General features: G+C 37.4%; 1 protein-coding gene across 5 annotated transcripts; it reads left to right on the forward strand.

Annotated features, from left to right (window-relative positions):
• Window positions 1-12,036: 12,036 nt before the first annotated feature.
• LOC105463486 (F-box and WD repeat domain containing 7) lies at window positions 12,037-222,818 on the forward strand. Of its 5 annotated transcripts, none has more exons than XM_011710595.3 (13): window positions 12,037-12,400; window positions 129,797-129,846; window positions 130,443-131,012; window positions 194,486-194,568; window positions 197,609-197,750; window positions 206,326-206,460; window positions 211,505-211,628; window positions 213,347-213,483; window positions 214,435-214,548; window positions 215,817-215,998; window positions 217,857-218,082; window positions 219,669-219,879; window positions 220,928-222,818. In XM_011710595.3, exons 3-13 carry the CDS (start codon window positions 130,512-130,514, stop codon window positions 221,194-221,196), a joined length of 2,124 nt encoding a protein of 707 aa, XP_011708897.1. In that variant the 5' UTR covers window positions 12,037-12,400; window positions 129,797-129,846; window positions 130,443-130,511; the 3' UTR covers window positions 221,197-222,818. The 5 variants fall into 5 exon arrangements, with proteins under 5 accessions (XP_011708897.1, XP_011708899.1, XP_011708898.1 ...); XM_011710596.2 differs by lacking the exon at window positions 12,037-12,400 and adding an exon at window positions 76,184-76,231; XM_011710597.3 differs by lacking the exon at window positions 129,797-129,846.
• The last annotated feature ends 65,540 nt before the right edge of the window (window positions 222,819-288,358 follow it).

A 288,358-nucleotide genomic window follows, 5' to 3' on the forward strand; every position in this document is an offset into this window, starting at 1 on the left:
TGGAAGTTTGATGATGAATTGAATATTTATCTAGATTCATCTCCACACAAAATACTTATTAATTCCATATGGACAAAATAGTAACTTCATTGTGGAGAAGCCTGGCAGATACCATTTTAATCAAGTGATTAAAGTGAACGTCATGAGTAACAGAATGAATTAAAATTGAGCGTCAGCTGATGAGATGCAGTAAGAACGTAAAGTGATGAATATCATCGGTTTGGTGATGTTCCTGCTAAAACCAAACACGTTGAAACTGCGTGATGTTCCATAATAACTAGCTGTAATCTTCACAAGTACTGAGGTCATGGAAATAAAAGAAAAGCTGAGGAAATGTTTCAGAGAAAGGGCACTAAAGACATGTGACAATTAAATGCAACACATATTCTAAAGTGGATCCATTATTTTTGCTATAAGGAATTGTACTGGGATAATTGATCACATGATGGGATTTCAGGATTAGATATTATTGATTATAAAGGTCAATTGATAATTAAAAATGGACTAAAATTTAAATCAATTTAAATGGATTACAAAATCAATTTTTACTTTGTTTCTGTTTCTTTTTTTTTTCTTTTTTGAGACAGACTCTAGCTATGTCTCCCAGGTTATAGTGAAATGGTGTGATCTAGGCTCACTGCAACCTCTGCCTCCCAGGTTCAAGCGATTCTCCTGCCTCAGCTCCCTGAGTAGCTGGGATTACAGGTGTTTACCACCACGCCCGGCTAATTTTTGTATTTTTAGTAGGGATGGGGTTTTGTCATATTGGCAAGGCTGGTCTTGAACTCCTCGCATCAAATGGTCCTCCACCTTGGTCTCCCAAAGTGCTGGGATTAGAGGCAAGAGCCACTATTCCCAGCCTAAAAAATAAATTTTAACTGTTGTACTGTGTTTCTGCTGGAGAATGTCCCACATATAGGGCATCACATGGGCAACTGACTCCCAAATGGCTCAATATAAAAGAGGGATTTGTAGTGGACTTCCAACTTTTCTGTAGGTTTCAGATTGTTTTAAAATCAATAAACATAATGTTTAGTTTTGGTTTTAAAAGGAAATGAATGATCATTCTTATATATGGGCCTAAAAAAGAGCTTAAAATACCACTAATAAAACATGTTTTGGCCAGGCGCAGTGGCTCATGCCTGTAATCCCAGCACTTTGGGGGGCCAAGGCAGGCGGATCACCTGTCAGGAATTTGAGACTAGCCTGGCCAACATGGTAAAGCCTCATCTCTACTAAAAATACAAAAATTAGCCAGGCATGGTGGCACGTGCCTGTAGTCTCAGCTACTCGGGAGGTTGAGGCAGGAGAATCGCTTGAACTCGAGAGGTGAAGGTTGCAGTGAGCTGAGATCGCGCCACTGCACTCCAGCCTGGGTGACAGAGTGAGACTCCATCTCCAACACACACCCACCCACACACACACACACACACACACACACACCCACACCAAAACGTGTTTTGCAATGATGATGTACAGTACTCAAAGCCAACTATATGGAGACCACAAACTCATACATTAAAGAATGCTCCTGAAATTAAATTCCTAGAATTTTTAAACTATAAGAAGCCAAAAAGGAGACTCAACATATTACTGATATTTGTATGCAAAGCATTGGGGGGAAAATTGCCATTTAAAAGAAAAACCAATGGCAGTTACTTCTGGGGTTTAGAAAGTGGCATTTCATCTCTGGGGTAGATGGTCCTTTTGTTTAATAAAAACATCTTTAAGGGTGTGTCAGACACTGGTAATTTTCTACCCTATAACTATTTTTCCTGCTTCCCTTATTAACAGAACTCAAACTTCACTTTGGGCAACAATACTCGGGGCCTTCTCAGCCTTCGTTAGAGCTGGGTATGGCCTTAAGACTCCACTCTAACAAGGAGAGCTAAACAGAATTGTGCTGGGAATATTCGGTAAATAATCAGTGTGGATGTGACTCCGGAGGATCTGCAGATTATTTGTGAGTCATCAGGTAATGGGTTTGACGATGAAAGTTAATACAATATGGATGACAATAAAGATGGCAAAGGAAGAGAAATAGCCTCAGTATATGATGGTATTATGAGCATTATGGTGTATGACCATACATTGTAATATTCAATGCTTCTGTATTTTTTTTTTTTTTTTTTTGAGACAGGATCTCATTCTGTTGCTCAGGCTGGAGTGCAGTGGCATGATCACGGCTCACTGAAGCCTCAACCTCCCTGGGTCAGCTAATCCTTCTACCTCAGCCTCTCGAGTGGCTGGGACTACAGGTTTGTGCCACCACACCCAGCTAATTTTTGTATTTTTTTGTAGAGATGGGGTTTCGCCATTTTGCCCAGGCTGGTCTTGAATTCCTGGGCTCAATCAATCCACCTGCCTTGGCCTCCCAAAGTGCTGGGATTACAGGCGTGACTTGCCATGCCAGGCCATGTTTCTGTATTTTTAAAAACTGCCATAATGAAAATTTGAAAAATGACAAATAGGATTGAAGGTTTCTAGAATGCCATTTGTTTATCCTGAGAATGCAAGCAGTGACTCATTTATTTGTAGATCACATCCTCACAAAATATAGATCAAATAATTTTATTTTAATGTTTTCGAGATGGAGTTTTGCTCTTGTTGCCCAGGTTGGAGTGCAATGGCACGATCTTGGCTCATTGCAACTTCCTCCTTCCGGGTTCAAGTGATTCTTCTCCAACAGCCTCCCGAGTAGCTGGGATTACAGGTATGCACCACCACACCCAGCTAATTTTTGTATTTTTAGTAGAGATGGGGCTTCACTATGTTGGCCAGGCTAGTCTTGAACTCCTGAGGTCAAGTGATCCACCTGCCTTGGCCTCCCAAAGTGCTGGGATTACAGGCGTGAGTCACCGTGGCTGGCCTAGATTAAATAATTTTAGATGGTAGTGGCTAGGGCCAAGTACTGAGTCTGGCACATTCTAGGTATCAGACTGTATGCTCCATGAAGGGAGGGACATGGTCTTTTTTTTCCTCTTCTCATCACTGTATGTTCAGTACTTTGCTCTGATGTTAGAAAATAGTAGATGATAGTAAAATTTTATTGACTCAATACTGCCTTTTGGAAGTTAAAACAAAAAATATACTAATAATATTTATAAAGCTGGTCCCTTTGGGAACTCCCTATTGTTAATTCAATAATTTAACTTTGAATTTCAAGCCAGAACATTTTAAAGCCTTTGCTCTACAAGTTTAGTTACATTTAAGCCTACCTTAATATTTTTAAGAAGCTATTTTTAATTCTGTTTTACTCAATTTTTAATTTTAAAAATAGCTGGATTTTATTGATAAAAATATTTCATGACTATTTATGACAAAATCAACTGGCTTGTATCCTAAAGGATTCCTCTAAAGCTAAAGGTTACATTTTCAATGATTATATGTGATTCAAAGTTATTTCAATTTCTATTAAAGCCAGTGGTCATCTATCATTAATCTTCAGTATTAATCTTTTTGCAAACACAGATGATCAGAAAGGTAACACAGGGGAAATCTCATCATTAGTCTGTAAGTTTTCCAGGTTCATTTGCATTTTAATTATTTTATTTTATTTATTTTATTTTATTATTTTATGAGAAAGTCTCACTCTGTCGCCCAGGCTGGAGTGCCCTGGCACAATCTTGGCTCACTGCAAAATCTGCCTCCTGGGTTCAAGCAATTCTCATACCTCAGCCTCCTGAGTAGCTGGGATTACAGGTGCAAGCCACCACACCCAGCTAATTTTTGTATTTTTAGTAGAGATGGGGGTTTCACGATTTTGGCTAGGCTGGTTTCGAACACCTGACCTCAAGTGATCTGCCCGCCTCAGCCTCCCAAAGTGCTGGGATTACAGAAATGAGCCACTGTGCCTGGCCTATTCTTGTATTTTAAAATATCATTAAATTCTGAAAGCCTCCAACATTTTTACAGTACTATGAAATTATTAAGAAACTAATTACCATATCCAATGGCATTCCTGCAACATTAGACACTTCTATTTGGTAAAACTCTTTTCTCAGTTATTAAGGAAGTATGGCGATTCTTTGAAGAAGCAATAGGGACCAGTGACAGATTGGCCATAAGGGATGAAGGGGAGAGTGGAGAAACTTTATGTTTTAAAGCAAGTTTTCTTCCATTTAATCCATTTTTAGTGCTACTATTTATATTAATCTTTATTTATTTATTTATTTTTTGAGACAAAGTTTCGCTCTTGTTGCCCAGGCTGGAGTGCAATGGCACAATCTCGGCTCACCGTAACCTCTGCCTTCCGGGTTCAAGCGATTCTCTTGCCTCAGCCTCCTGAGTAGCTAGGATTACAGGCATGCACCACCACGCCTGGCTAATTTTGTATTTTTAGCAGAGACGGGGTTTCTCCATTTTGGTCAGGCTGGTCTTGAACTCCCGACCTCAGGTGATCCACCTGCCTCGGCCTCCCAAAGTGTTGGGATTACAGATATGAGCCACTGTGCCTGGCCTAATCTTTTAACTTTTAAAAAATTTATTTCTATTTGTATCAATATTAATCTGATCCTAAAGCTGTGAGGCTTAAAATAAACCTTATTCAATTGTAGAATAAGAGGTCTGCCATGTGGAAATGAACAATATTCTACAGACTTTGGGAATTAATTTACCTTATTGTTCCAGAAGACAGAGTCAGAGTGATACAATCACAAGCGTACCGTATCTGAAGACTTGTGGTGGAGTCCGGGCTTCCCATTTACTTGCCCTCCTGACTCTGGGTAAGTCAATTTCTCTGGGTCTCACCTTCCTCCAGTTTTAAAATATCACTGATTCTAAACAGAGAACTGAGAGATAAGAAATTAATGAAAATAATAAAATGTAGAATGTTGGGAAAATATGCCAGGCAGTGACACCAATGTTGTGTATTTGATGTTAATGAGTGAAATTAAAAAAAAAAAAATCCATAAATTGTAGCAGGAATGTTAGTAGTAAAGAAAAAGCCATTGTGACTTTTAAAAAATCAATGAACCTGGGAAATGAAAAGAATATGTGCAGGGAAAAAATTTTTTTGCACAATTGCCTTGAGAAAAATACACAGCAACAAAACAAAGTTTAGTTACACAGATTCAAGAGAATTAAAATTGCCTTTATATTCTTGGAGGAAACTAAAATACAACAACAAAAAAAAGCCACCATGAGGGATTGCTGGCAATAGTCTAATAGTTGAAAAATTGCATGATTTTGGATGGTAAAGAAAAAAAAGCGCTGTAGGCCAACTTTTAAGAAGTTTATTAGCTGGGTGTGGTGGTGCATCCCTGTGGCCTCAGGAAGCTGAGGTGGGGGAATCCATTGAGTCCAGGTTGAGGCTGCAGTGGGCTGTGTTCACTTGCATTAATGCACTCCACCCTGGGTGACAGGGTGAGACTTTGTCTCAAAAAAAAAAAAAAAAAAAAAAAAAAAGTAAAAAAAGAAAAAAAGAAAATGAAAAAAGTCAAGGAAAAAAAAAGTTTATAGGGTGAGCATGGTGGCTCACACCTGAGGCTGAGGTTGGAAGACTGACTGCTTGAGTCCTGGCGTTTGAGACCAGCCTGGGCAATATAGTGAGACCCTGTCTCTATAAACAATAAAAAAATTAGCCAGGTGGTAGCACGTGCCTGTAGTCCTAGCTGCTTGAGAGGCGGAGGCAGGAGGAGCGCTTGAGTCCGGGAGCTTGAGACTTCAGTGAGCTATGATTAAACCACTGTACTCCAGGCTTTGTGACAGAGTGAAACCCTGTCTAAACGAAAAAGTTTATAATCAAAGTAATAAAAAAATATAACTAGGTAACCTATAACTATTCTTATTTTGGAAGGAACTTGTCCCAAATATAACTTACTTGGTGGCATTACTGATGGCAATGGCAGTCCAGAGCAGCCACTGCCATCACGCCGGCTGCAGCGCGGATGTGTGAGCATTGGTGGCAGGAGCGGCCGTGGGAGTGGCAGTGGCAGTTGTGGGACCTTTGCGCCCCGTGTTCCCGAGGTGGACAACTGTGCGGCGGCCCCCAGTACCCATCCTCATATGGCCAGACAGGACCCGTTCCCAGCCTTGGAGCCTCCACTGCTCCAGACCCTGACCCTGAATTACTGCTCTCGCCCACTGTCACTGTGGGGAGCACGTGCGGAGGAGGTGGACAGTCCCCAGAGCCCACTGCCCTGGGGGCTGCTGTGATGGGGCAAGGTTGAGCTGCCTGCCAGCAGGGGAGCAGCATGGTCGGGCACGGAGAGGTGGGCAGAGAGGGGCCCAGCAAGGACCTGGAGTCCTCGCCCTGGGCTGCAAGGAGGCGCAGCTGGGGCTGCCTGTACACTCCATGGAGCAGGCGGGAATCCCACCCTCCCAGGTGCAGGACCAGGGCATCTCTGCACTCTGCACCCTCTGGGGGACAGGAAGGCCCCATTCCCCCTGCAGGCCTGGGGGTGTCTGTTCCCACTGCCTGGCCTCTCTCCGCTCCCAGAGCCTGCTCCGATCTCAGAACGGGGTTGGGGCCAAGCCCGAGTTCTGTCACAGCCCAGCTGGGTATGTGCAGGCTTGGGGCAGTACTGACATGCCAGCCCCCCGCTGCTTCCGCCCCCTCTAGATGTTGGGCGCCGACAAGCATGGGAGGGAGGCAAGGGTTGGCAGGGCTGAGGCCTGGCCTCACAGGCGCCCCTCTGCAGGAATAGCCTGGGTGCCATGAAAAGTGGTAGGAGGCAGACAGGCTTCAGAGTGGAAAGGAGCAGGTTCGCAGTGAAGCCCCACCTTTAGGCCGGGTAAGGCCTGAAGCCCGGGGACTGGGCTGCCCATCCTGCACACCAGAGGGGGAACTTATGGTGCTTTTTCCTGGGCCTGCCCAAGGGCCAATTGGCATGCACTTCCTCCCCTCTGAGGCCCGTAAAAGCCCGGGGCTCAGTCAGAACTGAGCAGAGGATGGATGACTAGCTGCAGAGAGGAACTACCTTCTCTGCTGCTAGCTGAACACTTGTTAGGATGACCAGCTGTGGAGACCAGCTACCCTCCCTGCTGAGAACTGAACATTTGTTGGAACAACCTTCCTGCATAGACGAGCTACCTTGCAAAGAGGAGCTCTCCTCTCTGCTGAGAGCTGAAAACTCATCAGGACAACCTGCCTAGCAGAAAGGAGCCACCCTCTCTGCTAGGAGCTGAACACTCATTGGGACACCCTGGCTGCAGAAAGGAGCTACCCGCTGTGGGTCTCCTCTGAGCTGTTCCATCACTCAATAACATCTTGCTCACCCTCCACTTGTCTGCATACCTCGTTCTTTCTGGTCACAGGAGAAGAACTTGGGACCTGCCAAATCGTGAGGCTAAAGGAGCTGTAACACCAACGGGGCTAAGACATCCCCCTTGCTGCCAAGTTGTGGGTGAAGAGAAGGGCTGTGGCCTTTCGGGGAGTCCAGACCTGGGAGCTCCCCAACCCAGGGCTGTGACTCCCTCTTTGGGTCCCTGCAGTTCCTGGCATCTCCAAGCTTCTGGGTGCCAATGTGTTCCCTGGTGCCAGCTGTGGAAGCTGCTTGCAGTATGCCTGGTCCAGCCACAGCCTTGCAGAGAGCTGGCACATCTGGAGCTGCCCGCCCCACTGCAGCAGCTGGTGTGTCTGATTGTGCAGTAGGCAGACCTCACGCTCGCTCACACATGCCTTGCTGTTCCACGCCGTACTTGCTCTTGGCAGACGTGGGATCCAGGCCGGTAACGTAAGTTGAGCACAGCCTGCCAGGCCAAGTAGGTGGAATGAGCCCAGTGGGCCTGAGCAAGACTTGGGCAAAGGCGCCACAGGCCACAGAGGTTTCCGGCCAGAAAAGCGACACCCTCAACATCCCATGACATTACTTTACCTGTTCAAATATGGACTATGAAAGGATATTGAGAAGTTGGGCATCTCAGAGACTTAGACATTGAAAAGATAATAATGCACCACAAAAATGTAAATCCAAATGGCTAGTTGTACACAAAAAGGTTCTCAACAGCATCAGTAATCAGAGAAATGCCAGTTAAAACCATAATGATATACTACTACACGCCCACCAGACTGGCAAAACAGAAACAACCAACAATGTCAAGTGTTGTGAAGGTGTGGAGCAATGGGACTCATACATACCTAATGTGAGTGTGTAACCCTCTAGAAAAGAACTTGGCATTATTTATTCAAGTTTATGATACATCTTACCACTCCCAGGTATATGCTATACAGAAACTGACATAGATGTGATGGAACACATATATGAAGAATGTTCACATTAGCATTTATAACAATCCTAAACTAGAAACAACCCAGATGTCTATCGGCAACAGAATGGCTAAACATATTGTCACATACTGGTACAATGGGACACTGTAATATGCAGCAATGAAAATGCACAAATTACAGCTATAGGAACAACCTGAACAACATATGAATTAAAAACAATGTTGAGCAAAAGCAGCAAGAACAACAGATTACATATTATATTGTTCCAGTTACATCAAGTTCAAAACAAAGAGTGAAACTAAACAATATATTGTTTAGGGATGCATGCTTGCGACAAAGAAAAGCAAGGAAATGATTATCACAAATGTTAGAATAATGGCTACATTTAGGAGGGAGGGAAAGAGTTGTGTTCAGGAAGGTCATGGGGCAGGGCGGGGAACTTCTGAGTTGCTGGAAATATTCCATTTCTTGACCTGGTTGATCGGTTACATGGTGGTTTCCTTTATAATCACTTATTATACTATATAATTGCTTTATGTATTTAAACTATATTTCACAATAAAAATGTTAAAATTAATATACTATAGATAGCATTTCTGGAAAGCAAAATTTTGCCAGATAATTTAGCTTATACAATCTTTGACAGTAAAACCCACTGATGTGGAATAACAAAACATTGATTAATTTCTCATAAGAGCTCACTTTCAAGTGTAGAGGTCAAAAACCTTATAAGAATCTCCTTTGTTCTATATTTTAACACAGTTTTTAGGTCTTTATCTTAAATTGATGAACCAGGGAAGGAACTATTAGCTAAAACTTCAGATTTTTTGGAATTTTGAATTAACTAGCTGTTTTCTCCTCTGGATTAATAAGCAATACAAGGAACTAAAGAGATGCAGACCAAGTTGGAAATGTATGAACTTCCTTCTCTCCAGCCTCCAGTTCCAGCTGTTTCCTCCTGTTATCAAGCTGGGTGTTGAGGAGGGTATCTAGCCCAGTAAGCTTAGTGTGCTGTTATTAAATACTTTCTAAGTAGGTGGCTCAGGCTCTCCTGAGTGCCCTTCTGTTCCTCAGCACTGAGGTTGTAAGGTGGAGCCACTGACAGTGAAAACAGAAGATCACGCTGCTGAAAAACCCTATGTGGTACACACTTAACTGGAGGTGTTCTCTGCTGGGCTGCAGAATTCTGATGTTTGCACTCTTTTCCTTCAAAGCCCACAAAGGTTAAACTCTCTGAGGTGTTTAGCTTCACAAAATCCCCTAAATCTGTGTGTTTTACTCCTTTAATTTCCACCATTCCCCTGCTGTAAGATAGGAAGAGGGGGAAAAACAAAAAAATATTTATTTTGTAGCCATGTGAAACCATCACTTGTTGGTCTGATTAACTGTGAGTCTTATTTGGAAGGCTGTAGCAGGGGATTGGTCATGTAAAGACAGAAAAATCCAGGGTAATTTAAGCAGGATATTTAACCTGGCTCTTGGAACTTCAGATCAAGGGCAGTAGGGTCAGGTGCTAGTCTGTGAGTCTCTCCTTGGTTTTGCCACATTCTCCTTTGCCCCTCCCACCACCTTTCCCGCAGCATTTTAATGAACACGAGGCCTTGTATTTACCCAGTTAAAAGGCTCCTTAGTCTACTGTTTGCAGATGGTAGTGGCAGTAGTGGGACAAACCCAGAGCTTCCCACATTTGTCTATATTACACTTGCTCCTATCTCACCCTCTCCTTCAGGTGGAAAGACTTGTAAAGTCCATTACTACTGCTTCCCAAGGAGGTAGAGTGTACTAGGGTCCACGGACAGAATTGTGGAATCTGCTTTCATCATTGCTGCTGTTTTAATCTTTTCCTCATACTACTCACTTAAGACAGATTTCTGAGGATTCTGGTCCTTTTATCTTAAATTTCTTTTCCTAGAGAACTACACTTTAAACTTCATGAGTTTTTACTTGACTTTCCTTTCCAGGATAACATCTGTAGGAAAAGCTGCATAATAGTAATAACATTTATTTTAGAAAGAAAATAACCTTTGAGTCAGACCTGAAACACAGGCTAACATTTCTTGATGACAACGTACACTGATGAACCAAGATCAGAAGTTCTCGAAAGCCCCAAGCCATAAGAAAGAACCATTCGTAAAAGTGAGGCACTATTAAATTCTTCCCCTGACAGTTAAAAATCCTTCAACAATCTCCCAGAGGATGGCTCCCTTCCAATCCTCCCTTCCCGCCATCCTAACAATCTGCACGAGGATGGGTTCCTTCCTCTGCCCGGCATTTCGTCTCCTTGTCCACTAAAGACTCAGGTTGTGACTGTACTCAAGCCGCACCCCTGTTTCCTTTCACGGCTAGGAGGAGGGAAGGAATTTATTACAACTCATTTGTACAATGCACTGTAGTTTACAAAGCACTTGCACTTCCACCATATCCTCTGAGCTTCGTGAGTGCCACGTGAGAGAGGCATTCATTCATTCATTCATTCATCAAACATTTGCTCGTCCCGACCACACGTTATCCAACGCCGGGTCTCACCCCATGCCACGGGAAGGTTGGGGCGCTCTCTCCCTGGAGCAGGTGCAGCGGGTCAGGCTGTGCGGGAACTCCTCGATCAGTCCGGCTTTTCAAGGGTCTGGGGCCAAATGCCTCATCTTCGGGTGGTGCGTGCAGCTGTCTGAAGGCGCGGCCTGGGCCTCCTCTTTCCTCCCAAAGGAGCAGTCCCCACCTGCCCCGAAGGAAACCGCTACAGAGCAAGCTCTCCAGGCCGCCCTCGGGTCAGGGGTAAGATCGGGCGGCAGCTTAGGCTCGACTCGGCTCCTCCCCTTCCTCTCTTCAGTTCTGACGCGGCCGTAGAGGCGGCAGCGGCGGCGGCGGCTGCGAGTCCCGCGGCCCGAGGCGCACCCACCCGCTCGCCGATCCCCACTTCCTCTTCCCTTGGAGCGTCATCAGAGGGCGCCAGAGGCGCCCAGGGCGGGGTGGCTGGAAGGGGAAAAGAGGCCAGCGGAGGAAGCCTCAGAGCGGAAAGAAGAGGGAGGGGGAAGAGAGTGGTTGCTAGGTGACTTGCGTCATCGGCAGGCGCCGCTCTCCTCCCGCCCCTCTCTCTGGAGTGAGGCGAGAGCCCCGCACAGAGCGAGGCAGACAGCGAGCTGAGCTCCGGGCGCTGTCGCTGCTGCCGCCGCTGAGAGTGAGAGCGAAGGCGTATCCGAGAGACCCAGCCCCCCTGCACTGGCCGCCGAGACCTTCGCTCTCACCTGGGCCAGCGAGAGCCGCGGCCGCACTCCTCTCCCCCCCTCACCTTCCCGGCCGGCAGCGGCGGCTGCTGCACACGCCGGAGCCGGAGCCGGAGCCGGAGCCCGAGCCTGAGCCGGAGCCGGCGGCTTGGGGGGCAGGGAGGCGGCTACCACCGGCCGGGACTGGGTAGCTGCTCCGTGGTGAGAGAACGCTGAGGAGGCGCCGGAGCTTCTGCCTCGTCCCGGGGGGCCTGGGGCGAGAGACCCCCAAGGTGTAGGGAGGGGGGTCCCAGCCGCAGCGACACATGCGGGAGCCGGGAGCGGGGGCGGCGCCGAGCGGAGCCGGCCGGGTCCCTCGCCTCGCCGCCGCCTCGGCCACCCGCCCGGGGCCGTAGCATCTTGCCCCGGAGTGTATGAACCGGGGCCCCAACCAAGCTCGGCAACCACCCCCCGGCCGGGGGGGCGGGGACCCCGATGTGAAGCTGCGGCTGGGGCGGCGGAGAGAGCAGGACCGACGCCGCCGTCCTTTCCTCACCTTTCCCCTCCCCTCAGCCCCCTCCGGGGGTCTTCTCCCTTGGCCAGTCGCCGGCCCCCCGGCTCCTTGGCTGGACTCCGGGAGGAGTTCTTAGAGCCCCCCTCCCCCGCCCCAGTCCCGAGGGCGGCGGGGCCGGGGGGGACCCGGGGGGCCGGCTGCAGCCTCCACCCAGAGGAAACTTTACAAAAACAAAATTCGGAGTCTCCCAAACCTGACTGTCCCGGGAGAAGTGGCCCTGGACGGGCAGAAGCCGCAGCCTGAAAAGACCCAGGAAGAGGAAAAGAGGAGGTAAGCGGGGCCGCCGCCTCCTCTCCCCTGGCAGCACGGAAGAGACCCGGGTGGCCGCCTGGTTTAGCGACACGAGCACCGCTTCAACCTCAGTACCGCGCCGGAGCCTTCCGCAGCTGCCGCCTCAGTCCGAAGGAGGAAGGGAACCAACTCACTTTCTCGGCGCCGCGGCTCTTCTCTAAAAGTGTGAGTGGCCCCGGGAGAGGGGATTGAGGGGGAGAAAGTGGGAGGATGCCGGCGCTTCCTCCTGGAGTTTTGCTGATGTTCTCCAGTAGTGTTGGGAGTCTGTCAGTGAGAGGGTCTAGCTTTATTCACAGAGGGGGAAAGGTGTTAGAGAGGCCTGTATTTTGTGACTTTTTAGCTCTTTGTACGAGTAATGCAAGTATGCAGGTTTTACTTGGAGGAGTTCTTTCTCCAGAGTGAATACTCGCACCTTTCTGGCCAGTAGTTGGCAAAGGGAAATTGAGGAAGCCAGAGCATATGTGCGCACAGAGGCCGTCTGTATCTGTAAACTTTTCCTGGTACTGTGGGTGTGTGCGGTTTACGTTTTGTTTCTGGGGTACTCTCATATAGGTTCCCGAGTGCGAACCACTTACCCTGTGGACCCCTGAAAGTAAAATTCCTTTGTTTTTTTTTTTTTAAACAAAACAAAACCAAAAGCCAGTCCTGAGAGAGGTTCATTTCAGTACCTATTGGTACAGGAGTTAAGCTTCTCAGTTCCTGGATCCAATTCATGTGTGTTAGTAGGACACTGTAACAGATGTCAGTTATTCAGGAACTTGAGTTCTCAGGAATCACAACTTTTTTGGGGAAGAGCATTTATCACATTAATCATTTTATAAAAGTTGTGATTTTTTTTCCCTTCACCCCCCCCCCTTTTTTTTTTTAGAGTAACAAATGACAACACTTTTTTATTTGGTTTGAGGACTTTTTTATTTGGTTTGAGGCTTTGCTCTTTTGAATTATCTTTATTTCTGTATCAATTTAGGATACACCTTTGATATTTAAGTCAGGAATGATTTTTTCTTTCCATTATTTTAAAGTTGAAGTTTATAAAACCTTTGACTTGTATTTTAGGTATCTTGTCAGAGTGCCAAGTTAAAGGTTCATAAAAGTAATTAACATTTCATATACAGACCTTAAGGGTTAAACATAGAGCAGGATTTTATGTAGGAAGGCATAGGCAGTACTATACTGAGAATTGTGGTCCATCTAGACAACTGTGGGCTCGTTCTGTCTGAAGCCACTGCTGAGAGATGCTTTGTGGGAATGAATGTAAGCCTGGGATTATCTCTCTATTCGAAGTTCTCCATTCAGGATCGTGATTAAATTAATTTAAAACTTTCTCAAACTTAACAATGTTTGTTTTTTTTTAAAGTAATGAGTTCTGCAAGTTTATTAGCCTGTGTATTATGTGACAATTCATTTACATATTCTGTACCTGTGTCCCTAAATTTTCAGGACACAGAGTTTATATTTCAAGAAATACCAGGACAAGCCTCAGTTTATCTTTTCTTAATTTTATAGACTTTCATTATTTCTACCGTCATTTTCTCCAACTCTTGTTTTAGAATAATGTCTTTCATTTCTTTGACCACTTTTCCCTCCTCTGAAACTTCTCCCACTGAATTGTTTTTCTTTAGTTGCCTTGTTATGCTTTGGTAAGGAACTTTAAATTCTTTTAAATGTGTACTGACATGAAAATACTGAATAGTGGATGTAATGTTAGACTTAGAATCAGAGTCACGTATTCCGTTTTTCACAAAGATATGATAAAGAGAAATGTAGTCATGTAGAAGCTGTGTTTTGGGACGGAGGGGAGGACAAACTAAGAAACAAACTATAGTTTGAATGTAGGTTGTGCTCTGTCAAAGTTGCTTACTAACTTTAGGACCTACTTTTATTGCTTTAACTATAGATTGGTTAAAAATTATGGTAATTTTTTTTTCTTTTTTTTTTGAGACACAGTCTTGCTCTGTCACCCAGGCCGGAGTGCAATGGAGCGATCTCAGCTCACTGCAACCTCTCTGCCTCCCAGATTCAAGCGATTCTCCTGCATCAGCCTCCCGAGTAGCTGGGACTACAGGCATGCACTACCACGCCTGGCTAATTTTTTTGTATTTTTAGTAGAGATGGGGTTTCACCATGTCGGTCAGGCTGGTCTCGAACTCCTGGCCTCAAATGATCTACCCACCTTGACCTCCCAAAATGCTGAGATTACAGGCATGAGCCACCGCGTCTGGCCAAAAAATTATGGTAATGTTTAGCATGTTTGGGCCAAAAAATTATGGTAACGTTTAGCATGTTTGGGTAGAAATGACAAACTATTTGGGGTCCCTGCCTTTGAGATGCTTTTACTTGGTGGTGGTGGAGACAATCAAACACAGATTGCACAAAGCTATAGGAGAGGGGCGATAGACCAATATTTATCTAAGACCACACTAGATGTTAGATATTATTTGGCAACTTATAGATGTGAATATGTTTTTGCATTTTTCACTAGGGAAATGTTGCTTTTGGACGTGTACATATACAACTAATTGAAGGGTTGAAGCCAAATCTGTGAAGGTTTCTTTTAGGAAGAAAAGAGTAAGTAGAGACAACATATTTAAGACTTGGAATTGGAAGGTATAAGGGACAGATAAAATTATGAAGTTGGTTTGAAGGGAATACAGATGGAAGTTGTTGAGTAGTGTTAGGGTCAGTTGTGTTTGTGTAGACACATGATTACAGTTCAAAGAAGCAATTGAGAAGAATGTTCCTGAGAGAGTAGTTTCAGATGACTGGGGAGAAATTACATTTTAGGCAAAAGCAGTTATGCCTGGATTAGGATTTTCTTTTTCTAGGGAACCAACATTTTTATTATGTCATGGCTATCAAGGGCTATACAGAAGGAGGAGTGAAAAAGAAGATGCTTAGTATGTTGCTAGCAACTTCTTACAAAAAAGTTTGGAAATGGTACAGTAAACTTTGTTTTGGATGTGAAATTTTAGGGCAACAATTGGATACTGGTGCAGTTTCAAAACAGCAAAATAGTTTAGCAGGTAATACACTGAAAATGTAAAGTTGGAATTATTTTCAACGTATTTAGGTTTCCCAGAGTACTGATGGAAAGTGAAGAGCTGAAAAGTGGGTATTTTTAGTTGGGGGGAAAATCTGAATGAATGAGACACTACCTAAAATAGATGTTTTAGAAGTGGATAAGAGTTGAAGTTAAAAAGGAATGAGCAGGCTTTAAACATGGCCACCAGTTTAGTCCCAGGGTATATTATTCTGTGTTTTTGAAACAAGCTAAAAGTTTTTATTTATTTTTTAGATAGGGTATATAGGTCCCTTGAGATTAAGTTCAGAAGAGCATATTTAATGATAATTTCATTGTTAAGGAATTTATAAATAGAAGGACAGATTTGTTTCCTCAAATTCATGTTTTTAAAGTTCGCTGTGCATTATTATCGTACGTTTGGTCTTAATATGACGAAGTAAGGCCAAAAATAGCTGACAGAGAAGGCTGCTTCCCTTGTTCACAGTTGGTGTGTGTCTTTGTGTCCCATACAATGGAGGGGATATCCCTGTGTAGGCACAGCAGTGCTGAACATGCTTTTTTTTTTTTTTTTTTTTCCTTTTAACCTTTTTATTAAAAAACAAAAAGCAACTTGGCACTTAAAAAATGTAGACATTTTTGTGGCTTGCATTTAGTATTGACTTTAACAGGATTAAGGATTGTGAGGAAGGAAATATATATTCACACTTTTTTGTGTTCCTTAGTTGGAATTCTACACTTTCCCAGTAGCTTCTCTGACTTCTTAACAGTGATTATTCAAATGGCAGAAACTCTGGGGAAGAGATGTTTCAACAGGGAGATAGGTCTAAGGAGATTCTAGGGTGAAGATACAGGGATTGGATTATATGCCATATGGAGGCCTTCTCTTGTCACCCTCCACTTTCCACAATATTTTTTGTGTAGTCGAAGCCATGTTCAGATGAATTTTAGAAGGCAACCATTTATAGTTAACGTTATTTACTAGTAAGGACAGTGAGAAGAGTGGTAACTTCATATACTTTGCCTTGGCAACTTTGGATTGATAGGGAATTAGAGACTTGAGGGAAATGTTTGTGTGTGTGCGTTTTAGCACCCACCAGATGACCCCAAAGCATAGGCTTATTGCATTGTACTTTGGAGATGGTTCTTGGAGAAGTCTTCTGGTGCTTCTGACATCTCATTGGGTAGAGAAGGAGTTGGCAAACTATTTTTGTAAAGGGCCAGTTAGTAAATATTTTAGGTTTTATGGACCACATGATCTGTCACAACTTTCAGTTCTGTTCTTGTAGTGTGAAAGCAGCTGTAGACAACAAGGAAGTGAATGAATGTTGCTGTCCTCCAATTGGCCCATAGGCGGAAGTTTTTGGACCCCTGATACAGACAACTGCCAAATCCACCAACAAACAGTATGAGCTTTATTACACTACAAAGCCAGGACTGGCTATTTTTGGTGGTCTTTGTTTTCTAGGTGAGATATTTTTCTCTGAGTTCATTTAAAATGATTCGGCATAAAGCACATACTCTACTGTAAAATACTTTTGCCTTCATGATGATGCAAACTATGGATTGAGGGGCATGGGTGATGCCATCTTTAAAGGGATGCAGCTAAAAAATAGGGACTACCTGCATTTCTTATCTAAAGATAACCACAATTGACATTTAGTGATATACTGGCTTAGTATCATGGCCAAAAGTATCTGTAAAGAAGCTTGTGGTCATACTTTAGAAACCTGAAAGTAAATGTAAAGCATTTTCTTCATATGTAAAATTAGAAGTGTTTATGGTTGGTTTGAATAATATGAGTCAAACTGTAAGAGCATTAAAGTTTGATACTGCTATCTCTTTAAGTCTTAATCTCTTGCAGTGACTAATTCAGTATGTAGAATTATTGGCTCCGCAGTTTTTGTTTTGTTAATTTCAAATACTAGTGTATCTTAACAAATTACTTAAATCATTTAAATGTGTACTTTAAAAAGCTTTGATGTATATACATGTATATATACACATATATATGTGTGTGTGTATGTTTGTGTGTGTGTGTATATATATATTTTTTGGGTCTCATTCTGTCACCCAGGCTGGAATGCTGTGGTGTGATCTCAGCTCACTGCAACCTCTGCTCAAGTCATCCTCCTACCTCAGCCTCTCGAGTAGCTGGGATCACAGGCACGCACCACCACGCCTGACTAATTTTTTTGTATTTTTGTTAGAGATGGGGTTTCATCATGTTGCCCAGGCTGGTCTCTTAACTCCTGAGCTCAGGTAATCCATCCTCCTTGACCTCCCACAGTGCTGGGATTACAGGCGTGAGCCACCACACCCGACTAGCATTGAGAGAGAGAGAGAGATATATATATACGTGTGTGTGTATATATATATATTTTTATTTTATTTTATTTTATTTTTTTATTTTTATTTTTTATTTTTTTTGAGATGGAGTCTCGCTGTATGGTCAGGCTGGAGTGCAGTGGCGTGATCTCGGCTCACTGCAACCTCTGCCTCCTGGGTTCACGTCATTCTCCTGCCTCAGCCTCCCGAGTAGCTGGGACTATAGGCGTTAGCCACTATGCCTGGCTAATTTTTTTGTATTCTTTAGTAGAGATGGGGTTTCGCTGTATTAGCCAGAATGGTCTTGATCTCCTGACCTCATAATCCACCCGTCTTGGCCTCCCAAAGTGCTGGGATTACAGAAGTGAGCCACCGTGCCCGGCCGCATTGCTATATTTTTAAGAGTGAATCTTTCTCACATGTGTTGTTCAGAAAGTGTAATTCACTTTGTGCAATTTTACATTACAGTTAATATTAAAATACTTGTTTCATATGTCAGCAGATACCAACATTGGATGATGGTATATTTAGTTTCATAAATCCTATTTATTTTAGGATTCCCTTGTTTATGGCAGGGGTGGAGATTACTCTTGCAAAAATGATCACTTTTTAGTGAGTATGGAACCTGCTTTTATTTTATATATAGTATTTCTACATATTGTTACTTAAATTGAACAACTTTTTAATTTTTCTTCTTTTAAAAAGAGAGTATATAATCTGACAATGTTAGTATGTCTTTTAGAAGGTCACTATAAAGTTGTTTTCCTATTTATTTGGAAAGGATTATTTCTTTATTATTTTAAAAATCTTTTAATCTTTGCCTTTTCAGGTAATTTTATCATTGTCCCAAGCCTAAGGATGAGTGGTAATTTAAAAGACACAAGGTGTGCATCTCATATCTGCAGATACTCCAAACAGAAATATTCTCGTTCGTTGATACTTTCAGTGGACCAGGAAAAAATGTGTATTAGTTTTTTTTTTAGTGTGACTGAATTGTCATTACAAAAAGATGAGTAAAATTGCTTTTAAATAATGAATTCTTGCTGTTAAATTGTCCTGTTTTTAGACTTTTTCCCCCATTAAGTATAATGGGGGAAAATGTACACACACATACACACAGAGTATGTGTGTGTAGAGGTACCTAGTGTACTGTGCTAGATGTTCATTTCTGCATGACTGCTCTGGAATTTAGGCAGTATTAAAGGACTTTACAAAATATTTTTGATATCACTTAATATCATCCTGTTTTGTGTCTTAATGTACTTTTATGTTTTTGCTGCTTTCTGATGATACTTCCTTGGTATTTCCTTATGATACCTTTGACAGTACATTTAAATGGAATGCATTTTTTTCAAAGTATGTGACATTTTCTGAACACTATGGGATATATATCTTCTAGTAATTATATTTTTACATGCAAGGATCTTTAAAAATTTCTTCTTATTACAACTTCAGAATTGTGAAACATTTGTGGGAGCATCTGCGGTTTTTCACTGAGCACTCGATCTGGATATTGGAATGACAAACTAAAATAACATTTAACAAAATTTTTCAGAGGTGTTCCTTTATAATTTTTGAGTAACACTTGATTTCTCTAAAGCAGAAGGCTTATAAGAAGAAAATATGAGAGCCAGTGTTCGTCTTGTATTATCCTGCCACGCAGGTAGTTGAAAATCAGAAACAAACAGAAACGCACAAGAGACCTTATTGCTTGAGTATCTTTTGCTCTTCCCCCATCAGACCTAAGGGACAGCTAGTGGGTCAGTCAGATACTGTGCAGTTCCTGTTGCTATGCTCTGTCACCTTTGCCCTTTCTTTCTAGCAGGAAGATAGCTACTGGAAATCTGGCTGTAAGAAAGAGATAGCATGTTTTCTCTGTCTCTCTCTGTGTGTGTGTATATGTCTGTGTACATGTACCTAGTGTGTTGTGTTAGATGTTCATTTCTGCATGACTGCTCTGGAATTTAGGAAATATTAAAAGACTACAAAATATTTTTAATATTATTTAGCCTTTTCTCTGAGAGGATCACATCCTCTGGCTTTGGCGTTTTCATCTCACAGCATCTTAAAACGAACCCATCAATGTATATTGTCAGTTCCAAATGTGAAGTCTCAAGGCAAATTGCTGGTTTGTTTTTGGAAGAATGTGTGTGTGTGTGTGTGTGTGTGTGTATATAATTTTTAAATTTTTAACAAAAATTCCTAATCTAGCCAATGCTTATGAGAGTGTGTGTGGTTTGTATAAAGTTATTTTTTTTAGAGACAGGGTTACACGTTGTCACCAGGCTGGAGGGCAGTGGTGTGATCCTTGCTTACTGCAGCCTCGACCCCCTGGGCTCAAGTGATATTCCCACCTTAGCCTGCTGAGTAGCTGGGACTATAGGTGTGTACTGCCACACCCTGCTAATTTTAAAAAAATTTTCTGTAAAGACAGGGTCTCACTATGTTGCCCAGGCTGGTTTCAAACTCCAGGACTCAAGCAGTCCTCCTGAAATGGCCTCCCAAAATGTTGGGATTACAGGCTTGGGCCACAGTGCATGGTCAGAGTGTATGTATTTTTTAACAGCCTTTAGGATTGTATGCTTTTTAGGGGGGTGTATCGGGGGTAATATACCTTTGCATGACATTCTTTAGGTCTGAGAAGGAGTTGCTTCACTAAAAGTTGTAATTTATAATTACCTAATGGTTGAAAACAGGTCTACCTGGAGTCAGCTAGTTTACTTCTGACTACACAGGCAGCTAGTTTACTTCTCATTTACCTAATAAAATACATTCATAATATGAATTCAATAACTCATAATTCAATAATTTCTTGGCTTCATGGCCTTGAACAAGCTATTTATTATCCTTTTAATTTTGGTGGCATCACCTGTTGATGGAGTAAAACATGTCCTTTACGTGGTGGTTGTTAGGATTAAATGAGATAATATAAAGCATGCAAAGCTCTTAATCCAGTGCCTGGCATATAGCATTTGACCCCACAGTGTTAATTTATTAAGTTTAAGTTCTTTTAAAGTGTGCTATAGATAGAAGATTTAAATCAGGCCTTATATTGCCCAACATTTAAATTCAACACTTGAGTTTGGTGAATAATACTGAAGTAATTCTGTGTTTTCAGAAGCATCTAGAACTTCATTAACATTTTATTAAAAACTGAAGAAATGACAGAACTGTTGTGCTTTTTTTAATAGAAAAGAAAGACTGATTTGAACATAACTGGAATTTGCATTTATTTGCAAAGATCTCAGTAGTGCATGGACCAGAAAAGAATCCTTTTTTGAATAATTAGTGATTATCTATGATAGTGACTATGGTTTAAATTGCCCATTTAGAAATAGCAGGATCTAATTCAGTTATCAGCCCTTTTAATTGCCCATCTCTTTAACCCTTGGAAATAAAAAGCTTTAAAAAAATCATTAAGAAGTTGAAACAGAAGTTTTATCTGTGTCATTTACATCTCAAATTCAGATTGAAGTAGTTTTGTTTACATGATTCTATTTTAACTACTTAATTTTAGTTTTTGTTTTTTCCTGAAATTATTAGTATGTGGGTTTTAAAAGTTCCTTTTTTTGTGCTTAGTATTTCTTAAATACAAGATTGGTTTTCAGAAATACCTTTTCTTCAAGCAGGGCATAATCAGTGTTTTATTGGCCAATACAATAAATAAATGCTTCTTGATTGTTTTTGTATTTGGAAAGAATTTCTATGTTGAGAACAGTTTTGCTATGCTTTCATTCATAGTGTGTTTATTGAATAGAACTATATTTAAGGTATATGAAAAAAATCTAAGCTAGAAAAAAATGAGATATATTCTTGGGGGAAAATATTTGCACACTTTGCATCTGACAAAGGTCTATGGTCTAACGTCTATAAGAACTTACATTTACAAGAGAAAAATGACCCCATTAAAAAGTGGGCAAAGGACATGAACAGGCACCTCTCGAAAGACTTACATGAAGCCAACAAGCAGAAAAAGTTCAATATTACTCATCATTAGAGAAATGCAAATCGAAACCACCATGAGATACCATCTCACACTATGCAGAGTAGCTACTATAAAATGTCAAAAAATAACAGATGCTAGTGAGGTTGCAGAGAAAAGGGAACACTTATGCACTGTTGGTGGGAGTGTAAATTAGTTCAACCATTGTGGAAATCAGTATGGCGATTCCTCAAAGAGCTGATAGCAGAACTACCATTCCACTCAGCAATCCCATTACTGGGTATATACCCAGAAGAATATAATTCATTCTGTCATAAGGACACATACACATGAATGTTCATTACAGCACTAGTCACAATAGCAAAGATGTGGAATCAATCTAAATGCCCATCAGTGACAGATTGGATAAAGAAAATGTGGTACATACACACCATGGGATACTATGCAGCCATAAAAAAGAAGGAGATCATGTCTTTTGTGGGAGTAGGGATGAAGCTGGAGGCTATTATCCGTAGCACACTAATGCAGGAACAGAAAACCAAGGCTATTATCCATAGCACACTAATGCAGGAACAGAAAACCAAGTACTGCGTGTACTTAACTTGTAAATGGGAGCTAAATGGTAAGAACTTATGAACAAAAGGAAACAATAGACACTGGGGTCTACTTGAGGGGGAGGGTAGGAGGAGGGAGAGGAGCAGAAAAGATAACTATTGGGTACTGAGTTTAATACCTGGGTGTTGAAATAATATGTACAACACACCCTCGTGACACATGTTTACCTATGAAACCTTCACATGTACCCCCAGACCTAAAATAAAAGTTAAAAAAAATAAAATCTTTAGCACTGATTATCTTGCTAGCTGTGACTTCTCCTTTTAAGGAAAGTTTGCTTTAGATTTTGGTGTAAATGTAGAAATTAGATTGGTTTATCTGCTAGTGGATCTCTGGTTAGATGATTAATGAATATTCTAGTTTAACAAATTTTCAGCATTTTAAATACTTTGTTGGTAATGATTTGGATTATGCTTCTAGGGATCTTTACATTTCATAGTTTTTCAAAAAAGACTTTATAATAAGTTACTGGATGGGAAGAAGAGCATGTTCTCTCTAGTTTACTTAATTTCTTCCTGATTATTATGTATGTAATACTGGGAGGTTGTGTAAATAAATATTTGGGTTGTAAGTTTTCTTTTGCATGATTGGTGGTCTCTTAATTGACTGCTGTGTGAATTTGATAGTATAAACTAGAATGGTTATACAGTGAGTGGGGAAACCTTTTTCTACTGAGTGTTACGCAGGTGGATTTTTTTTTTTCCCTCTGCGGAGAAATGCTAAACTTTTATATTACCAGGTTTAGACATTTAGAGCAGGAAACAAAATTTCATTTTTTTTTTTTTTAATAACTGAGCAGGAGAAGCGAGTGGGGTTGTACAGAGGTGGGGAGAGGCAGTAAAGGAGGGAGGAAGAGGCAGGTATCAGGGCGAGTGGCTCCGGAAGTTTGGAGGTCAGTCTTAGTCATGGGTCACACCCTGTTATTTCTTTGGGTTGTGGACATGAGGTGTTACCACTTGTTATCTGTCACCCTTTGAAATGATGATTAGATTATTGGTTTTTATTCATAGCTTTTCAACATTTGGGTTCTTTAAACCATTAAAGATTTAGTTTGTATGGGATAATCAGTGTTATTTTAGGGTGGGAAAATTTCCACCATGCCTACTAGGAGAAGATGATGGCCAAAGAGTTTTTGACTTACAGAGGAATTTCTTTGTTCTGTTGTTGTTTTTTCCTCATTGACCCTATTTTGCTAGCTTTGTCTGAGAGGGGTGCTTGTCATTCTACATGTGACATAGTAGCTGAGAGGCAAGCTTTGGAGTTGATAGACCCAGGTTCCAGCTCTGCTGCTTTGTGATTTCAGGCAAGTTATTTATTTCATGTGTGTTTCTTTTAAAACTGGGATGATAATAATAGTACCTATTTCCCCCATAGGGTAATTAAGAGGATTGAGTGAGATAATGCATGTAAGCCTTTAGCACAGTGTCTGGCTAAGTTAGCATCTAGTAAATGTTAACTGCTGCAGTAATAAGAAATATTATAGTATTAAGTTATTGTTATTTCTGTGAGGGTGCTGGTTTTCTGAATGCTGAGACATTGGTGATCTTTGTTGCTGAACTTGTTACTATTTTGAATACTGCCTTTATTCAGCAGCAGATTCAGTTTAGATTTACTGAACACCTACTATGCCAGGAATTGATCTAAATAAGCAAAACAAAAAATACCTGCTCTCTTAAAACTTACTTTCTGGTTAGGAGAGGCAAAATACACAAAACAAAATAGATGATGTGTCACTCAGGAGATTTGGTTGTTGGACTTTGTCTAAGCTTTCATTAACCAACCCTAGAAGTCTTAACCTTTAAATACTTTTTGATTGTTCCTGTTGCTGTGCTTGAGAGTGTTTGGAGGTAGGGGCACCCTAAAAACATATCATAGACTAGGTTTATTGTCTCCAGCTTCAGCTTGATACTAATTTTAAGGCAGCCTTAAATGATAGTTTTCATCATTTCCTTGACTTATTACTTAAATTGGCTATCTCAAGACTTTCAGTCCCCAAAACTTGTATTTCACACCGTTCAGAGAGATGTTGCTCCTGCCCAGCTGCTCCTCTTTTGCTCTTCTCTGCCGTTTTCTTAAGAGGAGGGAATACTAGAAACCTCTTTTTAGAAGTATTTTCTTACTAGTCTAACTGTATACTTTTCCTTCTCATATTTTGTGTTTTCTACCCTTTATTTATTTTTAACTGACATTTAATTTGCTTATTTTCTTTAAAACGTGGTTTTTTTTTGGTCTCTCCAATTAAATTGTGAAAGTTTTTAGGTCAGAGACCACTTTTCTATTTTGACCTTGAGCTTCCTCTCTTGAAAATAAGATAATACCTCCCAAGGATGTTGTGAGAGCTCAAAGAGATAATGTGTGAAAGGGGTCCTGGAGCCAGATCCTTAATAAATGATAGTTTCTTCTTTGAACCACTGTAGTTCCTAAAAGTTAGTGCTGTGCTTATAATCAGTGCTTAAAAAATGCTTGTTAATTTATCCTGAATTGAGTTTGTGAACTTTCAATTTTCACTTGTGGTGGTAGTTTGAGTTGTTAGTGCTAGATAAGATTCAAAATATTACTTTTCAAGAGTCAGGTGATAAATACTGGGTCATTAGTGGTAGAGCTCAACAGTGATTAGGAACAGGAACTTGAGCCATCATTGTTTGGGTTCAAGTACAGGCTACCACACTTACTGGTTGTGTGACCTGTGGCAAGTTGTTTAACCTCCCTCAGTTTCTTTATCTGTAAGGAGGGGAAAATGATATCTGCCTACCTCATGAATACTTTTTTGTTAGTATTAAGGGAAGTAAATGAGAACCTCGAAACAGTGCCTACCGTATAACAATCTGTAACAGGGTCCCCAGGGAACATTTGGCGCTATTTGGTGATGTTTCTGATGGTCATTTGGGGGAGTGGGGAGAGGGAATGATGCTACTGGTATCTAGTAGGTAGAGGTCAGTTATAAACAAGGTGTAGGACAGCATCCACAACAAAAAATTACTTGGTCCAGAATGCCAGCCCTGCCAAGCAACATTGGGAAACCCAGCTTAGTTCCTTTGTATAAGGTACTTTGCCAGTTAGATTCTGTATAAATGCTGATTATTGATAAAGATGAGTCACAGACATGGATAGACTTCATTTAACCTTCATTTTAAAAGACAGACATGTAAGAAGGTTAGTAGATTTCTTTTTTTTTTTTTTTTAAGGTTACAGGGAAATTACTCCAAAATTAATCTAAAAGTCCTTATACTTTTTTCAGAAACTGAGACAAGGTTCCAGATGGATTTTACTAATTTAATTTTTTTAATGACAAACTATTCATGTGAAAGTATGTTGAGAATAGAGGGCTTATGAGATATGAATGCTGTAATGTGTATTCATAAAGTCAAATGTACTCTTAAAAAAGTATCAAGGTAAATGGAATGATCTGTTGGGGGAAACCTTGGAGCTCTCTCTCTTTCCTTATGCTTTATTGCTCACCAAGTCAAGGGCTCTTTAACTTAGAATCTTGTTTTTCTGTGTGTACTTTTCCCCTTTACTGTTTAAAATTGGACCCTTACTAAAAATACAGAAAATTAGCTGGGCATGGTGGCTTGCACCTGTAATTCCAGCTACTGAGGAGGCTGAGGCAGGGAGAATTGCTTGAACCAGGGAGACGGAGGTTGCAGTGAGCTGAAATCGCGCCATTGCACTCCAGCCTGGGTGACAGAGGGAGACTCAGTCTCAAAAAAAAAAAAAAAAAAAAAAAATTTTTTTTCCCTTGTCCATTTCAGGAGCCTCTTAATTGCCTTGCTTCTGTTCTTTCTCTGTATTCCCACTTGAATTAACTCTTCTTTGCTGGGATCCCTTTGGGATCCCTTCTAATCCAGATCCAATCTACCCTTCAGATCTCTTTCCACTGTCCCCTTATTTGTGGGAGAGAATCCAGCCTTAATACCCTAAGACTGGAATTTGAATGTACTGACTTTTCTGCTATTTATAGTGTTGTGTATTATCTTTGGAAGAATTAAGAAGTCATATCATTTTCTGTATGTTGTGGTTCAGATGACTTCTTTCACTTGTATCCAAACACTGGTTGTGTATCCATGTATATATAGCATGTATATACTTTAATGTCTATTTGTATGTGTGTGTACATGTATATTCTTTCTTGTATGTTTGTCTCTACACCTTGCTATTTCCTCTGCTTGGAATATTCTTTTCATCTGGGAAACATTTGTCTCTTCAGACCCTACTTAAATATTGGTCTCCTAGGAAGTGTGTCCTGATTAATATAGCTAGAGTTAGTTATTTTTTTCCACTGGTTACCCACAGTATCTCTGTGGCTTTTATAGCACTTAACATCCTTGTTTGTATTTTTCTCTTCTACTGATCTGTCAGTTCTTTGAGGGCAAGAGTCTTGTCTTAGTCAACACCTGCTCCACCAAGTATCTAACATTCCTGCCACATTATAGACATATAGTATGTTAACAAATGAATGGAAGAGACAAAAACCTGGAAAGCTTTTAAATAAGTTCTGTGGGGGTTAGCGGGAGGGAAGACCACACATTATTTTGTCCCCTTTGTTTCCAAGTGCTTAGTGTTGTGCTTGCCCATAGGTATTCAGCAAATATTTATTGAATGAATTAGAAGCAAATCCCAGGAGTTGTTAAAATTTTCATGTGAACTTTTTTTCTTCTGCATTTCTAGAAAGTATATCCTAGAAGTAAAGTGTCTTAGATATTTTGGAACATCTTATTCTTAAAGTCAACCTTCCTATTTTTGACTTAGTAGTGAAACATTGATCCAATGGATACTTCCTGAATAGTGCTTTTGGCTGATTTCTTTTTCGCAACATGGGTCCATTCTGGTGTTGAGTTTGTTGGAAAGATGAATATGTAGTATCATTTTTACATCATGGAGGAGCCATCATTAAGTAAAATTGTTAAATAAGGACTTTGATCCCCTTTGCACATTTGGGTCCAAATAAAGTGAGTAGATACTCTTAAGTATGGGTAATGACTGAGGCTATTGAAACGTAGGAAAAAGGACAACTGGAGGTGAAGAAGTTACCTACTAGGTCTCTTTGTTTTGATAATGATTGATTTTTTACCCCCAGTTATTTTTAAAGAATTAGCAAGTAAGGAGAGGGGTATAAATCTAGAAGATAAGAATGTAGATTTTGTAATTCATGATCATTATTATTACCATGTATTGAATGTTTACTGTATGTCAGGAACTGTGCTAAGGATTTTGACAATGGTTATTTAACTTACTCCTCACCGCGATTCATATGAAATAACTACTGATGTTTTATGGCAAGAGGAAACAAATTCAGAGAAATTTCCAAGAATACATAGTTAGGAATTTTAACTTGCAGAACTGGGATTCACATCTAGATCTGTCATACTCCATGGTCTATGCTTTTAATCATGCATGCTCTCTCTTAAGTTTTTGTTGAAAATGGAAAGTTGTACTGACATAGGAGGGGAAAATGACAGAAAATCATCCTATTGGAAGGCAGATTAACAGACTCATGAAGAAGCAATTCCCAGGTTTATGTCAGTATACAAAATGTGAAATTGAAGTCTGTCATTTGAATTGATTTGCATTAACCTTCATTTTTTAGTCTTGCTCTTGGAATCATCATCAGGATCGGTGTCCCAGGTATGTTAGCAGTGGAAGAAATTTATCTAGGCAAAATCTGTCTAAGATTATGGAGCAAACTGATTTTATGTGTTAATTGTGTTTTTTAGTGAGAGTTAAATCTTTTGAAGGAGATTATTCTTGGGTAGGGGATGAGCCTCAAATATATTATTTAGAATTTGAAAACCTGTGGTTTGGCATCCTTGTGAAGTGTAGCAAAAAATCTGAGAATCAACATTTGTTAGTCTCTTGGGTGTAAATTATTTAAGTCAATGGGTATCTGTGGAATATTTCTCTTATGTAGTTTATTTTTCTTTTTTTTTTTGAGACAGAATCTCACTCTGTTGCCCATGCTGGAGTGCAGTGGTGCCATCTTGTCTCACTGCAAGCTCCGCCTCCCGGGTTCACGCCATTCTCCTGCCTCAGCCTCCCGAGTAGCTGGGACTACAGGCACCCGCCACCACGCCCAGCTAGTTTTTTGTATTTTTAGTAGAGATGGGGTTTCACCGTGTTAGCCAGGATGGTCTCGATCTCCTGACCTCGTGATCTGCCTGCCTCGGCCTCCCAAAGTGCTGGCATTACAGGCATGAGCCACCGCACGTGGCCTCCCTTATGTAATTTCTTAAACTATTTTTGTTTGCTGATTTGGTGTTTGTAATTTAAAAAAATTATTTTTTCTTCTTTTACATACTTTGTAGAACTATTCCCTACCCAGTGAGTTTATTTATAGATATTTCATATTTAATTAATACTGTGAGAACATAGTTTTTATATCTGTATTTTTATTTTTTCATTAGGATATTTAAAATAGTTTTTGTAATTTTGTTACCTTAAAAAGAGCTAAACTTAGATGTTGGCCTTTAAAAATGTTTTGTGAAATATTTTCTCTTGGTTCCATTTAAAATACTGTATTTGTAACTATAGTTAAGTACATTTGAACTTTGCCCTTTCCAGAAGTTTTAATTATATGCTTTTATAAAATTTTATCATAAGTTACATGCAAATACTAAGTATAGAGTGCTGAGCGAGATGGCTTATGCCTATAATCCCAGTTACTCGGGAGGTTGAGGCAAAAGGATTGCTTTAGGCCAGGAGTTGGAGACCAGCCTGGGCAACATAGCAAAACCTCGTCTCTACAAAAGTAAAATAAATTAGCTTCGTGTGCTGTTGTGCGCCTGTAGTCCTAGTTACTTGGGAGGCTGAGGTGGGAGGATGGTTTGAGCTTAGTAGTTCAAGTCTGTAGTGAGCCAAGATCCTGCCACTATGCTTTAGCCAGGGTGACAGAATAAGACCCTGTTTCAAATATATAAATAAATAAAATAGTAGGCTGGGTGCAGTGGCTCGTGCCTGTAATCCCAACACATTGGGAGGCCGAGGCGGGCAGATCACTTGAGGCCAGGAGTTCCAGACTAGCTTGGCTAACATGGTAAAACCCTGTCTCTACTTAAACTAGAAAAATTAGCTGGGTGTGGTGGCTCGTGCCTGTAATCCCAGCTACTCTGGGGGCTGAGGCAGGAGAATTGCTAGAACCCGGCTGGTGGAGGTTGCATTGAACTGAGATTGCACCATTGCACTCCAGCCTGGGCAACAGAGCGAGACTCTGTCTTGAAGAAAAAAAGAAAAAAATAAGTATTGAGTGCTGAATGATGTTCTATAAAATATTAAAAATGCCTAAATGGGACTAAATTCTGGTAACTAGAATTTAGGGGTTGGGGTAGAAGGAATCAGATAAGTACTTCAAGATTTTCAGAGTTTTAAGTCTTAGGCTCATTAGTATTCTCTGACATCATCTACTACAGGTTTCCTTTCTTAGAAGTGAATGTTAATATGGCACCACTATACAAATAATATCGATATCAATACTTGAGTGTTTAGTATATGACAAGCACTGTTCTGTGTCCTTCGTGTGTATTACCTCATCCAGTCCTCACGATAGCTCTATGAGGTAAGTGTTGTTAATATCCCTATTTTATAGCTGAGAATTTGGCACAGAGAAGTTAAACATGGTCAAGGTCCCACCTTTAGTTAATAGTGGAGCTGGGATTGTTTCCAGGCAGTCTGGCTCTAGAGCCTGGGACCTTAATCTTTATTCTATACTATCTGTATCATCTGTAAATTTATTTCTTATATATTTATAAAACAGTGCCTGGCACACAGTAAGAGCTATAGAAGTACTGGCTATTTTCATTGGCATTTAATTATATACTCTATGAGGTTGGCAGAGCATGCATTATTATTCCATTTGTTTATTTATACTATTAATTAGATTATAGTAGACTTTATTCAGATTTCTGTGTTTCCTTTTTTTAAATAGTCGAGTTTACCAAGGTTCTTAGAAACTGGATGAGTGTCTTCAATAATGTGGCCATGCTAGATCTCAAAATTAACTTTTTTTTTTAAAAAAAACCACCCATCCAACTTTATTTATACTTCCGTAGAAATGGATAAAGACCAAGGTTGGGCTTTTGTTTTTGTATGTCATTGGTTTAGAAAGGCAGAAATGGCCTGGTGCAGTAGCTCACACATATAATCCTAGCACTTTGGGAGGCTGAGGTGAGTGGATTGTTTGAGCTCAGGAGTTCGAGACCAGCTGGACAACATGTCGAAACCATCTCTACTGAACATACAAAAATTAGCTGGGTGTGGTGGCACTCGCCTGTAATCCCAGCTACTTGGGAGGCTGAGGCAGGAGGATTGCTTGAACCCAGGAGGACAAGGCTGCAGTGAGCCAGCTGGGATGGTGCTACTGCACTCCAGCCTGGGTGACAAAATAAGACCCTGTCTCAAAAACAAACAAGAAAAGCAGAAAAAAACATATTAAGTTTACAGTATTGTTTGTGTGCCTGCTTGGTGGAAGAAATAAATTCTTAGCAGTTATAATTTTTTTTTAACCTGTAAAGTGTTGAGATTAGTATTACCCCTTTTCCTGTTGACTTGTGAAATTGAATTATATTGCTTATAATAATGTGAAGTTTTAGAAATTGTTTTGATGATACAGTAAAGACTAGCAGCCTTTAAGATAAATAATGTAAACCATGTTTCCTCAAATCTAAATAGTCATCTGCATGGTATTAGTTTTCTATCGCTCTGCAGAAGCAGTCCCCAACCTTTTTGGCACCAGTGACCATTTTTGTGGAAGACAGTTTTTCCATGGATGCGGGGAAGGAGAGGCAGGGGGGAATAGTTTGGGATGAAACTGTTCCACAGATCATCAGGCATTAGGTTCTCATAAGGAGCATGCAACTAGATCCCTTGCATGCACAGTTCACAACAGTGTTCATGCTCCTATGAGACTCTAATGCTGCAGCTGATCTGACAGGAGGTAGAGCTCAGGCGATAATGCTCACCTGCAGCTCACCTCTTACTGTGCGGCCGGGTGTCTAACAGGCCACGGACCAGTACCAGTTGTGGACCCTGCTCTACAGCAAATTAACACAAATTTAGCAGCTTATCTTACAGTTTCTGTTGGTCAGGAATTTGGGTATGGTTTAGCTGGGTCTTTCCTCAGGTCCTCACTAGGCTGAAATTAAGGAGTCAGATGGGGCTACTATCTCTTCTGAGGCTCTGGGTTCTCCTCCAGGCTCACTGGTTGTGGGAAGAATTCAATTCCTTGTGCTTGTAAATCTGATGTCCCTGTTCGCTTGCTAGCTGTCAGCCAGGGACCACTTTGAGCTCTTTAGAGGCCCACCCCCACCACCATGTTCTTGCCATGTGGCCAAGTCATTATGTTGTGTATGACTAAGGAAGAAAAATGCTGGATTAAAATATAAGACAAATTGTTACTTTATATATGACTAAGGAAGAAAAAATGTTGAATTAAAACATCATACAATGCATTATTGCTTGGATAGTGCCTTGCGAAAAAAGAAAAAAGAAAAAAAAAAGAATTGTGGTCATTCTTGCAGCCGCAATATCTGCTTCAGAAATGTCAAATTTATTTTCTGCTGTTGTGTTTGTATGCTTTTTTGTAAACGTAATTTTTTTTGTTTCAATGCTGAATCATAGTATTTTACAGGACATTTAAAATTAAGAAGTAAGCCTGACTTGTGTACCAAGAACGTACAGAATTTAGTACGAATTATGGTGAAATAAACTGGCATTACCAAATGTGCAAGTGTACGGAGAATGACAGCTATGTTGTGACTGCCATGGGCAAATGGTGATTTGTAAAGCATTGTTGCTTTTTTCCCGCCATTTATTTTAAGTTGATTTTATTGAGATATAATTTATATACAGTAAACTACAAGACATTTCTATCACCATCAAAAGGTTCTTCATGCCCCTTCACAGTTAAATCCTTCCCTGCACCCTCACCCCAGGCAATCAATGATCTGCTTTTTTGTCACTACAAATTAGTTTGGATTTTTTGGTATTTTAAACAGTGAGGAAAAAAGAGGATATGGAGACAGGCTATTTTAAATTTTTGTATTTTCTTCTTTGTTCTTAGAAAAATCCTAGTTTCTTCATTAGGCATTAGGTTTATTCCTTCAGTGTGGGGGTAAAATGATTCTTCTTGAAGCTTTCTAAGTACGTTTCCTAGATGTTCTTGAACTGTTTTGCCTAAGATAACTTTTCTCCAGCATACCCACAGTTGGCTCTCTTAAACCATACATGCTTGCATAGCTACCTCATCCATATTTCTACTTACTGTCTTTGTAGGGCTATAAACAGAGGTGATTTTCAACTTGACATTCTCAGCTCCTAAATAATTTTGTGGTGTTACTGAAGCTTTTCACCTGTCACATACCTCCTGTCCTAGTCTATTTTTGTGTTGCTGCACATACCTGAGACTGTAATTTATGAAGAAAAGAGGTTTATTCGGTTCATGGTTCCTGCAGGTTGTGTAAGAAGCATGATGTCAGAACATCTGCTTTCTGGTGAGGGCTTCAGGAAGCTTCCACTCATGTCAGAGCGTGAAGGGGAGCAGGTATCACATGGTGAGGCAGGAAAGGAGAGAAAGAGGAGAGGGGATGCCCGGCTCTTTTTATCAGTTCTCATGAGAACTTATAGAGGGGAAACTCATTCATTACCTTGAGGATAGCACCAAGCTGTTCATGTGGAATCTGCTCCTATGACCCAGGCACCTCCCACTGTACCCAACCCTCAACACTGGGGATCAGATTTCAACCTGAGATTTGGAGGTGTCATATATTCAATTTATATCATCCCCTAGAGAACATACTGCCCCACCCCTGAGAATCTCAAAATGTATTAATCTCAGATTTTCTTGTTGAGAATTCATATTACAGTATGAGTTGTAGGAAACATGAAGGAAAGATTTCCCTTCTAGTCAGTTCATATATTTATCGCTTGTTTCATGCTCCTTGGTGTGTATAGTGTTTTCCAGTGCAGGAAATGCTCTGGGAAGAATGTTGCTTCTTAGAACATAAGAAAAAGGGAACCCCAAGGGAAGACTCAAATGAAGTCCCTAAAAAGCCCACTTACCTCCTCCTAATACAGCATTGTCCAATGGAATGCAAGTGAGATGGTTAAATTTAAATTTTCTAGTAGCTGTGTTAATAAAGCAAAAAAAGAACCAGCCGACATTAATTTTAATAATATATTTTATTTAACACGATATATCCCAAATGTTATTTTAACATTAATCAATATGAAAACTATGAAGACTTGGATATTTAAAATTCTTATTTTAATACTAAATCTTTGAAATCAGTGTATATTTTATACTTACAAGACATCTGAATTTGGACTTAGTCACATTTCGAGCACTCATGACCACCTTAGTGGACAGTGTAGCTATAGATTATGAACTTTTCAGGAAAAGACAATAGCATGTGGACTCCACAAGAAATTGTCTTTAACAACTGTTTGACTCTCATAGGTTAGGGCTTTAGTGTTTCAGAATGGTTTATATGGTTGAGATACAAAGTTTTTTATTTTTATAAAGGTAAAGAGATTTTTATACATTTTCATTATACAAGTAATGTCATTGTTGAAGAGTTGGAAAAGTCTGGGTAAAAGACAACAAATGGTCCTCACTTCCCCAGTCCAGAGATAACCAATGGTAAACTTTATTGAATTTCATCTTTGGGAATGTTGCTTTTTAAAATCAAAGAGAAAATAGATTTGTTTTTTGTCATAATTCCTTCCTGTTCACATTCAGACATACATTATTCTTGACAATTCTTTTACCTCTTTGTTTAAATTTATGTATTCTTTTTCTTGGGCTGTATCCTCCAATAGGGTCTCTGTGAGTGGAGTACTCTGGAGCACAGTAACCTGAATGGTGCTTCCCTGGATTAGGGTTAACAATAGAAACTTTGAGGACTTTTATGTACTCCTTGCTAAACCAGTGTAGTTGCTTTCTATTTTAACTGTCTGTGATCTTTTTGCACATCCCCCAACTTTTTTAGTTATTGAGGAATAATTTACATACCAGGAAATTCACTCTATTAAATATTCAATTCAGGCTAGGCACAGTGGCTTATGTGTGTAATCCTGCTTTGGGAGGCTGAGGCAGGCGAATCACCTGAGGTCAAGGGTTTGAGACCAGCCTGGCCAATATGATGAAACCCCGTCTCTACTAAAAATACAAAAATTAGCCGAGCATAGTGGTGTGCGCCTGTAGTCCCAGCTATTTGGGAGGCTGAGGCAGGAGAATCACTTGAATCTGGGAGGCAGAGGTTGCAGTGAGCTGAGATGGTGCCATTGCACTCCAGCCTGTGCAACAGGAGCAAAACTCCATCTCGAATAAATAAATAAATATTCAGTGGTTTTCATTGTATTCACACAGTTGTGCAGTAATTATCACTATTAATCCAGAACATTTTCATTACCTCAAAAGAACCCTGATGCTCATTAAGGAGTCACTTCCCATTTCCCCTTTGCGCAGTCTCCTGGCAACCACTAATCTACTTTCTATCTCTATAGATTTGCCTATTTTAGACATTTCTTATAAATGGAATCATACAGTACATGGCCTTTTGTGTTTGACTTCTTTCACGTAACACGATGTTTTCAGTGTTCTTCTGTGTTGTAGCATGCATGAGAACTTCATTCTTTTTAGGACTGAATAGTATTCAGTTGTATGGAGGGTACCACATTTTATTCATTCATCAGTTGATGGACTTCGGGGTTGTTTCTGCTTTTTGAGATCACATTAATTCTTCAAGAACATTAATTTCTTAATATCATCCTCCATTCTTGTCAAAGCTTCCGCTGCTTTCCTATTGTCTATAAACATAATAGAAAAATATTTAGTTTGCAGTCTTACAAAGTGTAGCTTCAAGTTACTTTCTTTTCCACGCTTATTTACCATCTTGGTGTTGTTTACTATGTCTAAAATATGTGCTACATATGAATTATAAAATTATGTAGACAATATAGATAAACTTGTCATCTGATCAAATTTTTAAAAAGTGAATTTTAATACTGACAAACTAAGGAGTATGTGTAGTATGGAGAATTTGAGAAAGACAAGTTTCAGTAAAGAAGATATATTATAGCAAAACAAAATTTTTTTCTGCCATGGTCCATTCAAAGAAATACTTAGTTTCATATAACATGAACAAAAACCTTCATTTTGAATAAACATTTGATACATAGAAACTCATTCAGATCATTGATTTTCTGGTTAACTTTGTTAGTAGTTTGTTTTTTTCTGAGTCTTTTGTTTTAATCCGGATAGAGTCAGTCTTTTTTTCCTTTTCACATGCCTGAAATAGTAAAAGTGAAATATTTTTACTTAAAATATTTCCAGAATGTCTTACACACACGTACACTTAGAACCAAATACAAATATATAGTGATATTCTCTCACATTTTACAGAGAAAAACATAGTATACATACTTTGGTTTTTAATTTCACAGTAGATCTGAGATCTTTTAATATTAGCATACTGAGAACTTTCTCATTTTTTTCATAATAGTATTGTTTATTCCATTGTAATGAATATGCTATTGCTTTTGAAACTAGTCCCATATTGGTGGACATTTAGATTGTTTCCAGGTCCGCTATTACTGATAATACTACAGTGAATAAGTTTGCACATGTATCATTTTATATGTATGCCAATATTTCTGCAGGATAATTTCCCAAAAGTGAAATTGCTATCCACCTGAAATTTGATTACCCATATTTTTAAGCATAGAGGAGGAGATAAAGGGAAATAAATAGAAAAAAAGAAACTATGGATTTTCAAAAACTTTGTTTATAGATGAAAAAATGGAGGATTAGAACTTTTAAGTAATTGTCCATGGTTATGCACTCCACAGAGGACCGGGCATAGTGGGGGTCAGAGCGGGGGCTGTGTCAGCATGCTAACCCAGATGTTCCTGATTTTAAATAAGCTCCTATCCTTCCTGTTATATTCATACTGCATGTTATGAGCAAAAGGGGAGATAAGTCACAGAAAAATAATAAAATCCCAGACTTTACTTTTGGGATCATTTGAGGTGGGAAGATGGCTTGGGCCCAGGAGTTTGAGACCAGCCTGGGCCACGTAAAGAGACCCCCTGTCTCTACCGAAAAAAAAAAAAAAAAAAAAAAAATAACCATGGTGTTTGAGGCTTCAGTGAGCTGTGATCACTGCATTCTCTAGCCTGGGTGACAGAATGAGATCCCAGTATACGTAGCTATTGAATCTGTATCAAAGGCAGCATTTCAGATTGGTAGGGGAGAAGATGGATTATTTGGTAATTTATATTGCAACAACTTTCTAATCATTTGGGGAAAAAACCCTGTCCCTTGCTCTTACTCTTTACATAAAAATTAATTGAAAAATTAAAGCAAAAGGTAATATAGAAGGATGTTGTGAGGTTAGCCTTATTAAATAGACTGAACTCAGTACTGAACTCATGAAAGTTTCATTTTTTTCCCCAGTCACTGTCTTTTGCATTTTCCTTAATTGATTTTTAACATCACCTTGGATTAATCTTGTAGCTTTCCCAATGTGTTTTTAGTTATGAAAAGTCTGTTTCTGCTCTTGCCCCATATTAGGCTTGACCTGTGGCTCAAGAGACCTATGGTACTCTTTCACATTTACCGCCCTCCTCTTTCTCTCCTCCCTTTTTTACTTGTTGTGAAAACAATGAGTAAGGTTAAAAAATTATTTTTCACAAACTTGAAAAAGGTTGATAATACGTAAGTTTTGAATATGGGGGAAGTTACTCTCATACTATTGTTGGGAGTATACATTTTTGTGGCCTTTTCAGAGAGCAGTTTGACAGTATTTATCAAAATAAAGTACACAGGCATCTTGAATCAGCAGTTGTTCTTCCAAAATTTAGTAGTACAGATATACTGACATAACTGTACTTGAAAGTAGAATCATTTTTGTAACTTGGGGTTTATTGACAAGAGAATTAGCATTTATTTGAGTCATTTATTATTCTAACTCTTCTACCAAAATGGTGTGATGTGTTGTAATTTACTAGAAGTTTAAGTGTTCCTGATTTTAAAAATGCTCCAGTGAACATCTTTGTGTGCTACCCATTGAACATCTTTGTCTGTGTGCTACCCATTCATTACTGTTGAGAGTGTTTCTTAATGGCTATATTTAGGTAAGTGTTATTTCCCTTTATTTCCCCTCTTATACTTTAAGGAACACAGGAGATCTCAGTTTTAATCACAGCTCAATTGCCTAAATGGGTGTGTGAGTTATAACAAGCTCTTTAACTTTACTGAGCAGGAGGTTCTGCAGATATGGGCCTCTCAGGCTGTTTTATAGCAGTAACAAATGGACTACCTGTTGTTGACCATAGTCACATTCTTCATCGTCCTGTAGGGAGTATGTGTCAATAGGACAACCCGTTGAGTGATAGTCCTAACTTTCTTGGTTCCTCTCTCTCATTGTGAAGTCATTGTTTCACAATTGTGTATACTTACTGATTCAAAAAACAACTCCAACACTTGTTGAGGGGTAGTACTGCTCCCAGTTGAGAATTACTGTTGTAAAAATTTTGGCCGGAATTAATATAAGATTATTCGTGATTGTTATTGACTTATCTTTATTCCTTCATTTTTTTTTTAAAGCAGGAAGCAATAATAGTTTACATTTGTTAACCTCAATATCTACTCTAAAACGTTATTTTTCTTATTATCACCATGAAAGTCTGGGTTAACAAGAGACGAGACTAGCTTCTTCACAGATACATACATTAATTTGACATGATAGAAAAACGAGACTGTATTCTGACTTGCCAGTTTGGTTTTGATTGGTGGTTTCATTTTTCTTTTTAGACTCAGGAAAACGGTGGCAAATATAGTATAAAGGGTAAATTCTCATATGCCCTTCATTCAAGTTCCCAAAATTTAACATCTTACGCAATGACAGAACAATTATCAAAATCAGGAAATTAACATTCATGTAATACTGGTATATAGTCTACAGACTTTATTCAGATTTCACCCCTTTTCTCACCAATGGCCTTTCTCTGGTCCAGGATCACAATATAAGATTACTCATGTGTTGTATTTTAGTTATCATATTTGCTTAGTTTTCTTTAACCTGAAACAATTCCAATCTTTCTTTACCTTTTGTGACTGTTACACTTTTGAAGAGTACTGGTCAGTAATTTTGTGGAATATTGCACACTTTGTGTTTGTATGATGTTTTCCTATGATTCAATTAACTTTAAGCATTTTTGATTAAGAATACTGCAAAAATGATTTTATGAATCTTATTTAGAGGCACATGATGCTGATGTGTCCAATTATCAGTGGTATTAACTTTCAGTTCCTTTGGTTAAGGTGGTATCAGTCAGGTTTGTCCACTCTAGTTGCTTTTTTTCCTTTGTAATTAATAAGTAGTGTTGATTCAGATTCAAAGTAAAGGAACAAAAAGTATCCTATGGGAAGGTACTTAAAAATAAGTACTTCGGGACACAGGTAATTATCATTTCTCATCATACTCTACCAATTTTTAACTTCCTTGCTTTTTTTTTTTTTTTTTTGCAGTGGCATGATCACGACTCACTGCAAACCTTGATCTCCTGGGCTCAGGTGATCCTCCTACCTCAGCCTGTTAAGTAGCTGGGACTGCAGGTGCACACCACCATGCCTGGCTAATTTTTCATATTTTTTGAAGAGACGAGGTTTCACCATGTTGTCAGGCTAGTCTCGAACTCCTGGGCTCAAGCAATCCTCCCGTGTTGGCCTCCCAAGGTGTTGGGATTACAGGCGTGAGCCACTGCCTGGCCCCAGACTTTAACTTTTATTGATGATTTTGTCATGGTGATTTTCTGTTTCCATAATTTCTTCTGTATTTGGGTTTGTGGTTTTTGGTAAGGAATAACTTTCCCTTGTTATGTATTTATTTAATGTTTTATGTATATCAACATGGACTCACGGATTTTTTTTCCCTCTCTTATATCAGATGGACTTATAGATTCTTCTATGGATTTCATCTGTTATCATCATTATTTATTTTGCTGCTCTAATTATCCCAGGTTTGGCCCCGTGAAGCCTCTTCAAGGAAGTTCCTGGTCCTTTTGACATGTCTCCGTCATTTTGTGAGAGCTTAACTTTCTGTTTCTTTCTTTTTTTTTTTTTTTCCTTTTTGAGTCAGGGTCTTGCTGTGTCACCCAGGCTGGAGTACGCAGTGGTATGATCATAGCTCACTGCAATCTTGATTTCCTGGGCCCAAGTGATCCCCCTGCCTTAGCCTCTGGAGTAGCTAGGACTACAGACCAGGTATGTGCCACCACACCCCGCTAGTTTTGGCCTTTTTTTTTTTTTTTCCCCTCCAATAGAGAGAGTGTCTTGCTGTGTTGCCCAAGCTAGTCTCTTAAACTCCTGGTCTCAAGCAGTCCTCCCACCTTGGTTTCCCAAAGTGCTGAGATTATAGACGTGGACCACCACACCTGGTCAGAAGGCTTAACTTTCTAGTAGCACAAAATGTTCTAGTCTCATCTTGTACTTTTCTCTGCCCCAGCCATGAAATCAGCCATTTCACCAAGAAATATTGATTCCTTTTATTGGAAATTGGAATTCTTCCATTCCCCCTGTCCCTGGTACTTATATCTTACCATCTTTTAAAAAGTTTTTGTGTCTTAAACCATGTTGGATGATCTGGACACATTACCCTGATGTGCAGAAATTAGTTTATACACAGTAATTCTTTTTGTAGCAGACTCTGTTTAGTTTGTAGCAGATTCATTTTGCACTGATTAATCCTGGAGGGTTTCTTCACAAGTTACATTGTGTCAAATACATTATTTCATGGGAACACAATTGAATTTTTTCTTTAGTTTCGTTGGGTGTTTGATAACAAAAAACTTTTCTAAGAGTTTCCTTCTAATATTATATGGTATAGGAATGTTTACATTTCTCATTTATTTATTTGGTGTAGTGATCTCAGAGTTGTTTTTAAAAGAAAAATCTTGACTTTGTCTCAGGTAATCTCAGTTCACTTCTATGTGGGAGGGTGATTTGCCATCCATCCAGAGTACCTTTTTGATTAGGCTTTTCAATGTCTATAAATGTTTCGGTCTTTTCTGATCATTTAATTTCTAATACATGCATATGCTCCTAATGTATAATAAATGGACAGCAGTTTCTAGAAGGTTGGAAAAGGGAAACCTTGTGGTGTGTAATTTGCCAGCCATCAGATCCTACATATTTGAGATTTTAACTAAGCAAGTTATTAGATAGACCATGTTGTTTTGTCTTCACAGAATTCATTCATATTGTGCATTACACAATCAATGTGCATATTGCACATTGATTTTATCTGTAAGTTGTCTTTATCAGTGGTTCTCAAAGTGTGGCCCCCTGCTAGTATAGTATCAGCCTCACGTTGGAACTGGTTAGAAATGCAGACTTCTCAGGATCCACCTAGTTGTAGCAGTTAATTTTAACAAGCCCTTCGGTGATCCTGAAACATGTTACAGTTTGAGAAACACTGCTGTAATACGTTTCATTTAAATTGTTTCAGGTTGTGGGGGTAGGGAATAAGAGTACCAGTTTATTCATCTTCTGTGCAATATTACCTGTTTACCTAGCTCTTAGGGATATTGAGATGTTTTGAAGAAATGTGTCCCCTAAGATTATAATGGAACTGACAAATTCCTATTGCTTAGTGGTATCATAGCTATCATGAAGTCTTAGTGCTCTACCTTACTCATGTGTTTGTGGTGGTGATGGTGTACACAGATCTTCTGCACTGCCAGTTATCTGAAAGTATAGCACATGGCCGGGTGCGGTGGCTCACGTCTATAATCCCAACACTTTGGGAGGCCGAGGTGGGCGGATCATGAGGTCAGGAGATTGAGACCATCCTTGCTAACATGATGAAACCCCATCTCTACTAAAAATAAAAAAATTTAGCTGGGTGTGGTGGCAGGTGTCTGTAGTCCCACCTACTCAGGAGGCTGAGGCAGGAGAATGGTGTGAATCTGGGAGGCGGAGCTTACAGTGAGCCCAGATCACGCCACTGCACTCCAGCCTGGGGGACAGCAAGACTCCATCTCAAAAAAAAAAAAATAGTATAGCACATACAATTGTGTACAGTACCTAATACTTGATAATAAAGGACTGTGTTACTGGTTGATGTATTTACAATACTGCACTTTTTATTGTTATTTTAGAATGTACTCTTTGAACTTTAAAAAATAAATTCACTTTGGGAGGCTGAGGTGGGCGGATTGCTTGAGGCCAGGAATTCGAGACCAACCTGGCCAACGTGGCAAAACCCTGTCTCTACTAAAAATACAAAAATTAGCTGGGTGTGGTGGTGCACGTCTGTAATCCCAGCTACTTGGAGGCTGAGGCATGAGAATTGCTTGAACTTGGGAGGTGGAGGTAGCAGTGATCCAGGATAGCACCACCACACTCCCATCTTGGTGACAGAGTGAGACTCTGTCTCAAAAAAAAAAAAAAAAAAAAAAAAAAAAGAATTCAAAAAAGCCTCAGGAAGGCCCTTCAGGAGGTATTCCAGAAGGCAGCATTGTTATAGGAGATGACAGTTCCACGTGTGTGATTGCCTCTGAAGACCTTCCAGTGGGACAGTATGTGGAGATGGAAGACAGCAATATTGATGATCCTAATCCTGTGTAGGCTTTGGTTATTGTGTATGTTTGTGTCTTAAAACAATGTTGAAAGTTAAAAAAAAATTTTTTTTAAAACAGGAAAAAAAGACTTTTATAAAATAAGGATACTAAGAAAAGAAAATAATTTTATACAGCTGTACCATGTGTTTTAAGCTAAGTGTTATTACAGAACAGCCAAAAAATTAAAACTATGGAAGAAAGAAAAAATCTTACAGTACAGCCTAAGTGTACACTGTTTATAAAGTATATGGTAGTATCCAATAATGTCCTAGGCTTTCATATGCATTCACCACTAACTGACTCATCCAGAGCACCTTCCAGTCCTGCTAGCTTCACTTATGGTAGAGATGCACCGCTTTAAATTTTATATACCTTATTTTTAATATACCTTTTATATATTTAGATATGTTAATATCATTGTGCTGTAGTTGCATATAGTATTCAGTACAGTAACATGCTGTACAGGTTTGTAACCTGGGAGCAATAGGTTATACCATGTAGACTTGTGTAAAAGCACTGTATAATATTCACACAAAGAAGAAATTGCCTGACACGTTTCTCTGAATGTATCTTTGTCATGAGGCGATGTGTGACTGTATAATTTGAGCCACCATATCCATGTTATTTAAAAAATTGCAGTACCCTTATTAATGTAAAAAGCAGTTAAATTAATTTTAAGATATTTAACCTGATGGAGCCAACATATTACCATTTCAACATATACTTTATAAAAAAAAATGTTATTTTAGATTCTCTCTTTGTACTAGGTTTTTGAAATCTGGTAGATATTTTATATATCAATTTCAACACTAACTTTTTACCAGAAGTAATTGATCTTCCTTTAGATTTCCTAAAATTTGTGGTTGGAAAAGTAGATTCACATACCTAAATTGTTTCAAAACACTTAAGTATTTGAAACTTAAGTATTTCGGTACCTGAATTAAGTACCAAAAAATAATTTTTCTATAATATTTGCATCTAAATTGGTAAAACTTGTTCATGTTTTTTGGTAGAATGTATTAGATTTTGAAGCAAAACTATATCCATTTCAAAATTGAGCCACTCAAGCAAATTCACGAACTCTTGTGTCAACTCCGTATTACTAACATTACATTCAAAAGGATATTGGATGTTAGGCAAATCTATATTAAATAAAGTGTTTTTCAATGATTTTTTGTAATTTTTGCAACCACTTTGCAAAACACTGTCAATTAAAATTTATGCATGTTGATTTATGTTAGAGCAAAGTGTAAAATCTTTTTTATTGATTGCGTTATGAAAACTTTAAATTTCAATGTAAATTTATAAGAACGTTCTTACAAAATTTCTGGTATACCTTTTTTCCCGTTTCTTTTTATTTTACTTTTACTTGTGTAGCCTGGTCATAAATAAACTCTACCTTTCTTTGGTGCAAGTTAAGCTTGTTCATAGGCATTGAGATATAAGTGAGAAAACAAAAGAATACTGCCATTTTTGTGTTTTATTACTCAATAGTGAAAAGCATCTCTTTCTAAAATCAGAGTTAACATTAGAGTAGATCTTTGTAAAGTTATTCTGCTATACCCGGTGAGCAAAGAACACAGGTGTTTTAAATGTATTGTTTTCTGTTTTTTCAACATTTCCATGAACTGGCTAGGATTCTTATTTTTGGCATGTACATACTGAACAATTTAACTCTTTACATAGGGCTTTTCATAGTCTGCTTCAGAAAGCTGGACACAGATATTTTTAATGTGTATTATACAGTGGAATAAAGGAATAGGAGAAACATCAATTTTTGCTTGTAAAATTCCTAACATAGCTGGAGCTGTCTGTTGTGATAGAAACTAATTGTTTAATACCTAGCTGAAATTCTTTGACAGAGGTAAAGGATTTAAAAACATCTATGCCACTCTTGGTTTTTTTTTTTTTTTTTTTTTTTTAAAGCTATGTAGTGACAACTTCTCTTAAATTTAGAAGGTCTTTCAAATAAAACTTACTTAAAAGATTTAACTGGGGCCGGGCATGGTGGCTCACACCTGCAATTCCAGCACTTTGGGAGGCCGAGGCAGGTGGATCACTTGAGGCCAGGAGTTCGAGACCAGCCTGGCCGACATGACAAAACCCCATCTCTACTAAAAAATGCAAAAAATTAGCCAGGCATGGTGGTGTGCATCTGTAATCCTAGCTACTTGGAGGCTGAGGCAGGAGAATCGCTTGAACCTGGGAGGCGGAGGTTGCAGTGAGCCGAGGTTGCACCACTGCACTCCAACCAGGGCAACAGAGCGAGACTGTCTCAAAAAAAAGAAAAAAAAAAAAGACTTATTAAGGTAGCATCTCTTATATCACATGGCTCATCTAAAGCTGAAGGGAAATAGTAGTTTTTCAAATTTTTAATCTGTTGATTTTTGATATTATTAGAAAGGTCTTCCATATGATGGATGGTGTCTTAATTGAATATCTTCCATGTGTTGTATCTATTTTAGTATTCCTCATAATTTTCTAACAAAATTTCTATAATTGAAATAATTTATTTACCATCTCTTTATGTAAATGTGATTTTCTTTCCTTTGGCGCAAGAATTTAAGCCAGTTTATAGCTGACCACAGTTACAAGCCCAGATTTGTTAAAAATCTTTTACACACGTTTGTTGGACATGTAATTCTGACATCATTTGGCTAATTTTTTTGCTTTTCTTTGGACTGTAGAGCAGAAAGTTCTTATAAAATTCACTATGTATTTGTTGAAAATGTCTGCTAATATTGTCTACTTGTAAAACTTTAAAACACAAGAAATAGCTTTTAATTTTGCTCTGTCATAGCTAACTGTAATTGTCATTCATTAGAAAATTTCTGGCATACCTTCTTCCAGTTTCTTTTTACTTTACTGTTCTGGTGGTAGCATTAGCTTTTATATCTCTACTTGATTGTGTATTGCTGTAATGCCTTCTTTTTAGTTTTAAAAATGTGTCCTCCTGTTATCCATTCATTTTTAAAGTAAGAAAATTAATTATATTCAAAATATATTAAAATTAAAAAGTAAAAATAAAAAGTATTTCAGTTGAATTACCAGTTGTGATTTACATAGGCATTGCTGCAACTTGTGTTATTTGTGAGAAGCATATTTAAGTAAACGCATTACAGAGTTAGATTGGTGAGTAGAAAAATACTCATTCTAACTGAATTAGCTAATTTTTACTGACCAGATCAGTATTTTTATGTGTAATACTAGAAATGACTCACTGTATCCTGAGCTGTGGAGTATAATATGCAGTGCAATGGTCACAATGAAATGTAGTACTACCAAAACAATAAAACTTTCTTTAGTAGAAAGACATTTTATACAGCTTCAACTTTTAAATTTAAATTAAGTACAACTAAATAAAGCTAAAAACTCAATTCCCTGGTAACACTAGCCACATGTAGTCGTATGTGGCTAATAGCTAATGTATTAGAAATTAAGCTTTTGAGAGTTGGTTATGTATGTGATTACAGTATTTTGGTTACCTGGTACTACAGATTACAGTCATTTTTGCTAAGGCTTATGTCATAGGAACAGTACCAAGGGGACTTCTGAATCAAGCACCCTGGAAAGAGCTACTTAGAGCTACTTGCATTTTCTTTGTGGTATCTCTTATAGTCATGAATAATTAGTAGAAAAAATTTCTAACATTTTTCATGGATAAAAGGATTTAATCAGAAAAGCATTTGGATGTACATATTTGAAATCATAGCTTGCCTCTATGTTCCTCGAGTAGTTGGAGAGTGGAAAAATATCTGTATTCTAAAGACTTTCATCATTTGGGTGAAAAACCAAAAATAAAAGAGAGTAATGTTTTGCTTAATAACTCTTTCACAAATAAAAAAAAAGAATGTTCATCTGTAGAGACGTATCGAGGTCTCATCAGGTTTACAACAAACCTTTAGATTAGCAAGCTCAATTTCAGTTGACATGGATTGTGGAAAGATTTTCACTGGAGCTCAAATATTTAATATCCTGAGTTTGGATGGATATACAGTTTTTTAAATTAAGTACTTCAACTCCTCTGTGGTTTTAAAGCCAGTAGTGGCTATATCTTGACTAGTTATTAAAGCACCAAACTTTTTTTCTTTGTTACTTTGCTTTTATCCTTTGAGCAAGTTAGGCAGTAAGTTCTCCGTGTTTTTAATTTCCACAGAAGTAAATGAATGTTATTGCTGGTGTTTATTTCATTCTGTCATTATGTCATGATATGAGGATATAAGGAGATGTCTAAAAACTTGTTTTAAAAATATGAAGCGTAAGTTCATGAATAAAGAAGGAAGTGGAACTTGTCTTGAGAGAATTTGCCCATTTAGATGGTTTCCAAAGTACATTCTGCTAGTCACTAGAGATGGTCCTTGAAAGAGTTCTCTAATTAAGTTTGAAGAAACACTATGTACCATAATAATGGCCTATTGAATATTTTACCGTGCACATTAATATATCAAAGACTTTGAGATATCTTACAAGAAAGAAACTTGCTAAAGCTTGTCTTCCTGCATTTCTTAACACTTCTTCCAGTGACTTTAAGTTGGACTTGTCTATCCTGTGAGAAATGCTGCCCTCTAGAGGCACAAATTCAGTTGCTCTTACATTTGAGTACCAGAATGCTGCTGCCTGAGCTTAGTGTGAAGTTGTAATAATTAATAGTAATCAAATGCATGGTAACAAAACCAAATAGAAGAAATCTTATGTTGCCTAATTTTAAGAAAATATGAGGATACAGAATTGCAATTTATAAATACCCACTTTTTAAATTGTACATGTGATATTTTTGGCTGCTAATAATCTTTTTAATCTTTTTTTTTTTTTTTTTGAGACGGAGTCTCGCTCTGTTGCCCAGGCTGGAGTGCATTGGCCGGATCTCAGCTCACTGCAAGCTCCGCCTCCCGGGTTCACGCCATTCTCCTGCCTCAGCCTCCCGAGTAGCTGGGACTACAGGCGCCTGCCACCTCGCCCGGCTAAGTTTTTGTATTTTTAGTAGAGACGGGGTTTCACTGTGTTAGCCAGGATGGTCTCGATCTCCTGACCTCGTGATCCGCCCGTCTCGGCCTCCCAAAGTGCTGGGATTACAGGCTTGAGCCACCGCGCCCGGCCGGCTGCTAATAATCTTTCGAATACATTTCTGTATATGGGGAATAGAGGATACATACTACTTCAAGTCTCCAAACTCTGAGTCTCTCCTGCTAGCAGAAGCCATCCTTCCCTGTGTTAACAACCTTGCTTAAGACAGTTACCATCCACAGGGAAGCTAGTTTCCTTATACCCCTTCCCATGATACTCATGTTTCCATACCTGTAACTGGAGTCAGATTATATCTTGCTGCACCTTTGCAGTCACAGTGGGAAGAAAAGGATTCTATGTAATTTTTAAAAAAATATATATTTTTTTGCTGACATAGCAGCAAAACCTTCAGGAATATGTGTAGAAATGGGTGATGAGGATGTGAGAGAGAAAGAAACATGCTTTTGCATTTGGCTGAATGTATTGGTATGGTGCAGTTATCAGAGATTCTGAATACATTCTTCTCGTTCAAGTAGCCAGGAGTGGTTCTAGTTGTTTGCTCCTTTGGTCTCAGCATTGACTTACACTAAATGAAGTTGAATGCCTAGAAATGCATAGCATAATATAGAGGAAGAAGTCAAAAGATTAAAGGAAATAGAACTGGTGGAGTGGATTTATCACTGTGACTATTCACTTAGCTCCCCTATTCCCTCTCCAGTATTCTCTACTAAGAGGTCTGGAAGACACTTCATTCGCCAACCTAATGAGAAAACTTTGAGGGGAGTGCCAGCATACATGAAAAGTAATTCAATTGCTTTTGTCTGTAGGTTAGAGGAGATACTTTCATTGAAATTGTCTTTTTTACTTCAGGGGGTGTGGCCAGATGCTAGGTAAGGCCCAGGTATCATGTTGATAGGGTAGCTTGACAGGCATGATGATCAGAGGTGTACTGACTTGAATTCTTTTTGGCTCTGGCTAAAGGATCATGGATCCCTAGGTCTAAAATAGAGAGACAGCCTGTTAAGATCCTACTTTATCTGTATGAACAAAAAATTTTAGGTCTCATAAGAGAAGGCCTGACTTGAACTACCATAAGAGTGAGTTGGCCAGCCTGGCAACATGGTGAAACCCTGTCTCTACAAAAAACACAAAAGTGAGCTGGCCCCTTTTTGCAGTTTAATTCATGGGTTATGTAAGAAAACAGAAAGGAGGGGGATATCACCGAGAGATTCTGATATTGGAGCTCTGTGCAATAACTGGTAAGTCTCTGGTTCTTACTTCCATATGAGGAACAGAGAGTTTTGTTTGTACAAGGCTTGAGGATCTACAAACCTTGATCTGTATTTATGGTTGCTCATTTCAGATAGCCTCTCAATGTTGGATAAGTTTGCATGTTCATGTTTTATAGAGTCAGAACTCAATTTCCTAGCATTCCTTGCAGCTAGGGCACAAGCATATGACCTAGGCTTTATTGATCAGATGCATCTGTGTAAGACATGAATTCAGGGTCAGAGAAATGCAGGGTAACAGCTCTTGCCTGGAATTGCTTCCTAATGTGGATGTTGAGTGGTGAGACATTGAACTGTTTAGAGGTAGCAGTAACAGAGGTACTGGTGAGCCTTATTGTCCTAGGCTCAGCTTTCATGGTACTGGGGCTGAAGGGTGGGAACAATTTAGTGGGGAGACTTAGGTATTTTTCCTGGCTTCATACCTCCAAGTGGATTCTTCAATTCTCTGATAATTACTGGAATCACCTAATATATTAATAAATTTATTTTCTCTTGAAACCACCTCAAATAGGTTCTGTTGACAGCTTAGAGCCCTGATTGATTGTCTAACTTTAAAGATTTTATTTATTGTCAAACTATTTTATTTTTCTAATTGAGATCTGAAAATTGTCAAGCACTTTTACTCCGTTTTTTCACTTCCTAGAGCTCTGCATCTTTTGCCATCATTTTTTCTTAGCAGGAATGCCAATTTTTGTACCTTTTGAATTGTTTCTTGTTCTTTGCTACTTGGCTTGAGCTCCACTATTGTTGTGAAACCTTTCTTGTACCATCCAAGCAGCCTGATGGATTCTTTGCTTCCTCTGAATTCCAGTAGCACTTGTTTAGACATTAAGTGCAAGGTGTTTTTTGTTTTGTTTTGTTTTTCTGTATGCATCTTAAGCTTCCACACTAAATGATAAGCTCCCTGAAAACTAGTACTATGCCTCTTTATATCCCTTGCATTATCCAACAGAATGGTTTGCACCTATTAGATTCAAGGTTCAGCACAGTCACGTCACCCTCATAATATATAGTGATGAGTGTTGCTGAGAATCACAGTGATGCCAGGCTGAATGAGCTGAGATAGTAAACTAGTTAGATGCATAGTCTGGCCGTGAGGCCCAATTTCCATCTTCCTCAAGGAGTCTGAGACTTGCCTCTTAGTAATTTTCATTAGTAGGTGACCATATCTTCTGAATTACTATCTTCTTAATGTTTCATGAGTTTGTTTTTTTTTTTTTGCCTTGACAAAAGCCTTCTATTTCTCTCGTACTTCCTAGTTCCTTCCATTATGCCCTCTGCAATTTCTTTTCACCAAGCTTACTATTTGCAGTCTCTTAAAATTTTGTGTAAATTATGAAATAATTCAAATATACAAAAAAAGTACAGAAAGTAATATAGCAAACACCTGTGTACCTAACCTCAGGGTCAAGCAGATATCAACCTTTTGCCTCATTTGATTTTCTTTTAAAGTTCTCCATTCCCCATACTTTTCTCCCTTCTTTGGAGGTACTCATTATCCTAAAGTCCTTGAGATTATTTCCCTGCTGTTTTTGTACACATAAAACATTTACGCAAAAGATGACCTGAAACATTTTCATGCAATGTTTTTTTCTAGATATGTTCATATTGACATGTGTAGATTTAATTCATTCCTTTTAACTATTGTTTAGTTTTCCAGGTTGAATAATGCTAAGTTTTACAGGTGCCTGCCACCATGCCTGGCTAATTTTTGTATTTTTAGTAGATACAGGGTTTCACCATGTTGGGCCATGACCTCAGGTGGTCCACCCACCTCAGCCTCCCAAAGTGCTAGGATTACAGGCGTGAGCTACCGCGCCTGGCCCAGTTCCATTTTTTTCTTGATGCAAGTCTTCTTTAGATTTTTTTTTTAGGTCTTTATGATTTTTGTTACCATCATGAATGGCAAATTTTTATAAAAATACTTTTTGTTACTGGTAGTTACAAACCAATTAGTATAACAGAAAAATTGCTAAGAAACAAGTTGCTATTTGTATCTTGATTTTGTATCTCTCAATCTTGCTGAACTCTTAGTTGTTTTTGTTTGTTTGTTTGAGGTGGGGGGTTTTACTCTGTCACCTAGGCTGGAGTGCAGTGGCATGGTCACTGCTCACCACAGCCTTGACTGCCTGGGTTCAAGCAATTCTCCCATCTCAGCTTCCCAAGTAGCTGGGACCACAGGTGCATGTCACCACACTCAGCCAATTTTAAAATTATTTGTAGAGATGAGGTCTTGCTCTGTTGCCCAGGCTGCTCTCAAACTCCTGGGATTAAGCGATCCTCTTGCTTTGGCTTCCCAAAGTGCTGGGATTATAGGCATGAGCCATTGCACCTGGCCTAAACTCTTACTTCTAATGATAGATTCTCTTGGGTATCTCATGCAGATAATCATATAATTAGTGAATAAAGATGTTTTTTGTTGCTTTCTAAGCCTATGTCTTTATATTTTTCTTCTGTTATTGACCTATGTAGGACCCCTTTACTAAAATTGCAGGTGTTCCTGGGTCTTGGCTTTATGTGTGTATTAATGTATGGAGTAGAAAGGGGTATCTGAGAACTGAAGTCTCACACTAAGGGCCAAAGGTCTCATTTCTAGTCCCTGCATATGAGTCAAAGGGTAAATATAGGTTAAGACTAACAACTCATTGAAGGGAAGAAACATTTCCAACTTGCAGCCTAATATATATGTTTTTAATATGTCACTGTTTTTTTCCATGTTACTGGCACACACTTAAAGATTTCTGTTTCATGGTGGCTAAAGGATTAATTTAAAAAATATATATATATTTTTTTCTTTTTCGAGACGTAGTTTCATTCTGTTGCCCAGGCTGGAGTGAAGTGGGGTGATCTCGGCTCACTGCGACCTCTGTCTCCCAGTTTCAGGTGATTCTTCTGCCTCAGCCTCCTGAATAGTTGGGGCTAGAGGTGCGCGCCACCACAGCCAGCTAATTTGTTTTTTTAAAAATTTTTAGTAGAGACGGGGTTTCACCATGTTGGACAGGGTGATCTCGAACTCCTGACCTCAGGTGATCTGCCCGCCTTGGCCTCCCAAAGTGCTAGGATTACAGGCGTGAGTCACGGCACCCAGCCTAAAAGAATTATTTTGATATACCCTTTCTGCATGAAGTTTCTGTGGGAAGGCTTTTCAGGTGATCTGATCTGATACAGTGTTAGGACTGGAAGTATAGCTTATACTATATAAATTTCCTTATTTGAAATTTCCTTTTATTTGGGAACTCTGTGCCCTGAAGCTGTCTCACTCTGGTATTTGATGTCCTACAATTAGTTTAAGACAGCAGCCTTGGGTAAGTTTCTTAAAACTTCTTTATATTTGTTTCTTCATCAATATTAGTAGTATAGTATCTCCTGTCTTACAGATTATTATAAGAAATAATAATGTAAAGCATTTAGAACAGTATTAGTTATTGGTCTCAACCTCCTTTTAGCTGTTATCTACAGCCTTTCTGGTAGATTTTACTTATTCTGGGAAGATAGTGGCATATTCCTCATAATCTCCTTGTACATTCCAGGTCCTATAATAATTCTCAATCATTTTAGCATCCTTACATAGACTCTCCTATTTATATCCTGGTCTTATTTCCCTGATCTCCTCAAATCTACTGATTTTTCTCTTCCTCAGACAAGCGGTTTTTCACTTATTTGGTAAAATCCTAATCCTGGATTAACTCGGTTATCAGATTCTTTCATTCCTATACTACCTGAATGCTGCAGTAGAAAGTTACCTCAAAGGACATTTAAAAAACTTATAAATTCATGATTGTCGATCACAGACCCTAATACTGCGTGGAAATCCATTGCATTATCCTTGTCAGCTGGTTTCCTTATCTTTACCATGACTGTTTCAATCATCTGTTCTCCTCAGACCTCCAACATGCCCTTTTTCTTTCTACAGAAAACTTTTCCTATTACTTTCCAGTGAAAATCGGAGTATTCGATGCAACCCTTAGTTGCCCACTATCTTTTCTATATTTTTTTCCTTCTTAATGTTAAAATAGAGGTAGTCTTGCTTTCTATCTAAGGCTCTCTCCCTTTCTCTGCAGTACCTTATGCTGTTGATGATTTCCTTTTTTTTTTTTTTTGGTATATTTAACTTTGCTTTACACTTGATTCTTCTCGTCAGTATTTAAACACGCTTAATTCCTACTATTAAAAAAATAAAAACAATAAGCATTCATGGGTACCAGATTACTGACCTTTCTGTTCTCTTTCCTATCCAAATGCTAGAAATTGTTGTTTTCATTTCTCACCTTTGACTCACCTGTTCAGTTTATTCATTCCACTGTAATAGTATTTGCTTATTGATACCAACGACCTCTCTGTTAGTAAATTAAGTGGATATTTTTAGACTTACTCTTATTTGATCTCTCACTTAGTGCGCTAGGGCTTCCATAAAATACCACAGATTGGGCGGCTTAAACAACAGAAATTAATTTTCTCACAATGTGGAGGCTGGACGTCAAAGATCAAGGTGTTGGCAAGTTTGGTTTCTTCTGAGGCCTCTCCCCTTGGCTTGCAGAGAGTGCCTTCTTGCTGTGTCCTCACTTGGTTTTTCCTCTGTATGCATGCGTTTCTGGTGTGTCCAGATTGGATTAGGGCCTGGAGGATGAATTTACTCACCTCTCTAAAGGCGCTATATCCAAATACAGTCGTGTTCTGAGGTACTGGGGATTAGGGCTTCAACATGTGAATTTCAGGAGAGACAGTCTGGCACATAATCTCCTAGCAGGTTTAAGCAGTTTTGAAAAACTATCCTTGGCTGGACACATTGGCTCACACCTGTAATCCCAACACTTTGGGAGGCGGAGGCGGGTGGGTCAACTGAGGTCAGGAGTTTGAGACCAGCCTGGCCAACATGGTGAAACGCTGTCTCTGCTAAAAAAACAAAAATTAGCCAGGTTTGGTGGCACATGCCTGTAATCGCAGCTACTTGGGAGGCTGAGGCATGAGAATCGCTTGAACTCGGGAGGCAGAGGTTACAGTGAGCCAAGATCGTGACACTGCACTCCAGCCCGGGCAACAAAGTGAGAATCTGTCCCTGGAAAAAAAAAACAAAAAAACAAAAAAAAAAACTATACTTAAACTTTTGATTTTCATTTTGCCTCTCTGATCTATTGCTCTTCAGTCTTTTTTTTTTTACAGGCTTCTCTTCTGCTTGGTCATTAAAAGTAGAAATTTCTTGAGTCTTGGTCCTTTGGTATTTTCTGTTTTCTCTTCCTTCTGTTATTTCTCCCCAGGCAGTCTTACCACTTTGATTTCCACTTATGAAGGAACTGCATACCTGTTGTTCCAGCACTTATTTGCCTAAGTTTCAGACCTATTTGATAATGCCATTTAGCTTATCCCGGAGGTACCTTAAAAAAACGAGTTCAAATCTAAACTCATAATAATCCGCATCCATGTGATTTGACCCTAATCTGCCTCCTTAGCCTTAACTATTCTTTGTTACTCTTTGCCATAGCTACCCTATAGCAAAGCATGGCCTCTTGGTCCAGGTGTAATATACCTTTTCCTCCAGAATCTTTGCTTTTGTTTCCTATGTTAATATGGTCCTCATTTTTCATTTATAACACTACCCAGTTTTCAACACATAAAAAGATACAAACATTAGTCATTAGGGAAATGCAAACTTAAACCATAAAATAATCACTAAAACCATCTAGAAGGGGTAAAATTAAAAAGACTGTCAACGACAAGTATTCTGGGAAGCCATCCAGAGCACTCATAAATTTCTGGTGTGAGTATAAAATGGGAGAGCCACTTTGGAATACAGTTGGCAATTTCTTATAAATTTAAGCATATACCTTTGGATCCAGCAATTCTACTTCTAGGTGTTTTCAGAAAAGAAATGAAAATATGTCCACAAAAAAGTTTTAAAAATTATATTTATAGTCTGTTTATTCCTTATATCTAACAACTAGAAGCAGCCCAAATATCAATAGGATTAATGACTGAACGTTTTTTGGTATATTTGTACAATGTAATGCCACTCAGTAATAAAAGAACTACAAAATGGCAAATGTACACAATGTGGCATGGATGAATTTCACATACTTAGCAAAGGAAGCTGGACATGATACTATATTATTCCATTTATATTAAGTTCTAGAAGAGGCAAAGCTAATCTGTAGTGAAAAAATAAAAACAGAACAAAGGTTGCCTTTTGCTTGTGGAAAATGCTGATACTCAACTGGGAAGGTGCATAAGGGGCCTTCCTGAAGTGATGAAAATGTTCCATATCTCATAGAGGTATGTGTTACATGGGCTTATCTATTAAAGTTGTACAGGTAAGAAGTATGTATTTCAATGGCATACTTGTATCTTAGATAAAATATACAAGTTTTATCTAAAAATTATAGAAATAATTGAGTTGGGTGATAGGGAGTGGGAGGTGTAGATGAAGAAGAATTGCAGAACGTTGGTGGTTGCTGAAGTTAAGTAACGGATGTGGGGAAGTTTAGTATACTATTTTGTTTTTTGTGTGTTCAAAATTTTCCACATAAAGAGATATTTTTAAATTAAAGTGATGAAGACACTTAAACAGCACCTGTGGTCTCACTACCAGCTTAATAAAGAATGCTTACTAATGGTAATTTTCCTCTGTTGTGAATCGTACCCTGATTCTGTACTCCTTTCTCCCCACCAGCCACTATCCTAAATTCCTCTTGACTTCTTAAGACATCTTCCAAATATCATTCTAAACATCACTTCCTTGGGGGAAAGCCTTTTCTGATTCAGAACACTCACTAGTTTTAAGTGCCCCTGTTAAGTCCTTTCATAGCTTTTATCATAATTATGATATATTTGTTTAACTATTATCAACCTCTACACTAGACTAAGCCTAAGTTTTTGGAGGGCAAGATATATCTATTCTTGCTGTTTTAGTGTCTAGAATAGTAATACATTTATTGAATGATTATGTTGGTGTAGTTTTTAAAAAAAATTAAAAGATACCCAAATTGAAGAACTATTCTATCACTGCTTACATTGTAAGTTCAATGTGTTACAAAATTTGTGAATGTGAGAGAATGACTGAGAAATGATAATGGTTTCTTTCTGATTTTATTGGCATCTGATAAAAACAAGGGGCAGTAATACTGTATTGTTAGATCTGGAACTATGTCCAGAAAGTCCTGTCAGTTGGTTCTCAAATGCCCTTGAGCTTTATTATGCTTCTTACTTATTATGTAAGTATTAAGTCATGTGAGTGAAAGACCCCTTTCCTCTTTGCAAAGAATATTCAAAATCACCTCTTTTTTCTCTTTTCTCTAATGTGCTTCTTCCTTTGACTATTAGTTTTGGTATTTATCAGGGACAGTGATCTTTAAGAGCTTGTTGTTTTGTTATTTTTTGTACTGCTTGCTGTATGTTTTAAATTTTGATGTATCTTACTGCCAAATGAAGGTGTGAGCTCATAAGTAATAAAGATAGAAAAAATATGCTTTGCTTATAATTGTACCATTAAACATGTCCTTAATATAGATACACATTATTGGTATTGTAGGTGCAGGATTATGTTTTGATTTTTGCCAGTTCATATTTCCATGGAGTATTTAGACAACTTTAACAATATAGATTTCTGTAATGAATGTTTTTGTAACTTATGCTGCTGCTTGAGAAACAAAGTCAGACTGCCAGGGTTTGAGTCCTGTGCCCAGTATTTCCTAGCTCTGTGACATTGAGTTATCTGCTTTTTGCCTGTTTCTTCCTCATTAAAACAGAGATATGAAGTGTACCTTATGGTGTTGTTGGGAGGACTATATGAGGTAGTATATGTAATGCCTGGTACTTATTAAATGTTAGCTCTTTTTTACTTTTTTGGGTTCTAGGGAGTCCAATAAGTAACAAATTTTTCCTCTAAGGTTTTTTTTTCCTTTATTGGTGGCAAAATATACATAGTATAAAATGTACATTTCAACCATTTTAAAATATACAATTCAGTGACATCAAGTACATTCACAATATTTTGCAACAATCCATCTCTGTCCATTTCTAGAAGTTTTTCATTATCTCAAATAAAAACTTGATACCCATTAAACAATAACTCCCATCTTTCCTCCCTTAATTCCCTGGTAACGTCTGTTACACTCTCTGTCTTTATGACTATCACTATTCTAGGTACCTCATAAATAGAATCATACAATATTTGTCTTATTGTCACTCTCTTATTTCATTTGGCATAATATTTTCAAAGTTAATTCATGTTGTAGCTATTGGCTTCTAGTTCTGTTTCTTGTGGTTGAAGAAAGTACTTCCCTAATAGAAATGAAAATATGTTTGCAAAGCTTTTTAAAAGAATGCTTATGGATTTAGTCATAATAGGTAACAACTGAAAACACTGGTATGACTGGGTCAAGTTGGACTAACTCAGTGTAGCCCAGGGTCGTATAAGAACATGGAGTTTTCAAGGTAGGCATCGGGGGTGGTGTTGAGGGGAGGGTAGTAAGCATAAAATATGGTACTCAGAAGAAGATAAGGGTGCCAGGTTTCAGTTCCAGGGCTGTTTACAGTAAGGATTACAGTGGGCTAAAGTTTAAGATTAATTTTATAAATTCTAAACACATCCTGTTGACTTTAACTGCGACTCTTAAAATTTATCAATAACATGACTTTATGATTCCTGGAAACTGGTATTTTTCCCAATACTTTGAAGAGGTTTAAAATAGTTGACTAATATTAGAACCAATATTTCATGTATTGATTTTTCTCTTTAAGTGGCAATTAGTTTAGAAAATGCTAAACTTAAGTTACCAGTATAGAGTTGGTACATAGTTATACTGAGTATGAATGTCTTTGTAGGCTTGGAAGCCTACCATTTGTGTCCTCTTGAGGTATCTGAATTACCAAAAGCTATGTATTCTGAAGTTATTGAAAATAAGAGCTTTTGGGAATTCAGGTAGTTCAGGAGTGACTTTTCTAAAAAACAGACCTGAGCACCATATACTACTACTTTTAGCCTTTTATTTACTGCCAATTGCCTGGAATAAAGTTCAAATTCCAGATCAACACAAACATGGCCGTTCATGAACTGAGAGACATTTCCTAATAATTCCTTACATACATGATACCCTTGAGCCTTACAAAATTAAGAATTTCTGAATTCACCTTGGTGTTTGATTCATCTGTGTTTCTATACGTGCTATTTACTTACCTAAAATAGACTACTCTCTAGCCTCAAAAGTCTCATGGAAGGTTTTAAAAAAATCCTGTCTAAGCTCAGTTAATTATATTCTTTTTACTGTTCTATTTAGTAGTTAATATTATAAACTACCTTATAGTAATTTGTACAGATACCTGGCTTACTCCCTAAATTGAGTTGCGTAAAGGCAGGAATTGTGTATTAATCTTTGCCGTATTTTCTTTGCCTTGCTTACTGTAGTTGGTTGATTAGTGCTAATTGAATAAATGAACATTTATGCTTTTCTTTTTGAGAATATTATATGGGTGCTTTCTTTAGTTGTTTAATGGAAGATAGCACAGACTTCTATACAATTGGTTTTTATGGGAAGGCACAAGAGAATAATTAAAATATAATTTCATCTAGAAATAATTTTCTGCAGTTGGAGTGAATATTTTTTAAGTTATTAACTTACCTAGAGTGGAAGGTTGAATTTTTGAATGATAGTGTTTTAGTTATTAAAGTGGCCTGTAAGAGAACTTTTAAGTTCATGTGGCAAAACAGGGAAAAATTGCAAAGTTAAGAGTCTGATGTTTCATAGACTAACAAAAGGTTGCTTTATTAGCAGCATTAATGAACGAATCGCTTTATTGGCCTAGGCATACTGGTAGCATTGTTGTTCCAAAGAGCTGAGAGTTCTTATTTCAATTCATGATTATGTTAGACAAGTGAAGTGAAAGCCGTTGACCTTCTCTTAAGGAGAAAATAGAAAGTTTTTACAAATAGATTATAGATTAAAGCCTTTTAAGGAACATGGTGAAGAACTAAATTACTGCTAAATCACTTGAAAAATTTACATTTTTTTTGTGCACCAGTCTTATAACAGGAGATTTTTTATAGACCTGTTAATTGATATTTAAAATAATAACTTTAATAGGATGATTTTGTAGAGTTAGGTCAAAGTGATTGACAAAAAGCAAATTATTAAAATAGGCAAACTTTCAATTCTCCAAAGGATGTTCAATTTTAAAAGCAATATGAGATACAGGAAATATTAAACTGGAGAAGATGTAATGCCACTTGGATGGCATACTTTTCAAATTATTTTTTATTTATTTACATGAAATGCATTTTGCTTGTTAGAATCATTTTGGAAGTGCCAATTTGCTTCTGTTGATTTACATCAAAGATTAAAATAGGAGTCACTGGTGACTTTCTAAATCAAAGTTCTTCAAAATGGTTGTTTTAAATAGCAAGAATTACAGAACTAAATGTTGTATAGCTAGCTGTTAAAACTAAAAATTATGTAACAGCAGTCTATTTTAAATTTAACAATTTTAAATGATACTTAAAAATATAAAAAAATACAAGGAAGAATATAAGATGCTTATGTATCTGTACGGCCAAAATTTGCTATCATTGTTTCAGAACTTTTAAAAATAAATTAAAAATATAATTGGAGATTACTAATCTCATTCTTTTTTCTCTCTTGTTAGAGGTAATTACTTTTCTAAAGGTATCCTGTAAGTTTTCAATACTTTTTAGCACCTATTTGTGTAAAAAGATAAACAGTACTGATTTAGTTTTAAAATGTAAAAAATAATATATTGTTGGCATAACTTTTTAACTTGCTTTTTTCACTCAGTGTTTATTTATATCAAGATTTATGCATGTTGATATTTGTATGTACTTAAAGTTTGTTTATTTTTTCCTCTGTGTTATTAGTTTGTTCCATTATTTATGATGTTGAGTTTCATTACTTGGTTAAGGTGGTGTGACCTGATTTCTCTATTGTAAAAGTATCCTTTTCCCATTGATAATTAATCATTAATCTGTGGGGTAATGCCTTGAGACTGAGTAAACATTGTTTCTCAACAGCCTTTCTCCCAGTGTTTTTAATATCCATTATTGATTTATACCTGAATTGTTGCTTACATTGATGCTTGCAAAATGATTTTCTACACCTATTATTCTTTCCACATTTATTAGCTGGCATTCCTCTTTCTGTAAGGGAGTTTCTGTCCTTTCACTGTGGGCTCATGGTTTCTTCGTTAATTCAGTGAACTAAAAATCCATTATTGTTATGTAGTCATGCACTGCATATACGACATTGATCCCATGAGATTATAATGGAGCTGAAAAATTTCTGTCGCATAGTGACGTTGTAGCTGTCATAACATCCTAGGACCAACGTCACAACCAACACATTACATGTTTGTAGTGATGTTAGTGTAAGTCAAATCTGTGCTGCCAGTTGTATAAAAGTATAGCAGATATAATTACGTACAGTACATACTTGATAGTAATAATAAACAGCTATGTTACCGGTTTATGTATTTACTATGCTATACTTTTTGTTGTTATTTTGAATGTACTTCTTTGTTGTTATTTTGAATGTATTAAAAAAAAAGTTAACTGCAAAACAGCCTCAGGCAGTTCCTTCAGGAGGTACTCCAGAGACATCGTTATTTTAGGAGATGACAGCTCCGTGCATGTTACTGTCCCTGAAGACCTTCCAGTGAGACAGTATGTGGAGGTGGAAGACAGTGATACTGATGATCCTGACCCTGTGTAGGGCTAGTCTAATGTGTGTGTTTGTGTCTTAGGTTTTAGCAAAACAGTTTTAACAGTAAAACAGGAATTTTTTTAAAATAGAAAAGACTTGTAAAATAAAGATAAAAGGAAAGAAAATATTTTTGTGCAGCTGTACAATGTGTTAGTTTTATGCTAAATGTTATTACAAAAGTCAGAAAAGTTTAAAAACCAAAAAGTTTATGTAAGCTAAGGTTTATTATTGAAGAAAGAAAACATTTAAAAATAGATGTAGTGTGTCTCGAGTGTATATTTACAAAGCCTACAGCCATGTACAGTAACACCCTAGGCCTTCACATTCACTCATTACTCAATCATTAACTCACCCAGAGCAGCTTCCAGTCCTGTAAGCTCCATTCATAGTAAGTGCCCTATGTAGGCATATGATTTTAAAAAATCTTTTATACTGTATTTTTACTGTACCCTTTCTGTGTCTAGATATTTTCAGACACACCATGTTATAGTTACCTGGCAGTACTCAGTACAGTAACATGATGTACAGGTTTGTAGCCTAGGAGCAATGGGCTATACCATGTAGGCTTGTGTACATACACTCTGTGATGTTACCACAGTGAGGGAATAGCCTAACGAACACATTTCTCAGAAGATATCTCTGTGGTTATGTGACGCATAACTGTGTATCCTTAGGTGACTCAAACTGTTACAATTTAGCCAGCAAGAACTCAGTCTGGTTTGTATGTTTCTTTGACATGCCCCCTCATTTTTACAGCACCAATTTGCTTTGTGGCACAACAAAACATTCTCTCCTTACCTTATGGTATTCTTACCCCAGACCTGGACTTGGCTGTTTTACCAAAAGTTCTTGTTTCTCTTAGTGGGGAATGGTATTTGGAAGCCAACATCATTGATGCGTTACTGGGTGTCATTGCTTCTATTGGTTCTTTTCATTAGACAGAGCAAGAAAATATACTTTTAAAAACTAGTGATATTTGAATTCCTAGTGAGACTAAGGTTCTTTCCTTTCCTTGTTTCATATTCCTCTTCTTCCATAATGAAGATCCAGTTTACCAATAACATCAATATATGTTTATTCATTTGTGCTGTCTTAAAATATACATAACATTGGAATTACTATAGCAATACCACTCCTAATAATCTCAATAACGTTTAAGATTTCTATGCAGTTTTTTATTTATAGCAGATAGCCCAGTGAAGGTTTATAGAGTGCTATGCTTATAGTTATTTTAATTATATTTTTCACATAGGCAATTTGAAACTTTTTCTAATAGGAAGGTTAAGCCTATTTACTTATCTTGGTGTAACTAGTATGTTTTATCTAATTGATATGTTGTATTTGCTGTTGTTTTACATTATATATGTTTTTGTTTTACTCTTTAAAAAGTATTTTTACTAGTACAAAAATCTTCCTTTCTCTAGATCTTTAGAATGTTGGTCTTAGCTCTTACAGTTTCCCAGTCTTTGGTATTTTTGTTGTCATTACTATGTTTAATTTTGTTAGCTAGAATTCATGTTTTCTTTTCTTCATCCATTTAGTTGGGCTGTATACTCTCCTTTCTTTTGGAGACGGAGTCTCTCTCTGTCATCCATGCTGGAGTGCAGTGGTGCAATCTCAGCTCAAAGAGAAAAAGCTTCTCTTTTTCCCCTCAAGTAGATACTGTGCATTTGAACTGCAAAAAGGGTCATATTCTTGCTTTATCTCTCTTTTAAAGGCAAAGACTGATGGTTACTTTTTCTTTAATAAGAATCTTGATTTTTTCATTTTGTGTATTTGATATTTATCATTTTAAGAAAAAAAATCCTCTATACATAGTTAAAAATTTATGTAGAATGGATGTTGGAACCCAATCATAAAGCTATAAAACCATAAAATAAGTAGGAATAAATTTTAAAAAATGAATAGGATTTGTATGAAGAAAATAACAGTTCATTCTAGGATCAAATAAATGAAGAGAGAACTATTTTTCAGAATGAAAAACCAAATAGTGTCCAATGTAGACTATTCAAAGTTCTAACCCATAAAATTAATAGCAATTCTAGTCAAAATAGCTGCTTTTTCTTTTGAGGAGTTCGGGAAGTTTGACAACCTGATTTTCAAATATATGTAGTAGAGTATGTGAATGAGAATTATCCAGTGTAAAATTTAAAAATAAAAATAAGACCGGTATTGTTATACTATACCGTATTGCTTGCTATACTGTAGTGCTGTAGTAATTAAAACACCATGCTACTGATACAGGAGTAGGGTCCAGATAAATAAAAACTGAGAAGGAAATTGTATACAGATGCAAGTATCTGTTTGTTTGTTTGTTTGTTTGTTTGTTTGTTTTTGAGACAGGGTCTCACTTTGTTGCCTAGGCTGGAGTGCAGTGGCATGATCATGACTCATTGCAGCCTTGACCTCCCAGGCTCAAGCAATCTTCCCACCTTAGCCTCACGAGTAGCTGGGACTATATCTGTGTGCCACTGTGTCCAACTAATTTTTGTACTTTTTGTAGAGACAGGGTTTTGTCATCTTCCCTAGGCTGGTCTTGAACTCCTGGGCTCAACTGATCCTCCCACCTCAGCCTCCTGAAGAGCTGGGATTACAGGTGGTAACCACTGTGCCCAGCCTCAAAAAGCTTTTTTTTTTTCCCCTATAAAGAGCCATATATCTAAAGAGGGAAACAGATTTGACTCTATTACAATGGAATTCTGTGAGAGAAGACATTTTAACAAGATCAGACTAGTAGAAAATATTTGTAACATGTAACAAAGTTTTAACAGACATAATAAAGACCTTCTAAAAATTAATAAAATTGAAAAAATGGGTTATGAATAAGTACAAATAATTCAAAGAATGTACACAAATAGTTTTTATAGAAATATGCATAAAGGTGTATGTACAAGTATGTTAATTTTGGCATTATTTGTAATACCAAATAATGATATCTCAACCAAATAGTTGGAATAATCTGAATGTTCACCAGTAGGGAAATGGTACATCCATATTTTAGAATATTATCAAGCTGATTAAAAAGAATAAGATCTTTGTGACCACGTATGGCAAAATATCCCAGATTATTCATGAAACTATAGAATGATCTGTGTAGTACAATCTCATTTACTTAACTCAGTAGGTCTATTGTTTGTGGTAAACTTAAAATTATTTTATTTATCTTATAGGATAGGGTTAACTTAAAAGTCAACCTATTATAGTATTAGGAACTAAAATATATCACTGTAAGAGAATAAAGACACAAATATAGAATAAAAGGAACTAAGAAAAATATTTTACCTCAGATTAATTGGAAATATTGGTATGAATCCATGAGTAAATAAATATCTCTCCCCCCACCCTGTTCTGTCTACCAGAAAATCTAAGAAGCATGGACAGTCTCAGTAGCAATGGTTACATGCATGTTGGATGCCAAATATGGCTCCCCATTGAAAGGATTCAAGATGTCTCAGAAAAACAGATGATCCCAGTTCTTAGGAAAACACACAGCAAGCCAGAAAACAAGGAAGTGGTAAAAAACTGAGGAATTATGTAAAAAAGAACCAACTCAAAGGAGTTCTAGTGGCCACCTCCGAAATAATGATTGCAGTCACAGGCATATCTTGGAGATATTGTGGATTCGGTTCCAGACTATCACAATAAAACAAATATTACAATAAACTGAGGAGTCACACACATTTTTGTTTTGCTAGTGCATATAAGTTACGTTTATACAATATTGTAGTCTGTTAAGTGTGTAATAACATGTTGGAAAAATGTACATGCCTTAGTTGAGAAATACTTCATTGCTAAAAAATGCTAATAATGATCAACTGAGCTTTTAGTGAGTTGTTTTAACCTTTTTCCTGCTGGAGGGTCTTGACTTGATGTTGATGACTGCTCGCCAGTCAGGGTGATAGTTGCTGAAGGTTAGGGTGGCTGTGGCAATTTTTAAAACTAAGACTGCAGTGAAATTTGTGACATCAATTGATTCTTTGATGAAAGATTTCTCTGTAGAATGTGATGCTGTTAGTGTTTTGCTTACAGTAGAAATTCTTCAAAATTGGAGGCAGTCTTCTCAAACCCTGCTGCTGCTTTGTCAACTAAGTATGTAATATTGTAAATCCTTTATTATTTCAATAATGTTCACAGCATCTTCACCAAAAGTGGATTCTATCTAAAGAAATCACTTTCTTTGCTCTTTTTTATAAGAAGCAACACCTAAGCCATTCAAATTTTATCTTGAGATTTCAGCAACTCAGTCATGTTGTCAGGCTCTGCTTCTAGTTTTCTTGCTATTTCTGTCATATCTGCAGTGATTTCCTCTGCTGAAGTCTTGAGCTCCTCAAAGTCATCCATGAGGGTTGGAATCAACTTCTTCCAGACTTCTGTTAATGCTGATGTTTTGATCTCCACTCATGAATAATGAATGTTCTTGAAGGCGTCCAGATTGATGAATCCTTCCCGGAAGGCTTTCAATTTACTTTGCCCACATCTATCAGAGGAATCCCTATCTATTGACAGGGATATGAAATATCTTAAATATTAAGACTTGAAAGTCAAAGGGACTCCTCAATCCATGGCCTGCTGAATGGATGTTGTGTTAGCAGGCATGAAAACAACATGAGTCTTCTGGTATATCTTCATCAGAGCTCTTGGGTGACCAGGTGCATCATCAATGAGCAATGAGTAGTATTTTGAAAGGAATCGTTTATTCTGAGCAACAGTCTCAACAGTGGACTTAAAATATTCAGCAAACCATGGTGTAAAATAGATGCGCTTTCATCAAGGCTCTGTTCTGCACAAGCCAGAGTAGATTTAGCTTATTTCTTAAGGACCTTACAATTTTTGGAATGACAAGTGATCATTGTTCCCCTTGGAAGTCACCAGTAGCATTGACTCCTAACATGTTGAGTCAGCCTATCCTTTGAAGTTTGGAAGCCATACGTTGACTTATCCTTTCTAGCTAGGAAAGTACTACATGGCTTCTTCTTCCAATAGAGAGTTATTTCATCTACATTGAAAATCTGTTGTTTAGTGTAGCCACCTTCATCAGTGATCTTAGTTAGATCTTCTAGATAACTTGCTGTAACTTCTCCATCAGCACTTGCTGCTTCATATTGCACTTTTATGGAGACAGCTTCTCTCCTTAAACCTCATGAAATAACCTCTCCTAGCTTCAAACTTTTCTTCTGTAGCTTCCTCACCTCTCTCAGCCTTCATAGAATCGAAGAGAGGACTTTGCAGTGAATTAGGCTTTGGCTCAAGGGAATATTGTGGCTGGTTTGATCTTCTATCCAGAACACCAAACCTTTCTGCATATCAGCAGTAGGGTTCTTTCTTGTTCTTATTATTCATGTGTTCACTGGAGTAGCACATTTAATTTCTTTCAAGAACTTTTCTTTTCCTTTTTTAACTTGGTTAACTGGCGCAAGGATCATAGCTTTCGGCCTATCTTGGCCTTCATCATTCCTTCCTCACTAAGCTTAATTATTTCCAACTTTTGATTTAAAGTGAGTAATGTGTGACTCTTCACTCCAACACTTAGAGGCCACTGTAGGGTTATTAATTGGACAAATTTTAGTGTTGGTTTGTCTTAGGGAATAGGAAGGTCTGAGGAGAAGGAGAGAGAGAGAGGGATTGGCTGGTGGTTGGAGCAGTCAGAACACACGCAACATTTATCAATTAAGCTTGCCATCTTCTATCTTTGTGATTTGTGGTGGCCCAAAGCAGTTACAATAGTAACATCAAAAATCACAGATCACCATAACAGATACAGTAATAATGATAAAGTTTGAAATATTGTGAGATTTACTAAAATGTGATACTGAGACACAAAGTGAGCACATGCTATTTGAAAAATTGCACCATATAGACTTGCCCAATGCAGGGTTGTACAAACCATTATTTGTAATGTAAAATCTACAATATCTTTGAAGTCCAGTAAAATGAAATGCAGTACAATGAGGTATACCTATAATTATAAAACCTTCTATTGAAAAAAATAATCCATGAGTCCAGAGAGATAAGAAGAAAAGAAAGAGAAAAGGAAGGCCCTCCTTAGAGAATTGTTATAGCAGTGTTAGAACTGGTAAACTCTGAAGAAAACAATCTGTGCCAATAGCATCAATGAATGCCAAAACCTTTAGGTGTAAGAGTGCTGTGAACATGCATGATATGTATGCAATGGTGCCCAATTATTCTCTAAATCTTATACAACTACCAAGGGAAAATGTACCTTTGCAACAGATCTGTAGATTGCCACTTGAACTAAGTGGTCACACTTATAATGGGACAGCCTGATACCATGTTCCTTTTGTTATGATGTAATACGGAATGATGTAACCTTGGGTGTATTCTTGCCTGATGTTTATCTAGAATCCAGTCAGGTTTCTAGACTTGATCTTGTTTCCCAGAAATACAGAAAGTTGTGGAGTAAGTCAGAATACATTCTGGGAAGCAGTCAGACAAATCTAGGACGTGGGACGTTCTATAAGAAAACTGGCTATGAGTCCTCACACATCATTGTCTTAAGAAAAAGATGTGTGTGTGTGAGAGAGAGACTATTCTAGGACAGGCGAGACCAAAGAGATGTAACAAGCAAATGTTATACATACATTTTCATTTGCCCTTGGATTGCTCTCTCTACCCTGAAGGCTTAAAAATAGGTATCTTTGAGACACTTGAGAAAACATCAAGATACCTGCTTACCTTGTTTTTACTTTTTTTGACTAGATGTCTTAATGGTTTTATTACCTTTGTAAGACTTGTTTTAAAAGATATGTTTCACTACTCAGTATAGTCTATGATAAAATCAGTAAATATAAAATATTTGTCATTTGCATCTCTTAAGAGGTTCATCTCCATGGATGAAAGCTCAGCTTATGTGTAACTGTCTTCCAAAGTAGCTTGCTTGGAAGGACATTCACTGTCATCATATTCTGCTTTATTTAATAGCTGTGTAATCAGATCTACGACATCCTTGATTATTAGATTACTGCTTTTAAGCCTATTTTAGTTCTTTAATCTGAGAATAGCAGTTAATTTCATTAAAGCAAGATTGCCTTTAATTTTTTTGTAACCTTAGAAAAGTACTGTGCCCAACAACAAAACAAAAACCTAATTCAAAAATTGGTAAAGGACTTGAACAGATATTTCTCCAAAGAAGATATAAAATGGCCAGTAAACACATATGAAGAGTCTCTGCACCATTAGTCATTAGAGAAATGCAAATCAAAACCACATTTAGATACAATTTGGCTATTAGCAAAGACACAGAAAATAGCAAGGATTGGGAAGGATGTGGAGAAAATTGGAACCATGCATGCATTGCTGGTGGGAATGTAAAATGGTACAGCTGCTATGAAAGACAGTTTATTAGTTCCTCAAAAAGTCTGATGTAGAATGATTGTATCATCCAGCAATTTCGCTCTTAGGCATATCTCCAAAAGAATTGAAAGAACGGACACAAACTGGATAACTTATACAGCAGTGTTGATAGCAGCATTACTCATACTAAGAGGTAAAAAAAGGCCAAATGTCTATGAACAGATGAACGGACAAATGTGTTTACACATATAGTAGAATTATTATTCAGCCATAAAAACAAATGAAATTTTGGTACATGGTACAACATAGATGAACCTTGAAAACATTGTGCTAAGTGAAATAAGCTAGACACAAAATATTGTATGATTCTACTTAAATTAGGTACTGAAAGCTGGCAAATATATAAAGCTGGCAAGTATATAAGGCCTAGGGTGAGGGAGGAATGGGGAGTTTGCTTAATGAGTATAGAGTTTCTATTTGGAATGATGAAAAGTTCTGGAAATGAATAGTGGTGATAGTTGTACAACATTCTGAATGTACTCAATGCTACTGAATTGTCCATTTAAAAATGGTTAAAATGGTACATTTTATATATATTTTATAATACAAAAATATTTTTAAAGTAAAAGTTTGTATTTTGATGTTATTTATGGAAAATATTTTCACTAATAAAATTTTTGTTTGTTTCATTGCTCCCTCTTTGAAAATGTATTAAAAATTTTATGCATTTTGAAATATTATAGCTATGTAAATGAAAAAGAGTATCAGTAAAGAATTTTAACTCAGTACTCTCATATCATGTTATTTATTGTCCTTTCTGCTTCACATTAAGTTATACAGAGTCACCAATTTAAATTTGCAGATTAAAAAAAATTTTCTGCTTTTGGCCCTATAGAAATAAACCAAACTGGAAAAGGTGTCATATTTCCTAGATTGTGAGCACAGAAAAAGAAGAGATCAAAAGGACAAGTAACTCAGCACAGTAGATGCTTATTGACCTGATCATATTTAAGAATACCCTAAAATGCAAAATGTTAAGAAGCGAAACTGGGAAATATTGGGATGATATATGAAAAATTCAAATGTCAAATATGCAGTGGTTGAGTATTTATGGGTTTTTTTGGGTTTACTATTTTTTCCCCCCAAATTTAATGTCTCCTCTTTTAAATACTTCTACTGGATTCTTTTTAGATGATGCCGCAATTGGATTGAGACATTTTCATTGTTTGACTTTATAAGATTTCCAAATGCATATAGTTGTTACAATACGTGTTCAATGAGGGTGGAAGGAAACACAGAAAAATAGAAATATGTCACTCTGGTAAGAGATGATAGGTCTGATGACTGCTAATACTCTTCCAAATGGCATTTGGATCCTTCTTAGAACTTTTATATTATTCTAATATTGACCTACCCCTTTTATTTGGAACTGGAGTCCCATTGTCAAGAACTGTGAAGAAGCTGACATTTTACCCTACTTGCAAGCTAGCAATTACTCAGTTGTAGTTTTATGGGTGGTGGTTAAAGATATGAGACTCCTGAGTTGGAGTTGAAGGACAATTTATTAGTGCAGCAAGCAGTAGCAGTGACCAGAGTATTAGCTTGCTTCCCTACCCCTCCCCCCCAAACCAGTTTTCCAACTCCTGGTTCCCATATAGCAGTGTGAAGAGGAAGGCCACATGATGCTTGTACACACTGTGGATTGCATAACAGATGCCGAATCTTCAACTTCTTACAGAACCTGAATAGTAGTGTATATTAGGAAGTAAGAATGCCTTTCTTTGCTTTGGAGCAAGATACTGTCTTTGTCTCCCAACACTGTTGCTGTAAAAGTATCCTCAAAAGGAGAGTGCATACCAAAAGGGTAGTGAGTGTCTTGCTCCTAAGAGGTGCAGAAACATGAGAGTCTCTTAGAAAATTATCTCCCAGTAATATTTTCTGCTCATTTCTATACTATTTTGTCTTCAGGCAAATTTTTTTCATGAGTATACCACTCTGATTTACCTGACAGAAGATAGTGAAGTTATCTGTTCAGATGGTTCGCTGGCTTTGAAAATCAGGTTATTTGCTTTCTTATTGTTGAGTTTGAGAGTTCTTTCTTGATTCTGGGTACAGTCCTTTGTCCGATGTGATTTGCAAGTATTTTCTCTGAGTCTGTGATCTGTCTTTTCATATTCTTCAATCTCTTTTACAGAATAAAAGTTTCTAATTTTGATTACTGTCAAGTTTTTCTCTTATGAGTTGTCTTAGGAGCTTTTTGCCTAGTTGAAAATCAGAATTTTTTTCTTTGTTTCGTCCAGATGTTTTATTATTTTGTGTCTTACATTTAGATCTGTGATCTGTCTGGCAATACCTTTTGTTTGTATAAGTTATGAGGTAGAGTTCAGGTTCATTGTTTTTACATATGGATATTTACTTGTTCTAGCACTATTTGTTGAAGAGAGACTATCTTTTCCTTCAGTGAGTTGCCTTTTACCTTTGTTTTACCTTTGTCAAAAATCAGTTGTCCTTATTTGTAAGTATATTTTGCTGGATTTATGATTCTGTTGTGTTGATTTCTCTGTGTGTCCTCTTGCTAATACATCGTTGCCTTAAATAGTAACAGTTTTATAGTAGTTATTGAAATTAGTGTTCTCAAATTTTGTTCTTTTTCTGAATTGTTTTGGATATTATAGTACCTTTGCATTTTCTTATAAATTAAGAATCAGCTTGTTGATAACTACAAAGATACTTTGAGATTTTGATTGGTATTATGTTTAATGTACACGTCAATCTGAGGAGACTTGACATTTTACCAATATTGAGCCTTCCAATCCGTGAATATAGTTATTTTTCCATTTTTTAGGTCTTTGCTTATTTTCATCAGTGCTTTATAGTTTTCAGCATACAGATCCCGCAAATATTTTGTAGAAGTGTATCTTTTTTGGATGTTATTGTGAATGCTACTGCTTTAAAAATTTTTGATGTACTAATTTATTGCTGATATATAAAAATATGATCGATTTTTACATAATGATTTTATATTCCACAACTTGTTAAAATCATATTATAATCATAAAACCCTTTGGATTTTCTATGTAGACAACATGCTTTTGAATAAAGGCAGTTTTACAAAATTTCATTTTAAATTTGTATACCTTTTATTTCATTTCTTTTCTTAATTGCACTTGCTAGAGCTTTCCAGGACAAGGCTGAATAGAAGTGGTAAAAACACATCTTTGCTTTGTTCCTGGTCTTTTATTACTCTTTTATTATTACTGTTATCTTTAGAGATGGTGTCTCACTCAGTTGCCCACGCTGGAGTGCACTGGTAAGATCATAGCTCACTGCAGCCTCAAACTGTTGGGCCCAAGTGGTCTTCCTGCCCCACCTTTCTGAGTAGCTGGGACTACAGCATGTGCCATCATGCCTGGCTGAGTTTTTTATTTTTTGTGGAGATGAAGTCTTGCTGTGTTCACAGGCTGGTCTTGAACTCCAGCCTCAAGTGATCCTCCCACCTTGGCCTCCCCAAGTACTGGGATTACAGGCATTAGCCACCACACTTGGCCTCTATTTATTAATTTTATATATATATATATAATATATATATTTATTGAGACAGTCTTGCTCTGTCAACCAGGCTGGAGTGCAATGGCACAATCTCTGCTCACTGCAACCTCTGCTTCCCGGGTTCAAGTGATTCTCCCTCTTCAGCCTCCTGAGTAGCTGGGATTACTGGTGTTTACTACCATACCAGGCATGGTGGCTCACGCCTGTAATACCAGCACTTGGGAGGCCAAAACGGTCAGGAGATCGAGACCATCCTGGCCAACATGGTGAAACCCCATCTCTGCTAAAAATACAAAAATTAGCTGGACATGGTGGCGTGCACCTGTAGTTCCAGCTACTACTGGGAGGCTGAGGCAGAAGAATCACTTGAACCTGGGAGGTGGAGGTTGCAGTGAGCCAAAATTGCACCATTGCACTCCAGTCTGGCAACAGCAAGACTCTGTGTAAAAAAAAAAGAAAATTGTTATGGGATGAAGTTTTAAAAAGACCTTTGAAAGATACAAGATAATAGGATTCAATTCTGTATAAGGTAGAGATAAACTGTTGATTTGTACTAGTTTGATTTGTGAAATATTACTATTAGGCTAAATCAAGTAGGTGATGGGTAATTGGAGAATTGATTTCTAATGCTTTGTCCTAGTTCATTCAAATCTGGTGTTCACATAACTACTTAGAATTCTTGACTAGTTGTCTGTGCTTTTTAAAAACCTTTACCAGGCTGGCTCCAGCTTTTCTACCGCCAAAATTAAAATTGAAAACAAAAGAATTAGTCTCTTAGGAAAATAGTTTAAGAACACTATCTAAATATGCTAGATTTAAAAATACCAGTATTTACATGGTTAGAATTCATGAACAGTCTTCATTAGACTTAGTGCTGAATGAACAGCAAACAGTCGCTGAATTCATTGTGCATCTTTTGTTTAAAGGGAAGATTGTTTTGCTTATATCTTTGCAGTCTTCTCTGAGATCTTCAATATTACTGGAAGTTATAAAGTTTGGTTAATTTTCCTAATAAATCTTTATCTGATTCTGTGGGCTATTTAGATTTGGGATGGGATCTGTTGTCTTAATTTGGTCACTATTGGCTCTTGGCTTCAAAGTGGACCCTAACTGTATTCCTAGTCTGTCTAGTATTTGTCTTTTTTTTGCTGAGATATGTGACCCCTGGGGAGGTATCCCTTATATTCAATAAGTTAATCTTTCTCTTTTAGGAAGATAAAACAAATTTCTCGTAAGGGAGGGTTCTTTTCCTTTTTTGTTCTAGAGTGCCTCTCAAATTAACAATTTTGTTCATATCAAAAGTTGCCCATAATGATCACTGTAAGTCTCAAGTTGTTCTTGGTGGAAATATGCCATTTAGAAAGATAAATATCTGAATTGGAAGAAGCATGTTTCATGCTTGGGGAGGTTGTGGAGTCAGACTGATTTAAAAAGTCAGTTTTGTGCAGCCTGGGCAATGTAGCAAGACCCAATTACCAAGTCAGAATATTAGTTACCTTTCATGTAAAGGAATATGACAGATACACAGGGAAGCTTCTGAGGAGCTGACATCTTGATCTGGGTTGTGGTTACAAAAGTGTGTTCACTTTGTAAAGTTCATCAATATGAAAAGCTCATATGTACTTTGTATATGTAAATTATACTGCAATTCTTTTCTGTGGAAAAAAAAAATAGGCAGGCATGGTGTTGCACACCTGTAGTCCTAGCTACTCCAGAGGCTGAGGCAGGTTGAGCCCAGGAGTTGGAGGCTGTAGTGAGCTATGATCATGCCACTGCCCTCCAGCCTGGGCTAAAGAGTAAGACCTCATCTTTTAAAATATATATACCGGTTTTTCTTCAAAAGATTCAAAAGGTATCGCTTTAAAAGATGTAAGATTTTCTAAGCAATAGGACGAAGTAATTTGCTTTAAAGTTTTTATGAATGCGTGGCTTGGCTATCTGGTTGCTTTTGAAATCAACATCTTAGTAAGCTATTAATGCTTTTAAAATGTGTGCAAATTTACATATTTGTAAATTTAACTTGAGTCTGTCTAGGAAAGCATTAGCAAGACTTTTTTTTGTTTTTGTTTTTTTTGAGATAGTCTTGCTCTGTCACCCAGCCTGGAGTGCAGTGCAGGTCACTGCTCACTGTAACCTTCACCTCCTGGGCTCAAGCTATCTTTCCACCTCAGCCTCCTGAGTAGCTGGGACTACAGGTGTACATCACCACACCCAGCTAATTAAAACAATGTATTTTTCATAGAGATGGGGTCTCCCTATGTTGCCAGGCCGGGCATTAGTAAGATGTTATGGAAAATTTTTTATACTATTAGTAGAAAATCATAAGGAATCCCTTGCTGGTAAAATTTATATTAAAACTACTCTTAAACATATTTATATAAAATGACCAGAGATACTTAATTTACCTTTATATAATAAATGGAAATAAATTGAAATACATTGTTAGGAATTTCAGATTTTTTAATTAGTAAATTACATATTGTTAGTATGATGGCTTAAAGTTATTTTATTGAGGTAATTTTTCATCTTTGATTAGAAAAACTTAAAAATTGTAGTATAATTTACATACACAAAGTATATATGAGCTTTTTATATGGATGAACTTTACAAAGTGAACACACTTTTGTAACCACAACCCAGATCAAGATGTCAGCTCCTCAGAAGTTCCCTGTATCTGTCATATTCCTTTACATGAAAGGTAACTAATATTCTGACTTTGTAATTAGAGATTAGCTTGGCTTGTTTTTGAATTTTTATAAATAAATCATATAGTATGTAAGACTGTATGATTTATAAGTTTTTTTAAACTGGCTTCTTTCCCACAGCAATATGTTTTTGAGATGGATATTTGGCTTACAGCATTTTTCATTTTCACTGAGGTTTAGGGTTTCCTTGTGTGAATATACTTACAGTTTATTTCTCCCTTCTGCTGATGGACATTCAAATTATATCAATTTTGGGTTCTTACAAATAATGCTGCTGTGATAATTCTTGTACATTTTTTTTTGTGCATAAATGTATACATTTCCTTTGAGTGTATGCTCAGGAGTAGTATCACTTAGTCTTTGGTTATATCTTCAGCTTTAGTAGATACTTCCAGTTTTCCATACTGTTTATATTATATTATTATACATTTTTACCTGCAGTATTTTAGAATGTCAGTTGCTACACATTTTTGCTTACATTTGGTATTGTCTATTTTTTAGATAAAAGTTAGTCATTTTGGAGGGTAATAGTATGTCTTTTTGAAGTTTTCTTCGGTCTTTGGCCTATCTTAAAAATCTGTTTGTCTTTTTAGATCAGTTGAAGTGTTTTTAAAGAATATTTTGGGTGCGAGTCTTTAGTTGAACATGTGCATTGCTAATATTTTCTCCTACACTGTAGCTTGTGTTTTCATTTTTAATTTATTTAATTTTATTAATTTTTCTTAATGATATTCAAACAAAGAAATGTTTAATTACTTGATGTTGATACAGTATTTTTTCACTTAAAATGAGACAAATCCTTTGTGCCTTTTGAGGTTTCCTTTTAAGCTCCATGCCTGTATCATCTATTTAAAGGATAACTTTTTAAAAATAAAAATAAAAGAATAATTTAACAACTGTACACACAGGGACAAGCCATAAGCTGCACCAACTGGATCCTAGATCCTCTTTCCCCAAGGGCAGCCCATTCTTGGTTCTTTTTTTTTTTTTTTTTTTTTTTTTTTTTAAGAGACAGGGTCTCGCTCTGTCACCCAGGCTGGAGTGCAGTGGCCTTATCATAGCTTATTGCAGCCTCGAACTCTTGGGCTCAAGCAATCCTCCTGCTTCAGCCTTCTGAGTAGCTGGGACTGCACATATGTGCCACCACACCTGGGTAATTTTTAAATTTTTTTGTAGAGACAGAGTCTCACTATGTTGCCCACACTCGTCTTGGACTCCTGGCCTCAAGCAATTCCCCTGCCTGGGTCTCCCAAAATGTTGGGATTACAGGTGTGAGCCATTGTGCCAGCCATTTCTTTCTTTTCCTCCTTCCCTCTTTCCCTCCTTCCTTCCTTCCTTCCCTCCCTCCTTCCCTTCCCTTCCCTTCCCTTCCCCTTCCCCCTCCCTTCCCCTTCCCCTTCCCCTTCCCTTCCCTTCCTCCTTCCCTCCCTCTCCCATCCCTCCCTCCCCCTCCCCCTTCCCTGCCTCCTTTCCTCCTTCCTTCCTCCCTCCCTCCCTCCCTGTAACTGTAATGAAATTTAGTTTGTTTGTAATGAAATTCAGTTTTTTTTTTCTGTGCTGTGCATTAAATCTATGCCTAAATATCATGACAGTATTTATCTCGTCACTATATAAGCTTTATTATTTAAAATTTTATATATAGGTCTCTAATATACCTTAGTTTTTCCCCACCTTTTCTGTGGCTTGTGGATAGATGTTACTCATTTTACTGATTTTGATTTTAACAGTAGTAGTCATAGAAAATCTATTGATACGGCTTACTCATGAGAAAACATTTTTATTTTTATATGTGATACTATAATTTCTAGTATGGCAACATTTCCTGCTAGTTATGATAGGTGATTTTCACTATGGAGATTCTTTAAGAGGAATTTAAAAACAGCTTTATTCCTGACTTTAGAGAGGGCAGTCAGTTTTACTTAATATGTCATTTTATGTCTTGTTACATTTTGTGTTTGGGGAGTCATACTGGTAGTTTAAAAACACTGAGTTTTATCATCAAATGCAGCTACTGTATTTAAGCTGATGACTTAATGTCTGTGAGGCATGAGGTGATTAAAAAATGTATGTATATGCTTTTTGAAATACAAAGTAAATTGCCTGGCAGACAAGAAGAGCTTCATAAATATTATTTAGTGCTTTTTATTCTAGATTTTTGAAATAAATTGGACTTGAGACTTGATGGAAAGGATTTGTACTATAAGCTTATTATAAAATTATTAACAGCTAGCTTTTGTAAATAGTAAAATTGATTTGCCCGTTATACATTTCTTTTTGTTATGCATAAAATATTTTTATTTTAAAGTACCAACATAGGATGGATTTTAAAATGCTTCCTCATGTTAATTTTTTGACAAACATAGAATGAATACTGTGTGAAATATATTCCCACTTCATTGGCTCTGTTTTAACTCAGTAGACTCTATAGTTAGATTGTCTAGGTGCCACTTAAAAGATGGTAACTAGATACCAGAATGTGTTACATTATATGTTGATTGTCAGGAAGAACTGAATGCATGAATGCTTCCCTAAGACATTGTTAGTATGCTGTTGTCTTGATCTATAATTTTTTGTCTAAGTTTTGATAGAGCTCATTCTTTACATGGTCTAGTAAATTCTGCCAGTGTCTTTATAATTCATTAGCATCTCTATATATTACCTATAACATTTAAATTGTAAGGCTATGAAAAAATTATTTCATATGTGTAATATGCCGAAGTTTTAGCGTATGGTTGGGGTTTTAAACTGTTTTACTGAAGCAGATTACCCTCATTAAATGGAATCCTTGGGTAGACATTACAGAGTAGGTATAACTCTGAAGTTGAAAATGGTTTCATCTTCTTTTTTTAAAAAAAATTTTATTATATAGGGAATCTCAACCACCAGCAGGATTTTGAAAAGGCTATCTAAATATTTGGTAAGTAAATATTCTCCATGTTAAATATTTTGTATGTAACTTAAGTTTACACATATGCTACATGAATGACATTTATAATAATGAGTGTAAATTACAGTTATAATTAATATTTTAAATTTTACTTGGTTACTAGAATTTTTGTCTCCTTAAACCTATTCCAATCATTTTCTCTCTTGCTCTTTATGTTGTGTCCAGAAATTCTTTCAAGTGTACAGCCTTAATATTAAGAGTTCAAGGAAAGAAATTGTTTTAGTGAGCAGGAATGCTAATACTTTATGAATAAAACAGGATTTCCCCTACTTGAGATTTTGTATTATTTCTTGTGTGTGAAAACACTAATACAGATTTCTTCTTTAGCCATCCATTACTTGACTCCTCCTTGTATTTAGGTCCTATTTGCTGCAGCATGCCAACATGAGCCAAATACTGTGGTCAGCATGTATGCATTTCCTATCTAGATTATTCTTTGTTCCAAGACTAAAATATGAAAAATTATGTAGGTGTCTATAGTTAAGAATTTCATAAACTTATGATTTCATAGATAAAGCTTTGACTTTTTCATTTTTGAGTAAAGGTAGGTGAGTCAATCTCAGAATGTATTTTACTTCAATTACGTAGTATTTTATACTTGTGTATTATGATTATATAGATACAAAATGCTTTTGTTAATCATAATAGATTTTAAAGTTATTAAATATGCTTCAAAATGAGAAAGAAGTGCTGAGACATTGCATAATGATGTGTCATAATATAGGCTTTTGGTTGTTGTTTTTAATATAGTCAGTAACAGATTAAGGAGAAAATATTTAGTGATAAGCATTGGCTTCTTTTATTATACTTTTTAATGTGTTTGAAACAGCAAATATTTGACCAAATTATTTTTCTTAAATTTTATAGTAACCACAGTAGATGCCAAAATGTTCAACAGTTACACTGTTCTGTTTACTGTACATTTGTAATAAATATAACTACTTTTAGGAACAAATGATGCCACAGAGATCTCTTAAACAGATTTTTACTACTTTAGAAGGTGGTAACTGATTTCTGGAGATGTATTAAGTAGAAAAGAGTAACTTATTGTCATTTTTTCCCCTATTGATGCATATATTTCAGTTAGAGGGAAGCAGTCGTCTTTGCATTATGTGCTTATCATGTATATTTCATCTTAGCAAATTTATTAATTTTAGTGACAGTTTTATTGAGATGAAATTTACATACCAGGAAATTTCATCTCTAAGTGTACAATTCAGTGATATTTTAATTTATTCACCAAGTTGTGCAACCACCAGTACTGTGTAATCTTAGGTTACTTTCATCATCCTTCTTCTCGATACCCTTTATCATCCAGCCCTAGGCAACCACTAATATGCTTTGTTTATATAGATTTGCCTATTCTGGGCATTTTATAAAAATAGAATCATACAATGTGTGTCCTTTGTGTCTGGCTTATTTCACTTAGCATGATATTTTAAAGCTTCACTCATGTTGTTGCATGTATCAGTGTTTCATTTTTGTGGCTGAGTATTTCTTTGTATATCATTTATGTATTCATCAGTTAATGAGTTATAGCCACTTCTTTTTTTGACTATTAGGAATGCTTTTTTTTTTTTTTTTTTTTTTTTTCTTTGAGACGGAGTCTCGCTTTGTCGCCCAGGATGGAGTGCAGTGGCCGGATCTCAGCTCACTGCAAGCTCCGCCTCCCGGGTTTACGCCATTCTCCTGCCTCAGCCTCCCGAGTAGCTGGGACTACAGGCGCCCACCACCTCGCCTGGCTAGTTTTTTGTATTTTTAGTAGAGACGGGGTTTCACCATATTAGCCAGGATGGTCTCGATCTCCTGACCTCGTGATCCGCCCGTCTCGGCCTCCCAAAGTGCTGGGATTACAGGCTTGAGCCACCGCGCCCGGCCCTAGGAATGCTTTTCTATGAACATTCTTATATAAGTTTTGTATAGATATGTTTTTGAGTATATTTGGATGGGGTGGCATTGCTCGAAAATATAGTAACTGTGTGTAACTCTTTGAGGAACTGTCAAAATGGCTGTACCATTTTACAGGGCCACCAACAATGTATGAGGATTGTAATTTCTTCACATCCTCATAAACACTTATTGTCAGTCTTTTGTATTTCAGCCATTCTAGTAGGTATGAAGTTGTATCTCATTGTGATTTTGATTTTGATTTTGATAATGACCTATGATAAGCATCATTTCACATGCTTATTGACCGTGTATCTTCTTTGGAGAAATATCTTTTCAACTCCTTTGCCCATTTAAAAATAATGGATTATCTTTTTAATGTTGAATATTGTAAACATTCTTTATATCTTCTGGAAACTAGTCCTTCATCACATATATGATTTGCAAATATTTTCTCCTATGGATTATCTCTTTACTTTTTATGATGGTGTCCTTTGAAGCAGAAAAGTTTTAATTCTGAAGTTCAACTGATCTGTTTTTCCTTTTGTTGCTTGTTCTTTTGGTGTTATATTGCAGATTTGTTTTTAAATAAATACTCATTGATAGCCTAGGTCTATGACAAAGTTTTAATTGTCATAGGACTACAAAAAAGCATTGGCATTTTCTGTGTTTGACAGTCAAAGCCCAAAGGAGGCAATTATCCTTGTATTTGTGCTTCAGTTCCTCAGCTAATTGTTTTAAGCAAAACCTATGTTTTGATCCCATGTGTTACTGTGAAAATATTAGCTGTGCGTGATATGTTTATTGATATTAGTCTTGTGAATTTATGTAGTTTTTCTTGGATTGAAGAAGGGAGGGGCCATCCTTAATAGGTGTTTTTAGTCTGTTCTCATGCTGCTAATAAAGACATATACCCAAGACTGGGTAATTTATAAAGGAAAGAGGTTTAATTGACTCCAGTTCCTCAGGGCTGGGGAGGCCTCAGGAATCTTATAATCATGGCAGAAGGGGAAGCAAACACATGGTGACAGCAAGGAGAAGTTGCAGAGTGAATGGGGGGAAAAGCCCCTTATAAAACCATCAGATCTTGTGTGAACTCAGTCACTATTACGAGAACAGCATGGAGGTCATCATCCCCGTGATTCAATTACCTTGCACTGGGTCCCGCCACAGCACGTGGGGATTGTGAGAACTGCAGTTCAAGATGAGATTTGGGTTTGGACACAGCCAAACCTTATCAATACTTTAGTTTATTATGACAATTACTGCATATTTCATTTCATAGCTTAAGAAACCATTGCTTTTTAGACTAAGGATTATCAGGTGCTTATCTTTCTTGTGAAGAAGGAATAGATTTTGATAATCTCACTGATTTTAATCGTACAGTTTATTTTTAAGCAATGATATTTTGATTTCTTTGTAAACTTATGTATGGAATATGTAAGTTTTTCCTCTATTAAGTAAATGTCTTTAATTTTTTTTTTTTTTTTTTTGAAATGGAGTCTTGCTCTGTTGCGCAGGGTGGAATTCAGTGGCACAGTCTTGGCTCACTGCAACCTCTGCCCCCCAGGTTCAAGCGATTCTCGTGCCTTAGCCTCTTGAGTAGCTGCGATTATAGGCATGTGCCACCAAACCTGGCTAATTTTTGTATTTTTTAGAAGAGATGGGGTTTCACCATGTTTGTCAGGCTGATCTTGGAACTCCTGACCTCAGGTGATCCACCCGCCTCTGCCTCCCAAAGTGCTGAGATTACAGGCATGAGCCACTGTGCCCGGCCAGTGTCTTTAATTTTTAAGGTACCAGTTTAGTTCCTTATTTTTTTTTTTATCGTTATGTGACGTTATGTGGTCAGTTGAAGGTATATTTCATGATATTTTGGCCTATAATGCCTAATTTAGTTTCTGGAGAAATGGTGTGTAACAATGGAATGTCACTCATCTTTAAAGCATTAGCTTTCTGTGTGAGGTTGTGGTTGTAATATAAATACGCTAGATGTGGTTTTATTAGGGGAATTGACTATTCTTACCTTTCGTGTTATCTGACAGTATTCTTTGTCAACTTAAAATAACGAAAGGCCTATTTGGATGAGATTTTATAGTGCTAAGATCACTGATATTCTTGTTAGTCGATTTAAAATCATGGTGTTCATTGGCTAACAGTCACTTGAGTGCCTATTAGATGGGTAATATTGTTTTGTTTTTTTTTTTGAGAAGGAGTCTCTGTCACCCAGGCTGGAGTGCAGTGGCATGATCTTGGCTCACTGCAACCTCTGCCTCTGGGGTTCAGGTAATTCTCCTGCCTCAGTCTCCCGAGTAGCTGGGATTATAGGCGCACGCCACCATGTCCAGCTAATTTTTGTATTTTTAGTAGAGATGGGGTCTCACCACGTTGGACAGGCTGGTCTCTAACTCCTGGCCTCAGGTATCCACCTGCTTGGCCTCCCAAAGTGCTGGGATTACAGGCATGAGCCACCGTGCCTGGCCAGATGGGTAATATTGTTCTATATATTGATGTTCTTATAGTTTATGTTATAGTTTCCATGGAAATTTAGCAATGGAAAAGGAAATGAAAAGCTTACTCATGATGTTGTTAAATTTTCAATACTCTTGAAAGTAAGGAAAAGACATAATTGAGAGCTACCTCCAATGGTTTATATCAAATGTGGTAATTAAGAGGATTTTGGTGACCTATCTATGGCTGAATTAATGCAAAATAGCTTTTATATCGTATTCTTTCCTCTTCCCTTCTCTTGTTCTGTGTGCTTACTATCATAATAATTGAGTATACATTAATTTTCTTTAAGTATTTATATTTTAAATAGGATTGTAATGTCAATAGAGATTTTTTTTTTTCTCTTCAAGGTAAGTACCCTTTAAGCTACTAATTTGTCACTAGAGTCTATAGAGGCTTCCATATATAACAGGTAGCACAGCTTCTCAGGGCATGTCCAGCTTTGCTGCTCTGCTGATCCATAATACACCTTGGAGGTACTGGTTCTGGTTATATGAATAGAACAATTAAATTGTTCTTCATTAGATGGATTGTTGATTACTAATCTTACTCAGAAAGGCTCAACTGGACTTGGATTATTCTAATTGCCAATACTGTTTTTGCACAAATGTCTGCAAACCATTGAACAGTAATACCCCTTTTTCTTCCAATGTGAAGTTATTGCAGTAACCACATCATTGCAGAGAATATTTCTTAAAAGCTTTTTTTCAGTATTCACTTCTTTAATGAAAAACTTAATCCAGATTAAGCCACATACATAGACGTCTTGACTTTATTATTTTGAATACTTGAGATTTCCAAACTCTCTTTAACTGTCTTCACACAATTTCTAATCTGTTATTTTATGTAATTACAACTGTTCATTTCTTCTGCTTTTGTTTCCTCTTCATGGGCTGCCTAGCGTTGCTAGAGTTTCATCAGTTTCCTGTCTTGAGAGGTTTCTAGTACAAATTCACATTTTCCTTTCCTAGTTTATCCAAGTTCCTTCCTGGTAATTTTTATCTTTTTGATCTGTTTCATTTCGCACGTTATTTGGAACCATTCTACTGTGCTTAAATGACCAGTCTGATCCCTAATTCTCTTACTCCTTTTTCACTGCATATTTTGTACCCTTTTTTCGTCAGTCCGTCTTAAAGAATAAAGTGTTTTCATTTCAAAAGCTTATTATCTCTGTTTCTTTTTTGAGACGGAGTCTCACGCTGTTGCCCAGGCTGGAGTGCAGTGGCGCGATCTCGGCTCACTGCAAGCTCCGCCTCCCGGGTTCCCGCCATTCTCCTGCCTCAGCCTCCTGAGTAGCTGGGACTACAGGCGCCCGCCACCGCGCCCGGCTAATTTTTTGTATTTTTAGTAGAGACGGGGTTTCACTGTGGTCTCGATCTCCTGACCTTGTGATCCGCCCGCCTCGGCCTCCCAAAGTGCTGGGATTACAGGCTTGAGCCACCGCGCCCGGCCAAAAGCTTATTATCTCTGTTTTTAATCTTAGCCCTTCTTTCTTCTACCATTTTTCTTCCTCTTATGCTTCATGCTGGGTTCTCTGCCTTATCAGACTTAATCTTGAAAAGTACCTTACTTCCTTCCCATTATTTCCAAGGTTGTTTGATTTTTAGTCCATTCTAGGTGTCTCCAATTTCTCAGCTCTTATTCAACTACTTTCTGAAGTTTGCTATTATTTCTGCTGGTGTTCTGCTTTCTTAAGTGTAAGTAAACACATTTCTTACTTAACCAGGTAGATAAACATTAGCTGGATGGATCTGGCTGTAAACATGCTATTATTTCGAAGATAAAACTGAGTTCCAAATGGCTAAATCTTTGTCTTTTCACTTTTCATCCTTTCCTGTCTTTTTTAGCGTTTGTTTTTTTGCTGCTTCTTAACATTCACTTCTCCTTTGTCTTCTGTAATAAACCTTAATGGTTTTTCTCCTCTCTCTGGCTAAATGTTTGTTTTCTTTGTTATTGCTTTCTTCTTTTATATACCACTTATGTATAAATTGGGTTGAAGCTTTGCTCTTAGCTCTTTTTCATTACACATCATTTTGAGGAATAGGTCTCCTGTTCATTATGTAGATTATCACAAAGTTGATGACTCAGAAATACCACATTTTTCTTGGTGACCTGTTTTACCACTATCTCAATCGCCATGTCCTTAGCACCCCAAAATTGTTACTTCCCAGTGGAAAAGCTTGTCTTGTACAATGCTTGATACATGGTTGGAACTAAGTAAATGCTTTTTGAATCATGAACGAACTCCTTATCTGAGCTATCCAATCCGTTCAATTTTTTTGTTGTTGTTGTTAAGATAATGGTTTTAACTGTCCACCTATTCTCATGTCACAAGCGCTGTAATATCTCTGACCACTTCTTGTCTACACTTGTTAATATTAGTTGTCATATTTTGGTCCTAAGTTTGACTAATGAGGAAGATGACATTTTTGTCTACAGATGGTGGAAATCAAGATCACAGAGATTGTGATTTCCTTATGGTTTTATGGGTAGTGGTGGAGTTGAAACTTACAACTAAGTTTCTGATGACATGTTTCCTGATATTCACAGACTGTTTTTTTTTTGTTTTGTTTTGTTTTGTTTGTTTTTTTTTGAGACAGAAAGTCTCACTGTGTCGCCCAGGCTGCAGTGCAGTGGTGTGATGTCTTGGCTCACTGCAACCTCTGCCTCCTGGATTCAAGTGGTTCTCGTGCGTCAGCCTCCGAGTAGCTGGGATTATGGGCGCCCGCCACCACACCCAGCTAATTTTTGTATTTTCATTATAGACGGAGTTTCACCATGTTGACCAGGCTAGTCTTGAATTCCTGGCCTCAAGTGACCCACCTGCCTCAGCCTCCCAAAGTGCTGGGATTACAGGCATGAGCCACCACACTCGGCCAAAAACATTCTTTATAATGATACAAGTAATATGCCAGACAAAAGATTACTCAGTGTACTATGTGAGATTAAAAAAAAAAAAAGACTAGAAATGGAAGTGGGAGTACTTTAAATTCTTGTCTGATGAGGTAAAGATTTTAAGTTGGTGGAAGGAATAGGAAGGAGTAAAAATCAAGGGTGTGAGAAATTTTTCATTAATTAGAATTTTGAGATGATTCTTTGAAGGATGCTAGTGAAGTGGTTGAGTGAACCATCTTTCTGGTAACAGTTATAAAATCTGGACAAAATATTGAAAGAAAAACTTTAACTGTTTTAAAAGCAATGGAAAGTAACCAAAGAAGGCAGAAACCAGATGAGAGCCTCCAACTGCAATGTGTAATTGTATGTTTGTGGCTTTCTTGCTTATATTTTCGCCTCCTATCGTTCAGTGGCATAGGAAAGAAGTTACGGGTAGCCTGACAGTTGGAAATTTACTCAGGGAAATCATGGAAGCAATCAGTAAGATCCAAAATCTGAATGTAAACTCTATCCAAATCATGGCTAATCACGAAACTATACATGCATAGGGGAGACTGCAGAGGACCCAGTGTCAAAACAGGTAGAAACAAGAGCGGAATCTGCTCCTGAAAGAATTGAACCATGTGGGGTTTGTGATTGCTTCTTTTTTTGACAGTACATTTCTCAACTTGCAGGCAATTCGCGTGGCCAACAGCTGGCTTGAGGTATCAGAGCACAGAACATATTGTTGACAGAAGAGTTAAAATTTAGGGAACAAACACTGAAAGCAAGATAACATCAGAGGATGTAGGCTACACATCTGAGTATAATCTCTGCCCAGTTCCTTCACTGACCACCAGACTACCCAGTGCAGAGGGGATGCCCTGGGCATCAGATTAGAAGGAGGAAGCAGCTGGAAGGTGAAAGAACTAAGCAAAATCATTGTTGCTTACCACAAGGGAGACACCCAGTAAGTCCTCACTTAACGTTATTGATAGGTTCTTGGAATCTGACTTTAAAGGAAACAATGTATAACAGAACATTTTTTTCCTCATCAGTTTTATAACAAAACTAAGTTAAAGGAAATGACAGTATTCAAGGACCTTGCTGTTTGTTGTTTTGCTTCAAGTTGCTGTTTCCAAGACCTATCGACGATATTAAGTGAGGACTTACTGAAGTTTGCAGTTTGAGTCCGTATAAGCCCATTCAAATCATACAACATGAAAACCAAATGGTCCTTTGAAAGATTGCAACAAAATCTGGTTGCTGTAACTTGCTATTTATAATATGCATTTTCAACCAAAAAATTATTAGATATGCAAATAAAGTGGAAGTATGACTCATTTTCAGGTAAAGAAAGTCATTCAATAGAAATTAACCCTGAGTATAGCTAGATATTGAATTTAGCAGGCAGACTTTAAAGTAGCCCTAAATATAGTCAGAATAATTTAAGGAATCCTATGTTCAAAGGATTAAAGAAAAATACAGTCACCCCTCTGTTTCCATGTTTCTGCATTTGCAGATTCAACCAACCATGGTTCAAAAATAGTTGGGAAAAAACATAATAAAATTTACAGTACAGCAATAAAAAATAATGCAAATAAAAAGCAATGAAGTCTTGTTGAATGAATAGATAGGAGATCAAAACAGAGAAACAGATACTATAAAGAAGAAGCAAAAGAGAATTTTAGGGTTGAGATCAGTAAATGGAATGAAATTTTAAAATTAAATTAAATTTTATTTTATTTTATTTTGCGACGGAGTCTTGCTCCGTCGCCCAGGCTGGAGTGCAGTGGTACGATCTCGGCTCACTGCAACCTCCGCCTCCTGGGTTCAGGCGATTCTCCTGCCTCAGCCTCCCGGGTAGCTGGGATTACAGACGTGTGCCACCACGCCTGGCTAATTTTTGTATTTTTAGTAGAGTAGAGACGGGGGTCTCACCATGTTGGCCAGGCTGGTCTCGAACTCCCGACCTCAGGTGATCTGCCTATGTCAGCCTCCCAAAGTACTTTGATTACAGGCATGAGCCACTGTGCTTGGCCCATGAAATGAAATTAAATAAGCGAAACAGTTGTTTGGAGATGGCAAAAAAATCAGTTAAAGATAGATTAATAAAAGTCATCTATCTGAAGAGAAAGAATGGAGAAAAATAAGCAGAGTTTGAGAGACCTTTGGAGTAATACAGTGCTTGAACATGTATCTAAATGGAGTCTCAAATTGGGAATAAATAATGGCTGAAACCCACCCCCCAACTTTGGTGGAAAGTGTCAATTTACGTATCCAGGAAGCTCAGCAAACTTCGAGCAGGATAAACACACACAGAAAACAGATGTAAGCACATAAGTGGTCAAATTGCTCAATGCCAGAGAATTTCTTGAAAGTAGCCAGAAATAACTTACCAGAAACAATGGCGACCTCTAGCCATGAATATGGTATATTGACCTGAAAGGCAAAAAGCTATCAAGTAAGAATTCTGTGTTCAGCTAGAAGTGAAGGTAAAATAAATACATGTTCAGATAAACCAAAACTGGGAATTTTTCACCAGCCAACCACCATTGCAAGCAGTTCTAAAGGAATCAATTTCAAGGGAAATGGCAGCAGATGGCAAGTGCCATCTGCAGGAGGAAATCAACATCAAAACTATAAATACATAATTTACTCTAATTTTTATAAACTGTATTTTTCCTTATTTTAAAAACAAGTACATATAACTTGAAGCAAAAATTATGATGCTGTATTGTTGGGTTTATAATGGAGTTTGAGAATGTACATATTGTACAATTTTTAATATGTGTTATGACATACAAATTAACGTATTAATAGTCTTCTAACTTATGAACATGGCATATATCATTAAGGTTATTGTTTAATTTTAGTAATGTATAATAGGTTTATAAAAACTTAAAAATGGCCGGGCGCGGTGGCTCACGCCTGTAATTCCAGCACTTTGGGAGGCCGAGGCAGGCGGATCACGAGGTCAGGAGATCAAGACTATCCTGGCGAACACGGTGAAACCCCGTCTCTACTAAAAATACAAAAAAAATTAGCCGGGCATGGTGGCGGGCGCCTGTAGTCCCAGCTGCTCGGGAGGCTGAGGCAGGAGAATGGCGTGAGCCCGGGAGGCGGAGGTTGCAGTGAGCCAGCCAAGGTCGCGCCACTGCACTCCAGCCTGGGCGACAGAGCGAGATTCTGTCTCAAAAAAAAAAAAAAAAAAAAAAAATTTAAAAATGTGGTAAAATGCATATAAAATAAAATTTGCCATTTTAGCTGTACAATTTGGTGGCACAGTTACATTCACAGTGTTGTTCATTTATTACTACTTTTTCCAGAACTTTTATATCATTCCAAACAGAAACTCTGTACCTACAAAGCAGTAATTTCCCATTTCCCTTCCCCTAGTCCCTGGCAGTATCTAATCTACTTTCTGTCTTCATGAATTTGGCTATTCTGTATTTCATATATAGTAGTCCCCCTTATCCACAGTTTTGCTTTCCACAATTTCAGTTATCCATGGTCATCTACGGTCTGAAAATAGGTGGTTATAGTACAATAAGATGTTTTGAGAGACCACATTCATATAACTTTATTACATTATATTTTAATTGTTCTTTTTATTGTTGTTAATCTTTTACTTTGCCCAATTTACAGATTAAACAAATAAGTATATATGTATAGGAAAAGACATAGTATATATAGAGTTTAGTTCTATCTGTGGTTTCGAGCATCCACTGGGGGGTCTTGAAACATATCCTCTGTGGATAAGTGGGGGACTAGTGTACTTCCTGCCCTGCCCCTTGGTTTGGAATCGCTGCTGTATGAATATAAGGGCAGTCTGCCTGTGATGTGACTCTCCATTGATCACCAGGGTGTATGAATTAATTGCTGTTTATAAAGAGTCTTGGAATGACTGTTGAGTTTGCTCTGTGTATGTATACGTACAACAGTATGGCTACTGTTGTAGCTGATTTGGCTGTGGTACTGTAGTACCTTATTTGCTCCAAAGAGATGGAGTAGTGATAAAATCTGTGTTTACTAGGTGGAAGCTTGTGTAAAAATGGGTACTCTATTTTATTGAATTAGGTTGATTGGAAAAAGTGGAAGTGCTGATGGTTTTGAAAATATGATGATAATGATGTTATCTCTCTGGTTTAAATACTTTGTAGCACTTGTGGTAGATTGAATGCTGGTGTCAGTAGTAAAGTCGTGCTGTAGTTATAGTCTGAACTAGCTGTACTGTTTTGAGTAGTAACTTAGACAGTAGAGAATACCACTTTCCTAGGCAGGGCTCCTCACCTCTCCTAGGGGGCCATTTCACTGCACCTTGGAGTGAATATACAGAGAGGAAGTAGTTAGATCCTAATTTCTATAAGTTATGTCAGTTGGGGAACAATTGTGGTTGTCAACCTGTGTTAGGGCTGTATTGGTCTTGCTTTCAGTTGTGCTATAAAGTGGAAAAAATTGAATTGTTTGTTTATCTCTTATTTATGATGAAACTTTCCTGTGGTCCATAGAAGTGGCATAGCAAGCTGAACATAGCTGGGTGGTTCTTCATTACAAGATCCTACCCCCACCTCTCTTTCTTTCCTGCCTAGTTTCTTATATCCATACTGCAAGCTCTTTTTCCCAGTTAGAAGTAAGTTAGTTTAGTCTTAATAGAGCTGATTTACAAAGGAATTTTATGTGTGTCATACTGTTTGATTCTCTGAAAGGTAGATACGGGACTGTGGTAACATGCCAGCATGATGTTAACTGTGCTCTCATTTTTAAATGTGTAAATGGATGTGTGTGAAATGGTGGCTTGTCTGATACAATATTGGCTGCTAAGACATATCTGACCTAGAGCCTATATGTGTTGACTTCTTAATAGTCTCTTTACCATGTCGGATGATGTATATCTAGCTCATTCTTTTTAATTGACTAATATGATACATATCTTCTACCTCTTCAGAGTTAGGAATATAAAAGCAAGTGAAAAAATATATTAGATGCTCTTAAAAGATGAAAATAGATGTGCTCCGTCACTAGTATAGTTTCTTTTTGACCACTGTGTCAACCTGTTTAGAAAGTATATTTTAGGCCAGGTGCGGTGGCTCACGCCTGTAATCCCAGCACTTTGGCAGGCCGAGGTAGGTGGATCATGAGGTCAGGAGTTCAAGACCAGCCTGGCCAACATGATGAAACCTCATCTCTACTAAAAATACAAAAATTAGCTGGGCGTGGTGGCACGTGCCTGTAATCCCAGCTACTTGGGATTGAGGCGGGAGAATCGCTTGAACCCAGGAGGCAGAGGTTGCAGTGAGCTGAGACAGCACTACTGCACTCCAGCCTGGCAACAGAGCGAGACTCCATCTCAAAAAAAATAAATAAATAAATAAAAAGAAAGTATATCTTAAACATCAAATTAAAAGAATTTCCTGAAGTAGCTTTTTTTTTTTTTTTTTTTTTTTTTTTTTTTTTTTAGTATTGGCGGGGAAGATACGAGTAGAAGAGAAATGAATTGGAAACTGAGTACCACTACCCTTTTGCTTACGTTCTATCCAGAAATCTTTCTTAAATTCCACAGTGTCAGTGCAACATCTTTTATCTTTTGAGCTGTCTTTGAGGTTCTTTATTTTGTCTCTAGACTGTTTGTTAGGATTCTACTAGAGAAGTTGTTTTCAGATTTTAATTTCTCTGCTCCATTTTCATCTTCTAATTTTTTAATTAAAAAAATCCCATTTTATTGAATTCTAATTAGTGCATAATTTGTTGAGTTTTGACCTATATGTGTACTCATGAAACCATCACCACAATGTATATATACAATGAATATATACATCACCCTCAAAAGCCTCTTTGTAATCTCTTCCCTCCCCACTTCCCAGGCAACCACTGATTTGCTTTCTGTTACTGTAGGTCAGTTTGTATTTTCTTGAGTGTTATGTAGGTAGAATCATATAATGTGTCCCCTCTTTTGTCTGATTTCTTTCAGCCCTAGCTCAATGTATTTGAGATTTGCCTGTATTGTTGGATGAATAATCAATACTTTGTTTTTGTTTTTGTTTTTTTAACTGGGGAATATTCATTTTTAGTACATATTACAATTTGTTTTTTGCCTGTTTCCATTTAGCTATTATTGCTGAATTGGGTTATTAACAGTTATTTATAATTGACTATTATAAATAAAGTGGTCACAATTGTTTGTGTGTGGCGTTTTATGTGGACTTGTGCTCTTATTTCTCCTGTAAGTGGAATGGCTGAGTCATATAGTAGGTGTATGTTTACCTTTATAAGACACTGCCAAACTTTTCCAAACAGTTTGTATCAGTTTATATTACCACTTGCAGTGTATGAGCATTCCAGTTGCTTCATATTCTCAGAATTCTTGGCATGGTCAGTATTTTAATTTGATTTGTTTTAGTAGCTGTATAATAATGTCTTATTGTGGTATTCATTAATCATTAGGAAAATGCAAATTATGTTGAACATCTTTACCTATGCTTGTTTGCCATTCACATATTTTTTTGTTGAAGTATTTTTTCAAATCTTTTGCTTATTTATTTATTTATTTTGAATAAAACAGAGTCTTGCTCTGTCTCCTAGGCTGGAGTACGGTGGTATGATCATAGCTCATGGCAGCCTTGAACTACTGAGCTCGAGTGATCCCCCTGTCTCAGCCTCCTGAGTAGCTGGGACTACAGATGTGTACTATAACACTCGGCTACTTTTTTTTTTTTTTTTTTTTTTTTAATATTTTCTTTTAAGAGACAGGGCCTGACTGTTGCCCAGGCTGGTCTCAAACTTCTGGCCTCAAGCCATCCTTCCACTTCAGCCTCCAAAAGTGCTGGGATTACAGGCTTGAGCCACAGTGCCTGACTACTTAATTTTTTTATTGTATTGTTTGTCTTATTATTTAATTATAAGAGTTCTTTCTATGTGCTAAATACTAGTCCTTTGGATAACTATTTGCAGATTTTTTCAGTTTGTGGCTTGCCTTTTTTTCTTTACCATTGTCTTCTCAAGTTCAAAAGTTTATTTTGATGAATACATGTTTATATTTTTTCTTTTATATTTCATGCTTTTTGTGTTGTATTTTGGTAGGCCAAATAATGACCCCTGAAAGATGTCCACATCCTAATTTCCAAAAGCTGTATATATGTTACCTGACATGGCTAAAGGAACTTTGCATATGTGGTTAAGTTAAGGATTTTGAAATGGGAAGATTATCCAGGTGAGCCCAGTATAATGAGAGAGTCCTTGTAAGAGGGAGGCAAAACCAATCAGGGCAGAAGAGATGAATGACTGCAGCAGAGGTTGGAATGATGTGCTTTGAAGATGAAGGGAAGGGGCCATGAGCTAAGGCCATGAGCTAATAAATTTGTGTTGCTTTATACACCAAGTTTATAGTAATTTCTTACAATAGCCAATACAGATTTTACCTATAAATGGAATGCTGCTGTAACACATATCTAAAAAGGTGAAAGTGGCTTTGAAGTTGGGGTTTTGGCAGAAGCTGGTAGAATTCTGAGGAACATAATAGAGAAAACCTAGATTGTCTTGAATGTACAGATGGTAGAAATACAGATGTTAAAGGCTCTGCTGGTGAGGCCCCAGAAGGAAGTGAGGAGCACAGTAGAGAAAATGTGTACCATCTTAGAGAATACCTAAATCATCATAAAGAGATTGTTGGTGGAAATGTGAATGTTAAAGGTGCTGCTGCTTGTGAGGGCTTTGAAGGAAATGAGGAAGATATTATTGGAAACTGAAGTGAAGGGGATCCTTGTTTAGATTGTGACAGAAAGCTTACCTGAATTCTGTCCTGCAGTTATGTGGCTAACTCTCCTGTCTTGCCTGGGTATAACAGCGGTCATTTATGCATACATTTGCAGTTCTATTCTGTACTTGTTATAAAGTAGTTTTAATTAAAGTGACAGATTTATATTTTTACAAATTAAATTTAGATTTAAAAAATCAGTATCTAGAACAAATATCTTAGTAGACTATATATACTTATTCTTGAGATATTATCATTATTAAATCTTTTTACAGCTTCCTTTTGAGTAAATGGATATGTAATTTAAACCTTTAATTTCTGGATTTCCTGATGATTTTTCTTAAAGAATAATTTTTAAAAACACATTTTAATTTATAACTAATGGTTATTTAAGGAAACACATATATTAGTTTTATTTAGACATATGCTTTTTTAAATTATTGATTTGGACAATGGAAGTGCATTGTTTGGTAGAATAATATTAAATGGTAGCTCTTGTTAACGGTTAATATTTATTAGTGGATACAACTTAAAAATATCCATACATTTAGTCTTTATCCTTATCTTCCATATCTCTTTCTTCTGCATTCTAGGTTTTTTTGTTTGTTTTTTGGAAGGAGGATATATAAAAAAGTAATTATTTCTACATTTTTAGCTACTGCCAAGTTGAAAGTCAGTGTTTAAATTTTTTTAAAAACGGCTGTTTAGTGTGGAATTCCTAAATATTATAGTTCCCTCTTCTGTCCTTTCAGAGCTATTGCACCCTGTTAAAATTTTTTTGCATTCAGTTCAACTAGTGTTTGAAAATTTCCAGTAGACTTAAAGTACTTCTCTGGAATTAGAAGAGCTCCTGTGTCTGATGCTATATTGCTAGTATTTCTCTTCAGGTTGGAATTTGGAATAGTCATTATCAAAAGTTATTTGTAGGCAAAATAAAAAAATAACAAAAAGAAAAAGAAAGTTATTTGTAGGATATATTGGAGATTGGGGTACAAGATAAGTGACACAGTGAAGAAACACGGACAATTTCAGAATATGAGACACCTAACATGGTTTCTGCAAGTTAGTGGCATGGGAGAAAAAAAAAAAAAAAAAAAAAAAAGAAGAACTTAGGGAGTTACTCTCCAGTAAAAGAGATAAAAGAAGCAGTACTATAGTTATATACAAAGGGTCGTTCTTTGGATTCTGTTTAGATCAAATTAACTAGAAAATACATTTTTAAAATAAGATGAGGAATTTGAATATTGACTGGTATTTTACTAATATCATGGAAGTATACTTAGTTTGAATGTGTATAGTGATTTTGTGAGCATTAAAGGCAGTGGCCAAATTATTTAATGATACATAATGATGTATGTGGATGAGTGAAGTAATGACGCGATGTCTGGAATTTACTTTAAAATACCTTGGAAAAAATGAATAAAAGATAGATAAAGCAATATTGCTAATATTTTAGTACCTGTTAAATATAGGTGATGGTAGATATATAGAGGTTCATTATAGTCTTTTCTCTACTTTTTGAAAACTTTCATTTAAAAATTCAAAAAAATTCTAAAAATATTTTTTCTTTTAGAAACCAACACGTGCTGAAAAAATTCAAAATTTTGTTCATTGACCACGTTTTTGCTGCCACCACTCTTTCAGCGTTTAAAAAATGTCCTTAAATCTTTAAAAATTTGATTTACTTTTTCATTAAGAAAATGAAGCATTTCCTGGCCATTTCATCCTTCCTCTTGTATTTTTTCTCCTTACCTGTTGCCACCGTCTATTAGAAAAGTATTTCTTTTTGTTTTTTATGTACCTTCTCCTTGAAATATAAAAGTTCAATGAAGGCAGGAGAGATTTGAGCCTGTTTTTGTATGACTGCATCTTCTTTATCCATACCTGTGAAGCATGTGGTAGGTGCTGAGTAAACATTTGAATGACTGCATGGATGACTGAATAGACTGAATGGACCAGAGTTCTAGAAGACATGGGGTGATGTGGGGTTTGGTTAAGGACAGAACCAAGGAGAACCCCTTTGAAAATTAACTCCGTGGGATTTACAGGGGAAAATGTGGGCTAATGCATAAGAAGATTAAGAAATCATCTTTCCGGTTTGACTGTAAAGCCTTAATATTTCAAGCATTTAACATATTCTCAGCATAGATAATTAAGTATTTTTTTAAATTTTTTTCTGAGACAGAGTCTCACTCTGTTGCCCAGGCTGGACTGCAGTGGCGCGATCTTGGCTCACTGCAACCTCTGCCTCCCAGGTTCAAGTGATCCTCCGGCCTCAGTCTCCCGAGTAGCTGGGATTACAGGCATGTGCCACCACGCCTGTCTGATTTTTTGTTGTTTTAGTGGAGACTGGGGTTTCACCACGTTGGCCATGCTGTTCTCAAACTCCTGACTTCAGGTTATCCACCCGCCTTAGCCTCCCAAAGTAGTGGGATTATAGGTGTGAGCCACTGGCCTGGCCAGTAATTAAGTTTTTATACTGTAATTTCTCTAATTGTCTTTAATGTATTCTTGAAAGTGTTTTTCCTCCTAATTTATTTAATCCTGCAAGACAATCCGTTCTTGAAGTTCTATTTAAAGTTTATGTATTTCTTCTCAGGAAAAAAATTACTTAAAACTAGTGATTTGTACAGGCAAGATGAGTTTTAGAAACTGTTCTTATAATTTCTTTTTATATTAAAAATATATAATGTCACATTTCCGTTTTCCTAACAACTGATATTCTTCCTTTTTCAATGTATGTTTATAAGCTAGATTTTTAAATTTTGCTCCATGGACTACTGTAGTTGTTCTACTACTTAAAAAATAAAGATGTTAGTATTTAACACTGTTATGAGACACAGCTGATAACAATTGTGCTCAACAATGACGGCTAAAAATTGGGTTTTATAATGACAGTGAAAATTTAGAAACATTTTATGCTTGCTGTTCTAAAGTGAGTATTTTTCTAATCACTGCTTTAAAATTACTGAAGTCCTTTTAATAACCAACTCTGTATTTTAAGGAGAAAATGTGAGCAAAGATTTTTAGTGATTCTAAATTTGTTTTGTTCTCTTTTAAAAATTATTGAAGACCCCAAAAAACTTTGATTTATGTGGGTTATCTCTCTTAATATTTACCCTATTAGAAAATAAGGCTGAGAAGTTTAAATAGTTTTCATTTATTAAATCTATTTAAAAATAACAGCTAATTACGTGTTTACACAATTAAAGTCTGGCTTACAGGAATACAGTTGGATGCTCATATCTGCTTTTGCATTCAGTTTGTTAGGATATTACATGCTATATACTCTGACAAAAACTTTACTTTGTGTATACTCAAGAGACAGAGTAAAAAACATAAGTAACATCTTAGTATTATTATAGAAATAATTTTGATCTTATAGACTCCATGTAAGTGTCTCAGGAACTCCCAGGATTCATATTTTGAAAATTGCTGGAGTCATCTCTGAGACACTATGTGTGACAAATAGTGTTTTTAAATGAAACAATAATTTTTAAAATATAGTGTCAATTGGCTAAGTTTTTATTTGATACTTTTTTTTTCCCCCCAGACAGGGTCTTGCTCTGTCATCCAGGCTGGAGTGCAGTCATGGCTCACTGCAGCCTCCACCTCCTGGGCTCAAGTGATCTTCCCACTTTAGCTTCCCAAGTAGGAAGTAGATGGGACTACAGGCAAGTGCCACCATGCCCCACTAATTTTTGTATGTTTTGTGGGGACAGGGTTCACCATGTTGCCCAGACTGCTCTCATACTCCTGGGCTCAAGCAATCTACTCGCACCTGACTCAGCGTCCTGGGAGTTCTGGGAGCCGGATTCTTATTTGATACATTTTTACCTTTAGAGGAACCATAAAAATTAGTTTATGCTTATGCAAATAAATTTGAGCATTGAGGAAGTATGTCTTGTTTAGGATTGTGTTTGTAGATTTCACATCTTTTAGACTACCATTTAAGAGAAGTGATCACCTTGTATCTTAAGGAAATTAAAATTATTTGATAGAAATGGATTGTTAAATATTTTTAAAACAAGTTTTGACGGTTACTTGTAATTAAAGGGGAAAGCAACTTTCAAATGTATTAGTTAATTGAAGAAATACTCAAGATCCTTAATTGTTGTTAGTGAGCAAGTATTAATGTTGTTTCCTCTTTGAAAACATATCTGTACCTAGACAAAGTTAATTATAAACTTTTTCATAAACAATATTATGCTTTTTTTTCTAGTAATTTTTAAACCTTATCTTTGTTGGTTTGCCTTCCAGCTCCATCTATCTGCAACCTAAGAATCAATAATACTCTACATCAAATTAGCTGATGTGGAGGAAAGTGATAAATAATGAATATCTCATATTGCTTATACTCTGTTTAAGTTGTAATTAATATAAGATCCAAGGGATATTGGTGTGGGGGATGAGGAGGAGGGAACATTGCAAGTCAAGCTATTTCACAGGTATTCTATACCTTTGAATCTTTTATTTCATAATTTTCTTTAGAAACAATAGTAATGCAGACTGAATAGCTAGTAAGATAACTTTCATTAATAGCAGTATGGCAAGGATTTTTAATGCTTGTTGGTAATATTAGACACATGATTTATTTATAGGCTTTTGTTAATTAGAAAACTAATACAGATATCAAATTATTATGGACAGGTTATACATTTTTTGGCAACACAAATCCTACCAGGTTTTAATACCTGATACCTTGTTTTTATGTTAGCATGAGGCGTTTTTTCATTACTACTCTTAGCTTCCCTGGCTTACCCATTTGTTAGGAGTACATCAGCAGGACTAGGACATTTTTCCCTAACGTGTCTGACATGCATCTGAAAGTGTGACAGAGCAGGAGTATAGCTAGATTTTAGAAGTTCTTTTTTTCATTTAAGAAACTTAAATTTCAGATTTGATAGTACTTCAGATTTTCTACATAATGTGCTCTTTCGATGAATAGCTGTGTAGCAGTAGCACAGGAAAAGCAGAGTTCTTGGCAATACCCAGCTCAATTGCATCTGCAGATGAGGATTTAAAATTCTATGCAGCAGACAGTACCTCCAGCAGGCGAGTAAAAGGTTACTGCATTATTGTTCTTGTTTGTTTCCATAGCCTTTATCTACCAAAGGATTTTTTAAAAATTGAATGTGAAATGCATGCCTGTTTTTAGATATTCTGGAAATTGATTTAAGTATAACATGAATATCAAAAGGGCAGTGCAAGGTGAAGGCAGAAGCAGTGCTGGATCTTTTTAGCTTTAAACCAGGGAAGAAATTGAGCATGTTGCATACACAAATAAGAAACCTTTCAGTGCCACAGACAATGGGAAGTTTTAAAATACGTACTTTAATTCAAGGTGTCTATTATTTAGTTTTTAGACTATCTTCCCCAAAAAGGGTGCTATTACATTAGCAATCATTGGTCTGTGAATGTTCATTTAAGTTATAGTAATTTGAAGTATGATTATTTGGGAAGACTATAAAGTATTTGTATTAATGTGACCCTCCCTTGTCCTGGAAATTGTAATGTGGATTAATTATGTGGTATAGACAGATATCTTTGTGCATTTTTGGCAAAGGTAAAATGCTTAAATATAAAAGATATTATAGTATAGCTAACATACTTAATATTGTTGCTTATGTTTTCAGGGTGGTTCATGGTTTTTAAAATAATCTTTTAAATGAAATGCAGATAAGTAAGTGGGAGAAAATTCAGTATCAAAACAATGAGGTTTTTGATGGCTTTTTACTTGTTGTCAATACCTACCTATATAGCCATATGTCCTTTTTTTCTCATTAAAACTCTTCTAACATTTATGATAGCAGGAGCCACCTTGGATTCTCCAGCTTGTTTATTACATCATTATCTGCACCAATATTTTTGCTATAGATTTTTATTGTTCCATTACTTCTCAAGTCTACATAAAGCATCCAGAGGGAATTTTTACTTGCATGTCTTATTCAGTTACCCTCCTACCCTCTCTCATCAGTCCTCAAAGATTTGTATTAGCTACGTCTACATTTTGTTTATTTAAAAAATACTTAGGCCTATATTTTTGTATTGTAGATTGAACAAGATTGAAAACAGTTCTGTAAATAAATCTACAGTATAAAAGTAAAATTGGTTGATTATTCTTACTGTGAGTATTTGGCAGGCTTCTTGAATTGTAGAGTCATAAAAGGTCAGCAGTTCTGATTGGTAAGTTAAAGAATCCGTCCAGTAATTTGCTCCCTGTTGTTTCTCAAAGCAATGCAGCAGCAGTTCTTTTCCAGATATTGAACGGTTCTTGAACAGTGTGTGTGGAGATGGGGAGGGGTGGAGCTCATTCCTGTTGGTTGTTGAAATAGTGTGCATTTACAGAGGGAACAGGTTGGATAGGCTGAGCTGAAGGAGTAGGCAAACAGATCTAAATTGATGGAAGGCAGAAAGTGGTTAGTATAATTTTGGGGTGTCTTATCTTGAGTTTGCTCCTTTGTTAAGTACTTGGGCTTTAATATAAAACAATTTAAAATATTAAAGCACCTTACCTTCTTTCTAAAGAGTAACTGGGAGACTTCTATTTTTAATATTGAGTTTTTCTTGGTGATGAGTTTGTGGCTGGCATCTTCTGTAGCAAAGCTGTTGTTTTATTCTTTTTTAGCAGTGTTTCTTTCAGCCAAAGAGCTGCAGAATGAGGCAATTTGACAATTTTGAGTATATACGTGACATCACCAGTTCTGATTTTTTAAGTCAAGTTCTCATCCATTGAGCAAGTCAATGTGTGGCTGTGGCTGCAGCATTATTTCTTCTTTAATGAAGAGGTTGAGCCGTTCGACCTGCTGCTCCGATTTGTTCTCTTGTAGCCATACATCAGACCAGTTGCAGAGATTATCCATCGAATGTCCCAGGCAACCAAAGGTAACTACACAGATTTATTTCAGATAAAAATATGCAATGAAAATGGATGCATTATGACTAGGACCAAATGATTAAAAATAAAAGACCAATTAAAGATGTTCTTAGCAGTTTTCTTGACCTTGCAGTAGATATCCAATATCATTTTGTCATCATCAGATTGTGTAGCAATGGAAATGCACTGCAGTAATTGATTTTGTAATAGGATCAGGTGATTTACTAGCTACACTGACAACCACTTGCTTGCTTGCTCTGAGCTGTGGAGCACTCTAATGGATGTTGTGATTTCAGCCTGGAGTTTATGTGAGCCAGCCACTTAAAGCAGCAGCACTTATTTTAAAGATTAGATTAGTTTTTCTTTCTCATTTTCTTTCTTTCAAGTTTTGTGTGTAGCCTCAGTAATTTGATGGTTGTGTGCCCTCATGAAATTTTAGAGATTATATATTATTTCACTCATCAATTCATAGTTTTTCTGCTCCATATTCCTAGCTCAGCATCAACATATTCTGGTATTGACCATGAGAGTATATCTCTCAAATATGAGAGTTATTGGTGATTATGCTATGTTATCTAAATGAAGTGGAATATTCCTCACATTCGTAAATTTCATTAGCTTCAAACTCTAGCTGTAATTAGAATGATGGTAAGGTTCTTGACCTCTTTGAGTTGTACCACGGTTGTTTTGCATCCTTTTTTGGTCTTTTACTTTCTTAGTGGTTTCATGGGTACAGCACTATTCAGGAAATAGGAGTTGTATTACTTCTAAGGGATACTGATGAGGATATATAAAGCTATTTTAAAGTAGTGTTTAAGGATATAGCAAATTAAAAATCTAATATCCAGTATTATAAATTTCAAAGTGATTATTTTAAAATAATTTTTGTTTTCCTTTTCTATGCCTTTTAAACAAATAATTGGTTCAAATATAGAAGTGTAGGAATATTGCTAACTGTAAAATAGAAACTCAGATGCTGTCAAAGACTTGGTTACTTAAAAGTTTTGCTGATGGTGTTATATTAGAAAACAAACTCTCTTCCACTCACGTCCTCACCAATACCACTACCTCATGTAAAGTGTTTTATACAGATTCCGCCACATAAAAATACTGAATTCTTTATCATTCCCTATATATGTTCTTGCCATGATAGAGACACCGTTTCTCTCAACCACATCTAAAAACATTTACAAAAATTAAATAACATTAACAATTTACTATAGTAGAAACTGAGCATAAAATTGTCATCACATGTGGTATTCAAATCACCATGTTAAGAGAACTTTCCTTTTTGATATACTCAAATAGTCACCCGTAGTGTTTGAAGCCTTAGTGTTTATAGAAAGTTGAAAATATTATCTGTGCTAGTCTGCACATTTCCTTTAATTCAGATACTTTAAACATTAATTATGGAAGATTGAATATAATTTAAACACTAGTATTTGTAATCATTTATTATTCAACAGGAAAAAATTTATAGACTCTCCCGACTTTCAAGAAAAAACCCTTCTGTGAACACTGATGAACATAAGCACATTAATATCATTTAGGATTTGGTCAAGGGTGTGTCTGAATTTCATATATATTGAAAATGTTTAATGATGGGCCACCAGCAAATTAATCATGGATATATTTTACTGGAGTGCCATACATGAAAGCATCTTTTCGTGATGGGTTCAGCAAATAGGTGACGAGGAAGTAAACACCAGAGTGTTGACTACTCTTTATAAAAGTTAGAAAGATAACTATGATACTGTGATTAGACAGTATTTTATGTAAAATAAATGGGCAGTGTGAAGTTCTAGCCTCAGTGGAGCTGCCTTTTCTAAAGAGCCCTGGATCGAGCATTAAAAGAGTTGGACTTAATTTGGCTTTGCCATTAATCTATTTGATAACCTTGATCAAATTACATAAGAACATTTTAAAGTCCCTTAAACATGCTCTTGAAATGTCCATTAAAAAGATTTCAATTTACCCTTACCAGTGGGAAGTATTAGAATACTTGACCTTGAAGTTATAGAAGTTAGGAAGAAGGATGAAATTTCTTAAAGAGTCAAGTTGTAGGTGATCTTAAAACATTTCCTTTAACTTTTAATGCCTTTTTTTGGGGGTGGGTGGGTGGGTAACATTTCTTTGCTAAGAATACTGTTTTATCTCTTTGATATCCAATATTTCCTAAGTAGGATAGTAATTCTGGAAATTATCCTAGTGGTTAAAAGAATAGACCTGGGATTAAAATCTGGTGCTGCCATTTTTTTTCTAGACTTTCTAACAAAGATGATGTCATTAGGGAGTTTATTCAGTACCTAGCATATTTTTTAGTAAACACCTTTTAAGAAGGGCGGCCATTACGTTATTGGTGCTTTCTTCCTATATGGTATATTAGATAAGCTGTGTGCAGTCATCTTTGTTGCCTTGGTAAAATGGTTTGTAGGTTGGTTGATTGAACCCTTACTTTGGACCAAGTGCTGTACTAAACACTTTAAAAAAAAAAAAAAAAAAGCATCTTGCTGTGTCACCCAGGTTGGGGTACAGTGGCACAATCTCGGCTCACTGCAACCTCTGCCTCCTGGGTTCAAGCAGTTATCCCGCCTCAGCCTCCCAAGTAGTTGGGATTACAGGCACCTGACACCACACCTAGCTAATTTTTTTGTACGTTTAGTAGAGACGAGGTTCTGTCATTTTGTCCAGGCTGATCTCTAACTCCTGTCCTCAAGTGATCTGCCCTCCTTGGCCTCCCAAGGTGTTGGGGTTACAGGCATGAGCCACTGTGCCTGGCCTGTACTAAGCACATCTGTGATAATTATGTCATTTATGAGAAAGACTCTAATGATTATTTTTAAACATGAGAAAACAGGCTCAGAGAGATTCTACAACTTTCTAAAAATCACACAACTAGGAAATAGGAGAATCAATGTCAAAACTTTAGGCATCAGCCTGATGCTCAAAGGAAGTGCTCATTGAAGTACTTTGGATTTTGAAATTTCTGATAAGTATAATGCAAATATTTTTTTAAAATCCCAAATCTGAAACATTTCTGGTTCCAAGCTTTTCAGATAAGAGATACTCTGTATTTGTACTTTCAGTTAAGCTGTGAGTGTACAGATGAAGCCAAATTTCATCTGAAGATGTTATATAAATGATTACCTAATTTTTTTAGTCTTGAATAAGAAGTGATTTGTTCACCTCTTACTCAGCAATAATTCGTAGGAAGTAATTATTCATATAAAGCGTATTTGTACTGTTTGGAGTAATGTTTTCCAAAGTGTGGTTCAGGACTGGGCATGGTGGCTCACATTGTAATCCCGGCACTTTGGGAGGTAGAGGCAGATGGATCGCTTGAGTCGAGAAGTTTGAGACCAGCCTGGGACACATGGCAAAACCTCATTCTACAAAAAATGCAAGAAAATTGGCCAGATGTGGTGACGTGTGCCTGTAGTCACAGCCATGTGGGAGAATCATCTGAGCCTGGCAGGTCGAGACTGCAGTGAGCTGAGCTGTGGTTGTGCCACCGCAGTCCAGCCTGGGCAACAGAGTGAGACCCTGTCTCAAACAAAGAAAGTATGGTTCAGGGGATCACTTGTATCTATCACTTTGGATGGTGGTTAGAAGTACCAGTTTACATCAGGGCCCACTGAAAGAATCACCAGAATGGGATCCAGAGATCTTCGTTTTCAAATAAGCTTCTCACATGATTCTTGGTTATACCAAATTGTTACAACCAATGATATTGAGAATGTTTTCCTATTTTAACTTGTTTCTTTGCCTTGCAGCTTTTCCTTTCTTTTACGAATTTGTTTACAAACCACAGATGATTTGTAAAATTATCCTTCTGACTTATGGTGAAATGTAAATTGGTTCTTTTGTGGTACTCATTTTAGGAACATGTTTAGGATTAAAAGTATTCATAAACTTTGACTCAGAAAACCTACTTCTCGGAATTATGCTAAGGAGATAATCAGATTCACAGGAAGACTTAGGCACAAGGATGTTCACACCATTATCGTCTATAATGGTGAAAAACTGGAAACAACTCAATTTCAAACATCAGATAAATGGTTTGTTTTTTATATCCATTTGTTTGGACTACCATCCAGCCATAAAATGTCATATGGGGAAGATTTTGTAAGACATAGGAAAGTGCTCATGATTTAATGTACAGTGGAGCCTACAGAGACTGGCAGGCCTCCTTGAGCTGCTGTGAGCTCCACCCAGTTCGATCTTCCCAGGGCTTTGTTTACCTACTTAAGCCTCAGCATTGGCGGGCGCCCCTCCCCCAGCCTCGCTGCTGCCTTGCGGTTAGATCGCAGACTGCTGTGCTAGCAATGAGGAAGGCTCTGTGGGCGTGGGACCCTCCCGGCCAGGTGTGGGATATAATCTCCTGGTGTGCCCGTTTGCTTAAAGCGCAGTATTGGGGTGGGAGTTACCCGATTTTCCAGGTGTTGTGTGTCTCAGTTCCCCTGACTAGGAAAAGGGATTCCCTTCCCCCTTGTGCTTCCTTGGTGAGGCGATGCCTCGCCCTGCTTCAGCTCTCGCTGGTCTGGCTGCAACAGCTGACCAACACCGATTGTCCGGCACTCCCCACTGAGATAAACCCAGTACCTCAGTTGATAATGCAGAAATCACCTGTCTTCTATGTGGCTCGCGCTGGGAGCTGGAGACTGGAGCTGTTCCTATTCGGCCATCTTGCTCCACCCCCCTATTTATTTATTTAATTATTTGTTTTTTGAGACAGTCTTGCTCTTTTGCTCAGGGTGGAGTGCAGTGGTACGATATTGGCTCGCTGTAACCTCCACCTCTTGGGTTCAAGCAATTCTCTTGCCTCTGCCTTCCGAGTAGCTGGGATTACAGGTGCATGCCACCACACCTGGCTAATTTTTAGTAGAGACTGAGTTTCACCATGTTGGCCAGGCTGGTCTTGAACTCCTGTCCTCAAGTGATCTGCCCGCCTCTGCCTCCCAAAGTGCTGGGATTACAGGCGTGAGCCACTGCACCCAGCTGGAAAATACTTTATTGCTAAGAATTGCCAACAATCACTTGAGCCTTCAGGGAGTCATGATCTTTTTGCTGGTGTAGAGTCTTGCCTCATTGTTGATGGCTGCTGACTGATAGAGTGATGGTTGCTGAGGGTTGGAGTGGGTGTGTCAGTTTCTTAAAATAACAATTAAGTTTGCTGCATTGATTGACTCTTCCTGTCATGAACGATTTCTCTGTAGCATGTGATGCTGTTTGATAGCATTTTACCCACAGTAGAACTTCTTTCAAAACTGGAGGTAATCCTTTCAAATCCTGCCACTGGTTTATCAATTAAGCGTATGCAGTATTCTAAATTGTTTGACTTTGTCTTAGGAAACTACTTTCTTTGCTCATTCAGAAGAAACAACACCTTATCCATTCAAGTTTTATTGTGAGATTGCAACAGTTTAGTCATGTTGTCAAACTCCAGTTCTAATTCTAGTTCTCTTGCTATTTCTGCCATACCTGTAGCGACTTCCTCCACTGAAGGTTTTTTTTCCTTTTTTTTTTTTTTTGAGACAGAGTCTCGCTCTGTCTCCCAGGCTGGAGTGCAGTGGTGGGATCTCAGCTCAGTACAACTTCCACCTCCCGGGTTCAAGTGATTCTCCTGCCTCAGCCTCCCAAATAGCCCTCTGCTGAAGTCTTGAACCCCTCAAAGTCATCCATGAGGGCTGGAATCAACTCCTTCCAAACTCCTGTTGATATTGATATTTTGACCTCCTTCTGTGAAACACAAATATTCTTAATGGTATCTGGAGTGCTGTATCCTTCTCAAAACGTTTTCAACTTACTTTACCCAGATCCATCAGAGGATTCGCTATGTGTATATAGCAGCTAATGTATTTCTAAAACAAGACTTGAAAGTAGAAATGACCCTTGATTAATGGGCTGCAATGTGCTAATTAACACAATTAATGGGTATTGTGTTAGCAGGCATGCAAACAACATGAATCTCCATGTACATCTCCATCGGAGCTCTTGGGTGACCAGGTGCATTGTCAGTGAGCAATGAGTAATATTTGAAAGGAATCTTATTCTGAGCAGTAGGTCTCAACAGTGGGCTTAAAGTGTCTAGTAAAGTCTTGAAATAAATGGATGTGCTGCTATCTAGGTGGTGTTACTCCATTTGTAGAGCACAGGGAGATTATATTTAGCCTAATTCTTAAGTGCTCTACAGTTTTTGGCATGGTAAATGAGCACTGTTCTACCTAAAGTCAACAACAGCGTTAGCCCCTAACGAGAGAGTCAGCCTGTCCTTTAGTTTGGAAGCCAGGTATTGACTTCCCCTGTCCAGCTAGAAGAGTCATGGATGGCATCTTCCAATAGGGGGCTGTTTCATCTACATTGAAAATCTGTTGTTTAGTGTAGCCACCTTCATCAGTGATCTTAGTTAGCTAGACCTTCTAGGTACTTGCTGCAGTTTCTCCGTCAGCATTTGCTGCGTTACCTTGTACTTACATGTTATCAAGACAGCTTCTTTTTTTTAAGCCTCTGAACCAGCCTTTGCTAGCTTCCAGCTTTTCTTCTGAAGCTTCCTCACCTCTCTCAGCTTCCACAGAATTGAAATGAGTTAGGGCCTTGCTCTAGATAAAGCTTTGGCCTAAGGAAATCTTATGGCTGATTTGATCTTTTATCCAGACCACTCAAACTTTTTGCATATTAACAATAAGGCTATTTCACTTTCTTATCATTTATGTGTTCACTGGAGTAGCACTTTTAATTTCCTTCAAGAACTTTTCTTTTGCATTTCTAGCTTTTGATTTAAAGTGAGAGGTATGTGACTCTTCCTTTTTGCCTGAATGCTTAGAGGCCATTTTAGGATTATTAATTGGCCTAATTTTAATATTGTTTTATCATAGGGGATAGAGAGGCCTAAGGGGAGGGAGAAAGATGGGGGAATGGCTGGTTGGTGGAGTAGTCAGAATAGACAGCATTTATTGATTAGGTTTGCCATCTTCCATGGGTGCAGTTTGTGGCACCCCAAAACAATTACAGTAGTAACATGAAAGATCACTGATCATTGATCATCATAGTAGATACAATAATAATGAAAAAGTTTGAAATACTACAAGAATTACCGAAATGTGACACAGAGACATGAAGTTGCCACATGGCTTTTGAAAAAATCATGCTGATAGACTTGCTCAACACAGGATTGCTACAAACTTGCAATTTTTAAAAAAATATACTATTTGTGAAGTGCAGTAAACTGCAGTGCAGTAAAATGAGGTATGCCTGTAAAACAAACCTGCAGAAAAGAAATCCTCTACTCAGAAGAGCACTGACCAGTATCAGTGAATTATTATATCTACACCTTACTAATCAAGCTAATGTAGTGTGAGTTGTAGATATAACCATTTTAATGCAGGCGTCCCTGAGATCTGAAAATTATTTTAAGTGTTTCTCCAGTGTAGAAAGATTGAGAAAGGTTGAAAGTGAAGATCAGTAATGGGACGAACTGGAAATATGCCTACCTGATAATACAAAGCAATGAGAGAAACGTAGTATTACTTCCGTCATATTCGTGCCTGTGATGCATAATGTGAATAAAAAATTAGACAAACCAAAATTAAGGGCCATTATACAAAATGAATGGCTTATAATCTTTCGAAGTTGTTAAAGAAATGAAAGTAAAGAAAGGATCAAGAAAGTATTTCAGATATGAAACTCAAATGGGGTCTGAGGAATAGACAGTTTGATATGTCAATGCGATTTTCCTTAAACATTTATATTGTGATTATGAAGAAGAATGTCCTTTTTATAAGAAATGCATACTTATGTGTTTGGTAGGGGATGGTGCATCATGTTGGAAACCCCTCCCCTCCCCTCCTTTCCCCTCCCCAGACCTCGCCTTTCCCCACCTCTTTTCTTTCTGATGGAGTCTCACTCTGTCACCCAGGCTGGAGTGTGGTTTCCAGCTGTGGTGCGATCTTCGGCTCACTGCAGCCTCCACCTCCTGGGCTCAAGTGATTCTCCTGTCTCAGCCTGCCGAGTAGCTGGGATCACGGGCACCTGCCACCATGCCTGGCTAATTTTTTGCGTTTTTAGTAGAGAGGGTTTCACCATGTTGGCCAGCTGGTCTCGAACTCCTGGCCTCAGGCGATCCACCTGCTTTGGTCTCCCAAAGTGCTGGGATTACAGGTGTGAGCCTCCGCACCTGGCCTGGAAACTTATTTTCAATGCCCTAGGGGAAGTATAAGTTCTTAATACTGTACTGTTTGTAGGACTTTTCTGAAAATTAAAAAAGCAGGGGAATGGGGGAGGGATTTGGACATCATTCTGGTTTACATCATTTGTTGCAAACAACCTTTGCCTTGTCTCCACAATTTTGTCACTATACATATCACTAAGTCCTGCTAAGTCTACCTCTTAAGGATGTCTACAATCAGTCCCACTTGTTTAGTACTATTTAAGCAGATGCCATCTGTCTCTTGCTTGAACTATTGGAATAGCACCCCTAGTCATCTGCCTATCTTTTGTCTCCCACCTCTTTCATCTGCTTTCTGTGCTGCTGCCAGAACATGAAATACCAACATCTCATTAGTAGTTTCCAAACCTTTTGCATGCTGAACCCATTGCTCAAATGAAGGCAGAATATTAAACACGTAAAGGAAGAGCTTGTGTGTGTGTGTGTGTGGGAAAGGAGTTTGGGGGAACAGAGAATTAGGAACCCTCAAGTGACTGCAGAACTTCTGAAAACCACTGTTCTGTAGGATAAAATCTAAACTCTGAAGCTCATTATACAAATCTCTATCTATACACACCAGTTTGTCTGAAATTGTGTATTTCTCAACAATTTTGATCATTTGTATTTCAATATGTCACATGCTCTCATATGTCTGCATCTTTGCAAATGATATTTTCTTCCCTGTAACGTTTTTTGTCTTACCCTGCTGGCAAGGTAAGTCACCTTCCCTCTCCCTTCTATATATCCTTGTCAAAGAACTACTGAAATTGAATGGCATAGGTCTTGATAAAAGAACCTCTCTTTTCTCTTTATAAAAAAGTCAGTAAATAGTGGTGGAACATTCTGGAGAAAGTTGGGGACATAGAGACTAAGAAGGCAATGCAGTATTATTAGGTTGACAGAAGTGTAAACTAAGGCATAGAGGACAGATTTGATGAACATATTATCTTTTTTATATACATTATAAGAAGTAGAAGGCTAGAAAAGTGAACATGCTTGCTATTGCAAATGTCCCACTTTCCAGTTTCATGAAGAAAGCAGCAACTACTTCTACTTTATTCCCTCTTTTTGATGTTAATTGGTACCACATCACAAGTTTGCATTATAGTACTAAGCTTTAAAATGCAGGGATATACTCATGTATATACATAGACAATAAATAATAGATTCTTTTCTACATTCAGACAGTGAAACTCAGCTGTCTATACAACATTATTACCGACCATATATAGGCATCACTCAGTATCTGCAGGGCATTGGTTCCAGGACCCTCACATACACCAAAATCTAGGTATACTAGTCCTGCAGAACCAACATATATGCAAAGTTGGTCCTCTGTATACTCAGGTTTCTATATCCCATGAATGTGGAGAATACTTTTGATATGTGAATATGGAGAGCTGATTGTGTTTGTTGAAAAAAAATCCACGTATCAGTGGACCTGTGCTGTTTAAACTCATGTTGTTTGAGGGACAACTGTATTCTGTTACTTCCTATAATTTCTAAAAGCCTTAACCAGCAAATACATGTAAGATGCATGGAATAATTTTTCCATTTCCCAGAAAATAGTCAATATTTTTTTTTTCAGATTGTAAACTAGAAAGCATAGTGAATATAGATTTTTAAACGTGAAAATGTAAGTGTCCATTTTAAATTGTTATGGATATTTCTGTTTGCTGAAGTTCAAGACTGAAGACTACTGGAAAAAACCTTGTGACTGAGAGCACATAGATTCCTTCTTTTTAGGTAGAGCGCTGCAGTCACCATGACTTCGGTGTTTGCATATGAAAGCAAAAATCTGTCTGAGAAAGGGCAAACAATCACAGAAGTCATTGATTTACTTGTTCATTTTTAATGCAAATTTTAATTGAGCGAAAAAATGGTGAAAAGACAGTTGACTAAGGAAGATATGAGAAGGTTTAATAAATACATGAAGAAGTCCTCAGTAATATTAGCCACCACGGAGATGCAGATTAAAACCACAATGCCATACTACTTTCCATCCACAAGACAAGAATAGCTGAAATTAAAAGAAGTCAGTCACCACCGAATGTTGGTGAAAATAGGAAGCAGCTGAAACTCTCATACATGGCTGGTAGAAGTGTAAAATGGGACCAACCCTGTAGAAAACGTTTGACAGTTTCTTAGAAAAAACACTCACCCTATGAGCAAGCACTCCTAGTTATTTACCCAGGAGAAATGTCCACAAATAGGCTGGCACAAGAATGCTTGTAACAGCTATATTCAGAATAACCAAAAACTGAAAACAACTCCAACATTCATCAAGAGAAGTGATAAATAAATTGAGGTATATTCATAAAATAGAAAGTACACAGGGACAGAAAAGAATGGATTTCTGATACATGTGACAACATAAATGTCGAAAACAGTATGCTGAATTAAGGAAAAAGACACAAAAGTAATGCAGCATGAGTCATATAAACATCATATCGATAATGATGTTTAAAAATCCACAAAACTAATCTGCACTGATGGAACAGTGATTATCTAAGCGTCCTAAGGAGTGGTTGGAATGGGACATGAGAAAAGAGGGAACTTTCTGGAGTGATAAAAATATTCTGTATCTTTTTCTTTTTGAGACAGAGTCTCGCTCTGTTTCCCAGGCTGGAGTACAGTGTCGCAATCTCATCTCACTGCAACCTGTGCCTCCCGGGTTCAAGTGATTCTCCTGCCTCAGCCTCTTTAGTAGCTGGGACTACAGGCTTGTGCCGCCACGCCCGGCTATTTTATTTTTTGTATTTTTAGTAGAGATGGGGTTTCACCATGTTGGTCAGGCTGGTCTTGAACTCCTGACCTTAAATGATCCACCTGCCTCAGGCCCCCAAAGTGCTGGGATTGCAGGAGTGAGCCACCGCACCTGGCTGAAATATTCGATATCTCGATTAAGGTGTTGTATACATAGATATATATGTTTTTTAAAACTCACTATGCATTCTAATTTATATAAAAAGTACCTCAATTAAATTACATATTAATTGAAGGCAAGGTAAAAACATCTATGTCTTTAACTCTCCTTCTATGAGTCTGTTGCATGTGGAAGAATGCTTTTGTCTTCTTTTCTTTGCTGTCTTTAGTTGGGACTTCCCTGTTCTACTACCAGATATGCTCACATTAGAAAGCTAGGATAGAGGCCTGGAATACTGATTTTTTTCCACTTCAACAGGCAAGGCGACAGTTTTCCTAGAGTTCACAACTCTTGGTATTGCAAGTCAGCACATAGTTCACGGTGAAACATTCTCTAGGAGGTAGAGAGAATTGTGACTGAAGAATATGATAGGACCAAATAAGTAGCTATACTAGAAGGAAGCACATTTGAAACCACTACCCTAAACAGCCAGTGACTACAGAACTAGAGAAAACCAGAATCTGCTAAATTTCAGAAATAACTCAGCATCTTTACAGGGAGCCTCTACACAATCACAGTGAGTCTCTGAGGAGTAGCAAGTACTCATTCAAATCCTTTTAGCTGTGGGCTCCACTCTGCCTCACAGTCATTTTAGAAGAGGGTTTTGAGCTTCAGAATAAGCCCATCACTGTATAAAACTAGTATAAAACTAGTGAGTCTGTTTTTTAAGATAGGATTCCCATCTTTGTAATAATAATTTTGGCATGGCAATTTTAAAATATGAACCACAAGGAGGAGAAAATGTCCTCTTGTTATTTACTTTTTAAATTAGGCATTTTATTTTCATTTACTACTGCTTGATACCCTCTTATCTGGGTTCCTGGGAGGTTTCGATTGGTAAGTATTGTTGAGTAAAAATTATGGGACACCATTGTTTTGGACTGTACTCTTGCGCCAGGCCCCAGTGGACCGGATCCAACTAAAATGTAGTCATTCATGTTAACTGCCACATAATCAAATAGAAACTTTCAGGAAGCAGATAGATCCCAAAGCAGATCATTTTTTTTTTCCTGAAAACAGGAGATTCCAGCTGAATCCCCTGTGCTTTAAACTCTTAGAAAAAGTAAACTGAAATAATCTGATATTAATCAATCAGCTTTTTTTTTCCTGTTCTGTTTCCTTGTTCCCACCTTTAACAAAACCCACTCTTGTGCTCTTGCTCAGTAGGACCTCTAATTCTACCTTGCAGAATGGGGGCTGCCCTGATTCATGAAATGCAAATAAATGCCAGTTAGATCTGTAACTCAACTGTTGTAATTTTGTCTTTTGACAGAATGCAGCTAAAACTCGGGTATATCTGCACTGCTTTTATTTCATCTCCTTCCCATTTCAGAAACTCCTGTCTAGATTTCTTTTCTTGCTCTCTAAGGCAAACAATTACCACAGTTAGATGAACATGCCTGGCAATCGCTATTCACAGATAGACTCTCAGAAACAATCATTCCATCTTCCTCTTCAAATTCTTGGCAGGAAGGCTGAGTGGATATATTGAAGGAGATACTGTTTGATTGTACTGCACACAGTGTGGTTTCAAAAATGTGTATTTGAATTGGAAAAGAGAAATATATGTCAGGCACTGGGGATACAATACTGACCAAAGGTATATACCCTGCATCCAAAAATAAATATAATGTAGTTGCTATAAAGATATTAATTTTAAAGATTATGAGAAGAATAGCCACCCTAGTTAGACCTTTGCAAAATATATAGATGAGAAAATTTCTAAAAGTTACATAACTAAAATAGAAACCAGTAAAATGAACTTCATTCTACTCTGGTTTCATCCCTCTAATGTTCTTATCTGTCAATACTGTGACTGAAAAAGCCAAACCTACTACCACCACCACCACTGACAAAATCCAAAAAACTACAAATATCTGCAACATTAATTCTAACACCAAGAAACATTATAATCCACTTAAAACTGTTCTTTTTTCTTTCTTTTTTTAGTACAGAGAGAACTTTTTTTTAAACGGTCAGAAATATCATGCTTTTCTTATAAAGATCTTCTCTATGTACAAATAAAGCTACACTATCATAGTGGTTAAATCAGTAAACAGAATCTCTTATGTAATCTGTAATTTTCACACAAGAAATTTAAAAAGTTTTTCAGGTTATAGAGCAGTATTTCTGGACAAACCTAATAAGGCAATAGTTGACATTCTCAAACTTCAAAACACCCTCAGTTTCAATACAAATAATGCTGTGTTGTACATTCAACCTCAAACTAAGAGAAAGCATTGTGGATTGGCCACAACTTGAATTTCTTACTACAGTGAGGACTGCTTCAGGATTTTACCACTAAACTCAGCCGTTCAAAGAACTAGGAAAATAGTAACCATGGTTACTGTTCTCCAAAAGCACCGATTTCAGATTTGTTGAAGGAGTATTTCTTAGATCTTCAAGTTTCTGAGTAGGTTTCCTTCATTCTGGTTTTCTGGATTTCCTTGTCATTCTGAAGTTATTTCTCTTGCACAGGCAAAGTTAGAGTACTCATTCAGTAACAACAACAACAAAGCCATAAAATACATCTTCTTTTTTCTACAACACCAATTTAGCTACTCAAGATACAGAATTAAAATATTAGCCGAAAATCTTGTAGGTATGAAGCCAGTTATATATTCACATTAGTAAAGATGTTTCCACTGCATTCATTTAATCAGCAAACACTTACAGAATGCCTACTACATACCAACAGTTTATTAGTGACTGCATATTCATTTAATCCTGAACTCTGAAATCATTATTCCTGGTTTACGAAATAGGAAACAGGCTTGGATTAAGGTTGCTTGCCCAAAGATTTGTAGTTAGTAAGATTCACTACCAAGTTTGAAACTCAGATATGTCTGAGCCAAAATTTATGCTCCTTCCACTAAGCCGAGCTGTCTTCCAGCATACTTAGTATCTTGTTGTATCAAGAGAAAATAAGGTACAGGTGACAGTGACATGATGCCATTATGGCTATCTCTTTTTATATAAAAAGACCCTTGTTAGGATAACTACAACTCTTTTTTTCTCAGACCTCCTACACATTGCTTTTCCTTCAATCATCAGGGTCATGAGCCTTCTCCCCTCTCCTCCCTTCCCCCACCACCCCCCACCACCCAACTTCCCCCTAACAAAGTAAAAGAAATCAAATAAGATTTGATTAAAGTGTTTTGTCTAGACTGCTTCAGGACTAAAGGGTCTTGGTAATTTGTACCAGCATCTCACGTCTTCCCCACACCCAAAAACTCATGTACACAGTTTGATTGCTCTTGCTTTCTAAAGTTTTTTTTTTTTTTTGAGATGGAGTTTCCCTCTTGTTGCCCAGGCTGGAGTGCAATGGCCGGATCTTGGCTCACCACAACCTCTGCCTCCCAGGTTCAAGTGATTCTCCTGTCTCAGCCTCCCAAGTAACTGGGATTACAGGCATGTGCCACCATGCCCGGCTAAGTTTTGTATTTTTAGTAGAGACGGAGTTTCTCCGTGTTGGTCATGCTGGTCTCGAACTCCCGACCTCAGGTGATCCACCTGCCTTGGCCTCCCAAAGTGCTGGGATTACAGGCGTGAGCCCAGCCAAAGTGTCCTGAAAGCTATGTGTGAATCTGTTAAGTACAATCTATGCTTACATTTGATTATAAATACTTTAATAGTCTGAATTGATAAGATTTTAGGCAAAACAATGAAATCAAATTCTATGGACTGTGATCCAAAGAATATATTCAGCTTTTTTTGAATATATTTCTTCTTGCCTCCTTACCAGTTCTCAACACAACTCCAGAATAACTGTTATTAACTCTTATTGAATCTTATTTTGTACTAAGCCTTGTTAAATGTTTTACCTATGAATTGTGATTTCATTGTTACAGCAAACCTATGATATAGATACTGTATTACAGATGAAGAAAAGAGGTTCAGAACCTGTGCTACACTGCCTCGCAGGCACAATCCATCTGATGAAAGTAGTTGTCCCTTGAATCGCTCTTTCTGAATTCCAGTCCCAGGACAGTGGAAATATACAATATTGTGGTCAAAGATAAACCATTCTTGGCTCCAGCTGAGCTAATGGTTTTAGATAAGAATAAAGAATATTTGTTAGAAATAAAACGTTTTGTAAGTATAAAATTAGACTAGGAAAAAGCTCCTGGTTGAATTTTGTATTTATAAAATTCTTCCTTTACTGAAGTTGAAATCTTCTCCTTGAAATTTCTGCTTGGTATGGCCTCTCTGTTTGCCTCACAAGTGAAATTTAATCCTAATGTTATCTTACTTTCTAAGCATAACCACACCCGTAGGCTGCTTTGTCATGAGTTTAGTATGGTGTCAGTAGAAATGAGACCAGTCAGTCATTAGCGTTACCTAATTCAAATCTTGACCCATTTTGGGTACTTCCTACAAGATTAGAATAACTGTCTTCCAAACCAAAAACTTACCCAAGGTTCCACGGGAAAGGGTGTAACTTCAGCTCTTTTTAGGTGGAAAGAAAATCATTCTTTAACCTCTCAAAGGTCAGGAATAGGGTCGGTGGTCCTTAAAGTTTGGTCTGGGGACCACTGGTTGCTGGACGTTTTGCAGGAGGTCTGAAAGGTCAGACCTGTTTTCACAATACATATTAAGAAATTACTGGCTTTTTTGTTGTCATTCTTTTCCAAGTGTATTTGACTCTACAACTTGTTACGATGTTCCTCTGATAGTTAATGCAAGTATACTTATGTTTTAAAAGTTTGTCAGTTTTGATTTCTAATACAGTAAGTCTCAACAGATGGAACTCACATAACAAAACACTTTTGGGAGTCCTTCATAATTTTTAAGAGTATGAAGGAGGTTCTAAGACCAAAAGGTCTGGAAACTGCTCTTCTAGGTTTCAGAATTACGAGGCATACAAAGACTAATAGACTCTTCATCTGGAAGGGTTTAGAGGCAATCTTATCTAATCCCCTTATTTTACAGGTTTAGAAACTGATTCTAGATATTTAAATTCCCAGTCTAATGTCACAGAAGCTAATGAATTGCAGAGGTTAATTGGAAGCCTGGTCTTAACACTCCCAGGTTATCTTAATGAGGTCATGAGGATGGCATATGGATAATGTACTTCAAAGGGTATTTTAAATATTAACTAAGTTAATACAGGTCAAATGCATATATTAGCACTCGATGCATGGCAGTTGATAAATAAATGCTAGTGATTCTGATCAGAGAATCTAACCTCTGCTTCCACTCCCTGAGTAACACGTTGCATTTCTTGATCAATTGTATTTTTACTGAATTCTTCCTTTACTGAAGTTGTAATCTTCTCCTTGAAATTTCTACTTGGTATGGCCTCTCTGTTTGCTACACAAATGAAATTTAATCCTAATTTTATCTAGCTTATTTTCCAAGCATAACCACACCAATTTCATTAAATGATTTCTCATGTGGCATGACTTTAAACTCTGTCACCATCCCATTTGTCCTTCTCAAAGAGCTCCGGTTGACTTCTCCTGTGAAGTTGTCCATCTATTAATGTAAATGTTTTTTTCTAATTTTACAGAGCTCCCTGTTGTATTGTGTACAGTGTTAAAATAGTTTTCTGAGATTTCTTGACTCTGTTTTCCCAAGCTTCTTGTGGCCCTTCTCTTTCCTTTGTCTCTATTCTGTGCGATTTTTATTTCACTCCCACAGTTTCTCATTACTGTGAGGCCCTGTTATGGAATGAGAGCCCTGGTTTTGAAAATTTCACAGAGACTAAACTTCTCTTGTCCCTGTAGTCCTGGCTGAGGGCCCACTACACTTGTCTGTTATCCGAGTGGGCAAACGACCTACCAGTTTTCATCTGCTGAGTGGCTGGTTATTTGGGAGGATCACCCTGTTGCAGGTCTGATCTCTGTTGCTTCCTTTTGCTTGTTCATGCTGTGATACTGATAGCATGTAGGTCTTGGGGATGTTGGTGGTTTGCCTTTATCCAGTTGTATTTTAGGGGTCCGAGGACACTCTGCTATTGAGTTTGGTTTTGGTAACTTCTTGCTCTGTTTATAGATTTGGGAAGATCCAAATACTGTGTTGCTGCTTTCTTCCTAGACTTCTGTTTTAAATTAAATTAACAAAGTTAAAGTTTTTTTTTTTTTTTTTTTTTTTTTTTTTTTTTTTTTTTGAGACAGAGTCTTGCTCTGTTGCCCAGGCTGGAGTGCAGTGGCGTGAGCTCGGCTCACTGCAAGCTCCGCCTCCCAGGTTCACTACATTCTCCTGCCTCAGCCTCCCAAGTAGCTGGGACTACAGCATCCACCACCATGCCCAGCTAATTTTTTGTATTTTTGGTAGAGACAGGGTTTCACCATGTTAGCCAGGATGGTCTGGATCTCCTGACCTTGTGATCCACTCGCCTCGGCCTCCCAAAGTGCTGGGATTACAGGCGTGAGCCACCGTGCCCGGCCAACAAAGTTAACGTTTTAAGCTAACTTTTCAAGCTATTCTTTAAAATAGGGAGTAATATCTAAAAGATTTAAATAATACAACAATTTGTACTGTTATACAGAGATAATTTTTGACAAATGAAATGACAGTTTGTAAAGTATACATTGATACTTTTAAATTTATTTGAATGTCAGATGTTGAAAAGTTAATAGTAGACTTGCATAATATAAAGAGAATTGCTTTACAAAGAGAAAATTCCTGTTATTTATGCAAGGTGGCGTCATTCTTTGGCATTAGTAACTTAGCATAATGGTTAAGATCTTTCTTTCATACCTCTGGTTTGGGAGGTAGCTGTTACTTAAGGGGTCCCTGACCCCTGGATTGTGGACCTGTACTGGTCTGTGGCCTGTTAATAACTGGGCTGCATAGCAGGAGGTGAGCAAGCTGGCAAGTGAGCATTACCGCCTGAGCTCCGTCTCCTGTCAGATCAACGGCAGTGTTAGATTCTCATAGGAGTGAGAACCCGACTGTGAACCGCGCATGCGAGGGATCTAAGTTGCCTGCTCCTTATGAGAATTAAACTAATGCTGGATGAAACTGATCTCAGGTGGAACAGTTTCATCCAGAAACCATTGCTCCTCCCACCTTCCCCTGGTCTGTGGTTGGTATTCCATGAAACTGGTCCCTGGTGCCAAAAAGGTTAGGGACCTCTGACCCAAGGGATCTGGCAGCTGTCTAGAATGTTATGGTAAAAGCAAATATCGATTGGGAACAATGTATAACTATTGCAACTCCCTCACCCCTAGTAGAGTTCTATTTTGTCCTTGAAAGATAGCTTCACTGGTTATAAAAATGTGGTTGGGCGTTTTCTTTCAGTAAAGGAAGCTATCATTCCACTGTTCTGGCTTCCACTGTTGCTATTCAAAATTAAGTCAAATGCCTAATTGCAGTTCTTTCTAGGTAAACTATCTTTAGTTGTTTTTTTTTTTCTTTTTAATGTTTTCTCTATCTTGACTATTCTGTAGTTGTACTGTAATGTGTCTGGATGTTAATTTATGCATATTTATTCTGGTTGAGATTCATTGAGCTTTCTGGATTTGATAATTGATGTATTGCAACAGTTCTATTATAGAAAGTTCATAGCTGGCCAGGGGCGGTGGCTCACGCCTGTAATCCTAGCACTTTGGGAGGCCGAGGTGGGCGGATCACAAGGTCAGGAGTTTGAGACCAGCCTGGCCAATGTGGTGACACTCCCGTCTCTACTAAAAATACAAAAACTAACCGGGCGTGGTGGCATGCGCCTGTAGTCCCAGCTACTCTGGAGGCTGAGGCAGAATAATCACTTGAACTCGGGAGGCAGAGGCTGCAGTGAGCCGAGATTGTGCACTCCAGCCTGGGTGACAGAGCAAGACTCTGTCTCAAAAAAAGAAAAAAAAAAGTGCATATAGCCATTATATCTTGAAATATTTACTCTTCTTCATTCTTCTGCTTATATCTTTTTGTAACTCCAACTAGATATATATTAGAGCTGTGATTCTGTTTTTCACACCTCTTAACCTGTCTTGCTTATTTAGTCATACATCTCTCAAGCTGCATTCTTCCTTGGAGCTTTTTCTGTAGGAATTCTTTGAGCCTTGAGTTGAGTTTATATTGCTTCAGAGAAAACTAAGGTTTGCTTCAGCTAGTTGCCCAGGAACATTACCACCTGGTTACCACTTTTAATTAAGGTCACTGCTTGAGGATTTCAGAGCGACACAGAGCCCTGTGTGAGGGCCTGCTTATGGTCATAAATTCTTGGGGTGTAGGTGGGGCGGGGATCCTGCTTCTTTACCTGGAGCTAAAACTGAGACAGAAAAATCCCTGACTGTCCATTTTTGTGTGGTGGGTTTATTTTCTGTTCACCCTAAACAATTACAGGTATTCACCTTGTAGAGCTCCCAGCTTTATGTGGGGGTTTCCTATTAGAGAACTATCTTATGTGGCCTTTTGGCTTATTTTCTTGCCTTCAGCACCTGTGCCAGTACATAAGTTAGAAACCCAAGGTTTCCAATTTTGAAAAACTCTCAGGGCAAAAGTTGGTTTTTGGTCATGCTTAGGTCCCAGGGTCCTTTGTACTTGGCCATATGGATTTCTTCTTCTTTTTTTTTTTTTTCTTTCTTCACTGTGGTTTTATTTATCTATCTGACCTACTATTTTAATTTTTGTTTTATCTGGTATTTTAATTGTTTCATTTGAGAAGGTTTTTCATAGTATTTGGTAGTTGGCCATTCTACTAGGAGTTTAAGAGTTATACTTAACTCCTTCCAGGGAGACCTTGGAAGATTTTTACTAAAAATACAATATTTAAAGTGGGTATTGAAGTACCATCAGGGGGAAACCTGGGGTGGAGTAGGAAAACAAAACAAAATATTACAAACGGGAATAATTAAGAGTTAGGATATGTGAGATGTTTGGTTTTACTGGGCTTAAAGTAGAATTGTAGGGTATGGAATTGCTGCAAATGAGGCAGATGGACCCAGAGATGAGGCTCAAGAGAGGCCACATGCAACTTTTGAGAGTCTTTGTGTGTCACAGTAAGGAGGATGAACTTGTGAAATCACCAAAGGGTGGAATATATAAGGAGGAAGCTGACACTGTCATATCTATGCCTTAGGATATTTTGGCAGCAGTGAAAACAAAGCAGGTAGACAAGAGTGGAGCATTGCTCTTCAAAATTTGGTCATTGATTGGCAGTAATGGCATCATTTGGGAGCTTGTTAGAAATGCAGAATCTCAGGTCCCTTTTCAGATTTACCAACTCAGAATCTGCATTTTAACAGGACTCCTAAGTGATTCATATACATAGTCAATTGATGTCTGAACCAGTGACCTGCAGAGCCAATGATCTGCAAAGCAAGTGAACATTAGCTTTATTTTAAATTTTAAGAAAGAAGTCTTAATTTGTCTAGAGTACATAGCATTCGTTTGATGTTTACAGTGTCACTTTATTTGCCTAATAACTAGCTGACTCTAGATCCTTAGCAGCATTAGATTTAGTATTTGACGTTTTGACCCTACATACCTTTGATATGTAGTGATTTGTAACTTACGACATAAATTTGAATTCCTTAACATGTTGCTAATTACAAAACACTAGTGTCTGTAGCAGACTATCAAGAAATTGAGCAGGTTTTGTTCTCCACTCATTGTTAACATACATGGTAACTCACCAGGCGCTTAAAACAAGTGCGCTGTGGTGCAGGGTACTTCTTGTTTAGTGACAGAAATGAAAAGATCTAAGAATATGATGGTTTTAAATAAATATGATAAGAAGTAGAGAGAGTTTTAAGTAATAGAACTATTCTATGTTTTGGATGTTTGGTTTAGTGTCTCTAACTATAGTTCTCTTTAATGTCAAGTGCATAATATATTTGAACCATTCTATTTATTACATTTAATAACCATTGATTGTCTTTTTAGTCAAAGTTTCAGAAAAATGCAAAAAGTCTTGTTCTCAAAGGAATGCTCCCTGGACCATGCACATCAAAGTCGTGGGTGGCTGCTTGTGTGGGTAGAAAATACTAAAAACGCAAAAACTGGGCCCTACCACTGAATCCCAATGTACATTTTAAAATAAGCAGCATCTGGTCAGGCACGGTGGCTTTCACCTGTAATCCCAGCATTTTGGGGGGCCGAGGCAGGAGGATCACTGGAACTCAGGAGTTCAAGCCTGGGCAACATAGTGGGACCCCCATCTCTGCAAAAAATTGAAAAAAAGAAAAAGCATCTCCCAAGGAATTCTGCCAGAGCAAAGTTGTGTTTTTCCCCCTCAAATCTGGAAACCATAATTGTTCACTTTTTGACCTTTTACTGGAATACAGCATACACTGAGAAAAGTAACAGCACTCAGATAAAAAAATAGAACATTACTGCTATTCCAGAACCTCCTCTGGTGACTCCTTTTAGAAACTAGTCTAGCACCCCACCCCTCTAAACACAAATATAACCACCATAGTGACTTTTAACACCATAGATTAGTTTTGCCTGTTTTTGAACTCTTTAAAGTGGCATAATACAATTTATACTCTTGTCTGTTTTGTGTTGTTTTTGCTTAGCATTATGTCTGTAAAATTTGTCTATATTGTTAGCTGCAGTTTGTCATTCTCATTCTCATTGCTGTGTGGTTCTCTGTTGTTTAAAAGTACCAGTGGTAAAATTATCATTTATGTGCTTTACATCTGATGGACATTAGAGGTATGGTGGTACCACTGATAGGCACCAATATCAAACTTGATAACCACTGTTGTATATTATTTGGGAAAATGTGTACTCTTGACATGTTTGGCAAATTTTTATTTCTCCAATCTAAAATTTAGAAAATTATAATTTTAAAATTTTATCAATAAAAATTTACAGGGTTTTTACTGTCAAATATTATCTAATAGCTCAGCTAGCACATGCTAGAGTAATATAGCACTACCAACTTTTCTAAGTAGACTATAGCACTGAGGAATTAAATAGCAAATAAGGGAAACGTTTCTTTATGAAATAATTTCTTTTAATAAATTAAAAAGAAATGAGAGTATTAGAATACCACCATTTGCAACCTTCTGTGTATTAATGGATGGAGGCAGTGAATATCAACAGCTGCTAAAATCATAAGAGGGAAACCAGATGCTAGGTGACACGTAATGAAGTAACACATTATTAGACAAAGGAACAAACCAAGTTCAATAAAGCCTCTGGATCCAACTTCCAATTTGCCAGAAACAAAGAGACCAGATGAATATGCTGAATTGCATTATGTGTAAATAATCAGTCAAATCTACACTACTAAAAGTCAGATCAAACATAAATTTTAAGAAAAAGAAAAGAATGGAAAATAAACCTGTAGATTAAAAGAGACTGAATAGAAGTAGCAACTCTTCTTAAAAATGGTCAAGATTAAATAATAGTTATGTAGGGAGGCTTACTTCGCTGTTAAAGGGATAAATACAGGATGTAATTGAGAATAATTTAAAAGAAGTAAGTTACTTAAGAGGAAAGGAAAGGGCTATGACTGAATCAGAGCACTTGGAGGAGCTTCTGGGCTTGCTGGCAGATTGCTGTGTGGTGGTCACAAGAATGTATTCTCTGAATATACTGAGGTATGAAGTTTTTGTATAGTTTTCTGTATCTGTATTTTATTTTACTCTAAAAAGGAAATAGTTTTTAAAAAAATATTATAGATCTGCTAATCTAATAAAAACTTCCCTAGAGCTTCATCAGTAATAGTCCAGTGTCATCTGGATTATCTTCAGCAATCATTTTCATTCTAAATTGTCATAGTAAGTGTTGTCTCAAAGCAGAAAGAGATAGAGAGTTTGACAAAGTGTCTTAAAATGCCTGATGTCTATCTTAATGATTCCAATAGAAACTTTCCAGTATAATACTCAGACATACTGCCCTTAAAACTACATAATGGCTTATAAATTTGGGAAACTCAACAGATTTGGAAATACAGCACATATATAGCTGAGATCACTGATGAATGTGGCTACCTTAAATAACAGATTCTCAACATAGATGAAACAGCCCTCTATTGGAAGATGCCATCGAAGACTTTTTTGACTGGACAGGGGAAGTCAGTACCTGCTTCAGAACATCAAAGGACATGCTGACTCTCTTGTTAGGGGGTAATGCTGCTGGTGACCTCAAGTGGAAGCCAGTGCTCATTGGTCATTCTGAAAATCACAGGGTCCTTAAGAATTATGCTAAATCTACTCTGCTTATGCTCTATAAATGGAACAGCAGAGCCTGGATGACAGCACAGTTTGCTAGATATGTTAAGCCCACTTTTGAGACCTACTGCTCTCAGTGAAAGATTCCTTTGAAAATATTACTGCTCATTGACAGTGCACCTGGTAACCCAAGAACTCTGATGGAGATGTACAAGGAAATTCCTATTTTTTTCATGCTTGATAAACATAATAACATCTATTATGTAGCCCGCAGGTCAAGGAGTTATTTCTACTTTCAAGTTTCGTTATTTAAAAAATATATTTCTTAAGGCTATAGCTGCCACAGTGATTCCTGTGATGAATTTGGGCAAAGTAAATCGAAGACCTTCTGGAAAGGATTCACCATTCTATGTACCATTAAGAACATTCGTGATTTATGGGAGGGGTTCAAAATATCAGTATTAATAGGAGTTGGGAAGAAATTGATTCTAACCGCATAGGCAACTTTGAAGGGCTCAAGACTAAAGTGGAGGAAGTCACTGCAGATGTGGTAGAAATAGCAAGAGAAGTAGAAGTAGAGCCTGATACAATATGACAATTGCTGAAATCTCAAGATAAAATTTGAATGGCTGAGGTGTTGCTTTTTATTGATGAGTAAAGAAAGCTGTTTCTTGAGATAGAACCTACTCCTAGTGAAGATGCTTTGAAAATTGTTGAAATATCAACAAAGGACTTATATTACATAAAATTAGTTGATAAATTGATAAAGCAGCAGTGGTTTGGGAGGATTGCCTCCAATCTTGAAAGAAGTTCTATAGTTAGGTAAAATGCTGTCAAATAGCATAGTGTCTTTCATAAAAGGAAGAGTCAATTGATGTGGCTAACTTTATTGTTGTCTTATTTTAAGAAATTGCCACAGCCGTACTGATTAGTCAGCAGCCACTGAAGTCTCAGTTGATCATTAGCATTTTTTTTTTTTTTTTTTTTTTAGCAATATAGTCCTTTTAAATTAAGGTATGTACTTTTTTTTTTTTTTTACACATAATGCTATTATGCACTTAGTAGTGTAAATGTGACTTATATGCACCAGGAAACCAAAAAATTTTTGTGACCTGCTTTATTGCAATATTAACTTTATTGCAGTGGTCTGGAATTGAACCTGCATTTTTTCTGAGTTGTAAGTATTGGTGAAATCATTAACCTCCTTCTCTTTTTGTATGGTTTCTTCAACTCACAAAGGATAGCAGCCCCAGTGAAAGTCATTACAGAAGGCAGAGGAAACTCCATTTTTTCCTTTTTTTTTTTTTTTAAAGACTTTGCCGCTGTGTGTGTGTGTGTGTGTGTGTGTGTGTGTGTGTGTGTGTTTACCTTATCCTAGTGGGCCTTACCACACATTTCTGTTATGTGAGATCCAAATGTGATGTGATATACACAAGAGTAATTTTCACCCCATTCTTAAAACTAAAAATGATGTTTAAGTTACTTTTTCCTGGGGGAAAATTCAACCCCGTGGTAATTAAGCTTCACTTTACTTGAAATTAATATCTTTTTATAAATTTTACGGACTCATAAGAAATGTAATACATTTTGCTTAAGTAACTAGCATAAGCCAAAATGGCATTTCATTTTTCTTAGGCTCAGCAGATTTAATTTAATAAAGATTATAAATTGATTTTAATTAATGATGCTTACAAAATGAAAATTAATTTACAGTGTTGAATAGGAAAGCTACTAAAACCATAAGCCAAAGCAATATGAATAAAAGTATAATTTAGACACAATTTTAAACCAGATTTTGAAAACCTTTTCTTTACTCAGTGATATAGTCAGGCTCAATTGTATGCCTACTAGATTACTTCTTGTATAGGCTGATATATGCATAAAAGTATTATTTTTGAATTTTACATAAAATTATATTTATCTCTTTAATGCGAATTTATCTCTTTAATGTAAAAATTGTATTTGTCTTTTATCCTTGTTTCTTGTTGCACATATCAATTACAGGTCAAGCATGAGATAAGAAAATCGTGTTAATTTCATTTTCAACTAAAATAAGACTATTTCTTAGCTTATTCTTGTTTGTTGAATAAAAGAAGATTGTTCATATGTGTGAGAAATTGCTGCAGCATAATGTTCAGTCTTTTTCTGTGAGTAGCATGATAATCTTTTCTTCATAGAAATCTACATCTTATCTGGGAAAGATTAGTAAAACTCATCTTTAATGTATGGTAAAACTGCAGATCTTTTTCCTCTTTTCTCAAGTCAAATTTTCGCAGTCAGAACATTCAGAAACAGGATCCCTTTTCCAGTTTTACACTTGTGTTTAAGTGAAGGAAAATGTGTTCAGTTTTGTTCTGCACTCCTCCAGGTGATTTCCAATAAGACTTGAGACTTGCTGATATCCTTCCTCACTCTCAAGCCCAAACAGCAATAGAAACATTTCAAGATTTTCTTTTGTAACATGTTTTTCAAAAGCTCATTTTCCTTTTAAATCTAAGAATGTTGTCCTTTGAAATAAAAAAAAAACCCAACCATTTTTTTCACACCTTGCAGAGACTGAAACATAAGTACTACGTAGGCTAGTTTCTACAGCTATTAATGTTTCAGGTATTCAACAGAATCTAGCCTGCTGTTTTCTTTAAAGGGCCCGTTTCAGTTCAGATACCCTATTGAGAAGTTTTCCACTGCTAAGTGGATTGTGTGTGTGTGTGTGTGTGTGTGTGTGTGTAAGAGTTCTTTAAATGAGTGAAATGACCTTTGTTTAATGAAGTTAACTATTTTATAACATCTTTCAGATGTTAAAACATTTTGCCCCAAGAGCTTTTGATATCAGTACTTTTATACAGATGTTTTTTGTGTTAGTTTGGGTCCTCTGAGACACAGATGTCAAGACAAGATTTGATGTGCAGGGAATCTCCCACCCCATCCTACTACCCTCCCACATTTTCTGTTGGAGCAATCCCCATTCTAGTACTTCTACCCTGCTCAGTAGCTTGCTGGGAGAAGCCCAGAGGCAGCAAGGCCAGGGGTGGTTGCCATGGATTCCAAGGTGCGATAGCTGGAGGCTGTCAAGCAGTTCTGTTCCTCATAGCAGGTTAGGTTGAAGGGACATCTGAGTAGGGTACCACTGTGGCCACTACACCCTCCTCTTTCCTTCAGCCTTTGACATCCTTCCCTCATGTGAACACTCTTTACTGTGTTACCCGCCCATGGGGATGTTGTCACTCTGTTCTGTCTTTGACCTACGGGGGCTTCTTAACTATATGGATTATTCCTCATGCTTCTTAGAGTCAAGCTTTGCCACCCCTTGCACCCTTGTTGGTCTGCCTCTGTCCCTCCCCGCCGCCATCCCTCACTACAGAAAGGCTCTTTTCATTCTGCCTCAACTCCCGAATTTTGGACTACCTGCCTCCCACATATACACCTAGCTTGCTTGGCTCCATCTAATAGCTTTTTGACTAAATTGTTGAGGAAAAGAAGGAAGAAGAGCCATCAGGGTTTCTTACGTCTGCAACTGGCTAGAACATGGTTCCATTCACTGAAATAGAGAAAATAATAGGAGGATCTAAGAACAAATTTGGGCCTCACGTATGTGTGCATGTTGTGGGGAAATAGAAGTTTGGATGTTAAAATAATGAATTTGGTGTGACTTTGGGACACCTTCTTGAAATTAATAGGCTCAGTAGAGGAGTCTGACTGGAGATAATAGTATGGGGAATCATTAGCTTCTATGTGGTAGTTGAAACCCTGACTTTCAAAGAAACAACAAAGAAAGGAGGAGCTAGCGCTGGAGCACAGTAACAGTGCTGCCTTGAGGGATGCACTGAGGAATGTACCAGGAAAATTAAGGGACAGGAGAGAGTTGAAAAGAGAGCTAGTGACCAACAGAGTATAAAGATATAAAAATGGCAAAAGAGTCATTGAGATTTAACAACCAGTTTAAAATTTAGTTATTAGGGAGTAAGCCCATATCACACAGGTGGTGGCATGAACGGGAATGAGGGATTAAATTTAGCCAAAAACAAAATATGTATTATAATTCAAATAACAAAAAGTATATATTGTCATGTGGACTGAGGAATAGTCTTTTTCATCCTTTGCAGTAAAGATATATATGATTGACTAGCCAAGTCGATTTAAATTATTTAGTGTACATCCATAAAACTTTATGAATTACTTGCTGCATATGTGATGACACTCGCCAGTATTGCCCATTTTGTGTTGATTTTGTTAACGTACATTACTAAGGAGCTTTTCATCAAATTTTGCAGTCCCTGAAACATTTTCATCTTTAAAGTTACAAATGTGATTTCTCAGCTGCTGTATAGAAAATATGGAACCAGAAATACTAAAAAATGATAATTGTTTTTAAAGTATTAATCTTTTTAGTCACACAGTTGTTTTTTACATGCTATGCTGAAAATAACAAGAAATTTGATGCAGAGGGAAAAATGATTTTTTATGACTTAGTAGATAATTCACAAATATGTGTTAAGATATTAGGATTTATGTCCTACCAGTTTCAAAAGTACTACAAGTGACTTGTTCAATACGGAGTACAACTTTAAAAAATGTATTTAAAGTAATCGATGTTGTGTTTGTGACCTGGCTTGAAGTTCTCTTTTGGTGAAGAGCATGCATAAAAAGGTTTGATAATTATTTACTCAGTGAACAAATGTTTTCAGTGCCTTATGAGTCAGGCATTTTTGTGAGTGCTGGAGATAATAGTGATGAAAAACAAAAGTCCCTTTTCCTTATAGAACTTCAAGTGTGGGAAGGCAGATAGTACAGAAATAAATTGATGGATGGATAGATGGATAGGTAGGTATTTACTATATAGCAGGTACTGTTTCTGCTTTTGTTTAGTGCTGTGGAAATGAGTAGAGCCAGGACAAAGGAAAAGAAGAGGTGATGCCGGTGGGTATTATTTTAAGTTGGATGGTTAGAGAAAGTATTGAATAGGGGACATTTGAACAGAGTCCTCCATGAAGGAAGTAAAAATAATAAAAAGAGGAATAGCCAGCACAAAGGCTCTGAGGTTGCAGCACACTTTACCTCTCAAGAAAGAACGGTGACAGAAAGTGAGAAAGAGAGAAGTAAAATATGAGTTCACAGTGGTGGGAATGTATGTGGGTGATAGAAGGACCCAACAGGCAACCATAAAAGACATTGGCTTTTACTCTGAGTGAAATGGGAAGCTCTTAGTGGGTGTTGAGCAGTGGATTAGTAAGATAAAACTTATTTCATTATGCATTTCAGGTACTTACTCCTAATCATAGTAATTAATAAATTATTAATTTGGAGTATGGGAAGTTCATATGTGAAGTGATGGGTGTTGGCTCTTTTAGAATTCAGTGAAAATCCTAAACTTCTTGCAGAAAGTGATTCCAAGCTTTGAGTTACTCTTCCTGATGATCAGTACAATTGGTTTACTTTCTTGTTATCTTTGTCCTAAAGCTTCTTAAATCACTTTGTAGCTCAAGTCTAATGGATTATACCAGCCCATGTAAATTCTGAAAATGTTAATATTGCCCAGTGATTCAGAGGCTTTAGTAATTTGCTTAAAGTACTTCTTGTTTTATTGGTATAAACTGTATTCCTCAGTGTCTACTATGATTTCAAAGTTAGTACTTGGCTTGGAATTTTCCTTTGAAGCTCGCAACTGTAGTTCAATATAAGATAGGCTGTCAGAGCTCCACTTATTTAACAACTGTATCTGTGCCCACTTTTATTCCTTTAAGCATCCTAGAGTAAGCATTTCAAATGGTTTTGAATTATCAAAGGTCATTTTGAAAAACAAGATTATTGAGAAAATATTTTAAAAGTTCATGAGAAAGTTGTGTAAAATACACCCCCCCACCCAAGGTAGGCCTGAAATGCCACTAAATCGACAAAGGATAGTGAATAAAAGTTACCCTGTATTTTCTAGGATTTGGGGAAAGTGGAGTAGCTCTACTTTCTTTAAATAACCTATTTTAAATTTGTTTGAACAGCAGAATTATTATACCTCTTTTTCATTCAGAATGGAGTTGACTGTAGGCATCTTTTTAAAGTACCCATAGGTCAGGACCTCTCTGGACTTTCCACTACCTTGAAAGACACTGCCAGAAGAATGTTGTTCCCCACACTTACAAAAGGAACAGTAATGTTCTTTTCTCCAGCCATTATTTTATGCAAAGTCCAACTTTATTTTATCAGAGCTATCTGAACTTTCAATGTATTTGAAACATTCATTGACTAATATCTTTAATGGAGCTTTTAATGTCTCTGATCATTTATCCTTTGTTAGGTTAGCAGAACTGGAACAACACAGTTACTTTCACAGCTTCAAATGATACTTTCATAGTCATTTGTGGACATGTACTATGCAGTGTCACAAAGTTTGAGCCACCTGACAAACCTATTTCTAGTTGAGATCAACAGGGTGATGCTCTGCCTTCTTGTTGCAGCTGTCATACTGTAAACAAGTGTCATTTTCATGGTCCATGAGGAAAAGTATAGCATTTTCCTCATTTTGGTGCTTTTCATTAGTGATTGGGCAGTTTAAAATGGCCCCAAAACATAGCCCTGAAGTTCTGTTTAATGTTCCTGAGTGCAGGAAGGTTGTAATTTGCCTTAAAGATAAACTAATGTGTATTAAATAAACTTAATTCAGGCATTAGTTATAATGCTGTTGACCATGAGTTCAATGCTAATGAATCAATCTATATTAAAGATATATTTAGACAGAAACACACATAAAAAAGGTTATGCGTTGATCAGTTGGCAACAATGTTGTGACCAGAGGCTTGTGAGAACTGTATTTCCCCTAGGAGCAATGGCTCAGTATTTGTTAATTCAGTGGTTGCAGCAATTTTATAGAACGCAATTACTGTGAATGCGAATCAACTGTATTTCATTAACAGTGGTGATTTATAGGGACTTTAGATACCAGAAGTGTTTCATAATTCCCTTTCTCGAAACCATTGTTTTAATATGTTTAAATGCATGCATGCAGAGTTGTGATGTTAAACAATAATTTTACTGTGGGTTCTGGTCAAAAAGAGGAAATGTCATCAGGTAACTTGAAAGATACGTTATTCTAAACATTATCCTCCAGAAAATTGGCATGTACAAGAAGCATATTGAATGCTCAGCAAATAATTTGTTTTAGAGTAATAATCTTTGAGTATTGTAGTGATTCTAGTTTTGGAAAAGAAGGCAGTATCAGTGTTAGAGAATAATATTCTTTCAGGATTTTATGTGGTTACTTCAAGGTGTATGAAAGAAGACTCACTTGGGTGTTAAATTCTTGTCCCTGCTTTACTTAAAGCTAGTAATCTTGAGAAATTTACTAAATCATTTTAAGCCTGATTACTTTGCCTGCAAAGTGAGGAACATTTTCAGTTTAAAATTTTATTTCTTTTATTAGTATTCTTCCTGACCTTGAATCATTTCTGTTCCCATCATATCCAGTTGCCAAGAAATCCATGAACCTTAATGTTGTTTATTAGCCATCAGATTTTATTTCACTGAACTCAAGTTCAGTCACATTAGTTACCGATAAAATCATGTTATGTATATTAATATATATAACTTATATATATTAATATATATTATATTAAATGTATAATATATTAATATATAAAAATATATTAATATATATAAATATATAACATGATTTTATCGGTAACTGTGACTGAACTTGAATATATCAAATATTTGATATATCTTGACATTTTGTATTATGGTAAGAAGAAATAAAAGACCTTCTTCAAATTTTAGGATATGGACTTCTGTTTGTTGATGTTGGTGTTTTATCATACACTGTTGTAAATCATACTAAAGGTTTTCTCTGAAAAAGACTAGAATTGACAATACTTCATTTGTTAACAGTTTCAAGTTTTAGATCACGGGTGCTTAATTTCTTGTGTGTGCACAATATGTTGGCATTATTTTATCTGACCTCAAAGATGTCCATATAGATACCAACAAAGGATAAAGTGTAAGAATAAATATCATGAAAAGATGCTGTATCAGATAAAATTCTAGAGCCAGGTTTAAAAAACATAAAGCTAAACATGCTTGATATGTAAAAATTGAGAAATATGATAAAAAAAGAAATGTTTAAAGCATCTGTAATACCACTGCCTAAGATGCAGTTTATTTTGAAATGTTGTCTTCTAGTCTTCATACAGTTTAAAAATCATATTATAATCATTATTATTTCCAGTATTTTCCCCTTAGCGTAATATAATATAACATCCGTGTTTTAAAAAATGTTTTATGAACGTCATGTTTAGGGATTACACTGTATATATCCCATCTCATAGATTCCTTTATATTGAGCATTTGAATTTTTACTTTTATTTACATTTATTTTTATCTTTTTATTTGCTTTTGTGGATAAACTGCAGTGAGCATCCTCTGTATAATTTTTTTTTTCTGTTTTAGGATTACTTCCTTAGGATAGATTGCCAGAAGTGGAGTTACTGGGTCAGAGGGTATGAACTTATGAACTTTTTTTTTTTAAATAAATTTTATGTTTCTGTCCAGTCATTTGTAAAAGAATTAAAATAATAATGATTATAATTGTTACCTGCTTGAAAACTGTGTCTGAAGGCAAGATTCTGTGATCAGAGAAGTTTGGGAAATACCAGGATAAAAAGCCTTTTAATCTGATTTACCTCAGCATTTCCCAAATTTAACTGAACACTGAAATTTTTTTTTGATACACTTCTTAAAATTTTGTGGAAGTTTTATATAGGATATAGTCTATGAACTACTGATGTAAAGTTGAAATTGTTTTATATGCTTATGTTTTATTGGTCAAAGGAATTAAACTATAAATCTTTATGCTAAAAATTATTAAAAGCGATTAATGTTGTTTACTATGGTTTTTGTGCATGTCTTTATAAAGTCTTATAACTTTTAAAATTGAAATGTTCTATATTGTTTACTAAAAAGCATTTTAATGCCTTGGTGGCATCAATACTTTTTTGCAATCATTAATGATATTTAGAATGTAGACATATAACATGAAAGTAGAACATAATATAGATTGTACAAATCTTGTTTTTTCCACTATTTTCCCCTGCAGAATGTGAAAACCTTTGCATCTTCTGATAGTCTAGCCAAGGTCCAAGAAGTAGCAAGCTGGCTTTTGGAAATGAATCAGGAACTGCTCTCTGTGGGCAGCAAAAGACGACGAACTGGAGGCTCTCTGAGAGGTAACCCTTCCTCAAGCCAGGTAGATGAAGAACAGATGAATCGTGTGGTAGAGGAGGAACAGCAACAGCAACTTAGACAACAAGAGGAGGAGCACACTGCAAGGAATGGTGAAGTTGTTGGAGTAGAACCTAGACCTGGAGGCCAAAATGATTCCCAGCAAGGACAATTGGAAGAAAACAATAATAGATTTATTTCAGTAGATGAGGACTCCTCAGGAAACCAAGAAGAACAAGAGGAAGATGAAGAACATGCTGGTGAACAAGATGAGGAGGATGAGGAGGAGGAGGAGATGGACCAGGAGAGTGATGATTTTGATCAGTCTGATGATAGTAGCAGAGAAGATGAACATACACATAGTAACAGTGTCACAAACTCCAGTAGTATTGTGGACCTGCCCGTTCACCAGCTCTCCTCCCCATTCTATACAAAAACCACAAAAGTGAGTATATTCATTATATTGTTAACTTGAGAAACTTTACATACCTATTTTAAGTAATGAAACTTTCCTCTCAGTCTTTGTATTACTAAAAATTAATCTTAAGATATGTAATAATAAAATGAACTAGTTTTTTGTTTTACAGAAGGTATTGGAAAGTATTAACAAGTAGAAATACTGATAATGGGACAATCTGAGTACAAATGGAGGGAAAGTAATTGAGCCTATTACTATGAAAAGTTATTAACATCAAATTTTTGTCTAAACCTTGAGTTCCGGGCAGGGATTAGTAGCTTGTGTGGGGTGTAGAGGTTTTGGGTGAAATATGGTTTGTGTAAATCAAGTAATGAAGAAGCTTTTTATTTACAAAATGCAGCTGCTGGAGTGGGCTGTCTATTTACAAGTGTCACTCTAAGGCATAAATTACTCAAAAGTTGCCTCAAATTAGTTCTAGTTATTTATCATTTGAGAATTAGAAATAGTGGATATTCATGTAGAATAGACTTACAAGTTAAACTATATTTTGGAAAGGAACATTTTAACTTGAATAATAGCTTACTTGTTTTATAGACATTAAAATAATGTCTGTGGTAGTTCATCCTCTTACTCCTACTTGCTTATTTCTTACATTTTACAGTGATTTTAGGCCATAAACAATATACAAACTGATTTAACTGATTTGACATCATATCATTTAACCTAACTTGACTTGGAATGAAGTGTCTTACACACTTGGATTAATAATAGTTGAATTGATAAATCATGTTTTACATCTGCTTGTAAAACCTTGACTTTCTAAAATGTGTTTGGCCCTAATTTACCTAGCCTGTCTGCAAGTCAGATTATATTTAGCTAGCATGATCTAAGAAGGACGTGACATCAAGTAGTGATTTTTCATCCATTGTATCATCCCTGTCTCAAGATGTTGAAGCAGTAGCTTTGGATCTCAGCCAGGTGGCTCTACCGCTAACAACTATACACTGCTTTGTTAAGGCTCAGACCTTATATAGTGTCATTCCTCCCTTCTGTCCCCCCAGTCTTAATCCCCTTCTTCAAGGTTACTATATCAAAAGGGAGTTTATACAGCTCTTTTTTTCCTGAGGGTTCAGTTAGAGGAATAGGGGTTTAATACTTAAGTTCCAATTGCATTATCTTATTTCAGAAAGAGGTTCAATCAAAACTAAGCCTTGCAGAACAATGCAGAGTTATTGCTGATTTCTGCTACACTTTAAATTAAAAGCAAAAAAAGCTAGTTAGACAAAACTTTATCTTTTTCCAAAAGGAAAAGTCATCCTTATATTCTGTAGGAAACCTTCCAGTTCACAAGTTTGACAGGTACTTCATCTTTTCTTTACCTTCAAGATAAAATCATTAACAGAAATTTTATGTGTGTGATGATTACCTCTTTAAAAACGAAGTATACTGAATTTGTTAGTTTTTTTTCCTAGTGATTCTGAATCAGGAATAACAGTTATTCTTGTACATGCAAGATAACAAGAATGGACTGGGCCCTAACCATAGCAGGGATAGATGTGTGTATGCATTTGTATATATACACATGTACAATATAGATGTGTATATGCATTTATTATATAAGTGTGTATGTATACTTTTTGATATATTGTTGATCATGAGATGATTTGCCTTCATAAGTATGGCATGAAGAATACAAAGCTATTTGATTGCCAGGACAGTGATGCCCTTCTATAAGTACGATTTCAGTCTGAAATTTTTCTAAATGTTTTCCTTTTTGTCCATTCCTAAAACCCTTCTGCCAGAGTATTCCCGGAGCACTTTCAACAGCATTTAGAAAAGTCGCTTAGTACTGCTTTACCTAAAAAGAAAATGTCAATATTCTCCGTCTGTAGATGTTTTAATACAATAAATAGAAGCTCTCACTAGTTCAAGTACTTTATTTTGGAAGAGCTTTAAATTCTTGATCATTATAAAGTTAAGACACTTCTACAGACGTTACCCTAGACCATAGTTTCATTCAAGTCTTAAACTTTGACTTTTGAGAGTAGAGGCATAAGAAATGAAATCCCATTTTTAAATGTTAATATAGGATTAGCTTTCTACAAATTTTACTCAGGATACCTTTCAAGTTTTATTTTTTGACGTTCTCATAAACAAACCCTGTGGACAGCTAGACTGAATTTTATCCATCATCCCTAAATATGCTGCATAAGCAAATACGATATTAATGAGAAAAAAAGATGTTTAATTCTTCCTTGCATTGCTTTATTCTTTGAAAGCATTTTGAAAACTGTCAAAACTCTGAGGACAGTTTTTCCCCCCTTGTCACTAAAGGTTTGTTCTTTTGGGAGCCTTATGGCAAGCAATATATGTTAAAAATTCCATACTGTCTTAATGTTAAAAGTCAAGGGAAGTGATAGTCAAGAATTGCTATTTATTAAGCTCACACTGTTTGAAAGATCCTATGACAGATACATAAACAAAAGTTACAGAGAGGCCACATGATCCACCCCAGATCACACTAAGTGATGAGAGATTTTAATCCTGATTTGCCTAATTGCAAAAAACCCCTTTCTCTTTCCATGTACTATGCTGCCCCCTATGGTAGAATATGACAAACATCACTAAAGATTTCCAATATAGTCATAGAGACTCTGGCGTGTGATGATTTTCTAATACTGTGTCCCATTTGAAGTGATCAGAGCTACCCTATAGAAAGGACAGAGAGCTCAGTTAACTACTTTTCTTTGTGGCACTTAACAAAACACTATTGAAGATTTTACAGCTCAAGGCTAAAGTAATCAGGAAGAAATGACGCTATTAAAAAATTTGATAGAGGTCATACTCTCTCGAATCCATAAAACATGCTTTTAAAGCAGAGGTTGTGTGCTGGCTGTTCCTCTAAATTTGACTAGCCTGTAAATTCTAGAGTCAACTTGGTTCTCCAGATATAAATGTCTGTCTCTTCAGTTTTTACTTCCTTTGTCAACATCCTTATCATATATATTTTTTTAAAATTGTTTTCTGAAGAGATGCCCAGCTCATATTGAAGAATCTTTGACATATTTTATGCAGATATCAACTAATTTTCTACTAACATGAAAAACAAATGAGACAATTATTAGGCCAGATCTGGTATCCTGATCTTTTGATGAAGAGAAGTGTGTTTGAGCACTAATTTCTGATGCTTCCATATCTGTCATAGTGGCTTCCACCTGTTCTCTTCTCATATAACATCCTTACCTCAAATGAGTCTATTTTTTTTCCCATCGTGATTGTTGGATTCTTCCACCTGTTCTTGTCTCACATAACTTCCTTACCTGAAATTAGTCTATTTTTTTCCCATCCTGATTGTTAGATTCCTCTTAGTAATTAAACCATGTTTATCCATTTGCCTCAAATAAGAAATAAATGTTTATCAAAAAATACATATGTATAAAGGATAGCCGGGTATGGTAGCTCACACTGTGATCCCAGCACTTTGGGAGGCTGAGGTGGGCAGATTGCTTGAGCCTAGGGGTTCAAGACCAGCGTGGGCAAACATGGCAAAACCCTGTCTCTACAAAAAACAAAAATTAGCTGAGTGTGATGGCATGCACCTGTGGTTCCAGCTACTTTGAGGGCTGAGGTGGGAGGATCATTTGGGCCCAGGAGGTTGAGGCTGCAGTGATCTGGGCCATAGAGAGTCCTGTTTCAGAATAAATAAGTAGAGAGGGGGGGAGTTGTGGAGAAGCATCTAGTGTATTGGAGTTTAGAGGCATAAGACCCTTTCTTTCTTGTCTATAAGTTCTGAACAATAGAGGAATCAGGTAATAGGATCATTAACCAATCAGGGTATCTGGTCCACCATTCTCCAACCACCTCCTAGGACCAGAGCTGCTGAGAAACTTTGTAGGACAATGTGTCTAACATTGGAAATATAACAGGGCTCTAAGTTACACTCTATTGTAGAGTTCTAGAGAATGATAGCTTCTTCAGAAAGTCCCTGGCCTAGTCTACCTACAAGACAAATAACATAAGTTCAAATTCTGTTTGGTGTAGACATGTCCAGAGAGCAAAAAATGCTATTTAAGGCAGTCATCTTGAGTAACATCCACTAGTAAACATGGCCCAGTGAATAGCCATGTCCCCTACCTTTGTGAGGGAGGAAAAATGAAACATTGACTCAGCATAGTTTAGCCCAATTTTAAACATGTGGGGAGGATGATGGAAATGGGAGAAATGGGGACAATGGGTGAGATGGGTTTTCCCTTTAACATATTAGAGTGATAAGAACTTTTCAGATCTGAGTTTGAATTCTGATTATGCCACTTATATGTAACTGTAAGTATGTAATCTCAGTGAACCTATTACTTTATCTGTAAAATGAAGACTAGAATGCCTACCTCTTAAGGTTTTTGTAAGGATTAAGTGAAATAATTTATGTAAATCAGGTAGCATAGTGTCTGGGACACTCAAGATATTTTACAGATACAGGCCTTATGACATCATTTTATTTGTCTCCTGTGCCTTACCCCAAATCCCACAAAATACACTTCATTCCCCACAGCGGTTGTCAGTCTCTATATGTATGTTTTACGACCTTCAGCATTCAGTCATCATATCACCCTCTAGTGTAAAAAGAAGTAGAGAAATAAATTCTTTTAAAAAGGTACACAGGAGGATTAGAAGAATACTATAATAAGCTAGGCCCATCTTCAATAAAAATAGACATAAATTTTGAAGCCGATGCTACCCACAGATCTCCCTAGCTGATAAAATATGTACCCTTTCCTTTCATTAGAATTTAAGTCAATTTCTGTAGACTTCCTTCTAATCTTTAGCTAAAGCTTCTGTATATTTAAATGCTTTAATGAATCTTCCATATGGATGCCACAATGAATTTTAGCTCATGGTTAATTTCTAATTAATGCTTGTTAATATACTTTTAAATATATTTGTTAATATTGTGTTAAACCATAATAACTCTAAATGTTGGTGATAAACTGTATCTCATTCACTGCAGGTCATGACAGTTACTATTATTAATTATTTAAGAGATACGGCCTTGCTGTGTTGCCCAGGGTGACCTTGAACCCCTGGGTACAAGAGATCCTCCTGTGTAGTTGGGACGGCAGGCGTGGACCACCGTGCCCAGCTCAAAAAGTATTTTAATTATGGGGTTTCATTGTAGACTAAAGAATAATCTTCACACCAAATGGGCCATTTTAAAATTGTTTTATAGCGCTCCAATGATTTGTTCTTTATACAGATGATAAACCTCACTGAAATATACACAAATACCACAAATAGTTATCTTCAAAATACTTCCAAAGAAAATTGTTTCCCATGTGTATTATTATAATGATCTGATCCATTTTTAATGTTGTTTTTTGTTGGTGGTAGGGAAGACAGTGTGAAGAAAAAGGATATAGGAATATATCATGATGAATTTTGTTTTCACTTTGGTAGATAACTCCAAAATGATTTCTCAAGCTCCATTCATTCACCCTAGCCATAGTTTTGCATTTCTAGCTGTCTGTTGGGCATCATCATCTGAGTGGTCCACTGAAAACTGAAACTACTAGTAGTTTCTTTCCCCAAACCAAGTTTTTATTTTCCTGCCTAGATTTTCTTTTCTCTCTCAATCGTCCCGTCTTCTGGTCAGTGGATGGAAAAGTGACTTGACTTCTTATGATCTGAGTCTGGGCCTGCTGAAGAATTTAACAGACTTGATCACTTAGTCTCTCTTTTTCTTACCCGCCAGGCACTTGTAAGATAAAAATTGGAGGGTTAGTGTTTAAAAATGTAAAGAGCATTTTTGCTTGTGCTTCTGTTTGCATCAGGCTATGATGCCATGCCCTTGACGGTGAGTTGGCAGTATGAATAATTGGATGAGTTTTTTAAATGAATTTTTAGCTCTGTATAGATAATAGCCTCAATACAGATATCTGGTGCCCTGTTTCCCACTGATAAAGCCAAACCTAAATGAGAACATTTGAAGTCTTCCAATATCTTACCATAGTTTCTACCTGGTTTCATCTCCTTTCCTCTCTACTTGTTTTGAATGATACTCCTTCCCGCCAGCCAGATCCTTCAAATCCAAGTCCAAATCCCCTATCTTTATACCTTCCTAGATTTAGAAAATCTAATTCCTTTGAACCTGTTGTTGCTTCTCTTCATGGTGCAGTTCATTTGGTATTACCTGGTGACATTTTTGGTAAGCTTTGTCTTAAGTTAACATAAAATTCTTCACTTTTTTGAGCAGTAGAAATTTGATAAATTTGTCTTCAGTCCTAATTCAGGTTGAGAGTTGAAGACTGGCAAACTGTAATGTGAACAGTTGTCATTTCACCTCTTTTTTTTTTTTTCTTCTAAGACAAGGTCTTGCTTTGTTGCCCAGGCTGGATGGAGTGCAGTGGCATAATCGCGGCTCACTGCAGCCTCCACCTCCCAGGCTTAAGCAATTCTCCCACCTCAGCCTCCAGAGTAACTGGGACCACCCGTGGCACCACCACGCTTGGCTAATTTTTGAATTATCTGTAGAGACAAGGTCTTACTATGCTGCCCACGTTGGTCTCACACTCCTGAGCTCTAGTGATCTTCCTGCCCAGGCCTCCCAAAGTGTTAGGATTATAGGTGTGAGCCACCATGCCCCAGCCTCATTTCACCTCTTAAGATGTACCTAAGCTAGACCAGAAATTGTAAATGGGCACATCATTAAAATTGAGTTTAAGACTCAGGTATTCAGTATACGTACAGATAGTTACATTGAGACTCCCCTGAGGAGAAGTTAAAAATCCCACCTTAGGAATCATTTTGTAACATGCAGAAATCGATTGAAGGCAATTCATACAGCCATTAAATATCACATTTGAAAGAATATTTAATAATGGGAAATGCTTAAAAATATTTTATTTAAAATATAGGATTCAAAACTCTATACAGTGTGATCTTAATTATGAAGCAAACATAGATTTTTATATATGTGTGTGTATGCATCTACATATATACATATGCAAAGAAAAAGATCAGAAGAAATTGTACCAAATGTTAGGAATTATCTCTGAATGTGGTTGAATAAAATGTTATTTTTTTCTTAAATACATTTTAGAATTTCTCCATTTTGTTATAACAAGCATATATGACTCTTTATTGGAAAAATAACTCTCTGCTGGAAACCAATTATTCTATGTAATCTTTTTTGATGACTTACATGGTGTGTAATGCTCCTAATGGAGGATTGGATAAAAAGATGTTCCTCACAAGAAATGGCATTATATAATGATCTCTGCATGAGAATGCAGCTGAATATAGTGGAAACCTTCCCCTATTCCCAACCCCCCATTTCATAGTGGAAAGGGCACGGAACTCTTCAAGTCCTAGTGTAACTGATTCTTCACATCTTTAGGGCTCAGGTGTTATCCTGGCAATTTTCTAAGATCAGCTTAACACATTACTAGAAGAGTAATAGCATAGTCGTATCTTTTCTTGTTTTGAAGATATTTATTTAATATGTGTTTTCTTTAAAGAGTTCTTTGGCCTTGATAGCACTTTTGGCTCTCTCTAAACGTGAATATTTTTCATATAAAAACCTTTCTCTGAGCAATTTCAGAGTCTGTCTTTGAAAATGGGTGTCCCCAACCCCCAGGCCATGGACCAGTACCAGTCTGTGGCCTGTTAGGAACTGGGCCTCACAGCAGGAGGCGAGTGGTGGGTGAGTGAGCATTACTGACTGTGCTCCACCTCCTGTCAGATCAGCTGTGGCATTAGATTCTAATAGGAGCACGAACCCTATTGTGAACTGCGCTTGCGAGAGATCTAGGTTGTATGCTCCTTCTGAGAATCTAATGCCTGATGATCTGAGGTGGAACAGTTTCATCCCAAACTGTCCCCCCACCTCCCCCGTCCACGGAAAAATTGTCTTTCGTGAAACCTGTCCCTGGTGCCAGAAAGGTTGGTGACTACTGTTTTAAAACACAATTATTATTATTATTTTTTGAGATGGAGTCTGGCTCTGTTGCCCAGGCTGGAGTGCAGTAGTGCAATCTCAGCTCACTGCAACCTCCACCTCCTGGGTTCAGGCGATTATCCTGCCTCAGCCTCCTGAGTAGCTGGGATTACCAGTGTCTGCCGCCACGCCCAGCTAATTTTTGTATTTTTAGTAGAGACAGGGTTTCACCATGTTGGCCAGGCTGACCTCGAACTCCTGACCTCAAGTGATCCACCTGCCTTGGCCTCTCAAAGTGCTGGGGTTACAGGCATGAGCCACCGTGCCTGGCCTTAAAACATAATTCCAAAGTGGCCATTGCTTTATGAGGAAATCGTTAGTGCTTTCCCTTCCCTCCCTTCCCGTATTCCCAACCCCCCATTTCATCAAACTAATATATTTAACATGTTAAGAGTTTTTAGTCTTAATTTTAAGTCTCCTAAGATGGACTCCAAACTGGAGTGGACCTTTGAGATCACCAAGGCCAAACCTGTGTCCAGTGGCTTTACCAACAGACTTGAACTTACAAATGAGGCCATTACAAAGGAATACTGCAATGTCAAGTATCTTCATAGTTTTAGACAGTTATTTATGTTAGGGTTCTTTATTTAATGTTGACATCTCTGACTTTGCTTTGGTCCTTGTTCTTCTGCCTAGAGCAGTGACAGCTCTTTTCACAGGAGAAGACTGCTGCCGTATTAATCTGTGATCTTCTCCAGACTGAATGCCTTCAGTGTGTTCTCAGAATGTGTATATATACTTATATTTTTTCTCATTAATCTTAACAGTCCTAATAGGTCATTTCTAATCTTTAACCCCATAGTGGACATGAGAAATATGTGAAGAGAGGTTAAGTAATTAATCATGTATCAATCAGCTGGTAAATAGTGGAGTTGGGATTGGAACTCAGATCTTATTCTGGGTCTAGGTTATGGACATATAACAAATGTACTTATGTTAACATTTGGAAATTCAGTTAAACAATATTAGTAATTTTGGGATGAGTGGGCTGTGAAATAACCTATAAAGCTACCGCCCTAACATTTATTTTCATGTCCCCAAATGTTGCCTCAACTAAATCTCTTTGTGGTATATTTATTGTGACTCATTGTATTAAGTTTGTTTTTCTCCGTCTCTCATTTAAGCCCTTTGATTTCTTATTTTATTGCCTAGTAATATTTATTGTATTATCAGGTACCCTGATAACCTAATTATTAGTCAATAAAGAATTAGTGTATAAATTTTTACATAATACTTGTCAGTCATTGACCACATGGATATATATTTTGTGTAGCTGGAGTCAGTGCATATACTTCTTTTATATTCCTGAATCTTTTGGTTATTATGATAATAATAGCCTTATTATTATTTGATAACCTGTTTAAACAGTTGACTTGTTCAGCCTCTCAAAGGGAATTTTCCCCACTCCCCTCTGCTTCACTGAGATCTTGACCCATTTACATGAATTATTTCTACATTCCTTCACCTAGAATTTCATGTGTATCTTTTTTCTTTTATCCCTCCAATCTGGAAAGAAGAAATACACTCGTCCTTTACAAGGAAACCTTGTGTTTGGATTGTTGATCCTTGAGGTTTGCAAAATGTTTTTTGGAGACTTCCTGCATTAGCCAGTCTGTCTTTTTAAATTAACAAGCTTTAATTTTTAGAGCAGTTTTAGATTCACAACAAAGTTGAATGAGAGGCCCAGAGAGTTCCCATATGCCCCCTGGTGCACACATGTACAGCTTCCCCTTTACCAGAATAGTACATTTGTTACAGTCGGTGAATCTACATTGTCATATCGTTATCCGGAATCCATAGTTTCCACCAAGGTCTCACTCTTGGTGTTGTGCACTCTGTGGGTGTGGACAAATGTGTACTGACACACATCTACCAATGTAGTACCATAGTGAATGGTTTCACTCCCTTAAAAATCCTGTGTTCTGCCTATTCATCCCTTTCTTCCCCAGTCTCTCATCACCATGATCCTTCCACCGTCTCCATAGTTTAACTTTATCGGAATGTCATATAGTTGCAATTATACAGTATGTAGCCTTTCAGATTGGCTTCTTTTACTGATGTAATATGTATTGACTTTTCCTCCATGTATATTTATAGCTTGATAGCTCATTTTCTTCTAACACTGAATAATATTCCATTGTTTGGATATACCACAGTTTATCCACTTCCCTAGTGAAAGACATCTTGGTTGCTTCCACATATTGGCAATTATGAATATAGCTGCTTGTGAAAATCTGTGTGCAGGATTTTGCATGGACTAAGTTTTTAACTCCTTTGCATAAATGCCAGGGAGTGTGATTCCTGGATTGTGTGTTAACAGTATGTTTAATTTTGTAAGAAACTGCCAAATGGCTTCCAAAGTGGCTATATCATTTTGCATTCCCACCAGCAGTGAATGAGAGTTCCTATGGCTCCATATCTTCAGTGGCATATGGTGTTGTCAGTGTTCTGGATTTCGACCATTCTAATAGGTGTGTATGGTATCTCTTGGTTACAGTTTGCAATTTGATACATGTGATATCACACATGTATCAAATGTGTGCACATTTGATATACTATATACTGATCATCTTTTTCTGTGCTTACTTCCCATCTGTAAATCTTCTTTGGTGAGGTGTGTGTCCAGATCTTTTGTCCATGTTTTAGTTGGGTTGTTCTCTTGTTGTTGTATATTTTGGATAACAATCGTTTATCCCATGTGCATTTTGCAAATATTTTCTTCCAGTCTGTGTCTTATGTTCTTATTTTCCTGACAGTGTCTTTCAGATAGCAGACATTTCTAATTTAGTATAGTCCAGCTTACGAATTCTTTCTTTCATGTATCATGCTGTTAGTATTGTGTTGTTGTATCTCAAATGTCATTTCCAGCTGGGTGTCGTGGCTCACACCTATAATCCCAGCACTTTGGCAGGCTGAGGTGGGAGGATCGCTTGAGCCCAGGAGTTTGAGACCAGCCTGGGCAACATAGTGAGACCTCCTCCTTAAAAAAAAAAATAATAATAATACACAAAATTAGCCAGGCATGGTGGTTGGTGCATTCCTGTGGTCTTAGCAACCCGAGAGTCTGAGGTTGGAGGATTGCTTGATCCTGGGACATCAAGGATGCAGTGAGCTGAGATCATACCACTCTACCCCAGCAAAAAGTCTTTTCTATACCCATTTAGGTTTTCTCTAATGTTATCTTCTAAGAGTTTTATAGTTTTGCACCTTACATTTATGTCTGTGATCCATTTTGAGTTAATTTTGTGAAGGGTGTAAGATCATTGTTTCGATTCATTTATTTGCATGTGGATGTTCAGTGGTTCAGCACCATTTGTGGAAAAGACTAACTATTCTCCCTTGTACTGCCTTTGTTCCATTGTCAAAGATCACTGTACCATATTCTGGTCTCTCTATTCTGTTCCATTCATCTACTTTTAATTCTTTCACCAATACCACACTGTCTTGGTTACTGTAGCTTTATAGTAAGCCTTGAAATTGGATAGTGTCTATCTCCCAGCTTCGTTCCTCTCCTTCAGTATCGTTTTGGCTATTCTGGGTCTTTTGCCTCTCCATATGTTTTAGAATCAGTTTGTCGATATCTGTTACTTGCTGGGATTTTGATTGGTATTGCTTTGAAACTGTAGACCAGATTGGCAAGGACTGACATCTTGACAATATTGAGTCTTCCTGTACAAGAATATGGAATATATCTCCATTTATTTCATTCTTCTTTGATGTTTTCTTATCAGAGTTTTATAATTTTCCTTGCATAGATCTTATACATATTTTATTAGATCATCCCTAAATATTTTATTTCAGGGGGCTGCTAACGTAAATGATACTATGTTTGTCATTTCAGATTTCACTTTTTCATTGCTGGTGTATAGGAAAATAATTGACTTATTATATATTAATCTTATATCTTGCAACCTTGCTATAGTTGCTTTTGTTTGGTCCATTTTTTAAAGGATTTTCTATGTAGAGTGTCATATCATTGGCCAAAAAAGACAGTGTTATTTCCTCTTTCTTAATCTCTTTATCTTTTACTTCTTTTTCTTGTCTTTATGCTTTAACTAGGACTTCCTCTATGATGTTGAAAAGCAGTGGTTAAAGAGGACATTCTTGCCTTGTGTCTGATCTTAGTAGGACAGCTTTGAGTTTCCATCGTTAAGTGTGATGTTAGCTGTAGGCTTTTTGTAGATAGTCTTTATCAGATTGAGAAAGTTCCTCCCTTCTATTCCTAGTTTGCTAAGAGTCCTTCTGTCCTATTTCTTAATGCTTTAGTAGATGACTCTGTGGTACTTTGAAGGTTGTTTGCCATAGGCAGTTTACCTTTCCTTGACATTTGAAGGATTTGTGTTGATGCCAAGTATAGGATTTTCACAGAGTCCTCCTGTAGCTTCTAAAGGTTTAGCTTGGAAATGTTAATTACTTAACATTAGCAGGTGAGTAAAAAAGCTGGGGATAAATTTTATATCTTGCTTGTATTTCAGTTCCCACCTCTCCCCCTGACAAAACCCCAATATATAAACAGTAAATGTAAGTATATATAAATATATTTTTTAAACATGTAACAAATGTAAGTTCCTTTTGAAATTATTATTTCACCAACTTTAAACAGTATTATCGATTTTACAAACATTTGGCCAGTGGTTACAATTTTATGAATCTTATTAATGAGATTCTTTTCTGCTTGTGGGTCTACTTTTACTTTGACTCTTGTCCTAAAATCTCAGTCCTATCTTTGGCCTCTCTTCTGAGAGACGTAATTTTGTGTATTTAATTAATCTCTATTTTCTATAAATTAATATGATAAAAAGAATCAAGTTGGATGGATCACAAGTAGAATACAGAGAAAAGAAAATATGGTTAGGGCATTGAGATTAGGTGTGTTTAAATACTTAGTTTTTAGACACGACCCCATTCTTTTGTTTTTTTCTTTGAAATTTGCCTTACATTCACTATTGTCTAGTTCTTAATTTGGAAATGCTATTTTTTTTCATTTAGCATTACAATTATTTATGGGAAAAACTTTAAGAACATTTCAGAATTCTTTCACTGGATATTCTAAATATGGATAGTAATTCAAAAGAAAGCACAAAGATGTAAAATCACAGAAGATATAAAATATTTAGGTTTTTGTAGAAGTCATATATTAGTATGTTTAGCATACGTAGAAAATTTTATATATATATTTTTTACTATGAAACATATCAAAAAGCACACAGTTCCTTAAGAATTTATCTGTTTCTTCACTGAACACTAGAGGGCCATATAGTACCTTATAGAAAGAGCTGCTTTCCATGTATTTAAATATACTTAGTATGTGCTTGTCTTTCCTACTTTGTGTTTTAGTATAGTATGTCTTGCTCAGAATTTGGAGTATACACTCAAGAGTAATTATGTGCACTGTCAGATAATATGTGGGATACCTAGGGTTTTTGTTTTTGCTTTTTTTTTTTTAAACAAGCAACTAGCATTTTGCTACTTCGTAACAACAAAAAGTGATGAAAGAGTGAATCTTGGGATAAATGTATGTGCAGACTGACTATGCTTTGGAAATATAAGTGTGCTTTTAGAAAATTTCTCAAGTATCTGAACATATAAGCATAAAAAGAATAGGCCTTTCATTGTTATTTGCTCTGGGACTTCTTGGCATGTATGTGAGAAAAGAATTCTCTCTCCAAAGAAGCTACTTCCCTTGTCTAAATGTCATTTTGTGTTAGCACAGAAAGTAATATTGTGGGGCATAACCACCTAATCATCCTGGAGTAAAGAATATTTGAACAACTGGTTTAATCTTCTTCATTTTTTTTTTTTTTTTTGGCTGCTTAGAGTAAAGAAATGAGAAATGTAACCTATAGGTACTTAAATAGGTAATGTCAATGTGTGAAGAGAATCATGAACAGCCAGTAAGACTGTTCAGGCTCTTAAGAACTACATAAGATATGCCTTCCCCAAAAGGTATTAATATTCAGTTAAAAGAATAAAAATATGAGGCAAGAAGATGGTTTGAGCCCAGGAGTTTGAGGCTGCAGTGACAGTACTACAGTACTTTAGCCTGGGTGACAGAGTGAGACTCTGTCTTTAGAAATATCAAGAAAAGAAAAAGAAAAACATTGTGCTGGCTCCAAAAAACTGACTTTGAGCTACATATGACCCATCGACTGTATACTATTGGATCTTTGCTAGCTTCTAGAGAAGAAGTTCAAGATCTGAGTAGCACCTTGCTTAAATTTTAATTTCTTCCTTAGATATACTTTAGAGAGCACTTTTCATTATTAATTTCTGTATTATGTTTCAGGGGGTGGAAATAAGGACATTTCTCGTTAGCTACTATTTATACAGTCTTTTGGTGTAGGAAGATTAGTATGATGAACTTAGAGGAAACACATTGTTTACACCTAGAGGAGACAATAAAAGAGGGTCATGTGAAAGAGAAGGAACAATAATTCACTTAAAGACTTAAAAGAATCTCGTCTTTTAAGTCTCGCCTCCTTTGATTTGCCAATTTTAATACCTTAAATTATTTCTTCAAATTAGTTACTATAATAATGAAGTGACAAAACTTTGATCTTTAGTTCTAAATTTTACTGAGATGTTAGTCCTCTTGAATATTGATGAACTTATTATTATTTTAAAGTCACTGCTATGATAAACAGTATTCTCTAGCTGATAACATTTCTTATGCCTTAGTGCTGTGTTTGCTAGTTTTCTGTATCACTGCCATTTTCTGAAAACCACATTTATTGACAGGTTAACATGAGCTTAGGTAATTGAAGGCTGAGCTTGAATTCTGATCCTTTTGCACAAGTGATGAATTGAGTTATTGTTAGCATAATATAGGTGGTGCATGTTGAACTCTTAAATGGTCAAGAAGGTAAATCAAATAAAAAGATCAGCATTTGGATATTTTGAAAAACACATGGACTCCTTCTTTGAGTGGCAGAGATAATAGATGCTCTTGATGGATTGAAGACATCCAGTATTGTGTCTTTAACATGTGTCTGAAGAAAACACTGACTTACTAGTTAAAACTTGATTCATTTAACAGTATTATTGAGCACTCAAAGAATTGCCATTATTTTTCTAAGATAACCCACAATTTACTAGTAGCTCTGGTAGGGAGGGGTTGGGAAAGGGTGATGTTGGGAGTAGATTACTATGCTAAATGCATATATTCATTGTTAGTTGCATTACATTTTAAAAGGGTTAATGGGAGGGGGCAAGTACAGGGTATGTAGTATTTTATAAAGGGTAAGAGATCACTTTTATCCACCCAGAAGTCACAGGTTTGGAAAAAGCAGGTTAGTATGAATATGAATACTAGAGATGTTTCTAGAATATCATACACCTGTATTGTAACTAATTTCCATCAATGATTTATTTCCTAACCTGGAATGATTTTCAAGCAGAAAACCCTCTGGACCATAGGGTCCCGAAAGTTAATTGATATGAATGAAATGGGCTATAAGAGCCAGGGAGCTAAAACGTCTCTAAAAAGAGGGTCTTGATATTGCCATGTTTTTGAATTTTTCAAAATTCGTTGGAATTTCAGATTTTCAGATGATATTTCTTAATCTTTAAAATACATTGGTGTCCAAATTTTACAAAAGCACTTCCGTGGGTTGGTTTGACCCATAGACCACCCGTTTTCCACTATCATGTATGGAAGAAGAATGGACTGTTATTGTTGAACTGAATAACTGAAACTGGAATAAATGCAAAGGAAGATGTTCTGTAGAAATGTTTATCACCCATTACAAAATTACAGTACACTTTGCCTCCAGTGCTGATCCATTAATGGGAGTTGGTTTGTTTAGAGTGGAAGTGCGACATATGCATAGCACTTTAAGTGCTTTAACTGGTGACCTACAGACTTTTCCTTATGAATTTGGTATACTGATTTTAGGTATTAAACTGCCAAATGAATTGACCTCATTTTAAAGAAACGAATATCCAGCTTCCACAAGGAATTTGGGATTTGAAGTGGTCTATATGTAGGAGAAATACATATAATAAAGTGACAAAGTGTACATGAAAATCAGAACCAGGGACCATACTGGAGTAGAATATGAGGGCAAGGTCATGAGAAGAGGTAAGGAATGAGTTATAATGAGTTAGAGAAAGCTGGTAATAGGATATAGGTTGTCCACTCCTAAGTGTATGCACTGGTATTTTTCGAAGTGTTACCTTGGACCAGCTGCATCAGAAGCATCTGGAGTGCTTTTTAAAAACAGATTTCTGGGTTACTCTCCAGAGCTACTTAACTAAACTCCAGGGTCAGGATGTGCGTTTTTAATAAGCTCTCAAATGATTTTCATGTAAACTGAAGTTTGCAAAACACTGGCCTTTAGTTTGGAGTCTCTGCTTCCTTGTGATAAAATTAAGAAGACGATGTACTGAGTCCTCAGGGGAAGAGAAAAGATGTCTCTCACACACACACACACACACACACACACACACTCTTATACACACCCATGCATCTTTCCTAATATTATATAAAAGGAATTTCCCACATAGGGCTTCTGAGTGATTCAGTAGATCATGTCCTCAACAGTATATCTAGAACAAATGCATTAATGCTCGTGAATAGTGGTAGGGTGTGATTTCTAAGGTCAAACTACTGGGGGATTTTCAAATGCTAGCTCTGTCAGTTCATGGCAGTTTGACCTTGCACAAACCATTGACCTTGTAGTTTCGTAGGGACGGTAGTAGTATCTAACACATGGTGTTATGGAGAGGATTCAGTGAGGTAATGTATGCAAAGTACTCAGGATAATGACTGGCATATAGCAAATCCTTAAGCATTTGCTATTATATTTTATAAGGTTAATTATTGTAATGTTACAAGTCTATGCTATAACTAACTTACTAGTTCAGGCTAGGAGGAATGCTATGCAAAATATTTTTAGTTCCAAAGATACTCTTTTGGGTGGGTTGAAACTATTCCATTGACTTTTGCCTACATTATTACGGCTTTTAGCATAGAGTTCAGCTGTTTGATATTGTACATTTTGTTACTACTAACTATGAAGCACTCTTGATCCCTGACAGGTATTTTTTCCCTAATTGGTTGTTAATGCTGAACTTAGAAGGAATTTGTAAAAGAACCCACAAGTAAATTTTGCTAATCCTAGAGCTTTGAGTACTCATATGAAAATGTTCAGAAGACAGGAAAAGGCAAGTTTTATTCTTTAATGATACTTGGGTGTTCTTGAACTGAATAGCTGAAACTGGAATAAATGCAAGGGAAGATGTTCTTTGGCACTTCTGTAGAAATTCTAGAATTACTGCTTGATACTACAGAAAATATTGATGTTTTTCACAGTGAAGAGATGATTATAAACAAATGAAGCAATCACTATGAATGGAACAATAGTTTTGGGTAGGTTAAAATTATCTTTATTTAGGATACATTTTAGAGAACACTTCATAAATTATTGGGATAACTTCTAGCTGTATCTAACATAGGACATTAACTTGATTCCTTATAATAAGTATTGTTGTCAGGGTAGCATCTTGCATATAAACTTTAACCTCTAATTATATGAAATGCAGGAAGAATGATGATTGTTTTCATAGATCAGGTTTAAAAATGATGCTTAAAATTTTTTTGTATCTTTCCCCCTCCCTAGAAAAGGGTCTGTTTTATTCAAATATAGCTTGTCCTTCTGTCAGTTGGTTTTTGCTGATGCAAAAGGTAGTTTCTCTGCTTTAGAAATAGCAGTTGCTTTTAGGAGATGCATTACTTGGTTGGTTTCCATGGCAGTTTTTGGTTATTGAAATCAGATGCAAATCAGGAATGGAAGCATGAAGAAGGTACTGGTGAATTTGAGGAGTAAGTGCCAGCAGTTATTCATTTGCTTAGCTACAGATGTTGGTTCTATTAATTTAAGTCTACATTATAAATTTAATTTTCTAGAATGCATTGTTTGTACTTTACCAGTATGCTGCCATCTGTCTTAGGGTTTAATGAGTGAAAAACTTAAATATACTGAGGTACGTACCTCTGTAGTGTTTATCACGTAAGTTTCAGTTTTGGGGTTTATTCCTCATTATCATTTTACTCTGTTACTTGGTATAGAAAAGAAAATTAAAACTTTAAGACAGAATCATTATTCTCTATCAGATTATCACTAATCTTACATTTTATTTTAATTATTTTTTTGTGCTTCTTTACTCCAGAAAGGAACAGAATAGAGATGACAAAATGATATCTCATATAGTAGGTATTTAAATCTTTTTCTTTTCATCATGACAGCCTACCATTGAATGTATTTTTAAAACATTTAAATTTGTTGCCAACATTGGAAAATCTTGAGAGTTCACATAAAGGTATTGATTTTTTTCACCTTCTTTTGAAAATATAGAACAAATGGCCTTGCTGGGCCAATGTACTTATATGATGACATCAATTGTACCCTCTAAAAGGGCTTTTCAGGTCTTAAACCTAATTGGTTTTTCTCCTTTAATTGTACTTGCCTTATCCCCTTGTCATCTGAGTTCGCTTGGAATATAGACAAAAGCACAATTTTAGGAAATCCAAAAGTGAGTTTGATTTTTCCTTTCTTGGTCATATATCGAATGACTTTGGATGTAAATTCAAGCCAAAGTAATATGAAACTTTTAAAAAAGTTTTATTATGAAAATAGAAACTTGCTAAGGCCTCATTTCCATTGAGTATCAAGGTGGGAAATTGTCACCCAAAATTTTGCCATCCTCAAGATGATCACTTACGTTTTCATTTTGAATCACCCATTATCCTTTCCATTCCTGTTACATTGTAAAATTAACGCTCCACTACGATGACTATAAACCAACTTAGAACTCCTTGTTTTATAAGATGTTTGGGTTATCCATTGTCACCTGACCAGTCGCCATCAAAGCTTTGTGGATATAGCAAATGAGAATTATTTTATTATTTCTCATTGTTCTTATAGGTTTGTAATTTGGGGAGTGCTGATCTGGCCATTGTTAACTCTGGGTGGCAGTCAGATCATGGCTGGAAGTGCAAAAGCAGGGGTCTAGAACAGCTGAGGGCTGACCCAGAAACTCTTTTTCCGTATAGTCTCAGAACATCTCCATGTAATACAGTCTTTTTACCTGGGCTAGTTTGGGCTTCTTCAGAGCATGGTGGCCTGAAGGTACTACTTAGTTACCGCATCAGGACTACCAGGTGAGTGTTCCAGCAAGCTGGAAGCTGAATCTCCTTTTTATGACTTAGCCTGGGAAGTCACATGATACCATTTTTACTATCTCTGACGGTCCAAACAGTCACAAAAGTCTGGCCTGTTGTTAAGGCAAGAGGACATGGCCTCTACCTCTTTGTGAAAGGAGTGTCAGAATCACATTGCAAGAAGAGCATGCAAGATGGGGGACAGTGTTGTGACTATCTTTGAGAATACAATTTGCTATAGGAGGTCATAATATCTTCGATGTTATTCCTGTTTCTTTTTTTAAATTTGGACTTCATAAAAACTAGGCACATTAAAACATTCCATATATAATATGTAAATGTCTTATACAATACTTTATTTCAGTTATCTAGAACTCATTTATATCTGACAAACTTACATATCTGAAACACTAACAAAGAAGTGTCTCCGAACAACTAATTTAGGAAGTAACACAACTAAGTTAGGATGTAACATTCTGTGGAATTGGATAGATGATCTGTTACAAAGCACAAGTTTAGGAATTAGACATACCAGGGTTAAAATCTCTACTCCATTACCTGGCAACTGTGTTACCTTGGGCAAATTTGTAAACCTTTCTGAGCCTTAGTTTTGTCTGTAACAAGTAGACAAGGATAATGATACCTCAAAGTTTCCTCCTGGTGATTAAGTGATACAAAGCATGATCTACTAGAAACTCTTGTCAGTGTTTAATCCCTTCCCCTCATCATTGTTCCAGTCTGAAACAATGTGTATGTATTTCTAAGCCCTACAGCTGCAGAATTCCTTTATATCTCTTATTGATCTCTGATAGTCTCCTTAGACTTATTTATCTTTCTATCCCAAGATCTTTCTATTACAGGCATACTATAGAATAGTAGGAATTGAGTTTTGTTTCTTCGTTTTTAATTTTTCTTGATAACCAGTTAGTGTTTCATTTATTGTAAAGAATGAAAACTTAGGCTCTCAGCTTAATTTAAACCTCAGCTACAAAAAATAACATTGATGTTTTTCAGAAAAATTACTTTGTTGAATATGTAATATTGACAGCATAAAAGGCCAGTGGTATCAACTGTCAGCCCGTCCAAGAATTAAGTTCTAAATATGTATTTTCTATTGCTTAATCTTACTTTTCTGTACTTTAATCCCATACTTAAATTCTGTGCTGAAGTACTTTCAGTTAATATTAATAAATCCCACATACTTTCATAGCACATTACTGAAAATTATATAAATGAAGTATGGTACTATGTTTATCTTACTCAAAATATATTGATTTTTATTTATAATTGCATCAGAAACTCAGCAGTGTAGGAAATAATCATTTCCCCCTCCTTACTGTTTTACCTGTTTAAAACGCCAGCACTCCTTCAGATTTTTTACATTTCTGTAAGTGTAGCTTTTTATTTTTCGTAAGATAAATTTTTATAATTTGTTGAACTGTCAGTTTGGTTGAGCCATCTGCATTATAGCTTAATTTTTTAAAGCTGTATAGCAAAACAATACACTCTTACTGTATTTTAGAAGAATTATTAGTATTATTTACTTAGTCCTAATTATTAGTGTAATTAGTATTATAACTCCCTGGCCTGCAATACTCTTCAGAATTTTTATTAAGAGAAAGAAATTATTGGTAAGTAATGTTTAATTTATTTTAACTGAAAGGCTGATGAACTGTTTATGTTTAAACTGTTTATGTTTGAACTGTTTATGTTTATGGACTTAAGTACTGATATTAAAGAAGTTACTGTCTTTCTTACACTTAAATTTTATTTTGAGAATTATGGAAAATTAGGTTGCTTTAAATCATTTACTCTGTCATTACATGAGGCTTTTTGCATGACTGAAATACCTGTAATTACTGTGTCATTTTTGTCATAGTTGACTTAAAGGTGTAACTATAATAATCACGAACTAAATTCTTGGTGAGCAGCTGTGTAAGGCCATTTTAACAGCTGGGGTAACCCAGCTCAGCCTGTAAGAGTTAAGCTTAATCATGAGACAGGTTATGTTAAGTCATTGAAGACTTCATACTGGGCATTTCTGAAATACTTACAAAATTCAGTAAGATAGTTGGATTTTTGTTTCATCTTAAGTACTTTTTAAAATGCTTAATGAAAGGATGAGGAAAAGTATTTTAACAACTAAAGTTCTTAGGCACAAATATAAATAAAATCCAAAGTTTACTCCTTAAAAAAAAAAGTCAAATATACTCTGTATGGTAGTGTTTAGACTACTATAGTCAGTAGGAGAGGAAAAAAATATATAAACACACACATATTATTATAGTATAATATGGAATCAGAAAAATCCTGAGGTTATTTTTCTTGAATTTCATCTTTTAAAAATTTATGTAAAAATCATTATGCCTGTACCTTTTTTCCAATAAAAATGTTTTCGTATTACTATACAAAAACATTTATAGCACAGGCATACATGCCTTTTGTAAAAGAAGTCAGACACAAAAGAAGAAGCAATGCATTTTATTTAGATATATTTTATAAACTGGCTATATTGTTCACTAAACTATAATAAAAGAAAGCTCACCAAATTGAACCTTCTTACAAGAAGGCCATGTGCGTAATATTATTAGAGCTGTAATATACTTATTTTGTGTGTGTGTAAATTTAAGGGGTACTGCAGGTTTTTTTACAAGGCTATATTACATAGTGGTGAAATTTGGGCCTTTAGTGTACCCGTCACCCAAATAGTAAAATTATACCCATTAAGTGATTTCTCATCTCTCAACATCCTCCCTGCGTGTCACCCTTCTGAGTCTCTTAATATCTATTATTACACACTCCATGTTCATGTGTACACTTAGCTTTCACTTGTAAGTGAAACGTGGTATTTGACTTTTTGTTTCTGTGTTGTTTCACTTAAAAATCATCTCCAGTTCCATCCATATTGCTGCAAAAGACATTTCACTCTTTTTTATAGCTGAATGGTATTCCATTTGTGTGTGTGTGTACACACATATATATGTGGGTTAGTTATCATAGTTGACTTAAAGGTATAACTATAATAATCACACACTACATTCTTGGGCATCTTTAAAATAATGATTTCATTTCTTTTGGGTAGATGCCCAGTAGTGGGATTGCTGGATCAAATGATAGTTCTATTTTTAGTTCTTTGAGAAATCTCCATACTGTTTTCCATGGAGATTGTACTAGTTTGCATTCCCACCAACACCGTATAGCATTTTTTTCCTCTACATCCTCGCCAACATCTATTATTTTTTGTCTTTTTAATAATAGCCATTCTGAATGGTGTAAAATGAGATCTATTGTGGCTTTACTTTGCATTTCTTTGATAATTAATGATGTTGAGCATTTTTTCATGCTTATTGGCATGAGAAAATATGTATGTCTTCTTTTGAGAAGTATTTATTCATGTTCTTTGCCCACTTTTTAATGAAGTTATTTGGTTTTTGTTGTTGAGTTGCCTGTAAATTCTGGATATCAGCCCCCTGTTGGAAGCATAGTTTGCAAATATTTTCTCCCATTCTGTAGGTTGTCTTTTCACTGTTGATTTAGAGATGTAATATACTCTTAAACCTGCAAGGGACTTAATCTCAATCATCTGAGGAGAAGTCAGACCATCTATTTCTATTAATATTTAGCCTCCTTTTTGTAGAAACCTGAAGTATAAACTCCAGGTAATTGTACTGCAAGACATTAAATAGTTAAGGTTCTTGAATCTTGGAGTTTCTGGCGTACCGTGGGATAGTTTTGTCATCTGTCAACTTATAATTTATTAGCACTTGTTTTGGTTGGTTTTCTGTATTTCACTTTTTAATTTATAATGTATTTTCAGCCAAATTTTTTGAAATAACTGGAATATAAAACAGCTTAAATGTCTAACATTGAGATGTTGATTCCATAAATCAGAGCAGTTACAATACCTTATATAATCTAGTATTCTAGCATTTTTATTTTGAAAATGCTACATATCTGTGTATATAGGCATGTACATGCAATGCTTTTATTTTGCAAATGTCCAATTATCTGGTCACATTTTTATAACACTTGTGTATGTTGTATGTGCTGCTTCAGAACCCAAGCATATTTCTCTTAGTTAGGGGCTGTCCTTGTTGCCCAAATAAAGAAAATTAGCAGGGAAGTGCAGTGTGCGACCCATTGAATGTTTACATACATATAATGTCTCAAATACATTGTAATTGGAAGTTGTAATCTGAGTGAGCACTTTGAGCATGTAAATAAATATCTTTTAGAACATGTTTAGTAATCATTTTACATGTGATTTTCATCTTAAAAAATTTTTATTTATTTGACATACCTTTTCTGAATACTAAAACTTAAAAAAAAAAAAAAAAAAAAAAAAAAAAACTAAAACTTTAAAAGGTATACCAACCAGGCGTGGTGGCTCACGCCTGTAATCCCAGCACTTTGGGAGTCCAGGGCAGGTGGATCACAAGGTCAGGAGTTCGAGACCAGCCTGGCCAACATAGTAAAACTCTGTCTCTACTAAAAATACAAAAATTAGCTGGGCGTGGTGGCAGGCACCTGTAATCCTGCTACTCAGGAGGCTGAGGCAGGAGAATTGCTTGAACCTGGGAGGCGGAGGTTGCAGTGAGCCGAGATTGCAACACTGCACTCCAGCCTGGGCAACAGAGCAAGACTCAGTCTCAAAAAAAAAAAAAAAAAAGTATGCCATATTTTTTTCTTTGATGCCCTATCTAATTGTATTTATGGTTCTGCATTTAAAGTAATATGTTGCGACCGGGCGCGGTGGCTCACGCCTGTAATCCCAGCACTTTGGGAGGCCGAGGCGGGCGGATCACCAGGTCAGGAGATCGAGACCACGGTGAAACCCCGTCTCTACTAAAAATACAAAAAATTAGCCGGGTGTGGTGGCGGGCGCCTGTAGTCCCAGCTACTCGGGAGGCTGAGGCAGGAGAATGGCGTGAACCCGGGAGGCGGAGCTTGCAGTGAGCCGAGATCGCGCCACTGCACTCCAGCCTGGGCGACAGAGCGAGACTCCGTCTCAAAAAATAAAAAAATAAAAAAAATAAAAAATAAAGTAATATGTTGCTTGCTGGATTTTTTTTTTTTTTTTACAGTTATTGCTTATACAAGCTTGATAGTTAATTTATCATTAAGCAGAGGGTTTAATTTCTTGATTTCTGATTGTTTTCCTCCGTGTTTAAATTGCTCCATCTTCAACCATGAATTGCTTTCATTCATGAATTGCTTGGTAGGGAAATACTTTAACACTCTGATATCTATGATGTTAGGAAGATTAAAAACTGATTGTTAGAGAAAATAATCTGCCTTACTCTGTATCTGTGAATAAATGAGTATACTTGATAATACCATATTATCTGATCAGAAGGATTTTGATTCTGATTTATTGCACTTTAGTGATGGCATACTTTTTAGCACGTGGGACTTTCTGTTTCTACAACAGAGAAAGTCACTTGTTGCCTGAATTCACAGAAGCAGTGAATAATACTGAATTCAAATAACATATGTTGATATTCTTCCTGTGGAAGTTTTTGAGGTAAGACTGAAAACTCTTGGCATAAAGTCAATTTGAATTTGCAGGGAGATTTACATCTTCTGAGTGATTTGTTTTAGCTGATTCAGGAATAATATATGAAAAATGGAAAATCTTTGTGCTGCTCATATGCTGTAGCTTTGGTCAGGAGCAGTTAAATTTCTAGCCTTTTGTATAATACTGAATGAAAGAAAAGATGGAACTCCAGAGTAAATTGCTGTGATGGTATTTTTCTTGTTGTTACAAGAGAATTGGAGTGCTTGGAGTTGTAATGCATTTTACAGATACCGTATTGGTGATATTTTGTTACATGTAACATTTATATATAATTGTTTTTGCAGATGCAAATTTTTAGAAGAAAGAAAATCAGGAAGTGATAAGTGGGCAAAATAAGTTACCTTATATAAAGACCTTTTCTTTACTACAAGTTCCCTAATATTTAGCCTTTCTTGGATGATCAGTGATATCTGGAATCTTAAAATGCTAAGACACTATGGCTAAGATACTACAGCTTCATTTTTTGGCAAAAATTTTGACAGAATAGAAGTCTTTCTGAAACTTACAGATAATATGTTTTAAAATATTCTTTTCCAAAGTTATTGTAGATGGATTTTAGAATCTCTGCTATATTTGCTGGTGATTTTAAAATTGGAAATGTTGTCTACAAAGCTCTGCGTGATTTTTGATTCCATTAATAGTAGTAGTGATCATAATGGCAGTTTAATTAACACTATCGAACACTTACTAGATGTGAAGCATTTTTCTGTATACTTATATCAACTAATTTTTAATCCTCACAACAGTCCTATTGAGACACAAAGGAATTAAATTAAGGTCATACCTGGTAAAGCCGGGATTTGGACTAAGTCAGTTTGGTTCTGGAGTCCATGCTCCTACCTACCATATTGTACTGCCTTATTATTTGTGGCATCATCTTTAAAAGAGCTTGTCTGTTTTTAAGAGTCTCAATTTGGGTAGTATTAAAGAGTATCTTAAATGTTTTTAAGAGTAGAATTGAGACTCAGACTTTATCTTTTCTTGAACACATGGAATTAGCTGCATTTTGAAGTATTAACAGTTGGTGTTCTTATATACCTTGTCTGTGATTTCCCTCATTTATTAGGGTTTTTGTCTATATTTGAAGGTTTGATATTTTGAGTGTTTCGTGTTGATTGGGAATATCGCTTTAGAACTACTGTTACTTGAATCCTCCAAAAAAATGGAACTTGTAGTATATGTATTTGGAAATTAGTACTCACTTTGCCCAATCACTGATAATGTCTTCTTTTTCCAAAAATATATCATGACAAACACATGATTCTGTTACAGTGTTTGGTTTGCCACAGTTGCAATGCCCTGTATTATCCAGTTGAGGGCAGCTATTTACTGATTTAAAAAAAAAAAAAAAAAGTTAGGATATCACCCCTTTGAGCTTACCAAAACTCGGTATCCACTAAAAAACTCAACATTCGAGGTACAAACAGCCTTAATTATGTTCACTTATGTTTTGTTTCTGTTGTCATTGTAAATTATTTCATGAAAATGGAAAGCCTAGTTTTAGTTCTTAATAACTTTTGGTCTCTTAGAAACTAGAAACTGTTGATTTTAGTTTTAATTTTCCCACTTTTTTAAATTTTTAATTCTAAATCTTTCCCCCCACCTCCAGGATCAGACTCATTGAGATTAGGGATTTTTCTTATCTTTAAAATGTCTGCATGTAAATACATGTGACTTTAGAGTTCCTTGAGGGCTTTTAAATGTAAAAGTGAAAAATTATAATATTCAATAAATTATCTTTATTAACCAGTGGAATAACCACTGATTGTTAACTAGATCTTTGATTCATTTTTCCAAATGCCATGAAGGTGTTAAACTCGTAGAATATATCACCCTCTTCTAGTTTTTCTGCACTGGAGTATCACACAGTTAAAATTGTATCTTCTGTGTAGTTCAGGAAAAGAAATTCAGAGGGGTTAATTATCCAATTGATTTCAGGCCGGGCGCGGTGGCTCAAGCCTGTAATCCCAGCACTTTGGGAGGCCGAGACGGGCGGATCACGAGGTCAGGAGTTCGAGACCATCCTGGCTAACACGGTGAAACCCCGTCTCTACTAAAAAATACAAAAAACTAGCCGGGCGAGGTGGCGGGCGCCTGTAGTCCCGGCTACTCGGGAGGCTGAGGCCGGAGAATGGCGTAAAAACCCGGGAGGCAGAGCTTGCAGTGAGCTGAGATCCGGCCACTGCACTCCAGCCTGGGCGACACAGCGAGACTCCGTCTCAAAAAAAAAAAAAAAAAAAAAAAAAAAAAAAAAAAAAAATTATCCAATTGATTTCAAAGATATCGCTGAGACAGAATTGTTTTGAAAATAATCTCAGACTACAGAAAAGTGTTGTAATATTAACAAAATAGGTAGTGTTAGTAACTCAGATAAGGATATTCCATGGGAACTACTTTAGCAAAAGGGATTGTCTAATGAGAGAAGGACAAAACATGACATATGTTTCACAAACAAAATGATTAGTCTTATGTTGGAAAATAAAGTGAGCATCTAAGGAGATGCTAAGAGTAGCATGAACCTAGTAATCATTCTGCAGGGTAGTAAGTTGTCTCGTAGGACTGTAGACATGGTATCTTGGATATCATTGTCACTTTTTTTCTACTACCAATTTATAGGTTTCCAGCACTCTCATACTATCTCTTCTCTCTCCTAACCTTAGATCTCTCGAAGTTTTTTTGGTGATGATTGTTCCATTTTCAGTCATTTACTTTTTTGTTTAAAAACATTTAAAATTTATGGTTAAATATCCATAACATAAAATTTAATATTTTAACCATGTTTAAGTATACAATTCAGTGGCATTAAATATATTTACATTGTTATACAACCATTACCACTATCCATCTTCAGAATATTTTCATTTTCTCCTACTGAAACTCCGTGCCAACTAAACACTAACTCTTATTTCCCCCCTTCCTGCCTCAGACAACCACCATTCTATTTTCTATCTATACAAATTTAAGTATTCCAAGTACCTTATATAAGTGGATCATACAGTATTCTTTTTTGACCGACTTATTTTACTTAGTATAATAACTTCACCTCTATAGAGGTGAGTATAATAACTTCACCTCTATAGAGGTGAGTATAATAACTCACCTCTATTCTTAACCCTTTAACAGAATATATAGCCTACCCATTCCTCATGCTATCCTTATGAGGCATAATTATAACAAGCTTAACCTGCCTACGACAAACAGACCTAAAAATCACTCATTGCATACTCCTCCGTAAGCCACATAGCCCTAGTAATTATAGCTTCCCTCATTCAAACCTCCTGAAGCTTCAGTGGCGCAATCATCCTTATAATCGCCCATGGACTCACTTCTTCCATACTATTTTGTCTAGCAAACTCAAATTACGAACGGACTCATAGTCGCATCGTAATACTTTCCCAAGGGCTCCAGACTCTACTTCCATTAATAGCCTTCTGGTGATCTGCAGCAAATCTTACCAATCTTGCCTTACCCCCTACTATTAACCTAATAGGTTCCTGCATGTTGTAACATATGTCAGAATTTCCTTCTTTTTCAGAGCTGAATAATGTTCCCTTGTTTGTATATGTCACATTTTGTTAATTCATTCATCAATTGAGACTTGAGTTGCTTCTACCTTTTGGCTATTGTTAATAATGCTGCTATAAGCATGTGTATACAGGTATCTGTTCAAGTCTCTGCTTTTAATTATTTAGGGTATATACTCAGAAATGGAAATGCTGCATCATGTGCTGATTTTATGTTTAATTTGTTGAGGAACTGGCACACTATTTTCCACAGCAGTTACATTCATTTCACATTGCCACGAAGGATGCACAAGGGTTCTGATATCCCCACATCCTAGCCCGTGCTTGTTGTTTACTGTTTTGTTTTGTTTTAAAACCATCCTAATGGATGTGAAGTGGTAACACATTGTGGCTTTGATTTACATTTCCCTAATTAGTGATGTTGAGCATCTTTTCATGTGCCTGTGGCCCATTTACATATCTTTGGAGAAATCTGTTTTTGTGTAGCATTGATGCCAATGATTTTGCATTTTTAACTACATTTTAAATTGTGGTATAAGAGAAAGGTCTACTAGTAGGAATGGGACTATTTCGTGTATATGGATTGCCTTCCCAGCAGCCTGTTTTAATATTTAGCGATGCCAATCTTTCCAAAGTCAAAAAGAAATCACCCATTTCTAACTTTCTCCTTTCAAATCCTCTCTTGTCTCCGTCAAAATTCCTGCTGTAAAACTCCGTAAAAGCTTGGAAGTTAAAAGTTGGAAGGAGAGTTAACTGGAGCTGACTGGCTGTTGGAAGAAGAAATATAGAATGGAAAGAGAGAATAGTTGATTGAGCACTGTGAACAGTTAGTTCACAATTATTATCTACTATCTATTAGAAATATGGATTATAGTATAAAGATTAATTAATACTTGCACAAGTGGTTAATTTAGGGAAATATTTGAGATAATGCTGGAAAATTTAGTTTGGCGCCACTTCAAGGAGAGTCTTCATCTCCAGACTTTATCTTAGGCCTTGGAGAACCATTGAAGGTTCCTGAGGAGTAAATGGCACACTGCATCCCCTCTCTGTGTTTTAGGAAGATTTATCTGACCATACTATGAAGGAGAAACTAGGCACTAGGGATTTGCAATGGACTGGCTAGTTACTCTCCATTTTACTATAATTACTTCCCATCATAGATTACTTTATAAATAAATACACTTTTTACATATCTTTAATCAATTGGGTGACTGTTACACTTTCAAGTATAATTAATAAGTTTTTCAGAATTAAAGAGATTGACAATTGAAAACTCTAGTACAAAGATTAATCTGAAGTGTGTATTAACAGCCATTAGAGAACCAGAGTGTACAGTATTTAATGTCTAGTGAGTATGAGATAAAGAATGGTGTGTATGGAAAAGGGAAAGAGAGCACACACTTGAAAATAATGCTTATTATAATATATCTAAGGTAGAACAAACATGTATGTGTGGGTTTTTTTTAACCATACGTAAACACCATCCTTCAATTTGAAACACAATTCAAAACATTCCTAAAATATTAATGCTGACATTTGGATAAGGAAGACTTAATAGATACTCAGGATACAATGTTTGTTTTTTTTTTATTTTTTTAAGTAAAAATTTACTTTCACTTTCTAGGAAACACACTTAGGTTAGTTAGTTGGAGAAATATTAAAAGGGACCTTACAGCATAGCCCTGCTTTGGTTGTGTTCACATTACTGACTTTGTATGAGAGGTTCACCAGCTGTTTGACTGGCAGGAGCAGGAGCTTTCACTTCAGTAGTTTATAATTCCTGGCTATTCTAGGATAGTTTGCACTTCACCAAGCCTCAGACAGGTCAGGACATTTGGTAGGAGAAGGTTGAAAGACAAAAGCAGCAGGCCTTGGGTTCTCAGCCTTTTTAAAAACTATTAATAAATATATATTTTTTAAATTTAGTGGTTAGAGCTTTACTTAGTAATGTGCCTGTATTACATGTAGAGAGTATTCGTCAACCAAGAGGAGTTTTAAAATGTCAAAACCGGGAAAAGCTACTCTAAACCATGGCTTGGTTCCTGTTGATCTTAAAAGTGCAAAAGAGCCTCTACCACATCAAACTGTGATGAAGATATTTAGCATTAGCATCATTGCCCAAGGCCTCCCTTTTTGTCGAAGACGGGTAAGTCTCACACATTTGAAAAATATGAATGTTTATTTAAATGAAGTACTTTGGCCTCTTTCAGTGAAGAGATGCCTCAAATTTCAATTGATATTTAAAATTAAAACTGTCAATGCATTATGTAGCCAGTAAACACTTATGTAAGTGATAGTTTTATAATATGATATAGATCCTAGAAGATAGGGTTACCCAGTTCACCTTTTTGTCTCATTTATTTTTCATGAAATTAGAATCATGCAGATTTATCTAAAATTAGTAAATGTAAAAAGGTATATTTTGAAATACGTTGACAAATATTAACACTATAAATTTGTAGTTTTTATTTTGCATGAAAGGCAAAAAGTTGATGGTATTCTCCTTATACATGGGAAATATAGCTGAAATTTCATTCGTTAAAAGGTATTCCAAATCCTTAGGCTTCTTTGGCCTCTTAAGCTGTATTTTTTTTAATTGCTATTCCTTACATTTGAACTTAATAGGAACACTACTTTTTGCTGTTATATAAAATAAAAATAGCATGCTATTGTGTGGCAGTCACGATATGGTTTATATATAGACAATCCTGAACTCACAAACATTTTGTAGAACTTGTATGGTCTATTGGATGTTTCTCAGGATTACGTACTCCTCTCCCCCGTACAACAAGTTTTAACCCTATTAACATGAGCAATTTTTTGTATTTCCTGAGTTAATTGAAATTGCCAGTTTCATATTATTTATTAGAGTAATATATTTTTAGATCTAACATAGGTTTATTAGCCTGAAACAAACAAACAAACCACTGCTTGGGATTAAATGACTGTATTTGTGTATATCAACACTGTTAGGGTTCTATCTTTTTGTGCATTCCTTAAAGTTTTGTTTTGTTTTTAATCGATACATAATTGTATTGTACTTTTTCTTTTAGCTAAAGGGAAATATTCTATTAAATAGAATAATCCGTAACACTGGAAGAATATTTTTCCTCCTTAATAAAGAGAATCTTCTATTTGCTGGAACTTAACCTTCATAAAAACACATTTTCTAATTAGCTTAGTTCTTTTTGAGTAGTTTCCACTTCTACTCCAAACAAGTGGCAGCCATGTTGGAAAACTTTTGCATGAGGTTAAAATGTAATACAATTTAAACATCGAAAACAGAATACAAATATCCCCAGCACCCTCTTGTTTCTTTTGTACTTTACTGTTTTAAGAAAGTGTTTCTTTTATTTTGTCTGCTTTCACCTTATCATTTTAATGGCTTCTTCTGAATGAGGTCACTGCTCTGATTTGAGCATTTTACAGAGGCCTCTAATAGCTTTAAAGTCACTAATAGACTAATTTATTATCTTATAGCTCTGTAAAACAAAATACCAATAAAATAAATTTAAAAATTGAGAAAAAGAAGTGTAGGGCTTTTTAAAATTAAAGGGTTAAGATGTTAATCAAGTTAATTTTCTTTTTATTGAATATTTTTAATAAACTTAAATACATATGGGAGATTACCTCATTATGTTACAGTATATATTTCCTATCTTTGTCTTCTAACATAGACATTAAGTTTAAAAGGCATAGGAGAAGATTCTGTAAGATAAATTAATAGAGAACTGTAAGGCTTCCCTGAGGGCTTTCTGGGGTCACTATTTAATTTGACTTTTCTAGGTTACTGTGTTATGTTAAATTATAGTTACAGCCTTGCAGTTATAATTGCAGAATAAAACTAAATATTAAAAATGAAATTCGTACTAAAAAATTTTTAGAAGATATTTAAAAAACAAAATGAACACATTGAAGTTTAGCCTGCCTGCCAATAATTTACTATTGCATAACTCATTGACTCTGACTACTAGAAATATTAGAGGGATTGCGAAATTATATCCTTTCTTTCCTTTTTGCAAATGGTTAGTTGATTTACATTACATTTTCTTTGTTACTTTCACATTTTTCTTTATTAGAAATTTTAAAGATATTTTTAATATGTTATAATTGATAATATTTTGTAACTGACATATTGTATGACTTTTACGTTGGGTAGTTTTACTTTCTTTCAAGCAGATTGCTATACACATTGACAGCAAAGCACACAAAGCAAACACTCTTCTGTATTTTGCAGACCACTTTTTTCCAAGTCGTGAGCTGAATGTAATCTGTAGTTACTGCTTGTGAGACTATATGCAGTCTTGATCTATTAGGATTTGAAAGCATGGTATTCTCCTTCCAGTCATCATAGATACTGAATCAAGTTAATGTTTGCACAGTTAATATTTTGCACAAAATAAAAAAAAGTTTGAAAATAGTGGAAAAAGTTTTAAGATAGTAATAACTATAACTTCAATTTATATCTCTTCAAATATTTTCAGGAAATTAATTTACCTTACTATTAAGTGTAATATTAGTACTGGTAGTTAATGTATTATATAAATTATTCTAGTTGCTCATTTGAGATAATTTATAAGCATTGGATTTAATACTAACAACAGTAAATAAATAGCAACCTAACTATTAATCATTTACCTTCAAATGAAAATATTTTTAGGCCAGGCATGGTGGGTCACGCCTGTAATCCCAACACTTTGGGAGGCCAAGGTTGGAGGATTTCTTGAACCCAGGAGTTCGAGGTTACAGTGAGCTGTGATGGCGCCACTGCACTCCAGCTTGGGTGACAGAGACCTTGCCTCTGAATAAAAGCTAAAATTAGCAGAGAGAAAGAAAAAATGTTTTTAGTCTTAAAACTCATAATTTGTTCATGTTTTCTCAGATTTTCCTGGTCATAAGTATCAACTCAATACTTACTAAAAATAAGTTCTGCGCGTATTTCTTAGTATCAGAAAAATTTGGGAATATAATTTTTAACTAAAAAAAGCCTTGGTTGTCTTTTAAGGGAAGAGAAGTTTTACAGGAAAAAAATAATTTAACCTATAAATTAACTAGGTAAAGATATTTAAAATAACTAGTTATTTTATAGGTTATAGAAAAATAACTTTTTTATTTGAAATTAGAATTCCTAATTATAGTAATGTTATATTTCTTAAATCCTAAGATGCATTATTTTTTCACATTGTAAGCATATATGAAATAAGGATACATCTTGATGGCACTAGATAGCTTACCTAGCAACATTTTTTTCTTTCTAGTAATAAGAGAAATTATATTAAGATGCATCTTACGTCTAATAATTGCATGGTTTTTTGTTTTGCTTTTTGCAAGACAGTGTCTCACTCTGTCTCCCAGGCTGGAGTGTAGTGGCACCATCTCGGCTCACTGCAGCCTTCACCTCCTGGGCGTAAGAGATCCTCCCACCTCAGCCTCCCAAGCAACTGGGACTACAGGCGCACGCCACTGCACCTGGCTAATTTTTGTATTTTTGTAGAGATGGGGTTTCACCATGTTGCCTAGGCTGGTCTTGAACTCCTGGACTCAAACGTTTTATCTGCTCGCCTCAGCCTCCCAAGTGCTGGGACTACAGGCATGAGCCACCATGCCCGGCATAATGATTGTATGTTGAAAGAAAATAGACTTTTAATGTGTAAATTTCATCTCTTGACTCATTTTTTGTTTGTTTGTTTGGAGCACTTTCAAGCATTTAGAATACTCTCTTAAAATTATTCTTCAGTGTTACTATTTTAGTAGATATTTCCAAATGACATGCAATTGTTGGTTTATTTGGGACTTAAATATATCAGGTTTGACTGTGCTGGTTTACAGACAAATACTGTATTTAGAGGGCCTCATATATTCTTGAGTTTGTGTAGCATAGGCAGCAGCAACACAGGAGAGAATGGGCTAGAGCTTTGGTGGAAAGGGTGGTGCGCAGATAAAGGACAAGGATTTATGCATCTGAGACCCAGGAACTCAGGAAGTAGTGAGATAAACAACTGATGTTTCCAGTAGTTGAAAACAATTTCATAGTGATTATATTTCTATATCAAATTATATTCCAAATACCATACTTAAAATTATTTTTCTTTAAAATAAAAATAGAAATAAAAGTAGAATATTTGTGTGTCATTTGAAAAAGTATTACAGTCACGTCTTATGTATCGTCATCTTAAATCAGGAGTCCATATGCTTTTTCTGCAAAGGGCCAGTAAATGTTTTAGGCTTTGTGGACTGTGTAGTTGGCCTCTGTTGCACTCAGCTCTCTCTGCCTTTCTATCATGAAAGCAGCCACAGACAGTACTTAAACAAATACGCAGGACTGTGTTTTAATGAAATGTTATTTATAAAAACAGTGAAAAACAGGTTTTTACTGTTACAACAGTATTGTAGTAAACTAATTTTCTTTTGCATACAGCTTTTTGCTTATGTGTAAGTTTCATTTTATGGTGAGTTTTTAGAATGGGGTTCTGGAGCTTTAAGCCATTACTTTCCTTTATAAGACTCATTTTCTCTAATTCTTTTGTGTTTGTGGGAGGAAGAATTTTATTTTTGTGTATCTAGTTACTCTAAATTTATTTATTTATTTATTTATTTATTTTTGTTTTGTTTTGTTTTTATTTTGAGACAGAGTCTCACTCTGTCTCCCAGGCTGGTGCGATGTCAGCTCACTGCAACCTTCTCCTTCCAGGTTCAAGCGATTATCCTGCTGCAGCCTCCTGAGTAGCTGGGACTATAGGTGCCTATCACCACGCCCAGCTAATTTTTTTTTTTTTTCTTTTTGGTATTTTTAGTAAAGATAGGGTTTCACCATATTGGCCAGGCTGGTTTCGAACTCCTGACTGCAGTTGATCCACCTCCTTTGGTCTCCCAGAGGGCTGGGATTAGAGGTAGAGCCACCGTGCCTGGCCTAATCACTAGAATTTTAACATACTGCTTTTTATTACTTATCTTCTAAATGTATGGTAGAATAATGGTATTGATGATTTCCATCATTTTAAGAGCCAACTATGTATTCTAGGTACTCCTCAGCTACTTTTTATATTTTAATTTATTTAATCCTTAAATAGTTTAAATGTTAATGAAACAATATAAGTTTTATCTCCATTCAGTAGATGAGAAAACTGAGGCTCAGACAAGTTAATAACTCTCCCAGTTTTCCAGGCAGTTCGTAACGCTGGTATTTAATCTCAGGACTCTCTAATGCTGCAGGTACTAGCTCTTCTTTTACTATGCTCTGTAACATATACATTTATTTTCCTTATGAACTTAACACTTTTCAACTATTAGTATTTTGTAGAGTTAGTCTGAGGGCCTATTGCTGTTGACATTGCTTCTATGAGACAATACAAAGTTTCAAACAATTGACTTACAAATAATTTTTGTAGCACGGTCCCTTTATAAATTTAAAATTTTTTGTGTAATCTCTTTTAAGTTTTTTTTTGTTGTTTGTTTGTTTACTTATAAAGTTATCCCACAGATTATGTAACAGTTTTAGTCATGAAAAAACTGGAAATATTCAGACCGTATGAATGTTTGTCCTGTGTCTTTTTGTAAACTGAGGGGTGATACTTCAGGGTCCGGGGTCAGGCAACTGAGAACAGGGTACCTAACAGGTGACTATCCTCAAAAGACAATGCAGTACCATTCTCATTGGTTAATCAATTAGTATGTTTGACAATTATGACCAAAAAAAAAAAAAAAACACAGCACCTCTCAGCAATACTGCGTTAGGTTCAGGTTTTTCTTCATTGTTCAGTTGTTCATGATAATAATCAAGCCTGCATTCAAAATTTTAGTCTTCTCATTCAGACATAACCTAATTTGTTGTTTTTGTATGTATAAACTTCAGTTAGTTCAAGGGGTGTGTAATTTTAATCTATTATGCTCCTGTAGTAGACTGTTGAGTTCGTTAGAACCTTTCAGCAAGGTCTGCTAGGATTAGTAAACAGTCGTGCTGCTTTTGTTTCAGAAAATAACATCTCTAATTATTCTACAATAAAATTTTCATTAATATGAAGATTTTGTACATACCCAGAACACTGACCATCATAAGCTCTGTTGGTAAAGCAAATTTGGGAATTATTACCCTCTCAAATTTGGTAATTTAATGTCCTCCAAAGTCTGAGTTCAATGGCTATATAATGAATTTTTATTTCCCTCCAATATTTAATATCTTTTACTTCTCTTCATAAAGCTGTTAGACATGTTAAATATATAATGTAGAAAAGACACTTGTCTTTACAGTTTCCTAAATTATTAGTAATCTCACTGGTCAGAAATAACCACAATGAGGATTTTAAGCATATCATTTTTAAAATAAAACTGTCACCTTAATTCATTTTTAATATACTGCTAGTATTTTCCCATGGCTGTAGGTATTCAAAAGTGTATAATCTGCCATATAAATATATCATATTTTTCACTATTGTTGATTTAGATTGTGACCTACTTTGAACATTGTTACACACAAATTTAACCACATCACTGTACACAGATTTCTAGAATTAGTTTTATTGGGTCAAGGAGTATGAACTTCCTTAAATTCTTGAAAAATATTATTAAATTTTTTCAGAAAAAATTGTATCAGTTCAAAAACAACATGGGGTTTCTAATGTTGTTACAAGACAAATTATAGTTTAAAGAACATTTATTCTTATGGCAAAGTTCTGTGGACTTTACTTAGCTGATACTGTATCATTATACTTCCATGTTTGTTTTTCTAGGTTTTCTATGAACTGAATTTTCATTTTGAGAAAATAACAGTATGTGCTTTTACTTAAGGCCTCTTTTTTTAATTAATTTATTATTATTATTATACTTTAAGTTCTAGGGTACATGTGCATAACGTGCAGGTTTGTTACATATGTATACTTGTGCCATGTTGGTGTGCTGCACCCATCAACTTGTCAGCACCCATCAACTCGTCATTTACATCAGGTATAACTCCCAATGCAATCCCTCCCCACTACGCCCTCCCCATGATAGGCCCCGGTGTGTGATGTCCCCCTTCCCAAGTCCAAGTGATCTCATTGTTCAGTTCCCACCTATGAGTGAGAACATGCGGTGTTTGGTTTTCTGTTCTTGTGATAGTTTGCTAAGAATGATGGTTTCCAGCTGCATCCATGTCCCTACAAAGGACACAAACTCATCCTTTTTTATGGCTGCATAGTATTCCATGGTGTATATGTGCCACATTTTCTTAATCCAGTCTGTCACTGATGGACATTTGGGTTGATTCCAAGTCTTTGCTATTGTGAATAGTGCCGCAGTAAACATACATGTGCATGTGTCTTTAGAGCAGCATGATTTATAATCCTTTGGGTATATACCCAGTAATGGGATGGCTGGGTCATATGGTACCTCTAGTTCTAGATCCTTGAGGAATCGCCATACTGTTTTCCATAATGGTTGAACTAGTTTACAATCCCACCAAGGCCTCATAAGGAAAATATATCAATTGATTAAAAAATTATTTGTCACTCATAGTAATGATATTTTTTATTCTTATAGGAGATAATATTTGCCATAGACTTGTCACCTATATTATTTTCAACTGTAATTTTCTTCAATTATTCTCATGGTTTTAAAACTGTGATCTGTGTTTTTATCTAAATAGATGACCCACATGTATGATTTGATAATTTATTATTGATTCAACGTATTTTTTATACGGCGAGTCTTCTTATGGTTGTCTCAGTTTTTGTCACATTAGATTATACTTTTACATTTCTGAATTTTAGCGTGGTATCTTTACAGTGTAAGTGACAACCTCTCCCAAAGTATATAGCTATTAATAATCTCTACTGTAAGAGTACTTCTCATGCTAGCAGGAGCAGCTGCCAGAAATACTTGCCTGTTTCATATAGCACTGTTACTTAGCATTACATTTCTGTCATAGCTTTGTCATTTAGCCCCAATCCTGGTTTGCCTTAAAAACAAAACAAAATTCTAGTCTAGCTATGATTAATTCTCATTTAAAATAGTTGTAGCAAGTCTCCTCTTCTAAAATGCCTTGATGACTAAAAGGGATTTCATGAAACTCAACATCACTTTCATAGAACTCTTAGCCAAGTAAAAATATATTGATACCTCCTTAACATACAGAAATGTAAAACCTTTTAAAAGCCAGCATCATCCCCTCCTCTCCTGCAAGTAGTCTATTTGGTATCTACTGGTTACATTTATGCCTCTGTTTTTCTATATCCTTTCCATGACTTCATGGTCCAGCTTACCTCTCTCTTGAAACCTCCCTTCTGGCACTGATTTCATCCACTGTTGTCCTCATCCATTAAATGAAACATATTGCAATTATTGCTGTTATCTTTGGTCCCTAGGCATACTATATGGGCTGCTCAATGATGTTATATGACAACTTAGTATAGATACCTCGTTGGTTAGGTTATAAACTCTTATAATTCAGAGGTTATTTTTAATACCTTTTTATGCTTCCAGAGATATTTAGGAGAAAGTTAGTATAAATATTTGTATGGCTGATTCATTGAAGTGTCTGTTAAACTTGGAAAAATCTTTAAGGAATTTTTGTGCTGTAAGAATGTGGCATGTTTTTGTTTACTAAATGTTTTTAAATGACTGTGCAGCTGTGATTTTGAATATTTCATTTTCTAAATTTAACGAAACTCAGATACAGTTTGACACTTAATTTTAAAAGTAATTACTGCTTACTAATTTTGAAAATGAAAAAGAAACACACACAGTATAGTTATTTAGGTGGTACTTTTGGCAGTCTAGATTAGCTCCTAAATATCAGAAAATGCTAAAATAGAGAAAAAAATATAGTACTTTGAAGAGAAGAAAGAATAGGGGTGGTGGTATGAACAGATTTAGAGAGGGAATTTGATAGGGTACCTGTTTTGTGGTGGGGGTTTTTTTATTTTGTTTTTGTTTGTTTGTTTGAGTGAGGAAACTAAAATGTGGCTTTCTAAGCTTCTCTTCCTTGCATATATCTTCCATTGGTACTTGGAAAATATAAGCATTTCTGGATCCTTTGATGTTTTTTATGGTCACTACTTACTTTATCAATAAAGGCATTAATTACTGTTAGTTACCACATATCAGATCATTCTATTTCAGATCCTTTGGTCTTTTTCTCTTTAAGAATGTTTCACACATCATGCATCATCATGAGTAAGCAATATAATTGTCAGTTTTCTTTGCATTCTCTGTGTTGTGCCAGCCACCGGCTATAAATAAGATGATGATCCCCCATGCCCGTGCACAAATGAAGTCACAGTGATAAAACTAGAAACAAACCATTATAGTACAAAATAATAATTGCTTAAATGGACCTACATACAAAGTACTGTGGGGGTATGAGGAGGCACCCAGAGCTCAATATGAGTGGTTCAGGAAGGGCTTCACAGTAACCTTGAATTAAAACATGAAGATGTTTGCTAAGTAGGTGATCAGAGGACTGATAGAGGGAACTTGTATCATTGCTTGGGATCATGACTTATGTTTTTTCATATTAATTATACTGCTGCAAATCACATTTGTCATCAATTTATTAATGTTAATGTCAGCTAAAAAAATATGTGTTGAGCACCTAGAGTGGAGAACTTTCCTAGAACCTGGAGATATAACAGTGAACTTGACAGACAAAGGCCATGCCCTCATGGAGCTTAGATTCTAGTTTAGGGAGACAGAAAATAAATACTACTGTTAATATTTTGATGACAATAAAATAGGGTAATAAAATAGAGTCTGATTTGGTATGTAGAAGAGGCACTAATCTAGTTACTTTCTATACATAAACTCATTTAATCCTTAAAATCACCCTGTGGAGTATGTTGTATTATACCTGTTACACATAAGGAATCTCAGGCCGAGGAAGGTTCTTGCCCCTTAGCTGGTAAGTAATGTGGCTGGGACACTAATTCAAGCAATCTTATTCCAGCATCACAGCCACTGCAGTATACGGATCTGGAGTAGGGATTTGTTGAACAGCCCCTTAGTGTCTATATGTTTTAAGGGTTAACTTTTGCCATATAATCTTGGAATTTTAAATGTATAATTCTCACCTTTCCCAACAATTTATGATGTTCTCAATATCTAATTACTGATAATACTGCCTTCTATATGTTTTTGTCATCAGATGATGTTTTAGTATTGGGTTGTGCCTGAGTTGACAGATATGAGTACAAAGCGACTTAGCACATGATTTGTAAATCTGTAATTACACTATGGAAACAATTCCTATGAATTTGTCTTTTATGTAACAAATTTTTAATTAGGTAACGATTTGTATAATTTTGACATCAAAGGGCAAGGCTATTTAAATTTGTAAATTTAAACTAAGTTATGTTTTACAGAAACTAACTTAATGTTAAGGCTTGTAATATAGAAGACAGATGAAAAATATGCTAAAAATAAACTTGGAACTAAGCTCCTGGCAAGGTAAACAAGTGTGAAATAAGTCCACAGTCCCTTGTCTGCAAAGTAGAAATCCAGCATGCTCTGAAAACTAGAAATTTAAAAATAAAGGTAGCAAAACCTAACCCAAACTAACATAAAACAATCACCTTTATTATCTATCTAAATATTCATATATTTTGCTGGAGAAATATTAATGTGTGATATACTGGAAGTGTTCTGTAATAAACAGTATATGCACTCTGTTACCTTTCTACAATTCAGAATATTCTGAATTTAGGAACACAGCTGTCTCCAAAAGCATGGAACTAAATCCAGAGACCTTAGAGTTTTACAACTGTCACCCACTCATAAAAAACGGAACACACTTTGAAATGTTACAGTAGTCTGAGCTTTATCTTAAGTCTCTGAGTACATGTATATTAAATATTTTAAAACATACATATATAGATGAGTACCTAAAGTTTATTAACCTAATTATAGGCTATTATAACCACATAATACAATGATAGTTTGGAGCTTTTATATTACTTTTCTTCAGTGATTAAAATACAGCTCATGCTAATAGACATTCTTTAAATGAGGGTAGAGAACCTCAACCACATTTTTTTTAATTGTCCCAGTACTTTCATGGGAAATTAACACCACAAAATTAATTTTAATCTGCTGATATTTAGTATGCATACTGTGTGTGTTGCTACTGTTACAAAGATGAATAAGACAGCACACCTTTCTCTTAAGTAATCCACAAACGCCTTCATGTCTCTTACAGACTTGTCTCATCATCCACATTTCATGGTCACATATCAAAATTAGATGAACATAGCTTAATTAATTTATTCAACAAATAAGCATCTACTAATAGCCAGGCCCAGTTCTAGGCACTTGGGATACATTAGTGAACAAAATGGGAAAAAAAGTCCTTTCAATGTTTTAGTGGTCCTGAGAAGTCCTCCAAGGCATAAGACAGTTTGTGCCAACATATAGTGTGTCATCAGGCTCCTTTATTAAATTATACACTTTTCATTCCTAAATCATTTGGTGATAATTTGTATTATAGTTTTTTCATATGTATATATAACTACATACATGTACATGCAATTTACCTGATTTGATAGAATTATGTTAGTGGCCTTATTGAAATATATAATCTGCCAGTTTTCAAATACTGTTAGATAGTATCTATTACAAACAAAATATTATTTTGATGCTCTGAAAGGATAAATAGGATTCCACTTAACTCCTTTTTTAAATATTTTTGCAAAACAATTTTCTTTTGGTGTTTTTAATAATTCTATCAAGCACAGCCTAGTGATTTCTTTCTGAATTATTCCTGGATCAGAATTAGACTTCTTGCCTTTTTCCATGCCACTATGGAAGTTTGCATAAACTAACATGTATCTCACATATAAATTAGTTATGTAATGGTAGATAAAATTTATGGTATATATATTTGTGTTATATTTGTTATATTTTGGTAAAAATAACGGTAGATATAATTTAAAATTTTTTAATATGATGTTAATTTTACTATAGAAATAGTAGTGGAAAGGCCCAGCATTTTTGGTAAATGACATTCTAAATGTTAGCAGTTTCAATTCAGTTATTTCCTTTCACAACTACCTGTTGATGCAGCACATCTCTTATTTATATGTATACTATTTTATTCCTAAAATATCAAGGGTAAAATTATTAAAGTAGGGTTTTTTAAAGTCAATATCTTAGATTAATAAAGTTTTCTTTTGTGACTTTGATAGTGTCTTATGTTTATATATTTATAAACTTCATTGCAATTTAGGAATGGGGGAAGCAGTGAGTCTTTCTCAAATATTAATACTGGTTTTGTAATTCTGTTTTTCTATACTGAATATTTTTCAGAGCTATTGAACCACAAAATAGCAGGCTTTTCTTCTTAGGAGAGCCATCATTTCTCAAACGTACATCTTACTACATTGGCATTATTTGCATATTTGTTTTTCTTTGAGAGAGAGAATAGTTGAAAGTGGCCATTGAGTGTCGCAACTCCAAATGTAGATAATGCTAAAAACATTGCAGTGATTCACTATACATGTAAGATTTTGATATAATTAACTTGAAACATTAATTTTATGGTGGAATTCCATGTATGCATTCTTTAGGAATTTGCTCACAACTAAATCAAGACTTTTAAGTTGAACTTTCTTCCTCAAGTAAATGTAGCACTTCCCACCCCACACATAAAAAAGACAGAAAAGGTTAAATATTTATCCCAAAAGCACATGGCTAATTAGCCATTTGTTTATGATTATTTTATGGTATCCTCATATAATGATGGGAAAATCTGTTTTGAGGATTTGAGAAAATTTATGGTAATGTTGAATGGAATTTTCTTAAATTTCTTCTCCTTTGCTAGTCTTGAACATGAAAATTGAAACTTATGAGCTATTTAATTACATTTTTATGTGTGGGTGATTTCATGTAGTTCACTTGGGAACAATTTCAGCTTAAACAGCTTTTCAGTAATCCATAGAAATCTCTACATTATCACTTTAGATTTTAAAATGTCATTGTTGCTACTAATATGAACATGTAGGGGCAGTATAGTACTGTTTTTGTAAATCTTGTCTGAATTTGTGAGTTTTAAAAATCTGTGTTACAGTTAGAAGTTTGTTCTTCTGTAAGATAACATAACTATATCTTGCTTTTTTAAAGAATGGTTAGTACTACTTCATTAAGTTGGAACTATTCTTTCGGTTCGTGTTCTTACGTGTATTACACAAAATCTCTTATATTATGAAAGCTCTTGGCCCTGATTTATATATGAAGTCAAGGAATATGTTTAGTTAAAAGGAAAAATGCATTTTTATTGTCTGACAATAAAAATGAGAATAAATGAATTCATAAAAATCTGAAAATACCAAGATCAGTGAGTTTTGCTCTTACTCTGTGTCATTCTTTCAAAATGAATGTTAATGAGAATTTATAGTCATAATTTTTCAATATGACAAGTGAACAAAACTGAGATTAACTAACAGTCTTATTTTTAAGATTCTTTAATTGGCACATCTTTTTTTCAGTATCAAAATGGTTAAGGTTATTACAAACTGTATTACAAAATATAGTAACCTTTCCCCCAACTTAATATTTAAAAGAAGACAACTGAGCAGTTATCTCTTCCATGTATGTATTCACTTTATTCAACACCTCCTATGAACCACGGACTGCTTTAGGCATTTAGAGTACAACAGTGAACAAAACATCCAAGCCATCACCCTCGTGGAGTTCATATCAGAAAAGCAGAGTGCCTAAGAGCATGGACTGTAGAGTCAGTTGGACCTGGGTTTAAGTTCTTTGTTCTACCACTTACTAAGCCTCATCTGTGAAATGGAGCTAATAATAGTACCTTTTACAGTGGGTTGTTGTAAGGATAAAATGAAATAACCCATGGAAGGCATGGTTATGTACAAGAGTTCTGTAACTATTATGAAGCCCTCATAAGACATTTTTAGATGTGTTGGTAAAAATTACAATTAATTCTCCTGATGTAATAGTACTTATGATAGAGATTTTGAGTATTTTTTTCATTTTTAGTTTCTTCGAGTAGTGAAAGAAGATGCATGGCGCAAATTTTGAATAATTTTTCTTAAACAGTTTCCTGAGTGACTTTTAATCTTCTCTAAGTGGAAAGATGCTGCACATAAAAAGTTAATGTGATTTGGTTCTACTTACATTATGTAGATTCATTCAGTGTGACTATCATATATGTAAAAATTAACCCCATTATGTCTCCCTACATGAAGAAAATTATGTGTGACGTCTTGGTATTTTGTTTGGAGATTCTCAGATGTTCAGAGTAAATGTGTTGGTTTCAAATGTCATTAAATTGGAATTTTAAAAGTCGCTATATAAGAATTAAAAATATGTTTTATTGATTTACATATTATGTTAGCTGCTAAAATGTCTAGTATATAGTTTCCATTATAATTTTAAGTCCTGGCACCATTTTCCTACTGAAGCCCCCAAATTTGGTAATTAAGAAATGGAACATACTTTTTAACAAATTTGAAAACTATCTTGTCAAAATGGTACCTGATATATTATTACTACATAAGAATTGAGACTTAAAACATTTAAAGAACTGATTCACGAATTTTAACAAAAATACTTGGAAAATTAGACCTTTCTTTAGTACCCTGTGCTTCTCTTGGTTCTTGTTATTTCTGTGTTATACAGAAATTCCATATTTCACACACACATGCATGCATCCACACACACAGGCATCCCGCACACATAGAAATAAAATTCTAACAACCCCCTACCTCTATTTAATAGCTTACCAGCTATGTTCATGCTACAACTGCTTCATTGAAGGGAAGTGCTGTTCTGCTGTTTTCATATTAGCTTTGTTATCATGCAGTATTTTTCAGCTGCTCATGCTCATTACCATACAGCTGGTATGTAGAGAAGAGAAGGAAGCAGGCAGAAGTTGTAATGTCTACAAGAATAAGAAGCTCTCTTGCAGATGGGGTGCTGGCAGATGGGGCATGTGTTTGAACAGGTTTTACTAATAACAGAGTGCATTAAAAATCATTCTGAGAAAGTCTAAGGTCAGTGCCATGAATTTAGAGCTTGAGAGGTTGTTCAGCTTTTTTGTAGACCTTTTTAGAATATTGATCGACTCTTACCAAAAAAAGTAATAAATGGCAAACCATACCTCCTCCAAAAAAAATCTTACCAGTTTTTTTCTTGTTTATGTTATATTAGTATGTTTTTTCTTTAGTATAATTTTAAAAGCGTTAATACTGTGACCTGGTATCGTTCATCAACTCGTGTTGTTGTAGTCTTAAATATATTTACTTAAAATGTCTACATCTATATACAAAAGTGTAGATGCTTTGTGAAAATGGTAATAACATTCTTCAGTTTCCATATATTAGAATATTCATTAGAAAGTGAAAACTAAAGATTTAGATATCGATATGTATAGTGTTGACTATGTTGAATTAGTGTTGACTATGTTGAATATTAAGTCGAGGAGTGTTTTATCTGCATTCAAGGTTAGAAGTGAATGGTATGCCCAGAAATGTTTCTGTTGTTAAAAATATTTCTTGCATATTTTGCATATTCACAAAACCAAAGTGAATGAAGTATAATTAAAATAACTGTCATTTTTATTAAAGTATTTTAGTAGGATCTTAGTCTTTTTGGCCCTTTTTTATTAACTATAGTGTTTCTTGATACATCCTCTCTCAATGGGAGATGCTAATGAAAAGCAACTGAAGCAAAATAAAGCTAGGCAATTTCGTGTAACATAGGTAGTATTCAATTTAATTTTAAAGGAAATAGAACTTGTTCTTTTCATAAAGATTAAAATGTGAATATATATAATATATATGAAACATATACAAGTATAGCTAGTTTTTTTTTAATACTTTAAGTTCTAAGGTACATGTGTACAACGTGCAGGTTTGTTACATATGTATACATGTGCCATGTTGGTTTGCTGCACCCATTAACTTGTCATTTACATTAGGTATTTCTCCTAATGCTATCCTTCCCCCATACCCCCACCCCACGACAGGCCCCAGTGTGTGATGTTCCCCGTCCTGTGTCCAAGTGATCTCATTGTTCAATTCCCACCTATAAGTGAGAACATGCGGTGTTTCGTTTTCTGTCCTTGCGATAGTTTGCTCAGAATGATGGTTTCCAGCTTCATCCATGTCTCTTCAAAGGACATGAACTCATCCTTTTTATGGCTGCATAGTATTCCATGGTGTACATTTGCCACGTTTTCTTAATCCAGTCTATCATTGATGGACATTTGGGTTGGTTCCAAGTCTTTGCTATTGTGAATAATGCCGCAATAAACATACGTTTGCATGTGTCTTTATTGTAGCATGATTTATAATCCATTGTGTATATACCCAGTAATGGGATTGCTGGGTCAAATGGTATTTCTAGTTCTAGATCCTTGAGGAATCGCCACATTGTCTTCCAAAATGGTTGAACTAGTTTATAGTCCTACCAACAGTGTAAAAGCATTCCTGTTTCTCCACATCCTCTCCAGCACCTGTTGTTTCCTGACTTTTTAATGATCGCCATTCTAACTGGTGTGGGATGGTATCTCATTGTGGTTTTGATTTGCATTTAGTTTTTAAAGCTAATATAAGTTACAACACTTTTGGTAACTCAGAAACTCATGCTTCAGATTTCTTGTCAGTAAAATGGAGGTACAAAATATTGCCTGTGAAGTTAATAACTATGAATAAATAAAATGATTTTAATGAGATCTGTGGGAAGTGGTGTACTTTAACAAACATTACTAGAACTGTGTATTCCTTTTAATAGTGAAAGTTTAGATTCTGTTGGGCATTTTAAAGGTACAGAAGTTCTAAACTGTAAAGTTGCATTTTTATTGCACATCAAACTTATTTTCTTCCAATTTAATTTGTATTTGGACTGTATAACTGATAAATATCTAGAAATACTTTTATGACTTTTCCCTGAGGGGGGGAATATATTAAGTATTATAAACAATATACAATATAATTATAAAATGAGAAACCTGTAAAATGTATTGTTCACCTACATCATTTCTTATTTAGAAAATAAGAAAATTGTGTTTTTAAAATTGTGTTGAAAATTAACAATTTTCTATTATTTCTGTAGTTCTGCCATTGTTGATCAGAGTATGTCTTAAGTTGCTAATTATCTCATATAAATATTTTTTGTTGGTACCCTACTCTATGCAGAAATTATGTGAGGAGCTGAGATACAACAAGAATCAAAATACTGCCCTAATAGAACTTACAGTCTATTGGAGAAGATAGACACATATTTAGTGTGCTCACACTGTAACAAGGTGTTGGCTTCAAGCACTGGGAAATCAGAGATAGCCTATATACAGATAATTCACATATTTTCATTTCCAACCCAGACCTTTCTTCTGGGCCAGAACCAGTTGGAGCATGAGATTTGGATACCTGGTTATCTCCAAGATATCTCAAGATCCTCCTCACCACTGGTCCCCAGAAAACAAAAATAACCAACTAACATAGTCATTGTTATCCAGTTGCACAAGTGAGAAAATAGGTGTTATCTTTGATACCTTCCTCTTTTTTACTTGCCATGCATGACCCATTTGTGTGGGTCATCCTATCAGTTTGATGTCCTAAATGTCTCTTAACCGCCCACTCCTATGCATCTCTGTTTCTACCTAGCTAATCAAAGCCATCATTATCTCTTGCCTGGTCTTGCGGAATAACTTCCTCACACAGTCTCTCCACATCTACTCTCAAATCACTGCCATTCTATCTATTTTCAACATTACACTCTGAATGATTTTTTTCAAGAAATACATCTGATTATGTCTTTTTCTTAACTAATATCCAGCATTAGCTTTTCATTACTCTTATGGTAAAACCCAAAATCCTTTGAGGTCTTAGGTAATCTCTCCCTTGTCTACTTCTTCAGCCTCATCTTACACCTGCCATACTACCTCTAGCTATAGGTGGTTACCCCTCCCTGCCCCAAACCTAGCTCAGTCATTTATTCAGAGAGAAGATGCCTTCTCTGAACCTACAGACTAGGTGAAAAACCTTAACATTCTTAACACTCTTTGAACACTGCAGCATTTACCATAGTTGCAGTTTTGCTTTGTTTTGTCTCATTATCTTGCCCACTATGCTGTGAACTCCAGCCATGAGACAGACACAAGACTTAGTTTAGCTTATGTTAGGCAACTAAATGACTATTATATTGAATGAATGAGAGTGTCTGTGGCAGACTAAGATAACCATATAAATCTGCATTTGTTATAATTATGTATCCTAGGTAGAATATAATTGTAGAGATACTTGAGACAATAAAGTATAGGATAGAATCACAGAGATACATATGTATCAATACAGATGTTCACTGCTAGGAATGATAACCACACATGGATCAAGTGGACAATTATTAAAGATGGATTGGCTCTTAAAAAGGCCTTATGTAATGAAGTTAAGAAACAGGGCCCAAACGATAGCCACATATTAAAAAGCATGTGCTCTATATATTCAGATGGAAAATCCTGTGAATATGTTACTACTCAGTAAGTCAAGTATTTTAAGGCTGTGTACTAAAAGAATTTTCAATGAAGAAGTCATAGTCCCTTGTTAAGTGTATTTGGGTTGGAGTAATCAACAAAGAGCATTTGAAGCAGTTTCTTTCGTAAATGTTATGATACATAACTTTTGTCAGTTTTCCATAGAGTTCAAATCATTTTGGTAAGGGGGAAAAAACCTAGTATCTTTCTTGAAAGCACAGTCCATTGGAGATCCTTTGATGTTTGTGTTTTCAGCTCTGTTTCATTATTTCCTATTTTAGGAAAATAAAGCATAGGACATGAGAAGGAGAGTAAGATACAGAAGTCCTGAGAGGGTTTGGGAAAAGGAAGTAAAACCCATGTCTTGTGTTTCTTCCAGTATGCCCACTGATGACTGCCTGGCGTCACTATAATGTCACAGATTATGAGAGCAGTTCTTAACCAAGTGGAGCCACTGACAGTAGTATATTAACTTGTCGTCAAGCTGCTCCTGGTGAATTCCCAGAAATAAAGTGTATCACAGTACACAATTAGCTGCATAGTCTGTCTCTTCTTTCTGTGAGTCTGCAGTGGCTCTAGTGTGGATTTCATATGCACATCACACATTTGCATACTGAAATAGCTAAGAAAACATCTTAGAGATATTTAAACTGCCAGTATTTCTTGCTTTGTATATAGAGAACTCTATTTTTATTTTTTTGTAAACTGAAGACCAAGACTTCCTTAGGTTCAAATCGCATCTACCTTAAGTGACCTTGGGGGTCACTTAAAACTGTGTGCCTCTTTCCTCATCCGTAAAATAGAGACAATAATAGTACCTTCTGCAGAAAGTTGTTAACCCATTTCATTGAGTTAATGTAAGAAAAACACCTAGGAAGAGTGCCTGACATATAGTGAGTTTCCTTCCCTGTATACATTGTATTCTTAAGAAAACATCTTTTTGAAAAGGAGTTGCTTATACAAACTGGAATAAAGTTTGCAGCATCTTTGATAGTGGACACTGAAAGAGCATTCAGGTCAGTTTAAAATCTAGTGTTTATTTTTCCTTTATACGTTTGGTTTAAAATATTGCCATGTGCATTTCTTGAAAATATTATCTCTTCCTCTTTCTAGTTGTACATACTGTCGTACAAATTAAGCAGTTTCACTTATTAGTCAAATGGATTTGTCATTTTTTATTGACTTGCCTGTCCTTCCCTCCTGAGTTGGGAGTGCTTTCGGGATAGATACTACATCTTGCTCAATTTTTGCATCTTTTTTGCTTAGTGCTTGGCTTTTAGTAACCCTGGACAAATATTTCTAAAATGTGGTAGATCTAGATCTAAAAATATAACATTTGAATCACTGCTTAATTTTTTCTTCCTCTTGTTTTATTGTTTAGAAAATGGAGAATCATTATATGACTCAGGATTCATTTGGATGAGATTGATAATATAATGGAATTTGGAGTTAGAGGCTCACATGAATTGCTCTCAGTCACTAGCTTTTTCTGTGCTACTATATATAATACACAGATATTGTGAATCTCACAAAGTTAAAGTGTTTGAAATGAATGGATTGGTAGGGGGTAAGTTACATCTTAGTCTAACAAAATCTGTATTGCAATGGTTTAATAAAAGTCAGGTGACTAAAAATATCTTAGAAAATATCACTTAATTTTAATCTTTGCTGTTTATGTTGTGATCGTGATGATTAACATGTCTTCATTTAACTTCTCTTGAAAACTATTCCAAGTTGTTTTTTGTTTTTTTTTTTTTTGAGACGGAGCTTTGCTCTGTCGTCCAGGCTGCAGTGCAGTGGGCACGATCTCGGCTCACTGCATCCTCTGCCTCCTGGGTTTGAGCAATTCTCTGCATCAGCCTCCCAAGTAGCTGAGATTACAGGCACCCACCACCATGCCTGGCTAATTTTTTTTGTATTTTTAGTAGAGATGGGGTTTTATCATCTTGGCCAGGCCGATCTTGAACTCCTGACCTTGTGATCCACGTGCCTTGGCCTCCCAAAGTTATGGGATTATAGGCATGAGCCACTGCACCCGGCCCTAAGTTCTTTTTTAATATGCTGTGTTGTCTGTTGATGGAATAACTTTAAAGCAAAGGTTTAAAATGAAGAAAGGAATGTGTGTGTCTTTATCTCATGAACTAAAAGATATTGAAATTTTAAGAATACACTAAAGTTCAGCATCCTTTTGCTAGCTTTGAATTTATATTCTTTTGGTAGATTTAGACTATTCCTCATAGAATTTTTTCATATTGTGTAATTATGAACATACATCAAGTCATAAACTTAGATTTTAAGGAACCTAAGATTTAGCTTTAAAAAGTGATCTCAATTTACCATGTCGCAGTTCTTAACAGACCACAGCTATATGCACTTGTTCCGATCCAGAGCAGTTCCTAATTTTAATTATAATTCATATTTGTTTAGTAGTCATCATTCCATCATTACATACTCTGCCTTCATGCAACTGGTGGGAAACTAACGATATTCATTCCACATAAAGGAGTTTTTAGAATCATATATTAAATGTGACAAACTTTCTTTTTTCTTTTCTTGTCCTTTTCTTTTTTTTTCTTTTTTCTTTTTTTCTGTTCAGTTCTGTTCTTTTTTTTGAGATGGAGTCTAGCTCTGTCGCCCAGGCTGGATTGCAGTGGTGCAATCTCGGCTCACTGCAACCTCCACCTCCCGAGTTCAAGCAATTCTCCTGCTTCAGCCTCCCGAGTAGCTGGGATTACAGGTGTGCACCACCATACCTGGCTAAGTTTTGTATTTTTAGTAGAGTCGGGGTTTCACTGTGTTGGCCAGGATGGTCTCAAACTCCTGACCTCAAGTGGTCCACCTGCCTCGGCCTCCCAGAATGCTGAGATTACAGGCGTGAGCCACCATGCCTGGCAAAAGTTAGTTTTCAAACATTTAGAGGTCTCAAGTATTTATAGGTAAATATTTTTTAAATCATGTGCTAAAATGAATTTTAAGAAAGTAAATCTGTAAATAAAATATTTCTATGAGAAGAATGTTGAGAAGATAGCAGAGTGCTTCTATCAGTCTTACAGTTCACTGCACATAAAAGAAGTATACATTAGATACCTTTTCAAGTTAAGTTGTCTTGAAAATATTTACTGAACCTTCAAAGTCTTTTGGAATCTCCTAAACAGGTAGGAAATCATGTAAGTATTTACTAGTCATAGAATTCTTGATGTTTTTTTAAAGCAAATAATGCAATTTGTTGAAGTATATATATGTATATAGGAATTGCTTTAAAATGTAAATTAATGTTTTAAAAATGAATAGAATCCTCTTTTTAAAATGTAGTGGGCACCTGATTACTGTGTTCTTCCCTATTCACTTGACAGCCATGTCAAACACTTGAATACTTAAAGAGCAAGCAAGCTACATAAAAGCAAAGAATTGATGAAAGATCACCATGAGGCACACTTTCTAGAGCAAGAACCCAGTGTTATTTTTGTTTCTCACTGGCCTAGCACCAAAACAAAATAGGTACTCAATAAATATTTTCCAATTAGTGAAATCAGTTTGAATTCACAGACTTTGATTCATAATTAGAGTTTTAAAAGATTGGTTCAAGTTGTGCCTTATCATTTTGAATTCTTCTGGAAAATTAGTAAGATGCTTGATGAGAAGGGATGCCTGTATTTTAAAAAGTTCAGTAAGTATGAATCTGGACTTTCTGTATCTGCCAGCCAAATGTTGGCTGACATTTTAATATATTTTTATATATTTAATATGTTTTAATATATTTTTCTAGGCTTTTCTCTAAGCATACACAGTGCGCACGCACATAAAATGTATGCTTTTTTCAAAAGGGCTGTACCTTATATTGTGTTATCGAATCTCACTTACCTTCTAGTTTTACAGTCACCCTTCTATAGTCACCTAGCTCTATACATGATGAGCAGTTTCTGAGACTTCAAATGCTCTATACTGAAGTCTGTTCTTTAGAAAGGAGGCTTTGAGTCTGGGGGCCAGACAGTAGAGGTGTGGGGAGAAAGGGCTGGGGTAGAACAAGATGAAAATTTTCTTAGTGAGCCATACCTTTTTGAATAGGAGAGGTTCTTTCAGCCACGTGTTGGTAAGAATCGGTGAGTTGTGTACTCACCTATTGCCCCGAGTAACTTTTTGGATTGTTTTTTCATGAACTTTTTCTGGGAATATACAGTTTCAATGAATGTTTTCTTCACTATTTCCCTACCCCATATATTCAGGAGCACAACTTGCTTGTATGTATGATTTCTAGTTTGAATGCCTGCTCAAACAGAAAGTCCCCTTGTTTGTCAGTGTTTGTAACTCAGATAAAAAGTCAACAGTCTTCACACCCACACAGTAAAGTTCTCCTAGTGCAGAAAGACACATAATGCCCTAAAATGGAATGATGAGCCATGACAGGAAGTATTTTGAAGAAATTTAACAATAAGTTAAATAACATTTTAACTCTAGTATTAAATGTTTCAATTAGGAGAAATAGCATCACATGGGTTATCCCCTAATGAACCTTGTAAGACCAGTGACTAGAAGTCTAATAGATGCTATTAATCCTGCAAGTTAATAATAGTCATATTTCCATTTACATCTCAGGTCCACAGGTGATAATTTCCTTCTTCCCTCTCAACACTTACCAAAGTTCTATTTTTTAAACACAGAAGCAAGACCATGTCATTTATGAACTCTCAGACTATTTAAATAACTTCTCCATTTTCTGACCCACTCCACCCAATTTGGCAATTGATATGTAGTCCAGTATTGCTTTCTATTTGTTTCTTGTCTTTGTGGGGTTTTTTTGTTTTTTGAGACAGAGTTTTGCTCTTTTTGCCCAGGCTGGAGTGCAACGGCATGATCTCAGCTCACTGCAACCTCCACCTTCCGGGTTCAAGCGATTCTCCTGCCTCACCTGTTTTCGTGGTTTTTGTTGTTGTTTTGTTTTGTTTTTGGTAGTTTTTGTTTGTTTGTTTTTGAGACAGAGTCTTGCCTTATCACCCAGGCTGGAGTAGAGTGCTATAATCATAGCTCACTGCAACCTCAAACTCCAGGGCTCAAATGATCGTCCTGCCCCAGCCTCTCAAGTAGCTAGGGCTACAGGTGCACATCACCATGCCCAGGTAATCTTTTTTCATTATTTGTAGAAATGGGGTCTTGCTATATTGCCCAGGCTGGTCTTGAACTCATAGCCTCAAATGATCCTCCTGCCGCAGCCTCCCAAAGCTCTGGGATTACAGGTGTGAGCCACCACACCCAGGCTCGTTTCTTATCTTGTCACCTGGATTTTAAGTATCTTGTGGGAGGAAGGTAATTATAATGCTTTTGTTTGCCCTTGGTAGCATTTCACAGATACTGGGACATAGGAGGTGACTTGTTTCTTTTTTTTTTTTTTTTTTTTGAGACGGAGTCTCGCTCTGTCGCCCAGGCTGGAGTGCAGTGGCCGGATCTCAGCTCACTGCAAGCTCTGCCTCCCGGGTTTACGCTATTCTCCTGCCTCAGTCTCCCGAGTAGCTGGGACTACAGGCGCCTGCCACCTCGCCCGGCTAGTTTTTTTGTATTTTTTAGTAGAGACGGGGTTTCACTGTGTTAGCCAGGATGGTCTCGATCTCCTGACCTTGTGATCTGCCCGTCTCGGCCTCCCAAAGTGCTGGGATTACAGGCTTGAGCCACCGCGCCCGGCCTAGGTGACTTATTTCTTAATTGATTGTTTTTTTAACCTAAAATTTTCTCTCAGTTTCTGTCACCTTTCCCCCATCACCAGGCCTTTGCCTCAGATTTCCCAGATGTAGTAGAAGCATAGTTACATGGACCTAAAATTATGATTCAATAAACTGAATAATCAAATTTAGTTGCAGTTTACAAACATGCTTATTTGCAAAATGTAACACTTTTTTCTTCTTTAGCAATGTCTCGTGTTTTAGCTTAACTTGAGCTACCACATATCTAATGGAAATCAGTAAGAATTATTGATCTTGGGACCAGAGACCAAGGTTCTAAATATAGCTAGCTATATAAGCCTGAGCAAGACTCTTAATTCTGTACCTACTTTTCTTACCTGTTAAATACACCTACCATTTCTAGGGTATCTCTTATGTGCTAGGCATCTTCTGTGTCCTCACAGTGACTCTGTAGTTTAGGTGGGTAAGGTAGGTGCATATCACTACTCTTTTATAAAAAGAGAAAACTGAAACTGATAAAGGTCAAGCACCTGACATTACACTGTGATAGTGGCAAAACTTGTGCTTAAATCCAGGTTTCTCTGGTTCCATTGCTTGTGTTCATTCCACAAACAAAGAGGAATTAGATGACATCCAAAATCACTCTATGGCTTCCTGCTTTTAATGTTTTTTGCTGATTCAGTAGCTATACCTTTTTTTTTTAGTCTTCAACTCTCTTCTCAAAATTTTTTATTATGACTAATCACTAATTTGGGAAATTAATCCCAGAATTTTAAACAGTTCTTGAAATGAGTACAAGATTAATATATAACACCTTTGGAAAATTATTCTCAAGTCAGGCAAATATATTTGAAAATCACAAACAGCAGCAATAAATACGGATTTGTGTAAAGAAAACAGAAGAGTGAATAGGGTTTAGGCCTTATATTGAGGGAAATTTGATTTTATTCTTTCTCCATGTTAAATTATTTCCTGGCTCATATTTGTGATTTCATTTTTCTTGAAGTCACACTTACTTTACTTTTTTTCCATGATATCTGTCTTACTTTACTGAAAGTATTACTATAAGAAATTCACAACGAAATTTTGAGAGGAAACTTACGAATTCCAAATGCTTATTGGTAGTTTATTTTGGATTTTAAGTATGAAAGATTCATTGCTTTCTGGATAAATCAGTAAACTCCACGGTGACTTGCTAACTTTGTTGTCAAATTATTGCACTGATGCTGGGTGTCTATGAAAAAGTAGAGGATGTTGACTTAGTATTAGTCTGACAGCTGTGTAACAATATAAATTTTAGAGGAACAAATAAAACCCCCATATTATTCTGTGGCTGGCATAAATAGAACTCTTAACTTGCATTATTGGGTACAAATTCTGTATGTATGTATATTTATATATTTGTAGATACATTTGTGCACGTGTCCATCAGATGACTAATGTGACCCGATCTGAAGGAATGAAAAAACTTTCACTGTTTGAACTAATACTGCAGTTGATTTGTGTCAAATCATCAGAGGCTGCATCTTTGTGAGGAGAGTTTTAAATAGCTTACACTTCAAGATTTAAAACTTCTGGCCAGGCACAGTGGCGTACCCCTGTAATCCCAGCACCTTGGGAGGCTGAGGCGGGCGGATTATTTGAAGCCAGGAGTTCAAGACTAGCCTGGCCAACATGGTGAAACCCCATCTCTACTAAAAATAGAAAAATTAGTGGGGCATGGTGGCGCACAACTGTAATCCCAGCTACTCGGGAGGGTGAGTCAGAATCTCTTGAACCCAGGAAGTGGAGGTTGCGATGAGCCGAGATTGCGCCACTGCAGTCTAGCCTGGGCAACCGAGTAAGACTCTGTCTTAAAAAAAAAAAAGTACTACTTCTGTAATGATACTTATATTAAAATTTATTTAAAAGCAGTCAGCTGTAATATTTTGATTTGCAGCTTGATTTACAGAGGTTGGGATTATATATATTACTGTAAACATCCCCTTCCCCCAAAAAAATAAGTTTAAGTAAGATTATCTATTACAATGTTTAGTGTTTGGGATTGTTTTCTAAGGCACTAGTGTCATAGTATTTGTTTACTTAGATGGTAGTTTTGAACTAAAGCTGGCTTATCTTGTTTTATTTTACATGTTCTCAAAAATTTTTCAGAACTAGTTTCAGTATGAGTTCTAACAGTCAGATGTTTGTGTATATTACATTACACTATGCTCTTGTGTTAATTGACTATATTTCCAATGGAGTAAGAACAAAGTCTTAATTACTGTATATAATATTCTGTGCCCAACACAAAATAGGTGCTAAACAAATGCTTACTGAATGAATAAATGTGGAAAATTGCTTATTGGTCAATACTGCCACCTATTTGTGTTATTGAAAATGTAAATGCTGGGCATATATACTATTTCAGTTGATATCTGTATAGAACAGGTTTATTAGTTTGCCAGTTTTAATAAGCAAACCTTTTAATAAGCACTCACATCCCAGAAAGTTAATGACAGTGAGTTAGTGAAATTTCAAGAAGTATTTCAGTCTCAACATGGTTGGCATTCCTTTCATTGATGTTGAAATTTTGAACTGTCTGTAATTTTGAACTGTCTGTAATCTAAATTCTGTGCTTAGGGCAAGACAGCTAACTGTGGTGGTTTCCTAGTCCTTTCCAGAGTACAGAGTGTTGTCATGATAATAATAAAATCACTGACATAGGAATATAAACACATTGTCCTGCTGTTATAAAATGGAAGTGTATTTTTAAATGTTAGCAAGGTAATGAAAAGAACTAATAGTATTCACAGTATTTTCCACTAATTATAAACTTTTTAGTTGAGTTAAGCTTTTTAATATTGATTGTAATGTATGTTTATTCTTTAGAAAAATAATGCTGTGGTTTCTGATATTTGCTTGTATGGCCAATTCAAAAATATTAATTATTTGTTTTGTGACATTTTCTGGATGCCCTAGAAATAAAGTTGAATAAGATGTGAATATTTAGGGAGGAGATAGGGGAGAAAGATGTATAAGAATAATGACAGTGAACTATGATAACTGCGTTAATAGAAGAACTATATATAAGATGGAAATAATGAACTCTTGAGAGTCAAGGTGAGGTAAAGTACTCTATTAACTACTTCATCCTTTATGTTGACATTATGTACAAAGATAAGTATTTCTCTGAAAATAAATGATTCACTTAAGACCATTTGTTTATATTTTTCTCACTGTATGTACATTATTTTTTGTTTCTGCTCACAACCACAACTGGCCCTTCTAAAAACTTAAGTCATCCCAATTATTTGCTCAGAGAGAGCCATTTCTCTAGTAGGAGCTCACAGGTTAATGGTTCTATGGCATCATTCCCCAGAGGCAAAGACATCATCATATATTTGTGCTGGTTTTTTTCCTCGTTACTGCTGACTTCTATGCTAGCACACTAGTTCCACTTCTACACCTAGCACAGTGGAGTTGTGATGAGATGAGCATTGGGTCTGAGTTAGCAGATGGATTTTATTCCAGGACCTTATTCTTGGTCATTCCCTTTGCTAATGGAATTTCAATAATGCTTCTAGGTTGTCAGTCAACACAAGAATTAATTTTTTGTAGAATGGGAGAAATGATTGCCTAGCTGAAATTACATGAAAATTTACTTTATTGTAATGAAAATATATTTAATATAGTGAAATAGTAATTCTAAAAATACAGATGACAAGCATTTTCTTAGCTGTTTGGTTGACTAACTTAGCTATTTGGTTTCTTAGTTATTTGGTTGGCCTTCTTCCCAGTGAACTTACTACTTAATATTTTAGTATAAGGCATAAAATACTTAAAAGAAACTTATTTAACAGAGATAATAGACTGATCTAAAGTTTAAAATGTTTATTGTCACAGAGATAAGATAAATACACAAACCAACAAAGATTTTTAAATATTATATTACTAAAAACTTAAATATGAATAAAGTTTCAAACTATATTTTAGCCAAGAGTGGTGTAAATAGAAATGTGAGAATGATTTTATTTGCTTTGTTCATATATAGATTATGATGACAGTAATACAATAGATCACAGTTTTCCTTGATAGTACGTCAGAGAATGTTGAAAGTCATTTTTATTCTGTTAATTTGAAATTCAGTTAGAGGCTCAGTTGACTAGCTTTGTTTGACAAGTTCTTCACAGTTCAAATTAACATCATAAGATATTAGGGAGAATTGTTTAAATACTTGGGAAGACAAGGTCTTCATTAGTACTTATAAACATATGCATTTCTCACTTAAAGGATAAACAAATTAATAAAAATCTTTCCCAAGTGGGAACCATGGTAGATGGAGGATATGTGGTAGTAGAAAGACTTCTCAGTGTAGACTTTTTTGTATATCATTTCGATGTTTGAAGCATACAAACCTGGTAATAAAACATGAATCTACAGGACAGTACCCCCATATAAACAATATTTGTGGGGAACAGGTTTTCCTGTAACTCACAGCCCTAAGTAGGAGACATATAATCATAGGAGCATGTCCTTTGAATATACAAAGTTAAGAGGTATTTCTTTAGGTTTTGAGACAGTATCCCCTACTTCATTAAAGGTGGTCTCTTCTTAACTGAGTAGACTTAACTTGAAAAAGTTAGTTCAACTAGAAATAGGACATGATTTCAGTTGAAGCCAAAGTATATACTATTATAGCACTAGTATTACACCTGTCTTATGAAAAGCTTGTTACCGCTGACAAATTCTGAATGAAATTTCAGGTGTTCTGATAGTCCAGAACATTGAGGAAAATCACCTTTTTTCCCCCTTTCCTAAATCTTGAGTCCTCAGAACTTCTAACAAAAGGGTTTATGGGTCCATTCCTAACAATTAGATTTTTTGGTTTTTTTGCTTCCCTTCGAAGTAAGATTATTTAGATAACTAACTTCTACTGAGTACATATACATATTGTTCCTGAGGGTGAGAATTAGTTTAAGAGCCAGGTAGGAGATTTTTTTAAAAAAGATAAGTAGACAGTAGAATATAATTTCTAGAAGACTCAAGATGTACATCTTCATAAAGTTTTACATTATCTTATTTTCATTTATGTTTTAAAGTGAAAGATGTTGCATTGACATAATGTCTTAGTTATAAAGGTAAACATTTTTGTTTTTAAAATTATGATACTACTTTATGCAGTATTTAGAACCATTTTACTAAAGAATGCCATTTACCACCATAGCAGAGAGTATTAAAATATTAGTAAGTCCAAATCGTTGTTTTGTTTTTCTGGAGAAACTTGCATCGAATAGTGGTAACTATAGGCACACAATTTACTTGTAATAAAGAACACTAATGGGGAGGGTAGGAGTAAATTAACTAGACCCTTAATAATGGGCTTTTCTAGTTCAAGGAATCTTATAATTGTCCCTGAAGCTAGTTGTGAAGGAAGTTGCAAGATGAAATATCTAGATTTATGTAGTAGTCATTCCAGGAAAAATGTTGCCTTCTGGCAAACTTTGGCACCTTTATTATGTAAAATGCCTTTTTAATGATAAGCAATATAGATTGTCAAAATAATTTTGGGGACAGAAGTCCAGTGCCTCCTGTTTACTCCAGATTAAATTAGCAAATAAAAGTAAGCCTCTCCAGCGAGCCCAGTGTTTGCTCTTTTGGGGAGAAAATAGCCTTTCAGCCAAACTTTACACACTTAGGTAGTACTAGTTTGTTAATCTTAAAAAGACATTCTCATGTTTAGTAAAAATTGATGAAGCGTGTGGCCATTTTCCTGAAAATTACTATGTTTTAAAGGATTGAATTGGAAAAGCATAGAGGATGTTTTTATTAAATCAATACCAAAATATGCAGGTTGAAATATAAGTTAGATTACATAATTTCTGCAAATGCTGTTGGCTTCAAACCAGTTTACTTTATTGTCAGTCAACCCCAAAGAATTATTAATTTCTCTCTTTGGGATTGCCTGTTTTGTACCATCCAAGCTACTTGAAAAATCTGATTAGTCTGTGCCAGGACTACGGTAGGATGACAGTTAGTGAAAATAGCATGCTTTGCCTCTGTTGAGGGGGACCATATGAAAATATATCCTATTTTCACAATGTTTCTGAAAAGATTTATTTGTGGAAATGTTCCTTGCTATTTAAAACTCTTCAAAAATGCAGGTTTTACAAAATACAAAAATAACCTCCTGAAAGTTTGAAAGGGGAGAGGGGGCTGTCGTGTGGGGGCGGTCTCATTTGCTGCCCACATCCTCCCTCTGTTCAGTGCGTTGTGTGCTTACGGGTTCCCTGGAGCGGATCACCATATAATTGATGTGCAGTCTGCATTGCTGAATCCTGGACTGCACCATTCTGTGTTCAAGGGAAGATGTAATCTGATCCCTCTGCTGCTGAGGGAGGAATCTGTTCAGTCAAGGCTTTGACAGGGCATAGTCTCCTCCAATAATCTTCTCCGTTCTCTCTCATTATTCCCTCGAGTTCTTCTCAGTCAAGCTGCATGTATGTATGTGTGTCCCGAGAAGCGGTTTGATACTGAGCTGCATTTGCCTTTACTGTGGAGTTTTGTTGCCGGTTCTGCTCCCTAATCTTCCTTTTCTGACGTGCCTGAGCATGTCCACATTAGAATCTGTGACATACCTACCTGAAAAAGGTTTATATTGTCAGAGACTGCCAAGCAGCCGGACACACGGGGGCACAGAATCACTGAAGGGGAAAAATACAGAAAATATGGGTTTCTACGGCACATTAAAAATGATTTTTTACAAAGTAAGTAATCTGTTTTCTTCCTATGCTGTGTGATTGTGTGTGTATGCCTGCCTGAGAAGGAAAATCTGTATCATCAGAGATGGCTGCAGTATCCTCTAATTTTGGTGGGTGGCTGGATGTCTGGTATTCTGTTTTATATCATGAATGTAAGCAAATAATGGAAAAACTGTGAGCTGGAAAAAGCTTTAAGATTAAATGTATATTTTAATCTGAGAATTTTTCACTGAAAATATATTCAGACTTTAGAAATGTGGCTCCGTTAAATGCTGACCTGGAAATACTCTATCCTTAGTTGGCTTTTAGTGAACCTTTTGCCTTCAATTTTTCTATACCTTATATATAGTTTTTCTTTTTTCATTAGTTGACTCTTTAAAAGTATAGAATCATGAGACTATTTGGGATTTATATTTAAAGAGATCATGTTTACTTTCCGTACCCCTCAAAAATTGCAGAATTAATTTTTGGTTCTGAAGTCAGTATTTTCAGTAAACAGAACAGTATTTAAAAGACTTCTATAGTCATACAGAAGGTGCTTTCCTTTATGAAATATTTGTAAAATAAAATCCTTTCTCATTGGTTTCCTTGATACACATTTTGGGCATGTTTATTCATTGAAGGATTTCTAAGATGGAAATAAAGTTTGCTTTTAGTGGCAAATGGTATTTGCACCAATGTTTTTTACAAGGTATCCTGGGAAGTTCTGAAAACCAGTATTACAAACTTAATCAGAATAAATATCGAAGTTTCTCCTAATTATGAAGATAAGAATTTGAGGAAGTTATCAGAAAACTAGATTGTAACATAGTCTGTACTGACTGACCTTCCTGATGGATTCATTTGCATGTATGTGTATATATGTGTATCTATAAATTAGACACATGGAAACACGTGGCTACCTATATACTTCAGCTTTTATATTTATGTTTGCTTTTTAATAAAATTATTTGGAGAAAGAAAATAATGGTTTCTGAGAGGAATCACTTTAAAACAATGTAATCAGTACAGAAACTTCTGAAGGGAAGAAACCAGCCAGACCAATTCCATTTCTTTCCAGTAGGTATGTCATGAACTAAGGTATAAATTGTAGATGAGCTTGTTGTACCCTCACCTCTAGCCCCTAGTATCGTAAAATCATCCCAGTATTTTAGAAAACCCTTCGTGATGACAAAAACATGGTCTTTATTATTCCGTGTGGCTCTAAAACATTTTTAGTCTCTTTAGTATTTATATTGTATCATGCTATGTTGTGATGTTCCCATGTAAGGCAAGAGGTAGGAAAATAAGGCTGCTGCAAAGCAAGGATTTTTACCTACTTATAAACATGAGGATAGCTCGCTATCACTCTGGAGTGTTTTTCCTCCTATAACTTGCAGTAATACAGTGATTAGTTAGTGGACACAAATCTTAAAAAGGGGTTGTTGAAATGGAAAAAGTTGAATCTTATTAGATTTTATTTTCTCGTATTAAAATATACATATAGTCATATAAGAATATTTCAATATTGATGTTGGCAAGATACAATTCTGAATATATAGTATAGCATGGCATAATGAAACACCTTAAAATGTAGATTTTGGATACACCTTATAGAGAGGCATAACTGATTCTTTTAAAACCTTTCTGTTGTTGCTTTTCAAGTTAGAATATTTTGTCCTGAGTATCTGTCAATAGAGCTATATTCTATATATATATCAATTGATGACTTTTTCCCTCAGCGTTATTATACTGTCTCCAGATTTCTCTTATTATTGATTTACTTTTTAAAACTATCCTTATTGCCCATATTAATTGCTTTATGCTTTATCACTATTCAAGATTATTTATACTGCTCTTTACCCTTTTATAATGGTATGAGTGTTTAAAATTGAGTTTGTTACTTTCATACTTATTTCTGATTTTACAATTTTGAATTTTGTTTATCTTTATTAAAAACATGTTTTTAAAGAAAAATGAAGATTCACGAGGAAGGCACGTTAAATATGATTCTTTTCTGTGGGGATTAACATGAGATTTTTCCCTATGTTGGTTATTAAATTGGAAAACATGAAAGATGTATTATCTCAAGGAATATATATATATATATATATATATATATATATATATATATATATATATATATATAAAATACCAGTTTTCAAATCATCACACATTGTTCTTCTGGATAAAATATTAGGGGGAAAAATTCACCTTTCCATTCCATTCAGAGGAAAACAAAGTAGAACAAATAGAAGAAACTATGAAACATTTATTTTATATATATAATTACAGTTGTAGGCATATGAAAAGTTAAGAATTTAAAATATTAACCATGCTGACTCAAGATTTAGACGATTTTTAAAAAACATATCTTGTTTGTTTTACCTTATAGATGAAAAGAAAGTTGGACCATGGTTCTGAGGTCCGCTCTTTTTCTTTGGGAAAGAAACCATGCAAAGTCTCAGAATATACAAGGTAATATTAAATATAATGATTGATTATGTCGTGATTCTCAGTTTTTTAGAGTTTATTCTGAAAGTGTTTTAGTTTATTCTTGTAGAATAATAATGTTACTAGTACGGTTGACTGTTTAACACATTTTGAGATTACTAGAAATTGAGAACTATATCATTTTAAATAAGAAGAGGAATACCACCTTAGTTTATGTTTTGTTACTACTACATTTGAAGTATGACATAAGCAGAAATTATCTTATGAACAAAAATTTGAAATTACAATTTTTAAGGAATTCTAAAAAGTAAACCATAAAATATGAATATGAGCCCCTGTGTCTTGTTACTATAGCAACAGCTGTTCTAGGGTAGACATTTATGTATGGAAATTTGAAGATACGTTTATTAGCAGTGAAATAAAACAATTACTAACTAAATCTTATTTCATGAAATTAATATGTTAGAAATTTTCTTTTATGGGCTTGGTAGGTCTTAAGTTTTTAACACATACATTTCCATACCAGTAGAATAGTTTCCATAACAACTAAATATAATTGTAATCTTTTTCTATTTCAGTCTCCATCATTTTTGAATTTTACATCAGTATAAAACTTTTCCCACTCTCACACTAATTAGGCTAACTTAAGCACAATGTCTGTTGCCCAGCCAATTAAAAGTGGCTCTGAATGTCACTTGGAATGTCGCATTTTAAAATTTAAATGACAGAAGTATCTTAGAGCTTTTTTTGGTCTTTAAAACAGAATTTTTAGTATAATTGCCAGTTTTTAAAATAAGTGATTGAAACTTAACAGTAGAAACCACAAGAACTTTATGGTTATGATGTTTCTTCCTTTCTCTCAAAATATTTCGATTTAGTTATTTTTGTTCTATAAGATGCAATACAATTAACATTGCTCAGATGCAATTTTTATTGAACATTGTTACAGATTGTGTCTCTTACAGAAAAATAGCTTGTTTTTATTTCAGCTGTAAAAATATTTCTTTCAAATGCTCTTTTATGAAATTTGAAAATCATAATAATTGGAATAGTCTTACATTCAAAAAGTGAAGAGATAATACAGAAGAGAAAAATGAAGCTATCTCTTATTCAGGAGCTGCTTTTCTGTGTGATTTTTTTTATGTTAACTGTCCCCCTTCCTGTTAGTCTTTGCCTTTTGACAGTTTTACTGTGTTTTGGCACTTCCACCAGAGGGTGTGGAGGGATAGAGAGACAAATGAAACTATTCACTTCATTTTGCTTTTCCCTTCTAGTCATGATAAAGTATTTCTTGGATGAGAAATTTGCATTTAATGTTAAACTGTTAATGCTATTTTTTAAATGTATCAGTCTTCGATTAATATGGCTGATACAAGGACAAAGGTATTACATTGTTCACTTGTTTTTAAGGCGACTTAGAATAAATGAGTGCTGAATATTTATTACAGAGCACATTTTAGTAAAATTTGTTTTTTGTTGCTCACTTTTTATATTGACAAAGCAACTGAAAAGGCACAGGTTTTATTTTTAGCCTGTTAATACATAATTTTATTAAAGCAAAATTAGACCAAACAGCATATTTATTTCTATGTTTTTTTGGAGACTCTTGGTTAGGAAGATATATATTTGATATTTTGTCATATTTTTGACATTTGCTAATAAGATAAAACTATGATTTTTCCATCAAAAATTTGTTATAAACACATCCTATTTTGGAGAAAAAGAAAATAGAACTTACCTTTAAATTTGAAAGATAGATTTAATTGTTGAATGTTAAAGATTGTCTTTGATTTATACTATTAGAGGATTTAAAGGGGGTAGGTAAGAAGACTTTTCTGTAAAATCTGGTGATTGAGATCGCGCCACTGCACTCCAGCCTGGGCAACAGCGTGAGACTCCATCTCAAAAAACAAAACAAACAAACAAAAAAAAAATCTGGTGATTGAGATACATTTTTTTAACAAAATAATGCTGGATAGAAAAAAAGCTGGAGGAGTTGTTTCATTAGTAATTTATCAGAGTTTGATTGTTAACTGTTATGATGCAATTTGTAAGTGTTCTTTGAATTTAAAATAATCAACATAGCTCAATGAATTGAGTGAGAATTTCTTTTCAAATATAATTTCGTTAAAACAGACCTTCCTGCTGCTTTTTTTCCAAGGTCCTTAAAATGGATACCCAATAATTACCTTGAGTTTAGTTTAATTACATGCAGAAATTAGAAAGGAAACTTTAATACATTCATAATATAGTTATATATCTGTATTCTTTCTGCTGTTAATTGATCATTTTTAGGGTAGTTAGACAATTTTAGAGAGATCATCTAGTCATCCTCATTTTACTGGTGGCAGAATTGAATTTCAAGTTTGTTTGAGACTGTTAAATCTCAAAATTTAAATTACTGTATAAAAATGTTTAGATGATCTTATTTAGTTTTGTATATAAGTTCTTAATACCTGTTTTGAATAAATGTATTTCTAATCAAGACTGAGTTCTGTCAACTATTCAGACCAAGCTTTATAAATAGCAATAAAAAAATTGGAAATATTATAAGCATCTGGGGCAAACTTAAGGAATAATGTGATTCTTGAAATTCAAAACATTTGAACATAGTATTTCTATGTATGAGTTTTTTAAAGCATTAATAAAGTATCACAACCCTTTGTATAAAGAAAATTTAAACTTTTATTTATGTCACTGAAGACCAGTCATAGAAGAAGTGGGACTTGTATGTTCTAAGGAAATATTTTAACATTATTTGTATATATTAACAACTTGCAGTTTTGTCATGGAGATTCTGTTATTTGGTTGCAATTAGCATTTCTGCGATAATAGCAGGTGTTACGTAGGAGGGAGGAAACTTACTGTAAGAACCGCAAATAGGTTTTGTTTACCTGTGATCTCTGGGAAGAAATGTAATTAACTGAATTGATGATTGAAATATGCCAGATCATCATTCTTTGTACTAGAATCTATTATTAATAAGCATCTATTTTTGCTTTCACTCTTGCTTTTTTCCTTTTTTCCTTCCTCTCCTTTTTTTTTTTTTTTTTTTTTTTTGTAGTACCACTGGGCTTGTACCATGTTCAGCAACACCAACAACTTTTGGGGACCTCAGAGCAGCCAATGGCCAAGGGCAACAACGACGCCGAATTACATCTGTCCAGCCACCTACAGGCCTCCAGGAATGGCTGAAAATGTTTCAGGTGACATATCTGAACATAGTACTTGAGATGCCTCACTTAATTGCTGCAAAATAAGGGATTAATCATCCATAAAAAAAGAAGGAAGCACTTTTACATACTATACTATGGATGAACCTTGAAATCATTCTGCCAAGTGAAAGAAGCCAAACACAAAAGACCACATGTTGATTCTCTTTATATAAAATGTCCAGAATAGGCAAATCCACAAAGACAGAAAGTAGATTAATGGTTGCCTGGCAATGGGGGGAGGAGAAGGACTAACTGCCAATAGGTACAGATTTTCATTTTGGGGTGATGGAATGTTCTGGAATTGGATAGTGGCGATGGTTGCACAACAGAGTGAATATACTGGGAAGCACTGAAGTATACACTTTAAAATGGTGAATGTTATGTGATGTATATTTCAATTTTAAAATGCTGTTAAAAACAAGGGAACTCAATTTTTGAGTGTCATAATTGAGGAAGTCCAATACTTATTTGTGTAACTGTGCACTGACATTTTTTTTTAATTGCTTTTTAAATAATAAGACTGACCTTCCTCTTCTCCTTTGTTTGAATTTCTGGGTTGTCTAGTTTTCTAAACTGCATTGCTTGTAAGTTAGGCATTTAAGAGTAATTTAAGAACCATGCTAGCTAGAGTTAATACAGCTTCTTTTCTTCAGTGCCATGCTTGTATATGGCTTACCGTACTTGAATCCTGATTACTATATTTTAATAGTATTTATATTTTTTGGACATTTACAGGGAAGATTGGTTACAACCAAACCCTGAATATTATGAATTTTATAACCTAAGATAGTGATATTACATTGATTTATCTCTTCTTCCAGTAAGATAATGCATATAAATCAAGTGTTTAGCAAAATACATGGCAAGGATTAAGTACTCACTCAGTTATTCGTTGTAAATAAATAATATAAATTATGTAAAGTGAAGATATGATGTTAGCCTCCATACTAATGTAAAATGAATCTACTACCCTACCTCTGGCTGCATGAATGGTTAGGTATTTAATCAATGCATAAGGGAATAATGGTTGATAAAGATGATACTTTATTTGACTTTTAGTGTTTCAGATTTTAAAGTGTTCACTTTGTAAACCCTAATATTTTAAATACCTAGATGAATATGAGATAAATGTGTCTATTTTTTTCTTCTGTAGCTAGAAAAGTAACTTGGAGCACTATTGCTTTTAAATGGATTTTTTAAATTATTTTCTACCCTTCAGGTGATTTCTGAAAAACTAGGATAACCTTTTTTTGGTTGGTAACTGAAAGATTTGAGCCTTGCTCTCAACAGGGATTAGTTTTTCCCCTGGTTGAGACAAAAGTGTCTCAAGACATTTTTCATTTTTGTAACTGAGGGGATGAGGGCACAGGACACTGCTGGTATCTAGTAAGTAGAGGGAATACAAAGGACGATCTCCATGCCAAAGAATTATCCAGCCCAGAATGTCAATGGTACTAAAGAATCTGGGTTAGAGGAATGAAAATTATATTTTATTGTTATTAAAATGTTATAAGCCACTGCAATTACAAAGAATTTTTTTAAGTTTTCATTTTCATAGTCATTTGTTGATTAAACTTACCTTTTCCCCAAGGATTATTCCTACCCCACCCCCCTGAGTTATTTTGCCTCTGGTTCATGATGGTTTGTAAAATGTTAATTAATTTTTATTTTTTCCTATGCATGCCCTCAGAATTCTGAATTTTTAATTTTGTCCCATCCTTTTAAAAGGAAATCTTTCCATCAATAAGAGGTGAAAATAAAACTCAGACACTTATATAGCCTTAAAAAAAATTTAAATATTTTTATCATCTCTGATTAAGCCAAAGAGGTAGGAATATGGTTGTGTGTTGCCATGCTAGCACATGCATATAGTGTGAACAGCATATATCATTCTGATTTCATATCACATGATTTCACTGATTTAATATTTTTATAAGAAAATACTAACATGATTGAAAATTACACTATTAGCAATAGTTTTATCATCACTGTAGAAAACCTCCAAAATGCTTATTTTGTATGAAAAGGCTTATTTCTCATCAGAAGGTAGTTCAGAGTAAGATTTACTTTTTCTGTGGTAGGGCTCGTTTTTTCCAACGTTTTGGAATACTTGAATATTCTTTGCTTACTATCTAGGATATTTCTCAATTTTAAGGGGACTCTCTAATATTGATCCATAGGAAGAGGCATTTCAGCTTTATTTTAGTCAGGATATTTTAGAGAGTTCATTGTACACCGTTTGCTTGTTTAGCTAGTTCATGCTTTTTAAATGAAATGTCCAAATGTTACCACATACTATATTTCATCAAATCTGAGACACCATAGATTTTTTTAGATGCATTCCAATTTCAGAAATGTTAATATTAAAAAAAAAAAAACTTTATTCAATAAGCTAAAGAATGTTAGACTAGCTTTTGGTCCTGTGAAAGAAGTAGGTACAGTGAAAAAACCTTGTTCTTAGTTAACAGGAATAGCATGTGGAATTACCCTGCAGGTATAGTATTTTAATTTTTTTTTTTTTCAGATAAATATTCTGTAGCAAAGAAATCTGTAGCAGCAAAAGGTCAACTAGACAGGTAGATCAGGACCTTCATCTTTTGAGTACCATGTCTGTCTCTGACACACCCAAGGCCTCATTGTTGTACACTGCCCTTTATTTTCAGGGCTGGTCCCAGAGTAACTAGAAATGATTCACTTGCCTAAAGGCTTACAGTGCTTTAATGTCTAACTTGTAGAGATATAATTTCATAATAAAGTGGGGAAGTCATGAGTTGACCTATGTGAGAGAGTTGAGGGATAATTAAACTGGCATGATTTCTACAAATATGCTTTGGGGGCATTTCATGATGACTTTTCTGTTGCATAATAAGCAGTATGGGAGAGCTTGTCCCCTTACTGTTCTGCTATTGCTCCTAAGGCAGTGATACAGCATTGTTTTGGTCCAGCTCCATCAATTCTGACAGAGTAGTCTGTACTCTGTTTATAAATTGAGTGTGAACAAATGATATTCCATTTTGCATAAAAGAGGACTGAAACAGAATGCCACTGGAAAATAGAAGTGCAAATTAAAGACAAAAACCAAAAAAAAATAGAAATTTTATACCATTTGAATTTTCAGTAGCCATTGATCCACTTTGTATGGCAGTCAGATTGATGCTTCAGATTAATTTAGGGAAGCGAGTTGGTCATTTGTTTGGCTTGTTTATATCATTCAAGTGCTAATAAATGGTTTTTCACTTAAAATTTTCAGACTAATTACATGAACATTATTTTATATTGAAATTTGTATTCAGAAGCATCTTGAGAATAGCACAAATGACTTAGAAGGACAACTTCTTAGTTCAAATTTTGACATTGTCTCTTAAAAACAGTAACTTCATTAATATATAACCAGTCTTGCCTTTATTTTCACACTCTATAAAACACATAACATTAAAAAGTTGTCAAAGGGGAGAAAACATGTACATCTGCTTAAAGTTATACTTGGAAATATATTGGAGACTCAACAAATATTAGTTTCTTCCCTTGGTCAAGAAATAATCTTAGTGGACCTCAGAAATTTTCTCGATCTAAAAAGGGACCGTTAACACTGGTTTCACAGTGTTGGTGTGAGGATCAAAGATAAAGTGATATGGAAGAACTTTAACCTTACACAGATGTCATTAGCTTTGCATTATTTTAATTAAAGCATATTTGAATTAAGCTATTTATGTACTTTGAAAAGATGTTATACTAAAAATATTTTAAAATGGTAAGTATAAAATACATGTGTTTTGATATTAAAAATGGAGGAAAAATTTCTCCTTTGAAAGATTTAATTAGGTTTCATGGGAACGCTTAGAAACTGTACATGTTCTCAAACCTACTTTATTTACATCTTATTCGCTACTCAACAAAAAATTAAAACCCACAGGATGGTGCCAAAAATTGAATTTATTATTACTTTGAAATTGTACTTGGGACACAGTGATTTAAAAACCTTGTTTTGTGTGAAGGACTTGAAGAAAGTCATGTATTGGAGCTAGAGAAGACTAAGGGAACATGTGATGTCTGTTTTTAATATATTAATGACTTTTGTATAAAAGTAGGAAAAGACTCATTCTTGGTTTCTTCAGAAAGTGAAACCTGAATCATGTTCTTTGAGTCAGATTTTGGCATTAAGTTAAACTTAACAATTAAAACTGGCCCACAGTAGAATGGGAGATAAGTTACTTGAATCCTGGAACTGTTCAAACAGCCTGGATAACCATGTGCTAGAGGTGCTAGAGAAGTGAATTCTTTACCACATGAAATTCAGGTGCAGTACTACCCAAGATCATAAAACAGTCTATCTAATTGGGACACTAAAGATCATCCAGACCAGTGGTTCACAAGTGCTGCTTTGGATCATCTACATCAACACTGGATGAGCTGTTTGTTTAAAAAATAAAATGTCTTCAGCCACTGAATCAGACTCTCTGCTGTTGGGTCTTAGAACTCAGTAATTCTTGCTATCCTTGATCGGCATTTGGGAACCACTGGCCTGGACCAAGCCTCTCGCTGTGTAGGTGGGTCCTCTGAGACTCAGACTCATTAAGAGACTTCCATGTGGTTCTACAGTGAGTTTCCTGGTGAAGCCCAGGCTCTTGATTGCAGTTCAGTGCTCCTTCTACTCTTCTCTACTACCTCTATGCTCTAATTTACCTGAAATAAAACACCACTTCCATGGGGAATTTTCAAATTTGCATTTGCAATTTTGTCCTCAAATTAAAATTTACTTCTGAACCTGGGATGTTTTTCCTCTCCCCTTCAATATGTTCCAACAAGACTACATGAAAGGCCAAAGGAAGTACTTTTTTTTTTTTTCCTCTTTTCCAAGAACCACTTCTCAAGTAGCAGTAAAATAATAATTAAAAGAGTTACCCAACACTTTGCTTTTGCAGATAAACCAAGGCCTGAAGAGGTTAAATTGTAACCTATGACAGTTATCTCCTAAAATTATTTCCTGATCCCCAATTCAGTTCTCTCTCAACTATTCTTCGTTAATGGTTGCTGTAGGTTACTTCATATACACACATGTAGTCATTAGCTGCAAGGGTTTCATGTTAATGTATATGTCCCTTGCTGCTTAATTGTATATGTACAAAATTTGAAACCACTCTTGGAGCCAGAATCAGCAAGCAAGTCCTAGTGATACCATCAAATACAAAGAATAGAAACACTCTCTAGAGATAAAATTGAGATGACAGCATTAATCTAGAGATAGTATTTCCTGATTCTTTTGGGACTCATTTATTTATTCAATAAATATTTATTAAGCACCTTTTCTGTGCGAGGCCCTACTTGGGCGTGGTATGCAATAGTGAAAAAAACAGACAAAAAACCCTTTTTCAGGAAACCTGCATTCTAGTCAGAAGGGGATGAGGTGGATGGGTTTGGAACTGGTTACAATTTTAGAAAGGTTGCTCAGGGAAGGAAATAAGGAAGCAAGGCATGTGGGTATCTAGGGAAACAATGTTCCAAGGAACAGCAAGGAAAGATGTTGTGAAACTGAGTGTGCCTGGAGTGTTTACAGCACAGAAAGAGTGTGTATGGCAGAGCAGAGTAAATAAGAGGAAAAGTAATGGGAAATTGGTATGTTGTAGGCCACCCTAAGGACTGATTTCTACTTTGGGTGAAATGAAAAGCCATTAGAAGGTTTTAAGAAGGTTAAGACTTTAACAGTAGCACCAAGTACAGTGTGGAGAATAGAACAAAGAGGCAAAGGTAGAAAACTGAAAGACCACTTAGGGAGTTACAGGAGTAATGTAGGTGAGACATACTGGTAGCTCAATCCAGTGTAGTAATAGTCAGATTGTGGATATATTTTAAAGTTTAAGGCTATGAGTTCATTTGGATCAAAACTGTCTGATGGTAAAAGAGAGGGAGGAGTCAGGAATGACCAAAGACTTCTTGGCCTGAGTAACTGGTAAAATAGAGTTTATTTTACTGAAATGAGGAAGACTGTGGAAGTATAGATTTGGAGGGAAAGATCATAGACATGTTAAGTTTCAATTACATATCCAAAAATAGATGTTGAAAAAGCAACAACATACATAGGTCTGAAGTTCAGGAAGGACTCCAGGCTGGAGAGAGGAAAGCTGTTTTTATGGTCCAGATCTTTGTTTAGAATCACCAAAGAGATGTGATTTTAACCAATAGAACTGTTGAATATGTATGGTCAGTGGAAACAGTCTCATTTTCTTATGCTACTCATCTTTATCAGTGGTATACTTTTTAATAAAATAACACGAAGTAACATCTACTGAGTGTATATATAATTTAAATTGAGACATTTTTAATTGTCTTTGATTCTTATTACAGATTATTTAAAATAAAAATGCATCGTTTCAAATATTGTTTAGAGTCTTAGATATATTTTGTTATACAGGCATGATTTTTTTCCATGTACTTTTTCTTAAATATGTGGAAACTTCTGACACAGTTTCAGATACTTAGCTAAGGTCTGAATTAGATGTTTATCATCTGTTCGTCTGTCCTGTCTTCTTTAATTCTACACCCTATCCTCCAAAAGCCTTGATAAAAGATATGTCTCATATATTAGCTTTTTTTTTTGAGACAAAGTCTCACCCTGTCACCCAGGCTGGAGTGCAGTAGCGTGATCATAGCTCATTGCAGACTTGACCTCCTGCCACAGCCCCCCAAATAGGTGGGACTACAGGCGCATTCCACCATGCCTGGCTGATTTCTTATTTTTTTATGGAGACAAGGTCTCATTATGTTGCCAGGCTGGTCTCAAATTCCTGAGCTCCAGTGATCCTCCTGCCTCTGCCTCCCAAAACTGCTGGGATTACGGGAATGAGCCTACGCACCTGGCCTAAAGCTACATTTTAATCAAGTCAGCATAGTTATCCATCACTCAAAATGAGCATGTCCTTATACTAGTGTCCATGCGTTGTCTGTGATATAGATGGAGAGGAATAGCATTTTATCAAAACCCACCTCAAATCCTGTGAGGGATGTGAATCAATAAATTAATGAGTTTGTTTTGTTGATACCAAATGGAGAGACATGAGTGGAGATTGATCACTATAAGTTATGTCAAAGAGGTAAGTTTAAACCAGTATTTGAAGTTATGTGAGAGAAACCAAACAAGATAATTAAACTTCAAATTAACTGCTTTTAATTGGTCATGTGTATACATATACATGTTTATGAGTATTTTACATTTCTATGTATAATAAGTCCTCCCCCTGACCAAAAAAGGTACAAAGTAAGACTCAGGGTGAATGTTCTGGATACATGTATTTGTAGAAGCAAAAGGAAGGGACACAACTGGTTGGAACCAGTATTTCCTTAACATTAGGTGGTAATATGGAATATACTGTGGAAATAAATACCATTGAAATGTTTTATGGTATTGCCAATTTAACACATACTTTATGATAAGAAAGATGAGAAGAAGTTCATTGTAGATTCCACAGAGGTAAATAAAAAGTATTCCAAATACAGCTCCTCATATCCTTAGTGTATCTCTTGTCAGTTATTACATATTTCATGTCTTGGATCAAGTTTTCTTGTTTGGACAAGAAATGGAATGGCAAAATCCAGATCTTTTTAGCTGAAAACTTCACCTATTCTGTATTCACCCACTTCTGAAGTGGACACAATAATTCTTACAATGGTACTTAAATCAGTATAGACTTGCAGAAAGAAAGGCCTGCTTAAGAATGTTCTTTCATTTAAGTATTATGAGGTTAATTAAATGTGTGAAATTGTAACATTTTGAATTATTCACATGGCATTTTAGTTTTTCCTTTTAAGAACCATGGCTTTTCTGTGCAGGTGTTCTTCACTGGGGGGAAAATAATAATGTTTTAAGATGATCCCCTGATGTCATTTAAAGGAACTCTTATTTCTGAAGCATAATTGTGTGTTTTTGTGTTTTTATAGTGTATCTCTTTCTTATCCGCTTTTGGCCTTTGTTTATATTCTAATTTTACCACTATCAGCTACTATTTTCTATTGTTTATTGTTTTTATTGTTTATTCAATTTTCTATTGTGTATTTGTTTTCACATAACAAATCAAAGCCTGTTTAATTTGTGGAAGACACTTGTCAAATGTGTAATATATCCAGTTACTGATTTTTCTCTGAATGATGTTGCTCGTCTCCTTTCAGATGATGCCTTATTAAAACCGTCTAATTTTATGGTGCTCAAAATTGTCAAAATTTTCTATTATTTACTCAGTAACCGAAAATGATGTTTCTGGAATAAAATTTTGGCTTCTCAATTAGTGACTTGGTGGTAGATGAACATATAACTATTATAATAATGTAATGAAAAACTATTTTTCTGTCAAACATGATTTTTTTTAAACCTTTTACAAAATGAAAGTGGTTGGTAAGCGATGAAATTAAATGCATTCTTCAATGCCTTGTGGAAAAAATGTCACTGTAAGGAGCCACTTTTTATACAATTCTACCTTGTTCAACTATGTTTGTGTGTAGATGTGAGTTTTCCTTTATAAGCCTATAATTTGGGACATCTGTTAACACAATAAAAATTTCTAATTCTCTTTGATAGAGCTGGAGCGGACCAGAGAAATTGCTTGCTTTAGATGAACTCATTGATAGTTGTGAACCAACACAAGTAAAACATATGATGCAAGTGATAGAACCCCAGTTTCAACGAGACTTCATTTCATTGCTCCCTAAAGAGGTAAAGATTATCAATTACATTCTTCATTGGGTGTTATTTGAATATATAACTCAACAGCTACCACCTTTAAACATTGTCATGCTAATTATTGTATTCAGTATTGTCAGTTTGACACTCTTAATTAGTGGTAAAGAGGGCTGTAAATTGATACATTGCCATGACTTAATAATGTAATTGTCAGATTAAAGTATGCATATGGACTAAGTAACTCTTTTCCACTACTTGAATAAGTCATATATATGAGAGTAACTGTTGAGTTTCACTAATTTGATTATTTATTTACCAATATTTTTTTGCCGGGTTATTTGAAGCCCAGCCTTTAGTTATCTTGGTATATTCATTATAGTAGATTTTTAAAAATTCTGACCTTATTAAAATAGCAATATTTTTTCTCTTATTTTATTGTATATCTTAAGTCCCTTCAAGACCAATAGTTTTTCTCTGGTACTTACATCGTGTAATTATTTTAAATACAAATATTATAATTTCACGTGTGTATATTTTTCTAATCATTCTCCTCCCCATCTCCATTACACAAATACAGATATCCCATACTAATTATATGCTAAAAGCACTTCTTTGGGAATTATTTATGCCTATTTCTTTTTATATTTTTATGTAAGCTGAAACTATTATAGACTGATTATATGGGCATTCATAGCTATTATATGGGCATTCATAACTATAAATAAGGCATAGTTTAGATACAGTTCCTTTATTGATATTATAGACCTAGTAATTTTATTTTGTCAGTGAACAGAAATAATATAACATTAAATAATCAGCATCACCATGATTTATATTTTCGTAAGTCATGTGTGTATGCCACTAGTTATATATCAGCTAAGAATACAATATAAAATACTAATATACCATTTCAAATTATCCTGAAACTTCGAATTTGAACAGAAACGGAGTCATTTTTTAAGATTATCATTCTAAATATCCTAATGATATTAAAGGTAGTCCCAATTAGAATTGCATGTTGGATATGAATAAAATAGTTGTGTCATATTTAATGCATGGAACCAGCAAAGAGCAAAGTATAGAAAATCTCTTCTTCCTGAAATGCGTTTTCTACTGAGTGCTTTTTAAAAATGACGTTGGCCCAGAAGAAAATTTTTAGTTTTGCTAACTCGTTCTAAAACTGAATCCTTTGAATAGATTTAGCTTATGAAAGTGACATCAGCTCTCTTTGCTTCCAGAAGGGCATTAATAATAGGAAACACTTACATAAGTATTTGACTGAAAGTGATTTTCTTCACCTTTGATATATTCTCCGTAGTTTTCTTAGTGATATCCTCCGTATTTTAGAGGGTATCATTTTGGTTAAAAGGCAGACTTTCTCATTTCATTTTTTTCTGTTATTTCTAATAATGGTGAGGTTTTTGGTTTGTTTTGCTTTATTTGAATTTCCATAATAACTTCTTAACACGCAAAATGTGGTTTAAGATCAGAATATGAAAGTATTTTGAAAAATCTAAGAATTAAAAACAAATAATCAATAACCAGGGTAAATCCAATAAAGATTCTTTCGGTTTAAGTGTTCTTTTAAGGATTGCCTGGGGAAAAAGAAGTGAAATTAGATAGGAGACTAAGGGAGAGCCTTGGTTTAGCATATCATCTGTGTTTCCCTCTTGTTTTCAACTACCAGGAAAAACATTTCCTGTTTTGAAAAATGCTTGTCTATGTGGATAAATAATGGTATAGAAAATATCTTCTCAGAAACAAAGTATTATTATTTAAAACATTATTACCTTCTTGTCAGGAAATGGACTTATTTTTCTTATAATTCCTTTGGACATATCAAAACTATTTACAAACATTTACTTACTAATCTCAAAAAGCTTGACAAAAGTCTCACTAGTTTCACATGGGAGGGTTGTGATGAATAACATTGTCTTTATTTTATAAGTGAATACCAGGAAAATCATAATCTTATAGTAGGTGATCTAGAGCAAAACCTGAAATTCTTAATAGAGGATTAGCCAACATTAAAAAAAAATTTTTTTTCCTTGACTAGTTTAATCCACTGAAATACAGCAAATCTGGGAAAATACTGGCTACCTTCTATGTACAACGTGGTTGTCTTTTATATAGGTTATAGAGAAAAATAAAAAATAGCAATTCTTACAGAGTTGGACAAGGAAAAGATAATTATCTGAAATAGGTTTCAATTCAAGAGCTTTTCTCTGGCAGAAGTGGTCTTTAGGAAGAAATACTTATCTGGGTTTTACCTTTAAAACAAATTAATAGAAAACTGCATTAACTGCATGACTTGGCTATAAGAAACCCGTAACTCCCTACCATAGTGGTGGGACAGACAGAGTCTCACTCTGTTGCCCAGGCTAGGGTGCAGCAGAATGATCATAGCTCACTGCAGCCTCAAACTCCTAGGCTCAAACGATTCTCCTACCTTAGCCTCTTGAGTAGCTAGGACTACAGGCATGTGCCACCACACTTGGTTAATTTTTTGGGGGCGTGGGGGTGGGCATAGGGGCGGATGTCCCTTTTATGAGAGTACTAATTCCATTCATGAGGACTCCAACCTTGTGACCTAATTATTTTCCAGACACCTCACTTCCTACATTGAGGGTTAGGATTTCAACATGAATTTGAGGGAATATAGACATTCAGTCCATTTCAGAGCCCTACATGACAAAACCTTGCTTCCTTTGAGGGAACTGGTATACTCCCTCATAATACATAGTAAGAATCATGCAACTAATTGCTATTTTCTTTTTGGCCTGGCAGTTTAATTCAAAACCTTGTAAGACATACCTTGTTGACAGCATATTTGTGCTCTACTTTTTCTCTAGTTTAACCTTCTTTTCTGATTTTTTAATTTGTATTTTTTTTGTTTTGCTTTGTGTATTTTGTGTATTGCTTAGATGTTTTGATGGAACTGGCTAGATGTAAATAGGCAAACATTTAATAAGTTGAAGTTCTTGGTTGAGTTAGGGTCTTCACTACTTTTAAGGAAGGTGTGCCAGTAACCTATAGAGTTAGCACTTCAACTTTCTTTAGCGCCTTAGTATTTCTTTATGTTTCTCTTTAATGCACTGGACTAGATGATCTCATAATCGCTATTAATGCTGGAAATTTTACCTGGTGATTTGGGGATATACTTTTGAAATCTAAGCTATTCTGGATTTGTTGTTTCCTAGTCTTTAAGATCCATTGACTATTTCTGTATATTACCTGATTTCTACTTTAGTTAGGTAACTAAAGCAAAGAATAGACTTTTTCTGTTTTTAGATAAATATCTTGGTCATTAATTAGCATCTCTTTTGCACAAATATTTTTGTGCCTGATAACTTCTATGTTAAATTACAATTACACACAGACTAATAATGGTAACATCACATTACTGCTATACTGACACAAAGTGAACTTGCTTAGGCTTTGATTGATTGCTAATTCCCAAATTAAGTGGCTTTTGGAGTATCCGTTAAGTACAATATTGAGATTACATATGTGTGAGTATTGTTGAATATAGTTATACCTTTTTATTTTAAACGACTCAGCTTCTCTGCATAATACTGGTCTTCTCTGATATACCAAAAGTAATTATTTCACAAAAAGTTTTTCACTATCATTCATCAGTAGTAGTAGTAAACTGAATACCGGCTGGTTGGAGTATTTTGTATACACAGTATTTACTGAGTATACTGAATATATAATATTCAACAAATACATAGTAAATATGTAATTAATGGTAAGTTTTTGCTGTTGTTGTTGAGACAGAATCTTGCTCTGTCACCCAGGCTGGAGTGCAGCGACGTGATCTTGACTCACTGCAACCTCCACCTGCCGGATTCAAGTGATTCTTGTGCCTCAGCCTCCCGAGTAGTTGGGATTATAAGTGTGCACCACCACACCTGGCAAATTTTTGTATTTTTAGGAGAGATGGGGTTTCACCACATTGGCCAAGCTGGTGTCGAACTTCTGGCCTCGAGTGATCCACCCACCTCGGCCTCCCAAAGTGCTGGTATTACAGGAGTGAGCCACCACACCAGCCCATGATGAACTCCTTATATATGTAAAGTCATTGGGAAAGCATAATTTATATTATATAATTTATATTTAGCATCAAAAATAATTAAAATTGTGCTTTTACTCCCTATATGACCCTTGACCCTTTAATGGATAATTTGTTTTAGTTCTTGTCATTTAGTTCTTGTGAAAACTGAACTTAATTGCTCTATTTAAGTGGTTTTCCTTGTATCATAATTTAAAATTTTATGTGATATGTGAGGCTATTTGAATAAACAGAGGCTATAATTCCCCTTTTTTTCTCTTTATTTTTCCTCTTTATTTGAACTGACACACTGAAAAAAATTAATAGTTTACAAGTATTATAAACAAAATTTTTTAATCAGTGGTATACCAAAGAGTTAGCTCAAATATACAACTCTGTGTGGCCCATCAAGAAGATCCTTGTAAGTAATGTAAAGTAATTAGAACTCAATTACTTTTATATGTCTATGGAATGGTTTAATAATTGTCCCCCTTTGTCATTTACAGTCAAGGATGTAAGTGTTTCAAAAGTTCATTATGATAATAAACACTTTGATTTGAAGACTGTTAATTATGATATATATCAATCAGAAATGATCTGAAGTCATGCCACACAGAATATATAAAAATTATTTCTTGTCTGTCAGGCAAGCATTTAGGTCCTATCTTCAGTGAATTTACATTGTAGTAGGATAGAGAACAAAGTTAAACAACTAATAACATTTTTTTAAAAAAGAATTATTAAGTTGAGGCTCACAGAGCAAGGCAAGAGCAGAGACAGAGAGCTTTAATCAGTAGTCCCTGAAGAGGTAAAGAGTAGAGTGAAGTTCATAAAAACCATAAGGTGTGTGTGTGTTTTTTATCTGGTATATATTTGTTAGGACTGAAGTTACTGCCTTTCATAATTTTAAAAATCAGAGTGCAGAATTATATTTATCAAGTATCTCATCCTGTGGAGAATAATTAACTTATATAATATATATATATTTAAATATGGGTATTATACTATGCATTTTTTTCTTAGTTGGCACTCTATGTGCTTTCATTCCTGGAACCCAAAGACCTGCTACAAGCGGCTCAGACATGTCGCTATTGGAGAATTTTGGCTGAAGACAACCTTCTCTGGAGAGAGAAATGCAAAGAAGAGGGTAAGGTTCAAAATTGCACAGAGAATATGTTTATACTTTGAAAAGCAGAGTGATTCTGAAAACAAGTAGAAAAAATAAAAATAATATTCACCTACTTATAATAAAATCCACAGATTATTCTACACATTGAAATGAGCCAAATCTTACAGCTAACCCCTTTAACAAGCAATATAACTAATAGCAAATATATCTGATTTGCTTCCTATCACTAGTAGAATTAATAAACAATGAAAAAGTCAAGATGTGGATGATTTAAAGGAAACCCCAAAATTACATTTCCAATTAAATATCCAAATATTTAGTATTAATTAATTCTTTTCATAAATGTTTATTGAACACCTCCTATGAGCCAGACATTTCTTCAAGGTGGGGGATATAGCAGTGAACTGAAGTTCTCTTTCTGTCATGGAGCTTATGTTCTTGAAACCTATTTTTTTCCTTAGTAGAGGAATAGTTATCCTTTGTATTGGGAGAGCTGTTTTGTTGTTTTTATTGTTGTTTTCCCCAGCAGACATCCAGAAAAATATTTTTGAAAAAATATAAAAGTATTATGTGCCTCAGAAGCAAACTTTTTTTAGAAAGAATCATAGAGCATGATGCAGGTACTCTATAGGTGATCATTCCGTTCATGGTGGTTATAGTCAAGTGGGAAGCATTGATGGTTAGTCCAGTTAATAAAGGTTTGAGGTAAAGATCCAGGGTACTTGGTTTCTCATCCTGCTTTTCACCTCTGTAGGACTTGGATTAATCAGTGAAATCTTCCTTCTTAAGTATCTGTATACATAAAGTGGGATTAATCTCTGCCTTCCCTTCTCCCATATAATCATTTTTTTAATGATCTTTTAAAAATTGTAATAACATATATGTAGTTTATCAATTTAACCATTTTTATATGTACATTTCAGTGGCATTAAGTACATTCACGTTGTTCTGCAACTATCACTATCATCTGTGTTCAGAACTTCATCTTCCTCACATGAAACTCCATGCCCCCTGTTATAGCTCCCCATTATTCCTCTCCACAGCCTCTGGCAACCACCCTTTTACTTTCTGTCTCTATGAGTTTGACTACTCTAGCTACCTCATATAAGTGAAATCATACAATATTTTTCCTTTTGTAATCAGCTTATTTCACTTAGTGTAATGTCTTCAAGGTTCATCCATGTCATAGCATGTGTCAGAATTTCCTTTATTCCATTGTGTATATGTATCTAATGCTACATTTTGTTTATCCATCTGTGGATGGGCCCTTGGATTGCTTGCACCTTTTAGTTATTATGAGTCATCCTGCTATGAACATAGGTGTACAGATAACTGTTTAAGGCTCTGCCTTTAATTGTTTTGCTTATGTATCCAGAAATGGAATTGCTAGATCATATGTTAATTCTGTGTGTGTTTTGGGGAACCACCAGACTATTTTCCACAGCAGCTGCACCATTTGCACAAGCATTCCAATTTCCTCACATCTTCACCAGCATCTTTTAGAATCATTTTGAGAAATGAAATAGTGAATACAAAAATATGCCATATAAAGTGCAAACTTTACATTATTGCTATATACTGTGATAACAGTATTAGAAATTGGACAATGTCTTACATTTCAGTGGTTTCGAGCAGAGAGAAAGATGGAATACTTTATAAAATGTATAATTGTTATTATACATTTGTATAATATGTTGTTGGTGAAGGCAATTTACTCTTGACCTCTAACACTTCAGGGATTGATGAACCGTTGCACATCAAGAGAAGAAAAGTAATAAAACCAGGTTTCATACACAGTCCATGGAAAAGTGCATACATCAGACAGCACAGAATTGATACTAACTGGAGGCGAGGAGAACTCAAATCTCCTAAGGTAACTGAACTCTGCACAGTGTAACAGAAACCATTAATCAGTGTTAGTACCTAGTGTACTATTTCACTTCTTGGCAAACTGTATAATTTGACACTTCTCTTCTGTGGAAAGAAAACCATATATTTTAAAATAACTGAAAGTATTACTGACAGTATTCTTTTATTGCTAATTAATCTGACAACTAATTGTGCTTGAACAAAAGATAAGTTAAATTGAGTATCTTTTTATCTTACTTAAATGAAAATCTCTCAATATCCTGTTGAATTGTACTGTGTCATACACATTCTACCTGAGAATTTGCTGCCTTCTCTGATCACATAGTCCAAACATGATTTTTTGAGGAGTGTCTGTGTTTTGGTATTGGTGGCTTTCGTGTGTCTTATTTTTATAAATTGAAGCATAATTCTGGTTTTCTGTATTAAAATGTTTCAAATATATAAAGAATGTTAAGAACACTTTAAATTATTGAGCATATTTTTACAACTGGAAAAAAACAGTTTGGGGAGACATTGTGATACTAATATGTATATGTTATAGATTTTTTTTGTTTTGAGAATGCTAATAATTGTTACTCTTTGTGGTTAATAGATGCGTATTTTGTTCTCGTGTGTCAAAGTTGTAAAAATTAGAGGCATATTCTTCTGGTTTGAACAGATAAAATAGATTATTGTCAAATACATTGGTGTTCGAACCATTTTCATGAGGTCTTGATGCAGTAAAACTTTAATAGTTGATGTTTTGAGTATAAATAATAGACTATGGAAACAATAAAATGTTTAATTCTGAATTCGTCAGCCAGGAAAAATAATGCTTTATATTTTATATAAATTATAATTCTAGAGATAGACTACAAATTACCGTTCCTGTTTGTGCCTTCATTTTTCTCTTCACCAGTGTTTTAAAGAACATAATTTAATTAACATATTTCTAATCTGTACATCTATCTTATAGGTGCTGAAAGGACATGATGATCATGTGATCACATGCTTACAGTTTTGTGGTAACCGAATAGTTAGTGGTTCTGATGACAACACTCTAAAAGTTTGGTCAGCAGTCACGGGCAAAGTAAGTTTACTCTTCCTACACTTCACAAAGTCACAATTTTGTGTATAGCATTGCAAGTAGCAACTGGAAAAAAGAAAATCAGAATTCATTCTTGATTCTCAATTATTGGGATAGCAAATATCAGAGCTCGTAACTTAGCTTTTTCCCCCATATTTATGAAAATCAATGGCATGAGGATAATGATGTTTCTCATGATAGAGGTTTCATTAATTTTTTTTCATTTACATAGTTTGTGACAGATATTTTAACATTTTCAAGGGTGCTTTATATTTTTCTTGGCTCAATTTTTCCCCACTTTTATTTACTGTCTTAAGTTATACCTCATTACTTTGTAATGTTTTTCAAAAGTATGGTTGAGGGGTATTTATTTTTCCTTATGAACTGCTTTGTTGATAACCTACCTATAGTTTAGAACTTAATAAATCATGTTAATTTATACTTATCTCAAACCCTTGTGAGATGAGAGTGGACTAGGCATTTAAATGTAAGTTTGAAGAAAAAAGTAGCCCAAGCAATCAGCTTGACCGTGTACCATATCATACCTTAATGATTCTCTAGCAAATATTTATTTGTATCTGTCCAGTAGAGAATATTTTCATGAATTAAGTAATTGCCACCTAAAAAATAACAGAAGAGAGTATGAAAACAAAAAAAAATCCATGTCTTTTAAAATGTCTTTTACCATGGTGCTTCTTGGCAAGTATCTTATAAATACGCCAAGTCAGATGTTAAAATTTTTTAAAGCAGCTTTATATTTCCATAGTGTAATATTAGTTTGGGATTTATTTCAGGGCCTTAATGTCTGTCTTTACTTGTCTAGAAGTAGCTTCACTGGCTCCTAACTACTGCCCTGGGGCAGATTCAGATGAAATGTGGTATGTAGCCACACCCAATACTGTTGGCATACTTTCATTGAATCTATTCCCATGGAAGAAACCCAGTTGCAATTTCAGTATTTTTTCATCAAAGAGACCAGAGCTATCATAATTGCTTTCATATCATGTTTCCTTTTTATTATATCATATTTTATATCATATGTTTGCTTTCTACATGTTCTTCAATTGCTTGTGCTTATATAAATTTATAATGCTTTGAATAAACAAAACTATAAATAGTGATGGGATCATTTTATACGGATGTGTAAAATAATATTTTCTGAAGAGCCAAACGAATAAATAACTTTACTCCAAATTTTAATGAGCTATTAAATTTTATTTAAATCACTTTTCCTTTCTACCCAAAAGTAATCATCTTAAGTGTTTTTCCAGTGTCTGAGAACATTAGTGGGACATACAGGTGGAGTATGGTCATCACAAATGAGAGACAACATCATCATTAGTGGATCTACCGATCGGACTCTCAAAGTGTGGAATGCAGAGACTGGAGAATGTATACACACCTTATATGGGCATACTTCCACAGTGCGTTGTATGCATCTTCATGAAAAAAGGTAAGGGAAAATCTTATCGTGGTTGGGACTTCTTCCTCTATTATTTGTGAATTTGGGCCCTTTCTGTATAGAGTTACTGAAATAGTGACAATGAGCTCTTAAATTACATTTAATTATTAGACTTCAGATGGTTCTATTCTAGGAAAGCCATAGTGTTTTGTCTTAAAATTGGGGATTGTCTGTAAGTTTCCTTTTTCATTTGCTAGTGTTGTCGGCTTCCTCTTTGAAGCTCTCTACTCTCTAATCCTTTTTATTGTTCTGTATCTTTGATGACTCATCATGTTCAAGCAGAAATCATTTTTTCTCTCTCTTTTTTTGATATTCTTACTTCTGCAAGTGGGACAAATTCAGGCTTCAAGCGTCTGAGCCTTTTTAAATTACCTACCCACCTTACACCCACCCTATCTCTTAAGTCTAGGCAAAAGCTGAGGCCTGTGAGTAATTTGTTCTCTCATTCTGAACTAGTGTCACAACTTTCTAACTTGGTCATCTTACATTTTATATGCTGACATACAGTCCTTTTATAATTATGATAGTGTCACTGCCCAGTTCTTAAGTCTTTGTGAGCCTACTGTTGACTAACGAATTAAGGAAGAAATCCTCAATCCAGTTTTCAAAATGGTGTCTGCCAAACTAGATTGCTTGACTTTTTCTTCTCAGTGCCTTTGCTGTTACTTTTATCTCCTCCTGTAAAGCCCTCCTATTAAAATCCTATCTTTCTATTATCTTCATCATACCCCTGTTAAACAAGTGTGATTTCTGCCTCTTTTGTCAAAAAAGGTCTCTCTGAAAGGTCCTTACAGTGAATCAGTGGCAGTCTTTACCTTTAATTCTGTCTATAGCATCTTCTTATATTAAGAACCATTACATTAAGCAGATTTCACACCAGATTTGTAATATGTTTTCATTGTGTTCCATTGTGTTCTGACTTAAATCTCAACCCTTTAATTTTCTAATTTTTCCAATATGGAAACTGTGGTATTTCTTTTATCTCTTCAGAATGAATGACATAAGGATACCTGAGTTTTCAGCTTTGTTTTGTAATCCAAAAGTGATTACAGTATTTGCATATTGCTCTGGTTTTCAGGAGAGTGTAGCGCTAATGTTGAACCACATGTTTAAGGGATAGCCATTGTTTTTAAAGATGCACATATCTTTAAAGATCCATATCAATATTTTTATAGCCTATTGCATATTTATAAATCTAATCATTAAAAGCATAAGCAGCCTGTGTTTGAGGACATGTCTAAAACTGGTTAATTTTTACTGGAATGTATAGTGTAAACACAAATCTGCAGCTGTTTAAATTCCAAATCCTGACTTGTTTTGTTGTATAACCTTTATTAAATTTTTTACCTAATCACAAGGGAATATATGCATCCATAATTGAAATTTTGGAAAATGGCAAAGAACATAAAGAAGAAAATTTAAATTCTTTAAACTACTACCACCTAGAGTTCTCCCATTAACATTTTATACACATGCCCACATTAACATTTTATTTCTAAAATCAAAATCTTATTGTATATATTTAGAGGCAGCTACTGCTGCTTTTAAAAAAAAATACAGTACAGTGGTTTTCAAACTCAGTCCCACAGAACCTCGAGGTGCTGGAACTAAGGTCCACAGGTCAGGGAACCAAGCATGAGGCATTCTAGGCTTCCCAACTTCCCATTCTCTTATTGTATGTTTATATACCAAGGTTTTACATAGGATTTCTTTTGACAAGAGTTGTTCCTGTGTAAGAAAAAGAAAGCTAAAAAACCTTGACTAAATCTATCATGTTTTCTCATATTATTAAAAATTCTAAACATGGGTTTTTTTGTTTTGTTTTGTTTTTCTGTTTTTCCCTCTGCAGAGTTGTTAGCGGTTCCCGAGATGCCACTCTTAGGGTTTGGGATATTGAGACAGGCCAGTGTTTACATGTTTTGATGGGTCATGTTGCAGCAGTCCGCTGTGTTCAATATGATGGCAGGAGGGTTGTTAGTGGAGCATATGATTTTATGGTAAAGGTGTGGGATCCAGAGACTGAAACCTGTCTACACACGTTGCAGGGGCATACTAATAGAGTCTATTCATTACAGGTAAGATCTCTTATCTCTCCCTTAAATGCTCTCCTGATGAATCATAAGGTTGTTTTACTCAGATAATCACTGTCAAATTGCTGCTCCAGTACAATCCAAAAAAGATTAACCAGATTATTCTGCTGTTTTTATATAAATTTCAAAATTATTTAGATGCTTTCAATTTTCTGTGATCTATTTCTCCTCTAAATACAAATATTTGTCTTGTAACCTGACAATTTGGGACTCTAAGGTTTGCTATATTAATTAATGGTTAAATAGTCTCATAGGAGAGTAACCTGGATTTTAAGAAACTCCTTTGCAGAGGATTAATATGGCCCAAAGCTGACCCTTTGCTTTGATAGCTGAAAGTTGATGGACCATGTAATTGTGATTCCATCCCCATTCAAAGTGGAAATAGATCCTTTCTGCATAAAGCACTCTACTGTCCCAGGCCCACTGATTTGTAGTCATAAGGAAGTAAAGTTGACTAAACAGATTTTTTTTTTTTTTGGTTTACATTTCAAGCCCATATCCTTGAAAACATTGCCATATTTTAAGATCATTGACTAGATGAATAGGAAGTTTAGAATATGAATCTTGTTTTGTTTCCAGAAAGGCAACATTTTCAATGTAAAAATATTTCCTACAGCCTATATAGTTTATTTATCAGTTATTGCCCATTAATGTTCAGCAAATTAGTACATAATCTTAGTACTGTCAATTCTGTTCTTAGGATATTTGTTTCTTTGTCGAAGGAATATTGTCCATGTCATGAAATATTGACAATATGATCAAGATGTTTGCTAAATTAGAAAAGGTGATGAATTTGGAGGAAGGGAAATTGGCTGCACCTGTTTGTGATATTCTCAGAAGCTTAATGAATATAATATTCTAATTTAAATAACCCCATTTGATTGAGAAAAGAGGTAGCCACATTATTATATAGAAATGATAGATTGTTGTTGACTTTTGGTGTAGCTGGGAAGCTGGAGAAGAGGTGGTATGTAGTTTGCTTTTGATAACAAAATGCCACCTCTTCTGATTCCAGATACAATTATCTTTTGGCACATTTCCTAATTAGCATTAGGTTCTTTATAAATGAAATTTTATTTTACACACGGTTTTTAATGGAACTTACTTTTGAACATCACGAAAGTTATCTCTAGCCCTTTTCATGCCTTAAGTGCTGATAAGCACTCCGTTTATCATAAGCTATGTCATTAGTCTTAGCTTCCTAGTGGGAAGGAAAACTCAAATAGCAATTCTCTCAGTCACCCATGATATATAGCTAGGTGGGGCCAGATGATTTGAAAATTAAGATATTGTTCATTTTAGGTGCTTTGTTTTCATTTTAAGTTGCTTCTGCATCTAGTTTGAAGCAGCTTGGCATAAAGATGAACCTTTCTGATGGAAAGGTGTGAGAACATACATTGTAGAATGGCTCGGCATGCGCTTCATCCTCATTGCCACTTTACCTTAGTACCTCATTTTGTTCCTGGCATTACCCATTTCCCATCCTCTTCCCCTTTCCTACTAGGATTAAGGTCAGTAATTGATATGAAGAGCATCCGTACTTCTATTCTAATAAACTGTGTCTTTTGTAGTTTGATGGTATCCATGTGGTGAGTGGATCTCTTGATACATCAATTCGCGTTTGGGATGTGGAGACAGGGAATTGCATTCACACGTTAACAGGGCACCAGTCGTTAACAAGTGGAATGGAACTCAAAGACAATATTCTTGTCTCTGGGAATGCAGATTCTACAGTTAAAATCTGGGATATCAAAACAGGACAGTGTTTACAAACATTGCAAGGTAAGTATTAGTTACGTTTAGTTTTGTTCATTAAAAATGAGATCATTATTCAACGGAAATATGGAGCTTTAGCATTACAAAAAGAGTCAACCTCATACGGAATGATTACTTCAGAAAAGTTTATGCATATTTTCACCCTGACTTACAGAACTAGTCTACTCTTGAGGAAATGTTTTGAACTGTGTTTTTAATATATAATATAAAATTGTTTAATCACTTCCTGCATGTTCAATTGACTCTACTTAACCTTTAAGAACAGTGAGAAGAAAGATCTTGGCTATATCATAGAAGCAACATACTCATTATATTTTTTGATTGGCCATTGCATTTTGAATTTGTAGTCCAATTTTGAAGGGCTACCTTATTGAAAAAAACAAAAGCATCCTTGATAGAAAATTTATTTGGCCTCCTCTTAGTCACGTGCTTAACTGGAATGGAGAGGAATAATAGTGCCTACTAAAATAGAGAAAGAAACAAGTGAAAATCACTAATATTAGATGAAGTACAGCAATGCCTCATGATTAACTTTTTCTATTTGTTATAGCCCTTAGAAAGCGTTTTTTTCTGGGGTGGGGGAGGGGGGGCGGCATCTGATAGGCAACATTGCAGCTTTTTACTCGTTGGTTTTGTCTCTTCTCAGAGTTTTGAAATAGTGACCATTCAGCTTTGAGTGGTTCATAGTGGTGGAGTAATAGATCTCTTAGTGCTCATTTGTCCATCAGCAGTATGTATGGAGTTGCACTATCTGCATCCTCACCAAGGAATGCTGTCGTTCACACAGCCAGAAAATAAGACATTTGTCTGGTAGCTAACCAAGCGTCTTGGAAGACAGGCCTCTTGAAAGTTAATGTTTCAGTTACAAATTGCTACCAGATTTTCTTATATCCCTGCTGATCCTAAAATACTGAGGACATAGGTTTCTAAATATGTATCATTTCAAATGTTGCATTTATTGTATGTTGTAAAGTAGAAGTCTACAAATTATAATGTAACTAACCCATAGCCATTATTTCTAACCAGTAATTAAATTCTTTTGGTTTTTGTCTAGGTCCCAACAAGCATCAGAGTGCTGTGACCTGTTTACAGTTCAACAAGAACTTTGTAATTACCAGCTCAGATGATGGAACTGTAAAACTATGGGACTTGAAAACGGGTGAATTTATTCGAAACCTAGTCACATTGGAGAGTGGGGGGAGTGGGGGAGTCGTGTGGCGGATCAGAGCCTCAAACACAAAGCTGGTGTGTGCAGTTGGGAGTCGGAATGGGACTGAAGAAACCAAGCTGCTGGTGCTGGACTTTGATGTGGACATGAAGTGAAGAGCAGAAAAGATGAATTTGTCCAATTGTGTAGACGATATACTCCCTGCCCTTCCCCCTGCAAAAAGAAAAAAGAAAAGAAAAAGAAAAAAATCCCTTGTTCTCAGTGGTGCAGGATGTTGGCTTGGGGCAACAGATTGAAAAGACCTACAGACTAAGAAGGAAAAGAAGAAGAGATGACAAACCATAACTGACAAGAGAGGCGTCTGCTGTCTCATCACATAAAAGGCTTCACTTTTGACTGAGGGCAGCTTTGCAAAATGAGACTTTCTAAATCAAACCAGGTGCAATTATTTCTTTATTTTCTTCTCCAGTGCTCATTGGGCAGTGTTAATGCTGAAACATCATTACAGATTCTGCTAGCCTGTTCTTTTACCACTGACAACTAGACACCTAGAAAGGAACTGCAATAACATCAAAACAAGTACTGGTTGACTTTCTAATTAGAGAGCATCTGCAACAAAAAGTCATTTTTCTGGAGTGAAAAAGCTTAAAAAAATTACTGTGAATTGTTTTTGTACAGTTATCATGAAAACCTTTTTTTTTTTTTTTTGCCAACCATTGCCAATGTCAATCAATCACAGTATTAGCCTCTGTTTATCTATTTACTGTTGCTTCCATATACATTCTTCAATGCATATGTTGCTCAAAGGTGGCAAGTTGTCCTGGGTTCTGTGAGTCCTGAGATGGATTTAATTCTTGATGCTGGTGCTAGAAGTAGGTCTTCAAATATGGGATTGTTGTCCCACCCCTGTACTGTACTCCCAGTGGCCAAACTTATTTATGCTGCTAAATGAAAGAAAGAAAAAAGCAAATTATTTTTTTTTATTTTTTTTCTGCTGTGACGTTTTAGTCCCAGACTGAATTCCAAATTTGCTCTAGTTTGGTTACGGAAAAAAGACTTTTTGCCACTGAAACTTGAGCCATCTGTGCCTCTAAGAGGCTGAGAATGGAAGAGTTTCAGATAATAAAGAGTGAAGTTTGCCTGCAAGTAAATAATTGAGAGTGTGTGCAAAGCTTATTTTCTTTTATCTGGGCAAAATTTAAAACACATTCCTTGGAACAGAGCTATTACTTGCCTGTTCTGTGGAGAAACTTTTCTTTTTGAGGGCTGTGGTGAATGGATGAACGTACATCGTAAAACTGACAAAATATTTTAAAAATATATAAAACACAAAATTAAAATAAAGTCGCTGGTCAGTCTTAGTGTTTTACAGTATTTGGGAAAACAACTGTTACAGTTTTATTGCTCTGAGTAACTGACAAAGCAGAAACTATTCAGTTTTTGTAGTAAAGGCGTCACATGCAAACAAACAAAATGAATGAAAAAGTCAAATGGTTTGCCTCATTCTCCAAGAGCCACAACTCAAGCTGAACTGTGAAAGTGGTTTAACACTGTATCCTAGGCGATCTTTTTTTCCTCCTTCTGTTTATTTTTTTTGTTTGTTTTATTTATAGTCTGATTTAAAGCAATCAGATTCAAGTTGGTTAATTTTAGTTATGTAACAACCTGACATGATGGAGGAAAACAACCTTTAAAGGGATTGTGTCTATGGTTTGATTCACTTAGAAATTTTATTTTCTTATAACTTAAGTGCAATAAAATGTGTTTTTTCATGTTAGTATGCCTGTTTCTTCCACTGAAGTAATAATCCTTCATTATAAGTATTTAGGATTTGTCTATAATATTTAAATCAGCAAAATCTTGGTTTCTTTGCATCTCCTGCTGTGTGGCATAGAAATCAATACTTCAGACCTGTTTTATACAGCAAAAGTAAGGATAATGTGCTGCAACTGCAAATCTTACTTCTCTCCTAGACTATGAAGGAGGACACTCCACTGTGCTCATCTCTGTAGATTGCATTGGGGTATATAAATATGAAATCTGGTTCCATCAAAGAATCAACAAAACTTTTGTGATAATTACAACTAGAAGCCTTATAAATAACAAATTCATTTTGAAATTTTGACCACATATTAAGTGCTTACCCTCGATACTTTCTGTTCATTCTCTCTCAAGCTCCCACTATCCCTGAGAAGTAGGCACTATTATCTCCCGTTTTAAAGACGAGCAAAAACCTGCAGCTGAGACTGGTTAGGCAATTTGTCGAATCATAGAACTAGCAGAATGCCAGAACTCAAACCCATATTTCCAAAGACTAAATACATGCTGCTCTTTAAGAAAGTTTGACAGACTAAAGCAAGGTTTGAGAGGGAAATAAGCCATTTTTCTGGTACTTTCTGACTCTTCTGTAGCCATTTTGTTCAACAAATCTAAATTTTATAATGTAAGGGGAAAAAATAAAGTTGTTTTTGAAACTATGTAGTTCTAAAAATATTTAATGTCTCAAATAGGATGTATCTATATATGGATATAGATATATATACACACACACACATACATACATATATATCCAGTAATCTCAACTAACCAGGCCCTAGATGAATATCTAAAAGCTACTAAAAATGGACTCCCCTTTTTCTCATAGTCATAAAGTATGTGTTCTTTACTCATAGGGCAAATCCTGGGCCTCATTCTCCCAAAGCTACTAAATCAGAACATTTGGGGAGTGTGACCCAAGAACCTGCATTTAAACTAGCTCACCAGGTGAGTTGTGGATACTAAGGTTTCAGAACCACTGCTTTAGATACCATTCCTGTACATTTGGTTATTTGGTTTATTAGTCCACAGCAAATTACAGACACAAAAATAACAAGGAAAAGTGACAGGGTAAAGGAAATAAAAAACAAAAAACTAACTGGTTAAATGCAAGGCAAAAATCCTACTAGGCCGTGAGGTGCAGGGTCTTTAGAGTAAACCAGGTTACAGCCCAAACCATGACTACCGTTCACATTGATGACCGTGAATTGTCAAGAAAAAGTTGTAATTCTATTTGATAGTTCTTGAAACCGCTTGATTGTTTCATAAGAGCATATAAATGAGGCTTAACTATAATTGAAGAGAAACATCCATTTTTGGAACTTTAGAGAATAGAATGAGTTCACAGGCTTTGCAAACAAATAGCCCTGAATTCGTATCTCAGTTCTAATATGGTCTAGTTATGGGGACCTTTATCATGTTTCTTGACCTTGTATTTCTTCATTTAAGATTGTAGAGGATACCTGTCTCCTAAGGTTATTATAAAGATTAGGTGAAATGTAAAGCACATAGCATACCGATGGCATTTACAGCTTAGTAAATGGTAGCTTCTATTAAAAATTTTTAAGTAAATAGACCCAGAGAACTTTCTATATTTGAGAATTGAATGTATTTGTGACTCATTCAGATTATGTAATAAAAATAGAAGACACACACACACACACAGAGCAATCCATTCTTTTAAGTGGAGCCACCTAGATTCTCATTTGAGTCTTAAAGAAACCTTGTGAGATAGACCGGTATTGAGCACCTAACAGTGGTTTTGTATATACAGTCATCCCTCAGGATTTAGGGAGGATTGGTTTTAGGATCCCCCCAGCCTCTCTCCCGTGGATATCAAAATTCATGGATGCTCAAGTCACTGATATAAAATGGAATAGTATTTGCATGTAATATAGGCAAATCCTCCCGTATGCTTTAAATCGTATCTAGATTACTTATAATACCTGAGACAATGTAAATACTATGTAAATAGTTATACTGTATTGTTTAGGGAATCATGACAAGGGAAAAAGTCTGTACATATTTAATACAGACATAACCACCCTTTTTTTTTCCAAATACTTTTGATTCTCGTTTGGTTGAATCCGTGGATGCAGAACCCACAAATAATAGAGGGATGACTGTGTTTAAGTGTTCATTAAACATCATTTTAAGAATAAATGAATAATCTTTATTACAGTACATCTTTGCTTGAAGGGAAAACGTTAGCATCCTTCTACAGGAATCAAAATATTGTAGTTAAAAAAAAAAGGTCACAGAGAGCTCCATTTTGTGGCCTTTTTAATGAAAAACTTTACCACCTTATATAACTGTATATTTTTAAATCTTCATAACAGATTAGGCACTCTTCATATTTAGATGTTACAAGTTCCCAAATATCAAACATTGCCTGAAACTAAGGCTGAAATTAGGACACAAAAGTAACTCATAAAAGCCAGTAGCAGGTACTTAGTATACTTGTTGAATTGAGCAAAGAGAGTTGATTATCTCATTATTTTTTATTAGAATTGTTTATAATTTTGACACTTTGAAACCCCTTTACCAAGATTCAATTACTACAGCTATTTCATTAGTTTGCAACAGCTAATGCCTACCAAATGGTTAAGTAAATGTTTCAACCCACCTTATTTGTTTCATTTCAAAATAGTAATTGACATTTTGTTATTTGTATTAACTGCTTTGAGCCATTTTCTCTACCCGCTTTGAGCTAGTCTGTTGTAAAACTCTTCTAGTTCCTTGAATTGATTAGAGGCTACAGAAGACCTCTGTGCTTTTCTCTTCTCTAAAGTGAAATGGGGATCAAAGGTAGCTTTCCCAGACCCAGCTGAGCCCTGGTTTTCTGTACATTTCTCCCTGAGAGACACATTGCACACTGTGAAACAAAGGTACGGAGGTGGAGGAGAGAAGACATCTCAGAGGTGCCTGCCCGCTACTGTCCTTGCCCCTGTGACTCCCTCTATTCCATGTTGAAACCAGAAATATGAAGCTCCGTTGCTTTGCATAGCAGAAATAGATTCACATTACATTTTTTTCTGATTGATTCCTTCCAGGAGAAGGAAAGTTTTTGAAATATTTCTCCCCAGTCAATACCACCCTCAGACACAGCTTCGTTTTCATTCTTTTAGTCATCCTCGGCCCCAGTAAAAATCAGAATTGTAACCTATACTCCTTCAGGTTCATCAGCCAGTAAAGGATCCAGCCTTGTCCCTTATGGCAATTGGAAGAGAACCTCCTATTTTGCAGTGCCATTTGTAATTCTAATAGTAGAAGTAGCTTAGGGTTGCTGATAAATAAGTTCGAATAAATGCTTCTGACACAGATTGTTTTAATGTTCTCTGCCTTACTGCATTTTGAAGATGGCTTTTGTTTATGTGTGTATGTGTTTACACATACACACACACAAATGCACAAGAATATATTGGAAACTCAGAATAAGCCTCATGTTCTTATTGAGTCATACCATCATTCCTTTAGGCCTCTTGTTTTCATCTATCAAAAGTAAAGAATGGCCATAAAGGGAAGGAGTTGGTGGCCAAGAGGAGACTTCCTAGAATTCCTCTCCGTGATAGATTAGTGGCCTCCATGTCTGAAGAGGATGTGTGTGTGATGTTCCTGGAGTCCTGCATCAAGCAACCATGTGGTAGTTTGAAAAGTTGATGCATAATTTTTTATTTGGGCATTTTCTGCTGCCCAGGAGATGGATATGAAGTTAGATCCAAAGTAGCTGCACCCAGCTCCTTTTCTGGGGAGTGCCTAGTCATTGCTTTGAATTGCAAACAACATAGCAAGATCTGACATTGTTGACTAACCAACATGTCCCATCCATTCAGTTAATACTAATGATGCCCAAATGAGTGAGGTTCTTGCCAACTTTGTCCCCTGCCACCTTCTCTTTCTAGGTTGAATGAGACAAAAAATTTCAAGGATTCTTCAGGGAAAGGAAAAGCATCAAAAGCTGAAAGGATTCAGAATGCACCTTTCACCAGAGCATGAAGTATAAACAAATTCTAGATCCAGTTCCTAGGAAGACTCATTGCTGAGACAAAAAGCCTGGCGACTTCCCAATTTGCAATTGGGTATAAAAATAGCAGAGTTTCTATTTCAGATGATCTGATTCTCCACAGGATTCTTAAGGACAAGGAGCCACTGAGTGGACATTTTGATGTTTCATTCTTTCCTTTCGAATATCTGTGATGGCAAAACCTACGAAGGCTGTTTGGATTCTGTTTTACTTCAGCAGCCATGCTCTGCAAGTAAAATTACTTTGAAGCCACTTGCAAATCAAAGATTCAAATGTAATGGACCACAAAAGTATATTGCCAATCTACCCTCTTCCAGGAGGCCCATCGATTATAAAAGAGACATTAAACCCTGCTACTCACCTAGAGGGGAAGCTTATTTGCAAGGCTTTTTAAACTTACGTTACAGCCCCTAAGAATTCATCAGACCCTTATTCCTTACTAAATGTAGTTAGAAAAACTATGAGTCTTTTCAATTTAAGTATGTTGTCCACTCCTTTAAAGGGAGTTTGAACAGCTTAAATACATCCAGCAAGAACAGAGTATGGTATAGAGATAAAGAGTAAAACCGCATACATCTCTGGTCAAGGTTGGATCTGGGTTTCAGGAGCCTAACGCTTACAAACTTAAGGACTCTCTTTAAGAAAAAATAAAATTAGATCCAAAAATAAACATTTAGAATGAGAAAGATGATAAATTACTGAAGCCTAGGAAATGCAGATCCTTCTGAGATACATATATATCTCAGGGCTTAGGGTTGCTGATAAATGAATTTGAATAAATGCTTCTGACACAGATGTCCCCCCATAAGGGACAAGGCTGGATCCTTTACTGGCTGATGAACCTGAGGGAGTATAGGTTACAATTCTGATTTTTATTGGGGCCGGGGATGACTAAAAGAATGAAAACGAAGCTGTGTCTGAGGGTGGTATTGATTGGGGAGAAATATTTCAAAAACTTTCCTTCTCCTGGAGGGAACCAATCAGAAAAAGATGTAATGTGAATCTATTTCTGCTATGCAAAGCAACGGAGCTTCATATTTCTGGTTTCAACATAAAATATATATATATATATATATATATATATATATATATATATATATATATATATATTTTTTTTTTTTTTTTTTTTTTTTTTTTTTTTTTGAGATAGAGTCTTGCTCTGTGGCCCAGGATGGATGGAGTGTAGTGATATGAATCTCGGCTAACTGCAACCTTCACCTCCTGGGTTCAAGCAATTCTCCTGCATCAGCCTCCTGAGTAGCTGGGATTACAGGTGTGCACCACCAAGTCTGGCTAATTTTTTGTATTTTAGTAGAGACAGGACTTCACTATGTTGCCCCCAGGGTAGTCTCAAACTGAGCTCAGGCTCAGGTAATCCGCCCGCCTTCATCTTCCAAAGTGTTAGGATTACAGGTGTGAGCCACCGAGTAAGATCTCTTTAGGCAATTACCAGAAATGCTTCAGATTGCAGCCTAGCTTCTCTAGCCCACCTGAAATACTACAACTCCCAGCAACCCCTAGCTCTCCCAAGGATCTGTTAAATGAGGGCCTCAAGATTAGCTTAATCAGTTTCAACATGAATCCATGTCTGCCTGTCTCAACTTCTGTGTTCTACCCCATCTATAAATGAGGTAACATGAGGACTACATAAGACAACGTATGTAAAGCACTTGGCATAGTGCCTGGCACATAGTATTTGTTAAAGGGCTATTTGTTGTTATTACCTGTAATAAACTATCGTAGCTAACTGCCATTGTGCACGTAACACTTAGCATAGCTCTAAGTATTTTTATATTATTAATATTCTCAAGTATCCCATGGTTTACTATTATTAATACAAAGTCTCATTTCACAGGTAAGAAAACTGAGACACAAAGATGTCAAGTTACTTGCTCAAGGACACACTTAAGAGAAAAAAAAGGAGAGCTGACATGTGTGGTGGCTCACACCTATAATCCCAGCAGTTTGGGAGGCCAAGGCAGGAGGATCACCCAGGAGTTCAAGACCAGCCTGGCCAACATGGCGAAACCCTATCAATACTAAAAATACAAAAATTAGCAGGGCGCGGTGGTAGGTGCCTGTAATCCCAGCTACTTGGGAGGCTGAGCCAGGAGAATCACTTGACCCCAGGAGGTGGAGGTTGCAGTGAGCCGAGATCACATCACTGCCTGGGCAACAAGAGAGAAACTCTGTCTCAAAAAAAAAAAAAAAAAAAAAAAAAAATATATATATATATATATATATATATATATATATATATGTATGTATGTATGCAATCCAGTCTAAAATGACAAATTATTTCTTTCTCTCCAAAGAACCTATTTCAATTGAGAAATCTAAAAAGCAGGACCCCAAAAAGGAAGCAGGAGAAGAGAATTGAGTAGACAAAAGATTTCATCAACTTTGGATGTAGGAAAACAGATGTAGGAGTGGATTACTCTAGTTGAGTAGAGTAGAAAAGCCACTATCTAATGTGCCCAGAAAGGGGGACACAAATGAGAAGCGAGCTAATTCCTTTTCTGTGAAAGGCAAAGGTAAGACAGGAGCTGAAAACTGGGGGACTAGCTGAAAGGAAGAACACATGGAATAGTTGGAGTCCTACATCCTTTTCTCAGCCAGGGAACCACATCTGTGTTACCCCCTATCCCATTACCCACCTCACCCGACCCTTCACTGAGCACACAGGCACAGGAGAGGCTCAGAAACAAAAATGGAGATTACATTCTCCCTAACCCTCTCCCGGAATGCCAACAATCTGAAATATACCAAAGGATTCTTTCCCAGAGAAGTGAACAACCTGAGAGAAAAAGTCTCTAGATACTGGCATTTTATTAGAGGACTCCTTCAGTGAAACTGCTGGCTCCCCACCCAATCAGAGAAGAAATTTCTCATTCTAAGAGCCCCAACCATACAGAGCTTCCCATTCACTTTTTAGCATCTGTCTCTAAAATATGAACAGATAGTCAAGAATCAAGAACATTTGAGAAAAGACGCTGATTTAAAAGACTAAGCAAGCCAAAAACCCATGGAATAAACTTTGAGAAAGAAAGTTTTATACCCTCAAAAGATACTGCATCTTATAATATGGGAACAGAACACATTTGTTTTTTAAAGACACAGTCTCACTCTGTCCCCCAGGCTGGAGTGCCGTGGCAAAATCTCAGCTCACTGCAGCCTTGATGCCCCCAGGCTCAGGTGTTCTTCCCACCTGAGCCTCCTTAGTAACTAGGACTACTCATGCCACCACACCTGGCTAATTTTGAATTTTTTTCTAGAGACAGGGTTTCAGCATGTTGCCCAGGCTGGTCTCAAACTCCTTGGCTCAAATGATCCATCCACCTTGGCCTCCCAAAGTGCTGGGATTACGGGTGTGAACCACTTCGCCCTGCCTAGGATACAATTTTTAAAAGAGCTCATGGAAACTAAAATATAATAGAAATTTAAAATGAAAACCTTAAACGGAAAAATAAAAATTGAGGAAATCAAACAAACGTTAAAGGAAGACATGGAAATTAGTAGAAAAAATATTAAAAACTTAGAGGATCAGTCTGGGACATCTGACATTCAAATAACAGGGTGTCCAAAACAGAAAATAGAAAACAAAGAATAAAATGTTTTTAAATGCATGAAAAATGAACAGAATTGGATGACAGAAAACCCCTAGATGACAAGACCCACTGAGTGCCCTTTGAATAAATGAATGAAAAACAAACTGCCCATCCATGTCCATCATTATGAAATTTTGAAACACCTAGGCTAAAAAGACCTTCCTAAAAACTTGTGGAGAGAAAAGTCAGGGTTAAATAAAATAAGAATTGGAATTTTGGACTTCTCAATAGCAACATCAGATGCTATAATAGAAGACAGAAGTCTTCAAAATTGTACAGGCAAAGTATTTTCAATTTAGAATTTATACCCAGCCAAATAATCAAGTGGGAGGGAGAATAAAGACATTTTCAGCATGGAAGACCGCAAAGCACTCCCTCTCAGAAACCCTTTCTTTCTGAAATGAATATGTGGTCCAGCAAACCACAATCAAGAAAAACGTGGTAGACAGAAAATAGGGATTTTAACACAGGAGATGGGTGAAGCGAGTTCTAGGATGGGAGGTGGGCATTTGAATTCAAGAACTAGCAGTTGAGGTGTAAGCAGGGAAAGTAATGGAAGAAAGGTCCCAAGAGTACAAAAGGAAATGATAATCATCTCATTATCATGCCAGAGCTTTTAGAGAAAAAAAGTCTCAGGGTTCCGAACAGCTGATGGTACATTTAGAAATTTTTTAAGGTTCAATATATAAAAAGCTATGCAACGGATAAAAATTAAGGCAATTATTAATTTTTAAAAGTATGTTTAAAAACATAGTATACTAGTTAGACCTAGAAACTATACTAAACTATATGTAGCCATAAAAATATAAATACTATATGATTGCTAAAACATCAATGGGGGAGGAGAGGATAGTAGAGGGAGAGTTAAATCCTCATCTACCATAATTAGAAGTTATTAGTGTCTAAAATGAAAAAGTAAGATGCACATATTATATATCATATATATCCATATATATGTCAGATATATCCCATCTTTATATATCTGGTATATAAATATATATATAAATATATATGATATATATAAATATATATATATATATATATGTATATCAGAAGAGTTAGCTAAAAGTTAAAAATACTTGCCTCTGTGGTTTGGGGGAAAGTGGAGGGTTATAGCATTTCGATATACTTTGAGTGTTTGCATTACTTTGCTAGAAATATATTTTTTAAAGCAAGTTCCTCCAACACCTTCTGCAAAAAAAGCAATCAATACGGCAGATTTCAGAAATAGTGACCTTTCTTTACCCATGCCAGTAGAATCCATCAACAAGAATGATCTATCTAGTCAGTCTCATGTCACAAAGAGGGGCTTAGGGGTGCTCCTCCTAGAGGAGTTCTATAGCTAGATAGAGGCTAGGATGGAATCCATGTGTGGGCAAATTACCTCAGTTCTCTGGTCTCTTGTTTCATCTGTAAAACAGGCACAATAATAGTCCTAACCTCATCAGGCTTCTGAAGACTGAACAGATGACGTAGGTAATGTGCTTAGCATAGTCTCTGGCTTATGAGTTCTTAATAAAAAGTACTTGATAATATCACTGTTAGCAGCATTCTTCAGTCTCAAGGTGGAAACCATCATACGTTAGGATCTGAAACTAGCAGAATCCAGAGCTTTTGGCTTCAAGTTCTGGTTTGAGTATGTGCAGATGGATAAACTGAGTTGTAACCCCATGCATCGTATATCAAGAGGACCAGCCACTTGGGGATCCTCAAGGATATAGGTGCCCTCTCCCCTCTCCAACCTGTTTTCCCATCACCTCCTCCTGACTTTCATTGGGGTTTAATTCCAAAATCTCCCACCAGGCATCTTAAATGTTTTCTCCACATGGAAATACTTTTCAGTAAAATGAAAATGACTGAACTTTTTGTAAAGTGAAGTTCAGAGTATCCCTTTTGGGACTCTATTTTTTCCCTTGAAATTCTAGATCAAAATTTCAAAAAGGCCAGAGTGGGGTCCATACAAGAGCAGAAGCAATGAGTTGGAAGAACTTCTGTGCACCTCTATTAGTCCCGCTACATGGAATCCTTAGGGTGAGTTCATAATTCCCATGATGACCAAAGTCTTTCATACCTGGAAGTGTGCAGTGTGAATTGGTCCGGGTGTACGTTGGTCCCCAGCCCAGCTGTGACAGGGTGTGCCATTACTGTGAGTTACTCCTGACTTTCCAAACCTGCCCAAGACAGTCAGAGACATAGCCTATGAAATCATCTGCCCTGGCTGCTCTCTCTAAAGGCCTAGAGCCAGTGAGAGCCTCAGAGGCCCACTCACAGGCATGGCAGTCAGCCTGGGGGGCTCCCTGTGTCAGCTCAGCTCTCCAGGCTAAGTCCTAAGGTCTGCTGCCACCTGATCCTTCTGAACACATCCTAGATTGCCAGAAAGCCCCCAAACCACAGGCATTCCATGTCTCTGCACTTGGCGGTTTGTGGTGTTTGAATCCCATAGCCACAGGCTATTCATTTGTATATGTTTCACTGTGGTTTTCTGCTTGGTGACCTAGACTGTTACCCAGCAAGATTCCTTAAGGTTTCAAAGCAGCTAGAGAGACCACTAGCAAGTTTCTCTTTCTTAAGAGCTTTGTAACCATTCCTTCTCAACTGAAGTTGCCTGTTGGTTGAAGTGGGCAGCTTAAGTTTCTGAAGTCATCAGTGACGATACCTAAGATGTATCTGCAAATATTTTTAAGTATGTGTGAACAAATCAGGCCTAGTATCACTACCCTCAGTGAATTTTTTTTTTTTAATTAAAGCAGCCCTTAGGGGCTTAAGGTCTAATTTAATTGAATAACTAGGTGTCATATCGAGGGACTCCAATGAAAGAAAGAAAGAATCCCTGAAGTGTTGATTGGCTGTTTCTGGAACTTGGCCCAAGTTCCTACTACAGACGTGCCATGTCCACTTGTCTCAGAATTCGTGTCCTGGCTGGTGAGTACAATTCTTTAAAACTCATAGGAGATGGATCCTGGTACTATATTCCTCAAAGCCTCCCCGCCCCAGACTAGCACACGCACACACACACACACATATTCTCCACCTGCAGGACCTGAGTCTACACACACCCCAGTGTTTCTGGTTATTTCCACTCAGCTAAGGAGTCATTGCAATGGGGAAAATAAATTAGAACCAAATTAGACTAAGATTCAGAGTCCAGGAAGCATGACTGCTTATGAACATTACTGGTTGTTTTATGTATTCACTGCCTGGGGGGTGAGGTTGGGGGAAAGCTCCCACATCAGTAGCCAGCAATGTGGCTAATCAGTGCACAGAATGGAAATCTGGAAAGAGGTCCAAATCTGATAAGATATATAGTATCTTCCCTCCAGTTGTGTCCACCTCTAAGAAAAAAATTACAGAATATTCTCAATCTGTTAAAAATATCTTACTTCACTCTTTTCCCTTGCTCACCCTGGAGAAATCCAAATTAGAAAACTTCCTATTTAAGATAATCAACAGAGGAGAACAACAGATCAACTTGGGCTAATGTCAGTAGCAGGGAAGACCAATTAACAAATTCATGAATTGTGCTGTTTACACTTCTATTCCTAAGGTTAATTATGCGATCAAGTAATAGCTTTTGCCTTGATTAGAGGGCCCTTAGGAAATAAAAGTGTGTTTCCTCTTTACAAGTATGTTTGCATTTCAGTCCTGCAATGATAGCACAGGAACTGGGCTCAGCAAACATCGCCTGTGCACACAGCTGTAATCAAAGCCGAAGGTCTTAATTTAAATAGCCTCAAGACTCAAAGTGTAAACAGAAGCATCATCCATAAAAGTGCTAACATTCACCTATACATTTTTCTCTCTCTCTCTGCTTTGGACTACTTATAGTGTCAATTCTTTGCAGAAGTTTATTTTCCCATTATTCCCTATTGTAAAGAATCAGTAAAATTAGCTCCTTGGGCTATAGGTATAGAAGAAAGAAACATTGCCCACATTTCAGGGAGCACTCTCTGCAAGGCTGTTCCAGCTTCCTGTTAATAATGGCAGCTCATGTTTTTGAGGTGCTATTCCATGGCAAGGGACCTCACATGAATAAATTCTGTAATCCTCATAATAAGCCTATGAGGGAAATATTGTTATCATCCTCTCCTTTTCAGGTGAGAAAACAGAGGCACAGAAAGGTTATGTAAATTACCCAAGTCCATAGCAGCTAGCTAAGCCAGGGTTTGAACCCAGGCATTCTGGCACCAGTGTGGACACATTTAACCACCATGTGCTGTTGCTCCTCTCTTTAGGGCCCTGACTTAAGCATGCAGTGTTAGAAAAAAGTGAGTTATTTCACCCAAATGGAGAAGCAACACTTTGTGCCATTTTAAATCCTCAAGTGAAGTGCAAAAGTTTCTTTGTCCACCTACAATCCACTTCTGAGTAATCTGACCCAACGTCATCAGAGAGAAAATGGCTTCCTTGGGGAGTGCTGAAAACATTAGAGAGATGTGACCAGAGACCTCCATCACGCTGATTCCTCCCTTGCCTTGCCAGGAGCACTGGGCCAGCCTACCTTGGCTACTCAGCGCTTGTCGAGGTTGGGTTCTCCTATGGCAACACAGTGATGCCCAGCTGGACACAAACCTTGATTGACAATAGGGGTAAATTAAGAGATGGCTTATTGGCTTTAACAAGGACTACTCACAGAATATTCTGGATTAAGAGCAATGAACCAAATTCATTTCATGTCTTCCTTTTCACAAGAGCACCTACTGAAAAAGGGAGGAGCGATGTGCAGGGGTCGTATGCTCAGGCTTTGGAATCAAATGGAACGGAATCAAATTCAGACTCTGCCATTTACAGCTCGGTGGCCCCAGATAGATTACTTCCTCTTTTTGCACATTGGTGGCCTCATCTGTAAGATGCCTTAATGAAGATGAACTCAGACTATCCAGGTACAGAGTTTTGTTCTTGCTACTCAGAGTGTGTTGCACTGTCCTGCGGCAGCAGCCGCCTCCCCAGAGAGCTGCTCGGAAATGTAGACTCTTGGGTCCTGTTCCAGACCTGCTGAACCAGAATCTGTACGTTTGCCCTGCGGTGCTGATCTGAATGGTCCTTCATCTCAAATACTGAAATTTAGGAAGTCATGGCAAGTGAAGCACATAACGGCCATTAATTGTAATGATATATATTGAAATTATCTGCCACCAAAGTAAGCTCAGCATCACCATTCCAGGAGTAAAGTGTTAAAGGAAAGAGACCTTGAAATGAGAAGCAAGGTCCAGGTTGGAAACCGCCTCCCTGCTTCTCCAGTTCCTCAGTTTCTAAATTCTCAGAGATAAAGGGAAAACACCTGCAGAAAGTAACTAAGCCTTTTTGGAGAAACTGTTGGGAAAACCAAAGTCAGGGAAAGAAACAGCTATAAAATTTATGGTTTTTGCGTCAGGCAATGATAGAAACCAGTAATTCATGCCTTGTACCTGAACTAGGAAAGCCTTTTCTTTTCTTTTCTTTTTTTAAAAAGCACAACCCAAGTCTCCTGCCAGATCATGGCTTTTAATTTAAGTGTACAGTTACTGCTCAAAAGTGATTCACAAGCCTTTAAAGAGCCACTCTCCTTTAGAAGTCTGTTTAGAATGCAGAGGGTTTGAAGATTAGTGTTGGGAGTGAGAGCATTTGACTGCCTAAGTGTTCAATCTCCCAGGTACTTAGATATTTCTCAGCAAGAACTGATGTTCATTAAACTGTAAGCAAATTAGAGTTCAAGCCAAAGATATAAAGGAAGACATAATTAGTGTATGGGAGTCATCCACCATCGTAAGCCTTCTCTTAGGTGAGAAGTCTTCAGAACTAGTTCCCTGCACAAAAGAAAATTATACAGCTGCTTTATGCAGGCCCGATGCTATGTTTTATTGCGTACAATTTACAATGAAATGAAGCAGAAGTCTGCAAGACTGCATTAAAGCTTTAATTTTCCTTTTGGGTTTTACCTCCATTTTATCTTTAGAAGAACCCAGAGTGGTTTGATAAATAGAGTATTTTGCCAGTCAATAAATTATAAAGCTATTTTTACCAAGTGGCCGCTGAATTGCTACTGCACGTGACAGAAGCTTCCTGGGAGTTCAGAGGGTGGGAGGGCACACCATCTTTCAGCAGAATTGATTTGTGGAAAAAATATTGCTCCCCGTCCCCCAAATCCACCCACTCTGAAGTAATGTGGTTCTCAGTGACTTCTGACACACTCTGGTTGCTGTCTTATTACAGGGTCTGGGTTTCAGGCAAAACTTTTGGGAATCAGAGACCTTTCTCTGACTGGACTCCCATAAGACAATAAATCTCATCAGACATTTTGTAGACTGACCCTCCAGCCCCAACAGGAGCTTTGTAAGGAGTGAAATACCAATGCTCCCCCATCCCACCCTGTAAACGATTATTTTCAACTGGGCTAGAAAACCTGAGAGAGCCGGGTTTGAGTCTGTAGAACTGTCACGTGCTGCACTCCGTGCCACCTCCAACTATCCATCCCCAGGCTTTGCCAGTTAAAAGGCAGGATGGCTGGCAGTGGTGGCTCACATCTGTAATCTCAGCACTTAGGGAGGCTGAGGCAGGTGGATAGCTTAAGTCTAGGAGTTCGAGACCAGCCTGGGCAACAAGGTGAAACCCCGTCTCTACAAAAAATACAAAAAATTAGCCAGGCATGGTGGCTCGCGCCTGTAGTCCCAGCTACCCGAGGGGCCGAGGTGGGAGGATCACTGGAGCCCAGGAAGTGGAGGTTGCAGTGAGTCATGATTGCCCCACTGCACACAAGCCTGGGTGACAGAATGAGACTGTCTCAAAAATAAATAAATAAATAAATAAATAAATAAATAAATAAATAAATAAATAAAAAGCTGGGGGTGAACTTGGAAAGAGGTCGGGAAAGGCCCTTCCTTGAATCTGAATCTGGAAGGTGGTTGTAGAGCTCCGCCTGGCATTTGCCCTAGGACCCCACTTCTCTCGCTCTGCAGAGCAGGTGAAGGCCCCAGGGTCTGGTCTGAAGGGGGAGGTTTTAGAAGCCATCATTGGCTGAACAGATCCCTGAAAGAGTAGCCGCAGTGTGGAGGCTCCTGGAGGGTCTGAGAGAGGAACCCACAAGCTAGCTGGGAGTTGGAGGTTCAGCAGGCTGACCACATTTAGTCGGAGGTTCAGCAGGCTGACCACATTTAGTCAACTGCCCTCAACCTGCAGCCTTGAGGTCCAACTTTATGGGAAAGGTACTGGTGCAGCTGACCTGGCTGGAAACACCATTTTGAAACTAAAATGGTATTCCATCTGCACCATCAGTAGTAATAATGGCCACCTCTCAGCAAGCCAATTTTTGATACAACAGCAAATCTGAGAAATGGGTGAGTGGGTGAGTTTTATCTCTAATTTACCGATGAGCAAAAGAGGCTGAATGTGTGTCTGCTGTTTGACTCGTCGAACTGATGGTGGTAGAGATTGGAGATTGGCCTCTACCCAGGAAACTAAAGCTGGCCCTCCTCTTTGTACAGTTCCAGAAAGTTCTGGAAGTTGGGAAATATGTAAGACACAAGAAGAAACTTGTGATCTCTGAGGAAGGCAGTAGAATGATCAGAGAAATGGGAGGAAACAGGGATTCAGGAAAGCAGGGGAAATTTTTAAAAGAAGGATCCCAAGAAGGAGGGTTAGGAATGGAAGGAAGCTCATGGTCATTCCAAGTTCTGGGCAGTGAAGAGCGCGGCTCTCTCTGTCCACTCCCACCTTATTTGAGTCAAGAACCTCAAAAACATTCTTGGAGCCTCCTGTGTGGGAACTGTAGCCAAGAAGTAATCTGAAGGGACATAGCACAAACCACTCCAGAGTCACCTGCAGATGTGGAAATTCTTCCATCACAGAACATGGTGCAGTGAGGCGACCACTGGCAAAACTCCAGCTGGAGCCTGAGACCCACCCCCTTTCCCTGCCCGGAGGATAGCTAGGGATGCTCCCAGGGGCCTCTCTCCCAAAGAAGGAGGGAGCAGTCCCACTGCCAGGCTCAGTCTACATGACTCTGTGTTCCAAGGGGGATCTGGTGGTGCCCCCAGTCTTTGGAATAGGGAGGAGATGGGGTACCCAAGTGGGAAGACGTGATGCAGGACCCGGTCAAACGACATAGTTCTGTTAATTTCACAACTATCATCCACCCAGTGGCCTTCTTTCTAAAAGCACCATAAGGTGTATTTTGTTTGTTCCTTTGTTTTATAGGACATACATTTTAGTTAAAACTTAATTTTCTCACTGGCTAAGACACCTGGCACCAAGACTTTGGAATTACTTGTTGAAAAATTGACTGGGGGGCAGGGAACAGAGTAAAATACAGAAAGAGAGAAAACTAAAAGAAAAATCCTTTCTCCCAGCACTACAAATGAATCACTAAAACCCCCCCCCAAAACTCCCAAAGCAGCAGTATGTCTACTGTTTTTCCTGGGAACAGAATCACCTGGCACGCACGAGCTGTTTCCTGAGCTTGGTCTGTCAATGCGTGGCCTCATCGTTAATTAACTTTTCCGAAAGGCCCTTCTTGCACGGCAGATGAGGGAGCTCAATTTGCTGTCCTGAGGACAGGGGCAGGCAGCTGACCCATAATATTTTGTAAAAGAAACTGGTATTTCTGCCCTGGTACAGGGACAGAGGCTATGGGAGTAAACGAAGCAGAATCAGAAGAATCAAGAGAAGCTGCAAACAGAGGCAAAGCCCTGCCAGGCAGGGGCATCAAAAGGACTCAAGCTAAGTCTCCAGCCCAGACCCCTCCCTGTGGACCACGAGTTGGTGCTGAGGGGGAGCTGCAGCCCAAGGGTTCCTCAAGAGGACTGTCAGGCTCTGTGGCAAAGGAAACAGGCCAAGAGAGGCCTTGCACACAGATACACCAAACGTTCTCAAATTTCCAGGACTGACCTGACTGCCTTCTCTTCTTTTCAAGAAAAATGTATTGGCATTTCTGCTCTAACATCACATATACATTGCTAAAAACCCTGAGTTCTACAAAATGGCATGCTAAAAAATAATAGGCCTTATGGGAAAAATAGAGTTGGGGCAGTCCATAAAAACTGGTGGAACTTGGTAACTAAAGCACTCGCAAACAACAATCACAACCTTAATAAAATATGAGCCTGGTTACGTCTCTCCTGACATTTCCACTGGGCATCATTGGCATGAATTCCTGGCAGCTTTAAAGCCTCTTGCTTCTTCCTGAACATAGGGTCTGGGCGGCATTCACTTCCACGAGAGATGAGTTTCTTCAAAGTACAAAGTCTCAAAGCCTCATTCAAGGTGTAGGCTTCCTCATTAATGTTTTTAACTTTGGGGAACACATAATTAAGCTCCTGGATCTAATTCTAGTTTATAAGAAATATGGGAGATAGATGAACATCTTAAATCGCACCATGAAGATACAATTAGCCAAATCCAGCATAAACCTGATTTCAGCAACCCAATTGTAAAAATGCCTTTTTTAACAGTCAGGCAAGATTAAGCAATGACTTATCATAGGTGATATTTAGGAATTCATGTTTATTTTGTGAGATGTGATAGTGACATTGCAGTTTTTATAGTTACATGTTTCAAAAATCTTTGTTAGAGATAAAAATAAAAACAGATGATGTGAATATACCAAAAAAATTTTAGCAGTTGTTAGACCTAAGGGACTGGAATGTGAGATTTCTTTATACTATTTTCTTTACTTTTCTGTAAGATTGAAATGTTTTGTAATATTTTTTAAAAGGCTCTTATCTTGTACTGCCAGAAAGTAAGGAAAGGCTAAAGATAAATAAAAATGTTTAAAAAGCCAAACAAACACCCTCTCCCGCCAGTTGTTGGGTATGTCAACTGGAAGAGCTCCCAATGGCCAAAGCTAGAACAATTTGAGCAAAATAATAATAATAATAATAATAAAATAAGATAGAATTATAACTGAAAGTATAAAATAAATTTCCTTAAGTTCATACTGACATAGACAAATGAGCGGAATGGGACAGAAGAGACAAATCTCCCAAACAGAAGAATTCCAAATAATTGATGTAGATACTCCATCTTGCAAGGTGGAGCCTGTCTCCCCACTCCTTCAGTGTGGGCTGCATACAGGGGCTTCTGTCCAAAGGCTAGAGTGTGGAAAAGATGGGAAAAATCAGAAACTCTGTAAGCGAAGAAACCAGACAAACACTACCTCAGCCCGGTGATCAAAGTCAGCATCAACAGTGATAAGTCATATTGATAATATGTGCCCCAGATATGTGATTAAAATGTCATTTTACCTCTGTGATCTTCGCCTGAAAATCCTTTAAGCTCAGTCTAATGATAAGAAAAGCATTAGACAAATCCCAACAGAGGGTTTCTACGAAATGCCTGACCAGTACTCCCCAAAGCTGCCAAGGACATCGGAAACAAGGAAAGTCTGGGAAACTGGCACAGCCAAGAGGAGCCCAAGGAAACGTAATGACGGAAGGTAATGTGGTGTCCAGGAGGGGTCCTAGGACAGAAAAGAGATACTGATTTTTTTAAAACCTAAGGAAATCTGCATGAAGTATAAATTTTAGTTAACAATAATGTATCGAGCCTGGGCAATACAGTGAGACCCCATCTCTACAAAAAAACATTTAAACATTAGCTGAGCATGGTGATGTATGTCTATAATCCCAACTACTTGGGAGGCTGAGGTAGGAGGATGGTTTGAGCCAGTGAGGTGGAGGTTCCAGTGACGCCACTGCACCTCAGCCTGCACAACAGAGCGAGACTCTGTCTAAATAATAATAATAATGTATCAATATTGGGTCATTAATTGTGTCTAATGTACTATACAAATGTCAATTGTTACTAATAGCAGAAACTGGGTACGGGGTATGTGGGAACTATCTTCACAAATTTTCTGTCAATCTAAATTTACAGAAAAATTTTCTGTCAATCTAAAACTGTTCTAAACCATACTTTAAAAAAAAAATAGGAACAGATGGATTAGCAAGATATAATCGTCCCCCGCCCCAATTATCTTTTGATTTTAAAAAATGTCCTGGAACACTATGGCAGTTAAAGGAATTCAGTCTGGTGGACCAGTGGAGCAGGCTGTGGCCAGCTGAGGCAGGATGGGGCTCAGCGACCTCCCGCCCTCCCACCTCATTCATTTTTATTACTTCCCAGCCCTTCCCACTTTTCTAACCTCTGCCCCTCTAGAAATGCCCTTGGTTTACTCCCACATGCTTTTGCTCTGGACCTCCTTGTTTGTTTCTTTGTTTAATAACAGCTTTATTGAGATATAATTTATATACCCAAAAGTTTACCCTTTGAAATGTACAATTCAGTTGTTTTGCGCAACCACCACCACTGTCTAATTTTAGAACATTTTCATTACCCCAGAAAGGAATCTCAAACTCATTAGCCATCACTAACCCATGCCCCCAAAAACTACTAATCTGTTTTCTGCCTCTATCACTTTGATGGTTTTGGACATTTCGTATACATGGACTCATACAATGTGTGGTCTTTCGTGACTGGCTTCTTTCACTTAATACAGTTTTCAAGGTCCATTCATGTTGTTGCATGTATCAATATTCCATTCTTTTTTAAATTTTTAAAAAATGTTTCTTTAATTTTTTTTTTGAAACAAGGTCTCACTCTCACCGAGGCTGAAGTGCAGTGGCACAATCACAGCTAACTGCAGCGTCAACCTTCTGGGCTCAAGTGATCCTCCCACCTCAGGTGCCCTCCCCTCCACTGCAGTAACTGGGACTACAGATCCACCCTGCCACACCCAGCTATTTTTGTTTGTTTGTTTTTGGTAGAGACAAGGTTTCACTATGTTGCCAAGGCTGCTCTCAAGCTCCAGTAATCCTCCTGCCTTGACCTCCCAAAGTGCTGAAATTATAGGCAGGAGTCACTAGGCTGGGCCCATTCCTTTTTTTTTTTTTAAACTGTTGAATACTTACATTGTATGGATATACCACATTTTATTTATGCATTCAATCGCTGATGGATATTTGGGTTGTTTTCACTTTTAAGCTACTATAAATAATGCTGCTATGAATATTCGTGTACAAGTTTTGTGTAGACATGTTTTCATTTCTCTTGGGTATATAACCAGGAGTGGAATTGCTGGGTCATATGATAACATTATATTTAACCTTTCGAGGAGCTGCCAAACTGTTTTTCAAAGGAGCTGCACAATTTTATAGGCCCATCAGGAATGTAGGAGGGTTCCAATTTCTTTGTATCCTCACCAACATTTATTACTGTCTTGTTTTATTTTAGCACATCCTAGTGGGTGTGAAGTCAGGTATCTCACTGTGATTTTGATTTGCATTTCCTTAGTGACTACTGATGTTGAGCACATTTTCATATGCTTATTGGCTATTTGTCTATCTTCTTTATAGAAATATATATTCAAATCATCTGCCTATTTTTAAATTGTTATATTTTTTATTGTTGAGCTGCAAAGTTCTTTACGTATTAAGTGGGAGAAATACAAATATTTTCTCCCATACTCTGGGTGGTCTTTTCACTTGTTTAATGGTGTCCTTTGAAACACAAAAGTTTTTAAATTAGATAAGGTCCAATTTATCTTTTTTTTTTTTTTTGTCTCTTATTCCTTTTTGTTGTATCTAAGAAACCAATGACCCCAGTTCTGTGAAGATTTATACTTGCATTTTCTTCTAAGAGTTCTATAGTTTTAGCTCTTACATTTAGGTGTGTGATTCACTTTGAGTTAATAATGGTATGAGGGTCCAACTTCATTCTTTTGCTTGTGGATATCCAGTGGTTCCAGCATCATCTGTTGAAGAGGATGATCTTTTTCCCTTGTTGAGTTACCTTGTCACCCTTGTTGACAATTAACTGATCATAAATGTAAGGGATTACTTCTACTTTCTTATTTTCTAATAGCTATTTTTTTCTTATTACCAAAGAAATATTTGTTCATTGTAGAATTGTTGGAAAATATGACAAAGCACAAAGGACAATATATTAAAACATGCTATAATCTCATCATCTAGAACAAACCAGGTTTTTGAAGCTATCATTTTGAAATTGTTTCCTGGTAAATAAAAATCCTGGGGCAGAGAGTGGAGGTGTTTTGATGGTCTGTATATCCTAACAGCTCCAGTTGTGATTCTGATGTGCAGCCAGAGTTGAGAACCACACTGAGAAAGGCTGTGGTGAGCCATGCAGGTGTGCTCAGGGGAGCTCCAGGGATGAAGGTTACGCAAGCATCCTGGGGAGTGAGTTGACCCAGGACAGCATCTCAGCAGCCTAACAGTTGGGGAGAGTCAGGGTGCCTGGGGTTGGCTGACTTCCTTGGGCTCCCCTGCCGCACCCTATGGTTCCTGCTCTGGGACCCACCACACCCAGGGTTCAGCCTTCCTCCATCTATGCCACTACTGCTTGTGCTTCTCTGTTTCAGTTTTTTCCTAATGTTTCTCTTTTTCTTACTCTCAAATTCACAGCCCTCTGAGAGTAGGCCTGATTGGGTCAGTGATTCACAATCCAACTTGGAGTCCTCAATACAGGTCACTGAAAGTGACCATATAATTTATCATTCAAATTGGGGCCCTTCTGAGAGTGAATGGAGGGGCTAATGGTGATGAAACTGGAGCAGTAGGGATAAAGTAAGACTGTCCCAGGCAGATTGGAATAAATGGTCACCCTACCTACAGGCCACCAATCTTCCTGAGGTTCATTCCAGCATTCTCCAGTGTGCTCTGTGTGAAATCCTACGTATTCAGCCCCCCATTCCTGCCTCTTTCTTGATCATGTATATTGTAAATGTATAATATGTATACATTAACATATTGAAGGCTCCAAGAGAGAAATGAGTGACTGTTTAACCTTTTTCATATTTATGTGACTATCGCAACTTTTCTTTTTGTAATATGTGTTTCATAGGTTCCTTAGCCCCATGGATATTCCTTCTCTCACCTCTCATAACCTCCAGCACTAGCCAATTAGTGCATCCCCTGACAATAATTGATTGGTTCAGGGATGGTCACATGACAGAATTTGGACAAATGAAGACTTTACTCCCAGAACTTGTGTAAAAGCTACCAAACCTTTTTTCTTTCCTCCTCTGGAAGATGTGAGGTAAAGATGGAATTACTACATCCATAATGTGAAAATGAGCCTAAATGTGCCATCAGCTCCCTGGAGGGCAGAAGAGAAATCCTCTGCATCTTGCCTGATCCTAAGGGGATAAGTAAATGAGGGACAACTCCAGTGGTTTCCTGGCAGAGATTAAAAACCCCTGTCAATGACCAACTCAGACATCATTCGTAAGGAAAGATAGGGGAGACAAATAACTTCCCAAAAGAAACCAGGTCTGTGGTGACATTGTGGAATTATTGGATGGTTTCCCAGCTGAATCCAGCCCTGCCTTTGAGTTATTAGCCAGTTTAATACTGTTTGTTCCTAAGCCTATTTGGTTTGGATTTTCTTTTACTTGCAATTAAAAAAAAAAAAAAAAAGCTACTTTGGGGAAAGTTGATTTTATTCTATACTTCTTGAGCACAGACCAAGATATTGGGGGAAGAGGCAGGTGTCACATGTCACAAAAGCAAGTGGCTATTGATGAATACTGAGGAGAGAGCTGTGGTCACAGCAGGCTGGGTGTACTCTTCAGTATTTTATTTGACAGTAAATCACAAATACTTTGAACATCGTCAAATCTCCTTCTGCTACATGATTTGTAATTACTGCACAGTATTCTATTGTATGTATTTATTATTCACGTAATCAACTGCCCTATTTTTGTTCTTTTAAGAAGAACAAAATATAAATTTAATATTATTTAATATAAATGATGCTTTGATGAACATCTTGTGCATAACTAATTGTTCATGGACATCTCTGATTATTTCCTTATGACTGCTTAATCAAAGTGGAATTGCTAGGTCAACTGGTGTGACATGGTCTTAAAGCTTTATGTACGCATTGTCAAATTGCCCTCCAGGAATGTTGCATCAGTTTACACTCCCAAGACAGGGACAGGAGAGAATATATGCCAGGGGTTCCATGTGGGATTATTCCAACACCTTTGCCAATCGATAGAAAATGAGATCTCCTTGTTTTAATGTGCTATCTTATTATTATTAGTTGGCCATCTTGGGTTTTTATAGGTTTTTTTCTCATCCAAGAATCTAAGAAGAGTCCACAAAGAAGACTGACAACAAATGAATGGAGAAAACCCAGGCCCCAAAGCCGGCAGCACAGCCAGGGACCCTCTGGGAGCTGAGTCAGTGAGTTGGGTAAGAGCATCTCCCAGAGGTCTGGAGATAGGCCTGGGACTCTGAAGAGAAAAGGGCAGGCACAAAGGAAGGTGACACTTTACAAGATCCATCAGCATCACATGTAGTAACTCCATACAGAGTCATGCGGAAGAAAGAAGAAAAGAGAGAGAGAGAGAAAGAAAGAGAAGGAAAAGAAAGTCAGATCATTTTCAGAGGAGAAGATGCCAGCTAGGACTTTCTGCAGCAAAGTCATTAAAACTCTGCTCCATTTCAAAGGTGTTCCTGCAGGAAGGTGAGGGCCTCACAGACTGAGGACAGGGGAGCACTGGGATACAGAGGGTTCTTGCCTCTTGGGAGGCCACAGAGGGGCCACCTCCGATCCACAACACCCCTGCCTTCGCTAAACTTAAAGCTTGGTGCCTTCCTCTATTTCTCTGTTGGGTTAAAGGCCAGTTCTTATTTCTGAAATGAAAGTAGAACTTTTGTCATTTTTTCTTGGAGCGCCACATCCCCCAGGAACCAGCCAACACCCATTTTTCCTGGGTTTCCCTGTCCTGGCACGCAGAACCTCTCCTTCTGTTTGAACCCCTCGTTGTCATCACTGTTTGCCTGTGGGTTTTGTCTCCTGCACACATACCATATCCCCAAGGCAATGGGACTGAAGACTGATTTTTAAAACACATGGGTTTTTTTTCTGACTACAAAAGACATACAAGAGCAAAGAATAAATAAAAATTGTACATAATCCTACCATCAGAGATAACTATCATTAACATGACCTCTACATATCTGATAGTTTTCCTTGGCATAGATAAATACGTAATCTTTTCAAAATGTAATTTCTAAAGGAACCTTCTTCCTGGGGCCTCCTCCTCCCTATCCTTGACCCATTTGCTCCAAATAAAATGCGTGTCACAGACTAATGAGCTTATTGGAAAAAGAGAAAGCAACATGACTACTTTAGAAATTCTCTGTGATACACATGAAGGAAATTACTACCTTAACATGCATTTCAAAGGTTTTCTTTTGTACAAATATGACCTGCCAGATGGCCCCTGCTTCCTAAGCTTCCAGGAGGTTATTGTGAAAGAGATTCTTTTCTCTTTTTAACAATCATAAATGGGAAATAATATTCGAGCTGGGTAGTCTCAGAGGCCAACCAATTGGTGGGATAATGAGATACAAATAGGACCATATAACAGGGCAGGAGAGGAGCAAGGTCTCTCCTTGTGGGAAGCCAACAGGGAGGTTTCCTGGTAGACTCAGGGTCTACCAACCCCCAGGACCCCAGAGCAAGTGTCTCTTGAAGACCCAGAACAGGCTTGTGGACCAGATGCAGCACTCGTTCTGGCACCTTCTTTGACCCCAGCTGCCCCTGGCACTTGGGTGAGGGAGGTGCCTTCAGGATAGAAGGGGCATGCCAGGTATAGAGGCTGCTAAAGAACTGCCGTAGCCCAGGGCTGCTGACTTCCTGACCTCATTTGTCTCAAAGCATCCTAACAGGCATTTCCTCCTTAGTAAGATGAGCTCTGCCATCTAACTGTCATTTGAAGCCCGAGAATCTTTTGGGTGAATCCTGGAATTACAGACTGGCTCATCTAATTTGATGAGATTTCTTTTAAAAATAATTAAAAAGTTACCCAGGCATGGTGGCTCACATCTGTGGTCCCAGCTACTGGGGAGGCTGAGGCAGGAGGAGCGCTTGAGGCTGGAAGTTCCAGGCTGCAGTGAGCTATGACTGTGCCACCTCACTCCAGCCTGGCCAACAGAGTGGGACTCTGTCTCAAAAAAACCAAATCAAAACAAAACAAAAACATAAAGGTAGTTTTTACCTAAATACTTAACCCATCCTTTAGCCTTCTAAAGAATACTTTAGACCAGTGATTCTCAAAGTATGGTTTCTATCAGCAACAACCTGTCAGAAATGTAAACTATACCTTACTCCCAGACCTACTGAATCCAAAAATCGGAAAATGCTGCGTAGGCCCAGTAGTCTGCAATTCTGACTCACCTAAAATTTGAGAACCATTGTTTAGGAAGGAAAAAGAAAAGAAATATATGTGTATATGTGTGTGTGTGTGTGTGTCTACACACACATTTATATGCTGTATACACACTCTCGTAGATGTGACTTCGGTGGCTGTGCAAACACAAGGCAGTCTATTATAATAGAAGTTTCTTTTGGGAAGACTTAGATAAAGACTTTGCCAACACCTCCGTCCCCAAGGTCCGGAGTGCACAATCCGAACACCATGACAAGGGCAAGTGGCAGTTTCCAAAGTTTACAAACGTCTTTGGAAAATGAACTCCTTCTGCTGCCCTTGCTCCCTTTCCCCTTTCCCAGTTTCCCACCCTGCACTCTCCCCTTTACATTTTCTTTTCTTGCCCCTGAATATTCCCTTCATGATTGAAAAATGCCTCCTTTCAGGGACCACCTGTCTTCTCCATGAAGCCTGCCCTGATTCTCCCCGGGGGAAGGCTGGCCCCCTTTTCCAAACTCCCACTACATTTTGTCCAAACGGTGTTGGAAGCCACTGGGACTCCCAACTGGGACTTGTCATTCAATGAAATGCCCCTGTGGAACAGAATATTAGGAGAAAAGAACAAAGGCTCAATAAAGATGGGAATAGCTAAAGGTAAAACCAACTGTATCCGTAAAAAAGTACATCTTTTAAGCTTTATTTCCCTGGTCTCAAAGACATCATCCCTATTTTTCTTTTTGCAACCAGTACCAATTGCTCCTTTGTGTGGTTAACAATGAGCTTTTTAATTTTCTACCACTTGACCATGCTCCATTCAGCAAGGTTCATCCTTATTCCCCAGCCTTCTCTGACAATTTCACCTTTCATTCCAGGAATGTAATGCTGAAAGGCAACCTCTGAATCCTGGGAATCTGGAACAGCCTTCATTGTTCTAGCCGCCGCCTCACCTCCCTGTTTTGTATCAATCCACTGAACTTAGTTCAATGCCAGAACATCCAAAGTATCTTACACAGACTGTTGGTGGGAGGTGAGACATCACGACAGCCAATTCCCTCCTCATTCTACAGACGTCAGAACTATCTCAGCCTCTTGCAGCTGCCATTGATCCCTAGGTCTGTGAAAACAGCACATTCAAATTTCAGTGGTTGCCTCCACCACAGCAAGCATAGATTAGAACCAGCTGTGGTTCTAGATGCCCAGGCATCTACACGGGAACACAGACCTGTGATCCATGAGAGCAGAAGTTGGAAACCAGACTGACTTGGGTGGGTTCCCTGCCCCAGCGTTTGAGGCATTGACTTGTAGCATCACCTCCCCAAGGCTCAGGGTCCCTCGCCTGTAAAATGAGGGACTAAATGAGAAATCAAAAGACTACTTGGCAGAGTGTCTAGAATAGAGTAAGCTCAATAAAAGATATTAACTAATAATTATAGTAATAGTAGGCTTCCATATGGTGACTAGCCAGTCAAGCTGACATTTGGCCTGGGGTCCCTGGGACCTGTCGTTGTTGTTGAGGTTCTTTGTTTGATTTTTACCAGTCACTTCTCTCTAACCTGCTCTGATCAGGCAGAGCTGAAGCTGTGCATGAACACAGCTAGCCAGCTGAGGTACCATCATCTCCTCCCAGTCTGTTTCAGGAGGCTGGACTCTTCTGCTGTGTCAGCTGTACATCACCTCACGTAGATCGCCCTGACCCCCTTGCTTGTAACAACTCGAGAACAGGACCTGTTTCATTTAGTCCTAAATCCTCCTTCTCAATAAATCTTTGCTGAATGAATGAATGAGTGAGCAAAAGCTACTTTCCCCAGTGCCAGTCGTATTTCTATATCCAGTCTAATTCTTTGCTTGATCAACACTTGGTCTGACTTGTCATTGGCCCCTTGGGCTGCTAGTTCCTCCTGGGACAGGGGCTCCTCAGCTTTCCACATGCACCATGCATGGCCCTCCCTTGTCAGGAACAGTAGAAGCCTAGGCAGAGAGGGCTGGGTCTTAAAGGGCAGAGGATCAATAAACTTCCTCTGCTAAGGAAAAAGTTCCCATAATGGGATAAGGCCGCACCATTAGGACAGTAACCCACGGCCTTTCTTTTTCAAATCTAGCTTCACACAGAAGCAATAACTTTTATTTGAACATCCTTTGATTTTAAACATTATCAATCAATATGCATTTAAGAGCACCAGACATGTGCTTAGCATTTTACTACATGCTGAGGGTAAGAAAGAAGGGCTGCATTGTTCTGAATATAAAGTAGGTTTTCTTTAATATTATACAATAAAACATACATTTCTGCCATTTGCTTTACTGGTGATCCCAGCTTTATTATGCATGCAGACTTCATCTCCAGGAAGAGAGGAGGAGAGTCAAAGGATACTGGGGTGGGAGGGTGTAATAACAGCACATATTATTTCACTCATTGTTAGTAACATTTTCATAGCAATTCAAGTCAATAAACATGCAATAGCACTTTGGTAAGAAATAAACTTATAGGTACAAATTAAATATAACAAAACCTAAACTTAAACTGTTATCAATTAATGTTTAACTCTGGTGTCTTTTTCATTTTAAGAAAAATGTTTTCCCCCTTCCATGTTGATTGGGCCGAGATCCAGAACTTTCAGCTTCCCACTGTGTTAGTTGATGCATGGAACAGAGAGGCTGGGAGGCTACTCACAGGATGATTGGGAAGGTTGCAGATGGGAATTAAAAAACAAAACAAAACAGAACAGGACCTCCCACACACAGCTATATAGCTGGGTCTTGCAGAGATTAGAATGGAGGCCTGGAAATGGAAGGATCCAGTACAGCTCTTGGGACTGGGCTCTCATTGCCCCCATTAGCAAGACTTGTTGATTCTCTGCCATTACTGAGACTGGCCTCGTTCTGCCTTGGCCTCTGTTGTTCCTGCCTTTCCATTAACCCCTCATCCTCTAGTCAAGCCATTGTTCCCATACCTTGTGGGTTTTGTCTTCTGTTTACACAAAATTCAGCTTCTCTCATGTGAATTTTCTCTGCTTCTAGTTCTATTAGCCAGCTCATGAATTTTCTCCACCCACCCTTCAGTTCAATCCTTAGAAAGAGAGAATAGGATTTCAGCAGCTGATCACCATTGTCTCTGTTGGGGATGAGTTTTGCTCCTTACCTACTCAGAGGTCACAGGCAGACATGTGGATCGGCTGTCCTCAGGCAGTGCCCACTCAGCCACTAGGGTGCAGGCAAAAGACAATGCATCCGCCTCATGCATCTCCCTAAGCACGGCACCATGATCCCCATGTTACCTATATTTGACCTTCTAGCAAAATTGTGTCAATCCGTGCGGCCTTTCTCCTGCTGCCAGGAACTGTGTGCTCCATCAGGACAAGGCATGAGTCTTTTCTAAAATCACAACTGTAACCTCAGTACAGAGCACAAAGGTAGTTTTTCCTCAACGTTATTGGAATATTTTTTGAATGTGGAATGCCACTGAAATGTTTTCTCCCTGCACTTCTTTGCCTGGCTAAGTCCTACTCAGTCAAGGCTTGTTTTAGGAGATTAATTTCTGTGATGTCTCCATCATTCTAGATTAAACCTTCTCTGTAATCCTAAAACATCCCATGTATATGTCAGTCACATCATTTGCGCTTTCTACTGAAGTGTTTTATTTAATCACTGTAGAGGACATGGTCATTTCTATCAGCCCTAAATCTTTTAAACAGCTTCTCCATATTCTTATAGTTTCCCATGGTATACACCTCAAATTCCCACCGAACCACACCTGCAGTTCCCAGCCTCTTGTGCGAGGGTGCAGATACTGATTTATATTCTGCAAGTCAGATGTGTTCAAGCAGGACTTGGATTCATATCTACATTTCATGGGAAAAGAGGCAGGATATGGGCCATTCATTCTGCTGGCTTGGATGATGGCAGATGTGATGTGGTTATGGAGCCAACAGCAGTAATGCTGGTAGCTTCCTGATTCAGAGGTTCCTGTCTGTGGGAAAGACAACTTATCTTTTGGGCAAGCTATTTTGGTGGAGTCCTGGAAGCTCAGCATAGAATCTGTTTCTTCCCAATGGTTTTCTGAGATATTTATAAACCTTAATTAATCCCTTTCAGTTTAAACTAGCTGCAGTGGATTATGTTGTCCACAATCCAGAACCTTGACCAACACTGGCTTCTTTCCTATCAGTCTGAACATGAAGGCAGGAATCATGCCCTATTTGTCTTTGTATCTCTAGTACTTAGAACTATGTGTGGCACATGGTAGGTTCTCAATAAATGTTTATAGGTGATATGGATCATAGTCATGTGCCAAATGACAAAGTTTTGGTAAACAATGGACTGGATATATGAAGGGAGCCCCATAAGATTATAATGGACCTGAAAAATTCCTGTTGCCTAGGGACATTGTAGCTGTTGTAACATCCTAGTGCCATGTAGTACCTTTTCTATGTTTGGATATATTTAAATGCACAAATACAATTGCGTTATAATTGCCTACAGTATTCAGTACAGTGACATGCTGTACAAATTTATAGCCTTGGAGGCTATCCCATATAGCCGAGGTGTGTAGTAGGCTCTACCATCTAGGTTTGCATAAGTACGTTCCGTGATGTTCACACAATGATGACATTGCCTATTGACACATTTCTCAGAGCTCATCCCCATCATTAAGTGACGCATGGCTGTAGTGTGTTAGTCAGGCATGTTTGCCTAACTATGCATAACTCCTAACTAGCTAGTAGTTTTGTTGAATACAAACTGTTCTTGTGAGAAATCTAAAATGTGTTTCCTACACAATTATTATCCATTTCAGCAACTGTGCTGGGCACTGTGCACATAAAGTTTAATAAGATACAATCCTCATTCCTCCCTCAAACCAATGGGGGTGATGAATCATTTTATCATTTAAATATGATTTATAACTCATCTTTGGAATGGGAAAGAAAGCAAGATGGTATTTAGCCATCCTAAGACAAGGTTGACTGAATCCTAAAAACACTGTGGTATTTCGAAAATACTCCCCCTTTAACCAGAGTCAAGTCTCGATTATTGGTACTGATGGCGAAGAAAACAGCTTTGACCATCTTAAAGAAGCTAATCAGCCAGATAACATTTCTATGGAATTTTGGAACATTTTTTTTCGGAATGTGGCAGAATCTTATGTTCTGGGAATTTATTTCAAACAACATGATGAAGCAGAACTGGAAAGACTTGACTCGGGTGAATCTGGGAATCCATCCAGTTTCCCAAGCCTGCCCCTCTGTTCAAACCTTTCCGTTAACAGTCTCAATGCTGGGAATAGATTCTTCATCCATCGTATTAATGTAAAGCATCACCCAGAGCAGAGCTGCCCTTACAGAAATCTTTCTTAAAGTTGGAAATATTATTAAGTATTTCATTTCCACAGGGCTTCCCTGTTTGGACACAGGATTTATATAAAATCAGAGCAATATGCTGTTGAGGTAACAATGAAGGAAAGAGAAAAATAGCAAATTGAAAGCAGAAAAGATATAACCTAATCTGCTGACAAACCTTGGACAGTTTTTGTCTATTTTCTCTGTTGCCTTTTTTAAAAAAAAATACTTTTCTTTAGCTCTCCTGGAATCCCAAGTTTCTTCAAATCATAACCTTTCTTGGCATTCACTTCTTGCCAGGCACTGGGCTAAAAGCTTCCCTATGTTTCTCATTTAATCCTCACTCTAACCCTCTTTGGTGTGTATTGTAATCCCAGTGTTACAGACGAGAAAACTGCTCAGAGGCAGTAAGGAAGAAAATGAGCATAAGGCCATGTAGGCAAGGATTCAAACTCTAGTTTGAACTGTGTTCTCACTACTATTACACAGCTGTCCATTACCAAGAAACATACAAGTAACTTCCAGAAACTTCATCTTGTTCTTTTCAGTACCTGGAGGTACTCAAAATTTTTTGCAGCCTTTCTCTACTTCAAAATTAAGTTCCTTCTGGCCAAGCATGGTGGCACACACCTAACTCCAAGCACTTTGGGTGGCTAAGGTGAGTGGATCATTTGAGCCCAGGAGTTAGAGACCAGCCTGGGCAACATGGTGAGACTCTGTCTCTACCAAACAAACAAACAAACAAAAATGGTTATGTTCCTTCTGATCATTTTCAATGGCTAAGTCTCAAAGGGTAAAAGTCTACTCATTATATTTTTACTCCAATCTCACTTTCCTAAGCTCATTCCTTAATAGAAAATCACATTCTGTCTCCCTACGGCTGGTCTTGTGCTGTCTGTGTGGCTTCTAGAACATGACCTTAGGAATCTGCAATAGAGTATCTTGTGTGTATGTGCCTTTTTGTTTGCAAAAGGATCATGAATCTATTACCTATTACCTATTTTAAGTCTTTACCACAAAGCTATGAAATAGGTATTAGTATTGTATTTTACACCTAAGAAAATCAAGGCTCAGAAACAGTAAGCCGTGCACGGCGATGACACGGCTGTCAGCGGCAGAGCTTTGGGCCCTGCACATGGATGCCACTGACTCCAGCAGCTCCATTCAGGAGAAGAGCCCTGCTGAAGTGATAGACTGTTGAAACAGGGCTCAGAAAGCTCAATCGTAATTTCCCACAAAAGTATACATCTTCAAAACAGGTCACAATTAAGTTTCCAGTGGCAGAAGTGTTCCTTACAGTGAGCTTCAAAGTCACGATAGCAGCCAAATGGCAGCTCTTTTGAGCACATGGAAGAACAAAGTATAATTTCACAATTTAGACCTCACTTTTTTTTCTTTTTTTTTTTTTTTGAGACGGAGTCTCGCTCTGTAGCCCAGGCTGGAGTGCAGTGGCCGGATCTCAGCTCACTGTAAGCTCCGCCTCCCGGGTTCACGCCATTCTCCGGCCTCAGCCTCCCGAGTAGCTGGGACTACAGGCGCTGCCACCTCGCCCGGCTATTTTTTGTATTTCTTAGTAGAGACGGGGTTTCACCGTGTTAGCCAGGATGGTCTCGATCTCCTGACCTCGTGATCCGCCCATCTCGGCCTCCCAAAGTGCTGGGATTACAGGCTTGAGCCACCGCGCCCGGCCTAGACCTCACTTTTTACATTTTTCAAGCAGTTTCCTGGGATGATCTGTGCATTTTGGGGTGACCAGTACTAACACATTCGGGCCCTTTGTGGCCTCCTCGGGCTGTGGGGAGAGTCTTCACAGGCTGGGGGACACATCTTCTCCCTCCTTGGCTAATTGCTGCATAACTTCCCACTCTCTGTAAATGGCAGATGACAAAACTCCCAAGGAAGCTTCTCATGGCTGTATTTGTCCGTTATCAAGGGAAATTAAAATACCCGCATTTACATACTCTGGAGTTTGAGGCTTCATTTGCATATTTTATTGATCTCACACACACACACACACACACACACACACACACACACACACACACACACACATAGTTTTCTGCTCAACTGGGAAAATGCATCAATCTGTCGGCACTTACCTGCATAACCATGTGAACACTCAGGCCAGCTGGAAACCCCTGGGAGGAAAAATAACGTTGCAAAACTCTGAGAATATTGTTCATTTTATAGCTTTCTCTACAGCCTTCATAGTTACTAGATTCAAAATTTGCCCAGTAAAATAAGTCTTACAATCATAAACATTCAGCAACGAAGAGTCCCTCTGCACAATTTTTTTTTTTTTTTTTTCGGATCTGAAAATTCTCTCGCAAGCGTGGGAAACCTATCCCAAGGCAAGGGCGAGGAAGAGAGAGTTTATTCTGTTTTCTTGGGCTTCTTGCCTGACTTTTTAAGGTAGACAGTTACTGAACAGGGCTTAAATGGCTAAGTGGCTAGGGTGAAAAAATATATATGCATGCACACACAGGCCTCCCCCCACATATATATGTGTGTGTGCCTCTCTATGTACTTATTTTCGCTTAAACTGTTGGGAAGAGGAGAACTACTGCTTTCCTTTGCTTACCCTGTCTAGCATTGGGAATTCCCTTCTTGGGTAAGTCAGGACTTGAAGACTCTTAGGAATAAGTGACAGGAAACCCAACTCCAACTAGTTTAAGCAGAAATTTTTTAAAAGTGAGAATTCTTTAGCTCACTTAGCTGGAAAGTCCAAAAGGAGCGAAGCATCAGGCATGGCTGGATCCAGGGGATCATACAGTGTTATCTAGGCATGGTCTTCTTCCTCCGTTTCTTAGTGTCGATTGCATTTTTCAGCCAGACTTTCTTTATCTGCTGGTCTCCAGCATCCAAGGTTATAATTTACCAGTTTGGCAGCACCAGTGGAAAGAGAGCATCTTTATCAATAGGTTCAGTGAAATGTCTTGGGTTGGTTCTTATGGGACCAGCTTAGTTCATGTGCCCATCTCTGAACCAGTGACTGACCAGGAGGATGGAATGTGCTGCAAGGCCAAGTGTGAGCCAGGTGAGGTGCTCACCCTTAAAGCTCAGAATGTGGTCAAACCCACCTGCACACGCGTCCTGAAAATGGGAGAGGGATGTTTTCCCAAAACAAAACACAAGTTCTGCCCCCAGAAGGGGGAATTATGCTGGGTAGGCCAAACCTACAAATGTCTACTACATTTATGACTCCTCAGGATAGATTTAAAGACATTTTTGTTTTCTCTGATCTAGTCCCATCAGTCTCCATGAACTCATTTTTCAAAGACAGGGATCTTAGTGAGAGGAGAGATATCAGTCTTACTTCCCCAGTTAAATAGTCCTCGTCCTTTCCTTGGTGGAGTAGATTGGATTATAATTAAAAAATATTTGCTGTGTGATAAAATTGCATAGAGCTAAATGCACACACACACACACACACACACACAAAGGAGTGTATGTAAAACATGACATCTGAATTGGGTTGCTGGACTGTATCAATATCGATTTCCTGGTTGTGATATTGTTCTATAATTATGCAAGATGTTACCATTGGGGAAAACTGAGTGAAGGGTATATAGGATCTCTTTGTATTATTTTTTATAGTGCAGGCAGTCTATAACTAATTCAAAAATAAAAGCCAAAAAGAAACGTGTTGCTTTTTCCTGGGGAAAATTCATATTCTCAACTTCATTAATCCATTTATGGAGACTTAGCCATGTGACTTGCTTTAGCCAATAAAATGTGAGTCACAACCCTGCTAAGCAGAAGCCTTAGAGTGAGGTTGTGGTTCCCCGTGCTCTGATATCCCTCTGCCTTGATGACTGGCATCGTTCCAAACAAGGTAGCTCAGTGGGTCAGCCTGGGTCCTGAAAAAGAGCACAATTAGCCCTTGATGAATATGAGGTGTCAGCAAGAAAGCAATCTTTTTCACTATGAGCCTAGAGATGAGGGTTATTTGTCTAGCCCAGTGCTTCTCAGATTCTGTAGGTTGCTTAGAATCATCTGGAAAGCATGTTAACGTACAGATTTCTGAGCCCTGCACCAGAGACTGTGATTCAGCACCTTTGAGGTAGGACCTGAGAATCTGCATTTCAAACGAGCTTCCGGGTTATACTGATTTGCCCATCTGAGAACCACAGTTTGAGTATCACTGACCTCCTTGACTGTTATACCTTTGATTCTCCAGTGAACCTTCCCTTGAACTTTCCAAGTTGTTCATGTCCCTGCTATCATGGAGTCCAGAACTGAGCCTAGAACAGTGCTTAACACATGACACTTACTGAATTTGTTTAATAAATGGCCCAGTGCTCTTGACAGAACCTGATCTGCCAGCTCAAATGAAGCAATTATCTTTCTAGCCTTAAAATCCCAGTGAAATGATTGTGCCCTTTACAAAGTATGCTTATTGTTTCCCTGATTACAAAATAAGTAAATGTTTGTTATAGAAAATTTTATTTTCAAACACAAAAATAAAAACCAACCCATAATCCAACTAGCTAAAGAAGGATACTATTAAAATGTTGGCCATATTTTTCATGTTTTTTGGTATTTATAGTTATCATATGATACATCATTTTTGAGTTGCTTTATTAACAGTATGCTGTGCATATGTTCCCATGTCATAAAGCAGCATTCCGCAGCATCCTTTTTCATGGCTGCACAGTGTCAAGCTATGAGGTAATGCATGTTGCCCAGAGTTTTGCTAGAGCTGCATACATCGTTAGCCCATGTTCAGTCCATGGTTCATTCAGATCTCTTGCTTCCCCTAACTCGTAACTGCTCTCATCTAATCATTTCCTGTCTGTGTTTGTAGAGCTCTCCCCAAGGATTTCACCAAGCACCAGTGTTCCTCGTTTTGCTTGTTTTTGATGCCTAAAGAGACAACAAGTGACTAACAGACTGTTGTCCATGAATTGTCTAGAGTCAGCCTTCTCCTTCTAATAGCTCCCGAAGGGCTCCTCATGCTGGTGCAACCCCACTGCCGCTGCTCCCGAGCCTGTGTTCCCTTCTCTCCACCGTGCACCTTCTGACATCATGACTCACTGGAGAACCAGGCCAGTATCCCAACCATGCCATGTCTCAGTGGGCCTGGGTGAGAGCCCTGTGCTGCCAGGAGGAGCAGAGATAACATTGATTGTCCAGGAGCTCTATGATGGAGACGGGTTGTCACTGGAAGTCCAACAAGAGACAGAGGCAAGTGAGCTTTATTGAGCACCTGCTGTGTGCCAGGCCCCATGCAACGGGCTTCTGTGGAGGCCTGCCCCTGCCATCTTCACAACCCTCAGGTGAGCCAGCTTTAGCTTTACATTTTATAGATGAAAAAAAAACAGAGTTGATGAGACTAAGAGACTATTTCTGAGACCAAAAGAAAGAGGAAAATCTCGTTTAATCTCCAGGGTTTGTTAAATTAGGCAAAGACAAGAAGGAACTTTTTTGTGAGGACAGACTGAAGTGCTGGCATTTTGCAGCCCAGAAATTCCAAGAAAGGATATGCTCAAGGACTGTCACATGAAGCAAGAGCTCCTGCTTGACCGTGAGCTGGGCCGTCAGATCCCACATCCTCATGGGGACTCGATGCAGCCTGGATAGCAGGGTGGTGAGACTCTCCGCCTCCAGGGTGCAGGGTCTGCCCTCCTCTTGTGAGCTCTGTGTCCGTCACCAAGTCATTGAACCTCCATCTGCTTCCTCATCTGTTTAAGAAAGGATGATAGTAATAGGACTCACATCATAGGGTTTTGTTAAGGACTAAAAGAAAAACATGTAAAGCGTCTTGCCGAGTGCCTGGTACTACAGTAAGGATTCGATAAATATTAGCTGTTACAATAATTAGGAGTCATATTTTACACCCTACAAGAGGCATCTGCAGATAAAAGAAATCTCACATTACAGGGTGGGAAGTAAACTCGCTAAACATAGCCCCAAAGGTGGCACAAACTGAAAATATAAATATAATAAAAAAAGGTTAGATCACGAGTGGGTAACCTTTTCTCTACCATAAGCCAGTGACACACAGGGGCAAAAAGAAAATCCATTTCTGGCCCCATGTAAGTCAACGAAGGCATTATAGGCTGTGAAGGGAATTCAATTAGTCACTGGTTGCCATGCCAATGCAAACATCACCCTTCCACCTACTCTACCATCAACACATTTGAATAAGTAACAATGATAATAGCGTGCACTAAAAATGCTATTTTTTAAAAAGTTAAATGTACTTCTTTCAAAAGTCTGGTTTTCAGAAATAATTGCTATAGTCCAGGTGAGAATTCACCTAGAATCCCTAAAATGGGTTGAGTATCCTCAGAAGAGACGCCATCTGTAGAGTGTTAAGGGTCTCAGGGTTTGGAGTTGATTTTCTTGCGGGGGAGGGGAAATTTTTTCAACATTCCCAGCTTGATCAAGTATCCCTTCATGGTGTCAGAAATTGAGCTCAGACAGTTCCTTGCTCAGCACTGCTCTCCTTACACCCTGAAGCCTGACCTGGATCCCTGGTTTTCATTATGCCTTCCTCAAGCTTTGCTTGACTATCTACCATTTGGCAGTGTGTACCTAAAACTGAAAAAAATACTTTGACCTAAGAATTTACTTAAAAAAACACTTTGACCTCAGAATCAATCCTAAGAAAACCACTACTGATATACAGAATTTATAGTAGTAAACAGAAATAACCCAAATGTCCAAATTAAATTGTTATACATCCATATGCTAGAATATGACGAGCTATAAAAAATGAGGCTGTCATAAAAATAAACAAGATCATGTCCTTTGGAGGGACATGGATGGAGCTGGAAGCCATTATCCTCGGCAAACTAATGTAGGAACAGAAAACCAAACACAGCGTCTTCTCACTTACAAGTGGGAGCTGAACAATGAGAATACACGGACACAGGGAGAGGAAAAACACACACTGGGGCCTGCGGGTGCAGGGGGAGGGAGAGCACCAGGAAAATTAACTAACGCATGCCGGCTTAATACCTAAGTGGTGGGTTGATAGGTGCAGCAAACCACCATAACACACGTCTACCTATGTAACAAACCTGCACATCCTACACATGTATCATGGAACTTAAAATTAAATTAAAAAATAAGAGATGGAAAAAAATGAGGCTGTCAAAGAACATTTGATGACGTGGGAAAATATTCTATATTGTTAAGTGAAGCATGCAGATTACAGAACAGAGGATTTGGTAAAATCCAAATTTGATGTATGCAATGTTATGCAAATATATGCATAGGAAAAACTAGTAGTGTGTTACTCTAAAATGTTAATAACGGTTATTTCTGGATGGTAGGATTACAGGTGGCTTTTGTTTTTCTTTTGTGCCTTTCCATATCTTCAAAAAACACTTCTTATGATGATTGTATATCTATTCTAGTAATAAGAAAAAAGTCAAAAATGTGATTGAGAGAGAACTGAGACCTCTGTGTCGGACACGCCAGAGGGAATGGCTTTGTGGAGGGCCGCACTTGGGCCTTCTGCGGCCAGGCCGGCGCTTTGCCCTGAGCACCAGCAGCTATGTCTGGGGGGTCAGCCAGGATGACTACATTCAAGTCTGAGGTGACCTGGGCTCTCAGAGGGCTTGTGTGCTCCTGGAAGAAGCATTTCACATTCCCTGAGCTTGGCGCCGCCCACCCCACTATTAATAGTGTTTCAGTGTCTCCAGTGGTCTGTATATTCTGGTCCTGGAGGTGACCTCAGATGCTGCCCAAATAGCCTGCTGGTTTTCTAATGGAAATTTGAGGGGGGAGGTCATTACTGGGCTTATGGATGTTCCAGAGAAGCTTTTCTGACCAAATGAACTCCCATCCTCACCTTGCCTTTCCTGCCACGACTCCCACCTCATCTTCCACCCCCAGGAACCTCACAAGAAAGGGAATGAGAGAATTGTATCCCGAGGGGCCCCATGCTGATCGCTGTGTAGGAGACGACTGTGTCAATGAAGAGGGTCCCCCTCAGAGAGGACATTTCCCTTCTGCAGTATGTCTCCTAGTTCAGCCTCTCAACTATTTGCCCCAGACTTCCCGGCATGAAAGTGTAGATCCCTGGGCCCCACCCTAGGCCTAACAAAAGCAACGTCTCTGGGAGTGGACTCTAGAACTGAAGAGCTCCTTCCCCACGAACTGGGAAAGGCAAAGAAAGACTGTCCACGTGTTTGGACTACACAGCATGCAGAGGGTCACCTCCGAACTGAACCGCTCCACTTTAGTGCCCTCGAATCTAAACCAAACTCTGCCATTTGTTGAGTGTCTCCTGTGTGCTAGACACACCCCAATTGCTTTATATTCTTTACCACAAATCAGCCTCATGATCATCACCCTCCCAGGAAATTTTTAGCTACTTCAGGAAACTGAGAGTAAGAGGTTTCCCTAGAACTCACCTAAGAGTCCTTTTCCCGGGCGCGGTGGCTCAAGCCTGTAATCCCAGCACTTTGGGAGGCCGAGGCGGGCGGATCACAAGGTCAGGAGATCGAGACCATCCTGGCTAACACGGTGAAACCCCGTCTCTACTAAAAATACAAAAAAATTAGCCGGGCGCGATGGCGGGCGCCTGTAGTCCCAGCTACTCAGGAGGCTGAGGCACGAGAATGGCTGGATCCCGGGAGGCGGAGCTTGCAGTGAGCGGAGATCGCGCCATTGCACTCCAGCCTGGGGGACAGAGCGAGACTCCGTCTCAAAAAAAAAAAAAAAAAGAGTCCTTTCAGATAAACTTGGTGACTGTCAATTATCTCCTCTTCCCTTTCTCCTCTGGCTTTCTCTCTTCTCTCCCTCCCACACCTAAATTTAATTGACTTTCCTTGACCTCGACAGATAAAAGGGGTCTCTGAGGAGAGACTTCCGAGATGCCCCACACTGCTGGCCCTGCAGGTCCTGTCTCCTAGGTGCCTTCGCTAAGTGTTTCTCTCAGTGCTCTCACAAGTCAGAGGTCCCCTAGTGCACGGCCCAGCATGGATTCAGCACAGGGTGGGTTTACCCTCTGCCTGGACCCTGCTGAAGCGGAGCCCCCAGGCTGCCAAGGCTCTATCTTGCAGCCCCCTTTCAGAACTCCCTCCCTCTTACCACCACAACTAACTGGCCTGCCTGTGTCAGAGATGGCTGGTGCCCCCTCCCCCATTGACCGCCTAGCAAAGAAAACATATTCTGGGCTCCTTTGAAGCTAGGCTTAGTCCTGTGGGTACATTCTGGCCACAGGAATGGAAACGATGCAGGCGATTTCAGGGCCATGCCTTTCTTCTATTCTGCTCCTGTGGTGTGGATGTGGTGGTGAGCCCTGTGGACCATGTGGGCAAAGTCCTCATCCTAAGAATGACAGAACAACAAGATGGAAGGAGCCTAGAGCCCCAGCGACTTTGCAGAGGAGGGCTGCAGGCAGTGTAGACTTTGGCAGGAGAGAAACAAACGTGGATCTGGTTGAAGCCAACTGTGGATTTGGGGTCTCCTTGTTGGAATAAGTCACACTGATATCTGAACAAGTGCACTGAGCCTATTAAAACTCTCTCCCAGGAACCTGGAATCACTACTCTGGAGCTCACCGAGGGGGACCAAAAGTTGTGACCACAGTCAGAGACCTGGCCAGCCCAGATAGAAACCTGAGGAAGCAGACTAAGCTGTTGGTGGAAAGATGAGTGTGAAGCGTGTGGTGAGAAAGATACAGAGAGGGGACAGCAGGCAGAGGGTGGCTGCCACCATTCTCAATGCCATTCCGGCCCCAGCATGGTTCCTGTAGGGCCTAGATGTGTATCTTGCTGTTGCATTCATAAATTGCCCTCTGTTCTTTATATTTGAGTTACTGTGACTGAGTTTTTCTTTCTGGCAACCAGATAAGTTGCAATTAAAATAAAGTGACCTTTATGACTACATTATATGTTATATTACTATGTATTATTGTTGTGTTACTATAAACTATACTATTATAGTTCTTTGGGTTTCAGATGTACATTTTCTCTACATTTTAATATTTCTGAAAATGGGATGATGCACTTTTTTTTTTGAAGACAGAGTCTCACTCTGTCAGCCATGTGGGAGTGCAGTAGCATGATCACAACTCACTGCAGCCTCAATCTCTTAGGCTCAAGCAATCCTCCTGCCTCAGCCTCCCAAGTAGCTGGGACTACAGACACAAGTCAGCAATGCTCAGCTAAATTTTTAATTTTTTATAGAGACAGGGTCTCATTATATTGCCCATGGTGATCTTGAACTCCTGACCTCAAGGGATCCTCCCACCTCAGCCTCCCAAAGTGCCGGGATTGCAGGTCGGGAACCACCGCGGCTGGCTGGATGCACTTTTTATCTCACTTGTTACCTTTTATGTTTAATGTGGTAACTTTTTTTTCCCCCTCCCTCTCTTACAACTGTTAGTGAATTCAGGTTCTGTCTTAAGAGCACCTTCCCCCTTGGAAGTGGAAGCTCCCTGAGGGAAGGGTCACAACAGTGCCAGACCCATAGTAGATGCTCAGTAAATATTTAGTAGGATGAATGACCATCAGCCATAGGCATCATGGAATTAGGGAATGATCCACACATGGTGGGGCCTACCCCCTCACCATCACCTATCCCACCTGCTCTGGGCATGGTGATGACGATGGTGCTGGCCAAGGCACCCTGCCTGGCCGTGCATTGCCCCGGGCTCCATGACTCCAGTGAGAACAAGGCACCAAACCCTTTGGAACTGTGGACACTTGGCTCATTTCAGCGTTTACGGTCAAGGGCAGTTGCCTTGGATTAGGTGCTGAGCACGGGCCAGCCAATGTGCTGAACTCTCTGCAGGCTCCTTCTCCAACAGATGTGGATACGAAATAAATCAGATCCAGTAAAAGCTGATGCGTCTGAGTGAGGGATGCGGGCAGAGATGGAGACAAGTACCTGTGCTAAAGGCTGTTCTGGCAGGGCCTGGGCTGGGGGGCTGGGGCTGCTCCGCTGGTCCTGGGTGTCCTCCTTCCCCAGCCTGGCTGCAGTTGGAGGCAATGCTCCAGGGGACACTGTCAAGGTCCAGGTGCAGTGGTGAGCATGGGCCTGGGGGGCTGTATCCTGCTCAGGGAGCTCCCAACTGTGAAGACAAAGGGAAAGGCACCTGTCCTCAGCCTGTGCTCTCAGGCCTGGGAGCTCCAGTCACCTAACCCTGCAAGTGAACTCTAGGCCTCTGGTGATACCAGATTTGGGCTGGCCTTAGGTGACCTGGGGAGGGGAGGGGGAACTGAACTGTTTTCCTGCCATGTGCAGGATAATCAGAAGCCAGGGCAGGGCCTGCCCATACCCTCCGAAGAGACCCATCCTTCTGCCCAGGGCATATCAGACTGGGACTAGAAGAGGCCTTCTCAGCCTCACCCCCACGCTGGAGCTCAGGTGGCACTGACAGGGCCAGGGAAGGGCAGTCAGAGGGAAGGGAGGAGGCCCTGGGTGGGCAGCACAGAAGAAGCCGGCTTCAGGCATCAGCCGCACTGGCTTTTGCCTGGCAGTGGAGGATGAGCGGAGACACTGGGATTTAGTCATCAGGAGGCCATGGGCGACCGTCAGGAAGGCATTTTTGGGGAGTGGCAAGGGGAGCCCAGATGTGGGGCTAGGAACTTTCCCTGGCAGGAGAAACATTTCCTCAATAATTGGAAAGAGCTTTGGCCTGATGAATTCTGGGACAAGCTGGTGTCACCAGAGTGGTGTCACCTGGAGACCCTCCCAATCCCTGTCATGGGGAGGTGTCCAGCCTGCAGCAAGAATGGGGTGTTGGGGGTTCCCAAGCTGCCCTTAGAGCTGGCCAGGCAGGTTTGCAGAATAATTACAAGGGCCTGATGTGGAGAGTGTTTGCATATGATTTGCATATGATTTGCACATGAATAGCCGAGCTTTCTGTTCCCAGGCAGTTTTCAAGTTAAATATTAATTGTTGCTGCCCTTAGGGTTTTTATTTCTTGATTCTGCCTTCTCTGTTTCTTCTCACCCACTTGCTGTCAATGACTCAGATCTCTGCATGGCGGGGGAAGGGAGGGAGATGCCAGGGTGGGAGGCAGGGGCTGGGTGTACAAGGAAGGGAAAGAACGCAGAGGCGGAGCTGGCAGGTGTTGGGGAGATCAGATACCTACTCCATACAAAAGCAATAAGCACGCAAAGCAACAGACCAGCCAGCACTGCTAGAGAAACTTCCTGGAACTCTCCCAGCCCCAGGCAAGGTCCTATCTTTCCTAGTGATGTGGAGAGCTGTGGTCTCCTGGCCCTACCCTAGGCCAGAAGGACAGTGCCAGCTACTTCCTGTCAGCCTGGTTCCCAGGCTCACATGGTTCCATCTCCCCTGTTGCTAGAGGCCCTGGTCGCAGGCAGCATGTAGGCAGGGCAAGGACAAACTGCCCCGGCTACAGCCATGCAGTGCAGCAGTTAGCTCACAGGCTCTATGGCCAGCTGTACCTGGATTTGGATCTTGGCTGTGTGTTCTAACTGTGAAGCTTTGGCAAGTGACTAACCATCCAAGGGCCTCAGTTTCCTCTTCTGTAAAACAGAGCTACCAGTAGTGCCTGCCTCATGTTGGTGTTGTGGAGGTGAAGCCAGCTAGTGTGTGTGAAGTACTTAGCCTTGGGCCTGCCTGGCATGTAGACTGTGCTCAATGCAATGGAGCCATAGAGAGCCCCATCCCAGGAGTGGGCTGCCTAGTCTCAGCCTTGCACAGTGCCGGGTGCCCCTCACCAGCATTTGATCATCCAGCTTCAGCCTGAACATTTCCTGAGGCAAAGGTTCTCTAGCTCTGTTCTCCTGAGGGTTGTGTGCGACACACACGTTATACCTGTGGTAAAGGGCCTTTGAGGAGGGAACTCAGAGCCTTTCCAGACAGCAACTTCTGTTCTTCACCAACTTTCATGAGGAGGAAAGACTTCCTTGGGCTGCCCCTGAGCTCCGCCCTTGCCAATGGACTCAAATCTGTCCTCTGGGGTAGCAAAGCCTGAAATCCCCTCCGCTCTCTGAGAGCTCGTCAAAGATTTCAGGATGGCGCTCCTTTCCTGGGTCTCTTCTTCCCAAGCTGTTTAGACCAAACAACTCGCTCTAGCCCCAAAACATGATGGGTTCCTTGGAGTGGTCTCTGCTGAGCCACTGATGGGGCAAGAGGATTCCCCCTTGAGGTTCTCTACCCTGGCCCTGGCTGGGTCCAGAGTGCCCCTGAGGGCGTGAAGAACAGCTTAATGCGGACGACAGCTACCTCTTGTTGCATGTGCTGGGCACAGTGCTAAGTGCTGAAATGCAGACTCTCTTTCTGTCTCAACACTCCAAGAGGAAGGGTTATAACCATTACCCCCATTTCCTAGCTGTGGGAACTGAGGCTTAGAGAGGCTGAGGGATTTTCCCCAGATAGCTCAACTGTTATGCTGGGAGACAAAACGTGATCCAGGCCACCGGCGACTGCCTGCTGCCGGGCTGCCTCTCTATGAGGATGTCCCCCCAACCAGGCTGTCTTTTCTTTCTCTTCTGTAGGGGTGAATGGGATTGACATATGAATCCTAGAATCTGCCTGTCTTGGTATCTGCACTGTGAACACTATTGGGGTGTGTGCTTAATAATGCAGCCAGCAACGGTCTTTATTTCTTTTGACTCTCCTTGTTAATATGATGCCTTGAATTTTTCCTGGGTTTCCCATATCCATAGGGATGCCCACGCCAATCTCTCTTTTCAACAGCAGTTACCTCACCCCACCACCTGCACCCCAGCCCCCCACTCCCAGGTGTCTCAGTGCCTCTGAGACAAGGGCACCATTTTCTCCTCACCCACAAGCTCCAAAACACATTTCTCCTCGTTCCGCATTATCCTCATGCAACCTGCCCACACCTGCTCTCCCTCAGGCCTGCCCTGGGCTGAGTACTTTCAGCAGCCCAGATGCTGGGGCCCTGACTTCCCAGAAAAATGCAGTTTCTGGATGGGCTCTCTGAGTTAGACGGTCCATGAATTTCCCCATGACAAAGAACCAAGGCCCCACAAGAGCTGGTAGATAGCCAGTTCTACTGGCCACAAGCTTATCCAAATGTATTCAGCAGAAAAGCCCAGAAATCTTTCTGCAAAACTCAGCCTTGCAAAAATATGCCTAGGGAGGGGAAGTATGATTAGGAAATTGGTTAACAAAGTTGTGATTTTTTTTCACATTCCCAAGGAAACTGCTCTAGAGGAGGGTTCTTGCATAGAACTTCAGGGGCCTGTGAAGCGTTAAAAGACCTGGCCAATTCTCACTGTATTGAGAATACCAAATGAATGGCAGAGTATTGGAAATACCATGTGAATGACTGCATCTTTATTTTGTGAATCCAAGAGAGAGCACCTGGAAAGAGGAGAGGAGATCACTCTTATGTTTTCTTGTTTGCCTGGACAGGGTGTAGCTACTGGATAGCATGGTTGTCACTGGAGAGGTTAGAAACTCAAAAAATCACCCGTTCAAGTGCTGGCATTCCATCAGGAAGAATCCAGGAGCTGCCTGGGAATGGTGGTGACCTGTTCCAGTTCCATCTATCTATTCTCCTGACCTTAACTTCCTCCCTGTGGTCATCAGTCTTTGCAAAACAAAGATGATGACCTACATCTTTAGTTTTCAAACTTTTTAAAAAGTATGGACCCTTCTCTTCAAATGAAATATTTTATGAAAGTCTAAAGTATAAAACAAATCAAAGGGAAGCTGCTTTGGTCAAGACAATGTGTTCTCTGCAGGTGATTCTCTTAGAGCCTTAGGAAATCTGATGGGCAAGTTCAGGATCCACTTCCAACCTGATCTCTAGATGCCCATCCGCTCCAGGGGATCCAGAGGAGACTCCGGTCCTTGGAACCTGGACTCGGTAAGACCATTCGAGGCCCTGCAAGGGTGGCTGCTGGGCTTTTAGTAGAATTCTTGAGCACCACACTTGGTGGTCTCTTTCCTTACTTTTTTTCTCACCCTTTCTCCTCTTTCCTGTTCTTTCTTTTCCTTCTCCTCCTGTCATTTGGAGACAGAGCACTGCCCCACCGGTGGCTTTCATTGTGGAGCCTAAAAGCTGCTGCTGAGTCCCAATCTAGAAAGCTCCCCCGCCTATTGAGAGGACGCAGAGTATTCTCAGTAACACCCCCCAGCCAGCGGCCCTCGATAACTGAAGAAAGGTCATGATCGGGTCCACTGTTGGGAGCGAGTGGGGAGGGGTTGCCAAAACAGGCCATTATTTCATGGATTTATAACCTCCTGCACCTGAGGTACAGTGTCAGTGTTGCTGGGAGAAGCGTCTTTTAATGTCCTGGGTCATTAAAACCCAATAATCTCTTTGAAATGGCTTAACTGCTTCCTGTAAGAGATAAAGTAAATAAAACTGCCGTCTCTGTGTCGGCTGTCACTGTATTGATTCAGCATTTCTTTTCTTTTTTTAATAACTGCATTCATTTTATTTGAGGCCAATGCATTTATGCCATACTGGTGGTTTATAAATTTGGTAATTACATCCTGTTATCTTGACACCATGCACAGAATAAGAAGCAGTTGTGATGCTTCCGAGAGGAAAAACACTGTGAGGGGAGAAAAGAAGATTTGTCTTGCATTTTTAAAAAATAATTTTCATGGAATCTTGTTTTAGTATTAGAATGTTGACAGATGCCTGACTAACAGAGCGATGCTTCTGTGAGGAAGGATTCTAAGGAAATCTGTGAAATCACTCTTCACGTTGTTGCACACTGTAGAAGAGAAAGTTTGTGGGATGACATTTGTCATCCCACAAGTGATAGATGGAACTGGACATTTGTCATCCCACAAGAGATAGATGGAACTGGACATTTGTCATCCCACAAACATTGAATTTTATCTGTGCTCTATGGCTTACAAGCTGTGTGACCTCAGGCAAGTCCCTTCCCTTTTCTATCTGTCAGGGTGCTTTGGGCTGCAAATAAGAAAAATCTAGACCAGGCACTATGGCTCATACCTGTAATCCCAGCACTTTGGGTGGCTGAGGCAGGCAGATTGTTGAGCCCAGGAGCTTGAGATTAGCCTGGGCGACATGGTAAAAAACCCCGTCTCTACAGAAAATGCAAACGCCAGCTGGATATGGTGGCATGTGCCTGTAGTTTTAACTGCTTAGGAGCCTGAGGCAGGAGTATCGCTTGAGCCCGAGAGGTGGAGGCTGCAGTGAGCCATGATTGCACCATTGCACTTCAGCCTGGATGACAGAGCAAGAACCTGACTAAAAAAAAAAAAAAGAAAAGAAAAGAAAAAGAAAGAAAGAATAAAGAAAAAGTAAAAATTTCAACTCAGAGTGATTGAATAGTTAAAGCAAATATTTTATATGCTGTATTAAGAAGTTCTGATTTAAGGTAACTCCGGGGATGTTGCAGCATGAGTGAGAATGATGGAGGATGTGCGATGCTAATTCTATCTGCAGTGGCTGCTTCTTCCCTAGTTCACCTAAGAGGTAAACACATCGCACCTAGGTAAGGTCTAACTTGTCTTGGAGATGACACAGTCTTAACTTGGATAAAGAAAACAGTATTGCCCCTCTTTGGAAAGCTTTGTTCTTGCCCTTTTCCTAACATTAGCCCCTGACATTATTGTGCTAAGAAGTATTTGGCTTTTCCTTGAATCTCCTATTGTGTTACATTACAAGAGTCACTCATTGACAATCAAATGGCTGTCTCAATGGTACCCAGGAGGGATGGCACCCGCTTGGATTATATTCTTTTGGATTCTCCTGACGAAAAAAGAAGGGGGAGGCTTCCAGCTTATTCATAACATGTGTTTTGCTTTTGGTTTGTGAATGAATTATTCCATGAAAATGTAAGAGTGAACAAGGACCTGCTTACCACATTATGGAACACCAGAACTCGTGGGTAACACATGAGGTTTCACTGAGGTGCATTTAGGATAAATGGAAGGAAATGCCACATCATTCAGCAAAAAATAAAATTTTCAAATTCTTGCACCAAGGGGCAGAAAAAATTAAAATTATAAATCACCTTCAAAAAGATTAGATTTGTATATAGTTATGATGTTTTGAAACCTGGAAAACCCAAAGGAATTAACTAAAAAAGCAATTAGAATTCATAAAGTCACTTTATACAAAATTCAGGTAAAATAAAGCATTACAAAAGTCAATAATATCCCTGTATACTTGGATTATGCAGTTAGGAAAAACATAAGGGACAAACAAGCAGAAATGTCAGGCCTGGCACTGCCTTTGTCCTCCTACCTGTTACTCAGATGAAACTGGAGACACTGTGTCCTCAGAAAGAGCTTCCACCCACAGACTCCTTGGACTGCTGAGGGCTCCTCAGGGTATGGTGTGTTTTCCAGAGAAGCCCATACTCAACTTGTTCATTCGAATGACCCATTACTGCTTAAGTTTGTATCTTCCCTATTAACCTGTAAGCTTCCTGAAGGCAAAGACAGAAGGCATCTTTTTCATGACTACTACATTCCTTGTTGAATGAATTAAATAATTAACAAAACTAGAGCATTATCTAGAAAAACCTCTCTCTAGAGAAATGTGTGTGCCCTATATGAAGAAAAATTACAGACTGCTTTTTTTTTTGAGACAGAGTCTTGCTCTGTCGCCCAGGCTGGAGTGCAGTGGCTCGATCTTGGCTCACTGCGACCTCAGCCTCCCAGGTTCAAGCAATTCTCCTGCCTCAGCCTCCTGAATAGCTGGGATTACAGATGCACGCCACCACGCCCAGCTAATTTTTGTGTTTTTTTAAGTAGGGTCAGGGTTTCACCATGTTGGCCAGGCTGGTCTCAAACTCTTGACCTTGTGATCCGCCCACGCCAGCCTCCCAAAGTACTGGGATTACAGGTATGAGCCACTGCACCCGGCCTCCTGCGTATTATTTCCCTGTTCATGGTCTCATTACAGAACACGCAGGGGCAACATCTCCGGGAGGGGCGTTTCTGTGCCTCGGTTCTCTGCGATCTCTCCAGGAGGGGCTTGCTGACATCTACAGCTCTTCCAGGCTTCTTGCCCCGCAGCATCTGTGAATCAAGCCCACTTCACTGTGACTGGGGACTCCCCATCTCCCTTCAGTGCACCTCACTCCCTTGGCTTAGCAGTAGTTTTCAGTACAAGGAGTCAAGAAAAACAAAATCATAGGAAGCATTAGCAAATCAAGCATTTATGTATCTCATTCTTGAACCAAAACTCAAGCAATGACATTGTGTTCCCTCCCCTCAAACTTTATTAAATCAAATTCAACCTAACTGCCTATAAAAATACATCTGTCACGTCACTTTACTTTGTCCCTGCAGTTGGGGCATGCATCGTAAGCTGTAATATTCCACTCTGTCCTCTCAAACATTTAAGCCTGCTGGAACTCTTTTAGTTATTAACTCCCTTAGTTACTGTAAAGCCCATCAGACAATTCCAGAGAATTTCCCACTGGACATGGAACCATAGATATTCCCACGGACTGCAGTTTCACGTTTGATATTTCGAATCAGGCCAGGAAAATAATTCACCCTTTCCCATTTTTGCTTCCAAATGACTCCAGTTTGAAATGGTTGATGACAACAGGAGACTGAGGTCAGGAGTTGCAGCAGAGCAAGAACCAGGTGGAGAATCTATGGCTCAGGAAGGAGAAGAGAGGAGTCTAAGGCAAAAGGGCCTAAGGCAGCCACTGAAACCAGGAGTGTGGATTCAGGAGGACAATGCAGGGAGCAATGGGTGAGATACACCTGGGGAGTGGTCAGGAGCAGTTAGCCGGAACTGGCATGTTGTCTGCTGCTACTTCGCATGCCCAACACAGGTAGGTTACAGTGGGTCTGAAAAAGAAATAAACAAGAGCCTGGGGCCAAATTCCACGGAGCGTGGTCTTTTCCTCCATCTCCACGTGGGAAGTTGAGCCTATGTGAGCTCCAGCCCCTGGCCTGAGAAGCCCATCCTCTCACCTTGTTCCTGCATCCTCCTTTCCCCAAGCTCTGGGGACTTCTGATATCCTTTGTGCTTAGCTTGAATGGACGACCCCCAACTGCTTGCAGAGGACCAGAATCCCATTGTTCATGGAGAACCATCAGCATATAGAAGTCTTCACAGTGGGTTCTGTACTGACTACCTTGGACATTGTGGGATCCTAAATTGTACTCCATGTAGGAGACTGCTGGTGTCTTCCTAAGAAAAAATGATTCACCGTCTGCCCTGGTTGGTTTCCACCAGCCATTGCCCCATGCCAGTCTCATCCTTGAGACTAGCTTGCCTCCCTTTCACCAGCGGAAGCTCTCGGACACTGCATGGCTGGGCTGTGCATCAGTCAATGACCAGTAGTAGTGAGAACAGGAGTTGGAATCCTGGACTTGAGTTCCAGTGATGCCATCTACTATCTGGGTAACTCTGAAGAAGTCATGTAGCTTCTCTGAGCTTGAACTCTCCTGTCTACAAAGATGGAACTTGTAATAACCTACCTCCCAGGGTTGCTGTGTGAGGATTAAATGAGACTCTGTAGATGAAGACACCTAGCACCCAATCAATAAATCTTTAATCACATTCACAAATCTTATATGACAGAGCACAGTGTATCATTTCCTTCAGGAAAGTCATCCCAGTTTAACCCTGTGGATAGTGACTATATCCTCCTGTCTTCCTCATTCTCCATGAGTAGGTAAGCTACTTGCAAGCCAGAATGGACTGAAACCCACAAAGTCAATCTCAGAGTCCCTAGTTCAAGGCCAGATGTTTCAGAGGAGCCCAGCAACAGAAGCCCATGTGAGGGCTCACTCAAATACCCTTGTGGAACAGACCTGGGGACATAGATTGGATTCTGCCTTCACGCGCAGAGTCTCACTGTTCCCCGGCTCACCCTTGAGTGAGGAAACGACTGCATAACCATGCTGTATACACACCCACACACGGATTAAAAATATAGGCCAATATCTACTTGCCAAGGAAAGGACGAAGCTATTTTCATAAAAGAATATATTTAGACTTGACAGCAAATCCCAGTATTCACTGAGCTGAACGGGCCTGGATCTGACATCATAGCTTTCCCACCTTGGAAGGGCTTCATGCTCAGCAGAGTTATGGTTTTGACAGGTGAGGGGAGGCAGCCTCCAGAAAGCCTTGTTCATTTCGGAGGTGAAATGGCAGGATTGACACTCGTGGTGATTCCCCACCATAAGACCATTGAAATAGTGTTTGTGCAGGGGGTGAATGGAAATGGGTTCTGATGTCTTCTGCACATGGTGACAATAGCTCACATTAAATAACCATTTTGTGTCTGTCTCTCTGGGCTCATTTAGTAGCTTATTCTTCTCTAGTTGTCAGGGCATGGCTCCTATTCATCTCAGGGAGAGAAAAGGGGAACTCAACTTCCAAAGGGAAACTTTACCCCGGTGTAAGCTTTATTTACATGGACTCCATGTTGGCCAGAGAGTTTCCTAGGAATAAAAATTACTGGGAAGGTGTTTGAGACATATTTCATTTCACATCCCCTGACCATTTTTTGTTTGTTTTAAGAGACAAGGTCTTGCTCTATCACTCAGGTTAGAGTGCAGTGACTCAATCTCCACTGCTTGGTGCAAATGGTCCTGCCACCTCAGCCTCCCAAATAGCTGGGACTATAGGCACGTGCTGCCACACCTGGCTAATTTTGAAATTTTTAGTAGGGATGGAGTCTCACTATGTTTCCCAGGCTGGTCTCAAACTCCTGGCCTCAAATGATCCTCCTTCCTTGCCCTCCCAAATCACTGAGATACTGGCATGAGCCACCTTTCCTGGCCCTTCCCCGTGACTCTTAGTCCAACTGTGTCTAGCACAGAATATTTGGAGGTGGGCTTTATAAAAGGAGGATGGGAAAGCAGGAGTAGCCAAGGACCCATATCAAGCCTTTTTACAAGAAGAGGCAAACTTAACTGGATGTTTCTTGCAATGTGTTTTTTGTTTCTTCTATTTCTGGAAGGTGGTAAGTTTTTCTACTTGATTTTAACCCTCTTGGCACTGACGGTTGGGTTGGATTAAGGACCACGTTCAGAACTGAGTTTATTATCCGTTACTTGGCTTTCTTTTCTTGTGAGTCAAGACTCGTCAGGAAGCTCAGAGATGTTGGACCAAGCATATGGACTGTTGGGTCCACCCCCATTTTTCCATCATCTTTATTTACCTTTTAGGACCTCCAGTAGTAGCTTCATTCCCACCCATAGCACCCTCTCACTGCAGGGCCTTTAAGGAAAGACACCAAGCCCAGCTCAGGTTGTGGATAAAGAAGGGCAGAGCCCCCATCTTAAAAGTCATCATTCTCCAAACCTTCCTTGCAAAGCTCTGGGACCCACCCTCTAGAAGGATCTTAGATCTGCCCTCTTTTTCTTGTAGGAATTGAGGCAATGTTGTTGTAGGGAACATATCCTGAGACATATCCGGGGCTTAGATTTGGTTGGAAGTGGGTGACCTGAAGCCCTCCTGTTATGTTTTGGTGCGTGTGACTCAAATCTCTGTGCATATGGGTCTTTATTTCCCTTAGTGAAAGCATTCACACGCCATCCTCCTATCCTTTTTTCTCTCTAGCTGCAAGCAATAAAAGTGAGGCACTCTTGCTTTGTAAAAACCTTTAAAGCCCTGCTGTGTCTACTGGATAGTGCTAATTCCTGAGTCTCTGGATGATTCTCACCTTTTTGTGGATCACTCAGAGCTTTGGTGCTTTGGGCTATAATCAGTCTTACTTTTCATCTTTCATCTCTTTTCTGCCGGTGACACATGGTGTTCCCTGCCAGTTTCCACTTCCTCTATCATCCATCTATCTCTATCTACCGGCCCATCTATATATATCTACCTGTCTGTCTATATATATCTCCATCTCTATGCTCACCGTTGACAAATGCTAGCGAGGCCCATAAGAAAGAGCCCCTCCAAGTTTAATCTATAGTAAATATGCTTCAGTATCTACCTGAAATGACACATTATATCCTCCACCAGACCTCCTAAGGAGATTTGTATTAGATTTTCTGGCCTTCTGGGAAGAGATCAGGGAGAGGAGACAATGCCGATTTCTGCAGAGCTTCAGAGGTGGTGAGTCCCTGTTTGTAAAAGGCTAAAATCTTCTTCAGTTTATTATTTATTGAACACTTCCTGGATGCTGGGCATCATACGGGCACCAAAGGGGAAAAGGTCATAGCCCCTGACCTCTGGGGCAGTTAGTGGCTGAGGAATGAAACTGAAGACCTTGCAGGCTCCTGAACTTTGACTGGCTGTCGCAAAATGGCCTAGGGAAAGAAATCAGTAGAAGGCAGGCCACCGGGCACGAGTAATGCAACTGGGGGAAAAGAAAAAGTCTAGATGGGGATAGAGAAGGACAAACAAACAAAACAGAGCTGGAAAACAGTAGCCATTTCTGGGCCATTCACTGTGCTCAGGGAATTTGTCTTTCTTGCTTATTGTTGCATTATTCCTAGGGTCTAGAACAGTGCCTGGAACATGTCTAGTGTCCAGATAATTATTTGTTGAATAAAATGATGAATCTCAGTGACTCACTTCCGTTTCCTTTCTGGCTAGGCCATTTGCTGAAAGGAATCCCCCTCTTCCCGCGGCTCAGAGATAGGACAATGCCATTAGGCAGGTATATCTTGGGAATTTACACCATCTGTTTGAGGGCCCCATGGAAAGGGTATACCAGATGGACCCCAGGTCTATTTTGGTCTTTACTTTGCGTGTTTCTTGTTTTTTTGCATCCCATGCAGATGGATACTGTCAGGTTATTTATAGCAGAAGTTTGCACACAATAATAGAACAGTTGCTCTAATTCCAATGCCAATTGAATAACTTTGGTTTTGCATTCTTCTGAGGACCTGTAGCAAACCCAGTATTAAATAGCCGTGGTACCAAGGCTGTTCCCATACAGCATTAGCTGCTACTGATTCTGATTGCCTTTCCCAAGACAATTCTCTCTCTTTTTTGTTTGTGTTTGTTTGTTTGTTTGTTTTAGACCAAGTCTCACTCGGTCACCCAGGCTGGAGTGTGCAGTGGTGCGATCTCAGTTCACTGCAGCCTCTGCCTCCTGGGTTCAAGTGATTCTCCTGCCTCAGCCTCCTGAGTACCTGGGATTACAGGTGCCCACCACTGCACCTGGCTAATTTTTGTATTGTTAGTAGAGGCGGGGTTTCGCCATGTTGGCCAGGCTGGTCTTAAACTCTTGGCCTCAAGTGATCCACCCGCCTCGGCCTCCCAAAGTGCTGGGATTACAGGCGTAAACCACCATGTCTAGCTCTCTCTTTAACATGGGACACAGTGATTTTTACTTGCATGCATTTCTTACGGGTTTTAGAAAAAGCCCATTAATAGATGAAAAAATTCTAGATAAAATATAGTGCTGGAAAATTTAATTCAATGGTATATTAAATAATTAATACACGTAGCCAAGAATGCAAAGATGGTTCTTATACAAAGATGTGCATGATCTTGGGATTTATAATAGTAAATATTGAAAACAATCTGTATGTTCAACAATAGGGGGCTGATTTAGAAAATTATGGTACATTCACAGAATGTAATACCATATAGCTATCAAAAAGTCTATTTCAGGGTAATATTTTATAATATGAGAGAAAATGGTTATGATATACTAAATGAACACCTGCAGGTCATATTATACACAAACACATACACACGATATGTGTATATATCATGTATATATGTAGATACATGTATATATCATAATATATATATATATGATCTAAACTTATGAAACTATGAATTCCCAGGAAAAAAGAATGAAAGGGTACAGTGAGTAATTTCTCAATGGGCAGATCATGGGTGACTTTTATTTTCTCTTCCTACTTTTCTGTTTTTAACAGTATTTCTGCAATGAGCATTTATTACTATTGTAGCCTGGAAAAAAATTCCCTAAGTGCTATTTTGAAGAATAGCATCACTGGTTTCTTCCAGGGTTGGGGCTTTATGTCTGAAGTTTGTATTAAAAACTAGCTCTGGGCATTCACTATTAGGGACAACCAAAGGGAAAATATGAAGTGTGCAGTCATGGTCTTTAAAGCAGGCATTTAAAAGGTTGCTTTTTATCTAATCTCAAGAGGAAGAGATAGGTAGTGTCTTCTCTGCAGAGATTTATTAATGCTGGTTTGTACATTATCCAAGCATCTCAGACTTGCCCTAAAGACCATCTATAAAGAACTAGCATGTGTAGATAGTACATGCGTTTTCCATATCCATAAATTGTGCACGTTGTTTGAAGCCAGTCATCAATCAATTTCCCCTGGAAACAAAGACCAACATGTGGAACCTCAGCTTTAAATAAACAGCAGAAAACCTTTGGAGAGAGGAGGCTCTTGAAGAAGAGAACTTGTGCAACCTACTTTTGCTTGTGTCTCGTGCTTTCCAGTGCCCTGTCTTGGAACTTAGCCCTGGATGAGGCATTCGTAGCAACCTCGTCACGCACAACCTCACGTGTAAATCTGTCTTGGTTAAATATACGAGTTTTCTAAAGCCAGAGGGAGAAACAGTCTGACTCATCGCCACTGTTTTAACTTGAACAAACTATAATAGCTACACAGCGGGTTCCAATGATTAGCAGCAGTATTTATCTTTCCTAGTTTGCATCGACAGTGACACACTCACAGTTATCTGCCCAGATACAGCTTCTATAAAGTCAGCTGCGTCATGCAAACTATTTTTAACCATAAGAAGAAGAGCCATATCTAATGTAATCTATGATGACTTTGTAATTAAAATGTCTTACATAATGAGGAAATCTAATAAATAAAGTACAGCAAGTATTATGTTGCAAAACAAACACATGCTTGGATATAGGTTTGCCTTAAACTCTAGCTACTACTACATATCCTCAAAACCTGTCCCTGCAGTGGAGAGATGAGAGACAGCCTTTGATATCTAGAACATAAGATTAGGGAGATCCTTTCCAACGTGCGATTTAGACAACTGATGGTGAGAAGTACAGAACGCAATTTACTTGACAACTAACTAGTAACCTGAGACAACCCCAAAAGATAAAAGGAAATGGACTAAAGAGCGGGCCTATCTTGATTCTGCAGTAGAGCATGATAATTTTTTTTAAATAATGACACATCAACACCAAAAGCAAATATGCTCTGCTTAGCTCTTTAGAAGCAACCTCATCACCATTGCTAATTGCATCCTATCTTTCTGTCACTGCAAATCTGAGGAAACATAGGTGGCTGTCATCCTTACATGTCCATTTGAAATTTGCTCCAGGGAAACCAAAGATGTTTTCCGTTTCCTCTTGTGTCTCTCATGCTATCATTGAAATAGCTGCTAGACATGAAGATATATATATATATAAATATCCCTTTAGTCCTATGAGACTTTCCACTTTCCAATGAAAAGAAAACCTTTCCCATCAAAAGAGAGAATGGGCCAGGCATGGTGGTGGCCCCTGTAGTCCCAGCTACTCATGAGGCTGAGGCAGGAAAATCACGGGAGTCCAAGAGGTCTGGGCTGTAGTGAGTTATGCAGATCAAGTGTCCACACTGAGTCAAGCATCAAACATGGTGACCTCCTGGGAGCAGGGCACCAGCATGTTGCCTAAGGAGGATGAACCAGTTCAGATAAGAAACAGAGCAGGTGAAAACTCCCATGCTGATCAGTGGTGGGACTGTGCCTATCAATAGCTACGACAGTTCAGCCTGGGCAATATAGTAAGATTCCTCTCCTAAAGACAGAGACAGAGAGAGAAAGAGAGAGAGAGAGAAAGAGAGAGAGAAAGAAAGAGAAAGAGAGAGCGAGAGAAATGGGAAATAAAGTGTTTGAGGTGGAAAGTCAAGTAGATAAGAAAATATCCAGGGATGCTCTGTATCACATTTTGGGTTGAAGAATTCCTGTATCTGTTGTCCCTTTGAGCATGAGACTATTGTCAATGCCTTTGACTATTGGCAATGGGAAGTGTATAGCCTGTGATGTCTCCATTGCAAGAGAATCTTCAAGCTGCCCTGGACAGCTCTTATAAATCAACAATTGGAAAATGGACCGGGTTAGCTCAGGATTTCCATTTTGGAGCTATTAGCGACTACTACAGCCTCCAGCCATACGACTTCCACAATGCCAGATTAAACATTTATTGAATGAATATGTAAATCAATGAACTGTGTAATTGGAAAAATGAAGGAAAGCTTCAATGAGACTTGAGGCTACAAAATTCCCTCTAAGTACCACTATCCACATTCTGTAAGTTTTGACATGTAATATTATCATTAAAGTTCATAATGATTTCATTACAGTTGCATTATTATTTTATGTTAACACATGAGTAACCTAGAGATATGCTTTGAATTTTAAGACAAATGGTTTTAAAAGTTTATCTTTTTATCATTTATTTTTAAGCTAATTGCATGTAGTTATAGAATATGGTCTGTGTACATACAGAATCTTTGAAATATGTTGAGACTTGTTTCTTGCCCTCTATTATGAGGTCAATTTTACTCGTATTTGCACGTTTCACTTATGTTCTAAAATGAATTTCAAACATGTGTTTTTTTATTCTTCTTTTGGTTTTAGGGCTCTGTATGTGCCCATTAATCAAGCCATACTGTTAATTGTGTTGTCAAATCTTCTATATTGACTTTTTGTCTGCTTGATATATCAGTTTCACACAGAAACTCCCACTGTGTTTGTGGATTGGTGAGTTATTCCTTGTAATTCTACCAAATTTGATTTGTATATTTGATGCTATGTTGCTAGATTAGGCAAGATTCAAACAATCTTTTCCTAGTGAATTTAATATTTTTATCATTATTTAGTGACTTACTAATATTTTAAAAGCTTAAAATTGATTTTATCTATATCAATATAACTATATATGATTTGGGGGGTTAATATTTCCATAATATTGAAATCTGACTTTCAATCTTTCCACTTCTTATATTTTAGAGATGTCTCTTAAAAATAGCATATAGCTGGACATTAAAAATATAATTTGACAATCTCTATCTTTAACTGTTAACTTTAGTCCATTTACATTTATTGTGATTGTTCATGTATTTTAACTTATTTATACCATGTTGTGGTATTTACTTGACTTTTAAATACTTTTTTCTTTGTTTCTTGTCTTTTCAAGATTGAATTTTTTTTACATAATAATGGGGAAAAGTAATTTTCCCCATTACTTTTTGGAAAAGATAAATTCGCTTTTCATTTTTTTAGTGATTATCCTTTAAGGTTTAATTGTACTTAACAAAGCTTAAAGTTACTTAGTATCTTGACTCTTTTCATAAATTTTTAGCACATTTAAATCTGACTACCCCTCCCATCTTAGATGTTATTTTTGACTGCTTTTTAAAAATCTCTAAAATTATGCAGTTATTGTAACTTCCTACAAGTATTCATTTAGATTTAGTTTCATATTTAGCTATTCTTAGCTTACATTTCTTCTTTTTTTTCCTCCTCAGTTTTATTGAGGTATAATTGACAAATACAAAGTGTATATGTTTAAGGTATGCAATGTGATGTTTTGATATATGTATAAATTGTGAAATAATTACCACAATCAAGCTAATTAACATTTTCCTCGCCTCACATAGTTGCCTTTGTGTCTATGTGTGTGTGGAATACTTAAGATCAAGCTTAGCAAATTTCAAGTGTATAATGCATTCTTTCTAACTATGGTCACTATGCAGTACATTAGGGCTCCAGAACTTATTCGAGCTTTCTTATAACTGCAGGTTTATCCCTTTGGTCACATCTTCCCATTCCCCCACCCTGTGGGCCCTAGTAACCATTCTTATACTTTTTGTTTCTGTGAGCTTGACTTTTTAGATACCAAATATATGTGAGATTATACGATATTTATCTTTCTGTGTCTGGCTTAGCATAATGTCCTCCAGGTTCATCCATGTTGCCACAAATGGCAAGATTCTGTTCTTTTTTGAGGCTGAATAACATTGCTCTGTGTGTGTGTGTGCATGTATATCAATCACATTTTCTTTATCCACTTAGCTGTTGACAGACATGTAGGTTTTTTTTCCCATATTTTGGCCATTGTGAATAATACTGCAATAGACATGGGAGTGTAGCTATCCCAAGCAAAGCTGCTGAACTATATGGTAGTTATATATTTAAATTTTTGAGGAAGCTACATACTGTTTTCTATAATGGCTGTACCAATATACATTATTACCAATGGTGTGGAAGGGTTTCTCCATATTGCCACAACAGCTGTTACCTTTTGATGTTTTAAAAGACATCCCAACAGGTGTGAGCTGATATCTCATGGTGGTATTTATTTGCATTTCCCTGATGATTAGTGATGTTAAGCTTCTTTTTATATATACCTGTTGGCCATTTGTATGTCTTCTTTAGAAAAGTGTCTATTCAGATCCTTTGTTCACTGTTAACCCGGTTATATGTATGTGTGTGTGTGTGTGTGTGTGTGTGTGTGTGTGTGTGTGTGCATGCATATGTGTGTGTGTTTGGGTTTTTTTTTTTCTTTTTGCTATTGAGTTGTATAGCTTCCTTATTTATTTTGTATATTAACTTCTTTAATATATGGTTTACAAATATTTTCTTCTATTCCATAGATTGTGTTTTCAATTTGTCAATTGTTTTCTTTGTCATGCAAAAACTTTTTAGTTTGATGTAGTTCACTTATTTATTTTTGCTTTTGTTGCCTATGCTTTTTTTTGTCATATCCAAAAATATCATTGCCAAGACAAATGCCATAAACATTTTTCCCTATATTTCTTCCTGGGAGTTTTACAGTTTCAGACCTTATGTTTAAGTTTTTAATCAATTTGGACTTTATTTGTATGTATGATGTAAGATAAGGATCCAACTATGGTTTTTTTTTTGTTTTTTTTTTTGTTGTTGTTTGTTTTTTTGTTTTTTTTTTTCCATGTAGATAGTTGGTTTTCCCAACACCACTTACTGAAGAGACCATCCTTTACCCACTGTGCATTATTGGTGTCTTTGTTGAAGATTAGTTGATTGTGTATGGATGGATTTATTTCTGGGCTTTCTGTTCTATTCCACTGGTCTATGTATCTGTTTTTATGCCAGTACCATACTGTTTTGATTACTATAACTTTGTAATATATTTTGGAGTCAGGAAGTGTGATGCTTCCAGCTTTGTTCTTCTTGCTCAAGATTTTAACTATGTAGGTTATTTTGTGGCTCCATACAAATTTTAGGATTGTTTTTTCTGTTTCTGTGAAAAATGTCACTGGAATTTTAATAGGGACTGAATTGAATCTATAGATCAATTTGGGTAATATGGGCAATTTAATTTGACAATATTAATTCTTTCAATCCATGAACATGGATATTATTCCATTTACTATGTCTTCAATTTCTTTCATCAATGTTTTATCATTTTCAGTGTGTATGCCTTCTTGGTTAAATTTATTTCTAAGTATTTTATTCTTTTTGATGCTGTGGCTTATTTTTTTTCTTGCATCTTTTCCCCTCTGAGATAATTTTTCTTCTTCCAAAAAAAATTTTAAAAAATTCTCTTTATCATAGTTCGTTGGTAATAAACTCTCAGTCTTTGTATGTCTGATGGAATTTGATATATCTTGGAGTGGAGTTGGCAGGATTTTCTGATGACTGGAATAGAGGAGGATAATGGGGGAAAGAGGGCAGCCAAGAGAGCATATAGCAGAGAACTAACCCACGACAGGCACATAAGAGGCATGGATAACTCAATGATGAGTAATGAGAGGTAATGTGGCTATGTATTGCTCACCTACAGTCAGTGTGCAGGCTCAAGGATCAAATCCTGAGTCCTGAAGACCTTTATAAAAAATTCCAGGCATGTTCATTCATATACTAATTCATACTTTGAACTTACTAAATGTACTATTCATTCATTTGTTCTTTCTTTTTTTATTTAAATGTTTTAAAGCATCAATTATGTGCTAGGTATGTTAGGTGATAAAGACACGAGATTGAGCAAATCCTTACGTGGACTCTGCCCTTGGGGATCATACAGCCTGTGGGAGGGATAAATAGTAATCAAGTATTCAAACACACAAATGTAAATTTGTGGCTGTGATAAGTGTGAAGAAAGACATCTGGTGCTCTGAGAACCTAGAAGGAAATGTTTGACTGTTGGGGAGGTCCAGGTCCAGGTAGGCTTCTCTGAGGATGAAAATGTTAAGCTGAGAGCTGAAGGATGAAGAAGAGTAAGACTAGGCAAAAAGTGGGGAAAGAGCCTTCCAGGATGAGGGTATGGCAGGTGCAAAGGCCCTGTGGCCCTGTGGCAGGGGGAGGGGCATGGGGAAGAGAGCAAAGGGCATCAGTGTGGCTAGAGAAGACAGAGGAAGGAGAGGGGTGCAGGTGGAGTCTGGGATGATAAGATGCGGGCTGACTCAGCTCCTAATAGTCCATGGCAGGGGGATTTCCTTATCCAGGGAACAATGGGAATGACTGACAGGTTTTAGACAAAGGATGGAGCCAGGTCAGCTTTGCTGTGTTTTGGAGAGAAACAATACAAGCTTCCTCGTTTTTTTTCCTGCACTTGGCTGACTCAGAGGACTGCAGAGTGACTGACTTTTTCCAAACAGCAACTCTCCGCCTTTGTAGGAGTGAAGTCCGGGCATGTCCACTCAAGGAGCCCTGCTGGAGGTGCTCACAAAACCTTCAACACAGATGAAAACGAACGGTGGGAGGCCTTCTGGGACAGGCACTGGAACTGTGGGTTTCCTCCTCTGTGCTTTAAGCCAAACTCTCAGAAATGTGTTCTAAGTGCCTCCAGGAAGCAAAGGTATAATTAATTAAGAACAGCCCAAAAGGCCTCATAAACCTTTTGATCTGGTGCTGCTGAAGCCTCATCCTCCCAGGCAGGAATGAGAAGCTGCGGCAGGAGAGGGTGGGGCCAGGGCTGCTCAGCGCCTCTGCCTTCTGTGACCTTCTCTCCCGATGCGGCGGCCCCTCCACTCTATCCCCTCTGCCTCAGAGCCCTTGAGACACTCAAGGGGGCCCAGGAGCCCCAGATGGGACAAAGGGAGAGCAGTCAGTGAAATGCAGGAACAGGAAGGAAGGGGGGGCTTGTTGGGGGAGGGTCCAAGGAGAGTTCCGGGGCTGGTTCTGGACTTCACTCTGCATCTAACCAGCTGTGTGACCTCGGGCAGCTGGTCTACCCTCTCTGCTGGCCTGCGTGTCCTCATCTGAAAATCAGGGATTTCCCAAGGGTGCCTGCAGACCTGGGGATATGGTTAGAGGTTGGGTGGCTGTGGGTAAAAATGGATTCAACTTCCTGGGGAGGATCAATCTTACTAGAAGATTTTTAGGAAACTTGTTTTTATATTAAAGCAAATACTGACATTTTGACTCAGAATGCAAATTTTGCATTTAAAAAATATAATAAGCAGTTTCAAAAAAAAAAATGGGTTCATGTTCTTTCCCCGACTGCTCAGGACACTTGAGTGGGAAGGTGGAACGCCGCGGACTAGATTCACTCAAAGATGCCTCCAGCTCCCTAGCATTAAGAGTTTTTGGTTATATAATGAAGATCATGGAGAAGGAGGATTATGGAATGTGTGGACAATGAAAGGATTTAGGCACCCTTCTAGGTTTTAGGAAAGGATATTAATGTGGGTGGTGAGAAAGTGGGGTTGGTGGGCATTCAGCTGTGCCCAGCATTCTCTCATGCTCTGCCTGTGAAACCTCCTGTTCCCCTCCCAGGAAAGCCCTTGTCCTTCCTGCCTACCTAGCCTGGCTTCTCCTTTGTGTCCCCTCCTAGGCAATGCTTTGTCACTTCCTTCTTCCTTCCTGCCCAAGCCCCCTAGAATGTTGACTTAGGCACTGCCCACACTCCATCTTTCCGTAGAATCCTGTGCATAGCTCAAATTTTGCACTCACTGATCTGTATTGTATTACTGTTTTCTTGTCTCATCGTGTTAATCTGCTTAATCCTTCATGTTGTTCAGAGAATGTGAGCAATGCATTAGCATGGCGAACAAGCCCTTCATGACATTCCCTTGCCCACCTCCCCCGCTTGGTGTCTCCGAACGCTGATGCTTGGTGTGGACTTTTGGCATGCCTACCCACTCGCAGTTCCTCAAAAGTGCCGTGCTGTCTCCAGTCTCTGTCTGTTCCTGTTTCCCAGAATGCTGTTTTCTGGAATACTCTTTTATCTTTGCTCACCTGAAGAATTTTGCTTTATCTTTCAAGACTCAGCTCAGTTGCCACCCCTGGGAGAAGCCTTTCCTGGCCTCTCAGGCTTTCCTCATGTAGACTTCATGCTCCTCAGAAACACCTTGACGTCAGCACCTGCCTCCCTTCTAAGGTCATATGTCTGCGTGTCTTCTGAGAAGCTCATGGAAAACCATGTGTATGGGCCTGTACATAGCACAGTGTAAGCCCACACCTGTGAATAGCAGCTGTGTGAATAAATGCACAGATGAGAGAAAACAAGAGGGGGAATTAAAATCACACCACTCTTCCACAAATGCCCCCTCCCCCTCCACACTAGCACAAGCACAGAGGTGTCATTCTAGGTTCTCAAGCATGTACATAAAACCCCACGTAGGCATGCACTAATTCATTTCATCGTTCACTCATCTTTTACTCACTGAATGGAACACCTACTACCCATTTATTAATTTATTCAAAACTACTTGCACTGTTGTAGCTGCTGAGAATTCAGCCTGAAAAAAACAGGCAAAGCCCCTGTCTTCAAGAACCTTATATTCTAGTGGGAAGAAACAGACAATAAAGGAAATATTTACTGCGTCAAATTTTGATCTATGTTTTGTGAAGGAAGAAACAGCAAGGCCAGCGGTCAGATCGTGTAGGACATTTTAGGTCATTGTAATGTGTTACTCTGTGTGAGCAGAGGGGGGACTTGATCTCATTTATAGTTTAAAGGCTCACTGTGGCTGCTGTGTTGAGCGCAGCTTCTGAGGCGGAAGAGGTGGAAGCAGGAGACCCGCAGGGAGGCATCTGCCTCCAGAGGAGAGGGGATGGCATCTCACATCGGGGTGCTGGCAGTGAAGGCAGTGGAAAGTGGTGAGATTCTTGATATATTTGGAGGAACAGGCAACAGTCTTTGCTAATGGAGAGGATATAGGGCATATGAGAGAAAGAAAGACAAAGATGACTCCAAGGATTTTTTCCTGGATAGCAGGGAGGGTGGAGTGTCCATTCACTGACAGGGGCAGGACTCTGGGAGGGGCAGATCGGGGGGAAGACCAGGAGTTGAGCTTGGACTATTCAGTTTGAGGTGCTCATTAGCCACATATGTGATGATATGGAATAGGCAGTTGGAGATATAAGTATGGAGGTTAGAGGAAAAGGTCCAAGCTGGGGATGAGAGTCGGGTGTCACTTATATACTGGTATGTGAGAAGGCATTGAGACTGCTGGAAGCCACCTAGGGAGTGGGATACAGACACAGATAAGCCACGTCCTGAGCCTTACGGCACTCCGATGGCAGGATGATGGGGAAATAAGGAGGAACCAGCAAAGGAGACTGAGAAGCAGCAGCTAGTGATGTCGCAGAAGAACAGAGAGGTCATAAGCAGGGGCTGGAAAGAAGAGGAGAAATGCCAGGATGAAGTAGGAGGGGCCCTGATAGGTATCAATAAATAAAAAGCAAAAGTAAAAGGCAAAATCACGGGGACTCGAAGTTTATGACAACTTTCTAGGAAGCTTTTGTATTTGTTTTAGGCCTATTTGGTACAATTAGCAGAGACAGCTGAGATTTAAAAAAAAAATATTTTTACTGTAAGTAGAGGAAAAGAGGAACAGAGGAATATAAAATTTATTTTTACTACTATTTTACTATTTTTACTGCTATTTTCACTCGTTCAAATATGGTTTTCCAAATAAAGTCTTTGCGGCCAAAAGAAAACTCACTTCAAAAGTATCATTCCAGGAGTGTTGAATTGCCCAGAAAACCATCAGTTTGTGTATGCTGGCCAGAGGAGATCAAAGGCAATCTAACAGAAGCTCCAGGCATGGTAAACAACAACTTTCAAGATTTTTTAAATGACTAAACACTGTCCAAATTTGTTATAGAAAGTGTTTGAGGTTGTGCTAGGGTCTAGCTCTTCAGAGTTCACCTCTTCTCTCTGAAGCTTCCTCCTGCTCTGGGTGGGTGAGACTTCCTGCTGGAAGTTGCCTGGGTTCTGGCCACAGACCAAAGCCTTTCTCTAAGATTGATTCAAGTGGCACTTCCTGTCAATTCTCAATCTGTCTGCAAAATGCACGGAATGTCAATGCTGAATTCGAGCTCGTCTAGACCAGCACCGTCCAATATGTATCATGTTGTGTATCCTGTCCAAATATACAACTGGTGGCAAATGCAAGCCGCATACGTAATTTAAAATTTCCAGTAGCCACATTTTAAAAAGTAAAAGATGATACAGGGTACAGGAGGGAGAATTAGAATTATTTTTATTAGTATTTATTAGTATTGCTTCTCGGCCTTTTGTCTAAGATCAAGTGTAGAATTATTTTTGTTAGAAGGTACTCACACCACCTGTGAAGTGATATAGTGCTATTTGAAAATGGATTTGGATTAGTTTTAAATGTGTATTGCAAATTCTAGGCAACCATTAAAAAAAGTACAAAAAAAAAAAAAGTAAAAAAGTAAAATTAAAAAGAACCACTAAAAATGGAGAGAAAATGGAATCATATAAAATGTTCAACTTAAATGATAAAAGGCAGAAAAAATTGGAAGGCAAAAATAGGAAAAAAAAAAAAAAACCAAGGGCAACGAATAGAAAACAGTAACAAATATGGAACATATTAACCCAACTATATCAATAATCACTTTGAATGTCAACCGTCTAAATAAACCAATTAAAGGACAGAGATGATCAGAGTCGATCAAAAAACAAGACCCAACAATATCTTGTCTACAAAAAACCACTTTGAATATAAAGACAAATCAATTAAAAATAAATGGATGGAGAAAAATATACCATGTTATCACTAATCAAAAGAGCAAAAATAGCTATGTTCATTTCAGACAGAGCATACTTCAAAATAAGAAAATTTATCAGGGATAAAGAAGGGCAATGATAAAGAGGCCAATTCTCCAAGAAGATATAATAATCTTTAAGGAATATGTAACAGAGTGTCAAGCTACCTGAGGTAAAAACTGAGAGTTATAAGGAGATATTGCTGACTCCACTACCATAATTGGAGACTTCAATATCCCTCTGTCAGAAATGGACAGATCCAGCAGGTAGAAAATCAGTAAGGATATAGTTTAACTCAGCAACACCATCAATCAATTGAATATAATTGGCATGTATCTACTTCATCAAACAATAGTGGAATGCACATTCTTCTCAAGTTCACATGGAACATTCACCATGATAAACCACATTCTGGGCTGTAAAACACACGTAAACAAATTAATAGAGAATAGAAATCATATAATATCTGCTCACAGACCACAATGAAATTAAATGAGAAATCGCTAACAGAAAGATAACTGAAAAATCCCAAAATATATGAAGATTAATCAATGCTCTTCTAAAGAACATGAGTTAAATCTCAAGAGAAATTAAAAAATATTTTGAACAA

This window comes from Macaca nemestrina, chromosome 3, assembly GCF_043159975.1.
Source record: "Macaca nemestrina isolate mMacNem1 chromosome 3, mMacNem.hap1, whole genome shotgun sequence".
Taxonomy (NCBI): Eukaryota; Metazoa; Chordata; class Mammalia; order Primates; family Cercopithecidae; genus Macaca; species Macaca nemestrina.

Bases quoted from the DNA above. Each gene is read 5' to 3' on its own strand.
- LOC105463486 (XM_011710595.3), top strand. From the start codon at position 130,512: ATGAATCAGGAACTGCTCTCTGTGGGCAGCAAAAGACGACGAACTGGA. The intron at 131,013-194,485 runs GTGAGTATATTC...TTTACCTTATAG, and splicing joins TCTATACAAAAACCACAAAA to ATGAAAAGAAAGTTGGACCA. The intron at 211,629-213,346 runs GTAAGGTTCAAA...CTAACACTTCAG, and splicing joins AGAGAAATGCAAAGAAGAGG to GGATTGATGAACCGTTGCAC.